Source organism: Chironomus tepperi, unplaced genomic scaffold, assembly GCF_022539635.2.
Source record: "Chironomus tepperi strain 1889 unplaced genomic scaffold, CSIRO-AGI_Ctep_v1 contig_34, whole genome shotgun sequence".
NCBI lineage: Eukaryota > Metazoa > Arthropoda > Insecta > Diptera > Chironomidae > Chironomus > Chironomus tepperi.
The window spans coordinates 1-256,200 of NW_027226156.1; the positions used below are offsets into that span (position 1 = coordinate 1).

Here is a 256,200-nt window from a genome sequence, read left to right on the forward strand (position 1 = left end):
AGGAGCATTTTCACGCTTTGGTGTCAAAGAACGAAAGTTGCGTCTCTCCAAGACCTATCCAACGATGTATCACACGTCTCTTAACTCGTTGCCAGTCCCGAGCTACACGTGTTTTTTCGAAAAAATTGAAAAAAACACGTGTTTTTCAAAAATTTGCTCTGGTGCTTCACAGAAGGACTTTCATGCTTTGGTGTCTTCAGATGAAATTTGCCTCGTGTTGACCCCTATCTAACGCTGTATCAACCATCTCTTAACTCTTCTTCGTCTCCGAGCTATGACCCTTTGAAGTTGAAAAACTAAAATGCGCTCTATCTCCTCACACAAGGACTTTTGTACTTTGGTGTCAAGGTACGAAAGTTGCCTCTTTCCAATACCTTTCCAACGCCACCTCAACCATCTCTTAACTCCTTTCCGTTTAGGAGCTATTCCACTTTGAAGTTAAACAATGGAGAATGACTCAGCATTTTCCATTGTTTTCGAAAAAAGCGCTCTATCTCCTCACAGAAGGACTTTCATACTTTGGTGTCAAAGAACGAAAGTTGCCCCTCCCCAAGACCTATCCAACGATGTATCACACGTCTCTTAACTCCTTTCCGTTTAGGAGCTATTCCACTTTGAAGTTAAACAATGGACAATGACTCAGCATTTTCCATTGTTTTCGGAAAACTTGCTCTGGCGCCTCACAGGAGCATTTTCACGCTTTGGTGTCAAAGAACGAAAGTTGCGTCTCTCCAAGACCTATCCAACGATGTATCACACGTCTCTTAACTCGTTGCCAGTCCCGAGCTACACGTGTTTTTTCGAAAAAATTGAAAAAAACACGTGTTTTTCAAAAATTTGCTCTGGTGCTTCACAGAAGGACTTTCACGCTTTGGTGTCTTCAGATGAAATTTGCCTCGTGTTGACCCCTATCTAACGCTGTATCAACCATCTCTTAACTCTTCTTCGTCTCCGAGCTATGACCCTTTGAAGTTGAAAAACTAAAATGCGCTCTATCTCCTCACACAAGGACTTTAGTACTTTGGTGTCAAGGAACGAAAGTTGCCTCTTGCCAATACCTTTCCAACGCTACCTCAACCATCTCTTAACTCCTTTCCGTTTAGGAGCTATTCCACTTTGAAGTTAAACAATGGACAATGACTCAGCATTTTCCATTGTTTTCGAAAAAAGCGCTCTATCTCCTCACAGAAGGACTTTCATACTTTGGTGTCAAAGAACGAAAGTTGCCCCTCCCCAAGACCTATCCAACGATGTATCACACGTCTCTTAACTCCTTTCCGTTTAGGAGCTATTCCACTTTGAAGTTAAACAATGGACAATGACTCAGCATTTTCCATTGTTTTCGGAAAACTTGCTCTGGCGCCTCACAGGAGCATTTTCACGCTTTGGTGTCAAAGAACGAAAGTTGCGTCTCTCCAAGACCTATCCAACGATGTATCACACGTCTCTTAACTCGTTGCCAGTCCCGAGCTACACGTGTTTTTTCGAAAAAATTGAAAAAAACACGTGTTTTTCAAAAATTTGCTCTGGTGCTTCACAGAAGGACTTTCACGCTTTGGTGTCTTCAGATGAAATTTGCCTCGTGTTGACCCCTATCTAACGCTGTATCAACCATCTCTTAACTCTTCTTCGTCTCCGAGCTATGACCCTTTGAAGTTGAAAAACTAAAATGCGCTCTATCTCCTCACACAAGGACTTTCGTACTTTGGTGTCAAGGTACGAAAGTTGCCTCTTGCCAATACCTTTCCAACGCTACCTCAACCATCTCTTAACTCCTTTCCGTTTAGGAGCTATTCCACTTTGAAGTTAAACAATGGACAATGACTCAGCATTTTCCATTGTTTTCGAAAAAAGCGCTCTATCTCCTCACAGAAGGACTTTCATACTTTGGTGTCAAAGAACGAAAGTTGCCCCTCCCCAAGACCTATCCAACGATGTATCACACGTCTCTTAACTCCTTTCCGTTTAGGAGCTATTCCACTTTGAAGTTAAACAATGGACAATGACTCAGCATTTTCCATTGTTTTCGGAAAACTTGCTCTGGCGCCTCACAGGAGCATTTTCACGCTTTGGTGTCAAAGAACGAAAGTTGCGTCTCTCCAAGACCTATCCAACGATGTATCACACGTCTCTTAACTCGTTGCCAGTCCCGAGCTACACGTGTTTTTTCGAAAAAATTGAAAAAAACACGTGTTTTTCAAAAATTTGCTCTGGTGCTTCACAGAAGGACTTTCACGCTTTGGTGTCTTCAGATGAAATTTGCCTCGTGTTGACCCCTATCTAACGCTGTATCAACCATCTCTTAACTCTTCTTCGTCTCCGAGCTATGACCCTTTGAAGTTGAAAAACTAAAATGCGCTCTATCTCCTCACACAAGGACTTTTGTACTTTGGTGTCAAGGTACGAAAGTTGCCTCTTTCCAATACCTTTCCAACGCCACCTCAACCATCTCTTAACTCCTTTCCGTTTAGGAGCTATTCCACTTTGAAGTTAAACAATGGAGAATGACTCAGCATTTTCCATTGTTTTCGAAAAAAGCGCTCTATCTCCTCACAGAAGGACTTTCATACTTTGGTGTCAAAGAACGAAAGTTGCCCCTCCCCAAGACCTATCCAACGATGTATCACACGTCTCTTAACTCCTTTCCGTTTAGGAGCTATTCCACTTTGAAGTTAAACAATGGACAATGACTCAGCATTTTCCATTGTTTTCGGAAAACTTGCTCTGGCGCCTCACAGGAGCATTTTCACGCTTTGGTGTCAAAGAACGAAAGTTGCGTCTCTCCAAGACCTATCCAACGATGTATCACACGTCTCTTAACTCGTTGCCAGTCCCGAGCTACACGTGTTTTTTCGAAAAAATTGAAAAAAACACGTGTTTTTCAAAAATTTGCTCTGGTGCTTCACAGAAGGACTTTCACGCTTTGGTGTCTTCAGATGAAATTTGCCTCGTGTTGACCCCTATCTAACGCTGTATCAACCATCTCTTAACTCTTCTTCGTCTCCGAGCTATGACCCTTTGAAGTTGAAAAACTAAAATGCGCTCTATCTCCTCACACAAGGACTTTTGTACTTTGGTGTCAAGGTACGAAAGTTGCCTCTTTCCAATACCTTTCCAACGCTACCTCAACCATCTCTTAACTCCTTTCCGTTTAGGAGCTATTCCACTTTGAAGTTAAACAATGGAGAATGACTCAGCATTTTCCATTGTTTTCGAAAAAAGCGCTCTATCTCCTCACAGAAGGACTTTCAGACTTTGGTGTCAAAGAACGAAAGTTGCTCCTCCCCAAGACCTATCCAACGATGTATCACACGTCTCTTAACTCCTTTCCGTTTAGGAGCTATTCCACTTTGAAGTTAAACAATGGACAATGACTCAGCATTTTCCATTGTTTTCGGAAAACTTGCTCTGGCGCCTCACAGGAGCATTTTCACGCTTTGGTGTCAAAGAACGAAAGTTGCGTCTCTCCAAGACCTATCCAACGATGTATCACACGTCTCTTAACTCGTTGCCAGTCCCGAGCTACACGTGTTTTTTCGAAAAAATTGAAAAAAACACGTGTTTTTCAAAAATTTGCTCTGGTGCTTCACAGAAGGACTTTCACGCTTTGGTGTCTTCAGATGAAATTTGCCTCGTGTTGACCCCTATCTAACGCTGTATCAACCATCTCTTAACTCTTCTTCGTCTCCGAGCTATGACCCTTTGAAGTTGAAAAACTAAAATGCGCTCTATCTCCTCACACAAGGACTTTCGTACTTTGGTGTCAAGGTACGAAAGTTGCCTCTTTCCAATACCTTTCCAACGCTACCTCAACCATCTCTTAACTCCTTTCCGTTTAGGAGCTATTCCACTTTGAAGTTAAACAATGGAGAATGACTCAGCATTTTCCATTGTTTTCGAAAAAAGCGCTCTATCTCCTCACAGAAGGACTTTCAGACTTTGGTGTCAAAGAACGAAAGTTGCTCCTCCCCAAGACCTATCCAACGATGTATCACACGTCTCTTAACTCCTTTCCGTTTAGGAGCTATTCCACTTTGAAGTTAAACAATGGACAATGACTCAGCATTTTCCATTGTTTTCGGAAAACTTGCTCTGGCGCCTCACAGGAGCATTTTCACGCTTTGGTGTCAAAGAACGAAAGTTGCGTCTCTCCAAGACCTATCCAACGATGTATCACACGTCTCTTAACTCGTTGCCAGTCCCGAGCTACACGTGTTTTTTCGAAAAAATTGAAAAAAACACGTGTTTTTCAAAAATTTGCTCTGGTGCTTCACAGAAGGACTTTCACGCTTTGGTGTCTTCAGATGAAATTTGCCTCGTGTTGACCCCTATCTAACGCTGTATCAACCATCTCTTAACTCTTCTTCGTCTCCGAGCTATGACCCTTTGAAGTTGAAAAACTAAAATGCGCTCTATCTCCTCACACAAGGACTTTTGTACTTTGGTGTCAAGGTACGAAAGTTGCCTCTTCCCAATACCTTTCCAACGCTACCTCAACCATCTCTTAACTCCTTTCCGTTTAGGAGCTATTCCACTTTGAAGTTAAACAATGGAGAATGACTCAGCATTTTCCATTGTTTTCGAAAAAAGCGCTCTATCTCCTCACAGAAGGACTTTCAGACTTTGGTGTCAAAGAACGAAAGTTGCTCCTCCCCAAGACCTATCCAACGATGTATCACACGTCCCTTAACTCCTTTCCGTTTAGGAGCTATTCCACTTTGAAGTTAAACAATGGACAATGACTCAGCATTTTCCATTGTTTTCGGAAAACTTGCTCTGGCGCCTCACAGGAGCATTTTCACGCTTTGGTGTCAAAGAACGAAAGTTGCGTCTCTCCAAGACCTATCCAACGATGTATCACACGTCTCTTAACTCGTTGCCAGTCCCGAGCTACACGTGTTTTTTCGAAAAAATTGAAAAAAACACGTGTTTTTCAAAAATTTGCTCTGGTGCTTCACAGAAGGACTTTCACGCTTTGGTGTCTTCAGATGAAATTTGCCTCGTGTTGACCCCTATCTAACGCTGTATCAACCATCTCTTAACTCTTCTTCGTCTCCGAGCTATGACCCTTTGAAGTTGAAAAACTAAAATGCGCTCTATCTCCTCACACAAGGACTTTTGTACTTTGGTGTCAAGGTACGAAAGTTGCCTCTTTCCAATACCTTTCCAACGCTACCTCAACCATCTCTTAACTCCTTTCCGTTTAGGAGCTATTCCACTTTGAAGTTAAACAATGGAGAATGACTCAGCATTTTCCATTGTTTTCGAAAAAAGCGCTCTATCTCCTCACAGAAGGACTTTCAGACTTTGGTGTCAAAGAACGAAAGTTGCTCCTCCCCAAGACCTATCCAACGATGTATCACACGTCTCTTAACTCCTTTCCGTTTAGGAGCTATTCCACTTTGAAGTTAAACAATGGACAATGACTCAGCATTTTCCATTGTTTTCGGAAAACTTGCTCTGGCGCCTCACAGGAGCATTTTCACGCTTTGGTGTCAAAGAACGAAAGTTGCGTCTCTCCAAGACCTATCCAACGATGTATCACACGTCTCTTAACTCGTTGCCAGTCCCGAGCTACACGTGTTTTTTCGAAAAAATTGAAAAAAACACGTGTTTTTCAAAAATTTGCTCTGGTGCTTCACAGAAGGACTTTCACGCTTTGGTGTCTTCAGATGAAATTTGCCTCGTGTTGACCCCTATCTAACGCTGTATCAACCATCTCTTAACTCTTCTTCGTCTCCGAGCTATGACCCTTTGAAGTTGAAAAACTAAAATGCGCTCTATCTCCTCACACAAGGACTTTTGTACTTTGGTGTCAAGGTACGAAAGTTGCCTCTTTCCAATACCTTTCCAACGCTACCTCAACCATCTCTTAACTCCTTTCCGTTTAGGAGCTATTCCACTTTGAAGTTAAACAATGGAGAATGACTCAGCATTTTCCATTGTTTTCGAAAAAAGCGCTCTATCTCCTCACAGAAGGACTTTCAGACTTTGGTGTCAAAGAACGAAAGTTGCTCCTCCCCAAGACCTATCCAACGATGTATCACACGTCTCTTAACTCCTTTCCGTTTAGGAGCTATTCCACTTTGAAGTTAAACAATGGACAATGACTCAGCATTTTCCATTGTTTTCGGAAAACTTGCTCTGGCGCCTCACAGGAGCATTTTCACGCTTTGGTGTCAAAGAACGAAAGTTGCGTCTCTCCAAGACCTATCCAACGATGTATCACACGTCTCTTAACTCGTTGCCAGTCCCGAGCTACACGTGTTTTTTCGAAAAAATTGAAAAAAACACGTGTTTTTCAAAAATTTGCTCTGGTGCTTCACAGAAGGACTTTCACGCTTTGGTGTCTTCAGATGAAATTTGCCTCGTGTTGACCCCTATCTAACGCTGTATCAACCATCTCTTAACTCTTCTTCGTCTCCGAGCTATGACCCTTTGAAGTTGAAAAACTAAAATGCGCTCTATCTCCTCACACAAGGACTTTCGTACTTTGGTGTCAAGGTACGAAAGTTGCCTCTTTCCAATACCTTTCCAACGCTACCTCAACCATCTCTTAACTCCTTTCCGTTTAGGAGCTATTCCACTTTGAAGTTAAACAATGGAGAATGACTCAGCATTTTCCATTGTTTTCGAAAAAAGCGCTCTATCTCCTCACAGAAGGACTTTCAGACTTTGGTGTCAAAGAACGAAAGTTGCTCCTCCCCAAGACCTATCCAACGATGTATCACACGTCTCTTAACTCCTTTCCGTTTAGGAGCTATTCCACTTTGAAGTTAAACAATGGACAATGACTCAGCATTTTCCATTGTTTTCGGAAAACTTGCTCTGGCGCCTCACAGGAGCATTTTCACGCTTTGGTGTCAAAGAACGAAAGTTGCGTCTCTCCAAGACCTATCCAACGATGTATCACACGTCTCTTAACTCGTTGCCAGTCCCGAGCTACACGTGTTTTTTCGAAAAAATTGAAAAAAACACGTGTTTTTCAAAAATTTGCTCTGGTGCTTCACAGAAGGACTTTCACGCTTTGGTGTCTTCAGATGAAATTTGCCTCGTGTTGACCCCTATCTAACGCTGTATCAACCATCTCTTAACTCTTCTTCGTCTCCGAGCTATGACCCTTTGAAGTTGAAAAACTAAAATGCGCTCTATCTCCTCACACAAGGACTTTCGTACTTTGGTGTCAAGGTACGAAAGTTGCCTCTTTCCAATACCTTTCCAACGCTACCTCAACCATCTCTTAACTCCTTTCCGTTTAGGAGCTATTCCACTTTGAAGTTAAACAATGGAGAATGACTCAGCATTTTCCATTGTTTTCGAAAAAAGCGCTCTATCTCCTCACAGAAGGACTTTCAGACTTTGGTGTCAAAGAACGAAAGTTGCTCCTCCCCAAGACCTATCCAACGATGTATCACACGTCCCTTAACTCCTTTCCGTTTAGGAGCTATTCCACTTTGAAGTTAAACAATGGACAATGACTCAGCATTTTCCATTGTTTTCGGAAAACTTGCTCTGGCGCCTCACAGGAGCATTTTCACGCTTTGGTGTCAAAGAACGAAAGTTGCGTCTCTCCAAGACCTATCCAACGATGTATCACACGTCTCTTAACTCGTTGCCAGTCCCGAGCTACACGTGTTTTTTCGAAAAAATTGAAAAAAACACGTGTTTTTCAAAAATTTGCTCTGGTGCTTCACAGAAGGACTTTCACGCTTTGGTGTCTTCAGATGAAATTTGCCTCGTGTTGACCCCTATCTAACGCTGTATCAACCATCTCTTAACTCTTCTTCGTCTCCGAGCTATGACCCTTTGAAGTTGAAAAACTAAAATGCGCTCTATCTCCTCACACAAGGACTTTCGTACTTTGGTGTCAAGGTACGAAAGTTGCCTCTTTCCAATACCTTTCCAACGCTACCTCAACCATCTCTTAACTCCTTTCCGTTTAGGAGCTATTCCACTTTGAAGTTAAACAATGGAGAATGACTCAGCATTTTCCATTGTTTTCGAAAAAAGCGCTCTATCTCCTCACAGAAGGACTTTCAGACTTTGGTGTCAAAGAACGAAAGTTGCTCCTCCCCAAGACCTATCCAACGATGTATCACACGTCTCTTAACTCCTTTCCGTTTAGGAGCTATTCCACTTTGAAGTTAAACAATGGACAATGACTCAGCATTTTCCATTGTTTTCGGAAAACTTGCTCTGGCGCCTCACAGGAGCATTTTCACGCTTTGGTGTCAAAGAACGAAAGTTGCGTCTCTCCAAGACCTATCCAACGATGTATCACACGTCTCTTAACTCGTTGCCAGTCCCGAGCTACACGTGTTTTTTCGAAAAAATTGAAAAAAACACGTGTTTTTCAAAAATTTGCTCTGGTGCTTCACAGAAGGACTTTCACGCTTTGGTGTCTTCAGATGAAATTTGCCTCGTGTTGACCCCTATCTAACGCTGTATCAACCATCTCTTAACTCTTCTTCGTCTCCGAGCTATGACCCTTTGAAGTTGAAAAACTAAAATGCGCTCTATCTCCTCACACAAGGACTTTCGTACTTTGGTGTCAAGGTACGAAAGTTGCCTCTTGCCAATACCTTTCCAACGCTACCTCAACCATCTCTTAACTCCTTTCCGTTTAGGAGCTATTCCACTTTGAAGTTAAACAATGGAGAATGACTCAGCATTTTCCATTGTTTTCGAAAAAAGCGCTCTATCTCCTCACAGAAGGACTTTCAGACTTTGGTGTCAAAGAACGAAAGTTGCTCCTCCCCAAGACCTATCCAACGATGTATCACACGTCTCTTAACTCCTTTCCGTTTAGGAGCTATTCCACTTTGAAGTTAAACAATGGACAATGACTCAGCATTTTCCATTGTTTTCGGAAAACTTGCTCTGGCGCCTCACAGGAGCATTTTCACGCTTTGGTGTCAAAGAACGAAAGTTGCGTCTCTCCAAGACCTATCCAACGATGTATCACACGTCTCTTAACTCGTTGCCAGTCCCGAGCTACACGTGTTTTTTCGAAAAAATTGAAAAAAACACGTGTTTTTCAAAAATTTGCTCTGGTGCTTCACAGAAGGACTTTCACGCTTTGGTGTCTTCAGATGAAATTTGCCTCGTGTTGACCCCTATCTAACGCTGTATCAACCATCTCTTAACTCTTCTTCGTCTCCGAGCTATGACCCTTTGAAGTTGAAAAACTAAAATGCGCTCTATCTCCTCACACAAGGACTTTCGTACTTTGGTGTCAAGGTACGAAAGTTGCCTCTTTCCAATACCTTTCCAACGCTACCTCAACCATCTCTTAACTCCTTTCCGTTTAGGAGCTATTCCACTTTGAAGTTAAACAATGGAGAATGACTCAGCATTTTCCATTGTTTTCGAAAAAAGCGCTCTATCTCCTCACAGAAGGACTTTCAGACTTTGGTGTCAAAGAACGAAAGTTGCTCCTCCCCAAGACCTATCCAACGATGTATCACACGTCTCTTAACTCCTTTCCGTTTAGGAGCTATTCCACTTTGAAGTTAAACAATGGACAATGACTCAGCATTTTCCATTGTTTTCGGAAAACTTGCTCTGGCGCCTCACAGGAGCATTTTCACGCTTTGGTGTCAAAGAACGAAAGTTGCGTCTCTCCAAGACCTATCCAACGATGTATCACACGTCTCTTAACTCGTTGCCAGTCCCGAGCTACACGTGTTTTTTCGAAAAAATTGAAAAAAACACGTGTTTTTCAAAAATTTGCTCTGGTGCTTCACAGAAGGACTTTCACGCTTTGGTGTCTTCAGATGAAATTTGCCTCGTGTTGACCCCTATCTAACGCTGTATCAACCATCTCTTAACTCTTCTTCGTCTCCGAGCTATGACCCTTTGAAGTTGAAAAACTAAAATGCGCTCTATCTCCTCACACAAGGACTTTCGTACTTTGGTGTCAAGGTACGAAAGTTGCCTCTTTCCAATACCTTTCCAACGCTACCTCAACCATCTCTTAACTCCTTTCCGTTTAGGAGCTATTCCACTTTGAAGTTAAACAATGGAGAATGACTCAGCATTTTCCATTGTTTTCGAAAAAAGCGCTCTATCTCCTCACAGAAGGACTTTCAGACTTTGGTGTCAAAGAACGAAAGTTGCTCCTCCCCAAGACCTATCCAACGATGTATCACACGTCTCTTAACTCCTTTCCGTTTAGGAGCTATTCCACTTTGAAGTTAAACAATGGACAATGACTCAGCATTTTCCATTGTTTTCGGAAAACTTGCTCTGGCGCCTCACAGGAGCATTTTCACGCTTTGGTGTCAAAGAACGAAAGTTGCGTCTCTCCAAGACCTATCCAACGATGTATCACACGTCTCTTAACTCGTTGCCAGTCCCGAGCTACACGTGTTTTTTCGAAAAAATTGAAAAAAACACGTGTTTTTCAAAAATTTGCTCTGGTGCTTCACAGAAGGACTTTCACGCTTTGGTGTCTTCAGATGAAATTTGCCTCGTGTTGACCCCTATCTAACGCTGTATCAACCATCTCTTAACTCTTCTTCGTCTCCGAGCTATGACCCTTTGAAGTTGAAAAACTAAAATGCGCTCTATCTCCTCACACAAGGACTTTCGTACTTTGGTGTCAAGGTACGAAAGTTGCCTCTTGCCAATACCTTTCCAACGCTACCTCAACCATCTCTTAACTCCTTTCCGTTTAAGATGTTGTTAAATGCTGACTCATTCTTTCGTACTGTGATATTTGTAACTATGAATAAAATTTTAAAATTAAAAAGTGCGTTTTAAATTTTTTATATGTGTATGTGTTTCTTACTTGGTGTTTAATAATGTTCTAAAAATTTAAACTAATAAAGTTCGTTAAAAAATTTTTATATGTATGTGTTTTTCTTCTTGATGTACATTAGTGTTTTAAAAATTCAAACTCAGAAAATGCGTCATAAAATGTTAATGTGTATGTGCATCTTACTTCGTTGTTTTATTATTGTGAATAAAATTTTTAAATAAAAAAATGCGTTTTCCAATTTTTCTTTGCATGTGTTTCTTACTTGATGTTCATTAATGTTCTAAAAATTTTAAACTCCAAAAATTCGTTATAAAATTTCTCCTTATGATGAAATAATTTTTTGTATGAAAAATATTTTTTACTTAATATTTCATTAATTAATGTATGATTTGCTGAAATAAATAGTAGATATCATGAATAAGTATGTTAAGAATACATTAAAAAATAATTGAATAATTAAATCAATCTAGAAATTAGTTAAATTAATTATTTTATTGGACTTTTATTTTTTAATCATCACGGGAACTCCCCACACCTCCCGCCCTATTACGACATCGCTGCACCCTTATAAAACTCCTAAGTCCAAAAATCACCCTTTTTTCATCTAAATCAACTTTTGATACCATTAATAGAACCGCAATCACCTAATTAAGAGATAAAACTAAACTTTTCTAATCCCAAAATGCTTCGTTTAGTCACAAAAAATCATTTTCTAAAATTATTTCAACACAAAAAATTTTCTCATAACTCTCCCAAAAGTTTAATTAAACTCATTTTTTATGCCATAAATAGATTCACAGTCATCAAATAACTTAATTAAACTCATCTTCTATAGGTAAAATATTTATCATTTAGTCACAAAAAGTCATTTTACACAAAATTTTCAGCTCTCAAAAAAATAATTAATTAACTCTCTTACAGCTACTTTTAAATCACCAAAATTACATCCAGCACACATTAAAGGACCAATAATAAGGAATACACTCGAGAAAGTATCGTAAGTAACGTTAAAATACTCAAAATTAATACTTAATTTTTGACATCAAAAAATTTAATCAATGCATTTTTCCATTTTCATTTTATTTCCACTGGATCTTCATTTTTAAGCTTCTTTATCGATATATTAGTGATTATGAATCTATCTAATATATTTAATCATTCATTCATCAACAAATAATTCCAAAATTTCAACAAAAATATTATTTAATTTTATCAACAAAATTCATAATCTAATATTTTATTCTTCTTTTTAGCTTAATATGATGGATCAACAGGATGCAGTGGACGACATATAACTCAGATTGATGTTTAATTTGCGAAAAATGTTTAAAAAAAACATCAACAAATCAATTTACTGATTTCATTCAGAAATTCAACTCGTATGTGCTAGATCTTCATTTTCATGATCCCTAATATATGCTCACTGTTAATGGGAAGCGTGATGCAGTCATCAGTGTGCATAATCAACTTTTTCAACAAAAAAAGTTCAACAATTTCTCTTTGACATCATACACATATTTTTTACGAATCATCATATGTGCTATTATTTTTTTATTTTTAAGGGAATCATCATTATTTCTTCGTAACTTCACACAATCTATGAACGTTTAGAAACACCTCATCATGAATATCACGGAAAAGTCATCAGCAATTGTCACCAAAAAAAAAAACCCAAAATACCCAAATTCACCCATTTTCCATTTTAAATGTTATGCTCATTTTTTTTAGCTTCAAATGCTTGCAATAATATTTTCGCGCTTCCAGCATTTTTCAAAATTTTACACGAAATGTTCAAAAAATAATTTCAAACAAAACACCCAAAATGCCCAAATTCACCTTTCTTTTTAAGCTCATAGTGATTTGCTGATTTTTTTTTTAATTTACTTCGTTTTCAATTCACCATTGGTTTTGAATTTGCTTTGGTTTAATTCGCCATTGTTTTTGAATTTGCTTGGGTTCAATTCACCATTGGTTTTGAATTTGCTTTGGTTTAATTCGCCATTGGTTTTGAATTTGCTTGGGTTCAATTCGCCATTGGTTTTGAATTTGCTTGGTTTTCAATTCGCCATTGGTTTTGAATTAGCTTCGTTTTCAATTCGTTCTCTGGCCACCTCAAATAACACTCGAATTTCAAGCTTTTTTTTTGTTTTTTCAAAAATGCCCAAATTCACCTACAATACCCAACTCAACCCTGATAATATTTTAAAAACTATTTTCATTTTTTTAGGCTTTCATTCATACAATTATGTCCATAATATTTCCAAAACTTCCAAAAATTTTCAGGAAATGCTCAAAAAATAATTTAAAACAAAATACCCAAAATGTCCAAATTCACCTAAAATACCCAAAAACCATGTTAATATTTTAAAAATTAATTTCATTTTTTAAAACTTCAAATGTATGTTACCAAACCTCTTATATTTCCAAAACTTCCAAAATGTTACAGAAAATGCTCAAAAAATAATTTAAAACAAAATACCCAAAATGTCCAAATTCACCTAAAATACCCAAAATTACCATGTTAATATTTTAAAAATTAATTTCATTTTTTTTCAAATGCATGTTACTAAACCTCTTATATTTCCAAAACTTTCAAAATTTTACAGAAAATGCTCAAAAAAGTATTTCAAACAAAACACCCAAAATGCCCAAATTCACTTAAAATACCCAAAATTACCCTGTTAATATTTTAAAAATTAATTTCATTTTTTAAAACTTCAAATGCATGTTACTAAACCTCTTATATTTCCCAAACGTTCAAAATTTTACACGAAATGCTCAAAAAAGTATTTCAAACAAAACACCCAAAATGCCCAAATTCACTTAAAATACCCAAAATTATCCTGTTAATATTTTAAAAATTAATTTCATTTTTTAAAACTTCAAATGCATGTTACCAAACCTCTTATATTTCCAAAACTTTCAAAATTTTACAGAAAATGCTCAAAAAAGTATTTCAAACAAAACACCCAAAATGCCCAAATTCACTTAAAATACCCAAAATTACCCTGTTAATATTTTAAAAATTAATTTCATTTTTTAAAACTTCAAATGCATGTTACTAAACCTCTTATATTTCCCAAACGTTCAAAATTTTACACGAAATGCTCAAAAAAGTATTTCAAACAAAACACCCAAAATGCCCAAATTCACTTAAAATACCCAAAATTATCCTGTTAATATTTTAAAAATTAATTTCATTTTTTAAAACTTCAAATGCATGTTACCAAACCTCTTATATTTCCAAAACTTTCAAAATTTTACAGAAAATGCTCAAAAAATAATTTAAAACAAAATACCCAAAATGTCCAAATTCACCTAAAATACCCAAAATTACCATGTTAATATTTTAAAAATTAATTTCATTTTTTAAAACTTCAAATGCATGTTACTAAACCTCTTATATTTCCAAAACTTTCAAAATTTTACAGAAAATGCTCAAAAAAGTATTTCAAACAAAACACCCAAAATGCCCAAATTCACTTAAAATACCCAAAATTACCCTGTTAATATTTTAAAAATTAATTTCATTTTTTAAAACTTCAAATGCATGTTACTAAACCTCTTATATTTCCCAAACGTTCAAAATTTTACACGAAATGCTCAAAAAAGTATTTCAAACAAAACACCCAAAATGCCCAAATTCACTTAAAATACCCAAAATTATCCTGTTAATATTTTAAAAATTAATTTCATTTTTTAAAACTTCAAATGCATGTTACCAAACCTCTTATATTTCCAAAACTTTCAAAATTTTACAGAAAATGCTCAAAAAAGTATTTCAAACAAAACACCCAAAATGCCCAAATTCACTTAAAATACCCAAAATTACCCTGTTAATATTTTAAAAATTAATTTCATTTTTTAAAACTTCAAATGCATGTTACTAAACCTCTTATATTTCCCAAACGTTCAAAATTTTACACGAAATGCTCAAAAAAGTATTTCAAACAAAACACCCAAAATGCCCAAATTCACTTAAAATACCCAAAATTATCCTGTTAATATTTTAAAAATTATTTTCATTTTTTTAACTTCAAATGCATGTAACCATGAACTTAATAGTTCCTAAACTTCCAAAATTCTTCAGAAAATGCTCAAAAAAGTATTTCAAACAAAACACCCAAAATGTCCAAATTCACCTAATATCCAAATTTCTATTTCAAAAATAGTTTAAAATTTTTAGACTTTTTCACTGTTTGACTTGTTTGTTTTTTAAGCTCATAGTGATTTGTTGATATTTTGAATTTGTTTCGTTTTCAATGCACCATTGATTTTGAATATGCTTTGGTTCATTTTGCCATTGGTTTTGAAATTGCTTGGGTTCAATTCGCCATTGGTTTTGAATTTGCTTGGGTTCAATTCGCCATTGGTTTTGAATTTGCTTGGGTTCAATTCGCCATTGGTTTTGAATTCGCTTGGGTTCAATTCGCCATTGGTTTCGAATTTGCTTGGTTTTCAATTCGCCATTGGTTTTGAATTAGCTTCGTTTTCAATTCGTTCTCTGGCCACCTTAAATAACACTCGAATTTCAAGCTTTTTTTTTGTTTTTTCAAAAATGCCCAAATTCACCTACAATACCCAACTCAACCCTGATAATATTTTAAAAACTATTTTCATTTTTTTAGGCTTTCATTCATACAATTATGTCCATAATATTTCCAAAACTTCCAAAATTTTTCAGGAAATGCTCAAAAAATAATTTAAAACAAAATACCCAAAATGTCCAAATTCACCTAAAATACCCAAAATTACCATGTTAATATTTTAAAAATTAATTTCATTTTTTAAAACTTCAAATGTATGTTACCAAACCTCTTATATTTCCAAAACTTTCAAAATATTACACGAAATGCTCAAAAAATAATTTAAAACAAAATACCCAAAATGTCCAAATTCACCTAAAATACCCAAAATTACCATGTTAATATTTTAAAAATTAATTTCATTTTTTAAAACTTCAAATGCATGTTACCAAACCTCTTATATTTCCAAAACTTTCAAAATTTTACACGAAATGCTCAAAAAAGTATTTAAAACAAAATACCCAAAATGCCTAAATTCACCTAAAATACCCAAAATTACCCTGTTAATATTTTAAAAATTAATTTCATTTTTTAAAACTTCAAATGCATGTTACCAAACCTTTTATATTTCCAAAACTTTCAAAACTCTACAGGAAATGCTCAAAAAATAATTTAAAACAAAATACCCAAAATGCCCAAATTCACCTAAAATACCCAAAATTACCCTGTTAATATTTTAAAAATTAATTTCATTTTTTAAAACTTCAAATGCATGTTACTAAACCTCTAATATTTCCCAAACTTTCAAAACTTTACAGAAAATGCTCAAAAAAGTATTTCAAACAAAACACCCAAAATGCCCAAATTCACTTAAAATACCCAAAATTACCCTGTTAATATTTTAAAAATTAATTTCATTTTTTTAAAACTTCAAATGCATGTTACTAAACCTCTAATATTTCCAAAACTTCAAAACTCTACAGGAAATACTCAAAAAAGTATTTCAAACAAAACACCCAAAATGCCCAAATTCACTTAAAATAACCAAAATTACCCTGTTAATATTTTAAAAATTAATTTCATTTTTTAAAACTTCAAATGCATGTTACCAAACCTCTTATATTTCCAAAACTTTCAAAAATCTACAGAAAATGCTCAAAAAAGTATTTCAAACAAAACACCCAAAATGCCCAAATTCACTTAAAATACCCAAAATTACCCTGTTAATATTTTAAAAATTAATTTCATTTTTTTAAAACTTCAAATGCATGTTACTAAACCTCTAATATTTCCCAAACTTCAAAACTCTACAGGAAATACTCAAAAAAGTATTTCAAACAAAACACCCAAAATGCCCAAATTCACTTAAAATAACCAAAACTACCCTGTTAATATTTTAAAAATTATTTTCATTTTTTAAAACTTCAAATGCATGTTAGTATATCTCCAATATTTCCAAAACTTTCAAAAATCTACAGAAAATGCTCAAAAAAGTATTTCAAACAAAACACCCAAAATGCCCAAATTCACCTAAAATACCCAAAATTACCATGTTAATATTTTAAAAATTAATTTCATTTTTTAAAACTTCAAATGCATGTTACCAAACCTTTTATATTTCCAAAACTTTCAAAATTTTACAGAAATGCTCAAAAAAGTATTTCAAACAAAACACCCAAAATGCCCAAATTCACCTAAAATACCCAAAATTACCCTGTTAATATTTTAAAAATTATTTTTATTTTTTTTAACTTCAAATGCATGTTACTAAACCTCTAATATTTCCCAAACTTTCAAAACTCTACAGGAAATGCTCAAAAAAGTATTTCAAACAAAACACCCAAAATGTCCAAATTCACCTAATATCCAAATTTCTATTTCAAAAATAGTTTAAAATTTTTAGACTTTTTCACTGTTTGACTTGTTTTCTTTTTCAGCTCATAGTGATTTGTTGATATTTTGAATCTGTTTCGTTTTCAATTCACCATTGGTTTTGAATTTGCTTTGGTTCAATTTGCCATTGGTTTTGAATTTGCTTGGGTTCAATTCGCCATTGGTTTTGAATTTGCTTGGGTTCAATTCGCCATTGGTTTTGAATTTGATTGGGTTCATTTTGCCATTGGTTTTGAAATTGCTTGGGTTCAATTCGCCATTGGATTTGAATTTGCTTGGGTTCAATTCGCCATTGGTTTTGAATTCGCTTGGGTTCAATTCGCCATTGGTTTCGAATTTGCTTGGTTTTCAATTCGCCATTGGTTTTGAATTAGCTTCGTTTTCAATTCGTTTTCAGGCCACCTAAAATAACACTCGAATTTCAAACTTTTTTTTTTTTTCAAAAATGCATGACATTCGTACCCACTTGGATGTGTCAGGCCGACAACATTTCTTATTTCACATTCATTTTTGTTTTAAATGAAAAATTAATGGAACAAAACAGAAATATTGAAACATAATAATAACTGATTGTTAAAAAGTGAAAATTTAATTCTGTTGACATCAAAAGTTATTTTAAAAGACTACAAATGGATTTAGATATTAAAATTAAGGATGAGTTGGTTTTTGAGGATGAAAAGTTGTACGTGGAAAGTTTTTCGAGTCAGAATCATCACCAAAATGAAATGTTAATTGATATAAAAGAAGAAATGCAGGATGAATATGAAAATGAAATAATATCAATGTATCCAGAATCAGATCCAATTGAAAATAACTTGTCTGAGGATTCGATAACAAATCAACTCCTTTTAGAATGTGAAATATGTCAAAAGAAGATGAAACGGAAATCATTATATTCACACATGAAGCAAGTACATGCTCCTGTACAAGAATTGTTTCGATGCAGTTTATGTTTTAAAACATTCAAATCAAGTATCCACTTAAAGCATCATGAAAATACACATACTAAGCAGTTTGAATGCTCATTTTGTGGGAAAAAGTTTGCACAAAAATTTGAGCTTAGCAATCATATCAGTAGACAGCATGAAAATCCTGGCTCATTTGAGTGCAAAGTGTGTCTTAAAAAATTCAATTTAAAGAAAATTTTAAGGAATCATATGAAGACACATGATAAGAACCGCTCAAAATCTTATAGATGTGATTTGTGCGATTATGCTACAGACAACAGTCATCACTTGCTCCGACACCAAGATACACATAGACACAAGAAAATTAGCGATTATATTTCCATTCAAATTAAGACTGAAACAATTCCTTGATTCAAATTTATTATTAATATTATTCTCTAAATAAACTATAATACTAAAGTATTATAAAAAAATATCATGTTCTCATCCATCGAAGGAGCATAAGTGACAAATAGAATGTATATAAAAATCCCTCTAAGATATTATTTTAACGATTACTTGAGCTTCTATGGAGTAATAATTAAAATTAATAAAAAACGGAGAATTTGAGATTCTCAAAAGATTTTATTAGTAAATAAAAACAAATCTCAAAATATAAAAAGTTTCATAATTCAGGTAAAAAAAGAAATCTCAATTTATTTGGATGTTTATGAAATTATGAGATTTTGATGATGTCTGCAGATTTATAATGAAACAAAATTTTACAAACGCGCTAAAGAGTGGACGATTTAGTAATTTTGTTCCATTTTCACATATTTTTCATAACGAAATGTTTGAAACTGATGAAATATTTTTAAATTTTTTACTGAACGCTGTAAGATTTTTTTTTTTTAAAAAAGTCGTTATTTATTGTTTCAAAATTTTATTGAAACAATTTTTTTTTTATAATATTTTACATTATTGCATTTTGTAGATAGATTTAAGAATAAGATTAAAAATATTAAAAATTTTCATTTTTGAACATATTCGCTCAATTAATACAATTATCTTTATTTGATTTTATTCTCTATAAATAGCTAATAATTTAAAGTTTACCATAAAATTCATTGTTTTAAATTTTTATTCTTTATTTTTTAAGTGCAAAAATTGATAATATTAATACTAATTTTGTCACTTATGACATTTACAGGAAACTAAATTTTATTAAGCATCTCTAAATTAGCAAACAAAATAAAGTTATCTGTAATCATCTGATGTGACAACTCTGTTTATTTTTTACAATTCATTTTTTTTTATCAATCTCTCAAAATTTATTGAATAATATTTTCATTACTTGACGATAAGAAGCATTCGAATCTGAATCTGACAGGGTTGTAGTGAAGAATATCGGACAAAAAAAAAATTTAAAGTGTCCAAGTCAGTCCAAGACTCAATTTAATACCTTTAAAAGGAAAACGGAAGAAACTTTAGCAGAATTTTAAAAATTAAAAAAAATAATGTTGACATATCGATGGGCATAGAGCTAGGAAAATTATCAAAACACCCCCTGAATCAGATTTAATGAACTTATCGTCAATACAGTTTTTTTATAAATTTCTTTGGTAAAAAATAAAGTACGGTTAAAGGTATTACAAACCAATGTTTAATTTGAGTAATTTTTTGGTTTTGAACATTTTTTAATCCTAAACAGGAGCTTATTAAAAATAATGAAAATATTTTGAGATGATTTTTTACAATCTTATCATTGTGTGAGTCAAATTAAAGGCTTGAACCTTTCATTAAATTACAATCAAGGTGAGATTAAAGATATATTTTGTGCATCTTAATTATGAGCTATGAACTTGTATCTTTGACAATTTTTTTTTTCTTGAATTCTTTCTTATAATATTCTAGTACTTTTATTAAAAATTCTTACACTGATTTTTGGGATGATTTCTTAAATTATGTAAAACACATTTTTATTAATTAAACTACACAAGAAAAATATCTTTTGCACTGATTTCTGTTTTGATGCATGCACCCGTCGGTGATGATGCACTTGCGAGTGAATTTGCACGTGTTGCCGCTAATGGAGATCGCAGATCACTAGTCTGATCATTATTGAAGTAATAAGTTGTATCTAAAAAATAATAAAAATATTAAAAACAATTCTTTTAAAGCTTATGATTTAATTTAGAGTTATTTATTCGAATTTTGTCTAAGCTTTCTAATGGAAGCATTTTTTCGGGTCATGTTTTAATAAAATACTCACTGCTTACTTACTGAGGAGACTGCTGGTCGTTGGTACATTATACCCATAGTTGTATGCTGTGCCATATTGCTGGTAAGGTGCCGAATTGTATGCATAATCACCAGGAGATACAACAGAACCATTATTTGCTGTAATTTAAAAATAAAAATAAAAAAATGTTAGTTTTGGATAAAAAAATTTGATAAATCCTTTTTTTTTTAAATGTGTAATTAAAAAGTCAGTGCAGCTCTCGAAAGTCGATGTTTTAACTTGCCTGTTGCATAGTGATTGAAAAATGAAGAGTAACCGGCACTTTGTGCACTAGGTTGCAAGACAATTAATGAAGGAGAATTTTCTGGTAAAGGGATAAGATTTGATTTCCCATCCATATGTCCCATTTGTTGATTATTCATTTGCTGTTGCTGTTGTAAAAGCAACAAGTGATGAGAATGATGAACTGCAGAATGGTCAGCTCCATTGTCCAATGAGTATCGTTGTAAAATCTGTCTTTTACTATTGCTATGATTATTATTTCCATCATCATTCTCATTCATTTTATCGATCTTTGATTTTCCAGCTCCATTATTGTTATTCCGATCATTGCTATTGTTATTTGTGTCATTTTTCAGCATTCCCTGTGATGTCGACTGACCGTCAGGTGTAATGAGTGTAAACATTGGAAGTTCAGATGATGAATCCGGTTGCTGGTCTTGTTGACTCGATTGAGCCATTCCATCTTCGATTTGTGTTATTGCAAGCGTGTTGTAAGGAGTTGTACTATCTGTGGACAAGTAGTATGTATTGGTTCATTTCCTCATGATTGTCAAACATTTTGCGTGAATATCATTCCCGTCACCAGTTAGTATTTATTTTATTTTTAATTCTACGAGAGTGCGATTTTAATTATTGTATGTGTGCAAAAAATATTTCTGAACAAAATTGTGCTTCCTTTCCATTAATTGAATTCTTGCTCCAAAAAACGCATTCTCACCTGCATGATATGGAGACATTGATTGATCAATAAGCGTCGTTGCTGCATTGAGCTTAATATCTTGCATACTTAATGGTGCCAATGATGTAAAGGAACCTGATCCTGACGAGATTTCGAAATTTTTTTTGTTCATATTTTTTATTTTTTTTTTATTTTTGCAACATAATTGTATTGAATCAACATTCTACAGATTTATAGTTTTTTTTTTTATATAAAATAATTTAGGCACTTACCGATAGCAGTTCCAATTGATGGTGCATATAGTGTATTTTGAGCTTGTGATATCGTCGTTATGCTATCATAGAGTATTGTATCCTGGTTGTTGTTATTAACTGATGCTGGAAAAACATTATGAGTATCATAATATGATGAAGCGTTGTTTGCAGATGGATTGTTGTTATTACTCGATGTATTGTTTGCATTGCTATTATTTTGATTATTATTATTATTATTATTATTGTGCGGTGGAGTTGACATTGATACAACAACTGAGTTATTTATATCGAGTTGTTTTGGTTCATCCTTTATACACCACTTAGAAGACCAAAGCTAATTTTTGATAAATAAAATAATAATTGTTATTTTCATTTTCATATGAATTTCAATTACATTCAATGCTACTCACATTTGGGTATATTTGCTCTCCATTATATTGAATTCGCTGTCGCTTTATGTCTTCTTCCATATGAATATTTATATCACGATTCTCATCTAAAAATACGATAGAAATGAGTATAATTACGACAATCATCCTAAAAATATAACATCGGAAATGTAAATCCTATCCAACAATAATGAATGTTATCATTTTTATTTGCAAAATACAGCAACACGCACATGCAATGTATTCTCATGATGACCACTGTGTCCTATGACTATGCATTATTATTATTATCATTATTATTATTACTGCTATTATTCTCATTCATAAGAGTGCTAACAAAAGGAGGGAAATTTTAGCAGGAATGGCATTTGGTCAATTCTTTCCCTAGTCCTTTATTTATATATATATCGACAATTAATGTTTGAATAATACTCAAATTGAAAAGGACAAATGCTCTATTGTCTCAAAATGTTTCTGAACATTTAGTAAATCTCGTAAAAATGAATTTAAAAAATTAAATTTCAACATAAAATACTAACCATGATCTTCGACTCGTTTTCTCTTCATGCTATTTACATTGACATCATTTGGATGCTGAATTCCAAGAATTCCATTGATACTATATCCACTCGTTATTCTTCCTTCACTTCCATTCACGGAGTTTGGAGTTGCACCGTTACTATCTTGTGGATCTGTCGTTGTCATTTGTGGTGATTGTGGGAGGTGGCCTAAAAAGAAGAAGAAACAAAATGAGAAAATGAAACGTTTTAGAAAACGAAACATTAATGCAAGAGCGAAAGAGGAAGTGAGATAAATTTTTAAAGAATTCTTACAAAATAAGATAAAAATTTATAAAGAAATATTTAAATTAAAGCTTACCTGGAGGTGTCCCTGAGTTCTGTGATTGCTGATGAACATGTTTAGCTTTTTCAGCGGCTTTATTTCTTACAATTCTGAAAAAGAGTTTTAAAATAATATGTGATTTTATATAAAATAAATATTATAAAATTGTTTTAATATTAATAATTTTTTTTAATGAAATGGTGAATTAAAGATTTTCTACAAAAGTATGTAAGCAATAAATCAGCAAAGACTGAGTCTCGAATTCAGCATTTGAATGTAGTGATTGGCATATCAAATCGGCAACGTCGTTCTCGATTTCCACAAAGACACATGACTAAAGGAACAGTAAAAATGCCATTAGTGACTGTGCAAAGATGCATTGACACTTTTATAAACTCCCGACAGCATCGACAATTTTGCTGACATTGGTATTCGATTAATACGATTATTGTGCACACTGAGCACGTGTCACGCATTTTGTATGTCACACGGCATGCAAACCGCGCTTATATATACAACAATAGTCATCATAAAAAAAGGAATCAAGAAGTTGAAATGTTTGTAAACAATTTTGAAGAGGGTGAATTGAAGTGGTTTTCAACGAAAATCCAACCATTATTAAATGAAATCATCAAATTATTGTCATTAATCTGTAGGGATTTTGATTCTTTCTTGTGACTTTTTTGTCGTATATTGGGCATACAAACGAATTATTAAGAACGCTAATCTCAATGTCATTTCTTTTTACATTACTTTTGAATTATCCATGAGATATTCATTACGTTACTTCATAACACTACCGGACAACTTCAGCATAGTATAACTATACATAAAATAAATCATGAAAATTATCGTTGTGTAATTTATTTTTATTTAATTAACTAATCTCAATAACCATTAGATGAAGTAATTTAATGCAAGCAATTTAGTGTCACAATAAAGTTATATCGTTGGAAAATATCAAAAAGGGTTGCGTTTTTCTTTTTTTCCCATTAAATTGATAAAAATAAAATGATTTTTTTTTGCTCTTTTCTGTGATTTCATTTCGAAATTCACCCTCTTGAAATTCATGTATATAAAGTGTTCATACGTAAGCCATAAATCCCTTTGCTTTCATTTTTGTAGTCGAGAACAACATATTTTGTTAAAATGCTGCTACATAAAAAATATCCATTACATAGCGGAGCTATAAAAAGCAATTTTTATTTGATGTTGATGGTCAGAATAAAAAATTTGCAAGCTTTTCTCGTTTCATGATCAATGCGCATTTTAGTTTCAGCAATTTGAATAATTCTTTTTTGTATTTTGTTATCTATGTTTAGAATAACCTCTATAATTTTCATATATTTTAATTATTCGTAAGATGATGAGAAATGTCAGAAACGATCGATTCAAGATTAAGAAAAAAGACAAATTGACTGGTTAAAAAAAGACACATCCCATAGATTCTTGGTGATTTGAAGTGATTTATTCACGAATTTCTATTTTATAATCTAAATTCATTCATTAACTCATCACTTAACACATGTAAAATACAATGAAATAAAAGTAAGACACGAAAGTAAGCACAATATTTTTTCTAAATAAATTAAAGTAAATAAAAATAAAATAAAATAAAAATCTCATTTTTCCGCATCTTCATCGCTTTCACTTCCACTCGAGTGCGCCGCTGAAAAATCGTCGATTAGGGAATTAAAACTGAGAAAAAAACAGCAAATTTCAATTGATTTAGCTATCAAGATTAGATTTAATCATCACTCATTACATTGCGATAAATAAAAGAAACGAGAAGAAGAAATTTTACTAGTTGCTGTTTTTACTACTGTTTTGCCTCTTGGGACTAGCAATTCATGATAATCATTACATATGTTGTTATTTTTACAAGCTTAAGTATTAAAAGAGGGACACTAACTGGGGTGAGATTCAATTCAATCGTAGATCAGAATTACAAAGATAATGTCAATTTTTTTATCTTTATTTTGTACTAGTTTTCAAAGCACAATGTGATACGATTTATTATTCCTATGCCTTTATAGACTCATCGAGGGTGTTATACTAATGGACGAAAGATTGCAATCTAAATCACATTTTAAGTACTTGCTGAACAAAATAATTTAATTTCTTGTTCATATCATCGCTTGGAATGTATCATCGTGAATTAAGGGACGAGTTTCCTTTTTTTTTTGTTATCAATAAACACATGTTAATATTAATGTTATTGCAAGTGGAAAATTGGATTAGATTTTATTGATCAATTTATTGAGTGCATCAATCCAAGAAATTTTAATGTAATTTTTGCAATAACTTGAAGATTCTTACATAATCACATAATAGAAAAAAAATATTCAAATATAGTCAAAAGAATCAGATATTTTTAAAAATTACTAAAAATTTATCAAGATCCTTAATATGTATCATACTATATTTTAAAAATATTATATTTATTTACTCGACAATGAAACAAAATTATTGCACATAAGTGTAAGGAAAAAAGGAATTCCGGCAATGATCATTTTGCACCTGGATAGTCATCACATTCAACAAACACAATACATTTAAAACATAAAGAAAAAATAAATTTAAAGAGCAATAAAAATAAAAGAGAAGTTTTTGAAAGGTATATCAACAAAGGAAGAAGCGACAACCCCAGTTATGCGTGCGAATGTGAAGAGGCAGTAAATCACTCTGACGATAGCTCAATAGACTCTCGACTTGTATTGTGTTGGATTATAAACAGTCAGGAGTCAATTGTTTAGTTCATTAAATAAATATTTACTTCTTGTTTTCGGTTGTCTCTCCTTTTTGAAATTTATGCCACCTAATGCCATTTTTTCTCATTTTTTCGTTATTGTTGCTTTTTCGACACATTCGATTAGGGATAAAAGTGAAAATTAAACTGCCAATGTGACATTTTATAATATAAACTGAATGGTAATTTAATCCGTATTTTAAAACTAAACACTTCTGATTCCATTATTTAGTTCTACGTTTAACTTTCGATTACGTACGACTTACGTGTATTTCACGTATGTTTTCTACGTACTAAACCCTAAATAATTTAAATATAAGCTAAGTTTTTGACGGATCTTTTGCACTTCTTTGATAGTTAAAAATATTTTTTGGCTAAATTTGCAAGTGACTACTTATATATTAATTTCAGTACTATATGGACTCTGTATCTCAATATTCAGACGCATCAAGGATTCACACAAGATTCACCGTTAAAGAAAGCAGTTAAATTACGACACATCCTGTGACTACATTTCCTCACAGCATCTCCATTCACAATCATTCGAACATAATTCATTGTATATTCGAATACACAGCAAAAAAAAAAAACATTTGTGCTATGTTCCTTTCAATTGGAAAATTATGATTATTATTGCTGCTTTATTGACTTCTATACAGACTTCTCTGCTTTATCTGTGTACATGCATTAGTTCAATAGCAAAATAATAAAGTTAATAAAAATTTTATTTTTGAAAAGGGGAATAAATATTGACATCATGCTGAGACATGAAGTATCTTCCGTTTTTATAGACCTTGTGCGAATCTTTTTATTAGTTTGTATCACAGATAAATCGTGGATTATCATCATTATTATTTTGATATTTTTTTAAAATATTTCAAATTGAGGGAGGTTCTAAAGAAAAAAAAAACATGCATTTTTACTTTACTAATTTTTATAGCTAAATCTAATATGAATTATTTGCTTATTTCGTGTTTTTTATTTCCCAAATTCAATTAGAGAAATAAATAAAAATAAAAAAAACTCCGGAAAATGCATTTCTAAAGAAAAAAATAAATTTTTCTCTATTGAAGTTGTTGCAGGAAATAACACAACAGACACAAAGAAGCCAAACGGTGAAAATTAATAAAAGACAAGAAAACTTGGGGTTGAAAGAAGATATAAGGGGATAACTAAGTAAAGCTGAAGATGATTCGGATGTCGGAAACAATAGTTAAAGAAGACAGTGACTTATTACTTTCAAAAAATAATTAAGCAGGCATAATTTTGACTCTAAAAAAGCTTTGAATTTTTTAGAAAAATACTTTTCTGTGAAAATGTCAATAAACTGAAATCAAGGTGATTCAAATTCTTTCATGCATCACGCATGTGCTCGACATTAGCTTCATTGTGAAACAGATTTCATATCATTTTTGTCTTTTTCCTTGTATGGAAATTCATTTATTGCTTACTGAGCATGTTCAACATTTTCACAGTCAGATATAAAAATGAAAGGAGCAGTATGGATGTTGTGTTGTACCGACGGTAAGATTTAAAATAAAATAATGTAGTAATTCTTTTCAACTATCAAAAATGAAATTAAACAAAATTGACAGCGAAAAAACTAAAAAAAATTATTTTATATATGAAATTTTAAGTCTATTTATAAAGTTTATTTTACATCTCTAACAAAAAACATCTCTGAATTGATAAAAAATCTAATCAATTCTGAGACTTTTGTCGTCAACTCTGAAGATGAAAATTTAAAGTGAAAAAAGGAAACAAACATGAAAAAAATTCAATGTAATCGAACTTTCCCTTTAATGTCCTTTTATATAAATCACTTTGTATTGATTGACTAGAATTGACGCACAGTTGACAAACTAAGTTACAACAGGATAGGAATAAAAATCGATAATCCATTCGGTAGTGAAATTTCAAGAAAATATTTTTTTTTACATTGGCTTTTTTTTGCTCACTTTTGTTGATGGAAAAAGCATGCGGAACAATGAGGTGAACATTTGATTGTGTTTTGTGTACGGAAGAGAACAACGATTGATAAAAATGTAACAAAATGTATTGCTATTGTGCAGAGTGATGCGGGACGAAGGTTAAAAAGTTCAAGGTTGTAAAAAACTGATACTTATGATTCTTAGCTGTGAATTTTTACGTGGAATTTCTATTCTTTTAAAAAAATAAAATTATCATTCGCATGAAACCCTTAAATAACCCTTGAAATTATAAATTGTATGATTTTCAGTTTGTGTATAGATAAAAAAATAATATAATTTTGTTCATTTGTTCTTCTGTCTTTCCCCTCTAAGCTCCGCTCCCATTTCTAAACTATTACTTTCTTAAAGTTTTTGAGATTTGTTTTTATATACCTGTAAACAATTTTTGAGAATCTTAGTTCACAGAAATTTAAATTTATTTTATAAATCCCCATAGAATCACGTGGAAACGTTAATATAATCCCACCATGATTTCTAGTAGTCAAATATAGAGTAAATTGGCAGACCCTATAAGATCAAGCAATGTTCAAAAAGAAAAGGCAAATAAAAGAGGAGAAACAAAAGTAAGGAGAAAAAGTTTTAACTAAAAGGGAAGCGATGCATGAAAGACAGGATACAGCAGCACATGATGATGGAAGAAAATGAAGAAAAAAGAGAAAATTACGAAAAAGAAAATGTTGAGAAAGGATTTCCGGGAAATGCCAACATTACATCCTCTACTCCCCTTCTTTTTGGTTCCTTTGTCATGGTTTATTTTAAACTTTTACTTACATACATAGGAAAATCTGTAAGAAATCTCAAAACCCCACCCGAAAAACAATCGAAAAAATAAAAGAAAATGAAAGCATGTATGAAAATCAAAATTACAAAATCATGTTACTATTTAAATATGTCGAGTTGCTAGCATAAATAGTTAGTCACAAAGTAAAAACAAAAAATTGATACTTAAAATAAAGAAATTTTTACTTTAAATTATTCAACTTCGCGAGAGAAGCATGAAAAAGAGGAAAATTTATGGGTAGCAAGTAGAAAGAAAAAGTTGGCAGCGCAAAGTTTTCGGAGCAGAACATTCATTAATATAATTTCTATTGCTTCTTCTTCTTCTTCTTCTTCTTTGTCTTTTTTTTTGAATTTTTATCTTATTTTTCCTTCTAAATTATCATGGTTTACTTAACAAAATACAATAAGAAGATCTAAGGAACTTACCGATTAATGGACGAAACACTTGGTACATTATCTTGTGAGCAAATGCCTTCAGCAAGTAACCTATCTCGAATTTCCCAAGCAAACATTGTAGGATTCTCTCTCTTATAGCTGGCAATAGCATCTACAACGGGTGGTGTTGCTACTTTTGGCTTGCTTCCTCCAATCACTCCCGCTTTAAAGCTCCCTGTTTCATAATATCTTAAAATATTGAAAATAATTAGATAAGTTTGCCACGTGTTGTGTAATATAAGGAGAAATTTCTTAGATAATAAATGACTTTTAAGACCTTTCTGCCGTAATTAAAATTCCCCATCTAGATAAAGTTTCTCAATTCAATTTTTCGCATGCTTTTCTGGATGCTGAAAATTGTCGAGTACGAGGAAAATTTAATGACTTTAGCAGTTAAATTTTGTACCATAACAATAAATAACCTACAAAAATACTTCACATTAACCGAAATGGAAGCGGTGGATGTGCATACATTTTCAGGTTAATTTATTTGCCACCACATATGGCATAAAATGGGGATCGTATATATTTTATATGTTTTTCCTGTTAAAATAAACGTAGAAATTCTCCGAGTTAATTTTTTGGGGGAAAGATAAATCGCGTAATTGAATCATCTCGTATACATCAACATTGTCTAATGTGCTCGCCATATATCACAAAATCAATTTTCTAAAATTCTCATTTTCATGTTATTTTGTGGGCGTTTATTTGAAAAATAAGGATATGGATATTAATTACCTTGATAAAATTTTTGAGACACAGCCGTGACTGACGCGAAGCTGTCGAGATATATCACATGGACGTACGCCATTGTGTGCCAACTCGACAATTCGTTGTCTTACAACATCGGGTAGTGGTCTTCCATTTACAAATACTCCACCGAGTTGATTCACTCCACCATGGCCTGTAATTATGAGAGAATGATAAAATAATATGAATGAATATGTTGTTTAAATGAGTCCAAATATTGTGACTAAAAAGGAGCATTTTCCATTAAGCAAAAGAGAAAACATCAAAAAAAAGTTGAGAGAAATCACTACCGCAACCATGAATATTTAATACTTTTTGCGTGCTTTTCCATTACACCCATTTCCACCGACAAAGAAGACATAAAGTGGATTACAACTCATTTACATTTACGCCATTACAGAAGCGAGATGAAAATAAAATAAATTGCTTGCGTCGATTAAAGACAAGAGGATGATAAAAGACACGCAGAGAAAAACAAATCATGCAAATTGAATTTGTGGTTGATGCTAAAAAGGCGAATGAGATGGTTGGGTTTTATTTTTATCATGATGAGATGTGTATCTATGGAAATGTGAGATGACGAACTTATGCTGATATTATTATTTTTGTACTGAAAATACAGGATTTCTGGATAATATCAACACCAAAATCATAATTTAATTTTTCCTATTTCATTATTAAATTACCAGAATATACTTAAAAATTATTGCAGCATGGCATAAAAGAAAAATCTTGAACTTTTGCCAAAAGAACAAAAAAAAAAGTGGGAAATAAACAGACGAGAAAAAAATTAGAAAAACCAGAAACAAGTTCAAGCAGACAAGCACAACGATATGCAGTCAAAGATAATAATCGTCAACATAATTTCAATAAAATTGCAATAAAAAGCAAGTCTAGATAATCATATTATGATGAGCATGATGATAAACAAAAAACAGGCACTCAAACAACTCAACAGCTAGTTTGTTAGATTAAAGTGGATTTTATGTTCAGTTTGTTTATTTGGAGGGATTTTGTCGCTTTCACCCTCAATAAAATTTATTAGGGGTTGATATTAGTCTTAATAATTGAAAAATATTATGGTTTAGTTTAAATATTCAAGATTTTTTTTTAATTTTTCTGACATTTAAAAAATACAACTAATCTCACAAGTATCAACTTTCGAGACGCTTATTTTCTTGTTGACATTTTATCAAAAAAATATATATAAATTTTTTGCTGATTCTAGACTCAATGTCAAGTTTCTTCTCACATTTTGCAAGAGAAGAAAACCTTCTAAAGCTTCTATTTTTCGTCATATAGAAAATTCTATACTTCATTTGTACAATAAGCACAAAGATCTTATTAAATAAAATTTGATACCTTTTGTAAACTCATACTTGTTCAATAGGTAGATTGCGTTTCAATGTCAACATCACTTTATCTTTACAGAATTTTTAAAATGAAATCTTTTTATTAATAACTTAGATTTGAGATATAAATGTGAAATGTTTGGTCTCTTTCTAATTTCGTGCATTTGTAACTGCCTTTATTTTTACTAATGAAAAAAAATTTAAGTAATTCACACAAGATAAAAAAATGTGAAAGCATTAGATCACGTTCTAAACGATTAACGTCGTAAATGGTGCCAAAAAATTCTTTCCGTCATGCACATACGCGAGATCTCTGATTTTAGATTTGTCGGTAGCGCGAAAAGGCAGCGACAAGCTGTTGTCGCATTAATGAATCATTATACTTTATTATGTTGCGAGTTTTGCATTTAATTGCACAATATGCACGTCATTTAACTCGCTACTGATGCTCTTTCGAATGAATTTTAACACTTGAATTTCTAGAAATTTTTAATTAACACAAAAATCTGAAAAAAAAAGAATGAAAAACATAAAAAAAACCAATCACAGACAGTGACATATTTTTAAATAAAATTAATCGATAAGAAAATAAAAAAGTTTTAAAGTTCAATAAAAGAAAGAATAAAAAAAAATCAAACATTCTACAAAATAAGTCAAGGAGAGAGAAAAGCATGGAAAGGAAATTAAAGAGCCAGAACACGACAGTCTGAACACAAAGAAGTGGTAGCAAAATGGAAAATTTGTTTGGATCCAATGGTTGCCCAAATATTGATTTGTCTGACGGGCTGTTATTCCTACTGCTCCGTCTCTTGCGAATGTATGTGTGTGACAATTGTCATTACGATCGGTGAGCACAAATGGTCCATTAAAGCCTTGGTGACACTGATTTTTTTATTTCAAAGTACTGATTCATTTTTACATCTCCCTGTTTAACCTCAAAATTGGCACAATGAACTTTTCATTAAACATTTTTTTAAATTGGAAATAAATTCGAAAATAACATTATTGAGCCGTTCAGTTTTATTTGCTGATATTTTTGAGAGAACTTTAATATTTTTTAATTGTCACATTACAGACCACACTACTGGCGATTCTCATTTCAGCAAATAAAGTGTATCATTCAAGTTAATTAAAATAAATTTAATGTAGAGCTATTTTCGACTGCGAAAATTACCAAACTTATTTTTTAAAAATGGAAATGGTTTACGATTTAATGTCCGATTTGTTAGCTTATCTTTCTATTAGTATTCAAAGTAGCATAGACGTGTTTGGCACATCAAATCAGTAGAAAATGTGAAAATAAAAAAAATCAAAATGGCGTTGAATTCCCTTCTTCTTTCTCCTTGCAATTTTCTTCTTTGATGGGAAAAGTTTTCTCCCTCTTTGAGAAATTTAATGGAGAGCGAGGAAAAGAAATATCCGGAGATAATGTCGACTTTGTACCTTTAATTTGACGGTGGAAATTAAGACGAGATAGAATCGCGGAAAATGCAATTAGGATCATTTCAGAATCCATTTCAAATTTTCTTATTTATTCCTCATTCCACTTTATACTTAAATTTCATCAAACTTTCTTATTTTTATATGAAATGGAAAGAGATTTTTTATTCACTTACACGTGTAGTATTCCATCATATTTTGATTATATCGATATGCAGTTGATAAATCCATTTTCATTTGATTCGTCAAAAACTAATTTTTAGAATTTTTTACTAAACTCTTGAACTTTTAATTTTCGTTCTTAAACTTTTATTTATTTTTTAAATAAGTTAAAAATCACCATTAGTTTGATATTCTGAACTTTTTTTATTTGCAGATGTTCTGAATCAACTTTATATTAATTATTTTTTATGTTTTGAGAAATATTTACACCAGCGGCAAATTTCTTACAATGTAAAAGATCAGATAAAATCACTTTAAAATGAATAAGTCACACAGATTGCACATTTGGATTAACGTTTGTTCAAATATACTTTTAATTTTTTTTTTTCAGCTAATTTTACATTACACTGATTAGATCAGATGCCACAGAGTATTAAAATCTTTTAGCTTATTGTTCTTTTAAACTGATAAGTTTTCTATTTGAAAACTTATTTAGTATTAATTAAAACTTTAAATTTTAAGTCATTTTAAATGCTTAAACTTTTTTATAATCCGTAATTAATTAATTACATTTTGATAATGTTTAAATTTTTTTTAGTTAATTATTATCCTCTCATTTGAACTTTTATCTTATTATTTGAATTTTTAATTTTGTTTTTATATTGTACCATCAATTTAATTTTTTTTTAAATTTTCTTATAAGTGGCACATCACAATTCCATTTTTTTTTGCAAGGAGCTAAACCGCACAACGTTTTCTCGCTCGACCGAAATCCGTCTAATCACTGTAAAAGACTGTGCGGGTGTCTAATATCAAAGAGCAATAGCAGCAGCACATACAAAAAAATACACATACAAAACAGTCGAGAACGTCGAGCACACGAGGATTAAAGAATGAAAAAAGGAGAAAAGAAAAAGACACACAGAGCACGGTAGAGAGGCAGCAGCAGTAGCAAGCAGAAAAAAATTCTCGAATGCTAGCGAAGCAGCAAAATACCCGTGTGGTGTGTTTGTGGCGCACAGAAAATTATTACTATGAAGAATTAAAACAACAACAAAAATATTCCTCGATTCTCAATTTTTCTCTTATTTGTCTCTACCATAGTCGTTTGCTTTTTTGCTCTTTTAAAAGGGGAAATTTTTTCAATGAAGCAATAGAGATGAATCTTTAAATAGAAAAAGTGAGAGAGACCTTCTCGGATGTTCAATCTATTTTTTTTGCCCTCATATGTTTTGATCATTATTTTGTATTTATATGTGTACTTAAAGACAACAATTACCTGTCCTAGAGAGTTGTATACATTGATCGCAAAAATAATATTAATTGTATCATATTACAAATCCATTCACAAAGATATTAAATGTCGGTGATATTAGATGTTTGACAGAACAAAGCACAAGATTGAATATTAATCTGATCCATTTGACATTGAATATTGTTCTGAATTTTCTATAATTATTAATGTTTTGTATTATGAAAAAAAAAATATATTCATATTTGACCAAACTGTAACCATCCCTTGATACCCATGTATAATCTTTGACATTTAAAAATGAAAAATCTACGTCAAGTTTTCCAAGATACATCCATTTTCATGCACATAATGTAATGAATAAAAAAAATCATTTCGCAATTTATGACATACTAAAAACAGAACAACAAAATCGAAAAGAATTTTTTGGCTCCACCTGGCTGCGCACGAGAGGAAAGTTTGAGAAGATGAGAAATAAAAGGAAGAAAAGTCTGAGAGAGAAACTTTGTGTGTGTGTGTGTGTGTGTATGAATGCACGTCGAATGAGCATAAAACCACCATAACATCAAATGGGAAGAAAGAAAAGTATTTTATCGGATCGTTCGGTGGGTAATTCAGTGTGGAAATTCAGCTCACGACATCACCAGAGATAAAAAAGAACGAAAAAGGAATCATTTTGAGACGTTGCCAAATTTTTTTGTTTTGTTTCATATTCAAAACTGTTCTACTTATACATGCTGATTGGTCGAGAGAAACTCTCTCATTTCTATATTTATATGCTGTAAGGAGAATTACATGTGACAATTTGGAGGTGGAACAGCAAGAAAATATTAAACTTGGGTGTGTCTTAACCTTAAAATCCTTTCAGATTATAATAAGAAATGCGCACGACCAGAGGAAGTTGCTTCTTAGCTTTGGAAAATTTTCCATTTCTCCGAGCAGAAAATCGATGCCAACAGAATTCTTATACTGTACAGGAACAAATTTTCCATCGATTTATTGCTCATCGAATTGTGAACTTAAAGACTTTAAAAATTCCAACAGGTTTTCTATTCATTCATTCATTCATTCTGTTTAATCAGTCATCCCAGCTCTTTAAGTTGTTGAACTTTTTTTTTTATTTTTGGGGCGTAAGGGGTATTTGAGACACTTCTAAAGATGTGAAAAATTCCTTTTAAATGGACCTTAAACCACATTCTCAATAAGGTTGTTAACAAGAATAAATGAGATCAAAACGAAACTGCAAAAAAAACGAGAAAGTTCTGAAAAATTATTCACATCCGCATCAAATTACTTTGATTCTTTTCTGCCAATAATCAAAATCATGAATGAAAAAAAAAATACAAATTCCAATGACTCATGCTTTGTTCTGTATAGCATGGTCAAAAACAGTGTGAGAGGGAGAGACGTGGAGGATAAGAAGGAAATGAAGCTTGTTCGTTCTCAATCAAGATATTTGTAGGTTTCAATGTGAGAAATGCAAATAATCTCATCTCAACAATTGTACATCAATACAAGAACATAAGAGTTTACAAAAAGAAGCCTCAGGAAAGCGCCAAAACGTAGGGAATTCCGAAAAGAATAGCTGAGACACGAAACCGCAACGTTCTTCCGCTTTTTGATTATCTTCCAATTCTGCACGATTTTCTTTTGTTTTCTTATAAGTTGTCTGCACCTTGCAATTGATCTTTTTTCATTCAATTTATTTTTAATGTGAATTTTTTACATTTTTAAGTGAACTTGTACATTGCAGCACTGAAGAAAAAATTAAGAAAATAAGTTATTTTTGTGAATGGGACTAAAAGTATAGATTCATGAAAATAATACTGACATGAGCTAATCTATTATGATATTAACTCTGATGAAGTTATACATCAAATGACATACATTATTGCAACATTCCACTCAATCATTCCATGTGGATGTTTAAAAATAGTAACATGTTCATCCATAAATACATTGTTGCTTTCGCTGCAATAATTTGCAAGAAAAAAAAACACACTGAGAATAGCTGATGACAACACATCAAAGTCACGATGTATCAGCAGAATGAGATACTTTTAATGAACTTTATTTTCGGCATATTTTCGCACATTCTTTGTGCGGCACTACTGCCGATGTTTGTACATGTGCATCATGTGTGGCAGCTTTTGTAATTTTTATTTAATGTGAATTAATGAGGTGATGAGTTTATTTTTATTTATTTGTTGACGCCAAGCTTTTTGATGATTGATTTTTTTTCTGGTTTGACTACAAATTCACTGTGTGTGGTTAATGAAATTGATCGTAGAACATTAAGTGCTACAGACTTTAAAATCAAACACAATGGAATTTTTTACATAATTCTATGGGAATTTTCTTCACTGTCTAGTTTACTATGAGAACCAGAAGAGTTTTACATTTCACTTTCAGTCTAAAGAAAAATCACTTTCGATCATTTTTATAGTTTTATGTTACAAAATATCACGAAAGTCACGACTTTAATCTCCCTTTTGAAAGTATTATGAAAATGTTCCTCAATTATTACAGCGCTACCGATAACTTCCCTTAGGGTGCACTTTTATGTAAATTTTACAGTGAAATGTATGGATATAGACCTTGTTGAAAGTCTTTACTTTCTGTTGATGATGCAAAATTTCGTGAAAACTGAACAATAAAATTTAAAAATAAATAAATGGAATTATTAGCTTATCGATTGGCAAATTTTAGTCAAGTTACATATTTAAAACTATTTTTTGATTTTAATTTCTTCTTAATCACATAGAATTTTGATTACTTTTTGGAAAATGTTGATTCGATTACAAACTATCTATTCAAATTAATTTTTTTCCTTATGTTGAACCTAATAATTTTAGTATACAAAAGTATTAAAATAACAAGTGCAAAGCCCTCATTACTCTGCTTCATGTTAAATTTCCCCTTTGTGTATTTGTATCTGTTTTCAACTTTATATCACCATAAAATGTTATAATCAAAAATAAAGAGAGAGAATACGAACGAGAAGTATTAAAAAAAGTGAAGCATATTTTTGGCTGAATTGGTTTCAGAATCACCGTACCGTGAAATATATCATTGGCAAAAAATTCTCCGAATAGAGCAGAACTGAAAAGGAAAAAAATGTGTGTATGAGCAGAGAAAATAAACTGCTACTGCCGTTCTTTTTTACTTTTCGGTATTAAAAAATTTTCAATTCTTTTGTGACATTCGAAAAATTTTCCTCTCTCTTTTGTTGAATTTATTTTTCATTTATTTACGTATTGTTCGAGAGGAAAATGAAAAATTGTTTGGATATTCATTCGTATTGAGGAAGGTGTGGAAGGAAAATAAATTTTATTTTATTATAATACAAGAAATGTGTTTCATATGCCACACTGCAAGCTTTTTAATTATATATCTACAGAACTCGGAGTCGACTTGAAAATTATTTTTATTCAAAATATTAGTCGAATTTTAGCTATGAATAAGAAGTTTAAAAATAAAGAGTCAAAAAGTCAATGAATAAAAGTATATAACAAGAAACCAAAGCAGATTGTCTGCTTAATAAAGTTCCAAAAGTGATGATTAATTGATCAAAATTTACCCTTAATCTGTTATTTTTCCCCTTACACGCAATTATTCAAATTATATTATAATAATCGATGTGCAAGTGAGGGTGCTTACTTCTTTTATTAAACATTGTATTCAAAATCTTTCAAATGCAATTTCGTATTAAAATAAATTCATTCAAATGAAAGTTGTAGAATAATGTCAATTCCCAAAATCCCTCGAGTTGTGACATTTTCCAAATGAACTCAATGTACATATAATAAAGTTAAAATATTTGAAATTTAATGTGATTTTGCATATGGGTTTTTAGTTTGTTAACAAATTCTGATTAAAAATTTACATCATCGGATAATGGATTAAGAGCATTGGAAATAAAATAAAATCAAAAGTGTCTTCTTCCGGTTTAATTTGACTACAAGTCGTTCACACACATAAACACCATGAAGATTAAAACTTGGTGCTCAGACATAGCCGGCACTGAGAATGCCGACGGACATTAAAGCTTGAGAAAAATTCACACAATTGTTTTTATTTTTTTTTTTTGTCATTTTTGAAATAAAATTCTCAGTTTAATATAAAAAGAATTTATCAAGTTCTGGATGTACTGGTTGGGGTTCTTTATGTAAATTATTTTTATTGTCATTGTAATGCTTTCATACGAAAATGTCTGTGCGAGATGTTTGTATTGCATTTTAAATTAATACAACTAAAGTTTTATTTATTTTTTACAATTTGATTGTATGACAACTTATAGCGTCAAAAAATTTGATTTATTTGCATTTAATTTTAAAATTTATAAACAAATATACTGTGGCTGTGGATTGTGTGGAGTAGTTTTAGAAACTCTGATATGTCGTGAGTAAAAGTGTCATAATATTCATAATTATAGTCACAAATTGTTATCTATCTAAGCTACTTAAACTTGTTAATCTGTGAAGTTCAAAAATCACTATATATTAATGATTATAAATTTTAAACACATTTTTTGTTTTATTGAGAAGACAATAAAATAAGTTTGAAAATGTGAAAAAAGAAACAAGAAAGACAGTTTTAATTTTTCTGATAAAGAGACGCTAAACAACAAAACAATGACGACGAGACATTAGCATAAAGTCACTCGGAATACTCACGGCAGTTCAAGGCCATGGGCAATAGTGAATAGTGTGTAAGCCGATATACATGGAAGTAAAGAAGAAGTTTGAAGATAAAAGCCAGCACACTAGTACAACCTGCTTCGTTTTTCCCATTTCTGGAAACAATTCTGTGAATTTCCATAAAATTGGTAATGAAAATGAAATGAGAGTATTCAGAGCGAAGATGATGGGTTTATATAACTAGTGCGGGTCAGTTTTCGCTTTCAAAATGTTCTCAGAGAAACAGAGACACGCGGAATATAATTAAAGAGATTCTTGACATGGGAAGTTCTTGGACTTTTGTGTTAGTATTTTCCTGTCATGTCTTTTCATTACTTAAAGCTTTTAGAGGTATTCGGACCAATGTATTTGTTCCTTATTTAATATGTTATTACATTTTTAATGAAAAGGAAGCAGAATGAATAAATTTTGCGATGAGATTGAGCAATGGTAATTCAAAATTTGTGGGTATTTAATGATGGTGTATCGCAATAAACATTTGAAGTAATTGTAATTTATTTATTTGCTAATTATTCTTGATCTCAAACTGACGATGGTTTTAGTTAACTTTTAAAGGCATTTATGACGTAAATACAGTATCTTATGAAAGAATTATACCAAGATATTAAGTCGAAATATAATTTTTTTTTGTATTTAATTCTTGATAAGCTCAGAGATTTTAATTCAAAATAAACAGTAACTTATAAGACTTCATATTTAAAATAATTGGCAGCTTCATAAAATTGTGATAATTTAACATGATTGTGATCACCTTAAAGCAGTTTAACATATAAATTACGTCTATAAAAAGCTCGCAACAGCTTCAAACTTCTCTCTGCATTGTGAAGTTAGAAAAAAGTATCCAGCATTTAAACGTAAAACAATTAATGTTGAACATACATTATTGAGTGATAATGTGCTGAGATTAAACTGATTTTTTCCACCATTACATTATACTTTTAATATTTAATATGTTAGCATACGAAAAAGCCTAAAGTTAGTACAACTTTAGATTCAAGAGACTACAGACTAAAACTGTGTTGTATTTTTTCAGACGGTTTTAACAAGAAAATGAACTAGTCGTTCTACTCCATTGAACAATCTCTAGCAGACTTTTTTGTTGTATGAAATCTGAGAAAATGTACCATAAGAAATATGAAAGAAAACTTTCGATCGTTTAGACATCAATTGCAAACTACCAGCTTTTGAATTTTTCTCTCTATAATTTACTATTGCTCCACATCTAGTTGCAAATAAACAATAAGCTAAAATCAGTAGAAGCAGCAGTAGTTGCACTAAAAAAAGCTCAAATAAAGAGACTATTGGTGGGTAATTTTGTGATTAATTTTTTTGAAAGCGTGATTGCCCCAAAATAAGAAATTTTTTTCCTTCTGCTGCGATTTTTATAAACTGCTACTGTTTACTGATGATAATTGATTTATAAAGAAATTTTCATTTTGCTTAGAAAAAAGTTTTTATGCAATAAATTTTTAAACATGTTTCTCTTTTCCTTTACATATTAAAATTTACTATTTTTTGTCACAAATTCAATAAAAAATGCTGTTTTGAACCTACCTTCTCCAGACATGCCGCCTTGTTGGTTGTTATGGGAATCATCTATATATACAGAAATGAGAAAAAACAAATCAAAATAAAAATATGTTTGTTGAAATTAAATTAAATTTTGACCCTTTTCGTTATTCTAAATGTTAGAGCATTATATTGCTGACCAGCAAATTTTAAAATTTTTAAAGAAATCTTATTTAAGAGAAATAATACAAAATTCAATTTTTTAATTCCTAAAAGCTGAAAAAGGAAGCTATTCTTGATTTTTTAAGAAACAATTGAGGGAAAATTCCGTTGGAAATAAACTAGACGACCTCATTTCCATTGTTCCTCTTCATTTTTTGTTCTTACAGTCACAAGGAATAAATATAAGAGAAAAAGGAAAGGAGAAAGAACAACAATAGCATTAACATTAATAAAAAGACACTTGGCAAGCAAATAACTGCATAGCATGCATGCCAGTCATTTTTAGGTGACCCCAAACAAGTTGAAACTTTAAAAAATTTAAATTTTTAATATAAAATATAATTTCTTTGTATTTCATTTTCTTAAGGGTGAGTCAACGGAATTGTCTTCCTCTTTAATTACACATGCATTCTTAATATCTTCTTCTTATTATGAATTCTCTTTATAAAAAAGAATTAATGAGTAAATATGTGCAGTAAATTAATGTCTGCCTTTACATTGTTTAAATTTTTAATCTTTTTTTTTTTTCATTTAATAAAATTTAAACTTAATTTCAAAAATATGTATTTTATCTATAGTTGTCGATAATTATGTGCAATATTCAGTATGATTGAATACAAAATAATTCTTGACGAAATGTTAGTAATCGAATAATTTACAGGAGCTGTTGTTTGAGTTGTATTGAACATATAACCAGATTAAAGATAAATTTTGAAAAAAAAAAATAGTAAAAATTTGAGACTATTAAGAATAAGAATAAAAAAGGAGAAATAAGAAAATTGAAAAGAATTCCACCTGTTTCGTCAATTCAAATGTTACAAGAACGAAATTAACGAAGAAAAAAATGTAATGCGCCAGTCATTACGCCCTGCAGGAACTGAAAATTATTGCCCTCTCGTGCGCATTTTAAAGGTAAAAGAAAAAGAATGAAAACCGTTGAATGTTGTTGTTGTTCCTGCATGTATAATTAAAGTCAGTTAACAATTTCTTTCAACCCCTGAGCGGGCAACAGGTTCATCGGCATTTCTGATACAAAATTGTTTAACGATATCGAGTCATTGAGAGGCACCAGATGGTCTCTCATCATTTCGTTTTACCTTCGTTTTTTATTTTCTTTTTATAAGGACATTTAGATAATCTACAACTGGTAGCGGCGACAGAGGGAACCCCAAACATTGAACTCTTCGCACTTCCTTCTTTCTCCTTTTTCTTTTTTTCTTTTGCATACCATTCAACTTCCAAGGAAATTCCCGCTCGATTGTCGCATGTTGAAGTTTGTTGTCGATGGTCATTAAAATTTACGTTTTTTTATATTTATTTATGAAAATGTAAAATTTTATTTAAAAGGATGCGCGCTACATATTCTTCTTATGCCTTTTTTTTAACGGAATCGAGGGAATTTTTAAGGAAATGAGTTGTAAAAGAAGAAAAATTTGGATAAATGTTTATATCTCCCCCTTTTTATGTAAAATTAAATTTTAATTTAAACTCACTTTAACATATTAGGAAAAATAAGTTTGTTCAACTGAAATACTTTGACACTATAAATTGAGTTTTGTGTATTTTTGATGAATTTTTGCATTGTAAAATGTCCAATTTTATGCCAATATTAATAAGTAATGTCGATCTTCAGACACTTTAGAATGAAAAACCGTTATTTTAAAAACAATGTAATTTAACATGAACTATTTTAAAAATTGATCAAAAAGATTAAATTTGAATTTTTGAGCCACATTTATAATTTCATCTGGCTTTTTCTTCTAAATTGAATAATGCTTAATACTTAATAATTTTGTTGCATTTTTTACTTATTTGATATTATTTAATCACTTAAGATAGGATTAATAAGAAATAAGGAAATGGAATTGAGTATCTTCAAATTGAAGAAGACAGTTTTAATCCTATTTAGAAATTTCAAAATGATTATGAATAGTTTTGAAACAATTTGAGCTGATTATCGATGATTTTGAAAATTTTAAATGTTTATAGAACAAATTATGTTATAAGATTATGTATTTAATAAACTTTAATCTTGAGCCATCTGTCTGGATTCCACAACATATTTAAAATATTGTCTTAACAATACTTTCTCAGACCAACATCGTTCAATTTTATTTGAGAATTTTGGATGAATTTTAAATTATTGATTCATAGGCAAAGTCATTGATTTGACACTTACTTTTATTCTTGTCATCACCATTTGTTGTTGAGATATTTGTCATTTGATGCTGATAAACATTTAAATCTCCATGATGCTGTTGATGACCATGATTCATATGCTGCATGTGTACAGCCGGCTGTAATTCCATACTGATCATTTATTTTTTGATCTCGAGTTTTCAAACTTATTTTCGAAAAATAGTTTTTTTCTTTAATTTTTTGCACTTAATTGTTATTTTTAAGTCACTTGTATTTTATCAACATTTTATCAAGTATAACATAAATTTTTCACATTTATTGGTAGATTCTGAAAATATTTTTTAAAATTTCTTTAATTATTTACTTAATTATTGACAAAATTATCAATTTTTTTCAATGTGTGAGTAATCAATTTTGAGCAAAAATAAACCAAAAATGACAAATCATCGTCAAAACCAAAAATTAAAAAAAAAAACTAAATTAAAATTAACAAAAAAAGTAATGAAAAAATTGGAATGACTCATGTCTAACAACACAAGCTGTTTTAAATTCTTCTTCGTTCAACTATTTTTTTTTGTTCCAAATTAAAAAAAAAAATCAGCCACGGTTCTATCAAATTGTGGAAGTGTTGCTGGTATTTCCTCAGCTTATATTGAAAATAAAAGCGGAGAACCGCGTGAAATTTCAATTTGACTTCTTGTTGATCCTTTCTCACTTTCATATAATTGATAACAAAAAGTAGCCCGGCAAGGGGTTTCATGATACATAAAGCTTTTAAAGAATACATAATGACATAATTTTATTTTTAAATTGAGATATTTCAAGAGATGAAATGAAATGTTATAATAGAAAGAATTGCGAGCAGACGTTTGTGGGAAAGAGTAATTTCGTGAGAAAATTCATTTAAATTTTGATGGTCAAGTTCAAGATGACATCAGAAAACAGTGATCTGGTGTTCAATGTTCTTTAGAAAATATTTTTTTTATTTATTTTTTTTAACTGAATTTTAATTAAAAAAGTCTTTTAAAATATTTTACTTTAATTGATTTAAAAAAAGTCTTTTTGAAATCAAAAATTAAATTTTTTATAAAGTTTCAGCTTCTTTCACTAATTGAAATCTTTCTACTTTCATTTGAATGTGTTTAAGCTTTAACACTTTGAGCACTATTTATAGCAAATTTAATTGTTTTGTTTAATTTTGCACTTAAAAAGTTATTTTCAGTTCTCCACACACAAAATTTATTTTTAGAATAATTCAAACACATTCCAGGATGTCAGAAATTAAGATTTATTTATAACAAGTTCAAAAAAAACTTTTGCGTTTATTTAAAAATTAACTTTCATAGTTTTATAATTCAAATTTTAATTTTTGTAAATTGATACACTTAAACTATTAAAATTTGAATTTTTGTCCTGATTTGCTATTTATTTCACCATTCTGGTTAGCAATAATTTTGCACTAAAATTTAAACAAAAAAGTCAAAATTTGATTTTAAAAATTGGTAAATTTTTGCTCAAAAAATCATATATAATCATTCTAATATGATTCATTTTCGTACTTTTTCACTTATTACAAAACTATTCGAATATCAACGTTAGATAAATTCTTGTGGATTATTCAATAATTTTTATGATTTTGACATTTTTTTTTTTTTTTTGAAAATTTGAAGTTTTATTTTAAAATTTATTAGTTGCACTTGTCTTTAGGTTTTTTAAATAAATAATTTACTAAAATTTTTAACTATATTTCTGAAGCTCAAATTCACTGTTCCGTGCTATCGACTTAAGGTCTCGTACAAAACTGCCGCTTGCCGACCATTCTCATTCAACTTCTTGCTCAATTTTTCATTTACTTCTTCATTCCTGAACTAAAATATTGTGAAGGTGTGCGCGATTGTGCTTCGTTATTCAGAAAGTGTATATGTGATGGAATGAGTAAGTTTATAATATAGCCTGATCAACAAATTGTTGCTTATTTACTCATACAGTCACAATTTTTAATACAATAGCAATCAAACATCCACAGAAGTTTTACAATTTTCATTTATTTTTTCTTCTATATGGAAATATACAGGAGCGTAACAGGTGCGATATTTTGAACGATCGCGCGCGTATAAAGTATATGTAAAAAGAAAAAAAGTGAATGACATCAGAACAGCGAGTTTTTTTTCTTCATAGGAAGCTACACGTCTGTCTATATACATTTTTAATTTAAGATCATTTACTTTGCCTGCGTTTTTATTCTATGCTAAATTTTATTGATGATTTCATTATTGTTAACATGTAAGATATTAAACTTCTAGCAATTGACATATTTATTTAAATCCAAAATATATTTATACCAAGATTAAGACTAATAGCAAAAAAAAGGAAAAACTTTTGAAGATCATGTAGAAAAGCTGAAGATATTAAAGAGGGGTAATTTAAAACTTAAAGTACACACGCATACATAAAGAATTATTACGTAGTATGCAAGAGCTAATCAAAAAGTTAAAATAAAAGAAGTACGATAAGATAAATGTGAAGTGGGTGAGAGAAAAAGAGAGACGAAGAAGAAGGTAAAGCACGGGAAAAAATCAGCCAATCGTGATGAATAATTAGGGTGGAGTTAGTCGGTTAACGTCAACATTCATACGTGAAAAGAAGAAGATAATGTTAAAGTTTTGGAAAAAGAAGAAGACAAAGCAAAAGAGATCATCAACATTGATTATGATCTACTCGAAATTGTTTCTTTTTTTTATTGTGTACAATGTACATACAAGTTGCGTGATATATTGTATGACAGTAAAACCAGAATAATAATGGAGATGAATAAAATATAAAAAAGCACATACGTGCGGAAGTAAGAAGAAAACTTAGCAAAAAATGTAACGAACAGAAGATTTAATAAATTTTGAGCAATTTTGATTGGTAAAGTAACTTTTTTTCAAGATAAATGTTTATTTGCAAAGCTGCTGAATTTGTCACTGCGTTAAAAATTAAATTTTATTGCTCTAGAAGAGAGAACTATTTGAAACAGAATTACACTTTTTTATACATATAAACATTGAATCACATGAAGATGATTTTAATGTATTTGATCGTACAAAAGTACAAATTTAAAATAAAGCTTCCTATTGTTTAATGTTGGTTCAACTACTACTCGTTTTCAGCTGTCATTTGAAATTATAATAAAACATCACTAACACAACAAAGAGGTTCAATCAATGTACTATAAATTCTCAAAAAAATAAAAAATCTGAGCGATATTCTAAAAATAGTTGACGTAAAATTTTGGTACATAATAATTGAGACTACAACGAATCATCACTGGATGTAAGACTCATATGTGGATGTTTGTCAATTATTCCATACTATTTTTCAGCAACATTCTTATCACATTTTGTCATATTTATGACAAGTGTTATTATAATACTAAAATCAACATTTTAGCAAGAACTATCCAATCCATAATTTGTTTGATTCAAAGTTTGAATAAAAAATTTAAAACTTTCTTATCTATTAATATTAAAAGTATTTGAAATGTCTTATTTACAAATTTCTTTTCTTTCTATTTTTCATTTTTTAATAACTTGTAAATTACGCACGCGACTCATGAATAATTAAATTGCGCAGCACAAGTCTTTTGCTAATTTTTTTTACTTCTTCTTAATCATCTTTAGTTTGTGGATTTCTCTTCTCTTCATAATAATAGCAGTAATGATGACTGTAGTAAGTAAAACTATAGTTTGATGTTTCGTATGTGATTTGCCATGCGTTACAAATTGACTTCAAGACTTGAAACATCTTTTGCTCTAAAATTCGAATGCATTCTAAAGCTTTACATTTTGACTGATTTACTATGAACATTTTGTTATTTTAAACCAAGCACTATATATTTGAAATCAACATCATATGCGCACTTTGCTTACAAATGATTTTAAACCAAATTTTCTACTTGATATTTTTGTATTGTGTCTTCTTTTTGTCATGATGTATGCCTATTTTTCTTCAAATGAATAAAATGAAATGGCGTATATGATAAAATAATTATAATAAGCTATAATGATGATGATGTGCTGTTATTTGTATTTCTTACTTTTGTGGTTTATGTCTTGTCGCAGTTTCTGGTAAATTTCTTATTGATGATGTTGACAAAAATTGTTTCAAACTGTAAAAAAAACAATAATTTACACATAGAAATTAAGTTTTCCTGAAAATTTATAATTTAAATAAATTGAAATTTGAAATTAATGTTCTGATTTTTTAAATTTTGAGCTGTGAATTTGACTGATATTCAATGATTTTTTTTTCTTTTACACTACAGAATTCTTCTTGAAATTCATTTCCAGGAAAAATCTATTAATAATTTTGCATTCATTAGAATTAATTGAAGAGCATTATGATGTTTTTTTTATATATTTTCTTACTATTTTCTTTCTTATAATTTTTCTAGAAATATTTTTTTTTACCAAAATTAATGTAGAATACGAGCGGTAACAGTACTGAAAAATTCTCTTCGTTATTACTTTTCTGTTTATACTTTTAATTACAAGTGCATTGAAAAAATCGAGAAAAAATGTAGATCATTATTCATTCAAGTTTCAAACAGTTCTTGCTATGAGTGAATATGGATTGTTATGTAATTGCTATGTTTACTTGGAATTTTTTTCTTTTATTCATCATGAATCATTTGAGAACATTCTTAATAATTTTGAAGTTCATCGATATTTAATTTAAATCAATGTTGAAATACATCTTTAATAAAAAAACATAAAAAAATATATTCAGTACAATCTCTATTAATGAAATAGTAATAAAATGCACATGAACTTGCACTTGCATATTAGAAGCATTTTTATCGCGATTAAGTTTTCGGTTGATGGAATACTAAATCGTTGTTGCATGCTAAGCTTAACACAAACACGTTGAAAACAGTCCAAAGAGAATCTTTGTTGTTATTTTAACTTCTTATAGCCGCACACGACAAAACGTCATATTTCTCTCTATATTTCTTCGTATATGTTTGCGCTTAAGTGCACTTGACTGAGCAAACAATATCGTACACTGATATATTAACTTAAAACTTACCGATTCCACTAAAGCAGGGCATGGGCATTATGATGATGATGATGATGATGAGGCAGATGGGCACATAGAATGAATTTATGCATGGTCGGTGAGCAATATAATATGCATTATGGTGTGCAATTATGCAAGCAATGTAGATCGTCTGCAGAATATCGTGTGTGCATTATTGCGAACTGTTATTGAACATGAAACATGTGAGGCTCATTTGGTTTAATGTAGTTCAAAATCATGGAAATTTTCATTCATTTTCCTCGTTCTAGCCTTAACATTGATTTGCATTTTGCATTTTGCATTTTCATTGATCTATTTAATGCATGGAATCTCAAACCTTATAAGTCTTTTTTGGACAAACTCAAACTTAATTTGAATTAATATATTAGGAAGAAAAAGTGTCAAAATATTTTTAAATCTTTAGTCTAAGTATTGCAAGTAGACAGTTATAAACATTTTTATAAGCTTTCTCAACATGTCAATTTCATTGCTAAATTTCAATCAAAAAATCAACAAAATGGAACAAAATATTTTTGATTTTATATTAATTTTTTTAAGTTTGATTTATGAGGTTTTTAACTGGAGATTGATAAAAAAAATAGATCTAGAGAAACATTTTCAGATTATCAGGATGTTCAATGAGATCAAGCGTGATGCACTTAGTATCACTAGATAGTTTCATTATATATACTTGCTAAATTTATGATTTAAAAATCAAACTAATCACACATGCATTTATTATGTAGAATTCACTAACCTATTAAAACCTAGAACCCCTACTACTAATAAAATTGTGAGAAATTTAGTTGTGGTTTATTCTCAGGATATGCAAATTTTTTGGACCTAATCATATGAATAAATTTCAATTTAATTAAAAATCATTATGAGAATTCCATTAGATGAGAATATAAAAAATTATCATTATAAATTCATCAAATATGTTAACTACATATATCCTTATGCTTATATTTCAATTTACCTTATGTCGGGAAAACAATTATAGGTGAAAAATGAATTCATGTCGTTTTACTTTTAAATGTTCACTTATTCGATAGGTGAGTTACCCTTTTTTAGTTTATTTCCTTCAATATTCAGACTCACCCTCGCACTTATAACCGTGCATACTAATAACCGTGAAAACTGACCTCTTTATCACTCAAAATCGTTCATTTTTTCCTGTAATAAAAAGGGAACGCAAATTTCAAATAAAGTGTGGGAAATTTTACCAAATGACTATTGTGTACTTATAAAATCATTTTTTTTATTGTCGCATCAACAGGTTATGTTTTTTATTAAAATTTTCCTTAAAATATAAAATTCTAGAGATAAAAAAACTTACTCTCGATAAGGACGAGTTGAACTCTTGGTTCACTCCTAACCATTCACAAAAGTTTAAAGAAAAAAAAAAAAAAAAACAATTTTTTGTGAATAAATTGTCATTATAGTGCAGCAATCGAAGAATAAGTTTTGTCTTATCTCAATCAATTCAATTTAATTCAAAACAAAACAATAAAAATATCTTCATTAAATAAAAAGGCACAAAAGTAGTTAAATAGAAACAATGCTGATAATTTACATTAACAAAGAGTAAAAAGAACTTAATATGAAACTCGATTTGAAATTTTTTATTATATTATAATGGCTTCAAAAGAATAAAGCACAGAAAACAGCGAGAACAATACAATTCTGTCACTTTTAAAATTATGTAATTTCGTTCCACCGTCCGTGCAATGTCACAAACGTCGTCTGTTTGTACAGAGGAAAAAAAAAGAGTTCTTTACCGGATTTTTTATTGCACCAAAAAGGAGAGAAAGAATTCTTCTATTGTAATCTGGATGTTACAAGTTATCCAAATGTGACCAGTGGAATTAAGAAAAGAACAATTGGATGGTGGAAACTTAGGCGCTTGTTGTTGTTGTCGGTCATAAATTTTGCGTTATTTCTTTTTGTGTTGAATGTAAAAGGAGAAAAAATATTCAACTGAAAATGTAAAAGGGTGACTGTACATCCGGTGTGTATGTCTAGCGAATGTTATTCTAAAGTCAGAAAAAATATAATTTAAGATGTGCTTTTTAAAGTTTTTAAATTACAAATTATGATAACTCACTCAATATTTTATTATTTTTGATAATTTTTTGATCAGTTTAAAATTTGGTGAAGTATTTAGACTTAATACCTTAAGGTATAAAAGAGAAAATAAATTTCAATTTTATGCTAACGATCTACAGCAATATAACCGCTTGTGCATATTTTTTTATTTTATCATAATCTTGTTTAAAATAGCTGTATTAATAAATAATTTTTAATTCATTATACAATTTATTCATAGAAACATAAAACTTTTAAAAAAATTTGTTCAACATTTTTTATATTTCTAATAAATAAACAGTTCCATTTTTACATGAAAATATTTCAACTGAGGATCACAATCACCTTTAAACGATCGATTTTATTTTTTTCTAGAGCCAAAAATAATTTTAGTCAAATAGTTTCTATACATACATACAAAACCAAAATCTAGATTTCCATAAGTTAAGGCAAGGCATAAAATAATGTATAAAACAATAGGGTAAGGCACATCATCATATTAGCTATTATTTTTCATCCATTTCTTCTTCTTTTTCTTTTTATATTTCCCTCTTTTTGTTTTAAAACTTATGATACACATTGTAAAATGAAATATAAAATAAAATGATGTTTTTATACTGAAATTACAATATGTAGAGTACCCAGTTAGAAAAATTCTGTATTAAACTTAAAAATTTTGTTTTTTAATTTTTATTTAAATTGCTAGTATAATAGTGATTCAAAGAAAATATTACAGATTTTTTACCTGGGATTCTAGCAAGTAAGCGGTAAGCACAGAGGAAAAATGAGAAATAAAAATAATAAGACATAATATAAGAAATGAATGAGTGAGAAGGAATAAAATGATAAAAGATCTCTTGTTTAACGGAGTGACAGAAGCGCCTTTTTGACTCAATAATTTTCAAACATATCAAACAATTCACAAAGATTTTTTTGACTAACGGCTGAACAAAGCGCAAACAGTTTTATAATAATGCGCTAAAAAGCAACAGCATATAGCAAAAAACATGAAAAAAGTGGATTATAATTATAATAGTAATAACATATATAAAATAAAAAAAAAAAAAACAGAAGAAATTATCAAATACGTTACGGTATGTAGTCGCGTGCCGTTCCATGCTCGACATCATTTCCATATCTCTCTTTTTCTTTTTCCTTTAAAGCATCTCATTTTAAAAAGAAAATTATGAAGTTGCGATATTTCTACTTACCTCATCTTCTCTTCTACACACAATGTACTCTCATGTGTGTTTTAGTATATCCAACTCCCTTCCATATATGCCACGCGAGCTATAAGCTTTCATGGTGATGTGCGTTTTATTATTCAAAATGTTAAAAAAAAAAGATTTTCTTTGCATAAAAATACATTAAATAAAATCATTTTTATGAGGAAAAAGTTTCAAAGAACGCGAATCTCAAGTGAGATATTCTCAGAAGACTCCTTTTAGATACGTAATTAGAAGATGAAGACATGTAGTTTTGGAACATTTGACATTAATTTCTTAACTATCAAAACTAATTGATAAGAGACAAAAATCCTATATTCCAAAAAATCCTATAAAATAGTTTATAATGATTGAGTTGATTGAGGATGTCTTAGTCATAAATAAAATTCAATTCTTGAACTTAGTTGAATTTTTTGAACGAAAATATTTAATAAATATAAAATCAAGCAGCTTTCATTCGATAATTGAAATTGAATTTTGTAATTTTAAACATGAAAACCATCGAGAGAAATTTTTGTTTTTAATTTCCTGTCTTTTTTTATTTAATCGAAACCGCAAAATATGGAAATGAAAAATTTCATGCAGAAAAATGAAATAATTTTAAAGAAAAAAACATGCTAAACACCGGCCTGTTGAATTCAGATGTTTCAAAATAAATCTATGTACAATATAAATTAAAAATGGAAAACCAATTTAAAATTTGACAATCTAAAATCCTTAAAATACTAGTTAACTTTGTTTAAATAAAACAATCAACAATAAACAAAGAAATACCTAACTCAATTGAAATATTTACTAATACCACAAATTTTATTAAATCATGATGAGTTTCATCGTAAAGATCTTTTAGAGTCATCATAAAAATATAAGCAAAAATTGTATTAAAAATGAGTCAAGTGTATAATTTCAACAATCAAGTTTCTGTTTTAAAAAGCATTTTTAGAATGTAGCTTCATATATGGTTATTAATTTTATTCATAACCTAGCTTCGTAGCTAGTGTTTGCCTAGATTGTTTGTCAGATTTCTCACATTCTCAGTTTTTTTGAATTCTCAGATTCATCAAATTTTTCAGATTTTTTTAAAGTTCTGAAATATTCTAAATTTTTATTAAAAAAATTCAGTTTTATCTAAGATTATCTCAAATGAATACTGGAACAAAACTACAGAAAAGCTGATTTGACAAAATGCTTTAATAAATTAAAGTTGAGTAAAACTTTTTTTCGTTTGTTACTTATTCTTGAGTTCAATGTCACCTTTGAAGAAGTCAACCATATTTCATTTTCCAAAAAAAAAAACTTTTAAAGAAGACTTCAAATTACAGAAAAGGAACCATACTCGCTTATTGTTGCCCCGGGTGTCTCATCCGTATTCATTGTCTTTTTGTGTATGAAATTGCTTGTGTTACATGTTGCTTGCTTGGGGGGTCTCGCACCAATGCCCACGGTGATCTACGTCATCCGGCAATGAAGAAGGCACTTTTATACAGTTGATATAAGAGAAAAAGAATTATTTTTAAAATTTATTCTTATGGATGAAAAAATGAGTTTTTTAATGTTTTATATTTTTATGAAATTCTTCTTAAAGTTCCTTTTATAAACGTTGGAAAGGAATATAAAATTCTCATGAAATTTTCCCATATTTGGGGTGAATTTTTTTTTATTTTAACCTATTAATGTTAATGAATGGAATTTAAGGAAGTTTCAAAGATAAATTAAAAAGGGGAAAAGATGGCAAAGAAATTATTCATTCCTTATTTCACTCATCCTCAAGATATGTAAGAGCCTTTCTATGATTTAGGATTTAACTTAGAAATAAATGTAGAAAAATAACAATAAAATAAAAATCAATAAAAGTAAATAGAAATTGTGTTTAGTCATTATTTTCATTCATAATTTTGAAGAAAATTAAAGCAAGAAAGAAATATTATGAGAAACAGAAGCAATGAGTGAAATGTAGTAAGAACAAGTATTTTCAATTCAGTACAGAAAACTCAATGAACCCACAAAATTTTCCCACAACAATCAAAAAAAGAAAAAAAAAGTCGAGAAAACCACCGAATAAAAATCTTCATTCATCTCCTTCCATAAGAATCGGATGCTCATCGTACACCGTCCGACCATAAAGCGTATCTCGTAAAAACGTGAATTCATTCATGACGGAATTTTTTCTCTCAATTTTTTTGTGGTTCTTTGGCAAAGCAATTCAAGTGAGTGCACATAAAGATGAAAACAAAAGCGATCACGAATTGAGTTGTTGTATCATCCGAGACATACATAGAAAGGAGAATGGTGCAGAGGAGAGAAGAAATAAGACTCATTCACTTGTTTGTGCCTCACATTCACCTTCGGCATCAGCGAGATGAATGAAAAATAATAAAAGCACAGCTGAAAGTTTTGTTTTTTTGATCAAACTTTTGCTATTTAAATCGACCGAACGGAAGAACGATAAATGAAGAAAGCACCAATGCATGATAGAAGCGCATTTTTTCATAGTGTCTCTTAGAATTTGTATTTGACAAATTTTACATGTTATGGTTAAAGTGTTTCAATTCTTTAGTAATGAATTTGCTTTCCGATTCTGCATTCCTCGCGAAATCTAAAAAAAATAAAAATATAAATTACTTATACTACGGTCAACATGCGATATGAAGGACAATGCGATTTCAATAGCTTCTTTCAAAGGAAAATTCCAAAAATGTGCTAAGAATAAAATAAAATAAAAAAAAGTTAAAAGAATCAATTCGACATGGAATTGCAGCATGTTTTTGTACTCTAAAATGCATGAAGTTTTATGTACGTGAAGAAAAGAGAAAAGGAAGAATTTCTAATTTCATGTATTCTATAAATTCAATTGTAACATAGTTCCGATATTTGTACGACAGAATTAGATCCGAAGTATGTTTTCTGGTCATCATCGTAGGAAAGGTTATTGGACTTTATCTTGATGTCAATTTCTTTAAAGTTTTAAGTTAAATATCAAATTTAAAGAAAATAACTAAAAATTCCTTAAGTCTTAGTATAGCCACCTGTTTTGCGTGTATTAAAATTTCTATGCTTTTCAGCCCTCCTTGACTCATCATTAATTCCCTTCATTCCTTCACTTTTTTCATTTCACAACTATTAAACGTGCTGTTATTTTATACAAATACATACGAATAAATTCAACTTTAATGATGTACCATGAAAGACTCAAAGTCTGTTAGGATATATTCACATCGATATGAAGCTTAGGTGAATATGTTATAAAATAGAGCTGTTACATTCTCCTGTAAATATGTTGAGTTTTTTTTTGTAATAAGTTACAGTAAAGTTGAAATTTTTTCAATAAATATTGAGGAAACTTGGTCCTCTAAATGAGGTTGACTAGTTGATAAACCATAATATCTAAATTATATTTGGTGTGAATAATTTTTTATAGAATTGAAATGAGAAGTTAAAATTGTCTACGATTCACAAGTTTTACCTGGTTCCAACCCTAACATGAATAATTTTTTTCTTGCGCTGTTATTATTTTGACCGGAAATGCATTTTAAATGAATTAATACATTTACGTGTAGAACGTCGCAAAAGGGAAGTGAACAAATAATGTAAAATAAAACAAGAGAAGAGCAAAATGTTCATTCTTGTTATTTGCTTCGATCTGTTTTACTCCTTTTTATAAGAGAGGTCTATTGACAAACTGCAAAGTTTTTTTTTATTATATTTAGAACTAGTAGATTTTATATTTTGATCACTTATCTCTTGAGCTTTAGTTTTTGAATTTTATATATTTTTTTATATAAATCTAAAATTAATTAAATAGAGTGGAAGTTAACATGTTATTGACAAAAGTGTGACTAGTTTTGAAACCAAAACTATCTGAAGATTTAGTTTATTTTAGGTCCAGTTTTCATGGCTGAAAATAAATTTGTCAGGTTTCTGTAAAAAATGTTAAGTAAAACCAAAAAGTTTTTTAAATTCACCATTTTCTATTATTTTCATTTCTCTTTTATTTTCTTCTGCCAACTTATCATCATGCTGATCATTATCATATAAGAGATATTCATCCACATAAGTTACACACAACACATCCCATTCATTAAACGGCATAACCATATACCTCACATGTATGTACAATTATGTACGTGTACATCACAATACACCTCATTTCTACTTCTACTTCTCTGCCGCCGACATTTACCGACTATGATTAATAAAAAGAGAGTTTCATCGTTGACTAGTAGAGCACGACGCGCGAGTGGAATGAAAAAACTTTTTTCGTTGCTGTAAAATTGAAGAGAAAGAAGAAAAGAATCAGATTAAAATCGTGTTTTTTTTGGACGATACACGAGACGCATTTACATGATACTACCTTGCATTTAGCTAAGCTAATGCTGTTTTATTGAAGTAAGATTCTTTTTGAATAGGCATAATTACAAAAATTATCTAATAAGTTTTCAGTTTGTAAACTGATTTGATTATTTCAAAATTTTTCAAAATTAATAAAATAAATATTTTCAATCAAAATTTGCCCAAAATGCTTTGATTTCAAAGCAAACTTTTAAGAATCACGATAAAGGTAAAATTTATGTATAGTGACTTTATGTTACTGCTGGAAGAGACACAAGTTGATTCTTGCTTGCTACTCTGGTCATTATTATTCTCGGGATTGAATGGGGCAAGCACAAAATGAGGAAGAATGAAAAGAGAATGGAATTGAAAATTACATCAATTATAAACTCATATACATCCGCTTTGCATTATGTGAATATTGTTGCTTGAAACGATGATGTTTGGATTTTAGGTGAGATAAATTATCAAAAGGACTTTTTATTATGCCATTTTTTTTGATAATTTAAAGCTAAAGATATATTTAAAATTTTAAATTTTGATATTTGATTTCTTAGATTGCATAAAATATAGATTCCAATAAGAATGTTATTGGGACATAACTTAATAAACAAGTGTATAAAAATATGCAAGAATTATAAAATAGCAAAAACCCTTTGCTACTTACTCGTAAAAATTTTACGTACATGTAACAAAAAATATTATGAGTTTAATGACCGAAACAGAAGTGAATATGGCTTTTGACTTTTCTTTTTTTAATTTTCCTCAAAATGTTACGCTGTGATTGATGAGAACTTTTAAAATGGTTCTGAAGGGTTTAAAAAAGTTTTATTTTAACGGCTTGATATATCCCAGAGAATATTTTGCACATAATAGTTAAATTTCCAATTTTCTTAATTTTGTGCCCGTAGAAATTTATTTTACTAATTAACTCATTTGGAAAATCGATGGGAAAATTGGAATTAATCGGCACTTTAATTGAGAACCAATTAGTGGAATGGTAAAAATCATCACAGTGATTCCATTGCCAAGTTTATTCCACTTTGATGCTTCGCTAATTTTGCGCGTGCCATAGCTCTTTCATCAGCTCTTGACGCTTATTCTGTTGTAAAATTTATTCTCGACCATGAATACGAGCGAGAGAAAAGTGATGCGATGGAAATGAAAAAAAAAATATGAGTGAACAATAATATTTATTTGTAATACGATGATATTTGATATGAAAGATCATGAAAATGTTTGACAATCTGTGGCTTAGCTTACCATTTATATAACGGAAAATGTTTATTTGAAATGTTGCTTGATGAGCTACAATAGATGGTGACTGTTATTTTACAAATACTAATATTTTTTGAAGTCAATAATCTTCATTATACATAAAAGGCAAATAAGACAACCGAGAAAAAATTCGCATTTTTGAGGGGTATTTTATTTCAAATAAGAAAACCAGTGCAAATTTTGAATTTTCTGATAGTTTATTATATGAGCTTACTACAAGCTTTCTACATTATTGTAATGAGTCGTAATAATTTCAAAACGATCTAGAAATATCGAAAATTTACAATCAATATCTCCATTGATATCCTCGATTACTGTCATAAGAATTTTGCCTATAATTTGAAGCATCATTATTAGATCTATCATCTTTTTCCCATCGATCCCATTGATACTGTGGACTTCTTCCATTTGGTTGCAGCCCATTTTGACTGTTTGATTGAATAGCATTAATGTTTTGATCATTTGGTTGAAGTTGCATTTGATTAGTTGACTTTCCATATGCATTTCCATTTCCAATTCCTTTCATATCTCCATTTCCATTTCCTTTAGGAGGAATAGTTGACGATTCCATATGCATTTGCATCTGCATCATTTGAATCATTTCCATTGTCTCAGATGGTTTATTAATTTCTTTTGATAAGCAAATATCAAGTTCGTCCTTATACTTTCTCATTCTATCATAAAACATATCATTTTCCATTGTCAAATCATCGATTTTAGATTGTAAGCTCAGTACTACTTCACTTCGTTCCTTTAAAAATTTTCCCATTTCCATTTCAAATAATTCTCTAAGGATATAGTCACGATAGCATCTTGTTCGAGCTTCATACATAATATCAATTGCTTCTTCTCGACTAATTTCTTCATCTTCTTCTAAATTATCTCGTGAACCTGTTGACTTCCATATGCAGTGATTTCCATTTAGTTCTAATGTATGAAGTTGATATAATCCTTCAAACGCTGTGACATCAATAAACTTTAATTTATTTTCAGATGCTTTAATAACCTCCAATAATTGATTAAATTTAAATAAATCCTTTTCAAGTTCTTCCAAGTCATTTTTACACAAGTCAATATGCTTTAGTTTAGTAAATGGCATCAAATCCTTTTGGGTTATGACTTTTAATTTTGATCCATAAACTTGAATAACTTCAATATTTGTAAAGTATTTATCATAACCTGATGAGAAGTAATATACATTTCGATTGTAGATGCGAATAGCTTTGACATCTTGATTCTTTTTCTTTCCATTATGAATTCCATTTACACCTATAACTCCACTGTCTGTATGAAGTGCATCAAGTTTCTGCTGTACTGAACATGTGTAAACCTTACCTAAAATGTTAAAATAACTTGAATATACGAAGCTTTATTATAGGCTAGATGCTTAGGGTCTGGGGTCAAGTTAAATATCTGAGTTAAACAATGTTGGCATCACACATTATCATCTTCTAGCTTTGTAAGTTCCTGTTTTACAGATTTCAATTATGAATTCCATACATACCAACAGTGAACCAATCAAAATCAGATGAATATTTGCAGTTTATTTCAACAGCATATCCTTGTTTTATAAAAGTAATCAAGTAAGTCATCACCATCAAAGAAAATGTCCCAAAATAAAAGAATGCCATACTAAAGGAAAGAAATATGACAAATAAATGAAAAAATTCACCGGAATTAAAATTTTAAGAGACTTTTAAATATTTAATTAATTGAGTTATTTTTATGTTAAAAAATCCATTCAACCTTTTTAACATTTTCTCACAGTATTTAACTTTGAAATGAAAATAAAACTCAACACCTCCGTTTAACACCAGACCCGTCGATAGCAAAATTATGACTGAGAGTTTGCAAAATATGTTTAAGAATTTTGATTGTAGGAATTTGCGACATTCTTGTGAGTCCAAGACTTTAAATTTTGTTTTTTGAGAAGATTTTATTCTCTAAACCTTGCATAAAGGTCTATCGTGAGAACAACGACAAGAGAAAAAAAAATAATTAATGTAAACATCAAATTAAATTAATATCGTCACGTTGAACATTTTTATGCGATTTGATATGCTGTCATGAATGAATATTCATAATTAGACATCAAAGTAGTTAGGAGGGTACCCTTCATTGTTCTTTATTTCTAATTTGTTCAGATTTTTACGAGCATTTCAGAAATCAATAAAATCTTCAATATCCCCAAAAGCTCTAAACATTTAATTAAAAATTTTAAAAATATCAAAAGATTTAAAAATTTAAGAATATTCTGAAAAAGTACCAAAAGTTTCTAAACCTAAAATAATAAACAAAAATAATTTTTTTTTAAATTTCCCGCCATTTATGTTATGAATGTAAGCATTTTATGGTTAGATTATTATATCATAACATAGTTAGTTCACAAACTTTTTTATTCAGCGTGAAACATTAATCAGCCGGAGCCTTTTCTGGTAATTTCTAATTTTTAGTTTAATTTAAGCTTTCAAGAAACTTTGTGGTTAAAAAATCTAATAATAATTAAGCATTAGAACACTAAGGATGGCCGGGAAAGTTGATGTAGCACAAAAGGTAAGTAAAATTTTCAAAAATTGACAAAATTTACTAGAGGAAAAACGTTGTTGTTGTTTTTGTGTCACATTTTATGAAATTATGGAGACATTGATATGCTGTTGACAAAATACTAAATTATTTATTTGATTAAAATTAATTTTAGGTACAACAGTATAAGGATTCCCTTATCAAGAAAGCAGAAGAGCTCATTGTTCATGGATTTCCATCAAAAATTGTAGAACTCAATGATCTCCTAGCTACAGACAAGTTTGCAGAGAGAAATTTCAATGATGTTCATCAAGATCTAAATATCAACGTTCCAGAACCTATTGTTAATGATGATGATGAGCCACCCACAGCAAAACGTGCACGTGTCGAAGCAGCAACAGATACAACTGGAACTAGAGTTATGATTCTTCCAAATGGCTCGGTTAAATGTAATGCACCAATCTGTGAAATTATCAAAGTAGTTAAGCCAGTAATTCGAGGACTTGTAGAAGATTCAAATCTCCTCAAAATGTGGATCAGCTTTATGATTCCAAAAATTGAAGACGGAAATAATTTTGGAGTTTCAATTCAGGAAGACACTTTGGCAGAAATTCAATCAGTTGAGTCTGAAGCAGCTGCATTTTTTGATCAAATTTCTCGTTACTTCATCTCACGTGCAAAAGTTGTAAGTAAAGTTGCAAAATACCCGCACATTGACGACTATCGTCGTGCTGTGCAAGAATTAGACGAGAAAGAATTCCTAAGCTTATGGCTCGTTCTGAGCGAGGTTCGTAATCGCTATTGCTCACTTCATGATATCGTTATCAAAAATCTTGAAAAATTAAAGAAACCTCGAAGTTCCAATGCAGAACATTTGTACTAAATATATATTGTTATTTTTACAAATTGTCCATTCTGTTTCCTTAACGAGTTGTTTTAATCATGCAATTAAGGATATTAAAGACTTTTAAGTCTACTTCAAACGATTCCTTTACAGTTCATTTTATTGTAATACGATAAATATTTTGTTTATTTCCATTAGTTTTTTACATTCATGTCTGGGGCTAGTTTTTTAGTATGCATCCACTCCAGCTGTTAACTTAGAGGTTATTGTGTTAAACTTGCATTCACAGGCTCGGGGTCAGATGAAGGTGCAGTTACATACTAAAAAACAAGTCACATGGACAATCAACATCAATCTTTACTATTCTCAATTGTTCGCGATCATGATTCGACAAGAAATTTTTACTCCATTCTCCCTAAGTCATCCCAGACTCATCAATGTTCTCTTTTCTCGTAATGAATATATTATTTTTGCATAATTTTAAGGAAAACTAAACTTTTAAATTAGAAAAACAAACAAAAAAATAAATAAATATTCTACAATCTGAAACATGTAAAATCAAACTGAAAATCATTTCTGAAATCAATAAAAATAATGAATTTAAAAATCACTATAAATGCAAAAAATTTTAAACTCAGTTTTTAAGTTAAATACCTTTATCATTCAATCTGTTGATCGGTAGGTCAATAATTTTTGAAAGGTGTAAATTTGAGGTAAGTCAGCGTAAACTTAATGTGTTAAATTATCTGTTTATTTGCCTGAAGATGCTGTTGATTATGTTTGCCACATTTTAAGCAACTTATTAATTTATGCTACTTATTTCTAACAAATTTAAATTTTTATCAATTGTGAGAGTCTCCGTTTAGGTTTTTTTTTCGATTTTGAGGTTATCTTGTCAATTTTTGAGACTATTTTGTGGATTGAGAGGTTAGTATCAATTTTGATATCATTAAATTCAGAAGCTTCAGTGGTGTATTAACGTTAAAAACAGAATTCATATGCATTTTTTGTTTTATTTTTCAGATATTCAAATAATGAAAAGTACAAAACATAATTTATTTCTTTTGGTATTTAAAGAGCCTTTGGTGGTGTTGGGAGATGGGCACCTTGTGGTTGGAAGCCTAAAAATTATGCAAATAAATGTCATGAAAAATTAAAATTATAAAATAAAATTTTTACCATTTTCATCGGCGATCCATTTAACTTCGTAGGTTGTTCCACTGGCATCGGTCCATGAATAAGTTCCTTGTTGAACTTCACCAGTAGTATCCTTTCCTTGATCATCTTTAAGTTGTTTTAAACTTCCTTTTGCCTCAGCTTTGATTGAATTGCTCGTTTCAAATGCATATGCAAAGTTTCCAACGCCATCATCGGTTGAAGTGTTTGATAAGGTTTGGGCTTGCCCATCCGGTGATTGACCTTGTGGTGCAGCAGCAATGCATGTTAAAGCAACAGCTAAGACAAATAATTTGAACATTTTAAATTGATTTTTTTTTCTTAATATTTTGATAACAGTAAGACTTGAATTTCAAACTGAAACTGATACTGTCATCAAAAAATTTCAATGCTTTTATACTCAAAAAATGTATTTATGTGTGAATCAATCTAAACCTGACATTTAATTTTCGATGGCTTGAATAATTTTTATGTTTATAATAATTTTTTCTGCATCTTCAGCTTTTGACATCTTCATTCACTCATTCATTTATTTAAAGGAGCAGAAATATGGAGGTGTTTATTAAAGGTGCAAATAAACACAATACTTTTTGATGACCTTGACAGATTCACGTGCTTCTTTAGTGATGTATTATGTTTATCACTTTTTCGGTCAATTTCTCTTGGCTATTGTCAATTAAAATTAAATTTTTTTTATTATTAAAGCCTCGCAGGTAATATTAAAATTAAATATAGGAAGCAAAAATGACATAATGCTCTTAAATCAATTATCTTTGACAAAGTCCAATTCGGATTCAGATTCAGACATAAGAAGCTTGATAAGCAGTCGTTTGCTTATTATATAATGCATTTTAATTAACATATTAAATTTTCATTTGATAGTACTCATGTCTTATAAATTCGACAACAAAAGCTATTTGAGCTCATTTTATTGAAAATAAAAAAGTTAAATTAATTACAACAATATTTATTTCTATTGATACTGAGATTGACGAATCAGACCAGCAGGTCCATCTTCAAAAGAAGCTAGTTCTTGTGGAATGATAGAATTTTCTTCAATAGTTGTACATGGCCGACACATGCAACCTAATGGAGCTTTGGTAGAGACCTGTATAAAATTTTAAAATTAAATATTTTTTTATAAATTACAAATTTAATTTTATTTACTTTTCTGAATTTTCTTTCCCCAGTTCGAGCTTTTGGACAAAAAAGTGACACTGATGCTTCTCTCTCACCAGATTCTTGACAGCAGTTACAAGATCGTTCCATTTGCCATATTTTGCTTCCACTTACCTACGAAAATTGACGTCAACTTTCAATAATCTGAAAATTATTTAAATTTTACCTGGACATAGCTGCCACATTTTCCAATACATGCAAATGACGGTATTGGTTTTGGAACACATCCTGGATATTGCAGAACGTGAATAACAGGTGTTAATGAACACTCATCACTTGCACTTGCTGAATTATTAAAATGTTGTGTTGAACATCCACAAGCAATTAAAAATGCTAAAATAAATCGCATTCTTGCCTGAATTCTAGAAATTTTGTGATGAACTTTCGAAGTGCTTGATGGCAATTGAAAGGATAAGAAACAAGGAAGTTTATATTTATATGAAGAAAACTTATATAAAAGAGTAAAGTACATTATTGTTAGAGACATATTTCTTCCATTTGTCACATGCTGAGATCTTAATGTTCACCAAAAATATTACATCATTCAGGAATCGCATATAATTGATTAGAAATCAATGTAGTTGGGACAGGTCAGAAAAGTTCATCAAACTTTCTGAAACATATTGTTTTGCCTGTAATAATTCTTTGTTCAGGAACTTAGTCAAAAGAAATTTAATTTTTTTATGAAGCATTAAAATTTTTCATTATTTTCAAAAAAACAAATAACAATTCTTCAATTTGCTAATTTTTCCGAAGTAGAAATCAAGAATTGTTACAGTTCTAAATTTTTTTTTTTTTTTTGTTAGTTATTCATGTTTGACTTTTATGACAAGAAAATGTCATTCTGAGGCTGAAAATTATCTATTTTTAGAGTTGGGTTCAAAAACAACGACCAAAATACTGTAATTGTCTAAAAATAATATTTTTGTATTTTAAGAGTAATAAGATAAAAAACAATAAAGTTTAATAAATAAGATAATTTTGCAATATAGTTCAAAGAACATTCACAAAATTTCATTTATTCGATAGATCTAGGATCCGTACAAAATAATAATTATTATAATATAATTATTGTTATTGTTTCCTTTGGAATCTTCTACAATATTTTTTTGTATATTCAGCATTTCTTCGATATTTTTTGTTTGTTAATTTCTCCTCATTTATACATTTTACACAAAAATGCATGGATGATGCAACTCTAATATAAATGTCTAGTCACAAAATTTTGATGAAATATTTACACATTTTGTGTTTTTAATGTTAAAAGTACTAGTAGTTTCCTGACTTTGACTATAAGGTATTTTTATAAATAATTTCTTTTTTGGCTCTGAGTCAATAGATAATAATCCACAATTAAGTGTTAAAAATTTAATCTACATGGCAACTTAATAATATAATAAATTTTTTCACATTTTTGTGCAAAACAGTCGTAGAAATTTTTTTATATTTTTTTCCATCATGTATCCAGATTAATCTGGTTGGTGGGTAAATGTTCGAATCCTACTGTCAAAGTGCTGCGCTGAGTGCATTTTGTGAAATATTGCCAAATGTGGAAATCCTTGTTTTTCTTCGGGTTTGACTAGAGTTGGAACATCTTGAAGTTTCAACCAAACCATATGTACCACTAAAATATTTTTTTTTTAGAAAGAAAACAAAAATAAAAATTTCAAGTCAGCTGACAATTATTTAAAAATAGTGATTTCATTGACCCTCAAGATCACTTCCATGTAATCTGTCTGTTTACGTTGAATCTTACAAGGAAATGATTAGAATTGTCAATAAAGGGAACAAAAAAAAAATATGAGTCATTCAAAGATGCGCAATTTCTCACCAGCGATTGATGGCACCATAACAATTGTCACAAACCATCGTTTTCCAAAATCTTTCAATCCACCACTCATTGTTATCGACAATTTTTTACTGATTAGCAATCAAAAATTACATAAATAATAATACTTTGTGGAGAAATTGGTAGAAAGATGTGATAAAATTCACCTTTCAGTTGTGTAGAATACAAGAATTGAGAGAGTTTGTGAGCAAAATCAGAGTAATTAGGCAAGATTGAAAATATATTCGAAGTGTCAATTTTTTGACAATTTAAATTTAATATTTTTTGAGCGCTTTTAGTTATATTTTGGCTATATAAGGCTTATAATGGGTTATAAGAAAGTATAGTAAAGTTACATAATTTTAGTAAAAAATACCTGTATGCAAATAATAGAAAATAAAATCTGCAAAATTTTTTTTAAAATATTTGAAAATTTGGGTATTTCGAGACAATAAATTTCTATATTTTAATAAGAAGATTTTAAAGAAATATTGCAAAATTGTCATGTTTTTCATATGATATTGATGTTTAATAATTTCCTTAAAAACAATCATATTGAGCTTTGAAAATCAAAAATCATAACAGTCATAATTTTTTTAAATTATTTAGCAAACTCTTTAAGTTTCTCAACTGGAAAAGTTTCTCTCAAAAATTCATAACAAAGATATTACGAGGGTCTTCCGACTTTATAATCGGTTTAAACAGTATATAAAGAGAAGCGGAGAATTTACTAATCTGTGAAAAGGAATATTAGCAAGAATTTAATTTAACTAAAGATGCCAGGTGATTTATCAAGGAATGAAGTACTGCAAATGTTTGCACGACTATCAATCATATCACTGGTCACATTCTTCTCTGCAAAATGGTAAATTAATTAAGAAATTTAGTTAAATTTTTTAAAATAATCAAATTTTATTTGATTTTAATTCCAGGGTGTTAAATCAAATTGATCCAACATCCAAGGCCAAAAAGAAGGCAAAAGAACGCGCGGAAGGACTTTTGCGAAGGTAATTGTCAACAAATTATGAAAAAATCAATAAAGTTACGAAATTTCAACTAAATTTTATAGGTTGGGCATTAAGGCATCAAAACTAACAAATTTGACAGAATATGAAATGGCTATTGCTGCTCATTTAGTTGTTCCTGAAGATATTAATGTTAGTTGGAAAGATATTGCAGGACTTGATAATGTTGTCCAGGAAATTAAAGAAAGTGTAGTACTTCCAGTGAAGCATAAAGATATGTTTCAGACATCAACGTTATATCAAGCACCGAAAGGAGTTTTACTTCATGGACCTCCAGGATGTGGCAAGACTTTGATTGCAAAGGCTACTGCTAAAGAAGCAGGAATGAGGTTTATCAATCTTGACGTTGCTATGCTCACTGATAAGGTACATTATTAATCAACATCTACATCCAAGATTATTTTTCTTCCAAAATCAAAAATAATTAAAAAAAATTTTTATTTTTTCTTAGTGGTATGGTGAATCACAAAAACTAGCTGGTGCTGTATTCACATTAGCAGTAAAACTTGAGCCATGTATTATTTTCATGGATGAAATTGACTCATTCCTTAGATCTCGAAATGCAAATGATCATGAAGCAACAGCCATGATGAAGACACAATTTATGATGTTATGGGATGGTTTGTGTACTGATAATTCTACTGTAATAGTCATGGGTGCTACCAATCGTCCAACAGATTTAGACAAGGCTATATTAAGGAGAATGCCAGCACAATTCCATATTGGATTACCAAATGAAGAACAACGACTCAAAATACTCAAACTCATTCTCGAAAACGAAAAAATTTCACCAAATATTAATTTTCTTCAACTCGCAAAGATTACAAATAGCTTTTCTGGTTCCGATTTACGTGAATTATGTAGAAATGCATCAGTTCATCGAATCAGAACATTTCTTCGTGATCACGGTGATGAACTAGATGAACAAGCATTAAGAGCACAAGATAATCCACTCACAGAAAGTGCCATCAATAAATCTTTACCAGAAATTACAATGGAAGATTTGATGATGTCACTGCAAAAAATGAAATTATCAAAGATGCACACTGGACTTTTAGGACTTGAAATGAGGAGTGATTTGGATTAAATTGGAATATGTTTAATTTAATTTAATTAATATTTAATTAATTCATGTCACTAGCTAGTGATGTACATAAAAAATAAATAAACATTGGCTGTTCAGACCTTTAGGTCCATAGCTGTGCGTTTATGTGCGTTGATTGAGTGATGCACATGCAAATAAAAATAGTGAATGTTAATTTTAGAATGCGCGTTTATATGCGTTGATTGAGTGATGTACATGCAAATAGAAATAGTGAATGATAAATTTTAGAAACAATTAGGAATCCGAGCAGCATATGAATACTTATCTCTACTCGTATTCTACTATGATCCTCTTCAGTAAAACATCTTGTAAATCAGAAGAACTAAGGGTATATATCAAAAACAAGCTTTTGGGGTATTGAATTCGGTAGAAATAAAAAATAACAGTGTCGTGATCGGATAGCAATATTCCAGTAATTTAAAACTTTGTATTAAAATTCACAAGCAAATTTTATTGATTTTAAATTTTTTTTTGGTTGTTTAGAAATAAACGCTTTAATTTTTTTAGAATAACATTGAAATATGTGCCGATCTTAGATGAATAACAAATAAAAGTTTATTTTTGAAAATTATTTAATGTTTTTAATAAAAATGGGAAAGTTTTAGAAATATTAGTAACATTAGAATACCCTCTTAAGAATACTACTAAAATTTACTCTATGATGTACCAAGCAACTTGACCATGTCTTTATGTTTAGGTTTTTAAATATTTAAATTTTACAATTATATATGTCAAAAAATACAGTCACATGACTTTCACATAAGAATATAGAACAATGACCATGAATTTCAACTGCATCTTCTTATCAAGCTCAATAACAAAGTTTTTTTTTTCTTTCTCTTTTTTAATCATGCATCCTGACCTTAACTGACTCCTTTATTTTTTTCCTCATTGAATGAATTCTACGATCATCATTCAGTTTGCAATTTCACTGCGCATCATTCAGTTTACAAATTATTTTCAGGAGCAAAGGATGAATAAGTTAATACCTGTGTTAATATTTACCATTCTTTGTACTTCAAAAGTATTTAGTGAGTGAGTGTTATATAGGTGAAAATTCACTTTTTAAAATTAATCCCAAGTATTTGAATTTATTAATGTATAATTTTTCAAGTTCTGATCCGATACAGAAAGCATGTGGTTACATGAGTAGCATAGGACCATGTGATGATGACTATACATTCAAATACTTTTATCATCCAGAACATGGTGATTGCAGTCGATTTTGGTAATTCGCAAAATTCAAATTTAAAAATTTTACTTATCGAATTTATATACTGTATGTAAATACAGGTATGGAGGATGTGGAGGAAACTTGAATCGTTTTGATACAGAAGAAGAATGCAGATCAACATGCATCAATCCTGCTGGTCGTGCTGTTTGCAATTTGCCTAAAGTCCGTGGTCCATGCACTCAAAAACATAGAAACTATTATTTCGATAGTGATGAGAAGAAATGTAAAACATTTGAGTATGGTGGTTGTCTTGGAAATTCCAATAGGTTCGAAAGCATTAATGAATGCCGTAGGAAATGTGAGGAATCTGAAGAGAATGATATTACTGCACATGTTGGCGAGAGATCTCGAAATAGTGCTGGTAAGTTATAAAAATATTAAAGATATTTGAAATTAAATGCGAAACTTTTGTAGCTAAGGTTCAACTTGATATAGCTGATGATTGTAGAGATAATCCCAATTTTGCTAAGTGTGCAGACGTCATAAGGAGAAATTATTGCGATCATGTGTACTATTCAAAGTTTTGTTGCAGGTCATGTGCGATAGCAAGACAAGTCTAGAATTATTCTGTAAATATTTGCACAAATGTTTTAAAAACAAATTACTGAAAAAAAAACAATTATATCAAATAAAATTCAACATTTTTAATTTATTTTTTATTTTGATCTGCTTTTTTTGAAATCCATTATTTCTAGTAATTTTAACTTTTTTTTCTTAATGCATCATCACCATGGTTACATATTTTATGGCACAATAAAAATTATAAAATTAATTTAAGTCAAATCTATGTTGAGACTTTTATTATAATTAAATTAAAAATTTTATTACAATTTTATATTTACTATAGAAAATGAGCATTACAGCTATGTAGAAATGTCAATGAAAAAACGATTTAACATCGTAAGTGTAGTTCATTTAAGGAAGAAAAATCTTCAATGATTCTCTAATCTACATTTTTCCTTATGTACGTTTTTCTCTTCTTTCGTTTAATATTCTTTTAAAGTTTCTTACACTAAATTTTAATTTCCATTAAATTTGTATGACACTTATTTTATTTTTGTTAATTATATAGTTCGCAAAACATTCATGACTATCTAAACCTAATTATAACTAGAGTTCATGGTGATTAAAGTGAAACATTACATGGGCGTATTTAAGGGGGCTTAAAGGAGATCAGGAATCCCCAAAAAATTTCCTGCTCCACCCTTGAAAAATGAACATGAATTTTTTCATAATTCTACACCTTTTTTTCTTCAAAATTTACACAAATTTTACAAAATTGTACAATAATCTTAAAAAACGATTTTATTGTGAGATATTTTTAAAAAACAATTTTTTTTTTTTAAAAATCTAATTTTGAGATTTTCATTTAAAAGTTGCTATTATTGCAAAGATCAAACATTATTGTAAAAAAGTTGCAAAAATCGGGAGAATAATCTAATTAAAATATAATTTTTAAATGAATTATCGAACATTAGACATAAAAATGAAGAAAGTTTCATTAAACTTTATTATCACAAAAAGCCTCCCAAAATTTATTGAATATGTGAGTATTAAAAATTATTAAAAAATTTAAATTGCATTAATCAAATTTTTTGAGTCTCTTCAACAAAGTTTACTTAATATCATTAAAAAAAAATTAAAATCTCTTTTCCCTCTATGGCAATTAATTTAAATCGTACAGTTTTAATATACTATCATTATCATACATTCCTTTAAGTGCTAAAAAATCACGAAACAGAATTTATCTTGAAACTATTGCTTTGAAAATAATTTGAACCTTGCACATATATATACACACAACCCCCTTATATCTCACAATTTCAGGTATAATTGAATGAATCCTTAAATAGTTTGACGAGTATCTTCGAGATTCGTAGAGATTTCTGAGATATTTTTCGTAAATAAAATAAACTCTTCAATCCCTGCAAATATGATCATAATAACTGAACGACCCTTAATCTGAATCAAAGAATTCTTAAATTCTTCATGAAGTTGTTTCGTAAGATTTATTTTTTAATTTATTACAACCATTCAATGTCAATTTTTAAAAGTAAAATTTTCCCAAATAATGAAGTCTAATAAAAGTTTCACTCTGCTGTTTATATTTGAAGACTATATGAGTTCAAAAATATTTCTTCAGCAAGTATTTTGAAGTTCCTTAAACCATGTGATGATACTTTATCCATTTACATAAAATGACTCACTTCCTAAATTTAACTACTTGAGTATTGTTCAATTTTATAACATCTACATCTTTAATATGACACAGGAGATCATCAAATGACATCAACTGTCCTTCATTGCCTTGATGTCAATATAATTTCTCACATTTCAACAATATCGATCAATAAAACTTTTCATCCACTGTCCTCAATCGTCATCCTTTGAATCATAATTTGTACTCGAATTACCTTGTGAAATGGCTGATGGTGATGGACTTTCATTAGGATAATAATATCCTTTATTTCCCATCGGCATCATATTTCCATCGAAACTTAATCGACCACTCATTGATGGTGATAGCGGTGCTCCTGAGCCTGATGATCCGGGTGGTTCTGGTGACTGCATATTATCAAGATAGTTTGGGTTCATCTCACTGCCATCACGACACCAGAGTTGTCGCATCTCGTTGCGTCGACTACGCATTAATGATTTGTACTCACTGATACGCATTTTCTTTCCTGAAAGTGAAGATTCTTGAGATGCAATTGTGTACGGTTGTTTGAATTGATTTGATCGTTTACCGTCAACTATACAGGTGCGCTTTGGACGCGGTCGGTATCGATAATCAGGGTGCATCTCCATATGAAGCTTCGATAGGCTGAAATAAGATAAAATTTCAATTAAATAAACAATATAAGAGATTATGTGTGATATATATATGCTTACCGTGATTGCTCTTCATAGTATGGCTGTTTCTGAGCATTTGTCATAGCTTTCCATCGAGCACCTGATAATTAATATCGAAAAAATCTGTTATTTTTTCATATTAATAATATAAATTTAATTTAATCTTACCAAGAATTTTTGAAATATTTGAATTATGCATATCGGGACATGCCTTAAGGATTTTCCGTCGTTCATCTTTAGCCCATACCATGAATGCATTCATTGGCCGTTTAATGTGAGCTTTTCCCCGAGACTCGCTACCGGTACGTTCACCAACCATTGAGTCTTGCCTAATTGTTATCAAAAATTAAAAAAAAAAAAAAATAAAATTTTTTCTGGAAATTCAAATAAAAACATAATCAGACTTACGATTTTCCCATGAGATCTCTATCTGCACTGTTTCGACTTCTTCCTTGTTGTCTTACCATCCGAACTTTTTCATCTCCAGTTAGTCCAATATTAGACACATCTCGTTTCTGCTTTGCAACATCATTAAGACCAATAAAATTTGTCTCATTCATCATCATGGCATCTCTTTGACTACTAGTTGCACCCATCATTCCCATATTTTGATTATTTCCACCTGTATTATGTTGTGCAGCAGCAGCAGCCATTACAGGCCATAGTCTACATGCTGCAAAAAAGTCAGGATCATCACTTGGTAGATTATATGGAAGACGAGGTGGATTTTGATGAGGTCCTTTTGAACTTGATGCCTGATGATCATGATTTTGATTTTTATTTGTGTTGTTATTTCCATCATTTTGCATTCGACTTAGCTGTTCATCATTTGATTTAGTTTTCTTTGTAAGATTAAGAGGTGTATCAAGATGCATTTTCTCATTTTCCATGTCATTTTTCATGAGATTTTGTGAAAGATTCCATGGAGCAGATGAAGCATCATGTGGAATGGGAACATAGGGGGTTTGGAGGTAGGGTAAGAAAGGAATTAGCGGTGATGGTGCAATTGGTGTTCCTAAGACTGGACTACCAGTTAAAGGTGATGAGCGTTTTGATGGAGATTTATTTGTCATTTGATTCTGTAATTCTTGCAAAAATGATTCTTTTTGAATGGCTAGATCATCGAGATTTTCCGGAATTGGAAACGGGAGAGATTTCTGTGCTAGAAGCAGATCATGATGAAGTTTGTTGTTATCAAATGTGTTCATCTGGAATCATATTAAATGGGATTATTTTTTTAAACATATTAAGCATTTTTTTTTTTTTTTTGAAATTTTCACCACCAGATAGCGCCTTAGTAAACTTCTTTATCGATACTTTTAAAATTTATTTTCATGTATTCAGTACAGTCTACATATAAAAAAATATTCAAAGGACTCGACCACAAAAGCCTCACCAAAAAGAATTTTTTATACAAATATGAGCAAATACAAAAGATCAAAACATCAATTGATATAGATGAAAAAGTGACATCAACATCAATACGAGAAAATCCTCTTTCATTCATTTTTGATGTATTGTAACTAATTACGTAATTAGAGCATAGTGAAGGGAAAATTTCAATGATCCAATTTTTGTGATATCGATAATGATTTTTTTGTGCTCTAGGACAATAAAAATGAATACAAAGGAGCTTATGAGCAATCCATCATCGTCATAAAAATAGTAAAAATTTCATAATTTTATAAATGACAGTGTTAATGCAGGGTGTAGCCTGATTACCGAGTAATTTCAGCATTATTTTTTTAAATATATTTTCATACAGATAATGATGATTTCGACGACAATGTATGAAAAACAGTGTTAGTTTTGAGCTTAAGAAACAAGCTATCATCAAAAATTGTACAAATTTTGCAAGTTTTTAAATTATGTCGATGTTTATATATCACTCAAAATTTAAAATTTTTTTAAAAACATTCTTGGGTCCAAAACTAATTCTAATCTTGAGAAGAATGAAGTATACATTTTTTATTTAATCGTTACGATGATTTGAAAAAAAAAAAGTTAAAAATTGTAGCAAAATATGTCAAGAGATTAAGTCAAATATTACATATTAAACAATTTCACAAGCTCTGAAAGCAGAAATAATAATAATAAAAACCCTCTTACATTGCAATGAATAGAAAATTAGGTTCCTTTACTTCAATTATTTTCTTATAATTTCCACCCTCATCGAAATTTTTGCCTTATTTTTACATCTTTCTATTTTCCTATTCATGTCACATCAAAATTTCTTCTTCTCTTGTAGATTAATTTCTTTTATCGACATGCAATCAAGAACAGAAGCATTAGTGTTAAGGATTTTCATGATGGAAATTATTATTGTAGATTATTAGCAAAGTTTATTCATTTTCTCAGAATGTCATAAAATGTCAATGTTGTTCATTATTTGAGGTATAATAGAAGTTTAATTAGAAATTGTAAGATTATTTTCACAAAATAAAGTATGCATAAAAATTTCCCAATCATCATATACGCCATCTAATTCGCTGTCATTAAATCCACAACTCATAATTCTTTCTCTTCGCATTTCCCTAAATTATTATTAGAAAATAAAATTAAAAAAAAAATCCGCTTTTTTGTCGTTCATAAAATAAAATAAAAAATCTATCCATTTTTTCTCCATTTATCTGAACAGGCAGAATTAAAAAAATATGAAATGAAAGAAAAAATTACGAGATGTGATTTAAATTTATTTCGTTTATTCTCTCGCTTCGCTTTGTGACACATGTTATTGAGCTATTAACTTTGTTGTTAACATCGCCTTCATGGACATCTACAGGCGCTGGCTGTTTAAATATTTTCGCATAATGACAATCATAAAAAAATAGTCAGTCACACAAATCCAGGCAGATGCGAGCGAGGGAGACACACATTCACAATATTTTGATCAGCGCTTTTTAATTATTTCATTAATCATTGAAATGCGTCGTCGAGCTCGGCTACTTGTTTGATACACGTAATAAAGAAAACAAAAATTTAAAGGCGTGAAAATTTACAAAACAACACACGGATGGAGGGTCAAGAGACGTTCTGGAAGTGATTATGACAAATAAAATATTTTAAATGTTTCTTTTGAAATTTTTGAAACATTTTCTTATGCTAAATCATTTAATCCTTATTAATGACATAAATTGGTGAAAAAATCATCGTGAGCATTCAATAATTATAATAAGAAGTGGTCTGATTATCAATTTGAAATTAAATTGGATAATAAAATCCCACACTTTTCACTTAATCTAGTCAAACTTTAGATATAAAGTCAAATAAAATTTCACCTTTGAATACTGTTTTAACATCAAACTGAACTTTTCAAGAATGCGCAATTTTTTGTTTAGTACGATGCGATTCTTACTTGTATACATTTTTGTTTTCTCCATGAAAAATTGAAGAAATTTTGGAACTATAATCATACGAGAAAATGATGAAAAAATCCTTCAAAATTCTCGCATTTTATTTTCAGAAAATAAAACAAAAAGTTGTAGATATACAAGCAAAATGAAAGAAAAATGATGGAAATAAGAGCGGACAGCTGCTATAGAACATTATTTTCCATATTTTTATTGCAATATTAATGGATATTTCAGTACACAAATCTACAGGCATCGCTTCTTCTTTATTTTTGATTTTTTGATGTTTGTTGTGAATTTATAATGATGATGACATAATGGAACATTTCTCGTTTCATTTTGTTTTATCGCATGAGATAATTATTAATATTAATGTTATTATTATTAGCATGTATGTTTCAAATGGACTGGATAATTTTAATCCATTCAGCGAATGATTTATAAACAAACATCAAATTTTCACGATTTTTCAAGTGTCTCGAAAAATGGATGAGATAGACTAGAGGTGTAGTCAATTCGATGAAGTTTTAAGATTTTTCCAAATCCCAAATCTGGTTTTTCACCGGTCTAAATCTAACATGATTCAGTGCACATTGATTCAATGTGCACATAATAAAATTAATACTAGATGTAGATCTAAGTGTCTCTATATTTTGTGATAAATCTTTTTCTAGTGCATTATTCGTGATTCTTTTCACTACAAAAAATTAAATAAATATCAAAAAATTCAAAATGCGAGTGTTTTTTTGACAAATATGAAATCTTCAAACTTCGCTTTTGTTTTTGATTTATTATATTTTGTAAGATTATCAAAAAATCTTGTTCCTTTGATATGAGAAAAATTGCTGGAAAAACATGGATTTTATTTTTAGATATTAATAAATTTCACTACTTAAATAAATTTTTAAAAAAATCATAATAAACAGGGAAAATCGTCATTAAGTGCTAAAATTATCATCTCTGGAAAATGAACGAGTTTATTTAGAAATGAAAAATTTATTATTAATGATCGCACAAATGAAGCTATTAAGTCAACATGTCTTTCCACTTTTTGTATTCAGGTGCCTTTCGTATATCCATTTATCAAACATTTTCAAAATATTGGAGTTATTATGAACATTTTTACTAAATCTGTAGATTTTTCCATTTAAAAAAAAAATAGTTTTTTTAATCAAAAAATTAAAAATAAGTTCGAATCAAAGTCGAAGTGTATGAATGTTAACATCAAACTAAAATTTTACAAATATCACGAAATATACAAACATTTAGTTCCGCAATTGATTTTTCCAGTTTATTTTTGGTTAACGATCAGAAATGAAATTGAGAACAAAACAATTTGACAATAAAATTTTATCTGAAAAATGAAATTATGACACATTTGTGATCAGACGATTCCACTTTGAAACATTTTATGATGCTTGCGTTGAAATAAGAATGAAAATTGTGAAGGAAGGAAAAAAAAACAATTTCGGTAGAAAATTTTTAAAAATAAATGAAATAAAAATTTTGAAATGTGACGAACGCACAGAAAACAATAAATTGTAAAATTTAGAGTTGGAAAACAAAAAGAGATGAGAAGATTTTATGAAATATTTATGATTATTGTTATTACAGAATAAGGAGGGCGGGAATCTTTACTACAGTGATGACTGAAAAGTGAAAATAAGAGTGATTTTTGATTCAAATTGGAATTGATGTTAAAAACTGTCTTGTCGAATTTTCTTTAATTTCAAACTTTACGGAAATGTATTAAATTAGAGTTATGTAGAGAATAAAATGAAAAGGTTAAATGAAAATTTACGAGTGTATGATTAAGTGTAAATTCATTTTCTATGATTTTCAAAATTATGAACTTTTAGGTATACTTTTATAATTACTCATATTAAAAGTTAATAGAGTAATGAAATTGGACTCTCCTCAAATATCTAAAAAATTCTAGACATTCTTACGTTATCAGTTATTATGAACTAAAAATTAACTTTGTCAATACAGGAAATTAATAAAACTACACACATTTTAATCAGATTAGAGAAATAAATTCTAATTTGACAAACAAATTAATTTAAATAAATTGCCAGTCAATTGCTGTAAAATTAATAAATTAATCATAAATGTATTTTATAATTTTATAAAAATGAAATCTCAATTGAAGAAAGCATTCCACTTGACTCAATGAATAATTTTTTTTACATGATTCGATAATAAAAACAATTAGAAGAAGTAAGACAATAATAAAAATAAGAAGAGCAACGATTGTTTAGATATTGAAGTGAATAAAATTAGACTGAAATGAAAAAAAGAAGAAGGCACTTAATAATGCCCAAAACACAAAAAAAATCTCATTTCGTAGTAACAACAGAAAATGACAAAAAGCAGATGTTTCCATAGCGACTTCCAGATGCGTGGCGATGAGTTAAATGAAATTGCTTCGTTTTTTACAAAGAAATTTTCAATTTTCATTCGAATTGTTTCCAAATCATTTCAAACAATTTTTTTTCTGAGCGTTGATTTTTCTTTTCGGGGTTTTTTATGAAGTCATCGTTATTTGAAGTTGTTTTTATGGAAAGGAAGAAGAAAAAAATTAAGTTTCTTTTTTTGTGGTTCATAAAAATTAAAACTCATGGAATAAAAATTTCCGCCATTTGTTATTGTTTTAATCTCACTTGAACTAAATCTTGTTCACAATGTTTATGGAAATACTCGAATTTGAAGAAGATATTGTAAATAAGAATTTTATAGGATTTTCTGGATTTATTGTTTACATCTTTTACTTCATTTTGTGAAACTAATTTTGATACTTTTGTGATAAAAAATCACTGCTGGAAAACATCTCATCAATATTGTCACAAAAATCCATATGCTGCTCATTCATAATTTGGCCTTGACTGCACATTTTTCTTCTTACGTTCATTCTTAAATTCTTGACTTTATGCTCTACTTTCTTAAATAATATTTTAAGTCGAATGACATCTGTTTTCCATTGTCTTATAAGAAGAAAAAATTATTAAAATATATTTACAAAATAAGTAAAAATTTGTGAATATGCATCAATTAGTATTTACTCTAAGCAACAAAAATCTAGATAAGAGCTTGATTCCTTCTTAGATTATTATCTCAGATCTAACTTTTGTTAGTAACGTTAAACAATACTTAACCATAAATATCTTGCAAAATAGTTTCCGAGTCACCCCAAAACACTATAAATTGTCAACAACAAGAATTTTCTGCAGACAGTAGACTTACATAAAGAAGAAAAATCCATTTCAATCAGAAAAGAAAAGGAAAATAATTTCCCAAACATAATAGAACTAAGGAATAGAGAGAACTAAATAAATCTTTGCAAGTCATAACAAAAGGTTACATTATGCAAACATAATCTTCTTTTCCTTTTCAATTACACACAAATGAAAAAAAAGGAAAAAAATTTCCCTTCCATTCATAACTTGAATGCCGTAGTAACAATAACAACACGACAGGCTTTGTGTATGCCTTAGCTCCACTTATCCTTTTCATTTTCATGTCGCTTGCTATGAGAAGGAAAAATTTCATATTCAATTCTGAGCTATTCAATAGCACTTCTATAATCCATCACATAATACATATTATACATATGTAATATTGTCAATGAAGAGGACAAAAGGCAAGCAATAAATGGAAAAAAGATTGTGTTGACAATAATTGTAACAACAACAGCTTATTGAGGAAGAAGCTCATTGACATTCTATGATGATGATTACATGCTTTTCATATCCTATTCTGCAACAATTGTTGATAATATTTAGGTGATATATTGAAATTCTTCCTTTAAAATATTTGATTGTCATTGATCCAAAAAGGGTGAAATCTATTTGGGATTGGCAAGATCTCCATAGATTAGTGGTTGGCAGAATAAACATTTTTGGTGGCTCACTAGTGTATCGCGGTTTACAAGCTACCCTCCACTGGCATAGATTTATAAATTATTCATGAAAATTTACATTACTTAATGAATTGAGAGAATTTTAATGGCCACAAATAAATTTGTTGATACTTTTTGTTTAAACAATATTGGTTGCAAAAATTTTTAATTGCTTTAGTTCTCTCACATTTGCTTTCAATACAGCCATGAGGGTAAATGTGTAATTTTACATATAAATTTGTTGCTTGCAATTTTGTTGCAATATTTAATTAAAGCTCATTAAAATGTAGGAAATGAGGATGTGCTCGACTGGATGTAAGGATCACTTTTATGAGCAGAAAATTACTTTATTAAACGTTTAAAATTTAACTATCCGAACAAAATATTATATTTGTTTTATGTTTTATCAGTAGCAGGGTTAGTCATAGTTGCGTTGTAAAATAGGGGCAAAAAAGAGGTTTATATTGGGAAATTAATCATAGAAGCATCAAAAAATAAGTGTTTGTAAGCTGTATATACAGCATATTTAAATATACAATTGTTATAATAATTATTTTAGGATTTGAGTCGAACGTCATGCATCATAGTCTAAAATGAGTTATAAAACTGACTAATCCAAAAGGAAATGAGAAAAAATGTTTTCTTCTGTTGACTTTTCTCGCCTTCTTTTATTCACTCACAGTATATCATAAATATGAATGAAAAAAATGTTTTGATGGAAATTGAATGAAAAATGGAAAAATTATTTTCAACAGTCCGTGGCTGAGTGGAAACTGGCTTATTCAAGAAAGATTTATGAAGATTTTATATTATATACAGCTAAAGATATTTAAAAATAGATTGATAAAGTGTAAGTCTAATAAAAATTTAAAAAAAAATTAGATTAAAACTTGATTGCAGAGTAATTATGTTGTCAGAACTGAATTGTTTTCTAGAACATCACGTCCTCAAGTCTCATCATCAAGATTATTAATTTTTATATTTTCATTCTTTTTTATTTCTATATTTAGAAAACAATTTTCAACCTCTCTCTTTTTCCATTTTACGATCACAACAGAAAGATTTTTCTTTTTTCTTAAATGCTCGCACATGTGCCAGCAAGTGTATTGGAATGAATATTAGAAAAGCAGTGACATAAATTATCATAAAAATCTAAATAGAAAGGTCTTGTTTAGGGATTCTAAGATTGTTTTTTGAAAAACTTTTATCTTACTCTACAATATATGAAAATTTTAATGTGAATAAATGTATAAATGTGTATATTATGTTCTAACTCGAATTTACTAATTATCGGAAAATATTACCGAGAACCCCCATCGGTAATATCATCACAGGTTGATGCATTTAATACGAGAAAATGAAAAATTCCATGCATTCATGTGGATGACTTTAATGAAGAAAAAACATATATAAAGAGAAAAATAATAATAGCAATTGGAAGTGCCGTGCATCCTCATTGTCATAAAGTCGACAGTCAACGACAAGTGCTTTTGACGGCTCGCTCATGTATACATCAATGAATCATATTGTTGTGATTATGTTACTTTCTATATTTATACGGCAAACGCTCTCTCGTGTATAAGCGATCTATAGATGTACTTTAATTCACTTTGTTAATGTTGTGAAGATGGAAAACAGGGATTTTGAACTAAACATTTAAAATGCTATAGAAATTACAAATATAATTTCATTCGTGATTCAATCCCTGTACACTTTTCTGATTCTCTTTCTCATAATGAATTGTTGTCTAAACAAAGTTTGAGATTTTCATTTTCACGAATAGAAGAAAAAGGAATCGATATATAAACGTATACATGCAAATTCATAGATCAACGACTAAAGTAGAGCAGTACTGGAAAATCTATATCTTGAAGAAAAAATCTCAAGTTTGATGATAATTTTCTAAACGTTTTCAATCTAAATATCTTTCTTGTAGAATGTCAGATTTTTAGTTGCACACCCCTGCAACTATGTAGTTTGTATCATTCATATAAATGTAAGAAAAAATCTTTTCTCTCGTATTAAGTATGTGCCGTGAAATGATGATACACAAAACATGAAAACAGTTGAGTCAATAATTATTAACACAACACTTTTCCTTTCTACTTTTCATTTTTTTTCTTTTCTTTTTGATGTGAGTAGAACTTTTTTCAATTTTTCACGCTCTTTGTTTAGATTTTTCTTTTTTTTTTGTGTAATGAAAACAACACTTTTGTGAATTCTGAATTAATGATGAGTTAAAGAGATAAGCAAGTAATATGAAATATTTTTCGGAAAATTATTAAAATGATGAATGGATGGACTTACGCTTTTTTGAGACTGAAGCAGAGTTTGATTAAAATTTTGAATTTTTTTTAATTAAATAAGGAATAGTTTAAAAAATTTCAGCATAAATTAGTTTCTTAACTGACAATGTTCCTTGCATAATAGACAGCATAACACATGTTCTATCATTTTATTCTCTTCGATTTACTTAGATAATTCCCAAATGATAAATTTGAAATGATTTTTCTATTCAACTCTCCATTCTTAATGCGCGCGAGCGTTCGTCTAATTTAAAAGAAAAAAAAGTTGAAAGGAAAAACATGAAACATGCCATTAGATGACTGACATACATGATAGTGTTATTGTAGATGTTACTTGTTATTTCTCAAGTTGAGGAGTTTTTAGGAGGGGGAATTGTGATTGTTTTATACTAAGGTATTTCACATACTAATCTTTGGTATTATTGTTCATGTTGTTGTCAAAATTCTCAAGATAATAACTTTACAATAAAGCCTTAAAAATCCTTCAAAATTTATAATGATACTAGTAAAAATTCCTTTTCGTAATCAAATAAACTTGAATTTTCTAAAATTTTCAAAACAGATAATTAACGACGACAAAAAAGATTTTTATGATAGTAAAAATACAAGAAAATTTCTTGTTTCTTTTCCTTCAACAAAGCAATTTATTTTAATTTAAGAATTCTTCAAGAGAAATTTATGTGGCTATAAAATTTTATTGTTTTCATGTTTTAATTGCTTGTGTGTATTAAGATGGATTTTGGGAATGATGCACCTGCAAATGCTTGGAAAATTATGTTCTCTTAATTTCTATGATTGTTTTAGGAAGCTCATATTTTACTTTTTTAAATTTCCCATCTGGAGCTAATCTTTTAGGTTATGAGCAGATCTCACTCAAATTGTTAGCTATTAGACTGCAAAGTGACAATAATTCACTAATATTATCCATTATTATGCCAATTTCTAGCATTAATTAATAACCCTTAAATTTGTCAAAGAAATTTTAAATAAATTCAAAGGAACCATTTCGGAATATAAGAATTTCAATGATTTGAAACTTTTAATTCAAAAATTAAATGCAATTTCAAGTAAAATATTTTTTAAATCAACTTTATGAAGGGAAATATGCAAAATAATCTTCTCATTTCCTTGATGACACTCAAAAATAACACGAGAATTTTATTCTACAAAAAAATATCATTGAATAAAATGAGAAGAGAATCAAATGAGCAATCAAAAGTGCAGAGTACATGAAGCACGTGCAACATCGCAAGTGTCTAATTAGTAATTTTCTTCCCTCCATCACATTCATAAAAATCTACTCAAAGAAGAAAATCGTTAAATCTTTCATCGATGTCATATAGAAATATAAGAAAATTGAAATTCAAATATAAAATTTGCAGGCCAAATGAATTCAAATTGATGTTATTCTCATATCCGAGGACTACAAATAATAAATTTAAAATCACTTGTTCAAAAATCATCAAAGTTAAAGTAAGTTGGACTATATTCGAATTTAGTTCGTTCAAAGTTTTTTGATACAAATCCGTTAGTTTGGATACCTCAAAGCCTCCATGGATGCTGTGATAGCAACACAATCAATATCAATCAACAATAAAACAAAAAATTGAGGCGTGGCAGAAAATAAAGAAAAATGCAAACAAAAGAACAAAAATTTATTTCTATTGTCCTCCCATTTTTTCTATTTTTATTTGAGATGGGGAGCTCACCAATACAAGTTTGAATTCTACCAACACAAAGGAGAAAAGAAAAATTTCCCCCTCAACAAACAAAAAGAAAATTTTCCGCTTCTTGAATTCAAAGAAACAACAAAAGGAACAACAACAACATTTTTTCTTTTCTACCCAAAAAAAGAACTGAGAGTTGTCAGTAGCACGTAATGCGCAATCACCAACTGCACATTAAGCCGCCCACATCAAGATACTTTATTCATTGCTTGACGATGAAAAAAAAAAACTTTTTTATTGTATTCAACGGTAAAGCACACAAGCATCCACAAATACATCGATGTGACGACGAGAGAGAAATTTCACAGGCTGATGACAATACTTCTATTGTTTTTGCTCGTTTTGATTCTCAAATCTCGGCAACACCTCAAAAAATTTGCTTGCTACGCTCCACTGACGTAAAACAATGGGAACGACGAAAAAGTTTGTCGAATCGTTTTTGTTTGTAACAAAAAAAAAGTTTAATTTTAGAAAAGAATAATATACAAAATGACAGAAATTTTGTGAATTAAAATGGTTCAACTGGTTCACACATGGTCTTATGTGGAAGATTCAATTGATTTATTGATATTTTTAACTAGTCTGAATTCTAGTTTGGTAGTATTTGCCAAAATTAAAATTGACGTAAGAGAATTCCTACTTTAAATCTCAAAATGTGGTATAATTATGAAAATGGAAAAAAAAGTTTTCCTTCACTTTTTTACATTAAATATATTTTTTTTCTTAGTACGTAGCGATTAGATACTGAGTGGGTGTTTAAGAGCCTCTCGAGCGAGAAAAAGTTTAATGACATGAAAATGAAAAAGAAAAATTTCGATTTTTTTTTGTTTTGATTTTTTCTTTATATTTTTAGAAAAAAAATTTGAAATGAAACAATGCGATTTTATGAGGAACTCTTGTTTTGGGTATTTTAAAAAGTCTAAAAATTGTTCGACCAGATAATTTTTAAAAGGCTAAAGACCTCTGCGTTTAAGTGAAAATTTCATCGATTTTTATGAGTTTATGAAAGATTTATTAGTCATAAACTGATCAGTAGAGACACTTGTCTCTCATTTTAAGTAAGTAAAAGTCAAATGTAAATACTTACCGGCTTTTCTGACTGCTGTCTCAATAAATGATCACGAGCCATTTGTAATTGCAGAATCATCTCACTGTATAAATAATATTTCTCTCGTTCTTGCAAATTATCAGGTATTTCAACTTGATTGAGCAATTTTAGAGGATCAAATGGTGATTCGCTATTGAAGAAGACAAAATTATTGTTAGTTGTCTAGCTATAAATGGAAAAATATTTATTTGGAATCAAAAGTCTCACCTTTTTCCTTCACTTTCGCCATCCACAGGTGACTTCCTACTATCTTTTAATGAACTTCCTCTCATCTTGTTTGTCAATAATTTTAACACATCATTCATTGTTTTTTTTGATGGCACCATTAAATCTTTCTTCATATCAATTTCACTATTATTATTGTTATTATTATAACTTCTCTCATCAAATTCTCCATCACTTCCATTCTGCTCGCGCTTTATTCTATTCACAAAATTTGCACTTTCATTCATTTGATGATGATGAGGACTTACATTATTATTACTACTATTATTATTGTTATTATTACAATTTTTCATTAATTCATGCTGGTTTGGTGATAAACTCAACGATGGCACATTGTCATTGGTAAAATTTTCACTTTTTCTACGTTTTGATAAAATATTTTGTAATGAATGTGAATTGTGATGAAAATTGTCTGCTTCACTTCGTCGTTTGACTTTCAATACTTCACCGTTCATTTGTGACTCACTTAGAGGACTTAATCGACTTTGTTCGTAAATTTCTGAATTTGATTCTGATTTGATGATGGGGTGTGTATGCGATAAGCCAGTGTCGTTATGAACTGAGAGATCCGAGACACCGTTTGATCCGTCGAGCTTTGTTGGTGGTGACTTTCTTTTTGATGACATTATCTGAAATTTGAAAATAAGACAAAAATTTTTGTTGTAATTTTTTTCACTAATTTTAAACTATTTAAAAATATAAATTATTATTCTAGGAACCATTTGTCTTTAAAGAACAACAACAACATCTTACAATATCTATTCTCAAATGTACAATAACATGTTCGTGATTTTTCAACAACATAAAATCTTTTTTTTTCTCATTTTGTGACCTAAAAATTTCTCATGTGACAGTATAAGATGCATTGACGGTGTCTGTTTTCAATATCCTTTCTTTCTTGTCTTGTTTTCTTATTCTCCGTTTTGTTTTATGAAAAAATATATTCTCAGAATTTGTAAAGTTTCTTTTTGAGAATTAAGAAAACTTTTCTAAATCACTTTTTCCTGTGAGAAATGTTAAAATGTCAATGTTGTACCTAACTATGGAAATTTAAAGTATTATCTTTTAAAAGAACTTTCACTTCTTACAGAATTTTTAAAGAAACTGCTTCTTTAACCACCCCCATCACCTTGTCATAAATTCTTTATTTCATAGCCTCATAGGCATGTCTTTTTAAGCCACGTTTCAACAAAATAACCAAAATTGTTTTGTGGACTCCGTGATTATTAATCAGAATTGCAGTGCGCTGGGTTCAAAGATCCATAATAGTAATGACATTTGCATATTAATACCATAAAAAGATATTTTACCCCAAAAATTCATCAGTTGTTACGCCCTTGTCTCAGCAAATTAAGTATCTTAAAACAGTTTTTACAATTCAGAATAAAGTTTGGAAAAAATATCCAAAAATGTCATTCACGCCTTCTCAACAAACAATCCGTGCATAAGTTCTCATATGCATATGCATAAATAATGGGAAAAGAATCTTTATATGTTTTATGCTATAGTAATACAAGAGACAACAGTAAATCGAAATGAGAAAGGAAAAAGGAGATAAACAAAAGACATGTGAAAGATAATGACCAGAAATATTCCTCATTTGTATCTGCTATTTCTTCCATGTCCTGTCATTCCATGTGTTCTGAAATTTTTATGTTCTTCCCAGCATTTCTCTCGCACATAAAAATGAGGATAGATGAGAACGTCACTAGATAATATGAATATTCGTTAATGTATAATGGCAAATACTTTTTTTGTTATGAGAAAGAAAAATTAAGGACGTGAGAAATTTAATATTTTTTGGTAATGCATGAAAAACGGTATGTGGATGACAAAGGATGGAACTGATGAATGACAAAATGCAATATGACTATATAATGGAATTTTGAATGATATGGATTTGATTTTACTAAGGGGTCATACTTGTATGGATATTGTGAAGGGATTATGTACTTTGGGAGCTCTAGTCAAATAAATTAATTTGCTTAAGCTTGCCCCAGGGTATAACGTAGGAGAGTGCATTAAGGAGTACAGAATATTCATGCATCAAATTGACTTATTATTCATTGTCTCAGCTCATCAAATAGAATTTTCCCTCTCAATTACATAATAGTTCTTCCTTCCATTCTTTGATGAATTTCAAATTAACTTTTCTTTTATTTTTCACTATAAAGAAATATTTTTTATATTTTTCACAAAAAAAAGAAGAAAAGAGAATAAAAAAGATCAATTTTTATCACCGGATGACATGTGCGCATATTTTGTGCGTTGATGCTCCAGTTTCTTTGACTTTTTTTCCTCTTATTCTTCTCATCTTTCGTGTGTCTTTTTATCTTTATAGTGCCAAATGAGAAAAAATCTTTAATTTCATTTCTTTTCTTTTGTTTCAATGAGAATTTTTATTTTGATGATCGGAAAAGTAAAAACAGACATTTTTTCTTAAATGTTTCCTTTTATTGTTTTCATGTGGTTTATTCTCGTCTGCACTTTTGTGTTCTTTTTGTAGTTTTTTATGATAATTTCCTTTTGTTTTCATCAAAGATTTGTTTTGTTTTCATTGATATTTGAATAATTAGGATACAAATGTTCGTAAATATAGTCTTGAGAAATTTTCAGAAAACATTCTCGTCCCAAACAAGTACAGAAATATCCCCTCTTAAGAAATATCCAGGTGCTTCTTATTAAAGTACCAACTCTGATTTAAGATCTCTGTTTCTGTAAACACGTGAATAAATGAACTGATTTTTTCTGTTCATTATTTACTTAATTTTCCATTCAATTCTTGTTCGTTTGGCTCATGTTTATTTCTTCATACACATCCACTCCATATACTTAATACAATTATTCAATTATCATTTAAATACCATATTACAATAACAATAACAATTGAAATAGAGAGAAGAAAACCACTTCAGTCAGTGAAGCCACTCTACAAAGGAACAATAATAGCTGTAAGAATAATAAATATGTAGAATGTCTAAAACAACAACAAGAACAAAATGAAAAAAAAAAAATATAACAAAAGCACTTGGAGAATTGAGAACGATCATCGCAAGTGAAACACAAAACAGATGCTCCAGATCATCCCGGATGGATGTAGAGAAGAAAAAAAATCGCTTTTTGTAGAAAAAACAAAAGAAAAAGATTTTAAATTGTAGAAAAAACAATGAAAGAAAAACAAATTATTTTTTTCTGAATGGAATCAATTCAAGCACTTAATAAAAATAGATGAACTCAATAACAAAGGAATTTTCAATCATAAATTATTCCGCGTCTTTACTGAACTAATCGATTATGTGTTTATCGTTTTTGTGGTATGTTTAAGTCAAAATTAATGAACTATTTTATCTAAATTTTTGGAAATTCAGTCCATTGTTACATCATATGTGAAATCGAAACCAAAGAATCAAATATAAATTTGGCATTTAAAATTTTTCAACTGTTCACACTATCATAACATTTGGAAAACAGATCAAAAGTGTGAAACTATGACAAAAATTCTTATTTATTTGGATACCTAATAAAAATTACATATCCTAATTTTCAGCAAATTAAGTGTAAACCCCACGAAAAGTGATTAATAATTTTAAGATTCATAAAGCTTAAGTGGAGTTAAGGAGGACGCAACAAAGTTAATTTCTTTATGAGTTCATTAAAAACAATCTTCGTGAAATCGTCTTATTTATAATTTTCATCATCATAAAGCAAGTTTAAGGATCATTAAAATTTAATTTTTTATTGTGTTAATTTTACTCAGCGAAAATGAAAGTGAGGACAATTTTTTTGCATAAACAATTTTTTTTTATCAATTTTTCATCTCAGAGGAAAAAGTTTTCTAAATTTTCTTGCCTACGGTACAAGAAAAACAACGAGAATTTTGATGAGTTTTTTGTTTGTGTTTCATAAAAAGTGGAAAATTAAAAAAAGTCTTTAATTGTTGGCCATAAATTCAGGTAAAATTATGATGTGGCGTTGCCATTATGACACTTTTAATTAAGTGCTTTTTTGTGATTTTAAAAAATAGCAATTTTTAGTGAGAAAACTTGTGAGATAAAAAAATATGAGTTAGTGGAAATGAAATTTATTTTTAGATGAATAAAAGTTATTGTATTTTGATGCGGTTGAGCTGCCATATAAATGATGGTGGAGGTATGGATGTAGTCAGGAGATAAAGATAACAAAAAGGGATTGTAATTATACTGATCGGAAAAAGGTTTTAGACATTTTTATTGGAAAATTTTGAAGAACTTAAATTGTCATGACATCCTCTCTAAAAACTTCTTACTTCACCTCTGGATGGAAGAAAAAAAAAATAAAAATCCCATTCTTCATAATTAAATCAAAAAGATTTTCGACTATATTTTTATCATTCAGAAATTTTCAAACAAATTTTTTACTTAAAATAATCTTCATTATCTCATTTTATGTCTTACATAAAAAGAAGTCAGATTTACATGAACATAACAACAGAGGAGAAAAAAAGAATGAATGAAAAGAAAAGTAGCGATGAAAGCGTGATGTCATTAAAATTCATGCAGCACACGCTTTTCTTAGGGCTTCACTTTTTCCCTTCAAGCATCTTTCTCCTGCTTCTTATTCCATTTGATCTTCATTCAAAATAACAACAGAAGCATTAAAAGAAATTTACATCAATATGAGACTATAAGTGGAAGTAACAACAACAAAATTGATTTTTTTTTATAAATAGGATTTTTTTTTTATCTTTCATGCACACCGTCGTATAATTTATGAATTATCTTTCACGAATTCATTTGTTGGAATCTAAAAAAAATGCATTAGGTCTTGGAAGAATGAATAAGACCGACAAGTGCCAATGGAGAACAGGTGTATTGGAAATATGTGGGGGAGATGGAAAATTATTTCATTTATTTTATTCTTCCATACAATATACGGTACAAAGGTATTGTTCATCAATGAATTCTATCAGAAAATTAAATTTTAACTTAGATGCTCATTTTTTCATCAAACTTGTTGGTGTTTTATTCTAATAACGCAATACTTTCAAGTAGCTCAGATCAGCTTAGAAACTAAAATAAAAAATTGCGTGTAAATAAAACATGATGAAATTTTTCATCACCAATTTTATTTTACTTTTAATTTCACTTTTTGTAAATTTTCTTCATTCATTCATTTTCTTCTCAGATCATTAAAGAAAATTTCTTAACGACTTTTCCTCTTCTTACTTTCTTTTCTTTGCACATCATCAAATCATCTCATTAGTAGAAACACCAATTGCACTTTCATTTTTTTTTAAATCAAACTCAAGAATTGTGAAAAACATTGATGCAGAGCAACAATATTAATAAAATTTTGAATTCTTAAGACAGGTTATGAGGGGACAATTGTCATCATTTAGTCATGTATATTGTATTTTTAACATGACAATAAATACAGGAATAATAATCATGATCACACATGAACAAGAACAGAAATAGAAGAAGAAGAAAAATGAAAATTGTAACGGATATACTATAATAGATTTTTTAATGGCACTCACTCGAACATATTCAAATGTACACAGATGTGCATTATGATGATGATTTTTCTTTCCTCTACTTATTTCTACTTTTTTCATTCTAAATGCAATAAGTGAATTTTCATTTCTATTTTTTTTCATCTTTCAAGTTGAATGTTTATAAGAAAACAGTGAGATGAAAATAAGTGACGATTAATAATTGCTGAGAGAAAAGTGAAAAAAAATGACAATTTCCTTGAATATGAACTCAATTGAGAAGAAAATTAAAGGATCGAACATTTAGAATTAATCAACGTTTAGTTGCATTAGAAATTCGCAGATATCCGTGACTTATTATATTAAAAATTTGATGTACTCAATGTAACCAGTTACTAATGGTTGAAATATTTTGATTTCAAATTTTTTGTTGTTTCAGTAATGAATAGAGAGATTCAATGGGATCGATTACATAATTTCCTTTAGTCATTTCCCCTCATTATATTCTCCGGAAATAATTTTATATGCATTTTCATTGTGAAGAGACATAAAAGGCAGAAAATTTTCTTTTTGAGTGTCCACATAAAGAACTGAATGGAATTTGTTTTACTTATTTTTAAATAGATAAAAGAGAATTGATTTACATATTTAGGCAAAAGAGACGCAAAAAATGCAACATGTCCAAAATTAGATTCATTTTTAAGTAATTTTCAAGTAGGTTTACTAAATTTGTGATTTTTTTAATCCCTAATTGAATTTTTAAATAGTAAAAAAAAATCTAGACTTAGGATATTTTAATCTAGAATACATCAAAATTGTAAACAAATTAAGAAATTTTCCAAACTATTATTTAGTCATCCTATGCAACCATTATAATAATTTTCATTTTGATCTTGTCTATCCCTTGACCACCCTATATTGTTGAATTCACATTCCACTTCATTATAGCAAAATAAACTCTATCACATCATAGAGATCCTTAAGCACTCAAGTACTTTTTTGACCAGCGTACAAATAAACAAAACAAACTTTTTGTGAATACAAATCAAAGGAAGAAATATCCATTAAAAAATTCCTAAAATATTTTCATTACGCTTCAGTCCATTAGGCATTCAAAACAGCGCGCAAGTTGAATGTGTCTCTATTATGTTGATAAATTCATCTCTTTTGTGTATGCGATTCATTTGGTCCGGCAAACAAATGATGTAGACCAAAAAATGCCATTAGATTTTTTCCTCTCAGTTCTGAATAAAATAAAAGATTTTTTTTGTTCGTGAGGAAAGAAGAGAATGAAAAGAAAAACTTCAAAGGAAATCGCAAAATGGAAATTTTTTTGTTGACTTTTTTGATACCGAAAAGAAAAAAAGATTTTTTTGTATATAAATTGGGAAAATTATTTTGTGACTATAAAGCAGTGGTGGTCAACATTTTTGTGACATTATACAGGCAAAATTTTATATATATTTGAAGGTGCTGTAACTAAGAATCTAAGATTTGAAATACATAGTACTAAGAGTCTGAGAATTAAGCAAATTGCAAATGTTAATCCCACGTAACACAGCACAAATGTTGACCAATACTATACTAAAAGAGGAAATGAGGTGATAAAATATTGAAGAAGATAGCAAAAGGAAATGCTGATAGACGATCGTGTTTAGTCTACAAGAATGTATACTTCTCGTGAATCATGAAAATTATGAGCAAGAAGAGGAACACTTTAATTCAAAATTTACAGTCATCATCTTTATTTTTTGTCACAGAAATTACAATGAACTTTTCTCATTTCATTTCCTTCTTATGCTATACTTCTGCAATATATCAACGATTCATCATCTGTTCTTTTTGCCTGTTCTTCTTTTTAGAGAAGAATTCATTCATCATTTCTTGTTCCCTGCATACACTTTAAACTTGATTTTGCAGGTTCTTTTCCTAATTTTCACCTACAATTCAGAAGAATTTTTGAAATTTTTTTTACATTTGGATCTGAATTTACTTAGACTATTTTCTGAGTGCATTATCCCGTTACGCAACTAAAGCTGGACCTAAAATTGTAAATATGAATTCATGTGACCCTAACTTAGAGACATGTGTAGGTTTCAAACTACTCCTCTAACCTCACTTTCTAGAATAGGTCACCTGATTTACAAAGAATATTCATCGACGTAAAAGACCCAAGTGAAGTATCAGAGTCATCACACACGTATTACATATTTCACATTTCACACATGTCCGTAACTAACAATCATCTCATAATTATACTTGCACTAATTATAATCCCATTCTTGCTTATGCAAATGAAACAAAAACACAAAAAGGAAATGCACATCTCACTCACATTTTGCATTTTCTTGCTGCTTTTGCAATGCTTTAATGAAAATAAATAATTTTTCTCCATCATATTTTGCTTTGCTTTCTGCTTGCCATGCTTTTGTGGCTTAAATAAAATGCAAAAAGGCAAAGAAAATGTGAATGAAAATAAAATTATGAAATAATAATGAAAAAAGTGAACATAAGAAGAAGAGACTTGTGCAATGTGATTCAAAATAAAAAAAAAATACATTCGAGATGCATTGACAATTTCCTTAGAAAAATTATTCGGAATTAAAAATGAAAGAGAATATGGGAAAGTTTTTGCGGTTCTGCAATTGACAGCTGAGGATAGTTGCAAACTTAGATATGTAATGTTCGCAACTAATAATTCAAAATCATTAGATCATCCACGCACGCTATGTCCACTCCAAAAATCATTTTAACTAACCTTTTCTAATGAAAGCAGAATAATAAACGGAATTATTAACGAAAGTACAACAACAATTACACAAAAGAAATCAATTCAACTTTAATTTAACGTTTTATTTTCCATTCCTTTTGCGTGAAATTTCTTTCTCTTATATTCTGTCGTTTTTCAGCCTCGTTATTCGAGTTCTCTTCTTCTTTTTCATTTAGTCATCTCATTTATCCCATTTTGCCTTGCTTTAAGGTCGTTTGCCAGTTTCTTCACTCTTTTTTCATTCTTTTATACACATTTGTTTTATATTATTGCTCTTTTGCGGCCGCTAGCAATTGTTCTGTCGTTGTTGTAATTGTTATTGTTGCCGCAATCGTTTTCTCTTCATTCTTTCTCCTCTATGTCGTTATTCTTTTCTGACTCAATTGTAATAAAGAGAAGCAAATAATTTTTTTCGATTGTAAGATGTACAATGGAAAAAAAGTTGTGGTTAAAGTTCCTTTATAGGAAGAAATGTACTTAAAAGAGTGAATTGAGGTGCAATTGTGCACCTGTAAGGTTTCATCTCTGTACCTTTTTCGATTTTCTTTCATACATTGTGGTGATTATGATGAGATTGTTGCATCTTATGGGTTGAAATAATTGAATTTTATGAATAATTGTAGAATTTATGAGATGCTTTGGAATTAATAAATATTTGAATGTTAGCTAAAAAAAGATTCATTACGTAATGGAAGGTGTATAGAATATAAATAAAAAGAAATACAAGTCAAAATCCAAAGAGAGGAATTAGTATTTTTTTTTTTCATTTTTGGGTTCAGAAGCGCATTTTATGTTCTCTTAAATTCAAATTGATATTGTTCCCTCATTAAAATGGTGTTGTTTGTCTTAAAAGGAAGAATGTATGGAAGATAACCCCACTAGCAAGGCGGACAAAACAGAGACACTCGATTCATAAATTGCACCAACAAATAATCGCAAAACAACGACGTATAAAAGTCGTCATCATATAAATGTAGAAACTTTTATTCCATTCAGGAATATATAAGAAAAAAATTGCAATAGCAACAAATATAGAAAATATGGAAAGTCCACTTTGCGCGTATAATAATAAGACATAAGACATAACATAGAGGAGAGAAAAAACCTGTAAGATTTCCTCATCGAGATTATGCACTGCTTTTGTTATCACACGACAATTTCTACTCTCTGCTTGTTGTCTTTTTTCGCATTTTGCGAACATGTTTTTGTCCACATGTTGGACAGCTAGATGAAATGTGTAGAAAAAAATTGCATGGGAAAAGAAGAAAAAATACTGCGATGAAAAATAATTACAAAGTTCGTGTGAATGGAATTAGGTGAATTGACTTAACTTGGAATAATTAAAAAGACTTGTATGAAGCTTATTGAATTTTTTGTTAATTTTATGTGAACAGTTGAGATTTTAAAAAGTTAAAGCTGAACTATTAATAGGTATACAAGATAATTTGGAAGATTTCCATCCCTTGAATTTTTATGTCAAAGATTAAATCTATAATATTTCAAGCTCATAATTACTTGCTGCCGTTTAGCTAAAACTTAATGTGCACTTAATAGTTTTTCATAACATTTTTTATTAATAAGTTTGCAAACAATATCGTTAATGCATTGAAAAAGCAGGTTGGATGGAACATTTTTATTAATTTTAATTGGATCTTTCACCAATCTCTCACCACTTTCATGTAATGGCTGTTTGATATTCAGTTTGTGTTTATTTTGTATCGCAGATATTAATCCAGCTGGTTTTTAATCCAGCTCAAAAAAAACATTGTATTGAACATCTTTACTAAAAAATTAGTTCTACTAATCATAAGTCATAATCATTAATTTCAAATTTATTATTTGTTGTAATTTCCATTTCAAGGATGTGTCAAAACATACAAAAACAAGTTCCTTTCTGATTCATTGTCAATTTTATCCTATCTTTTTTTTTAATTTCTCCTGTATCAACATACAAGCTTCGCATAAGTTTGCGTCCATAAAATGTGTAAATTTCTAATTGAATCTCCATCTCGTACAAGCATCTTGCAATATATATATATATATATATTTATTTTCATTTATTTTACGATAATAAAATACGAAATGGAAAATAATTAAAAAGAATTATGATCGTGCGAGACTTGCAGCGCTAATGATAAATATTTATTGTACCCAACTTGTTACAAGTGTCACTGCGAAATTAATTGTTTTTGTAAGAAAATTCTTGTTCCGTTTTTTACATGGTTAAATTTTTATTGAGAATGAAATGTGACATTGTTGCTGGATACGAGAAATGATTAATTTATTTGTTAAGTAATTTTAAGATAAATTAAACATAAAATTTTCTTGAATTGTTGCTGATTTCAGTGTTTGATTATTAATTAAATTTCTTACTTTGCGACTTAAAATTAAATTTAGGTCAATGCCTTCAAACTATTATAAAAAAAATTGTTGAAATTTTTTCGCAATAGAAATTTAAAATATTTCTGGAGATACTTTTATTATTATTGTAAATTTTTAATGATGAAAAGGACTTTTATAGGCGTGGTAAAAAGAATTTCCAATAATTGTTGTAAAACCAACAGTTTTTTGACGTTTACTAATAATATTGTTACCTAATGCCTAGGGATCGTCAGTAGCAATGTTCAGTGGCATATTACCATTAACTAAATGATTGTAAATATGTTAAATCTTTTAATGAAAATTGTTTAAAAATAATAATAATATCAATAATAAAGCTTGTTTATGATGCTTTTTTTTACATTCTTACAGTAACAAATAAGTTGTCATAAATTAAGTAACGATTATCGCTTAAAGTGCCCCTTGCAAATATGGGTAACGAAAATGAATCTTTTTCATGTAATCCACAAATATTTCATCAATTTGTTCCAGTGAATCTTATCAATTCATAAAAAAATTTAAAAATGATTGCGTAAAGTTTTTGCCATGCAACAAAAGCAAAACAGCACAATATATGCAAACTATACAAATAGCTGCATTTAATCTAACAAATCAATATGCAATAACTCATTATAACACCGCTGTGCCTGTCAATAATTTTATCTTCGCAATTTACTCTCTCATTTCATATTTATTATTTTTTTTAAAAAAAATTATATATGAAAAAAATAAAAATTATTACAAAATGTAAGAAGAAGTGAATATAGAGGAAAAATGTTGAATGAAGTTGGCGTACATATGCATCATCAACACTGTTACACAGTGCAATGTGTGGAATTGATGTGCTTATATGTAATAAGAATGTAGGGTCCCCTATTTGAGCACAGATTTTTCGTAAAAAGTCAACTAGATTTGTTATAAAATTCAAGACAATTTTTCCACGTTTAACTAGGGTACCCAAAGTCCATTGCCTAACTCCAGACAATTCCTATTAACGAACATCGAAAATTTCTGCTATGTTTAAGCTTGTATCATTTTCATAGGAAGCGTCTAAAATTAATACTACATGCAATTTGAAATTTGAATACCCTAATCGTTCGAGAGGAGCAACCAGCAACAGGAGATTTTCTTTCCCAGTATCTTTTGTAAGTCTCAATTGTACTTAGATTTCTTTGTTATGCGGAATATTGAACTTAAATTGAGAAAAAAGTAGAAAAGAAATATTCAAACTGGTTTTAGCGTTTGCAATTTCGCACAAAAACAAATCTTCTGCAATTTTTTTAATTTTGTTTCTGCTTGTTGAAGTTCCTCGCTAGTTTAATATTTCTTTTTCTATTTTTTAAATGTCCGCAATAGGAAATGTTGGCGATATTTTTTGTATCTTCTTGTCTAATGTGAAACTTTTATTTCATTTCTTTGGAATTATTTTGTATCACTTTGTTTTTATTTTTTTCATGTGAAGTCATTTACAGGTTCAGATGACAGTGGGATGATTGGATATTGCAATATAAAATAACAAAAGAAATTTCTCTTGCAAAGTTCAAACGATGTGTTAATTTACTAAAGAATTATTTAGGAGTCAATTGACAATATATCTTAATTCCCATACTTTTAAACAAATCAGAATTTTAATAACTGAACAGAAGCTCAATTACCCGGATAATAGAGTTAAACTGCACATTTTATGGTTAAAATATATAAGAACATGGCTAGATAAATGTAAGCAGTAGCCATAGAAATAAATAATGTGCAGTTTTTATTAATAGTTCAACATAAGTGAAATCCAATGATTAGTAATAAAACTCAAGTTTGCTAATATCGTCATAAATTAATAGCTTAATTAATATTGATATCTGAGCAGGAGCTAAAAATTGAATGTTTGAAATAATCTAGATTTGAGATTTATACAGACTCTGGAAAAGGTAATATGAATTTTAAACTTCTGTAACAAAATTTCCTGAGTTCATCTCTGCGAAGCAATACCGTGAGACTATTTAAAAATTCACAATAACTATTCGCATTTAAATATAAGAAATTTAAATTTTATTGTCTAAAATTTCTTTGTCAAACGAATGAAGTGGTCTGTATTAAATGTTAGAGTCATAAATGAGACAAAATCAAACGTTCTAAGCAAAAACCAAAAAAGCACTAAATTGAGGTATAAAATATCAACAAAAACTCTTAAAGTTCTATCAATAAACTATAAATTCTTTTGACCATTTCCTTTTGGTATATTGTTATTTTGTAGATCTGGGACTGGTTGCTTGGTATAATTCAGGAAATGTTTATATAAATATTAGATCATACTTTAGAAATTAACAAGAATATTCCTGCAAATCTTTTAATATATTTGGGCTTAGCCGCAAATAACGTTCCATTTTTTTTCAAAATTTCAACGGAAAAAAATAATTTTTTTCAAAAACAGATTACTAATTATGTTAATTAAACTAATTCAAAGCATGATTTGCTTCCGTAGAGTAATCTAATCTTAAAAAGGAACATAAAATCTTTATGCTCCCACAATTTAAATCATAATAAACACATAAATTTAGCGATTTTTATTAATTTTTCTGAAAAATTTTAAAAAATGGAACAAAAATTCACACTCAGTAATTGAGATATTTTTTGAATTTTTGCATTAAGTAAAGCACTAATCATAGCAAATTATATGCCAAAATGTTGTTTTTATGAATTTCTACAATTATAACTATCAAAAGTGATCCTAAAAAGTCCAACTAAGGAGAAAAATGCCTTTACTTCAAATTACTGAGTGTGAATTTCCAAACGGCCATGCCCATTTATTGAGAGTCACGTTAAATTTGGGATTTTTGGAAATTACAAATAATAAATCCCATCAGCAGTCGGCCTCTAACAGACCCTTTAAAGCAGCAAATGCAATAATAATAAGCCTTCTTAAAAAGGATTTTACAGTAAGAATGAGATCTCGTTTTCGATATAAAGAGTACAAATTAATTATAATTTTATGTAAATTTTATTAAATCTCCTTTTATTCGTTATTAAAGCCCAACATTAAAAGAAAACAAAAAGATAAAGAAGTAAGTAAGAAGAGGCAATAAGAAACAACTCCATGGCATTCAATGATTCAATCACCTCAACATATTTTTTATCTCTTTTTTTCTGTTCAATTCCTTCTCCTCTCTATATGTATAAATTCAATTTAATAAAAACATTTCTGCATAACTGCACATACAAAAGCGCACCATCGCTGTTGTTTCTACTGCTTGCTGCTGCCGTTGTTGCTATTGCACTAATAACTTCATCTTCGCATTTTAATTTCCAGTTTTTTTATACACAATAAAAATAATTAATGAAAATTTCTTTATTTTTATTCTTTTTAATTATCAATTTTTTCCTTCTCGCTCGCTGTCTTGCACAACACAAAAAAAAAATTAAAATAAAACCGGACTCACATTGATTATGAAATTATCTCACTCATTCAACTTCGATTCTTAAGATTCTTTTGAATGCTCTATACACATACGTATGTGCGAAATCATCCAAAGAAGTTTAAAGAATGAAAACAGAAGGGCAAAGATAAAGAGCGAAACTAATAAAACAATGAACTTAACGATGGTTTGAAAAATTATTTTATTGAAAATTTCAAAATTCTTTAAGAGTCATTTTCTGTGAGATCCTTCTTTCTTTAAAGACTTAACTTCCAGAGAATTTTCAGATCATCAGATAGAATAGATTCACACTCTTCAAATCTCGAATTCTAAGTTATATTTCAGAATCTTAGTTGCATTCCCCTCAAATCTACACATTTCAAAGGAAATTAAAGCAGAAATTTCAATCTATTATTTCAAAACATTTCCTTCATCAACATTTCTTTTATAAATGTGAATTGAGAGTCTTGTAGTGAATAGATTGTCGTTCTAGCTCAGCAAGAAAGCAAAATAATCAAAAAGAAACAGCTCCATTTATGCGATAGAGAGAGGGAGAAAAAAGAATAATTAAAATGAAAATATCTTTGTGATGATCACGAAATAAAGTTGGTGAAGAAGAAAGAAATTCTTTTCTTATGGCCAAGCGGTGAAGATGTGGAGCATGAGATGTTGAAAAAATTATAAAACACGAGAAAGATAAACAAGCAAACAAGCAACAACAATAATAAAATATGTGAAATTAAATTCTTAATATGAAATCATCCATAAATGTTCTTTATTATTATTATCTGCTTCTGCTGCTGGATGCTGCTCTGTTTTCTTCGTCTCCTGTGACTTTTTCTGTTTGTGTTCATAAATTTCTTTCAGAGTTGGTCATTTATTATTGACTGAGATATCCTCATTTTAGCTGTTTTCATTCAGTTTTTTACATTGTTTCATTTCTGTAGTCTTTCACTATATATTGTGCTCTAAAATTTCTTCTTTTCTCCAAACTTTTATATATCTCCATAGTGCGTATACAAAAATATATATTTTCACATTCGCATTTTAAGCTTCTTTTAGCGGGCAAAAAATTTATGAGATGACAAAAACTTTTTATTATTTTTTGTCCATTTTTAGAGGCAACAGTGATCGCTTCTTACTCTTTTCTCATAATATCAAGTGACTTAAAATTTATCGACGCATTGGTGCTGAATTATTGATATTACATAATGATAATTATGGTTATTATAATTATTATTGTGTTGTTCGGTACATGCTGTTTAGTAGATCATGAGTTGTCTTGATAATTGACGTTAAGTAGAGGCATTGAAAGATATGCAACATATAATTGGTGCAGGTAAATTAGATCCTTAAAAAACTAAAGGTGAATGAACTTATAACTAAGATGTGTAGGGTTTTTAGCTAATAAAATGAAGTTTCAGGGGTTTGCAACTTAGAAACAACTCTTGAACTCTGAGATATGAAATGTGTGAAGAATTACAAAATTCCCCTGATCACCGTTGAGAGTTACTTTGTTGTGTATTTATACAAAATCATCGACTGATGTAGGCTTATTGATAGAAAAGCGTGAAGAGTTATATTATTATTGCTGTAAAATCTGATGATGAAATTATTCGCATTACAATTTAATAATAAGTTGCTTGCTACTCAACAAGATAGTAGAGAGTTTGCATGAAAGAATAAAAATGTAATTTATTCATATTAGCATATTATTATTTTTGGAAATTTCAGAAGTTCTTTGACTATAGGACATTAAAATTATCAACAGCTCTGTTGGAAATAAAATCATTAAATTTTAACCAAAATCGTAAATACAGTGTCTGAAAATCTCAGAAATGTCAAAAAAATTTATTTTGTAAAAATCATATTTTTTAAATTCTCGCGATCAATTTCCGCAAAATATTTATTCTCCATTAATCAAGACACCTGTCCACAAAAAAAAAAGAATACGAAAAGGTTTCCCCCTTTTAAAAAAATTATCGAATTTTCATCACATTTCATTTTATTCCTCCTTCCTTCCTTTCAATCAAATAAGAACTCAATCAATCAATCAATTCTTTAAATATTTTAACTTGCCATGCACACAAAAACAAATTGTCTTCATTCTCGTTCGCATTGTTGTGTACCCACAATGATGTGATGAGAAGAGATAGATTTATTTTGGAGTATGCTGTATGCTGCCTATGGATTGCGTAAAAACAATTGATTCAAATAAGAATAATTCACTAAATCATCAAAATTAAGACGAAGTGTTTAAGGTGACTAATACAATTTTAAATAAAAAGACGAAATTGAAAAATCCACATCCGAATATTGCATACCATAATACCAAAAAAAAATGACCCTAGTTCATTATTCCTAATATTAATACCATCAATAGTATGAAAGTATAAAGAAGGTTTTAATAATATTTGTTATATCAAGTGATTCAAGTCACTCAATAATAGTAATAATAATAATAATAATAATGATTGTGTGCTGAACCTTTTCCATGATTAATGTCCACTTCAAATTTTTCACTCTCTCTACCTCTCTCTCTCTCTTTCTTCTTAAGTCTTATTCCTCCCAATCCGTTGCTCTTTTGCTGTCGCTGTCATATCAAAGCATAACATCTCAATCTATTGTTAATACAAAGTAGCATTTAAGTCATTACAACAATGAAAGGAGATTGTTTAATAATCTTTTTCGAGATTTTTTAGCTTCTCGTAGGAAAATCTCTAAGAGTTTCTTGATCTTTTGGTCAAAGCAAAGCAAATGTATGTACAATAAAAACAGTGCACACGCAATCGAACACGCAAAAGCAAGTTTTACGAGTTTTTTCTTCCTTTTCTGCTCTGTTTTTTTTTTCAAAAAAAATAAATAAATAAATAAATGAAATACAATAAGAAATGGAAAAGAAAGAATAGATTGGCACAGGTTTCTTTTACTATTTCTCCTTCTTATTCTATGGGAATCAATTTAGAATGTTGATTGCGGCTTATCTATTAGCCTGATATTTCTATGCATGCTGATATGTAAATGTAAACTGAATGAATAGTGTTAGTGGACGTGAAATGAAAGATAGAGAGACATTAATTTAAGATTTATTGTTGTTACTTTCAATTTTTTATCTTGTCAATTTCAAACTGCCCCAGGCTGAAATATTAAAAAAGTTTAATCGAATGTCATTGTAAGCTAATCAAATGGTGAGAACATTCAAATAAATCATCAAAAGGAGCAGTTAGACTAAAGATTCAGCTAATTGAAGAAGATTTGTTGAAAAAATATGGAATTGTCCATGAAATTCAAAATTCATATTCCTAACTCCTCGTTTTCTCAGCTCTAATATAGGCTTTCTAAGCTCCTGAACTTTATTATTCAAACTTCAATTTCTCAGATAACTTTTCCAAAAAATTCATATTAATATAAAATTTATTATTAAAAAACTTTTAAATAATGCAAAATCCAATTAAAATATGGAATCAGATTCACAAGAAAACCCACGAGTCTATTTGGCTTCTACATATTTTGACCAATATCAATACAAAATGTCCATAAATGAGATGAAGTCAATAAAACATTTGGTGATAATCAGATCTTGCTATATCTGTTATGTATTAAATATCGCACAGCGACAAGAAAAAAGAACAAAAAAATTTGTTCAAATTATTCAAAATAAGAATTTAAAAATCACACAAAAAAGAAGAGACAAAAATATTGTTTATGTGTTGATATCAGAATTGATCTATAGATGAGAATGAAATTGTGTATGCAATGGTTGGACACAATGAATATAAATTTTAAAATACTATTTTACTCACTTTTAATGTCTGTAGAGATGATTATGAATAAAGTTAAATATTTAAGTTTGAAATATTATTTAGGTACAAAGACATCAGTAAGGTTTTTTACATCCAAATTGCTAACTTCTGCAAAGAAAGAAAATATATAAAACATGAAAAAATTTGGACCAACTCAAGATTCCTTAAGTCATCATATAAATTCAAAAAAAATGTTTAATACGAAAGACTTTATATGTCAAATTCATCAGATTTTTCAGCACATACGATTCATTGAGTTGTCATTCCTGGAGAGAATTCAAAAATTCAAAGAGAGTGTCCGCAACAAGTGGACACAACAGAGGAAAAATGACAATAAACACATTAAAAACAATTTTTTTCATCCATAAGTTTAAGAGATTTATCCACTCTCAAATGTGGAAAAAATGTAAAGCAGCAAAAAAAAAATAAAAAATAAAAACAGTCAACGCGAGAGAAGAAGAACAAAAGATGAAAAATAAAATAAAAGAAATGAGGATTGTTGTTGGAATTTGTAAAGTAGAAGAAGTGAGATGGAGAGTGATGAAGAAAAAGAGATGAAAACGAGTTCAGCGACTAATTAAAAATGTAAATAATATGTTAATTCATTTTCTTGAAAGAATAAAAATGTAAAAAATGAAATAAATAATAACAAAAGCAATAACATTTGAAAGAAACGAGAGAGTGAGAGCAATGATGATCGTGAAGAAGAAGATTCTTGGCATGGAAAATAAAAGAATTTATTTCCTTGTTATTTCATCTTTTGTCTCTCTTTTCCTCCGTCTTGCTGAATTCTTTCTTCTTAATCTCGCATTTTATTTAATTTTTTTTTCATTCTGTGTATAATTTTATCCACATGGATGCTGCCTTCATCTCATTTTTAAATTATTAATGCTTTTAATTATTAAAATCGGTTCTTTCTCTACTTTTTCATCTTCTCTTCTTTCTCAATTAATTTTTTGCTCCGTGATTTGTTTCATTTTTGACTGTCGCCAGTTAAAGCTCTGATTTTTGTCAAATATTCGTTGCTCACTTTGGTCTAAGTTTTCTTAATCAAATGACATTATAGTAGATTATATAATCGAGTGCTACTCAATCATCCGACTTAGTTTTGAATCTCGTTTAAGATTGACTATTCCATCTATATATTTAAAATTTCAATCCGGCAGCTTTTTTTCACGGAAAATAAATTTTAGGCACACAATTTTCATGAACTAATTTTGAAGTCATTAAGAAGCGCTTGACTTCTGTTTCATGATTATCAATGTTGAGGTTAATAAATGTCATATAAATGATCGTAAAGATATCAGAGAGTCTCGAGAGCGAAGAAAAGGAGAAAGAAGGAAGAAAATTGGTAAAAGTTATAAATGAACATGACAAAAACAGTTCTGAAATTTACTGAATTTAATATCAAATGATATTTAACAATTAATTGTGTTTTATAAAATTTAGTCCTGTTAGTTTTTGCAACTATACTTGGATTAAATAATTAGATTTTGTCTAAAAAAATAAACAGAATTTTTTGTTTAAAACTATTTTTGCCAGAAATTTATTTTTCAATAGATTATTTTTTTTGACTTTGTGACGGATTTCAAATTACCATAGAGATAAATTCTCATTAAATTCTTACTATAATTAAGAGCCTATTTGTATCCTTTAAAATGATATCAAAAAGTCAAAAATATTAGGAGGCTCAGAAATATGAGTATTATATACAATATTCGCATTTCAATTCTATAGGATTGTGGAAATCAATGACATTTGCAACTTTGTTTCAATTCAAAATGTTACAAAATCGTGATCATTTTGAGCTACTTTAGTCAACATGTTACCGATTGCGTGGTGCATTTATGAAATTTTATGATAGTGCTCAGTTTGTAAAGGTGCAGATAATATATACGTGTATGTTTAAATCATTGCATACGAGCATCATTTTAAGCTTGAATTTCGAGGCAGAAAAGTTAAATATTATAAAGCCAATAAAACATGAACTGAGCAAACAGAAGCATCAATTGCATAAGAAAACAAACACTGAAAAATTTCACATGCACGAAAAGTGCAAAACAACAAAAAAAAAAATTCATGTGCGCCTCAATTTCTCAGCTAAGATTAAGAAGAAGAAATGAAAATAAATGAAACAAAATCAAATAAGAAGAAGAAAGGAGAGAAAAGAATCTAAAATATCTTAAAGGCATACACCTTGCACGCTGATCTCAATCGCTATTGCGTTTTGCTGGTCGATGGCTTTTACGACCGCGAGTCGCCTTCAGCGATTACTTTTTCTCCTCTTAATCTCTTTTGTTTGTATTTTTATACGTTCAGCTCTCAAGAGTTTATGTTAATGTGTATTGTGTTATTTGCCGTGTCGCTTTTAGCATGAATTATCAGTGACTACTAAATTTCTTATCAATTTGTCTTAATCGATTCGAGATAATTGAATCGTAGCTGGATCTGAGATGATCTACAGTTTAGGTCAACCTAAAATGATCGAATTGTCTCAAAATCTCAAAAAAGTGTCGATGAATCCGAGAATTCGATTCTAAATTTCTCATTCATTAAATGCTTTCAATTTTTATTTCCTGAAAATCTTTTCAACTCATTTTCAATTCTTTTGCCTCATTTTTTTCATTCAGTTCACATCTTGTTGTGATTCTTATTTCAGAAATTGATCTTCTTTTCTTTTTTGCCTTCTCTCTGTTTGTTGTAATGCTATGTGATATCAGCAAACAACAACAATAACAAAAAGAATTGACTCAACTTGACTTGATATTGAAAATTTTTCATTTTATTTCTTTTGTGCTGGTTTTTTGTAATTAAGAAATTTTTTTTCTTCCTTCGCTTGATGGTAAAAAGAATCTCTGAAGTTAATGTTGTCTCATTTGTTTCTCGGACATGAGAATCATGAATTTTATGTGAAATTTTAATGCAATAAAATATTTTGGGATTTTTTATTGCTAATGATAAGAGATTCTGAAATATGGTTGAGAACTGTGGTCTCAGAGGTTCTGATCAATTAGTGTCGACTAGAGTTGGACAGATGAATTAAGTGGACTAAAGTCGATTTAATAAAAATAGATTGGGAATGAGTAAATCAAATTAATTATCAAACTCTGCATGGCCTGGTTGTCTATTAGTTAAAAATTCAAATGAACTTCTATTAATTTTAGAGCATTATGTCATTTTATGAGAAGCCATGAGATCAGCAAACATTAATAATTCACTACTTTAATTCCCAATCGCTGCTCTTTTTGTTTTCTTCTTCGTATTAATCTCATTTTAAATTTTTTGTTGTTTTCTAATAAAAGCAAACTAAAACTGATTAAAAATATATTTTTTTCTATTTTTTCAACTTCTTATTGCTACTTTTCTTCTTCCATTTATTTTTTGCCATCAAAATCTCATTCATTGATTAGTTTCTTGTGTTTCATGCAGATTTATATTACTTTTATTGTCGTCGTTTTCTTTCATTCTTTTGCGAATATCATTCATTATTCCCATTTAAATTGACGGCATTGGATTTGGTAATTTTGGGAACTATGTAGGCGTTAAATATACTTTATATAGCTTTGGTGTAAGAAATGATTTTCTTTTATTTCTTGTGTTGTATTTACCGTGTTAAATTGTCATGATATTCATCACTATATGAGATTTATTTGTTTGTCAACAGGAAGGTGAAGCATGTTTTTGTAGAGTACAATTTTATTGTGAATTGAGGAGTTATTAGGGGATGATGAAAATAACAAATCGTTTTGGAAAATTCTTTTGTAATTTTTTTAACTTTCAGAAATAAATTTGACAATATGCAAATAAAATCCTTTAAATCCATATGTTATCTGTCCGAACTTCATTTCAGCAATGTTTCATTGTCTTTTCGGACTTTATTTCATTTTAATCTTTCGAAATAAGAATTAAAAGAAATTATGCAAAAATCGCACATTCACAATTCATTGAAATATTTCTTTGCTTCGCATTCCCTTATTTCATTCCAGAAACAACAGAGAGAATCACACACAGAAAACAGGTTAATAAAAGAATGAAATGAACTTAAAAATGAAAAAAAGGCAGGAAAGAATGAGAAATGTTAAAAGAAATTAACATTCGAAAGATATTAAAAAATCTTATGTTTATTTTTTTTATAACAAAAGAAGGCAATGAGAAACAAAGAAAAAATTGGAAAGGAACAGAGACAAAACGGCAAATGAGTTTGAGAATGGGCAGATGGCAAGTTTGGATAACATTTGCTGATAAGAATAACTTTAGAGCGCATTGGGAGTGTATTGAACTGCAGTGAGAATTTTCGTTTTAATCTGAATCTATCCGATTCATCAATAATCTTCTAAAGTCACCAAAAATTCCTCTGAAACCTTCCTAATCATTATCTTAGATCCTCCTTTGAATTTCGTTATCAGGCATAAATAAAACTTATGCTTAATACTCAGCAAAAGCTTGATAAAATTGAAGCCAGAAACTTGATCTTGTATGCACAACTTAGTACAATAATCAGCAGAAATAATAAGAACAAGAAGAGTAGGATGAAAAAATTTATATTGTGATTACAAAAAAAAGGAAATAAGTAAGAAGTAATAAAGCGAGATGCAATTGTTGAGGTGGATTGTAATGACGATGATATTAGCGATGCACATAGAGGTTCCATAAAAATATTTGAAGGTCCTAAAAATTTTCAGTATGTCCACATTAAATTTTCATTATTTTTTTTATCCAAGTCACTTAAAAATTTCAAGAATTGAAAACAATTTGCATGGCCTTAAAATGTCAACAACAACCATAATTCAAAATGTTCATGCTTTATCGAGAACCTCTATTTCTTATGTGGATTGTAATGAGGATGGAATTAGTTGTATGTTCGGACTTTAATGGTGCATATTTACTTTTTATCCACTTTGTAGAAGTTTTCTTTTTTATGCACATAATGGGTGTAGAAATGACAAAATTGACAACTGCGATGGTCATATATGTGCATTTAATATACGACCTGCCATACCGCGGGCAATTTTCTTCTTAGAATTTTTTCATTCATTTGCCAACCTTTTTTATTGCTTTTATGGCTATAAATTTCCAACTAATTGTGAAAAGAAAAATGAGTAACGGATTGACAATTGGATGATTTTCATGGGACTTAATGAATGTTGTGGCTGAAAATGGAAGCTAATGGCAATATTCTTGTTCATTTCTATGATTTATAGGAATTATCATAATTGAAAAAATAAATAAATTAAAATGTTGGACATTCAATTGAGATAATAATTAAATATTTAATGGAGTCGTTAGCCTATTACGTAACGCAAACGAGGTTTTTAACGTAAAATTACAATATTCAAACTAAAACCCAATAGAAAAACTCTGTATCATTTAAAGATTCAATTAAAAGCAAATCTTAATTAAATCATAAAATATTTTGATATAAAGCTTGTAATAGCCTCTTCTTTCCATGATTAGGCTTCATAAATCCAAAAATTATAGATACTTATGAGATTATCTTCATACAAGTTCCTGTTGGTTTTCATCCATTAAAATGCGCGGTGTTTAGTAGTTCATTTCTATATTTTTAAACAACATCAACAACAAGATCATCAGCATCACAATGCAGATTAAAACCAGCACTATCAGCAACTATCAATTTGCAGCTAAATATAATTTAATTTATCGCTAGCCATAAAAAATAAAGGAGAAACATAAAAAGAAGAAATGATTTTTTTTCATTAAACATTAAAAAGCGCGCTTCATCTACATGCAAATCAAGATTGTTCATTAACACACAGCACAATATTTTTCTTGTGCTGCTTCTTTCTCTTTCTGATGATGATAATGGACATGGTTCTTGTACAAATACAGGGAATGATCCTAGTTATAAAGCTCGGTCGATTTGCGAGACTCTGAAGTTAATATCTAGATTCGAGTGAAGGTTTTAACTAAAGACGAGCAAAGTTTCAAACTAGAGTCGAGCGTATCTTTAAACTAGAGTCGAAGACTGGTTTGTGGTCCGTAAAATCACATTAGAGATTCTATCCCTTAACTCTACTTCTCTTCTTCTCAGATTCCTTTCCTATTTATCTATGTCGAAGAAATTCAATTTAATTTTTATTTCTTTTCTTAGCTGCCTCTCTCATTCATTCATATTTATTTATTCATTTTCATTAATTACAACAAAGTGAAATTCATTGTGTAGTATATTTTGCCATTTCCTACACGCATATCATGGATATTTTATAAAATATTCAGCGAGGATGAAAGAATTTTCATCCGAGTATGATAATGAAGACAATAATGTATATGATAATGGTAATAGTTATGATAGCCAACACACCGCACTTCATACACTGTGTGATAAAAATCGCGTTAGGGTAAATAGCTCGAAAAATAAAAAAATCGCGCACAACTCACATAACGAAATTGGATTCAAAAAGGAAGGAGAAAAAGTAACACAAACAGCCCGCAGGTCAGTAAACCGATCGATTTGCATTTTTATTGTTATAATTTATTCCGCAATCTCACTTACAATTCTACTTCGTGCTTTAAGAAACCTGCTTCCATGTACCTGTGCCGCATTTATGCATGAGATAAAGTGTAAAAAAAAGAAATAAACAGGCGAGCTCAGGAATTAGAGAAAGGTTTAAGGGACTCAATGTGGATAATGAGATGCGCATTTTCAAATTTATTTTGCTTCATTTCTGTACGAATTCTCGTTATTTTTATAAATAATGTACTTAATTCCTACTAAATCTTTTAAATTAGAATACTTCTAAAATTCAAGTGGAGCTGATAATATTAACTAGATATGATGGAAGATATGACAAAAAGAACAAGCATTACAAGTTCATTTTTCTCATAACTTAGTTGACTTTCAACAACACACACAAAAGTTTGTTCATTCTTATTATTATTTTTCCTTATTGTTCCTTCTTTTCAATTGTTTTCTACAGCATATTGACAGTCAAATACAAAAAAAATCTAATTTCAAATGCATCCACGTTTGTTGCACCTGTCGTTTTTTAAATCTCATTCCTGCAACTTTTTGCAGCTCGCGCGACCTGAATTTTTTCACAGCAAATTTTTCTGCCTTTTTGAAGCATTGCGTGTGGCTTTTTCTGCCTTGATTGGGAACTTTTATGTAAAATATTTATTTCATGCATAATTTATGCTAAAGTGAGTAAAATTAAGACAAAAATGGAAGTGCATTGCATTGCTTTCGATAGGCGATGTCACTTTGTGTTTAAACTGAGCTTATTCGATAAAAACTTGATTACTTGACACTTTTGTTGGAATTTTTACATAAAAGTTATCATCCCTAGATAAATAATGTCTTCGGTAAATTATTCATTAAATTATTTTGTTTTGAACCAATTTAATTAACTTTAAAATTTTACATTACTCTTTGTATGAATGCAACATTAGAAAGCAACTATTACGGTTCATAAATGTCTTTGCTTATTTTTTCATGTCGTCTACGCGTTTAGCTACTTCATAATTTCTCATTGTGTAATTAACTCGCATAATTTATTTATGTATGTAGTTTGAAAAATAATAAGAAGAATGAGAGTAATGGTAAAATGATATTGAGTAATTTAACATTTGTCAAACCGTATTGAAAGGTTTCTGAATGTTTAAATGTCTGTATGTCTGTCTTTAAATCTCATTTTGTCTGTTATTCAGTCTTTTTCTGAGATTAGTCTCACAGGAAAGGTACAATCAGCATATCACAAAAAAAAAATTTTTTTAGCTTGAATTAAAATTATAAATGAAAATTTGCTTATTTCAATTTCACGATTCAAAATATTTAAACTCATCTATTTTGAAATCTTCATATAAATTTCTCTGCAACCAGAAGATAGTCTTAAAACACAATTAATTTTCAAAGAGAGCGAGGAATGTTCAATCATCATTAATTAATTAATTAATTAAATTATCGATGCTAAATCCTTACTAAATAAATTTCATCAAATCCCCTTCCTGGCATTGATGAAGCGCTTAAATTTTCCAATACGATGAAAAAATATGCGAGAACAGATAATAGTAGTGAAAAGAAGAATAGTAGAAAAAGCTAAATTTACTTAATAATATTCATAAAGCGATCTCATTAATAAAAAGCAAAGAAATTAAAAGGAAGAAAAAAAGCTAAAAAGCAATCATCATTAACAGTAGATAAATGAGTGTATTTGCGTTTAAACAAACAAGAAATTGTAAATGAAGAAGAAGTAAAAAACTGTTAATGTCATTTCTTATTATCTTGTTACAAAACCGCAAAAACCCTGCTGTAATAATATTGCAATATTTCAGTTGCAACTTGCTGTAAATTATCATATTTAATTACTCGATCTTTTCCAATTAGCGATTCCCAATGAAGAATATCTTCAGATTTACTTTTGACTAAATGGACTCTACTATTAAATGTACTCAATTACCACTCAAAGGACAATTTAATATCCTTACATATTAAAATATAAAAAAACTTAAACTAATCCCTCTATCGTCATCCTTCTCATGATCCTTTGAATCGCCCAAAAAATTCAAATCCCAACCATTGCTCATTCAGAATCCCTAATATTCACGTCTTTTTCGTTACAACACTCTTGCCTCTCTCGTTTCATTCATCAAGTAAATTTTTCCGGAAGGCATTTTAAGATGAGCTTTTTCTCCGTTCCTCATAATGCTTAATGGATCTTGTTAGTAATGAAGAAATAATAATAAAAAATCCGAAGAAAATTCGAAGGCGTTTTGCAAGCATGAATAAATCAAGGGGGCATTAAATAAAATAAAATTTTCAAATACAGAGAAATTATGGAGTGAGATGTATGACATAAATAATAAATATAATTAAATAAGTGGAAATGATATTTAATGATAATTGTTGATGGTCTATAACTTATATTTTAGAATCAGCGCAACATAAAATGCTAACTAGACGAAATTGCATCATTTAACGATGCGGACTATATAGAACAGGTATCATAAAAATTTTATCTCAGGACCTAAAACCAAATGAAGTCCAATTGGTCCACGGGTATTGATTTTCAATAATTAGGCTCTTAAAGTAAATTTTCCATTCATTACTATTATCTAATAAAGCTTTCATATGAAAAGATTGTGAGTGCAAATTATTCAACACCGTAGCAAATAAATGTCATAATCGAGGAAATTTCTTCTGAAAGAAATTATTTAATTCATTATTTATTATTTGTTACTTTGCATGTTTCAGCTTTTGCACCTTTCACTCTCTTGATTTTGTTTGTTTTGTGAATACATTTTGTATATAAATTGTACATTGTACGTACAAATATTTGTCGCACATAAATTTTCTTTTGACTACAAAATAAAAATATTAATGGGAATAATAATTATAAAGAAAAATTGAAAATTACTCCCACGAGGAAAATTAAAAGAAAAAGGTAAGAAAGAAAAATTTTTGTGTGAGAATGAAAGTTGATGGAAATAAGACAATAAATTGTCGATTGTCTCAAAGGATTTAACTTAGAAAGTTTTTATTTATTTTTATCTTCAGTTTCTTTTTATAAAAATAAAGCAATAATTCAGTGTAGTTAAGAGATTAAAGAAAATTTTTAAAATAATTTTGATTTTTTGCGATTTTGGGTAGATTTTGAAGATTAACAGTTGGGAACAATTTTTGGTTGGGTTCAGATTCTGGCCGAAGGTAGACTTAAGGCTCTATTGGATTCCTTTACACAAGTATTTTTTATGGATTTTAGAGAGCTTTTATGATCAAAAGCTCAATTTGGAAAGTTTAATAGTATTTGAATACTAGTAAAATTATTCACCTGATTTAATTAAAAAACAATAAAAGTACAATAGAATATTATTTCCATTATTGTCACCATACACGAACTACTACGTTGCTATAATTCATGTTCTGATTCTATTATCGGTTAGAAACAACAAAAAAGACTGTTTTTCCATTCAGTTCTTGTATCGTGTATTGTTATTTTAATATTCCAATAATAACAATAATAATATTATTTAAGATGAAATGGAAATAAATTATGTGTCTTGTGTTTATTTCTTAAAAGCATCTCTTTTTCCCCTTTTTCTCATCTTCTAGTCCCAAGTGAAGCCCATACACACAATATTATTCCATTCGATGCCATCCATCTACGTAAAGAATAAATTTATGTGTTATTAATAGAAATATACGCATTGTAATGTGGAGTGAAGCATTGATTTATTATGTATCAACTGATTATAATGGCTTTTGCATCTCTTTCACTTCACTTGCCTTCTCTCAATCTCCAATGCGGCCAACATTCACAATATTTCTGATATTTTTTTCATTTCTTTTCCACAGAATGAAACCAGCGTAGCAGGTTTTTCCATTACGGCAATGCTTGAAGCACAACAAAAAACGCGGTAAAAATGTGAATTTTTGCTGAGGCAATTGCATCCAACTTTGTACGTCTGCTTATTTGTGCAAAATTGCTGAAACTTAGCATTGATATTAGAGTATCGCTGGAATATTTTGAATAAATACCAAGGTAAGCCAAGCCAAGATTGTACTAAACCTAACCTGGTTTAATGTAACCTATTCGAGTTCAAAGTAGTCAGTCCAAATCATGTTGTACCTAACAATGTTAAAGCATAACAATCTAAAATGCATCATGTGATGTTTAACATAGCTAAGCTCGTATATAACAGTTGTAACCCTATTCTCATATACATGTAAAACTGTGTGTCTTTCTTACATCAAACTCGCATAAAAGTTGTTGTTTGATAAATTTACGATTTGCAATAAAAAATCTCTTTTTCTACTCATTTTGGATTAATTGGACAAGCAGCAGACAGAAAAGTGAGAAAAAAATTGGTGTGAGGATGTAAAATCGCAATGCAATAGGCTATGTGCAAAAGAGCAAAAAAAAGATATGGAACGGAAATTGAAATGGCATGATGATTAACAAGTGGCAATAAGCCTCATGTTGAGTATGAAAATGATAAATATGGAATGGAATGAAAAGTAAATGGGGATTATGATAAGATCTATACTTAATTGGTGATTGCAACATGAAATTATTGTTTAGATGCTCAACGTATCGCTTTGATGAGTATCTATGGTGAGAAATATCGATTAATACGAGAAAGAAAATTAAAGGATAAATTGATAGGAAGTAAGTGAGATGTAATTGATACTTAACATAATGAATTGATACTTATGCTTTCGACTTATAGGGGCTTTGATAATAGCACAACGCAATAAGCTTTTAAGGAAATTCTTGTTTTCAATATAAATCAAAATAGTTTTCAGATCCCTGCGGAATTTAATTGAGATTAAATCAGTGAAAAAGTTCCATAATAAATCAACAAGATACAACAATGTAAAAATAATAATTTACAGTACATCAATATTCTATCGACATTTTATTGCTATTATTATCAACATTACTATCGCTCTATTATCATTTATCATTATTATATACAACAAAAACGTAACGGTATACTAGAAGCAAAACATCGTCCAATTGTCATTGCAAACAACAATGAATCTTCCAATAAGATGCATCAGCATGAATCATATGAAGCAAAATCACCATTTAACGATACGTAAATGGAATGAATATTAAACGAGTCACATCACAAATCACAAGTCACATCTGCTCTGCTTTTCAATCTTTGAAAAAATGCGTGCATTTATCAATGTATGTTCAATTCATTACGCATAGAAGCAGCGGAGATAATTAACATAACAAGTTCATTTACTTTTTATATTTATATGTTTTTTTTGCACACTTGGCTTTTCAGTCATTTTATTTTATCAACAACATTTAAAATAAAGGTCCAGATAATATCGTTTATTTTTGGAGTATGGCTGTTGGAAATCGATAATGCTTAAAATTGAGATTTAGCGTTTATTTTGGATCTGATCTTTAAATCAATACACGATAAGCACTTTAAGGTTTGCTATGATTTGACAATAAATAATAGTTCCAATAACAATAATAATTGTAAAGTGTCTCATTATTTCTCTACAGTCACTGCAATCCCCATTGCGTTGCATAATTTTTTTCTCTTTCTTTCTGCTATACAAATACACACAAAGTTTATGTGTCATTACGCAATTTCTATTTTATTCGCAATTAAGGAAAATAACTTATTTTTTTGCAACTTTTTTTTTTTTTGCTTACCTTGCGTGTTTTTAACTCTCAGTTGCTGCCTTTTTTGAAGAAAAAAATGTTCACTGGTTATTAGTTATTAGCAACTGATGTTGGTGACTTTTGCTGATCTACTTGATTTGAAATTTCTTTTTCACTTCCAATAATACTATTAAATTACTTCATTATTATTTTGACATTAGGTGAAATATTTTTATAGTTAATTTCGTGAGTTTAATATGAAAAAAACACTGGTAAAAATTTGTTGACTTAAAGTTTTTGATTTATGGCAACAAAGTATCCAAAATTTGGCACATACTTATTTTCACAGTTTAAAATTTAGTTTTCACACTAGAATATGGCACGTGATATATTTTAATCACAAATTTTAAATAATATTTTTATCCTTAAATTCTAATTTTAACAGAAATTTCAACACCTTTTTGATCACTTTTAATCACTTAAAGTCTTTCTGTAGACATGTGGATTTTCTTCGTTTCCTGTTTGAATGAATAAAAGAAATATGACTTGAATGAGTTTAAATTATCAGAATAAATATATTTCATTTATTTCAAATATATTCAAGTAAACAGAACAAAATGAAAAAAAGAGGCGAACGTGACAATTGAAAATCATTTTCTTCTAAAATTCAGCCAGAATTAATCGGAATTAAACTTTTGTGTCTTTTTTATTTTATGTGTTCTTAAAGACTTGTGTTCTGATTGATAAAGAAATTTTTTGGGGAGGTTTGTTTTGCTAAGTTTGTTCCAATTTAAAATTCTCTCAGCTTAAATAAATGGAATCGTGTTTCTTTTTTTAAAGAAAGTGTAAGGGGTAAAAGTTTAATATCGTGTATTAAAGAAATTAATTTTTTCAAAAAACAATTCGTGTAGTACATTAACTCTTCGAAAATATGTGCGTTATTTATTAAATAACTACTGATAAGAAAATTGATTCACGCATATAAACAGATTCGCTACTCAAAAAAATTCTACTATCAGCAAGCGCGTGTAGTATTCTATTTTTAAACATTCATTGATGTAGTTTTTTTTAAATTTCTAATTTCTAGTGTGGCGTCACTTCTAAGTAAAGAAGGAAAGAGTTATGATGTCCATCTCAAAATTATTTTTAAAAAATTATGATTTAAATGTTAGATCTTTTTAGCGAAAGGTGTTTGACCACTTAGGAGGATCTGACCCACTTAATCTACCTAGTAACTAATTTAAAACTAATAGTTAGTCCCAGCACTATTTAATTTTCAGGACTGGTACTAACATTTAAGAAATAGTGCCTATATAAAATTTTCAAGTTAATGAAATTATTTCTTTGGAAAATTTTATTCAGTTTCAGTTTTTTGAAGTATTTAAAATACATAAACATCTACAACCAATATATTCAAATCCTTTCTACATTGGGATATAACAACCAAAAGTTGTCAGCTTTGAAAGTCATGTCATACAAAAACAATCCCTATCACTATAGTGAAATGACCTTGAAAATGATGATGAATTCCTCAATCATAAATATTTAACACACTTCTTTTCCTCTTCTTATTCATAGTCGTAAATTTTACAAAATAAAAATTTCTCTCGTGATTTATTCGGTTTTTCAGTTATTGCAAAAGAGAGGGAGAGAGAGTGCTCATCTTAGTGAAATTCTCAGTCACATTGAGTTGATTTCTCTCAAGAATATTCTGAAGATGAGGAAGGTAGGGGGTTACTAAGGTAAGGATTAGTACGTCGTTATAGTTCTTACCTTTCAAGTTGACTTAGTTGATTTTGTTGATGTTTTAAGTTGAAATGTTAATTTCTGTTTTTATCGTTTGTTAATTTAATAATTTTTTATTTTTTTTTCTCCCAAACTAAATTGTTTATTTTTCTCAAACATTGAATCAATACTCAATTTCAAATTAATTTTCTTCTGACTCACAGTGTCACATATACATCAAATTCACTCGCGGGGAATACTCTCAATATTCTTAATCAATTCGTCGTCTGTTCTTGTTATTGTTATGAGATTTTTCCTTAAATATTTATAATATTCCACTTATTCATTCACTTGTTGTTGTCGTTCATAGAACACAAAATATCAAATAAAATGAAGAATTCTTCTTCGCTATTGTTCGAATGTCATTATTGAATATTTTATTTATTTTTATTCTCAACTTGCCATTATCTGCTACAAATGCGATGAGATTTGAGACACGTGGGGATTATGTGAAGCAGCACATATAACGAATAGCAAAAAAATTGTATATTTCAATCTTCTTCGCTGTCGTTTTGTTGATTGACTTATTATGGTCACGTAGAATTTTTTTGTTCACTTCTCTCTCGCTTGAAACTTTGTAAGCTGGAATAGATGAACAATATTAATTAATTTGTTATCATTAAAAAAAATTTTTTTTTGTTAATTTCTGTGTCCGACTATGAATTTTAATTTTCAATAGAATCTCCCTTACTCTTTATTGTTATGATAATGCACTTGTTATTAAGTCATACAAGTCAACCGTTTGATAATTTTGCGGTCACTTCTGAGATGATTCAAAGATTCCAGTAGTGGCAAACCTTTACTGTGTATCGGTTCTCTTTAAAACTTGATATTTAAAAATTACACAATTAAGTAAAAAGTGAGGCAAATTTTAGTACAATATCAAAATGTTGCCGTTTACAGTTTGATTAATTTTGTTCTAGACAAATTTTTAAACACGCACGTTTCGACCTTTCTCCTTTTTTCTTCTTTTTTTATTTATGATTTTTCTTAAGAAATTAAATTCGAAGAGATTTTGTAGCTCTTTGTTATTTTTTTATGATAGCGAAATTGCGTTGATAGCTACCACGTCTTATAGGTATATGATTGATTGTTGGCCAACAAGATAGACTTTTAATTGATAATATTAATAAAATATTTCATATCTACACGATATAAAATTTGCATAGATGTAAATTTTTTACCTGTGGATAAGCTTGATTGAAAACTGGAAAACATTGATAAATATTTCATAAGAAATTGACCTGAACTATTGAATTCTTTGGAACTTTCACTATTTCACCTGTGCCATAGAAAGATTTATTAATTCAGTCATTTAAAATTATTTATTCTTAAATTTGAATAAATTTTTTTTCGCATATTTAGCAATCATGACTGGCTATTAAAAATTACAAAGATTTTAAAAACCAAGCCTAAATCGCATTTAATAGAACAAACTATACCAATTGTTATTGGCAAAAAAATATTATTTTCAAGATCTCCAACAATTACTTTTCATTCTCCTTTTAATTCATTCGATTAAACAATACAAATTTACTATCGGCAGCAGCGAAACAACAAATAAACAACAGATCATCATCATCAAATAATAATGGATTTAACAATGAGAATGTAAGACGAAAAAAATCTATTTACAACAAAAGGCGTATCGGCAACAAAGAAATTTCTTTCAAAGAACTCTTTTCGCTTGTTCAGAGATTGAGGAAGCGAGCAAGCAGCAAAAAAAATATAAATATGGAATGAAAGAAGCCGAGAGGCGCAAAAGAAATGCTATGAAAATTATGTGAAGTGATATCAGCAAATAAAAGAATATAAAGTGATCAGCACCGAACAATGAAACGTCTTTGAGGCAAACAAACAATTGAACATGAACAATCACAGATACACAAGAGAAGAATAAAAAAATTGAAAGAAAGAAAATAAAATTCTGATAATATTTTCAAGACATTTTAAAAGTTTGGTCAAACGTTGTGTTTTATGATCAAAAACCAATCAAAGTTAAGTGACTTTTTAATTACTAAAACTTTCTAGTGAACAGCTAAGACTTAAATCAGTTTAAATATGCTAAATTATGCAATTGTTCATCTCCAAACTAAAATTGTATCAAGAAAATTATTAAAAGATCAGATATTAAGAGTTCCATGCTCAACCCTCTTCAGTTAATAATCCTATAGCATTTCCACGTCATACAATGTAGTTAATACACATCATTGTCTTTTCCACCGACCCTCTATCTCCCTCTTTTCGATACTTTAAATGGTTATGATGTGAGTATTATAAAAAAAATTATTCCCATTGTATGTAACTTGTTGCTGCACGAGAGAAATGAAAAATGATTCATTATGAATTTCTTTACGATTTCAAATAAAACACAGAAAACGAGCGAAATGAAGAAGAAAGACTTTTGATAATGGAAAATGATTGTTTTACATCACAATAATGCAATAGATTTGTTTTTTGTTTTTCTTGTGATAATTTTAAATTCTTTTGTTGCACTGTACATTATGGATGCTTTATGTATTATTAAGATGTGATGGAATTTCTCACGAATGGCAAAGAAACAAAACAAAACAAAAAACATTTATTTTTTTTTGTTGCTCGAAGACTTCCTTTTGTGATTCTCTCTGTTTTACCATCATCTCTTCATTTGTGCAGGTTTTTGTGTTTGAAATTCAATTGAATAAAATATTTAAAAAAAATTAATTTTGCTTTTTAATCAAATAAAAATATAATTGTATAGACAATTCTTAGTTTATTTTAATGGAATCATTATAAGAAATTAAATAGGCATCATGAATTATTGCAACTGATGTCCGGTTTATTGGTTTTGAGTTGGGTTTGGGTTCAATAAAGTTTAGATATAAAATTTTATTGATTTTAGAAATATTATACTTAATAAATTATTTAAAGGGTAACTTTGTGTCAATTTTTATTAGCTAATTTCCTGGATTTACTTTTAAAATTTAATTTATTGCTTTCAACTTGTTGCTATTTAAATAACACAATTTTATGAAGAACAGCATTCTAATCAATAAAAAATGGTTTTTCCAGTATTTCCAACAAAACTGTTTCTAATTATTCATAATTTGACAATAAAAATACAACAATAATCACTTTTAGCAGTAACAATCACTGTAGCTTTGTTGTACAATATTGAGATAAACAACAATAAAAAGACATTATTAAATTTACAAAATAGTGAATCTAACAAGTGAAACTTAAAACTTATAAAATGAGCAGAAGTACGACACTACTAGCTATGTAAAGATTCAATTACATACTAGTATTAAGACAATGAAACTTTACTGTTGTTGTTAAATTATTTATCGAGTTTATCAAATGATGTTTAGAGTCTTGAAAATAATTTTCAAATAGCGGATTATTTGAGATATTTTGATGATTGAAGACAATAAATTTCTTTTTAAAATCCGCACTTGTCTGTTCATGTATAAAAAATGTCAAATACAATTAATTCATATATTAATTGTAAATTATGACGAAATATCAACATGTGAAAGCTGATAACTAGTTCATATTAGTGCCAGATGAGGTAATTGAATTTAAATACTTTTACTATTCGTTTTTTGCAAATCATCTCGAAATTATTTTATATTAAACACTTTTTTTATTATTTTGTCTGTGTATGTGTAAAAAATTTAATCAAATTATGAAATTAACAAGTTTTATATTTTACAACGGAACTTGATTATTATTTGTTACTTTGTAATTAAATTGAATTAGTCAATTGTGTTAATTTGTTAATATCACATTTCCAGAGAAATGTGTGCATGAGTTGGTGAAAAGAAATTAATTTTGCATTTTGTTTCAAAGTACTATTGTATTTTGTATCGACATTTTAATCCGATTTGCCCTCAAACTAAAAATTTTTTAATCATGTTAAATTGAAATAATTGTCACACATTTTAAGAGAAAATATGATTTAATAATAAATTAATTATCTGAAACTTTTTAAAATTTCTTCGATTCTATATTCGTTTTTATAAAAAAAAATATTGACTTTGATCATTTGCTTACGTTTTCTTTCATACAGGCTTTTTCACTAATTTCATTTTGTATTTTGCAATTTTATCAATTATTAAAGGTATTATTGAAATATTTTGAGAATTTTTTTTTTATGATTACAATGACATTTCCGAGCTTTTTAGAAACATTGAGTTATTTAATTTTATTTGTTTTTGACAATTTGTTTTCGACACAAAAGCTTAAAAGAATTAAATCAATTAAAAATTGAATAAAACATCCACTAAATTATATACTTTTATTAAGTATAATAAGCTACACGTGAGGTTTGTCAAACATAAATTCAAATTTATGTAATTGTAAATGACTTTTTTTTTAATAAAACTATGAAACATTTTAAATACAAGAGCAAGAAGCTGTCACATCATAGATTTATGAGTGGCAAAATTCATATTAGACATTCCATGCAACGTTTAATATTCGTAAAATTCCACTGTGTAAAATATTTTCCGATCAAAAAATCAGAATTGAAATAAATTTTTTATAATAAGAAAATGAGCTGGAAATTACTGCATTAAGTCATAAGACAAACACGTAGTTAATCGAACAATGTAAATTAAATGAACAAAAAAATCACACAATTAATTCATGATAATTCACAAATTGCTACAGCAAGAAATTAATTTATTTTCTCATTAACAGCATCGCAATTATCATTTTTTGTACTGCTTATCAACTGCATTTTCAAGTAGTTTTGCACATGTCGAACACAGAAAACAAAATTTTTGTTACATTTTTTTTTCATCACTTACAATGACTTTTTTCACGTGCCGCGAAAAATTCTCTTTTTTCTCACTCAAATAGAATTAAAAAAAAATATTCAATTTTATTATTTTTCTTTATATTCTTCAACTAGTATGTGCACGCACAGACTGAATTCACGAAACTGAGGATTTTTTTTTTTCAATTTTCCAAAAAATCTTTTTTTGATAAAATTTTTCTTTTCTTCACAATTAATTTTTTTTCCTTTTTTATTTCTTTTCCTACTTTTTTTTCGCGAGCGCGAAGCGTCTTTCTCTCTCCGGCTGTCTGCCAGCGACTGCCGTGGTCGTAAAAAGAATATCTATATATTGTGTATGATTGTGCTTGGCTGTTGTTATTTTTTCATTTTTTTGTTCACAATTGTTTTCTGCCTTCTTTTTTGTGTACAAGTTGATCTGTAAATACACAGCATCAGCGTGCTTGTGTGTATTAGTGAGAAAAGAAAAGAAAAAAAAATCTTATTGTATTCTATTGTGAATATATGCACATGATTGTATGGTGGTCGTGTACGGCACATGTTCCGTGCGCTCGCTCTCACTTACTCGCTTCTATACACATTTATTGTCTATTGTTTGATATTTGGATCCAATTTTTTTCCTTCTTTTTTTTAGCTCTCGCTTCTTGCTGAAGCTTACAATTGTGAGCCTGCCTCTCTGCACATGTGTTGTGCTTTTTTCTTATTTTTTTTTATTATTTGTACTGTAAATAATAGCAAAGCTCCAATAAAAATACAATCATATTGTCATTGTATGCTATTACCATTGCTTAGTGTGCTGATTATTTTTTTTTTTCACACGAAAATATCTAGAGGTAGGGTCCTAAGGGTGTTTTTGATCATTTTTGAACCCTGATTTAAGATTGAAATTTGTGTTTGAAATAGTGAAAAAGTGAAAATTTCCTTTAAATCTGTCTAAATTGCTTCGATTCTTCAGATTTCTTGAAAATCTGGATTAGAATTTGTTTGAAAGGTTGGATAACTTGAATCAATAGTAGCCCTCTTCCCCGTATCCCTTCCGATTAGAGTTTTTCTTGGGTCTCAAAATGTTGACTATTTCGAAAGTAATCTGTACAACAACCTAGTATAATAAACTATGGAATATAGAAAGTTCTTCTCCTCTCAGCAATGTCAATCCAAAACCCAGGTCCCTAAGCTTTAGACCGTCTTTTCTAATTGTTTTACTTAAAAATAAAACAATCAGGAAAAGAAAATTTTCCCAACGCCCCAAAAAAAATATTTCTTACACAAAAAATAGAAATTTTTCCGCAACCACTCGCCTTCTATTGTTTTCCTAAGCGAGGATTGGAGCAGAAAATTTTGTTGTTTTCGGATTCGTAAAAATACGAGAAAGCTCACAATGAGAAAAATGGGGATGAAATTTTCCTTTTTTATTTTTCTTTTCTGCTTTTTTGTTTTGTGTTTGTTTCTATATGTATTTGTGTATATGTTGGAATTGTTAATGTATAAATGCATGCAGAAATACTTTTTTTTTGTATTTCATTATTTTTTGTATTTTTGTTGATGACGATGCTTTTGTTTAGAAATCGATGGAGCCACAATTGGGAAAAGGAATTGTGAAAGGGCGTTGCCAGAGTTTTTTGAACAGAGTTTTGGAAAGGGGTCTAGGTTCTTTTAGACCCCTTTGCGATGTTCAAAATTAAAAGTGTCCAAACTTTGTACCGCAAAAAAATTTGGACTGAACAAATCAAACAAAAATGTACTTCCAGATTATTTGTACAATTTATTCTACTTTACTTTCAATTTTATGCCTTAGAAATTGATTTGTGTCTAAGTATAGAATTGATGATTAACAAGATTGTGAAAGGTATGAATGGGTACAAAACTCCGGATAATCAGTGTTTAAATATTATTATTTATTATTAAAAATTCTATTAGATTCAAAACTGTATAAATTATAAATTTTGGTGTAAAAGTACATTTTCTTTAGAAATCAATAGAGCAAAAGTTCACAAAATAAGAAAAAATAAAAAAAAAAAAAATACATGAATATTCATTTCTCCCACAGACTAGCTACTGTACAAGAATCCTTGATATTCACATGTACAAATATAAAAAAAATCAAACAAACACACACACATGTGCACACATATAGATCTACCAACACAGATGAGTAGAAGAGAAAAAGAATATGAAGAATACAATGCTCCAACCACACAATAGATATTTGTGATATGCGCATAACAATCGACAAAAAAAAACAACACAAAGCAATTTTTTTCGCATTTGTCGAAAAAAAGAAAATAAAAGAAAGAAAAATAATATTCGTGTGTGGGAGAGAGAAAGAGATGGGCGGAGTCGAGAATAAAAGGTTTCTGTGCTTTTTTTTCGTATGTTCGTATGTCGGTGCTATTATCAACAACAATAGCATTAAATCTCTGGGAAAAATTGCTGCTTATTGTGCTCGTTTACTAGCTAGCATACTCTACAGCGAAGGTTTTGAGTTGGATTTTCTCTCGTGACTTTGCTTTAATACTCTCTCAAAATTGAGAGCTAGAAATTATTGAGATATTCTCAATTATAACAGTTTTGAGATCTCTTTGGATTTTGTGCTGTTTTTGAACTTAAAGTTTATCGGAATTTTCAGTCAACAAAATTCAACTTCTTCCATGATTTTTTATGTATTTATGACTCAATTCTTAATTTTTCAAACCCACAATACAAAAGTAAACTTAGTAAATTTAAAGCAATTTCTCATTTATAATAGTTCAATTCAAGCTTATCATTTTTTATTTTTCCGCAATGATACAAAATTTAGAAATTTTTTTTTTTTGATACGCTTGAAATTTTCTCCCGCATTTTCATCCTCTTTTTCTTCAACTTGCTGTTTATACTCATTCACTCAATAAACTAAAAATAAAGTCGAGTCTCATAAATAATTTATGTGATAATAATTTTCCTTTCTGCATTAAAGATATTTTCAGTCGTTTCTTGTTCTTATGACGACGCCGGGTTTTCACTTGAATGTGAAAGTTTTTTTTATGTTGAAAATTTATTCAGATTAAGGAAGATCTTTAAGATGAAGGACAGTTCTTAAGATGAATATTCTTTAATGTTGAAAAGATTTTTAAAGGTTTTTTTGAAACAAAATATATGTTAATCATTCGGTTTGGGGCTGGTTTGTTGGATATGTCATATGGTAGCTTACTGTTGGTTTACATGGAAATTTATTGGCTCATATTTAAATTAAAAAAATCTATCAATAAAGTTTTGAATCAATAGATCACTTCGTGGGTTACTTTATAACAATATAATTTCAACCATTACCTCACATGAAAAGAGAATTCTAATAGAAAGTTCTCTCTTTTCAATTTGGATGCTCGCTCTCGCTCTTTAGTTCGATTTTAATTGAGTCTATTGTTCCCTCATTCTTATTACACAGCAGATCAGATAGTAAATGTATTGTGATGTGCTGCTGTATTATTCCTTTTAGTTTTTTTATTTCAAATGGGAGGAGTTTTAATAGAATGTTTAGTTTGTTTTTTGATTTTTCTATTAAACAACAGCTCGTGTAGATGGATTCCATTACTAAATATGAGGTTTACGTAACACGAAAAATCAAAATCTCGAACCGCGCTCCTCTTTTTTTGTCACTTCAATTCCTAAGGATATTTCAAGACTATTATGCGTACCCCATCCTCCCCTTAAAATGTTATCGGTACCCCCCTCCGTGGAGTTAATTGCGTATCAAGAAGCCAGTTATAAAATTCAATGGACTTCATAATAAACTATTGCAACATTGTTTAAAAAAAATATAAATAGTCACAACACGTGGGATTTAGTTAGTAAAGGATTACTGGATTTCTATCATCATTAAGATAATTTTTTACACAATTTTCTTTCAAGTATAACAAATTATAAAAAAAAATTCCCACCATTTCCACATTAATAAAAGAAAATTCTGTAAATTATAATAATATTAATTCATTTCACTGAAAAATTATGTTCCATAAATCCTTTTATTTTCCCCATCTTAATTCATTTCTCTGTGATAGAAAATCTTTCACATTAGACCTTCCGCATTCCCACAATTCATTCTCATCTCGTGCCATTTGTTGGCGGAAAATTACAATAAATAAAATAAATTTTTTTTTGATTTGTTTCGTTCCGATTTTGTCAATAATGCCACTGATAGACATTCTTCGATTTCCAACAAATCTATATTTTAGATTTATAGTTGTAAATTTCTGTAATTCAATTTATTATTCATAAAAAATTCAATAATTTAGTAACAAAGTTTCAAATAAGAAAAAGCAAGTCATCATTTAGTGTCCAAGCCTCAACAACAATCTCATTCATCTCCATTTCATGTTCATATTCATTCATTCTATTCTGAAATTTGATGTCAATGTCACCAGAAATTAGTATACATGAAAAAGAAATGTGTCACAAAATTGAATTCATTTTATTTGACATTTTATTTGACTGAAAATTGCTTTAGAATTAGTTTTGTGTCTCTTTTTGCCCACCTACACATTCTCACAGCTCGCGTATTTGTTGAAAAATTGAAATAAATAAACATGAATATGTATAAAGAGGGAAAAATCGCTGTAATGAGTCACAATTGAGCTCCATTCAAATCCCATTAATCTCATCAAAGTGTGACTGTAAAAAATGAATATGAAGAAGATATGAACAAGCAATCGTTCTATTCAGGGAAATATTATTCATTTCGCAAACACTTTGTGACGCAATTTGACTTTGGTAACTTAAATCTAGGGTCGTCTCTTTTTTTTTTTTGATTTCCTGATCATTTGAAGATCTGCTGGTTAGGTAATTTAAATTTCTTTATACCTATGTACTTATTATTTTCAAGTTTTTGCATCTATTAATCAATGAGTTTCTGTAAGTCTTTGAATCTTAAATACGTCAAATTTAGGAATTTCATTCTCAGCTACAATACTTTCTAATATTCACACAAGCATAAAATCATCATCAACTGACTTTAAAGTCACAAAAAAAATGTAAAAATAAGCAAAAAATTTTATGAATGAAATGAAAGTTTTGAATGATTTTTTTGCTACATAAACTTCATGCTGAATTCTGTGTGCAATTTATTTTTAGAAAATATTTTCCCTGCTGCATGCGGCTCGCATTTTTAAGTTCCTACACTTATGCTGCCTATTTTGATTCTTTTATATTCGTCAACTTGCTTGTGTTTGTATGGAAATTACACAATTATGACAGAGAATTTTTGTTTAAAAATAAAAATAATTTCTATTGCAATAATTAGAGATGAATTTTTCGCTGCAAACAACCGGAAATACATTTTCATTGAAATCTTTGCTTTCTCTTGCATTTGCTTTATTAAAGGTGTGAAGTGAAATTTCTGTTGTTTATTTTGATGCTTCATACTGTGACTTTTAGTTCTACATGAATGTAACTTGAGAAATAGTTTGCAGAAAATGAATGTTGGTTGTGAGAAGATGAAATATAGTCTTACATAAATGATAAATGTGTTTTTAAAATTTAATAAAATTAATTAGAGAATAAATGTTTTAGATTACCGCAAGGATGATTGTGATGTCCTGCTTTTTGTATATCCTATTTTTTCTATAATTTAGAGTTGCCAAATTAACATTACGAAGTGCGATACTGACACCATCAAAAGATTAGTCCATAAGATTTCTGGAATTTATGTTTGATGATTTTATAAAGTATTAAAAAAAATGAATGAATAAATTTTTTTTCTTAATTTTGTAACAAAAAGCCGTAAAATCTTTCCTTATTCTGTCATCACATGAAACTGAGAGCAGCCATAAATCTTGTCATAAGCAAACAAAAAAAATCTGCACATTTTCAATTTTAAGATGAAATTATTATTATAATTATTTAATTTACAACAATAGTCAGAGCAAGAAGATGATGAAGTGTAAATGAATGTTTTAATTGTTTTCAAGAAAGAAGAATCACCATGTGCAGGGATGAAGCTAGCGTTTCATTGACAGTTAAGGAGCTCAGATTCTTTTAAAATTTTTTAAAACATCCTTCAGACACTAGTGAATCTGATTTTACACTTAATGACCTAATTGGACATTAATACCACATTGGAGCTTTGTTCTTTCTTTGAGCAAAATTTATGTTTTAATATTCTTTTGAGTTAGAATCCGTCTTCATTGAAATTTTTCAAGAAACTATCAAGAGATCCCATGCCCCTTCAAACGCCCTGGTTACATCTGTGTAACCATACATCCGTGACAGAAGCTTGTCGACAAATCAACAAGAAAAATACAAGTAAATTAGAAAATTTAATTCAACAATTGAACAATAATAGAAGCGAGGGAAATGGGGAAGATAATTTATGTGCAATTGTGTAACTCATGCACGACACATTTCATTGTGAAACAGCAATTTCTTCATCTTAAGATTTTTCTTTTCACTCTTTTAAGATGAAATGAAAAATATAAAAAACTGTTTTTTAATTGTCAAACTGAGGCGAACAGCATAATTTTCCTCATTTTTCCTCCTCATATTTCATTCACGCCTCACAAAATATATTGTCATTGCTCTTCTAAGTTTCATAAATTGTCGTCAATCTTACTGCCTCTCACTCTATTCTTGTTCTGTTTTATTATTATTGGCCAACGTGTGAGATTTTTTTCTTTTTTTTTTCAATTTAATTATATAAAAAATATTTTGAAGGTAAATTTTTTTTGTTTAAAATAAAAATGAAACTTTTTTTTATGATTTTTACAATTTTTCTTCTCGTGCGTACACATAACTGACTTTTAAGTCACCTTAAAATTATAAATATTAAGTTGCAAAATCCAGCAAATTAGTCTAAACCTTAAAAAATAATTTAACATCTTGAAAAGTTCAAAATATAATGTGAACCTTTTCGATTAGAGTTCTAAATCATTCCTCACAACAATAACTTATGACTTCCAAAAAAAAAATTAACTTTATTTCAAAATACTTGGCAAAGCATGTAATAAAATGTCAACTTCCATCAAGATCATAACGAATCATCATCTCAGTGAAGACAGTCATACAGACCACCAAAATTCTTATTCACTCACATTTAAAAAATGTGTGATAAAAATCACACAAAAATTTTTACGATTTTTTGATTGACGTCACAATGAAAATGAAGAGAAAATGAAATGAAAAATAATAAACTTACCTTATTTGTTTTTCTTTTTTCTAAATTTATCTTAGTCATTGTGGAAAATGGAAAGTTTTTATGGTGACTAGTTAGGCGTTTGGGACTATAGATCGATATTTTGTATCTGTAAAAAACTCAATATCTGACACAAATCTCGATAAAAATTATACGGTAGCTAACAATAACAGATTCAATCTTGCAAAATCTAATAATTGAAATTCTTACTTAAACATGCCCCAGTCATTCATATAACGACATGATATCCAGATTTCTAAAATTTCATCCAACAAAATCTCATCAAAATTGTTCATAGCATTACCAAAAAATTGGACAATAACATTAGAACATTGAAGCAATAATAAGGAGATACGTATTGAATTTAAATTGTCATTCGATAAAGACGAAAAATTTTCTCGTTTCGAATGTCACATGTCCCCTAATAAATACACAAAATTGATCCACTGATGGCTGCATCATGTGGCAATAAAAAAATGTATCACTTTCCATTCTCATGAGATGATGATGATGAAAAAATTGTGAATAGAAGAGTCAATACTCTCACATTACCCTCTCGGAAAGAAAATTATGTTCATGTCCAGTGAATAAAAGATGAATATTTCATGAGTTTGTAGAATGAGAATTACATATGTTAAGAGTTTTTTTTTATGTACTCAGTCTGAGGTGTTCGGGTGTGCATTAAAGTTGAATAGATGCTATGGAAGAAAAGGGTTGAAATTTAAGAGGATGAATTGAATGATTAAGTGAAGGTTTTTATTGAAATTTCAGTATTTTTTTCTTCAGTAAATGTCATCAAATCATAATTTTTGTTAGCTAATCATGTCGAACATGACCTTATTCATAATTTATGAATATATAATTAAAAACAATTTTCGTTTAGTAAGCATATCGAACTAATTATCTCTCAAGTACTTAATTACCATCACACTAGCTAGAATCAACAAGCAATCATCACTTATAGTCTCATTTACACACAATTCAGTTAGTGCTTGCCAAAAAATTATTTTTTTAAGCTAGAAAATTAAAAATATGACTTAAGGATTAATTACTTTGTCGATTTGTATTTTTTTAGAAACTATTCCTAAGTATCAGTATTTTGCATCCAAACCAATAATAGATCATATAAGATAAATATCGTGAGAATCCTTTAGGAAACATATAATCAAATGCTAACTCAAATGTATTTATGATTTTCTAAAAGAAAATGCGCTTCAAAAACGTTTCGATACACGATAATAAAAGTATCAAAAAATTTATTTTCGCTTGTTTTCATCTCACAACAGAAGGAGAAAAGACAAGAGAAAACCACGTCTGTGCGGTTGTCATTAATTTGCTCAAAACAATAAATTTAATTTCGCCACCTCTTGTCGTGCTAAAATTAACAGTCAAGTCGATGCTTGAACAAACCGAAAGTGATTTTTCATTCCCAAGATTCCTTTTGAGCGAAAACTTTTCTCGCCAAAAAGTAATATTTTTAAGCGCGCGACACAATAACATATTGTTTTACGTCAATTGGAGCACGTAAAGTAAAAAAAAAAATCTTAAAATTAGAAAGAAAATTTTCCGAGTGTGAAAAAAGTCGGAAGGAGGAACACAATAGATCTCATTTGCTGTTTTAAAATAACAATAGTTTTGTGTGTGTGGCTTATGCTGCTCATTCTCTATTGTTCTCATTCGAGATACGTGAATCAACAGCATCGTTATGCTACTGTTCATCTATTTTTCTACTTTACGATTTATATATTGTGGGTGTATAAAAATAAAACAGTTAAAAATACACTCGAGTACGACTCGTTGATGATGTTGTTGCCGGAATAGCCGCGTGAGAGGTGGGGAATTCTATTGTTAGCTACGTTGCTTGTTTCTTTTATTTTCATATACACCAAAAAATATTTTTTCTTGATTAATGATCTGATTTTTTATTATATTTCTTAAGTGGATTTTATTAAAAAATATTTTTTAGCACATTTTTTTTATCTGCTTAGTGAGCGATTGTGGTGACGATTGTATGGATTGCTTAGATTTTGATAGAATTATTGTTTTTTAGTTTCTTGAATAAAACTTTACTAAATAATTTGATAAAAATGAGGTAGATAGTGATTGAAATTACAGATATTCATCGAAAAATCAGTCTCTGATCTAAAAAAGTCCAAATTTTCACATAAAAATATATCATCAAAAATGAAAATAACATAAAGAATAAAGTTCAAAAATGTTAATAAATTTGTTATTTTCAATTCTCATTTTTCTTTTCCTACAATCAAAAAATTTTCCTCTTCTCATTTTTCTTGGTGCGTTTTTTAAAACCCATAATCCATTAATTATGCCACGACACGTGCCAGATTCTGTAAAGTGCTTCTCGATCAAACAACGTGCAATGCAATATTTATAAGGAGCGTACACTTTAAAGTCTGAAAAAAGGATTTTTTTTTACATATTTTTAAAGATTGAAAATCTTGATAAAAAATTTTTTGTGGTTGCGGTTTAAATTTTTTAAGATGCAAATTTTTTCTGTTTTGTGTTGTTTGAATGAAACTGTTCATATATTTTCAAGGTTTTTTCTTGGTTTGATTTGAAGGAATTTAAAAAAGAATCATAAATTGAAGAAGAAAAAAATCAATAAATTTGATTTGATCAACAGAACACTAGACAAATTAATCAACGTTGTATGCTATCAGATCCTAAGGATGCAACGACTATACAATAAATTCGAATTTATAAAAGAAAATTAGATTACTTTTATCCTTAAAAATTTATTTAAAACTCATCATTTTTCATCTGTAAAGCAAAATTGGCATCTCATTTGGTATACAATTCGACATGACATAAGTGAATGACTTTCTACCTCCTTCCTTTCTCTTTTATTCACATTTTCAGATAATAAATTGTTATTGTCAAATAAATGGTAAGAATCGAACACAAAAAAAGTTGAATAAAATAAAAATAAATAAATTGTTGATGTTACGACAATAATAAAAACATTGCGAAGAGCACTTAGTTCCTTACAAAATTTATTTATTCTCAATAACAAAAGAACAGAAAAAAAATTGAGAGCAAAATTTACACAAAAAAATTGTCTGTCGATTTTGTGTCTCCTACGAATGGAATCGTAAAGGGATGCAAGCATTAGTGCCGCATGCGAACACTTTTGTGTTGAATGTTTTGTAATTCCAAATGAATAAATGATAAACTGCTCGACTTTTCCTTCCGATATCGATTATTGACTGCTTTTTTGCCATGTCATCTTCATGTTTGCTGTTATTTTTTTCGAGTTTGGAAAAGTTTTGATTTAAAATTTTTGAGATTTTTCTTGTTTTTGATTTTCAAACACATCTAGAGTTCGAATAATAAATTTGTTCTAATTTTATACACTAAAGTGTATATTTCACTATATTTCATCAGTTTTGAATCATTTCGATACAGACACTAAAATTCTTATTCAAACTAACATAGAAACTACAATTCAGGGGCTATCAACTTGTACCTCGGTGGAAAAAAAATTAGATTGAAGGATCCATGAGTCTGATGTTTTTGAAATTTAAAACTTGGATGCCATGTGCCGCGGCACACAGTTTGAACATAAGTGGTGCTATTCATATCCAATAATAAATTTTAATAACAATATCATTCTCTCGTGCCAACAACTAATTCATCATCAGCCACTTAAAGCTATAAAAATCATTTTCTGTGGACAAATGTGTCCGCAATATCTAAAAATATTAGCAGCTATAAAAATTGTGATGGTTTTTCTTTTTTCTTCTCAATTTCTTCTTTTATGAGTGAAAAATTATTATATTTTTTGTTATTAAAAATATTTTACCGAATTTTTGAAAAGCAACAACTTTTGTTTGAGTCTTTAAAGAATTCTGTTTATTTTGTGCTGATCTAAGGATTATATTGACTAGATACTTGTTCAATATAGTTTCAATAACAGCTCTAACTTGTTAAATACTCTTTATACAGATAGATGCAGCAAAAAATACTAAATTGCATTCACAAGAACAACATATAAAAATACAAAGAAATTAAACTAAACAAATGAGCATCAGTTCCAACAAGCATCAGCAACATGGAAAAAATAAGAAGCTCGGAAAAAATGTGACTGAACAATTGAACAATCTCTTCTCATCCGATATGCAATTGCAATCGCCCAATTAAAATAGACAAGTTAAGTATCAAAGTATATCGCCATGAATTAATATGAACATATACATACACACATGTGGAACTGCTGGATGGTTAAATAGTTTCGGCAAAAGATCAAAACGTTGAAAAAACAGAATAAAACAATGAAACAATTGCAAATCAATTGCAATGAGAGAAAGAGACTCTCAATTGCGCGCAAAGCCAGGATATCGGATCGCACAGAACAAAAGACTTGTTGCCTGCTACTGCTGCAAATTTGCGATACAATTTCGCGCCGATTGTCGGCATTTTTCCTTTCATTTCGATCTTTGCTTTATGTGGATTGTAAAGACATTTTGTTTTGTTTGAATTAGGGAATGCAGTTGGAAGCATCTCACGATCATCGCGAGAATGTGATTTGATTGTATAATCCTAGATACTTCATAAGAGCATCGCGAGATTAAATCCACCATAGGAATCTACAGCAACTCTGGAATAGCATAGTTCATGGGCAGTTTTCCGACTCATAGTATGATCTATTAACTTAAAAGATTCAGAATCCTACAAACATATTTAAACAAAATAAAAAAAGCTTTTTTAGATAATTTTATTTTCATCAACAGGTTTCAAATACATTGAACCCCTAAGCCCAAGATTGTCGGATCTACTCACTAACTTACTTTACCTACTACTCACTCAGATATTGGTTATATTGGCATTTAAAAAGCAACAACGCGACAAAAAAGAAAAACAATTGATTATTGAGCAATGAATGTAATTGTTTACCAGAATGGAAATTCATGTTTTCCATTTACAACACAAATATAAAGAGCATAAATGCTTAAAGATCGTTTTAACTCATTTCTGAGAAGAAAAAAACAAAAAAAAAATCACTTTGCTCGGTCATTCGGTCGGCTGCTCACTAACAACTTTAAAACCAAATTCCAGTCATATTAAACTTAAGTAAGCTTCCTAAATCCTAGAAGATCTTACTTTTTTGGTCGATTGGTATTTGTTTGCTTACTGATTGCTGCATCAAAAATGCGCTGAAATTGCTCGATAAAGTTGAGTACTTTTTAAATTTTTTAATAGTCATTGGATTCGGATTGTGTAGATTTATGCAGATGAGATTTTAAGTGCTTCTATTATCTCCTTTTACTTATTGCTTCTTTGTTGCTGATGTTCGGAATTGATGAATCAAATTTATGCAAATTGACTCTTTTTTCTATTTTGGATTTCGCGGCTTCTGTATGCTAAGATTTATTTATAGTGTACATCGCTTATAGATTGAATTTAATCAGTTCTCATGTGTCATCAACTGGTATTTATATTTTGACTGTTATCAGTTTCTTAGGATTTTTAGATTAAAGGATTTTTAGATTAAAGGCTTTATGTGTCTCTGATATTTTAAGTATCCTTCGAATTTCAGGTTTCAGCGTAAAACAGCACAAAACAGAAGAGAATGGATTGATTTCTGACAATAACTTTAATAAACTGGGCATGTTTCATTCGTAATCACCAATAAAACCTAGCGAAGCTTAATGAAGTAAATAGTTATTTCACAATTCGTATTGTCGGGTGCGTATTTGTTCCCATCGGATTTTCATGCCCATATCATTAATAATAATTATTCGTAATAAAATGTCTACAATCACATCCTCAAAAACAGGAAAAGTTTCTTTTTCCCACACACAACTTATCAACGCACAGATATTGAAATGAGACTAAAAAAACCATCACAAATTCCCATGCCGAGTGAAAAAAAATTGTATTGAGACACTCACCGCATTCCATTTGCTCGCAAAATTGCATGATAAAAGCTTATTAGTTTACTTATCTAATGCATGAGATCTGCAACAGCTTATAGCTTATACAGCAGCAGCATTTGTAACAACAGTTAAGTTGATTTTTTTCTGTTGTTGTTCAATTTCCAGTTTTTTCTTCTTTTTTTCTCTCTCTCTCCCTCTCTTATGCCGTTTTTGCAACAAAAGACACAAAGTGAAGTAAGTAAAAGAGTTTTTTATAACTTTTTTATATTATATGCAATCAAATGCGACAATGCGAGCAATGCACTGAGAGAAATATTTATGTACTTTTGGGCATGGTATTTTGTTGTGTCGAGAAAAATTTGTGGAGCAGTATGCCATAGGGTTAGATATTCGTGGAACATAATCAGCTTGAAATATATCTAATTTCGGTACAAACTTACATGTTGTTTCTATGGTACAGTGTCGTAAACGTTTTCACGCCCTAACAGTCATTGAGACCGCTTTTAGGTGCCGTACTCTGTCTGTTAGAGGTGATCCTTATTTACATTATTTGATTACTCTAGAAGCATTCTTTAAAATAACTTTAAATTTTCCCTAAAAAATTTTATTGCTTGACAATATTTCCCCATGAGTGTAATAATAATAATAAAGCATTGCATTTTGTAAATAAAAAAAAAAAAAAACACATTCAACCTGCTCCACAAAAGTCAAGCGCATACATAACCGCGTCTTTCTATATTTATAACAGAAAGATATTTATTGACAACTTATAATGCAACTTTAAATGCGGACTTTGCCACTTTGTGTTTTTTTTTCTTTTCTTTTCTGCAACGCTCTCTTTGTTTATGTGAAGGTAAAAAATTGAATTGCAGTTAATTTTATTAGATGCGGAGTTTCTTGGTAAATTGCATTAAGTAGAAAAAATATATATATTGTTGCGTAAGGTGATTGTAATGGGAACGCAGTGGAAATTTTTATGCTTTCCTTAACGTCATGTGAACTTAACGCATTAAAAAATGAAATTTTTGTATTATGTTTTTGGCAAGCATGAGGAGTACTGACTATTATGATACATTTTTTATAGTTTTTATTTTACCAAATTTTCTATACATTTCCTTCATTTAAAACCAAAAGGAAGACAGTGAATGAATCAGAAAATTTATGATGATGAACAGGTGCAGAAAAGAAAAATAAAAGAAGCAATTGACGATTATTTTTTGTTTATTTTATAAATAAGATATAATTATGATTGTGGCTCGCTAAAATCACAAATTTGTTGCATTTAATATGGATTTTAAGGGTAAATTCTTAAACCAGAATCTCGCCATAAAATCTTGTCACATTTTTAGTCTTTATAGTGCAATGTAAATTAACCTAAATTAACCAAAAAGTTTAATCCTTTATGTTTTTTTCACAAACACTAACGGTAATATTCCCTTTATTACCATTCATTATTTCCAGCATTTTGTTGCTATCACTGAAATCATTAAAATATTTATATCTGAAAAAAATTGAGAAAGGATGACCAGATGTTTAAAAAAGAAATACCAATTTTATGGGAAAAAGCATGCATTTTATTGTTCTACTGAAATTATTAGAATTAAACTGAAATTATTAAAATTAGTAAAAAAATTCTGAAATAAAAAAATATATAAAAATAAAATAGTCCCTTAAAAACTAATAGATGGTCAGCCTGACAATGAGATGATTTTTAATTGCTGAACGTACAGAAGGTAATTATCATTGTTGAAGTTTCCTCGCCTTTTATGGCTATTTCATTTTTATTATTTCGAATTCTTTTTTGGTTTCTTTTGCTAATTGAGAAATTAAAAATGTGAAGCAAGATTAAAAGAGAATACAGCAATTTGGAATTTATTCTTCACTTTGGGTTAAATTCTAAGATTTTGTAGATAAAGTCCAACAAAATTCCTAGTAAGTTCCCATTAAAAATTAGCAAATTTCAATTTATTAAGATTTAAATTTTATTTAATATACAAGTTCACTTTTTCACTAGTTTAAAATAACATTTGATCCAAACTAAAGTCACAAATGGATTCAATTTTGGTCCAACGAAAATTTTCCACCTTAAAATTTGAAGACAAAAATTCATTCACTTTTCTACCTCAACTATCATAGCACGACTGAAATGAAAAATTGTGGAACCTGCAAAAATATCACACAAACATATAAAATATTTATCACATTTGTGACTGTATGCTGTAAATAAAAGATGCCAGAATATAAAAAAAAACTGTTATAATTTTCATCTAACTCTCACGAATTCATTCTCGTTCTCTGAATATACATACACCAGGAAAATTTTCGCACTTGTGCTGGTTGCCTTCAAAAATCGATGCAAAATTTTCTTTAACGACGTGAGGATTATAAAAATGTCGATGAAAAATTAAGGTCAGATGAAAATTTGAAAAAATGCGATTTTAAGTAAATTTAAATCTTCTCTTAAATATCATTAAAGTTGAATGAAGAGTTTTTGAACTGTCTAATTCAAAAAGTTAAAGGATACATTATGAAAAAAGAATTTTCTCTTTTTTAGTGCTTTAATTTTTGAAGGTTGATTTACATTTTTGAGTTGATTGAGGAAAGATTCAATTTAAATTTTTTTGATGGTACAATAGATTCAACTGAGGTTGTTGATCACAACAGATCGTCACAAAATCGAATCCACATCTAAGCCATTTTATCCCATCAAAATATCCCTCGAATATAGAAATCAAAGCTTCATTATCTTCAGAAATTTCTACTTGATTACTTTTTCTCTTCATTAAAAAAATTTCATTTACCTCGACTCACTCATGCATGCATATCAAACATATTCACACATTTCTATTGAATACATCAGACAATATCTATGCAAAAATAGCAAAAGCTTTTCTTTTCAATTTTTTTTTTCAATATTTATTTTACATTCATTGTGGGTGGAAGCTCCGCCTTGGTTCATTATCCATCTATGGTAGAAAGAAAATAATAAATAGGAGAGAAAGTGAGATGGAGATAGCAAATAAAAAGATTATTGTGTATATTATTTGAAAAAGCACATTCAATAGAGCAGAAAAGAATAAAATTGCTTCTCATTCGCTAATGGAAGTGGAAAGCTTTTTCTTTTTTATCGATTTTTGGACTATGTTGTGTGAAAGTATGAGTCCTAATTAATTCGGATTGTCCTTGATAGTGAAATGAGAACTGGTTGATAATGGAGTAGCCAGGTAGTACCATTCGATGTCATTTAGTGTTATGTGGCATTATTGGACTTAAAGGGGCATGCAACCATACTTTATTCTATTGAAACTCAACTGTGACATTAATGCCACCTTAAATTCCGAGAATCATTCAACTATTTGTACATTTTAACCAATCTATACTAGATTTGAGCACTAATTGGCATTTAAGTAACATTTATTTCATATTTGAAATGTGTTTCAAAATAATTCATTTCATATTCAATTGAAATAAAATGACTTCTCATGTTAGAAAAGTGGAAATCTATAATCCGGCAATCTGACATCATCAACCACATTAGATTGCTTTTTGTCAAGATTTTTTTGATCACTCATTGTTGTTTTCATTTATATCTAAAAATAAGCCGAAAAATGAAGCAAATTTATAACAAAGAATGTAACATTGAGTACGCCAGAAAAAAATTTGTGAGCCGGAATCAGATTATGTGCTGAGAAGCGATGTAATAATGTCATAATAAACTGCTATTTCATCATCGTTGCCATTCATGCGTCCATTGTATGTGTCAAAATAACACAGCATTAAATGTGAAGATGTGACATGAATCGAAAGTGCTGCTAATCTCTCACTCACCCTAACTTTCATCCTACAGGAAAAGAGATTTTATTGTATTTTTTCTGTCGAGTCATTACATTGCTGGTTGCGCATCCTCATCTTTTGTTAAATTTAATTCCAACTGAAATAATTTGTTCAACATTTTTCTCGCTTTTTGCTTTTCAAATTGAACAGGTCTTTTGTGATTTTTTTTGTTTTGTTTGAATATAACTGATAAAATTTTCAATGACAATGCAGGATTATAATGGAAAATTGTGAAATGTAAATTTTTAACCGTGTTGTCTATGATCCAAGAAAACATAATATACTCTCTAACTCCGTTTTCTATAAATTATTTTCTATTCAACCCTTTAACTTACTTCTTTCTTGAACTTAAAAATCGTCAATTCACTGTCTGCTTTCTAATTAAAAATTTAATAAAAACTTGAAAATTTTCCGAAACAATTTTGAAATTCATTCATTCTTTATTCTTCACTTAGTTTAGTTCACAAGGAAAAAGGAAAATTTTTTAAATCATTTACTGATTAAAAACAAAATTTATGATGCAACAATGACATTCAGGAACTGAATTTAGACGATGATTACGATGATGAGTAAAGTAACAAAAGGATGAGTTTAGGAAATTCAATTGAGTAGAAATCTAACTGATAAAAAAATAAAATTATCATGTTGAATACACTATGAAAATATAGAAGATATACAACTAAACAAAATGTTTGAAATTTTAAATTAATGTAAGATTATTACTACACAGTCAGAAAAAATTCGACCCCAAAGACCATCTACCTCATTATCATTCTATCTGTCTGGATTTTGTTCGCTATTTCCCTTTAAACATCATCCAAAAATTTAAATAATGAAAATTCAATTAATTTAAGTAGAATGAATGAAAAATACAAAACACAACAAAGCTAAGACTTCTTTTTATAATTTTTTTATTTCACAAAAGTATTTTCTATTTATTCATTTATTCTGTCTCCATTGCCTGCATTTATGAAATGAAATTACAAAAAGCTAAAAATGTTTGTGTATGAATAAAGAGAGAAAGGAAATGAATTCAATGGAATTATGTTCCTTTCTACCTGAATTTTATTATGAAAAATGAAAGCAGAAGAGCAGTTGAATGAAAATGGACGATGCTAAAATGATGAAAAGAAAATTTTTAATTTTCATTTGCATTTTTTTGTTTGTTTATCTCGATTATATAAATAGGGTCGAGTTGTTTTGGACTATGCCGATTCCTTGTTCAGGAACAATATAACATTTTATTATTATAAATCAGTAGTGACTAACGTTTAGTGTTCTTCAGTGTAAAAATATGAATTTATGAATAAGTTTCATTTCAATTAGACTTTTTAAATTTATACGTTTTTAAATTTGATGATGATTAAAACATGTTTTCAATGATTTCAACATTTTGTATTATTTAAAAACGTCAGTCTACAATTATGTATAAAAATTATACAAATATATAAATAATTTTTTTTTATTTTAAAAAACAACTTCAGTCACAATTATAAATAATTAAGCGAAGTTGGATAAATGTGGTAGTTTATACTCAAACACCCAAAAGTCAATCTTAGCACCAATTCTTTTAAGGCTCAACCTTCAAAACCATTGAAACATTTGCCATATTATCGTCATCATTATTATATGCATGGAAATTGATACGATATAATCCATTTGGAAATATTGAGGTGAATTTTTGTGCTATAGATATATTTGTAACTTTGATTGTGTCTTTAAGAGGACATTCCAATGACAAGCCATAGTGTTTTAAAACAGGAACGATGAAAATCTTAACTATTGTGTTGGACTTTCCTTTTGAATTACCAACCACTGAACACCTAAAATGATAATCAAATGTTTTCAAGGCAGTGGCATAGCAGGTATGCCAGGTTAACGACTATTAATACAAACCATTCAATTTCCGGAGCTTTGAAAATTTGTCGAAATTTAGAGTTTTCTTCTCGGTAAAAATCTGAGACAAGCTGAAATTAATTACAAATTTAAGATTTCGATAAAATCTTTATGCTAACAAATAAGTTATATCCAATCCCAAAAACTTTTAAGCCAAAAATTATAAATTGTTCACATTTTTTGCACAATTTTCTTACAACAATCTTGTTGATCGGCTTAACAAAAGTGAAAATTCCAGAAAACTTTTTATTTTCTATTCTGCATAAATCCATTCGAAGAGATTTGTTCGAGCTTGTGCAATAATTAATCTTTTCAAATGTTGCGTACGAATTTATTGTCTCAAGCAAAGACACACTGAACCAAAAGTATGAAAAGATTTTAAAAAATTTCATTTTTACACTTTTGAAGAACTAAATTGTATGATGAGATAATTGATTTTAATGAAAAATAGTTGGAAATTTTTAAAAATGTTATTATATATTTTTTTTGTTAATTTTAACTTTAATTACATAATAACTGATTTTATCTTTTTTTTTAATTAATCAGTTCCGTTTGTGTGCTTCAATAAACAATGAAGCTTTTACGCGTTATGTTAGTGCGTGAAACTAGTATGTAGTAAGTGCTTGCGGAAGATTGGTTAAATTTGAGAAGTGTCCAACAAAAAACAAATCACTTTATCTGGAGCAATGTGCTTTTGCGAATGACAGAATTAATATAATACAAAATATTTATAAACCTTTACATACGATTAATGTGAGGATATTTTTTAATTACTCTTTATGATTTTTAAAAATAAATTAATTTTTTTTAATTTCAGTGTAGAATTAAAATAATTTTCAATTTTACGGTCATTGACTACTGCATGTCTGCTTTAAAAAAGGTAAACATGATTCATGATTTATTTAAAACCTCGTTGTTTTGATTATTTTTATCAATTTTTAGCATAGATCAAATTAAGCATGAAAATAATGTTGTCTTCATGATTGTAAAAATAAAAACAGACTTTAAAAAGTCCTCTCGACACAAACTTTAACATGACACCTGAAGGGTTGAAGTTGACTACATTTAAATGTGCAGTATATGGACATGGTTTTGCAATTTCTGGCCACGCATTCTTCAAAACCTCAACAGCACCAATAACAAATGGATTTTGCTTAAATCTATTCCTTTTTAAAGCACAAGCATCAATCACAGGAAATGTTCCAATCGGTCGAAATTCAGAGTCTTCTCGTCGATACAGCGCAAACTTAAACTACAAATTTTGATCAATTATTAAATTTCAAATGGTTTATTAAGTTTTAATTACGAATATTTGATTCAGAGGCTTAAAAATCTCTGCTTTAATATTAATACTGCCATTGGTAACATCACAACGTTCAATAATCAGAGATTTGTTGGTTGATGTGCAATTTTCGATTTTCAAGAATCTTCCATCAGCTTCAGACAGTGAAAAAAGTTGAACAATGACTAAAAAAGCAAGTAGTTGAGACATGGTCTGTACTATATGTAAATCCAGAACAATAATAACAATTTTTTTAAAAACGTTTAAATATTGCTTTAATTATATATAAAAGCTACAAGTTTGGAACAAATTTTGATGTAATGTCTGAATGAGAGGAAAAATATTCTAGAATATAAAGAATAGCATAGACTATGGCTTGCAAAAAAAATTTATTCAAAAATATTTTTAAAAAATATATTAAAAGTTCAAAAACTGTCTAAAACATTCAAAGGACCTCCTTGCCTTCACTCTTGGTCACATATTAGCTTGAATAAATTTAAAAATTAATAATTTTTTTAGGGTTCGACCTTCAAAGATAACGAAATTTTAGCAATATGATTGTCTTCATTATTGTATGCATGCAAATCAATTCGATACAATCCATTTGGAAATATAGTGGTCATTTTTTGCTCTGTGACAACATTTAAAATTTTAAGTCGACTTTTTAATGGACAACTCAAATTTATTCCATTTTGCCTCAAAACAGGTAAGACAAATATTTTTACTAAAGTGTTGGATCTTCCTTTGCTACTTCCAATCATTGAGCACCTAAAATTATTAAAAAAAAAAAAACTCAAGCTTCATAGACTAGCCCATTGAATTTTTGGATTCATACAAACCATTCAATTTGTGGAGCTTTGAATATTTGATGAAATTGAGAATTTTCTTCTCGGTAAAAATTTATAAGAAGCTAAAATTGATCAAAATTTCAAGACCAATTTTTAAATGTTTAACATTTCTAATATAATTTTCTTACATTTAGCTTGTTAGTCGGTTTAATAAAAGTAAAAATTCCTGAAAACTTCCTATCCTCTAATTTGCATAATTCAATGAATAGAGATTTGTTTGAGCTTGTACAGTAATTAATTTTATCTAATGTTGCAAAAGAGATTGCATTCTCAATTAAAGACAAGATCATCCAAATAAAAGAATAATACTTAAAAGTCTTCATTTCATTAGCTGTTTTTTGAATAACTTTTTCAAAAATCTTTTTAGATGCTTTTCAATTGCCGGTTTAAAACATATGAAATTCACATTGCTTTTTGATAAGTGAATAGCAGTGGAAGATCATATAATTGCAATAAAAATGGTTGACTTGAATAAATAATCAAAAAAATATTAAAAATTCATTAGTATATGCTAGCTACCGTTGAAATAATCAGATAATAAAAATATTAGTTTAAATATAGAAATGAATTGTATTTTACTGGTGTTGCCAGGGGATTGCTGCTTTTACAACTACCCTCTTTTAATGTTAAAAAATAACTTGTTCAGTTACAAAGGGGGATGTATCCCCTTTTCAATGGTCTAAGCGTGTTTTAAAAATTCTAAGTTCCACCTCTGTGGTTGATAGATTTTATCGCAACCAAAAAAATAATATTTTATATGGAAACTAACGAGTTTCTAATGATATTTATCTAAATGAAATTTGCAATTTTAGCATATAAAAATCAAAATGTTTGATTATTAGTTTAAACAAAATTGAATTCGGTTCAACTATGAAGATACAATTTTTATTAATTTTTCTCATAATTTTTCATAAAACTATAATTTCTTCTGCTGATATTAGAATTGAAAATTTAGATCCAATTCTGAGATCGAATATTTCTGCATTACTTTATGCTGCAGAAAATTGTGGAACATACATTCAGCTTGATGTCGATTTTTTTCGACCTTTAAATCCAATGATGGTAAATACTAATGAATTTCTGTATTGAAATATTTGTAATGATGATGTTTACTAGGTTAAAGTTGAATTTTACAAGAAAGAAGGTACAAAATTTCGTCAACTTTTTAAATCAAATGATATTGATTGGTGTAAAATTGTTTCTAAGAAAACTTCAAAAACCAACCCTTTAATTCGAACTTTTTTGATGCCTTTAATGAGTAAAGTTCCATTTCTTGCAAAATGCCCAATTCAAGGACGTCATGATTTCAAAATTGAGTTTGAACGTAAATTACTGATGATGTTTCCAACTGGAACTTACAAACTAAGAATTAAGCTCTATACAAATGAGGATAGCAATATTGGAACTTTAACAATGATAATAAAAATTACTGATGATTAAATAAACTATTTCTGAATTATTGCTAGATTTTAGAAAACGTATTTTACTCTTTTCAGTACAGAAATTTAAATAAAAGAATCCTCATGGCATAAATCTTTCGAATGAAGGGTCTTGACTCTCAAATTCTTTGTTTAGGGTCATTTGAATATGACAGTCTAATCTAACTAGCATCTGTTTGTACGTCACAAATAATAAGTTAATATAACACAGCATTAACCTTGATATTTAATTACTCAAATTTAATTCTCATTAAGAATACATTTTCAAAAAATTAGATTATAAATATTTAAAAGTCATCATTACTATTTTTATGATTATAAAATACTTATAATTGCAGTTTTCAGTTTATTTTTAGTTAAAATAAAATTAGTCATGAACGTAAAAGTTTGGATCTCAATTTTATTTCAATTTAAATTTTGCTTAGCAATTTTGAAAATTGAGAATCTGGATCCAATAATTTCGTCCAATAAATCAGCAATATTTTATGTCGCTGAAAATCATGAAACTTATATAAAGTTTGACATCGACTTTATTCGACCAGTGAACTTACTGATGGTAAAATTTTAACTAATTTTATTACCTCGGGCCTAATTAAAATATTTTCAGGTTAAAGTCGAATTTTATAAAAAGGAAGGTTCAAAATTCCGTCAACTTTTCAAATCAAATGATATAGATTGGTGTAAAATTGTGTCTGGTAAGTCAAAGACAAATCCTCTAATTCGAACCTTCTTGATGCCACTGATCAGCAAAGTTCAATTTCTATCAAAGTGTCCAATCCAAGGACGTCAAAGTTTGAATGTTGATTTTGATCGAAAAATGTTAATAATGTTCCCAACTGGAACTTACAAACTTAAAATTGTTGCGTACAATAATGATGACAGTAATATTGTTACATGTACAATGATAATCAGAATTGATGATCCATAATTAAAACAATTTTAAAATTATTTCATTCATGACCATTCTAAAAATAAAAATAATCATGACTTAATTTTGACTTTTTTTAAAATAGAAAAAATTATAAGTAGAAGTAAAGCAGATGTTAAATGCTTTTAATTAACTAACAAATCCGTAATTATTTTTAATGTTGAAAATGATGTAATACTTGCCCATTATAAGATGTGTGGTTTTAAGAAATATATCAATTTATAGTGGATTTAACACAGTAGTGCTAATACTATGTTCCAAAGTGCTGTTAAGAGAGAAAACTCAGCTGGTGTCAAGATCTGATGATGAGACTTAAAAGACTAATACGATGACTATGAAGTTCCATGATATATCAGAAGAATTCACTGATATAATAAAAAAGTATAACATAATTTAATAAATTATATAGAAAATGTTATTAATTAAGAATTTTTGATGTTTAGTAATCAACTTAATTTTATTTCTTAATGACAATTTTTAACATCATTTAAATTAATTAGTTTCTTACTTAAATAAAAACAAAATTTTGCTAAAATTTTGATTTAATGCAATATTAGGCCCTGACACTTGACATTGTGATGATAGTGAAACTGTCAAGCATTTTATTTTTCATAAGTTGTGGTAGCAATGCAGCTGCAGAATTCGATATCAAAATTCAAAGCATGGAAAACTGCTCAAGTAGCCAGCAAACTTTTTATATACAAGAATGTACATATAGTGAGTGCTGCATGAATTTTACTGGAAATGTTCTAAGACCTTTAAATAAAATTCAGGTAATTTCCATATTCAAATGGATTTTTTTTTGTATTATTATCATGACCTTCACTAGGTCCAACTGAATATGATGAGAAATGAAAAGAATCATTACCGAAGTGTTTTTAAAGTTCCTCCAACTGAATGGTGCTCCATTGTCTCAAAGAGATCAAGACCAAATGCTTTAATTAAGGCATTCCTGGATATTGTACGTGAACGCTTTCCTAAGAATGTCCAGCAATGCCCGATAAATGGAAAAATTGAGGCAATAAATATTAAAATTCGAAACAGAATGTTGTCAATTTTTCCTCCAGGAATTTATAAGTTTTCAGCAAGAGTTTACGATGATGAGGACGATAATATTCTTTCTATTGCAGTAACTGTAAAAGCTGTAGCATGAATCTAAGATTAACTTAATTTAAGATTAAGCTTTACGTATCTTATTTTAGATGGCTAAATTATGACTTACTGAGATAATAATCAGTTTAAATTATGAATTTCAAATGTGATAAAATTTTGGAGCAAAATTAAATAAATTGAATAAAATTTTACTAAATTTGCTCCGTTTTGAGCTTGTTTTTCTAAATGGTTATTATTGATATTTTCAATACCCGAATAAGTTGCATTGAAGCAGCTTTTTCGAACTTCGGAACAAAATTTTCTAGCTTCACCTCTTTTAGACTTTTTACTGATACAGATATTTCCCCTTAAATCGATGACTCTCAAATGTTTAAGGTCATGAAATGCTGATGGCTCAATGTGCATAATTTCATTTCCGATTAAATCAATTTGTTCAAGTTTCTTATTAAACTCAAAAGTTTGTTTATGAATTATTTTAATATTATTGTTTAGAAGTCGAATAACCTTAAGCTTTTTCATATTCTTAAAGTTGTGCTTCGTAATTTCCTTCAATCCACAGGACCTGACTTCAATCGAAATTAGATTTTTAAACAATTTTCCTACTTCATTTGGAAAATATGCAATTTTGTTATTTTGCTCGCTTGCAGCATATAATTGGGTCACATCGTCATTTGTTTTTGTATTTAAATGAAATCCGTGTAGTGACGAAACACTCAAGTTCCTTGATAGTGAATGCAAGTTTTGCACATTGCATGTGTATTCAAGGTCATTTGATGTTATTGTCTGGTCATTATAATCGCATTCAAGAATTATTTGTTCTAATGATGTACTTATAAGTGCTATGAATAGTGACAAGGTGCTACAAATAACTAAAATTATTTTTTATTTTTTTAAATTATTTTAATATAATGTACAACTTACATTACGTTATTCAGCATGATAAGAATATTAACGAGTCTATCTCAACCGAGTTCTCTCGATTAACTGTGAATAATCAACACTTCGTCTTTTGATTAAATAATTTGCTGATCAGAACAATAAGGCATAAAACTTTCTATATGCTATTTTAAAAATGAGTATTTAATTGTTCTATATTTGTCTGAATTTCATAAAAGTTTAATGTAAATTTAATAATATAATTCATATAATTCATTTGCAAGATATGAATCAAATTATAATTACAAATATTTTCATGTTTATTTGGTGTGTATTCACTATTCAGATTGAATCTACTTACCTATGAAATCAGTTAATTTTTTGTGAAAAATGTTTTTAAAACTATTATTCTCATTGTTCACACAATTCGTGTTAATATCATCAATTGCTCAAGTTATGAAGATCGAAAACTGTACTAGTATTAAACACAAATTTGAACTTGAAAAATGTGAAATTCATAATGATTTAGTAGATTTTGTATTTATTATCAAAGAGCCGTTGAGTTCTTTATATGTAAGTTTAAAGAATATTTAGGTATAATCGGGTCTAACTGGTTATCTACGATAATTTTTAGTTTGAAACAACACTACTGAAATTGGAGGAAGGAAAGGTCCGACAAATCTTCAGATCACCTAAATTTGACTGGTGTGGTGGATTAGGGTAGTTATACAAATAATTTAATACATGAAATTATTGATTTAATTATTTTAGCAAGGCATTTCGAACAGCTAGTCCTATTATGAAAGCATTTTTTAGCGCATTTTTGAAACTTGTTTTCAAAAGGTAGCTTAATAATGCACTTTGTTCGTTCGTTCGTTCGTTCGTTCGTTCGTTCGTTCGGCTGGAACGCGAGATCTCGAAAACTAGACATCGTAGAGAGCTCTGGTTTGTTTTAATAGCTTCGTTCTATCATGTTATTGGGTTATCGGTCATTTAGAAGTCTCAAATCAACGCATAAATACTATAATTAACAGTTTTTCATTTTCATATACAACAACAACACGTTTTTTCATTGTTTTACAGTGTTTTCCAATGTTTGTCGATGTTTTAACAGTGTTTACTGAACAATGTTTGAATTTTTTTTTATCGTTATGAGGTTTGAATTAAGAAAATCCGTTAAATGATGATGTTCTTAAATTTGTGGAAGTTTTATATGGATCTTGTTTTTAAGATCTGGATCTTTGGATCTTGTGTTTTTGGTTCTGGAAACGACCTGGATCTTACTGGATCTTGATTTTTAGGTCTGGAAGTGAACTGGATCTTACTGGATCTTGGTTTTTAGGTCTGGAAGTATCTGGATCTTGGTTTTTAGGTCTAGAAGTGACCTGGATCTTACTGGATCTTGTGTTTTAAGTCTGAAAGTGAACTGGATCTTACTGGATCTTGTGTTTTAGTTCTGTAAGTTACTTATTAATCAATTACTGATCGCTGGGACAAAAATGCGCTTAAGTCCCTCGATCAATAACACGAGGACTTTTGTAATTTTTTCATCAAACTTTGACAAATTTCCAGAAGTTATGCTCAAATGTCCAATAAAAGGAGTAGTCAAAATTTTAAACATTTCAACATTAACTACATTTCTTGATTTTTTACCACCGGGTGTTTACAGAATGCGTGCATTAGTTTTTGAAAAAATTAAAGATCCATTTTTTGTATTTTCATTCACACTTAAAATTTCTTCTTGAAACTTGCACTATTGTAGTGATGATAATTATATTTTAATGATTTTTTTGTAATTGACCTTACTCAAAAGTAAATATATATTCGTGGTTTTCATGCTGGATATTCATAACAAAGGAAAATATTAATTATTTATTAATGATCGTTCATAAAATGGTCGCTTGAGGATGTAAATGTCATTGTCATTGTATCGAAAATTGTCAGGAAATTCGAGCCTGCTTATTTTATTTTGAAAATCATCGTTTAGTGACCTGAATAAAAATATATATATAATTGACGATTTAAGAGTTTATAATTTCAAACTTACATCATAATCACCGGATGATCAACTTTGGTAAGAAAGCTAACTTTTCTAATTTCAGCGTTAAATCTTTGATATTTTTCATAAATTCCTTTTATTAAGTAATAGATCAGCTCAACAATAGACAAAATTGAACATCCCATGAAGAGACCAAGTAGACCTCCAGTATCAGCAATAAAATTTTGTAGCTTGTATCCCACAAAAAAGTTTTGTTCTTCAATCAATATATCATTGAATTTAATACCAATTTCAGCATAAATGGCCCTAAAAATTCAAAATTAAAATCTATTTTCAATGATAAAATAAGTAAACCTTTTTGAAATGTTTTGAATCTTTGACTCAAATTCTCCAACTCTATCAAGTTTCACACTGTATGTAATATCATTACATGGCTGAAAACAATCACAAGGCATCAATGTTTTTGCATTCTGACTGTCAGCATACGGCCACTGATGTAGTGCCTCAATGTAGCAAGAAATTTTTGTTAAATTACAAATCGGTGTATTTTCAGCACGAGGCATTGAAAACTTGACACATCCACACTTTTTGAGTGTAAATGAGGTAAGACATTCATGAAGGCAATGACTCTTAGAATATGATTTAAAAAATTTCAATTTTCGTTCATTTTCAAAGTAGCAGTCTCGCTTTTCAGGTGCATAAATCCTGAGATCCTCATTAAAGTGACTGTATTTTGCTCCGATAGTCAACTGTCGTTCTTGGTTGAACGGAATAAAATATTCATTATGTGGAAATGAAGCTATTTCATTTGGACTGTGTAGAAACAATCTAAACCCTTTTCCATAACGCAGACACATATTTGGCAAATCACTTATGTTCACTTTTGGATAGAAAGTCACGGCACCATTCTTGGCTGCTCTGACTGGAAAAACTTCATCGCTAGTTGATTCATACCCATTAAAGATTGTCCAGTGGAGCTTTTCGGGATTATCATCATCCACTGTTTCATTTTGTTTTGGTCCAACTAATGCCTTTGCTATTTTTTTTCTTTTATAAGAATCAAAGTCTTTTGAAATTGCTTCTTTTCTAAAAATTGTATTATATCCTTGAATATTGTAAGTATAACATATTCCAGAGTCAAACAAAATACGATTCATCATTTTCTCGCAATTAACTTCCATTCTGTCATAAAAACAAGCACCAAAAGCTTCATTTACTGTTGGAGATGTAGATAGTAAATGTTCTATAAATTGACCACTGCTGGCATCTGGTAAAAATCTTGATACTCGAGATGCAACGCTTGGATTGCAAGCTTGAGCAGCAGCTCCAATAATGCTTTGATCTTTAGGCGAAAGTGATCTGCTGATTGAAACATCTGAAAATAAAATTTAAAGATCAAGTGGACCATGAGGACTTTAATCTCAGTTGTAAACCATTATACCTACTTCGAATATCCACAAATGAGCTAAATTTTATTGTATTTGACTTTGCAAAAAGCGGCAAGCAAATTGTAACAGCTGGAAAAGGAATTTCCCGAATTGACTTCCATTTCATTTTCAACGTTATATCTGGACTTGTGCTCCATTTCAAGTATACACCATTTGCATAAAAGCAAAATCCAACGATTGACATTAAAAATGAGATTAACCAGAAAATTCTAATTAATTTTTTATTTTTTCTGTCTGCAATGAATTTTATTCCGTGGATTGAGCTCTCTTTTGAAAATGATTCGATTGTGATTTTTTCAGACATGATTTTGACAATTTAAATAAAAATTTATTTAGGTCTGCTGAACAGTTCAATTATGACTAGAATGAAGTCTTTTTAATAGCACACTGCTAATTGCAATAATGTCAATAGTAACATGGGTGCAATTGAAGCTAGAATGGCAATTAAAAGAAAGTGAAATGTTTATTCAGATACATTAGTGACTATAACGATAATATGATCGTCATGAGAATTAATTTCTAAGAATCATTTAGTTTATAGGTTTCATATTAATAGAATTAGAAGTTGATATCTCTTGAAAATTGTTTGGAAACCCAAAAACACGATTTACCTTAAATAAAATATTCAATAATCTTTCAAAAAAAAAAAATTGAAATTAAATCCTGAAAATCCTCAAAAATTCATTTACAATCGAAATCGGAAAATAATTGAATTTTCAGCATTAGAAAAAAAATCCATTAAGATTTTTGCTATTCATCACACAAAAGAAGGAAGACTTTTCCTCTCATTTTCCTTTTCATGTTTGAGCACCTTTTGTGTTGTGTTAAGTAACAATAATTCCACACAGAAACAGAAGCATTGAAACCACAATACACCACAAAAGTAGGATTATGTCTTGTAATCAAAAACAAATCCATCAAAAGAGCTGAGAACATGATGAATAGGAATTGCGGGAGTGAAATGGAAATGGTTTTAAAAAATGTAATTTATTATTCACAAACAATTGTGCTTTATTGTACTGGATTCACCCCCTCCGTCTAATTACGAAAATGTGAGAGATGCGAGTTCTTAACCCTTGACTGATGAACAAAAGGAACTGCAATAAAGGGTTGAACAATTCCCAGTCGACGTGCGACAATAAACAACAACAAAAACAATATTTTTACGCTTTTTGTTTTGGAAATGGAAATTCTGTCTTGTTTGGATTTATAAATAATTAATTTGTTGCATTTTAGGATCAAGTTTTTATTGTCGATATGTTATAAAGTATGATTTGGGGATGGAACTGTGATGATAAATTGAAAATTAATTATCGAAATTAAAACGATTTTTCACAAGAAGAAATGCACTCAAAATTATGCAGTTATAGAGATGTTGAAATCACGCTGATCTACGCAAAAGATCTTGGTTCTTAAAGCCTTTGTTACTCTGTAAGGGAGAGAGGGCAAAACTCCAAAGAGTACATGATTAATCAAGGAAATTTTCCTATTAAAATTCATTAACCTCCATGCTCTCAGTTTCTAAGTAATTAAATGATTATCATTAACATTGTCATTCAAATATGTCGCTACTGTGTAATGAATACATCAGCAAAGCCCTCCGACTTCTCTCCCTACTTATTACTCTCCCTATTATTATTATTGTTATTGTTTCTCTTACAAATGAGAATTTGTTTATCTTGTCATATTTATCTTCCTTTTATGTTCCTTTTAATATGAAAATATGTATCCAAGCTCACTATAAACACAAACTGTGATATGATAATTGTGAAGGGTTTTTATCTTTCTTTTGATGACGTAGATTTGAATTTTCGTGTCCTTTGTGGTCTACTGAGATGGAAAAATTATTCAAATATTGTTATTATTGTTTCTTTTTGAGTATTTGCTTAGTTCCGAAATTTATTATTATTATTTAAGATTATATTTTTATGTAAAATTAAATATAGACATGGCTTACTCAACAAAATAAAAAAAGTACATAAATCAGCAAGTGTAATATTCAAACCATATCAAATAGTCACATGCATGTCACCACATAAATAATCCATAAGGAATACCATGTCATATAAAAAATATAATTTCATCAAAGAAGATTTTTCATAACTTTAAGGCTGATTTTGACAAATTCGATTTAAATTGATACATTTATGTCACATTATCATATTTATGGTTGCTCTATCCACACATATTTTGCTCATATTTTTTTGTGTTTAAGGCATAGACACTAAAAAAATATTTTAAATGTTTTGTGATTTTCTTGTTGTTATAAAGATTTTTAGAAGATTTACATATTTTTGGAATTTCAAAATATTAATCCCTAGTATGACAGCTTTGATTCAGTCAAAAAAAAATTTTCTTTAGGGTGCGCATTTTTTGTAGAGCAACAACATTCTCGAGAAAATCGATTCAAGAATCCTCTCATATGACAACCGCCTCATCAATAAGACCATGCATAAAAGAATGTTGCAAGTAAAGCCAACAACAAAGAAAGAGATAAATAAATTTTTAAATTACCCATGGGAATTTCGCTCATGTCGCTTCAAGTCACTTCCAAATATCATTTTCACTGCAATTTAATTCTTTTCTTATTGTATGATTGTATTAGTGATGATGTTTTACTGTCATTTTTCAAGGGTCAATAGCAACATGATGACAAATAAAAATGAAAAGGGAGATGATGACTACAAATTGGTAATGAATAGGCAATTTGAGCAGCAATTGTTTGTAAGACTTCTGAAATGATCATCATTAATAATGTAATTTTGTCAATATTAAATCATATTTTTAATAAAAACTGTTTTGAGATTTTTTAAATTTCTTATAATTTTTTATTTTGAATACATTGTTGCAATTTACGGAATTTTTAAATGATTTTGTGACAATTGTGTGTTTGCATTAACCATCATTCAGTCGTTTCATGAATTCTTAATAAATAATAATCAACAGTATCAACTTTCCCATAATTATCCATATTTCTCGCAATTATCCTTCATAATAATCCATTAAATTAACTGTTTCGCTCAACAATCTCAATTAGTCGTGTCTCATGAAAAATTCATAAAGCAACAAATGTCACCGAAGTTGAATGGAAAGAAAAAAAGTGAAAGTAGGAAAAAATGTAAAAAAAATTCAAACAGATTTAAATAATTTTGTTGAAAATTTGAAGGAAATTTAGATTCAATTGGCAGTTGTATTTATTTTGTTATTTCTATTTGAATATTTTTTTTACTTCCAACAACAACAATTATTAATGTCAAATTATGCAAATATTAATTTAGATTTATGTAAAATGTTAGGGGTGGAAAATTGTCAGATGATGAAAAGGATTGGGGTTAAATTTGAAGATTTATTAGTGAGCACTTGAGATTTACGGATTTAAGTCTTTACAAAATCTCTGATTTTTATAAAAAAAACTCAAAAATCTTCAATATTTTTTTAAATATCCAAAAATTTATGTAAAAATAGCTCATTTTCCTCACTCCTTCATACTTATTAAAAATTCAACAAGTTGAACAATAAAAACAGCATGCGACTGCTCAGCACACACAGTACAATAACCAAAAATGACCTCAACTTCCCCTTGCACATTTTTTATCATCCCACACTGACAACATCAATTTTTGCGAAAAATTCAGGGAGAATTGCTTACTGCTGTGATATAAAAAAAGCAATTTATCATTCCATCATGTGTCGAGCTCTATTTTCTTGTGTTTCCTTTCTTTTTTATAACCAAACCTCAAAGAGGAGATGAAAATTTTCCTCAAAGGAGTTCTTTTGTTGCGAATTTGCTTTTTATTTGTTTTGTGTGCTGCTGCTGCTGCTGCTGCTATTTTATGCGATGACAAAAGAGTCTCGTTGATGGAAATAAAATTTGACAAGAATGAATTTTTGATGTTAAGTTGATACTGCGTTGTCTATGCTATTATTTTGTGAATTTTCAGGTGAATTTTACCATGTATGTAAAATTGGTTTTGTGGTTGTTGATCAACCTGTTTAGTCGCAACTTCGCGTCTTGGTCTCACATACACTTTCTCATCTTGTAATTCAGTTTTTTTTAGAATGAACAGAATTTAAATAAATTCGTTCACTAAATTTGACAAAACTCTGTAAAAAAAATCGAAATTTGTTGGATAAAAATTTATACCAATTTCAAAATTCAACGAGAAAGCAAAAAAATAACGAGAAAATAAACATTTTGATAATGAAAAGTAAATCAAAGCTCGAGTACACAATGATTTAAAATAAAACATTGAAATGAGAGAAAAAAAAATTATCAAAGTAAAATCTTCCTTTTATTTTATTTTAAAATGAGAATTTGAAAAAGCTACAAAAAAAGTAAAGCGCAGATTGGCAAAAAATGATACAAAACGAATGTAAATAAAGAAAATTGGAAAATCGAAATTCATCAAAGGAAAAATTAATTTTTGTACTCCAAAAGAGGAAGTGAAATGAGATTTTGTGTGTTTTTGTTTGTTTATTTGATGAAGAATTAAGGAAGGAATTGCAGGAGATGTAAAGAGGGAAAATTTTTGTAGTAAATGTAAATTAAATGAAGTTAAAATAAAGCGAATAAGAAGTCAATAACGATGGTAAAGATTGAGGAGTGATAAAGTGTATTAAAGTGGTAAATATGAGGAATTCATATGAATAGCATAGCCTCATATATGCAAAATTTCAGAATTTCTTGGTATTCATTCAGCATATAGACCAAAAATCCTTTGATATATTCATTAAAATACACGAGAATATCCAATTGTAAAACAAAATATTTCTATTAAAATAATGAACATATTGAATATTTCAAAGCCATAAATTTCCTTTATTTTCCCCTTTCTAGTTACTTCAAAAAATTTCAATTCACTTCAAACATGTTTGAGTTTAAAACAGTACTGCTCAACCTTTTTAAGTTCCACATTGTGAGTCAATGTGTAAAATCTAATGAGTACAGAATTGAAAACCAAACGAATCTAGTGTTCGCGGGGTATGGAGAAAAGATTTAAAGATTTACTAGGTATAACTATAATCACAAAAGTATAATATGTAAGCATACATGTTGCCCACAACTGCCTTAAACCATTGAATATTCACAGAGTACCAATACCTTAATAATGAAAGATATCCATTTCAATACACAAGCCACCACCAACACACAAAATTGAATTGAAAAAGAGCATTTGAAAAATGAAAAAAAAAAATCAACAATTCCATTTTCAATTCCTCATCAATTATTAACGAAGAGGTTTTCTTTTCCGACTGTAGAAGCAGCAGTAGCAACAAAAAGGGCAAAAAAATATTTGAAATGCCATCAATTTATTTGTTCGATAACAACAAAACCGCTGCAGCAGCAGTAACAAGAGCAGCTATAATCCCATAAGTGGGCAAATAAAAATTGAGAGAAGTGGAATAATAAAAAATAAATAAGGGCAATAAAAATGTTTTTCTGGCTTCATATTCTTCCAATTTCACAAAGTGACCAATAAATTTTTTCTTTCTTTAAAGAACTTATCGATTATTGATAAGAAGTTTTTTTTTTGAAAATTGAGTCCTGAATTTCATTTAACTTTAGACATGTGAATCTAAAAGAATCAAATTTGAAGCTTCACTCGACTCTAGTTTGATGTTACTTTTCACATTAATTTATTTTCTAATCAGATTATTCACTCACAATATATGTATTTTTCTTCATGCTTACTCATCAAATTCATAATGCAAAAATTACTTTTATTAAGACTAACTAAATATTTAATATGTCATCAGCACTAATGGCAATATAATTATGACATGATTATCATTTAATCCCTTACAATTATAAGATAAGAGTCCAAAATGCAGGGATAAATGAGATTGTGGTTCAATATTTCCGTACATTATTATTACTAGTACGACAGAACAAAACTTAGAAATTCTTACACCCCACCGCTCACCAATCCGTTACACAATAACCAACATTAATTCTTCATATAAAATATAATCAGAAAATGTAAGAAGAAAGGACGAAATGAGGGCAACAAAATAAGAAGTTGTAAGCAGATTATTATTGTAGCAACAAAATCCCTTCAAGGTGATATTTCTTCTCGTTCAGCATCACATTCTGAATGTTTAATCAGCTGAAATGTGACAATTGACAAATCATTAGATAATAATTCAAATTGACATATTTTTGCTAATGGCATTGATGGTATGATGCATGTGAAATAACAAGAATTTAGATGATAGGCTCCGTAGCTTCAATACAACATTGAATGAACTTCTGTTATCGGCAAGGCTTTGAAACATCAGTTGCTATGGACAAAAGTCTAGCTTGAAAAGCGGTTGTAAGGATTCAAGAAATGCACAAAAATAAAATAAATAAAAAATCTCGTCAATCAAATTTGACAATCGATAATTGAAAATCGTCAATAATTCAATTTTTTGTCGTGAGCGCCACATGAAATAAACAGGATGGAGGAAAAAGCGATGAAGACAGGAGGTACAGAAGGGATGAAAAGCGAAGTAGGAAAAGCAGTAATCGATTTAAGGCAATCAATCATGGTCCACTGATTGTATGTTTTTAGCTATCGATGCTCATTTTATTTATTTATTTTTTGTAATTTTTCAATTCTTTCATTTTTGTTCCATTTAAAGTATTTATTGATAACTTTATGATGATAGCTGCTTCTTTTCAATGGATTTAATAAAAGTCTTTTGATTGAGGAAACAAGTGCTTAAAATACATTAGGATGCTCCTTAAAAAAATATTTTGGACTACCATAAAATCTTCATCTTTAGTAAGATTGATACTTCGGAAATGAGGAAAAATTTTGCAAAAAGATTAAAAAATCCGCAGCCGGTAGGATTCGAACCTACGCTCCCAGAGGGAATCTGATTTCTAGTCAGACGCCTTAACCACTCGGCCACGACTGCTTAATGACATTTACTGTTGTATTTTCCATCACTATACAGTTAGAAATTTGCGACAAACTTTTATGGACTTTTCGTGACTTTGAAAAACTTGCGGTAAAATTGTATCTAAGTTAGAATAATTAGAAGCATCGAAATACAACTAAGTCACAGCAGTCGTGGCCGAGTGGTTAAGGCGTCTGACTAGAAATCAGATTCCCTCTGGGAGCGTAGGTTCGAATCCTACCGACTGCGAATTTTTTGACTTCTTCATAATTATTTTTTTTTTAGATCAACACTTATTTTGATGAAATAAGTTATGGCTTGTATTAGCCATGCTAAAAGACTCCTATTGGGTCAAAAGGGTCCGTTGAGTTCCAAAGATCCAGTAAACTTCAAAAAGGTCAAAAAGAAAATATTAATTATTTAACTTTAAGTAAATGCTCACATGCATATTACAGCTTCAAATTAGATTTGTACATCCCCCACCAATGCTTGACAAAACATGAAAAAATTAAATAAAATTGTTTTCAATTTTTGGCAGGAAATTACAAATTTTCTTTACATCCTTGTCAGCAAATTATTTTTAAATATTTAAAAATTCGATTTAAGAATTCAAAATGCAGTGAAGTCTTTAAAGTCACACAATGATTCCAGTCACATATTAAGGAATTGTTATTTTCTAAACATTCAATTTCTTCATGTACATCTAAATTCAGGCAGTATATTCACACAGACAAACTTGTTAATACTATAGATGTCAAGTGGATGATTGAACGGATCATTAAATACTCATCATTTCACACTTTCTATCCAACCGTCCCTTCAGTGTCTTCATCAATTCAAATAGGATATTAATGGTATGAGAAGCATCATTTAGGCATGAAAATTGCAACATTTCAAGCACCCACTTTATAATCAAGTAGGAAATTATCATTGAAAATGAGACCGGAATAGTTTTGCAAAACTTTTTATGTCAATAATCGAGGCCTGATCGATTACCGGTAATGATGATGATGATGGAATCGAATGAATATTAAATGAATTGGATGATGAGTATGGTCGTGGATGAGTGGTTGATATAATTGAAAATGAGACACTACGAGGAGAATGGGAATGATTTTTAAATGTGAATAAGGATGCAGTGTGCAAATGAGAATTCAAAGAACGTGGAACTTAGAAACAGAGAAAATAAGACTGTTGAAATTGTGAATAAATCCTTTAAAATTTACAATTCAACAGTCATAAAAAGATGAATTAACTGAAGAAAAAAATCAATTTCCTGTTTTTTCCATCAATAACTTTGTTACCTTCATTTCCTTTCTTCTCTTCTGTTTCTTGCCGTGAACATTTTTTCTTTTTTATTTACTTTCGTCATTATTTTTATTAATTTCTCAATTCTCAGCGTGATAAAGGAATGAATATAAAAAGAGATTTTAATCAAATAAAAAGAAAAAATTTATTCATGATAAAAAATGAAAAGAATAAAAAGTGGCACGATTGGAAATGTCGATTGCACGAAATTTAATTTATGTAAAAAAAAATATTAACAAATTGATGCAAAGAAAGGAAATAAAGGGAAAGGAAAATTAATTAGATTTATGGATAAAAAGAAAGTAAAAAAAATGTTGCAAAATAGCCTTTAAGAAAGGTTCTTTAATTTATTAATAATTACTATAGCTTAGGACATAAAACAGAGCATTCTTGGTCCAAAAAGTGGGAAAAAACATCACGTCTGATGTGTTAGATTAGTATTCAGACATAAAGTAAGTTAATCAAATATTCAATCAAAATTCACTCAAAAGTCTAAAATGTTAAAAATTTACAAATAGAAATCAAGCACAATTCATCAGCAATCTGAAATATATAAGGCAGAACTAATAAAAATAATTCAAATCACGACCCAAAAAATATGTTTTTCTTCCTACTCATTTGCTCCATTGTTCAAATAAAGAATGAAAAAATTCCATTCATCCTTTTAATCTTTTCCTCTTTTTGTTCTTCCTCGTTCATCTCATAATTATGTCTTCATTGTTCTTCTTCATTCTTTTACTTTTTTTTTGCATCATTCAGTTTTACTTCTAATATTTAATTCTTATAACAATATTGTCAATGATTATGAACATTCAATTGAACAATAAAACATGATAATAAGGTAAGGAAAAACAGCACTGAAGGGGGAGGCAAAATGTTGAAGAGGAAATAAGGAAGGAAAATTTGTGATGAAAAATAAATTGAGGGATAGAAAACATGAATATAAATATGGATGGGGGAAATTCCGAAGATTTATTTTTACAAAAATAGGAAGTAAAACATATTTAAGGAATTTTTATTGGTGTCATGTGTGGTTTGGAAGTCATGAGGTGGAATTAAGGTGTTCTTGAGTAGCAGAGAGAGACAGGTACCTAGAGAATGACAATGAGACATAATTAACATAAACAGATACAATAGGTGTAAAGAGATACAAAAAGTATAGGGAGATTAATAGAAAATCTACAAAGTAAAACAGGATCGCATAGAGGATTGAGCGACCACCACATCCACAATTAATCATCAATAGTGCACATTTATTTTTCCAATCAAAAAAATTTTAATTAAAACTTCCACAAGAAAAAAAAACTTTTCCATAAAATGATTGAAAAACGTATGTGAATCAACAAAGGCAATGTAAAAGCCCATGGAAAACTCATATAAAAGATGAGCAAATATGAAAGAAAAATGAAAGATTCATGAAAATTATGATAATATGCAAACACATCAAAAAATTATTCATCACATCAAATGTACACATGAAATGAAACAAAAATATAAAGTTGAATGTAGAAAGTACATAATAACAAAGCACAAATACAGACATATATACACAAATACACATCAAAGATCAAAGCTGATGAGAGCAAAATTTCCAAAAAGGGAAAAATGAAAACGAAAAAAATAATTGTTGATGGATGTTTTTGTGTAAACAAGTTTTTATGCTTTATGCGATGATTATCAATGCGGAAAAGGATTCAATGCCTACTGTATTGGAGGGTGCGACGACATCAACCGAGACATGTTTTCACAATTAATGAAATAATCTCTCACTGAAAATTGAAACATATTCGACGCTTTTCCTCATTTTCTTCTCATTCTTGTTTATTGCTTTAACTTCATTAGAATGTAAATTCTTTTTAATATGATAGAAGGAGGCCTAGATGTTAAGGGGGTGTGGAAATCTCTTTACAATTTAAAAGTGGCATCAGAAATGAATTTTTGCTCTTTTTCTGCAATTCACTCGTTGAATTTCTTCATATTCATGAGCTGTGGAATATTTTTTATGTGAAAGAATGCTTGTAAGTTAGAATGAAAATGCTATTTCTTTTAAATACGCGCATTATACTTTCATTAACATTCTAGACACCTTTTAAAGTCTTTTGTGGGTTTGTGTCATTTAGTATTTTTGTCATTTTCTGGACTTTGCCTCATGGTATCATCCTTCATCCTAGTATCAGTCGGTCTATCATGCATTCTTGAAAGACAAACTGCATTTATTTCAAATTTGATTCCTTTTTTAAAAACCTCACGAAAAGTATCAAATTAAAATTCATCGGATCGCTGACGATTAGGGCGATGAAAATTGTTCTTTATTTTTTCCGTAAATTGTCGTTTGAAATCGTGAATAATGACAAAGTTTTTTTTTTGTATAATAAGATAAAAAGTACGGATGACATGAAAATAATTGTCAAGTTGGTCTTTTCACATAAAAATGAAGTTTATCTCAAGTTTTTATGACAACTAACGAGATGGAATAAAAAATAAAAAGACAATTGAAATGTAATTGAGACTTTATTGTTGATTTTCAGTTGCATGTCCTTCGAATTGTAGATTTTTATAGTACATGGATGATTTACACTAAAAAAAACAACTAAATACCAAAAAAAATTTGACATTGAAGCATCAACGACACCTAGTTGTCAGAATTCAAAAGAAATTCTGTTTTATCTACAAACAAAAATTTTTCCACATTAAATTTTCAGAAATATTTAATGTCTAATAATTATTAAGATTATCAGTCAACCAAATTTTATACCCAAACACAGCAATTAAGTACAAGTGACATATAAAACTGAACTAAATTTTTGACAAAAATAATCACTTATTCATTGTTATTTTCGAGATATTGCTTAACATCACGTTTATTTTAAAGTATCCGAAATTTTTACAATGAATTTCTTATTTTTGCTCTTTGCAGCTTTCATAGTTTTCCGTAACGAATATCAAACAATTTATCTGAAAGACTTTCGCTGTGCCTTGAATGATGAAAAACTTCATGCAAATTCAACATGTTACACAAAACCAGGTCGAGATAACTCCACAATGCTGAATTTTAAAGTTTGGTCAAAAAGAGGTTTGAATAGCTTGAATGTAAGTAATTGTGGTTGTGTAGATAGTTTCATGATTATCTTAAACTTAATCGATAGATTAAAGCAATTTTAAAGTATAAATACGAGACGAACTATCGAGAAATTTTACATTCACCAAGAGTTGACTGGTGTCGATTCATCAGTGCAAATACCGTTGCAAATCGTCTATTCTGGATTGCTATGGATTTTATTAAAGGCGATGATAAATCGATGATGCATCCATGTCCTTATTTTGATCTTGTGCATGAAGATGTAAAAGTTCCAATGAATCGAATGATTGCAATTTTTCCACCTGGTGAATATAGACTAATTATTCGTATAGCTGATAGTGACGATGAAGAAATTTTAATGATTAATGCTACCTATGCAGTCTTGCCATCGAAAAATAGCCCAAGCTAACCATTTTTGAGATATGATTTCAGGCAGATATGGAAGTCTGACCAACACGGGAAGGATTGAATCCTTTGGGTGCATGCTGGGTTTGTTTTATCTTTAGGTGGCACCCCAAATGTTCTTAATATTTTTGAAATAAAATTTAATTTTTTATATTTAGGCAATTTTTTTAGCAAAATTTATTTTTTATCCTACAAAAATTCAATATAATTTCTCATCATTTCCGTTATCTTTTCAAAACTTTGATAAATGTATCTCGAGGAACTTGAATATTTGCAATTTGTCTCATTTTCTTTTTTCCTTCTGCTTGCTGCTTTAAGAGTTTCTTCCGTCTTGTCACATCTCCACCATAAAGCCACTGAGTGACATCCTTCCTGAATGCTTTAATTGTTTCTCTGGCAATAACTTTACTTCCAACACATGCTTGAATTCGAATTTCAACCATTTGTCTTGGAATTAGTTCCTTTAATTTTGCAACTAAGCTTCTAGCTATCTGATCTGAACTTCTGACATGACAGATATTGGATAACTCTTCAACTGGAGATCCATTGAGAAGAATTTCTAATTTTATTAAATTTGTGCTTACATATTCGTGTTCTTCAAAGTCAAATGATGCAAATCCACTTGATAGACTTTTAACCTGATCATGGAAGTCGATGATGACTTCATTTAATGGCAGGATGTACTTTAATAATATTCTATCGTGATCTAAATTTATTGATTTTATTTGAACGCCTCGTTTTTCAACACAAAGTCCAATAATTGCACCAACATATTTAGCTGGAGTTATCAAGGTTGCCATGACTGTTGGCTCAAAATATTCTGCAACATGCTGTGGATCTGGAAAATGTTTTGGATTTGAAATTTCAATTTGATTCTTGCCATTGTAATGCTTAAGGATTCCTTTAATGTCCAAAATTGTCATTTTGTATGTAACATTTGGTGCTGTGATTATGGGTAATGATTGATGTTCCTGTTCAAGTCGTTGAACGAATACTTCCAAATGTAAAAGTCCTAAAAATCCTAGTCTAAATCCATGACCAAGTGCTGGTGATGTATCTGGCTGAACTGTTACACAAGAGTCATTTAAGACTAATTTTTCAATTGCACTTTTTAATGCCAGGTGCTGTGACTGGTCTTGTGGATATATTCCTGTAAATAGTATGATATTTGTGATTTTGAATACAAAAATTTGTTATGTTCTAAGCTAGTCAAATGATCAACAAACCTGCAAAAACCATTGGTTTAAGTTTTTTGAACACTTCAAGTGGCTGAACAGGAGTTCCTTTTAAATAATAAGTATCCCCAATAATAGCTTCCTGACTATTTCGCATGTTACATCCAATAAGACCAATTTGTCCTGCAACAAGTCGATCAACTTTCCTCTCTTCTGGAGTTAGAAGGGATAATGACCTTACTACATATCCCTTTCCATTCTCACATGACACAATTTCTTGATCAACATGAATCTCTCCATCCTTAATAAACATAAGGTTCAATGCGCCTCGATATTTGTCATACCAACTGTCAAATAAATGAGCACGAAATGGTAGGTCTTTTGACGATATTGGAGGTGGAATTTTCTTAACAACATGTTCAAGGACTTTATCAATTCCAATGCCTAATTTGGCCGAGATCTTCAAAACATCATCTGGATCAATGTTGAGCATCATAAGTAGATCTTCAGTCACTCTTTCTGGATCTGCATTCTTTAAATCAATTTTATTTATGACTGGGATGATTTTGAGATTTTTTGATGTCGCAAGATGATAATTGGCAAGTGTTTGTGCCTGAATTCCATGATTTGCATCGACAAGCAATAAGGCACCTCTCGATGCTGACAGGCTTCTTGCAACTTCATTTCCAAAATCTACATGACCAGGTGTGTCAATCAAATTTAAGAGATAGACTTCATTTTGATATTTATGAAGCAAGGATACACAATTAGCTTTGACTGTAATTCCTCTTTCCTGTTCAACTTCCAGCATATCCAGCACTTGTGATTTTCCACTTCCTTTCTTTAAAGCACCAGTAACTTCCATTAATCGATCTGATAATGTACTTTTACCATGATCAACATGTGCGATTATTGAAAAATTTCGAATATTTTCTGTTTTTACATTTAAGTAGTTGTTTATGTCATCTGTCAAGGTCTCATATGATGAATACTTTCTAGTTATTCCTATTAGCTTTTGAAAGTTTCTATGATGATTCCTTAAAATTATTTTTAACATTTTTCTTAAATTTTTTTCACTAAATTGACATTGTTACTGTGACTTGTTTTGAAAATATTGAAATCTTTCGATCAGCTGATTGGCATAAGTTATGTTGTTAGGTGTAGTTGTGGACCCTGCAGTAAACAAAATTTTAATATACCGACAAGTCATTTCATACCGTTATGAGACTTGAGATAGAAACGCATTTAGCGTCCTTTGATATTTTTAACACATGACATTCCGACAAACCAAAACTCGTAATGCTTGTCATAATTTTTAGCATTAAACTGCATTATCGACATGAAGGCCAAACAAACAAAATAAGTTTGTTTCAAACATTTTGTAATAATTTTAGTGCCTTAAATAACTTAAAAGTTGAAAATAAGTCAACCAACAATGCGTGCAGTACCCAAGTGGGTTGAAAAGATCCACGAACAAAGTGACCGGAGTGATATAACAAGGTAAAGTATGAAAATATTTCAAATTAATTTTTGTGCAATATTTTTCATAATTTCACTCTTAGCATTCATGCCACCTGCTTTCATCCAGAAGCACTACAATTAATTGTCGGAGCAGGTGATAAAATTTTAGTCTATGATGCTTCAGAAGCGAACTTAATTGATACGCTAAAAGGTAAGGAAAAAAATCAATAAATCCATTAATATTTTATTCACAAAAAATTTTTTTTTTAAAGGACACAAAGACACAGTTTACTGTTTAGCTTACAGTAAGGATGGTAAACGATTTGCAAGTGGATCTGCTGATAAAACAGTTATCATCTGGACTCAAAAACTTGAAGGAGTTCTAAAGTATTCACATAATGAGGGAGTACAGTGCCTTGAATTTAATCCAATAACTCATCAGCTTGCTAGTTGTGCAATTAGTGACTATGTTTTTTGGTCAGCAGAACAAAAAAATGTTCAAAAGTTCAAAATTCAGGCCAGAGTTAATTGCTGTTCATGGACAAACGATGGACAGTACATAGCACTTGGCTTAGCAAATGGAATTATCAGCATTCGTAACAAACTTGGCGATGAAAAAGTCAAAATTGACAGAGGAAAGGCACCAATTTATGGAATCCAATGGGCACCACCAGCTGTAAATGCACAAGGTCCAACAGATGTTTTAGCTGTTGCTGATTGGAATCAAATGCTGTCGTTTTATACCATTGGCGGTCAAATGATTGGAAAGGAACGTCCATTAGGTTTCGATCCGTTATGTCTGAAATTTTTTACTGACGGAGAGGCTCTTGTTGTAACTGGATGTAATAAGCAGCTAATATTATTTACGCGTGATGGCATTCGTGTTGGAACTTTAGGTGAGCTACATGACTCATGGATTTGGAGTGCATCACCGCATCCTCATGGTACTGGTATAGTTGCTGGATGTCAAAATGGATATCTTGCTTTCTATAATCTTGTATTCAATACTGTACATGCCTTATATAGGGAACGTTATGCGTATCGTGAAAATATGTGTGATGTCATCATTCAACATTTGGTGTCAGGCCAAAAAGTACGAATTAAGTGTCGAGACTTGGTCCATAGAATTGCAATTTACAGACACAAGTTGGCAGTTCAGTTACCTGAACGTGTTGTTTTGTATGAATTAAGTTCTGCTGATAACCAACCAATGCATTACAGAGTCAAGGAAAAAATTTCAAAAAAGTTCAATTGCAGCTTGCTGGTCGTTTGTGCTCAAAATTTAGTATTATGTCAAGATACGCGTCTACAAAGTTTAGATTTTAATGGTGACTTGCAGAGAGAATGGATCATGGACTCATATATAAGATACATCAAAGTAACAGGAGGTCCAGCAGGACGGGAAGGTCTCATATTTGGCCTCAAAAGTGGACAAATTTGGAGGATATTTCTTGACAATTCATTGCCAATTTTGGTTACTACAGTTTTATCTCCTGTACGATGTTTAGACTTAAATGCATCAAGAACTAAATTGGCAGTTGTCGATGATTCTGGACGAATGATTGTAAGAGACTTGACTACAGATACATTACTTTATCAAGATACAGGGGTAAATTCCGTTGCATGGAGTACAAATTTAGAGTCAATGTTGTGCTATTCACACACAGCTGGTGGCCTAAGCATTCGTGTTGGAACGATGCCTGCAAAAAATCCTCAAAATATGATTGGTGTTGTTGTTGGATCAATTGGAGCTACAGCATTTTGTTTGAGAGGCAATATTATGTCAATTGTATCATTGGCACTAAGTGCAACACTCTGGCAATTTGTTGAAGCGAACCTGTTTGAGGAAGCATATCAAGTTGCATGTCTTGGTGTCACAACAAATGATTGGGAGGCACTAGCACAAGCTGCATTAGATGGACAAAATTTTAAAGTTGCACAAGATGCCTTTGTAAAGACTAGAAATTTACCGTGGCTGGAATTTATCAATGAAATTAAAGTGAGGCAAAGACATGGAGATGTAACAAAGGAACTGATTCAGGCAGATATTTTGGCATTTGCTGGAAAATTTAAGGAAGCTGCTCGACTCTATCAAAAATGTGGACACAGCAATAAAGCAATTGCAATGTATAGTGACTTGAAAATGTTTGATTTGGCTCAACAGTTTATCAAAGAAGATGACGACAGTGGCGATAAGAAGGAATTGGTGAAAAGGAAGGCTGAATGGGCATGTTCAGTTCATGAGCCTCGAGCCGCTGCAGAATTATTACTTAGTGCCGGAGAAGTTGAAAGAGCTATTGAAATAGTTGCTGAACAAGGATGGACAGATTTACTTTTGGACATTGGACGAAAACTTCAAGCGAGTGAAAAATCGTCATTGGAACTGATTGCATCGCATTTAAAAATATTAAAAGCACTACCATTGGCTGCAGAAATTTATAGAAAATTGGGTGAAGAAGCTCAAGTTGTTCAGCTTCATGTTGAGGCTAGAGATTGGAACGAAGCATTTCGACTAGCTGAACATTTACCTCAAATTTTACCAACTGTGCATTTACAGCATGCTCAATGGCTTGCAGATTCTGATCAATTTATTGATGCTCATGAGGCCTATGTCATGGCTGGAAAACCTAAGGAAGCCCACATATTATTGAAAAATCTTGCAGACTGTGCAGTTAATGAGGAAAGATTCCTTGATGCCAGTTACTATACCTGGTTGAGAGCTAAGCAGCTCCTGAGAATGATGGAAATGAATCCAGACGATACAGCACCTTCACACATTAAGGAGTTCAAAGTACTGTTGCAATTATCATCAATTTACTATGCATACTCAACAATCCATTCGTACTTACGAGAACCATTCACAAGTTCTCCACCCTTGAATTTATTCAATACAAGTAGATTTATTGCTAATCAAATAGCAAGCAGTGTCCCACCTAAAGGTCTAAGCATGTTTGCTGTTTACTATACACTCTCAAAGCAAGCAAAAGTCCTTGGTGCTAATAAGCTTCATCTACAAATTAATAACAAATTGCAGTCACTAAAAGCTCCAAGTGGAATTCAGGAACAAGTTGATATCAATATTATGAACTCGAGAGCAGCAAGTGGAGGCTTTAGTGATCCCGAAGAACTTTTGCCAATGTGTTATAAATGCTCAAATTTTAGCATGCATTTGAGTGGCAATCAATGCTCAAATTGTCAACAAGAATTTATTTTTTCGTACGTTTCATTTGAAATTTTGCCACTTGCTGAATTTTATCCTGAAACGGACATAGATTCAGAAGAAGCTGAGAGATTATTGATGACACCACAGAAGGAGGACTCGATAGATCCATTTACAGAGACAATAATTCATGATGATATTGGTGATTTACTACCACTTACATTGAATCGCGAGTCACTTCGTGCAATTGATCCGAGGAATGTCATTTTGGTCAAATGGCCACTTCCAATTGGAACTAAATATTACAGAAACTTGTTGCCTGAATTGCAAATAACTGTTTGTCCTGGATGTTATCAGGCATTTCATTCTGAAGATTTTGAGTTGCAAGTGTTACAAAAGGGATCATGTCCATTTTGTAGAATGCCAGAGGAAAAACTTTTTAATTCTTATTAGAATTCTGAATTTATTAATAGATCAAATGTTTAAAATTATATGAAATTAGATCAGAACTTTTAAAATGTTTTATAGATGATAAGTAGCACATTAGGTATTCCGTCCACAAACGATGATGTATGTGATTTGATGTACTCGTAAAACTGATTTGAGATCTCAATAAATTTTTTAGTATTTCTTGCACCTAAAGAAGCTGATTTTATTTTATATTATTCTTCTAGATATATATAGAATGTTTTTCTTATTTAAGATGCAGGGATGTATTTGGGATTTTATTTAAGAATAAAGAGATTTTTATGATTTTTGCATCAAACTTGACTACGTTAGAATGTTGATGTTCTAGACTAATACGCCGCTGTAATTCCATTAATTTATACAATCAGCATCATTAGTTTTCTGAAAATTTAAAAGACATGCAACCAAAACAGGAATGATTTTTATCAGTGATTTAATTAAAAATTCCTTTATATATCCAAATTTTATTACGAACACATTCCTATACAAATAAACGATCAAAAAAGTTTTGAAATACAAAAAATAAAATTAAGGTGATATAATTTGTCTATTTTTTCCTTCATCTGCATTATTATTGTTATTGTTATTGTTCTCAACTCTTCGTTTTGGCTTCAGCAAATATGCTTTCAAAAAGAAATGTGAGAACAAGATAATGTTGAGTATGAAATTAATCACAATGGCATAATTGAGATTAGACTTTTCACACATTGTTATTGCTATACATTGTACTAGGATCAGGAAAAGTTGGACAATTTGAATCACTGTGATGAATGGCTTGATTTTATTTGTAATCTTAAAGAATCGCTTGTAAGAGCTGAAGAAGTAGTAAGCATACATAATAATGTGAACATATGAGTTGATGACAGCGATAAACATTTCCATTCGGCCTGTAAGGAGAATATACAAAACAAGACAAAATCAATAAAAAATGTGCGAAAAATTTGAATATGCAAATTTTGATCAATAGGAAAATTACATAAAAAATTGAAGATTTTTGAAACAATCAAATTCTTTATTAAAATAAGCCTAGCAGAAAATATTATTTCGTAAATTTTTACGCAGCAAAATATTTTTTTTCATTCACGTGTTTAAAATATTTTTGGTGAATCTAAATGACGCGAAAATGAATGTAGATTTCAGATTAGTCTAGACTAAATTTTATTGTGCCACACCTTAAAATTATGAGATTCAAGAGAATTCAATTAAGAATTTGATCTGATTTTCAGATCATTCAACTTAGGATGTGAGAATGTATTGGAGTGAAATTACGATTAAGTTTGATTATTCACAATTGTTAATTCCGTACTTGCATAATTTTGATGATTCTATTGTGCCAATATCGACGACATTAGAATTAAATGTCAAAACTCTTGCTTTATTTGATCAACCAATTTTATAGATTTATCAACTCAATGAAGTAATCTTGATTAATAATGGATTTTTATTATTGAGTTGGGAAGATCGCAAAATGAAAAAAATATTTTGACTTTTACAGACTCTAAGTCTAATGAATATAAAAGACTTTAACGCTCGACTACGTGAATTTTTTGCTTTTAAAATAAAGTTGATAGAACGGTTAACGTAGAAGATATCAAACTGGCGATGAAGAGTTCAATATATCTTCAAGGACAGTAAGCACGTGATTCATTGAAATCGAAAAAAATTTATAAATACCTCATATTATAATCAAGATATATAGAAGTTCCGGATAATAAATCTAGTTTATGAAATGCCAAAATTGTGTTTATATAATTTGCATGAAGCATAAAGCAGACACGCATGCTAATGATAATCTTTAAATATTCTAATATTACGCATGGATCAGACACTAGACATATTGCATTACTTGATTCAATAAAATGATAACATTACTTGATGTTCACTATTTTGTCTTCTACGTGATATACTGATAGAAAGTCAACCTTTGCTTTTTTCAACTTAATGGAACATCCAAAAATCTCAGCAAATAAGCTGAATCACGCGTTGTCATCAGAATAAAAAATACATCTATCTACATTATTTTTTTTTTAATTTTTATGGAACTGCTTGCTATTTTTCTTGAATTTTTAATTCGAGTCAGAATCGGAAAATGAGATTTATGGAATTGATAAACATGAACTTCTTCTTTTTTCTCCATAAAATGTGTGTCTGACGACTGAGTTTTTAGTTGGGGTAAAAAAACTTAGAATTTTGATAAATGCCTATATGGAAATATTATAGTCATTTGAATAAATTTAAATAATTTTTTTATCATTGGACTAGATAGATAACGTGAACATTTTTTTTAAAAAGAAAATTTCTGAAATTTTGATCGAAAAGTGAGAGTTAATCTGAAAATTGTGAACCAACTAAACATCGAATTTTGGGAATTTTTATTGGATTTGTTAATCAAAAATATTTGTAGATGAATATAAAAATATTTGAAGAATATCAATATTCAATGACGGTTATAATATGGGGGTTTCTTGGACAAAAATAATTCACACTAAGTTTTAAAAAATAATGTAAGAAATGACATTCTCGTCATAGTAATTGATAAGTAAACGACCCCAAGAGCACTCACATTGAGTTGAATCATTTTTGACATAATTGTGTGATTTTTTTAAGTAATTTATTTTTTGCTTTTCAAGGAAAAGTATCTATCAGTGCTAAATGTTGAATAATTTTATGCTATGTTAAGTCGATTTAGCGAAAAGTTCAATTTTTAAATATACCAAATTTAATTGGAACAATTTCAATTGTAATTTATTATTAGTAATATTTACCTCCACGATACTTTAGGAAAAGCCAACATAACGCAATGGTGCTAATATGATGATACACATGGAGTATAGAAACCTGTGAATGAAATATATAAAAAGCAAGTTAACACAAAGTAAATTAACAAAATCAAATGTCGTTGAATTATTGATCATTAAATTATAAATCTTTAAATCAGTTAAACAGTAGACTAATCCAAACAAAGAATAATATTCTATATAAAATTTAATAAGAAAGGGCGAAGTGGGGTCAAATAAAATATGAAGTTTATCAGATAATTATTGTTGAAACTAAATCTATTCAAGGTGACTTTTCTTCCTATTCAACATCACATTCTAATTGTTTAATCAGCAGTAATATGACATTTGACAAATCCTTAAATGGTAATTAAAATTAACATATGTTTGCTAATTACATTAATGGTATGATGCATTTGATATAACAAGAATTTTGATGGGATGATATGAAGTTTCAAAATAACATTAAATGAAACTCTGTTATTCACAAGACTTTAAAGCTTCAGAGTTTAGTTGCAATAGACAAAAAATCCAAATGCACAGTAACGAAATAAATAAGTATAAAGAATCATGTCAATCAAATTTGAATCAATCAAATTTGTCGTGAATTTAACATTTAGGAGAATGCTTGATTATTGAGACTTTACAAACTGTGGTCAACTAGAGTTGTTAAGTTGTTATGATTATCAACCGAGGTTTTTCTATGAATTGGATATTCTAACCAGCTGATAAATTTACATTCTCAGCACCGATTTAAAAGCGAAAAATCATGCAGATGAGTATACGCTTAATACGTAAAATTTTTTTGTTATTATTTGATGAGAACAAACATAAAACAGTGACATCATCATTTCCCTTTCTGGGAGATAAACAAAGTCATAAAAAATATTTAAAGTCAATAAGAATTCACGTTTATTTTTCTAAAAGCATTGAATTAAGAAATTAAATCAACAAGACGGGTCACTTCCGATATTATATCATAAATGCTTTGTCATTGTTTTAATTTTGTTTTCTTCCAATATTAGCTTGACAAATTGATCATTTAGAGATTTGACAATATTTACTAAATTTTGTACACATTTGAGTAAGTCATTTACATGCTGTGATTTATTGACTTTAAATTTGAAGATTATTAACTTGAAAATTAAATCTAAGTCAAATGATTTTATCATTTTAATATTAATATTTTTTAAGCAGGATTTTAAGCTATTTTGAGAATTGACGATGACATCTGACTTTATTAATATTATAACAAAAATTTTAACATTACCTAAATGTCATTACCTAGAACTCATATTATAACGAAACGTCTTATACGATTAATTTTGCATAATATGATTAAATATATTCATTTTAAAGTCTTAAGTAAAATTGCTGTGACTTGTTCTATTGAAGATTTGATGTTTGGCTTGTTAAAAAATAAAATAAAAACATGGACTCTTGGAATCAATCATGATTTGTCGCAATCCATCAATGTTTTTTTTTTCATTTAATCATAAGATATTTTGCGAAAAGTCGCAATATTTCGATTGTTGTGCTAAGGTTTTTAAAAAAAAATTTAAATATCAAAAACTCGTAAGAATTTTTAACCTAATATTTTGTTTTCTGAGAACAGGAATTGACAGGGGTGTAGCCAGAAAATTTTTTGAGAAGGGTTTTGGTTTATTTTTTGTAGATCGCAAAAATTTTGGGGGTTTTAAGATCTTTTAAGGGATATTCCGAAACTATGGAAGGAAAGGGGCTCCTTTTGAACACCCAGAAACCTCTGTGAGTATGGCTTGGAAACAGATCTACACAAGTTTTTTTTGCAATAAAAATATTCTTTCAATGGATTCAGTTATCAAATGTTTCGATTCCTGTTTCGAAAAGTCCAAAGAGTTTCAGGAGGTAAGGAATAAATGAGAAGGAGATGAAAAACAAGTTTGCTTTTCAAGAATTTGAATATTCTTATGGGTAAATAACACATATCTTGCATTGGCTTTTTAAGACGAAATCTTATTTTGTTCTTAGTTTATAAATTAGTAAATAATTTTTTTTTGTTGTTTCGAATTAATATAAATGAAGATTCAAAAGCGATCCTACATTTTATTGACATTATGATTAAACAATTCCCAACACAATCACTCAAAACGACTTAACTTGTGAAATATTTCCTTAAGTCATGGTTCTATTGTTTCGCACTACTATAAAACCCACCCATATTCAAAATGTGGCTTCTTTATACTTCATTTGATTGCCTTGTTAAGCAACATAATAATTATCCATGTCAGAGATCGATATTCAGTTGAATAAAATAAACTAAAGTCAAGTCAATAATATTCGATTTAATGAGTCTCAAGTCATGTAGAGTCAAGTCTAATCTTAATTTTAATGATTCACTTTTAAGATGATTTTCATAATTTAGGTGCTAATAGTTTAATTGCTAACTCAAAAATAAAATTTATAATAAAAATGCTCACCTGATTATACTTCTTTCTTAAAACGAAGAAAACTGTTTCGACTAATTCTAGCAATCTTAGCAACATGAACAAATATCCATCAATATGGAATCTGACTAAAGGCAAAGATACTGATACATCGTTAACTCCAACAGGATTTGGACTTAAAATACATTGGGAAAAGGTGAAAAAACTATAGCCGTGGATGAAATGTGCAGCAAGAACGATATACGTGCAACAGCACACTTGGAATATATTGTATAGTTTTAAGAGGTCTTCAAGGTCAAATGGCGGTCTATCTTTCATATAAACTCGTCCAATCTTAAGGACGAAGATCAAATAAACAGTTATGATTGCCAAAATAGGATATGGTGTGTGCATCATTGGAAACATATCCATGTAGAAATCTGTTAAAAAATTAGATAAATTTATTTTAATTTTATTTTGTTGTCATCTTCTGGAGTTGGCCAGAAGGTTGATCATACTTGAGGTATGAACAGGAAATTATTTTAACTGTTATCTTACATTTTCCAGTCCAATTGAAATTTACAATTTCATCCATTTTGATTGATTTTCTTTAAATTATTTTTTATTCTCACTATTATCAGCACGTGTTTACTTGTTTATTTGTAAAATTTAAAAATTCAAAATCTTTAGATTTGAAAAATAAAAACTTAAAATTTTAAACTTTTACTTTCATCAATTTTTCCTCACAAAAATTAAATTTATTCAAATTTGATTACTTTTAAAAAAATTTAAATCAAAGCAATATTTTAGCTTTTGGATCTAGACTTCCTATCTCATCGACGGCTACCACAAAACTCGCGACACTACAAAAATTATTTTCTGCAGAACATTTAGTCTCCAATGTCCACTAAAAGAAAAAAGAAAATATTTTTTTGTATAAACGTTCGCATTTCATCATTTCGTCGACTAATTTTCGACAACATTTTTGAGAGGAAGAAAATGTGTTAAAGCATTAAGAAAATAAAAAAGTCTCAATCTTCTGTTTTGGCAATGCAAACTTTAAGAGAGTTTAAGATAACATGAGAAAAGCATAAAGTCTCTTAAAAATGCCGGTATAAAAATTGTTGAGAGAAACTAAAAATTGTCAAACCAGTTTCTAGTGCCGATAAAAAATTTTGCGGATCAATAAACTCACTTATTTTTGGTTCATAAATTATTCATTTTTAAGCTTAAAAAAGGTCTCATCTTTAAGTTTGAAATCTAAGCATGATTTTCAGATTTTTACTTGACTTTTTTTTAAATACTTAACATAATAAAGATAAATTTATTGGTCTATATAGCAATATTCAATTATATAAAGTCACATAAGTTGAATTTCGAGCGGATGTTAAGTAAGTACACATTGCTCTAAATCATCTTCATCTATTTGTAAAAACTAGAAAATTTCTTCTATTCATCCACTTATATGTGAACAAAAATAATTCGAGTTATTGATTTAACAGTTGTTGTATTTTATTTCTTTTATTTTAACCATTTAGTAACTTCAACAAATATTTCTCATAAAAATTTAGAATAAAGTTTTGAATTAAGCACGTGAGTCGAATCTAGTTGACAAAAATTAATATAAGTCGACTTCAAGCTTTGTTAATTAAGGAGACGTGCTTTTTCCATGTCCTGGTCTGTGATCTCCAATAACCATTTGAGAATCAGCCAGGAGCTGACTTCTTGTATCAAGAGCACTGAACAAGCTATTTATTAGAGAATTTAATTCTATTAACATGTCATATAAACATGATAATGGCGATGATGGGTTAGTAACACTTCCATCAATTACACTGTTGATGTAATCACTTGTACTGCCAGTCAATAAAGCGGCAGCATCAATTGCACTCTGCAATGTAGGAATATTTTCATCCATCCATGAAAAAACAATCATATTCAATTGTTCATGATAGTCCTCTGGTGGGATATACATATTGACTGACAGTAAATTATCAATTGCATCAGTGAATGCTTGATTTAAGGATTCGACAGTTTGGTTGTAAGTTACTTGAAACGTTTCAACATAATGCTCACAAACATCATGGGGTGAAGCACCAGCATCAGTAACTGGAAATTGATTATATAAGAAATTTTTCAAAATGTTTCAAAAATTCAATTTTACCATCAATATTGGCGAATGTTGCCAAACTCAAGAGTAAAAATATATTTCCTTTCATTGTGATCTTGTTGCTAAATAAGTTATATTTTTCCAGGATGTCAAGGGACTAGTTGATTGTTGTATATCTGACTGATTTAGACTGATAAGAATCTTTCTTTTTATACTTAGAAATGCTTTAAAAAAACCTTGACTTTGAACGTAAAATGCAGTTTTATATATTTTTGTCCCAGCGATTGGTTACTTGATAAACATTTTGCAGTATACACCAGTATACACTATACCTGACAACGAAGTTCTATTTTTAAAACTCATGTGTTAATGATACTGACTAGAGTGTAAAACTAGACTAATATATGGACTAGAATGATGAATCAGATTGTGTACTAAAGTATATGCCGGATTATGGACAAAACTGTAGATTAGAGTATAGATTAGGATTGCCTGGGATGTAAAAATTTGTTCTATAAAACAATCTTCTTATGCATGATGCACGTTTAATTTGTTTTAAACAAAACTAATTATTTTTATGATGAACACAAACGTGGTTTTGAAAAGATTTACTAGATTTTTTTTCCAATTATTTTATTTTATTTAATCAGATGCGCAACTTTTGTTCTCGAAAATAAAAATAATATTAAAGATTTTTGTTTCAAATATTCAAATATTTATTGATAAATAAAATTAATTAAACTTTCTCAATTGATACAATTATTTTAAAATAAAAATAAAAAAATCTTTAATTTTTTTTTTCTACCTTACAACACTTAACATTTTAAATTGTTTTACATTTATAGACGAAAAGTGTTCACACGTCAGGATTTCTATAATTAATTGGGTCATTTTCAGGACCCCGAACATTAATTCCATAGCTACTTGTCGTGCTTGCAGTACTCATCATACTCTGTGTCATGTTGCTTGTTGACGCTGTTGTTCTTGTGCTAGAACTTGGCGTTTGTTCACTATCTTCAATTTCTACTATCCTATATCTTTTATTGTTCTTTCCAATGGCTTCTGTTCGATATTTTTGACTGCTGTCTCTTGATGATCCATAAGTAGATCCATAATTTTGCTGTTTCACTCTCGTCACAGCCACAACCCTCGACTCGTAATTACTCGGACTTATGAGTCGATCATTTTCAGAATATTGAAGGTAACTGGGCTGACTTCGGAACGTTCCAGCTATTCGATCACCAACAACACCAAAGTGCTCAGAAATGTCTTGACGAACGTCATCAACATCGAGTGATGAGATGAAATTTTTGAACCAATTTCCATCAACATCCACGTCATTGATTTGGAATGTTTTATATGGAAATGAATATTGGTGGGCTAGAGCTGGAAAATGAGAAAAAAGAGGATTTTATTAAATTGAAAATGATGCTTTAAGGTAACATCGTAGAGTCAAGCTAACTAAAGTGAGCAAAGTAGATTTGCGTCAAGTTGAACACTATTTAACTGCATTTAGCTAAATATATATTGGCATGTAAAACTTACCAGCAAAAAACATTTCAATACAAATAAGAAAGTTTTGAAGTCTTGATGAGAACAACTGTGTATCATCATTTGAATCTAAACTGAATATGTCAGTTATGATTTTGTAGTTTACTAAAATATTGATGAGCACACCTTGACTGTTGAGGAGAGAAAAAGTATCATCATCTAATTCTGCTTATATTTATGATTCTAACTTACATGAATGAGAAGAATATGACACTTTTAATGCACAAAAATTTTGGTAATGGTTTCATTGGCTTTAGTTCCTCCTGTTAAAATTTAAAAATATTAATCAAATTGTTCATAGATTTGCATTTTAAATTCCTTACATAATTTGCTTTATAGAATAGTACGAGGCAGTACATAGCACAAAACTGTGATAAATTATTAATCTGGAAATATTCAAAAATGTATCAGTCTAAAGGCTTGTGTTAGGATGGTACGTCTCTGATTGATACTTACAGCTAATGTATAAATATATGCATTTTTGAATGAGAATGTTGACTCTCCATATACGCCATTCAGTTGACAAATAATTTCGATTATTGTAGTTAATGGTCTCACAATCTGAAAAAAAAGTATTGATTACTAAATGCTTTTGCAGTTTACAAAACTATCAAGAATTTAAAAGGTATTATCTATTCATTCTCTATATTTTTCGCCGATAAGGGTCATAAAAATATAAACATCAAACTGCAGTTAGTATGAAACATAAAAGTTTAAAAAGTCACGACTCGGAAAAATAAACTGATAATCCAGTCAAGGTAAATAGTGTCCTAAGCTACTAGATACTATAGGATAGTATGGACCCAAAAGAATGACATCCTAGAATAAATTGTTAATCAACAATGATGTATATGAGTGCGCAAATCAATTTGTCTGTCACTTCGGCATCATTTTTTTCAGTGATAAGAGCTATATCGGTGAACCGTTGCATCATTATCATTTAGAAAAAATGTGTCAAATATTTTTAGAAACAATAAACAAAAATGATTCAGCAAATCTTTTACATTCGGGAATTTAGAATTTTCAATCAATAACACAGCAATTGATTTACCCATAATATACATATGCTTCTAGATTCAATATAACCCTTATGACCTTTATTAATTATGTCTTATCAAGTTTCAAGTCATACATCATTGATTTCGAATGCACTTAACAAGACCTTTTAAATTATATAAAATATTGCGGTTTAATACTCACAGTATATTGTAATATTCCATGTTTACAATTATGAACTAACTCTCTTCCCATTCTCCATGGCTTTAGGAAACACAACGGAAAGAAATGATAAACTTGAGGCTTGTATTGGAGTGCAATCACAAAATCCATCTCTAAATTAAGGAAATTAAGTAGATATCTCATAAAGTTGTATATCACATAGGCCTCGTATATTTCACGCAATGCATCTACATATAATGAGTATGTTGGATAAATGAGACCAAAGAGAGCATCCAGGCTGTAGACTGGAATCATCATAATGATTCGAATAATATGTTTCTGAAATTAAATGAAAGATTAATAGAAATAGGTCAGACAGGAAGAGTTTAGATTTATCAGGATTACAACAAACAAGGGTATGCAACTAGAGAGGGGTATGTAATGTTATATAACGTAGAAAGGGGCGTGCTATTTCAGTTTATCTCATAATTATTTAGCAAATATACAATCAATTTATTTATTTTCAATCTACATATGGACTTCTTCTTGCTAATTTTCAGTCGTTAAGAAGCCTTACAAGAAATTTTCTTTGCTTTCCACTCTTTACTTTCATTTTATAATCTACATACCTGTAATATTGGCTTGTTAAAGTGCTTAAGATGTTGTGCAAAGTGAAAGAAGCTAATAGGCAGTGCACAGAAGACAAAAAGCGATCCGACGAGAATAAGCTCATTCCGCCTTGCGAAGCCATCTTTTACTGTATTCCATATAATCAGTGGAGTTACTAAAATGAAAAAAAAAAAAAAATCAATTAATATGCACAAATTATTTAATTAATTCAATTTACCGATGAATAAAAAGATAAAATAGATGAAAATCAAAACCGGTCGAATCCAGCTCTTCCACTGCATCTTATCAAGCAATTAGCCAATTTGAAAATCATTTAAATTTTCTATTTTTGTTTAATTTTTATGATTTTTAACACTTTTCCAGCTTTCTTTTATTTTATAAGATTTTTGCACATTTAAAACTATTTCTTGGTAATCTCAATTATCATAAATGCAATTTCTTGACTTAAAGAAATTAATTTTATAAATTTTAGAATTTTTTACTTCCTTTGTTTACGTTTTTAATGTTCTTTGCTCAAAAGTTTCTGACTATTGTTGTTGTTGGTTCATTTTGGTGTTTCATTATAAAACATCGCTAGGATAAATTATGACCGAATGACATTTTTGATTTAAGGCGGGAAATTTTAATTTTTTTTGATTTTCAAAAATACTTAAATCGAAATTTTGTAATAGTTTAGCAAGCATTGAAAGTAGATTTTATTGAAGTAATAAATCTGATTTAAACTTGTAAGCTCAGTACTAGCTTACTGACCAATCGTTATTATAAATCTAATCAATATAAAAAACAAGAATCACATTTCATCAAATCCTAAAAGTTATATTCACCACGTGGTCAATTCCTTACATTGTTCACCACAAAACAATAAAAGCAAAAAACATTCGGCATTAATTTTTTTAGAAAATTATCAAAAAAAGATGTCGATGTTCTCAACAGCTCTAGTTCTTCGTACCAGGAATATTGCGAGATTGAGTGCTCTTCAGCTACCATCAAGAAATTGTCAATTGTTTCGTCAGTATGCCACAAAAATTACAGAACCTAAGAAAAAAACATCAACATTGAAATTGCTGCTGATTGGTGTAAGTATTAGTATTTTTCTGATCCAGTGGTAATAAACTTATGTATAGTGGCACCATGTAGATATACTAAGTCATTAAAGTGTGATTCAGAGGACGCTCTGTTGTGCTCCTGGTCACTTGTTTGACAAAAAAAATATTCTCATTTTGATCTATGTAACTCCTCACAATAGTAATAATTATTGATAATTATGCTTACAGGGTGCTGTTGGAGGAGCAGTTGGTACTGTTTATTCAGCATACGATAATATTGGAAAGAAAAAGCCAACAACTAAGGACCTTTCAGTCACAATTTTAAAAGAAAAACCAGATGTACCCGTGATGAGAAAAATCATCAATCCAAATGACAAAACAGGACTTGACATCATCTTATTCCAATTCCAAACTTGTCCATTCTGCTGCAAAGTTCGTGCATTTCTGGATTATTCTGGACTTTCATATTCCGTGGTTGAAGTTGATGCCGTTTTGAGACAAAGCATTAAATGGTCACAATCCAAAAAAGTTCCTATTGTGTTGGTTCGATCCAAAGATGGAGATTATGTCCAGTTAAATGATTCGAGCATGATCATTTCAGCTATATCGAGCATTCTTGTAGATCCAGTAAAAAATGACATTAAAGATGTTCAAAAGTTCTATCCAGTACAAAAGTTTGAGGATGTGTACGGGACACTTTTTGACATTGCTAACAAATATTTCTTAATGTTTCAAGATAAAAAGCCAAAGATTTCAAAAGAAATATTTGATGAGGAACGAAAGTATCGTAGCTGGACTGATAATCATTTAGTTCATCTCATTTCACCGAATGTTTATAGAACTTATGGTGAAGCACGTGAGACATTCGAATGGTTCTCAGATGTTGGTCAATGGAATGTTTACTTCCCCGAATGGGAACGCAACTTGATGGTTCATGTCGGGACTTTTGCTATGTGGCTTATCAGTAAGCGTCTGAAGAAGAAGCATGGATTAACTGATGATGTTCGTACACACTTATATGATGCATGTGATAAATGGATGGGCGTTCTAGAAAAGAAACAGACAACATTTTTGGGAGGAAGTGAACCAAATCTTGCAGATCTTTCAGTTTTTGGTGTCCTTTGCAGTATGGAAGGATGCGAGGCTTTTAACGATTGTTTGGAGAACACAAAATTAGGAAAATGGTTTTATGATGTGAAGGCAAAGGTTGAAAGCAATCGAGGTTACAGAGTACCAGTTAGCCTTTATGACTTACAATAAGTTTGTGAAATTATGGATTTGTGATTTGCTCTTTAATTTTCTTCAGTTTTTGTATTATTAGAATAAAATAAAATAGAAGAATTTAAACTGATTATATTGTTTTTATTTTACAGCATATGAATCATAAAATAGTAACTAGAGACAGACTTGGCTAACAATATTCATGATTCTCAAAGGCAACTGTCTCAGTTCTTGTAAATCCATTAGGATACAATTTTTTGTAACCTAAAATTCCTAAAACACCAATTATTATTCCGATCATAAATATCAAGCATAAATCCAAAATAAAGTGATAATTTTCATCACTTTTGATGTAATCTGGATGAATTGCATTATATGCTGTTATGTCAATTTGTAGATCCTCAATTTCTGATTTCATATTGTCAATTTCATCCATAAAATCTGGAAATAATTTTCTAAGATAAATCATGTCTTTGCAGTTCTCCTTTGAATATTTTATGATTTCTTTCACTTTTTCGGTGTTGTTTTCCGCATATTCGGCTATACAACGATTAGCGTCGAGTGATAAGTAACTAAGTTTGACTAAATTATCAAACAAATTCACATCAATATGAACAATCTTGTTGCTAGACAACCAAATCATTTCTAACTTTGGATTATAGTCAAATAAACCCTTTTCAAGTGACTCAATATCATTCTCGTAGAGTTCAAGGCACACTAAATTTGGAAAGGGCATTAAATCGGACTGGTGAATTTCCTTTAATCGACCATTATTGATGTCGATCATCTTTAAATTTTTAAAAATCTTCTCTAACCCACGAGGGAAGTAGTGAATGGTCAAATTGTCAGCCTCAATTCCTTCTACGTTATCAAAACTTTTGTTGTTTAAATGTTTGCCTGTTACTGACTTAATATCTGCTCTTTCAGGTGAATCGATATTGAGATGATTTTCTACATTGCAGTAATAGAACTCCTTGATTACCCACCAATCACCTTTGTCAATATAATTGCAATTAATGATAACTGATGATGAGTATGTAACAAATTGAATAATAGTGATACAAAAACTGTTAAAGAAATACAACAGTTAATTAATTTTTTAATAATTTTAATCAATTTACTCACAATAGAATTTTTATCATGTTGTGTGTAATGTCTTTTAATGCTGGTCTTGAAATAATTCTAATGAGAACTTATCATGAACTAAAATATGAAATAATTATTTTAATAATACATATGAATTGAAAAGAGAGAAGATAAAAGACCCAGCAAACAACAAGTTAATTAAAACTATGGTCAGTATTATTTTAGAAAATTAGATATTAACACAAATAGCCAACTTTGACTTTTGAGACTTTTCACGCTGACTTTTTCGAATTATTTTGGAATTTCCAACAAAATTTCCATAAGATCAACAAAGATTCCAAAGTTTCATTTTTCTTCAATAAATTAATTGCATATTTTATCACACATAAATATGTATGTATGTTATCACTTGCTTACAATTTCATGAAGCTATTTATCCAATCCAGCTAGAAATCCAATTAAAACTTTCTTATCTGTAAAGTAAACCAAAACTTTATTTTTACATCACAAAGATTTTTTCCAAGTAAATTTATTTCCTAGTAGTAGAGTAGAAACACAATAGAAGAACAGGAAAAATTTCCTCAATTCCCCAACCCCATCATGATTCCCACAAACCATGTAAGTAATTTTTCCATATTTCCACCTGTCCTTAAAGAATTATTTATGCATTAAAATGATGCACAATAAAAAATTCCATAAAAATTAAAAGAAATTTTTCATCTTACAATGAAGTGAGTATGAAAAATTTTCATGTTTCAAATAAGTTGGATGCTGTCACACAGGAATGTAACTAGGAGATCTAAAAAATGAGTCTCAATCCCGTCAGGATGGAGTTGTTCAAAAACAAATTGAGCAGTACCTACCTGTTTTAGGTACTTTACAGATTTCAAACTATCAGAGAAATCCCTCTACCTTTTCCATATCAAATTAAACTTAAAAAATGATGGAACAACCCCATAACTACATCCATAAGTCTGTTGCATGTAAAAAAGAATTGCACACGAGGGAGATGTGAAGGTATGAACATGCAATTTTGTATTATCATAATAAATCATTATAAAAAGACATCTCAGATGCATAATGTTTTATAAGTGAATAAAGCATAAAAATTATGAAAGTTTGTGTAGACAATCGTGAATTGTTGGAATATCTTGAGGGAATTTAATCAACCTTCATGAATTATTTTTAGTATAATGGAACTTATGCTTGGTTTTGATATGAAATTTATTCTGTATATTCATAAAAATGGCATAAAATAAACTGCATTCTCATTATTAATTTCATCCTCAATACGCTCATATGTTTACGGTAACAAATGTTTTTAATTACTCAACTCATTAATATGCACAAAATACTGCAGTTCCTCGACGTTCACTGCTGTCTATTTTGTCCACTTTTATCATTATTTATAGATGACTTTCTACCAAAAAAAAAAAATGCTAGTGATTTATGTCAACGAACCACACAGGCATTAATAAACCAAAACCAGATGCGCACGAGAGCGGAAAATTGAATGTTGGACATGACTTGATGTCAAATTTATGCAAGTTTTGATGAACATGTACTGACTTTTATTAGTTTGAGCTATTGTGGCACTGCTGTAATGAATATGCAATTTTATTTACATAAAAATGATTTATGTGTTGAGTTTGGTCGGATGCTTCATGAATTCTTGATGGTAAATTGGACTGTTCTGTGGCCTATATAATTTCTGATTTGGAGGTTTAATTATAGAGTCTAGTCGAGTGCAAATGAGTCTTAATTTAAGTAGACTCATTACAAATAAATTAAATAATTACAATCAGGTTTACTTGCATGCCAATGTTGCATATTTAATTAGTAGATTTGAATTATAATTTTTTTTAACTGAATGACATAATTTCCACTTTCACTTAATAAGTATTCACGCTTGTCACATTTACACATTTGGTGACAAAGTTTATATTTTCCGAGGACAGCTTTACAAGCAATACAGGATTAGTTTTTTAAATACATAGAAAGTTTTTACATACATAGTAAAAATATTCAAAAGTTGAAGAAAAAACACTCAAATTTTGTACAGCCAATAATTCAATTAAAAAGCAACAAAGTTTGAAATGCTCATGAATATTAATTATGAAAATTCACACGACAATGCTATTAAGTAAATTTGCATATTTTAAAATCTTAATTGAATGACACAATTTTCCACTTAATAAATGAGCTTTCAATGAACATTTTTAGTATTTCTATGTTAGTTATAGTTTAGTCTTTGAAGACAACTGTGGTACAGTTGATAATTTTGCAATTAAATTTCCACTTTAAATGTCGAGCAATGATTTGTTCAAAAGCAAAAAGCAACAAAATAATCAAAATGTAATCAAAACACAAATAAAAAAGGATGAACCTACATATGAATCACCAAATTTTGAGAATTTTGCTGAGCACAGCTCAATCCACGGCCTTCGGTTCCTTTCAAAACAACATAATAATAATTTCACTCGAATATTTTGGTCTCTGTCACTTATCATGTCATTAATTGGCTTATTTTACAATGGTAAACGTCTATTCATCAAATTGAATATATCACCTGACATAGGAATTTCTGTGAAACACGAGCTTGCTCGAGAAGTTCCATTTCCTGCAGTAACGTTCTGTATGCCTTTATTTGCTAAAAATGGATTAGCTAATTATTCTTATTATGTCTCAGAATATCACAAAAATGGAAAACAAAATCTTTTAAATCTAACAGAAACTGATAAAAAGTTTTTGACATCAAATTCTTTGAAATGTGCCATCAATAGATTGCAGCCATTAGAAGAGTGTTGTAATGACACAGATATTTCAGATATTTTACAACTTATGGATAAAAGTCAATTGACAGTTGAAGAAGGTTTAGCTGGATGCAGTTTGAGACTTGCAATAACTGACTGTAATCGAATGTTTACACGAATCCTTACAGAACGAGGATTCTGCTTTACAACAAACATGCAAAATATCGACACAATTGTAAAATATAAAATGTTGAGTAAGGATCTTCAAAAGTACATGGAATATCCACGTTCAAATTTAATCAACAAAAATCACACCCAATTTCATTGGACATTAGATAACGGTTATGCTGATTCATCTACTAAAGAAATTGTTCCATATAGATTGACCAAGGCAAATGTCCATATTGCAAGAACTTTTTCTAATCTTGAAGATGCAATCAACGTTTGTAATTTCAGAACAATTCTTGTAAAAATTCATTTGCCTAATGAGATTCCAACGTTATTTCATGGAGGATTTCAGGTAAGTTTTATTAATTTCTAATAATATGATCACATGACTTGTCGAATATTTCTAAAAATTCAAGATTGAGCAAACGCATGAAAAAAGATTTAAACTTCGTGCTAAAGCTACAAAAGCCCATCCATCTCTTCGAGGATATTCACCAAGCACACGCTTGTGTTACTTTGAAGATGAAAAGAAATTGAAATTTTTTAAGACATACACCAAGCATCAATGCTATCTTGAGTGTTTGGCTGAGGATGTAATGGAAAAATGTGGTTGTGTTGCATTTTATATGCCTAGGAATTCATCGACAAGAGTTTGTGGATTTAAAGAAGCATTATGTGTACATCGAAGTACTTACGATTGGCCTGATTATGAGGATTTAGAATCCGGAACAACACCTTGTGATTGCTATCCAACTTGCAATGATATTGAATATACTGTTAGTGAGACTAATTTTGTGTATGATGCATCAATTCATGCTGATCGGATTCATAATTATTCAGAGAAGTAAGAATAAATATTATGCGTTTGGAAATTAAGTTGATTCAGTTAAATGTATTTGTAGATTGCTGTACTCTCGAGTTTATGTTCACTTTGATGATCATGTGATACAACTCAATGAGAAATTTGTTTCCTACAAGTTTCAAAACTGTAAGTAACATCAATCCTTTCCTTAATGATTGGAACTCCTCTTTGAAGATATATAATCATTCAATTTAATGTTTTATTAAAGTTATTGCTGATCTTGGAGGTCTATTAGGACTTTTCTTAGGATGCTCGCTACTTTCTATGATAGAAGTGTTTTACATTATATGCATGGCAATTAAAGAAAGATATTTCAAGGTCAAGATTAAGTATGATTGATTAAAATAATTTAGCTGGTATAAAAATTAATTCTGATTTTATTTTCAGATCAAAGGGTAAATTAAATCCAAATAACACTGAATTCTTGAAAACAATGGATAAAATTAGTAATGATGTTTATGTTGTAAAAACGCCACTTTATGACAGAATGCAGAAATAAAATAAAAGACTCCAATTGAAATCATTTTAAATCAAATTATAAATAGATAAAGCTACAAATCTATTATTTACTCGTATCTAAATCAGTATCAATATTTATTCATCGAAACCTCAAATGAATTTGTGTGAATCATTAAAGCTAACAAATCAAGCTTACTCCCATTGCACACACCCCATAATGAGCGTGAAACATTTAATTGTGTATAATAAATTAACATAATCGTTCATTGATACTAAAGTGTATACAAATTTGATTACATCTGCATGGCTGTCATTAATTTTGTTCCTGAATTTATCTAATAGATACTGCTGACTCTAAAAGCGAGTGAGTTTTTCTAAAGTGAATAATAGGTTTGTCAAGATTGTATTAGCACTCATTGTTAGAAAAACAATAAATTTTGTGCATCTAAAAACGAAAATTGTTTTCAATTAATCAAAATGTATGCATACTTAAATGTGCAGAAATTAATTCTAATTTAGCTACAAAATAAAAATTGCTTGGTTTTTCTAGCATACTTTCATTTAATTAAATTTTCATGTGATTTATATTGTTGTATATTTTATTAATATTATGTAAAATTGTTTCAAATATAACAGAATACTATTAAAGTAAAGACTTTTCAAAAGTTTTATGAATCTCAAATCTCGAAACTTGTTTCTAGAATTCAAAAAACTTCATTTCACTCCTCACCAATTTTTCTCCTTTGTTATCGCCTAATTTCCATATTTAGCATCCAAATTGCTTTTTCATTCTCATGTGTTTATTGTAAATTCCTTTAGTTTATTCTACTCATGGTGTGTGTGTCTCTTATGAAACTTTTTTTTCCGTTTTTAAGGCAGACACAGATGGTGAAGAATTTTGTCTCACATTTATATTCCCTCCTTTCAAATGTGGCTGTGGTTTGTTATTGTATTCATGTATTTTACATATTATTGTATGAATAAAAATGGAACAGAAGCTCTGGAAAATATTTTGTTTGGGTATGAATGAAAGTGTGAAATAATAAAGTCGCATACCCATTGTATTTTTGAAATATGCACCAGGAACTCCATTCATCAAGTCCCATACAATCACTATATTTACCTTCAAAATAAATAAAAAAAGCAGTGAGAAGTATTCATTATTACAGCATGTAAATGAGAACAATTTTTTACTCCTAGACTGAATTTTCTTAATTTATTCTCTTTCAATTTACATTTGCAAAGTAATGAGGCAACTTGCTAGTATGGAACAAGATGTGCATCATCATTATCATTATTACAGTAGATGGTGCTGTTCCTTTTGTGTAACCGCATGAATATATGCAAGCAAAAATTTTTGAATAAGAAAATGAATTTTATGAGCATCCATGGATGGAACAATGTTGATTTTTTGAGAACTGCATGGACTTTCTTAAGAGGTTTTCATAAATATTGTAATTTTAAAGAAGGGAGTTTTTAGGTAATCACTAAGCTATCCTAGGTTAGACTGAACCACCAAAGGGTAGAATAAAGCATTTTATTACTAGAACAAGTGTAAGAGACTTGTCTTCTGACTACACCCTGTAATGATTTCAAAGAAGAAAGGAAGTAAAAAATAGAAGAGAAAAATTCATTTAAATGTAAATTTTTGTTTGTATTTTCTCCTCTTGTGGTGTCTCATCCACAAATAACCAGGAAAGCAAAAAATTCCAAACATGATGCGTTAATCTGTAACTAAAATCGAAATAAAAAATCTGTATGTAATTCTTGTTTTTTGTCATAAAACCATAAAGTTTATTTAAAAAATGCAGTATGCCTTATAATATTTTCGATAAATTTATTCCTCGGCATATGAGCATTCCGATTCTTCTTCAGTTTCAGATCCTTCAATTTCGTACAATTTTTCACTCAGACTACGAACGATGCGTTCAAGCCTCCTCATTTCCTCAAAACATATTGCTTGTCGTTCCTGATATAGTTTAAGATTTTGTTTTGATTTTTCTTGTTGCTCTATATACATTCTCAAGACCTTCTCAAACTTTATCTTCCTATCAATGAAGGATCTATGGACTTTCTGTGTTGCTGCACTAATTTTTGCATTGTGATACTTAAAGTTTTCATTAACCAAATCAAGACTCAATTTTGATGTGAAAAAAAATGTCGAGTTTTGAGATATGTTGGCTTCAAATTGCTGATAAGATGAAGTTGATGGAAAATTGGAGATTGTCGACTCATTAAATGAGCCGTTGTTTGAGCCTTGAGAGACGTTGTTTGTTTCTTTGTTGTCTTGTTGATCCATTGATACTAATTTGATATATTTTATGCTTACGAATGACTGGAAATAATTGAATTATTATAACTAATCTTATTATTTATAAATAAAAGTTTCTGAAAATTTAAAAAAGTTCAAAACTTTAATTGGAAATAAAGTTTCCTGATTTTTGCTGCAGGTAAAACTTTGTAGATAAGTCAAAGGAATTTTTTTAGCAACCTCATTTTTCGTTAAGTCTTCGAAGGATATACAACGGCGTATAAAATGGGTATAAACGACGATAATTTTGTTCCACCAAGATCCCATAATTTCATCGATATAGACATCAACATGTTTTCAAGTCAACCGCAATCAGAACCAAATATTATTACAATCATGAGAACAGATGAGAACACTCGAGAATTTTGTACACTGATGCATCTTCAGGAAGAGAAAAAAGATCTCCGAAAATATTCAGAAAAGCTTATCCAACATGCAAATGCTGAGAACGAAGTCATGCAGAAAGTATTAAAGAAACAAGAAAAACGATTGGAGTTTTTTAAGGAGGAATTATCTTTTCAACAACAAACATTTATTGAGACGCTTGATGACATAGTGTACTTGAAGGATATGATAGAAAATTTAAAGCAGCGATTGATAAGTATTGGTGAAGAAGATCTCGTTCGCCAAGTTATGGATGAATTTTCGGGTGTTGAAAAGGTTCCAAATGAAGAATAAGAGGCTTATTATTCGAAAGTGTATTAGAGAATACTTTTTAAGGAAGAGCTTCTTTAAACCATCAGAAGCCCGGCGTACTTTACTTAGTCTTATTAATTTTTATTGTTCTTAATTTAATAAATATTTGAAAAAACCACATTATAGTCTTATTTAATACTAATAACTTGGCAAAAATCACAAAACATCTTTACTTCTTTGCCAAAACAAGTCAACAATAGCAGTCAATATGTGGGTGTCAGTCATGTCGTCATATCTTCTATTTGTATATGTTGAACAGTTGTATATCGAATGTACAACACAATAGATATGACAAATGACATATTCATCAGTCAAAACAGCTGTTCTGTTGTCATGGAAACATTTTATGATAAAAAATGTGTTTTTTTGTTGTACTTAATATAATTAGAAAAATTTTAATGATAATTTAAGCAGAGTTTTTGTAAGTGATCGTTCATATGGGGCTATAGCTCAGTGGTAGAGCATTCGACTGCAGATCGAGAGGTCCCCGGTTCAATCCCGGGTGGCCCCTGATAATCCTTAACAAGGATTCTTTTTTGAAAAATTTTTTTGGACTAAATATCCTTCTTTAAAGCACTTGATATTGATATGTATCTGTTAATTTAAGATAAGTATTTTGGATAAACCGGCTTGAGATGCATAATAATGAATGTATCAGGATACAAAGGCTCATCTGATATAAAGCATGAACACTTCATTACATCCACATTAATCAATAAATTTGACAACAATAAATAACAAAAAGCAATCAATTTTACCCAAAAAACCATTCATACAGAATAGCATTCACATCCCAATTTCATTCCAATGTTTGTGTCCATGCCATACACATTTTATGAGTAAGTAATCAATTGATTTGTCAACTTTTTATGATGCCAATGGATAAAGATGCAATAAAAGCAAGTCTTACGTTTTTATGATCCCATTCTCACTGTCACTGATGCTTTTATGGTTCTCTTGCTCTCTACTTCATTCAATTTTATTCATCGGCTATCAATTTGATGACATTTATTGGATAATTTGTTAGAGATGAGAATGAATGTAAATTATAAGCTTAAGTAAATGCTATTCTCATGTTGACAAAATTTTGTGCACTTTTGCTGTTGTTTTATGACATTGCTTGTTGTTAAGTTGAAAGCAGGGGTGTAGATGAACTTTATTTAAGCTAACTAAACTAAATAAGCCAGCAGAATCTCAATATTGTGTCAGTTTTACCACACCCCTGAATTAGATGTTTATGTTCTTACTCAGCAAGATTAAAGGAAAATTTACAAACAGTTCATGAATAAAATTAGGTATCTATAGATATATCCTTGTGATTTGATGAGTATCCGATTATTTTGCTAAATAATCAGAATTTTTTGATATGCTGCGCATAAAAAAAATCGGAAGTCATTCCATGAACTTGCTACCTACTGCCTCATTATGCAAACAAAAATATATATGAAAAAATGTAAAATTTTAGTCAACATTTATTTTCCGATTTCAGCATAAAAATGCCTTAAAGATATTTTTCTTTCTTTTGAGAGCTTTTTTGTCTTTTTTTATTTTATTTTTCCATGACCTCTTCAGTTCATCTCTTCCGTTTATTTTTACTGCATAATTTAAATAAAATTCAAATTTTTTTTCTTCTTCTTTTAGTTTTTTTATTGTTGTATGTCACATAACAAAGGAACGCTGACTTTCTTTTATTATTTTTGGAATACAAAATGGAAGCAGATGGCCAAAGGCAATAGCAGATGATGACAAATTACATTTCGTTTTGTTTCCTTTCCTTTTGCTTCATTATTTTCCTTTTCTTACATTTTCTATTGAAAATATTTCCAATGTTGATTTTTAGAGTCGCTTAATGTATTTATGTTGTGAATGTAAATATTCAATTCAAATTGATGATTTAGGGGAGAGAAGTTAGTGGTCAATAGCAGTGGTATAGCCAACTGGATAAGCTGCTATATTTTCACTTTCATTTAGTCAATATAGAATATCGCTATCCCTATTCTTATTCAATATAATATTGATTAATTTGAAATTCAAAACCAATTAATAAGCTTAAGATCTCAGACTATCATCATGAATAACACCCCCCACCCAATCTAAAAAATCCTTTTAGAAATTTTCTCATAAAAATCAGGAAAAAATCACATAAAACATTCATTTTAACAGATTCATTGCCTTTCGGTGCCCATAAAATTTGCGAAGATGAAAAATTGCGACACGAATTTGCGACCCATAAAAATGTCCAAAAATAAGGAAAAGCAATGAAAAAAGATTTCTTACAGTCTTCATCTTCTTCCATAGCAATTCGCGCCATTTACGCCTTATCTCATCCTGTTTTTTATATTTTATTACTCTAGACACCGTACTTGATTGTCTCTATACATTTCGAGTTTTCTATGCATGAAACATTTATTCTGTACTATTTAGATTTTTGAGAAAAAGCTGAAATTTACAGAGTATGTATTTTGTATTTTAAATACGGATAAGCTTAATAAAAGTACTTGATAGGATTTTTTAAAGAAATAAAATCCAAACGATCATATTAAAATTTTCTTATTATCCCACAAAGGTGCAAAATATACGTACAAAATTAATCATTCAATTAAGTGTGTCAATACTTGCAGATTATCAATTCACGTGTAAGCATTTAAAGCCACTTCAAAATGATAACACTACATTTCTGATACCAAGTTAAAGAATTTAAAGAGTAAAATATTTTCAGAGAGTTATGTATGTCTGGAAAGTACAAAAAGTTTAGTAAGCCCGAAGGGTCAAGTAAATGCAAACGAGAAAACGATTCCAAGTAAATCTGGATTAATTTACACACAAAAAGCTAATTTTAAGGGGAAAGATTTTGTTTCCCATCGAATTTTATCCAACATTGCTACACTTGTGAGAAGAAAGGAAAAAGTTCCACAGTTTATCATTTTTACGATTTTTTGCTCCATCAGACAAATAAATATATCTTCTTTGAAATCGTTTAAAAATGACGTACATAAGAAAAACAGGATTTCTGTACTATGTGAGACGGCCGTTCTTCTTTTCTCATAAATATTCTACATCATTTTCAAACGGCCCCATTTCATTTTTTTATTATTATTATTATTTATGATGGGGGTCGGAAAAATCTCTTTTTTATTTTTGTTACAATCTGGGTGTGAATGACTCTTAAGAGCTTTTGAAGAACATTTGGTGGGCGGATGGTCTAGTTGTGGATAAAATGTTTTACTAGCTTCATTCATGATTCTGATATTTTCTAAAATGTTGTTAGAAGACTAAGATGATTCAAAATTACTGATAAAATGTTGAAGCAATATCCCATCATCTACATTATGTTACTCGGTGCTTTCTTAAAAATGTTCTGGAATTTTTCAATTTAATTCAAAGAAAATATTCAAGAAATTTTTATCATCTTTTAGATATTATCGACATAAGGATAATTAAGCTAAATGATCCCATGAGGAGGAAGCAAAACAAGAACAATGATGAGAGGAAGAAAATATGAAAGAAAAATACAAAAATGGAAAGAATATGGAAACAAAAAATGGGCTTTTTCATCCTCAATTACATTTTATGACATTTTATTGCTCGTAAAATATTGAGAATGAAAAAAAAAAAATGAAGAGAAATTGCAAAAGTTTGAATGAATTTTGGAATTCTTGTGCAAGTCTATAGCGTATTTTTTTCGATTTTCATTGGTTTTGGACATCATTTTTAAGCAACCCTTAATCTTACAATACAGTCTCAGATAATTTTAAAATCCCCATGGCAATATATGGACCCCACGAAGTAGTTTTGAGCCGTTTAATGGTTAAAAGACCAATTTCTTTTCACTTTTTCACAAAATCCATTACTTTTCCCATTCATACCTTTCAAAATACAAAAGCCTGTTCAAAATACAAACTGAATACAAACCAATATTTTATTCATGACTTGACTCTTTAAAAATTATACCAGATGTTGTACAAAAAAATATCGAAACTACTCAAAAGAATTTTTTTCCTTTTATTTCACTTTGAGGCTTTTCCCTTTTTTTTCTCTCGAATTGCACATTCATTTTTATGTTTATTGTTATTATTCCTTTCAATACATCAAAACAGCAATTTCATCATCGTATATATCTTTTGAAACGAATGATTTTTTTCAGTAATTTGTATTCATTTCCATTAGTAGCAAAAGAATGGGAATATTTTTTTAAGAAACTTAGTGACTTGATGATATTGAAAGGGTAATGATGAAAGTTTTAAGAGTCCATTATTAAATTTTATTGCTTTTGAATGGAACTGGAGCTTTTTGGCAACAGGATGCTTTGAATATAAAGAGTGATCATGGCATGTTGGCACGTTTTATGGATTAAATGTTCGGTAATGGACAGTGATGGAATAAAGAAATTTAGCATTGATATTATTGCAAAATTGGCTGGATGACCATATATGACGTGTCTTATGTATATTTATATCAAACTATAGGTTGTAAATTAACCGTACTCTACAGAATATTCCCTGTACAGCTTCCATATAAATTTAAAAATTATTTCAAACTGACCCATTATAACACTCTACTGCCTTTATTAAATAAAATCGAAACTTTCCATTCAAAGTATCCACCAAACCAGCAATGTAAATGCCCATGACAATTGTCATTTATTGTCACTATCAATTTGGCAACATACAATAATGAACCAACGAATATGCAAGTGAATCGACAGCAACACATCGAATTTTCACCGAAAAAAAAGGAACAGAGCAAACACAGACGTGAACACAAAAAACAGCTCAAATGAAATCACTCAGGAATTTTGCAGCAGCAGCACATGCCGAACATATTTTTTGTTCCATTGTTCTTTTTCCCATCGTACACAATAATACAGGAATGTTATTGGGCGGATGTGTTATGGTTATTGCGGTTACTGAAAAAATACTCACAGCGAGTGTATTTGCAGATATCGACAAATATGAGCAACAAACTGGATACGGCAACAGAAGCTTTTTTAACTTTAATGTAAAAAAGTTACTTTTTTCGCTTTTTTTCTGAAACAATAAAAAAGTTTTTTTTGTTCTTTGATTTTATTTTGTTTTTGTTTGGTGGATTAAGGGTTGGTAACTTGAATTTCATTTCCGTATATTTTGACTAATTAATATTCAATTTTCCGTTTTGACTATTTGAACTGTTATGAAATCAATATCATTATACATGCCGAAGGCCATGCAACTACAGAGTATTTAGAAAAGTTGGTACTTCTTCACAGAAAAACTTTCTTTTTCATCTCTCTTTGAAAAGTACTTTTTTATCTATTTGATTGTATAAGCGATACGCACGCACGTGTACAAATGGTGTGTAAGCAATGAAAGCATGTGTTTAATGAACATGGAAATTGATGGGTAAACGGATGCGTTAATGGATTTTCCCCATGAAATATATATAAAAAATTTGATTTGAAAACTTTTTTTCTTCCTTTTATTTCATACCTATTAAATTGCCGTTGTGATTTTTTATGACTTTTTGAATCATTTCCTCAATTGTCAGGCGAAAATAAATGAAGCGTGGAAGGAAAATGGGTAAAGTTTGTCTCAATAAATGTCAAGAATGAGATTTTAAATTTGGTTTTGAATGAATATTAAGATAAAGTAAGCTGTGAGTAATGGCCCATGTGAATAACTAGTTGATGGATGCTTAGTTATCAAGTAACTTATAAAAATGTCCAAAAACTGTTTCATTTGGATTTATTTCTCACAAAAGGCTTAGAAAATTATATAACATGAACATCGCACGTAAGTTCAACTGTTCTTCAGTGAATCATACGATAATCATTAAAATTTGGTGATTAGCAATATTTTGTCTTCATTCTCGAAGCATTTCATTTGATACTGAATTTCTATATCATCATTCAGTCACAGTTTGTTGCTGAAAAACATTTATGTTTCATGATGTTGATGATAAAATGTTTTCACTTATTCCCCTACATTGAGGATTTTTTCTCCTTACAACATCAATGTTTCTCCTGAATTCTCCTTTCAAAGCTTATTATTCAGCATTCATTTCAATGTTTTTTTATTGTTTAACTGACTGTAGAATGACATTAAAAGAACGACATTCCAAAATTTTGCTAATATAGCAAACGAAAAGCAAAATAGCTTCAGTTCAACATTTAATGACAACCTAAATGCCAAATTTTAAGTCTAGTCATCAAAACTGACCAAAAATTATTGCTTTGAATCTTATTGATGATGATTTTAAATGGTTTGAAATCATTCAATGACACTAAAATCTTGTAGCTTCCTTTTTTGTGGATATAAATTTTATAATTCCGCAGCTGGTGAACTTGATTGAAGGTCACGTATCAATACATCCGCAATTTTTCAAAATGCCATCAAATTTCCTTCTTCCTACGACTGTTTAAAGTAACATAATTTTCAATATGGCAGAAGACATTCAAAGATTACTGTAGGGAAAAATCTTACATTAAAGTAACGATAAATTATTAAATTAAACTTTCTCGCATTTCCCATGAAAACAGGCACGCACACGTTCCCAAAGATTTCTTAATTTTGGTAAAATTTTAAAGTACATCGAATGAATATAAAGAGGAAATAAGGACACAATGAAACTTATCCACAAACGTACTCATACACATACAAGCAGATATAAAATTATAATTTTTTTTTTGGCAAGAAATTTATTTACTTTTCGTGTCTGTCGCTTCTAATGATTTTCCATGTTTCTGCCTCTTTTTTTTTGTATTCTCATTTAGATAAGCGAGTGAAAAAAGCAAAAAAAGAAAAGGAAAAATTGAAACAGGAGATGAAAAATGAGAAAATGAAATCGAAAGTGGAAATTGAGGAGATGGGGACTAGTGTGAAATAAGTAAAAAATTTCATCGTTAGTTTAGGTCAAAAGTGCATTTTTTTCATAATTGCTGGCTCAAAGCATCAATCAAAATAAGTTTAAATAAGTTGCACATCTTTCGAAACCCAAAATTTTGTCAGCTTCATATTTTGAGACACCTAGGTAATCTAAATGCTGAATTACATGAGATTATAGCAGCTGCTATACAAAAAATATTAAGTTCAAACGATATTGAGCAAGACAGTCAAATTATCAACCCCAACTGTGTTACATTCCAACTACAGTGCAAAAAAAATGTGCCAAATAGCGTAAGTCATTATACGAACATGAAATGTTTTTCTGGTCTGGGCAAAAAGGGTAGGTGAAATAATTTTTTGTTTATTTTTCAGCTTGAATTCTTGATTCTCGACACGTATACAACAAAAATTTCCACTGTCTGTACCACCATCAATCAACTCTTTAAAATCCCGTTCCTGTTTCTATAAAAAAGTGTCAGTAATTGAAAAAATTGTGCGTCAAAAGTCATTGACAACAAATTATATCAAGAAAAACAACAAAATTCCTCTCGTTTCCTTTAATTTCCTTACTCATTCATACAAATTTCATTTCATTAATTTTCTCATTTTTTCCCAGTTTTGTTGCTGTATTTCTCAAAGAAATTTACGCTTTTCCAGTCAACGTCACTGTTTGGCGTGAACATTTTTTTCTCTTTGACTTTTTGTTTTTCTTGCCTTTTTTGTGGAATTTTTCACGCCAAGTTTTTGGATAGACAGCTTCTTTTTTGTTTGTTTTTTGATTCCTAATTGTATAGGTGAGCTTTAGAAGTTTTGGCAATTCTTCTGGTCAAATCGTCCTTACTATTATCAACAACTAATAATCAACATTGAGTATAACCTTGATAAAGTGAAACTGATTGAAGTTTGCAACACAGTAAGGAAGTATGAAGCTAAAACTTAAATTAAGACACCCATAAGTGGGTAAAAGTAGGAAAAACTTTGTGACTGAAACGAAGCATGTTGAATGGAAAAAGTTAAATAAAGCACACAAGCTGATTGCATTAAAGTGAGCAAGAAAAAATAATATTAAAATATGTGTACATGTATGTGCATGTGAATGCAAGTAACATTCATCTGTGGTTCGAAGCAATCTAAAGAAGAAAAGTTGCTCATCGAAAAGAGAACTTTTTTTTTTGTTGCAATATGTTTCAAATTGAGAAATTTTTCATTCTCGTTGTTCCACAATGCAAGCAGCAAAATTATGAGAATAAGAATGAGAAGTAAAAAGTAAGGAATAACTTTCTTACCAAACATTTTCTTCAAACTATGAGAAGGGGATGATTTGACAAGAACGTCAATCAAAAGTGGATATTTTCTGCGTATTATGTAAAAGATTATAACACAAAACACGCGTATTATCAGAAAAATCAATTTAAGACTGCGCATTATGTATAATAACTTGAATGTACAAGAACAAATTTAACTGCGCACTATCTGAGTCTGTGAATTGCGTACTATCTCAAAATAATTCGAAGCTGCGTATTATTAAAGAGAAATTTCATCAAGTTTTTATAATATCCGTTAAATAATTAATGAAGAGAAAAGTTCATAAGAAAATAAGAGAAAAAAAAAATTTTATGATCTAAAAACTAATGAAAAGTCAGCTTGCGGTAAAAAAATATTCAGTCTCATACATGTTCAATTAATTCCAAGTTTCTTTGTTGCACATGAAAATGAAAATACTTTTAATTATAACCTTTGTAATTATTATTTTCTTCTGAGACTTGTTAATAGTAAGGAGTTGATGTGTGTGATGTTTAAATTAATTCTTAGAGCAGCTTCAGTGCAAAGTTTTAATTAAGTTAGTGAAATGATTCAGCCTTGAGTTTGTGAAAAGGGGTTTGAACATTAAGCTCGGGTTCGTTCTGTGTATGACAATCATCATTTTCAGTCTTTATACCCTGACCATTTACTGCTTTCGTCACATTAACTGAACCTTATTGTTTGAATTTCTGTAAAAAGAACATCAAAAAGGGATAAAAGGGAAAAAATTCAACGACTTTGTTCAAACAATTCTCCATGTATACTTGTAGACTATAGAAGGGAATGAAAAGATTCAAAAGAAAAGCAAACAAGTCTGTAGACTGCAGGCTATCATCTTCTGTAAAAATAAAACGTTTTGAGAAAAGAGAGACTTGAGTTAAAAGAACTTGGCTGCGGGAATATTAAAGAGTTTTAAAGGTAATGAGAATGAATTTATTGTTACTATTTTTGTATACAACCAACAGTCATTGAGCGAATAACAACCTTTACAGAATTTATCAGTATTCCGAAAGGCAAAAATCTGGTACAGTTCCGACATAATCGATTTTATGCAAAATCTAGCATTAAGCTGTTCTTAAAGCATATCCACTAACGTGTCTCTTTAAAGAGCATCCACATACAAGACGTCACCAAAATTACCTAAAACTTAATCTTACAAACGAGCAGCAACAAATTATTGTAGTAAGAAATTCCTCCGTTCATTCCTACATCATTCGCAAACAAAAAAAATCTCAATCTCATCGTTCTCAATTTCCACTCGCATGGGAATTTCCCTCTCCTCATCTTCTGCTTCTTCCGTCTTTGTAAGCTCTACCTTCAAAATAATAAAATAACAAAAAAAAAAAAAAAACATTTCGATGACAAGTCATAAGGAACTTTGTGACAATCTCCTCATATGAACTTTTTTGTATTCATGACTGAGAAATGAGACGAAGTATAAAGTTAAAATTTATGACAAAGGAATTTTTTCAGCTTTGCTTATTTACATCGTCACAATGTACTCGTATGTTTATTTTTTTTGCTTTAATATTGTTATGTCATGGCTTATTGTTTGTTATTGTATACAGGAAATTGAAGAGGAAGATCGACTTTTAATATTATGTAGGATGTTAAACAGAGAAATTTGGCATTAATTCGAATTCCGAAAATTTATGGCTGTAAATAGATTTTCGAAAAATCTGGCTGTTGTCCAAAAAAATCGTTTCGAAAAAAAATCTGATACGTTTCCGTTTTTAGAAAGTTGATCATAATTTATTCGTGCATCTTCAACTGTAAAGGCATTCTTCAACATATTCAGTAGACTAACTTTAACATATCACCCATATATGTGCATAATACATCAACAAAATTCTACTAAGCAGAAGAAATTCTCTTGTGCAGGTGGAAATGTAAACACAATCAACATCAACCATAGAAAAGTGAAGAATGGAAAGCAAAAGAAGGAAACAGAAGAAGCGACAGAATGGAAAAAGAGAACAAAAAATTTTATTGCTATAAATTTCTTTCCTGACTGCATGAAATGAATAGGAGGTGTAAGAGGAAAACAAAAAGAACACAACAATGACTTAAAGTCATGCGGAAAATTGAATAAGATATTTTTGTGTAAATTCTAATTATGATAAGTGGCATTGGATTGGTTTTTGGGGTTGTTTGAGTTATTTAGAGTGCAAGTTGTCAGTATTTTGAGATGAATTTGGTTGATATTTAGCCTATAGCTTCTTTTGAAGGAGCATAAGGTAAACTTGGATTAACATGAGTAAATGTAAAGATCCGGAAAGTAGCAAATGGGTTCATAAAGTGTATTGAAGATTCTAAAGAGTCTACAAATGTTCAAGGAAGTATACACAAAATCAGATTCAATTGTAAAAAGAAAATCTATTCACAATAATGTCGAGATTTCATTTCCTCAAAACTACACTCAATGACTTCGTTCGTTCAATTCTTTAAATTTTAATCCTTTTCAAACATCTTCATGCCGGAAATTTACTTTATCCATTTCAATCTATTCCATAAGCTTCCCATTATTTGACACACAGATTAAGGAAGAGTAAATTGCTTCCGATTGATATTGAAAGACTGAATGATGGAAAATTGACTTGAAATAAATGAAAGAAATTGAAGATTCGTGATTTCTATATTCACATTGTGTTCGTGGAACTGTTTGCTAAATTTTGAAAATGTAGCTTCATCGAAGCTCATTCTAAAATACAGTGTGCATATGTCAGACTAATTAAGCTTATATCTTCAATCATTCCTTCAAAATGTACGTACATCAGCCAAAAAATTTCCACAAGCCAAAAAATCCCTGTCATAAAGTATTAAAATTGATGTTCATGAAGTCACCACAACAGATGTATATCTTCTCCAAAATTTACTGTTTGTGTGTCGTTTATATTCAACATGTCTAATGATAATGATGATGATGCTCAAAGTTTCCTAGTTAAATAAGAAAAGACAACAAAAAAATTACAAAAAAATGTTCTTACGCTCATGAAAATGAATTTTTATTGCAATTTTTTTTGGGTACTGTCACATGAGATTGAACTCATTAAAGTCTCATTAATTTAACTTTTATTTTTCGGTGGAAAAGTACTTTTGTGACTCTTTTAAAAGTGTTTTAAATCGTTCGTTTGTAAGCTATCACATTTTGGATGCAGTACCCCACTCAAACTCTAATAGTATCTATTAAAGCTTAAACTTACAACTATTTAACTAACCTGCAAGATTATTTGTGCTTACTTCCGCTTCTTTTGTTCCTCAAAATGACAAACTTTTTCATTCTTCTTTTCTTTTCCATTTCAATATGAACTTGATGCATTTACAGTTCTTGCTACAATGTTGAACTTTTTATGTTTGTTCCATTTTTTTTCCTTCCATTTCATCCATTGGAGTGACACAAAAAATGAGGAAAATTATTTTACTCTATAAATTTAACAAAAGTTGGAAATAATGAAGTAAAAAATTATTTCAATGACAATTTAATGGATTCTTGAGTGGAAAAGGTGGGAAAAAGTTGGAGCAAGACTTAAAAATTGACATTTATTTAGTGCTGCATCATCTGTTTGAAGATTAAAGAACTTTTTTTTTTGCTGCTGCATGAAATTTATGGCGACGGAGATTGTAAGTTGACATAAGAATGGCGTTAATGATGACTGCGGATTTCTTCTTTATTAATGATGAAGTTTAAGGTCATTGTCAATGTTTCCGGTATGAGGATTTAAATTAAGTACCTTGTTGGAAAATTTCAGTTTCATCTGCAGGAAATTAGATCTTTTTGTGATTCTACAATACTGTTTTGAGTGAGGTTTAGGAGATATTAAATTAGATATTAAGGATTCGAGCGAAATATATGAAAATGTTCATAATCCAAGCTTTCTATTATCTCTAAAGCCTCGCATCCTGTTGCTAATCTATAACATATGCTATAAAAATCTCCAGAAGCATATCATACTGTGTTAATCTGGTGGTTTTGGCAATTTGTACGAAAACATGCGAATAAAAGCAATAAAGCACTGAAATAATGTTGTAGACTTAAACATAAGCCTTGCTATTATTTGTTTATATGTCTTGTTGAGGTTTAAAAATTGCGGATATTAATTTGCTGTGAGGATTAGGGTATACTTTGTGGCTTAACTTTCTGAAAATCCAAAATTAAACCATCCAATTTCGAAATTAAAAGTTTATTTTTGAAATTCTAGGTAAACATCCATTGTCGTGGTCCAATTTTCAAATTAAAACTATTAAAAATAAACAGCAATTTTAAAACTCAGCAACTTGCAAACTGTAGCCAAAAATGCTTCCACATTTCGTGGTATATTAATTTGTGGTTATTAGCTAATTGCAAATTGCAGTTGAAAAATAATGAAAAAATTAAAATTTCATCATTTCGCTGGCATTTATTAGTTTTTTATACATTCTGCTCCTGCAAGGTTTGAATTTTCGGCAATGATGATGAAAAAATAAAAACATTAAAAGCGGTCAGTTTAGCGGTTGCTGTTGCTGTTCCTGCATTAATTTCAATTTATGAAATGAAAATGAAAATTTTTCTCGCTTACTTGCTCGCACTGCCTGTCATTCACAACTGTTTATCTTCCCGTGACTATTCTCTTTTTTGTGTGTTCTCTTTTGTAACTGATTTTGATGAAAGAAATGAATGGAATAAGAAGTAGGAGATTTGAAATGAAAAATGGTCAGAAAATGACATTTGATGATGTTGATAAATGAGTGGATGTTGATAGACACAAAAATGCTTTGTATTTAACGGCACTGAATTTTTATAAAATATTGAATAATTTTTATTATTTTTTTTGCAAAGTCCATCTTGTTGAAATCAAGCCAAATTTTCAATTACGAACTAGAGTTCAAATTTACATGACCTTGTTGTACTGATTCCATCAAATATCGTTCAGTTCTTCTCATCCATCCGCCTTAAAAAAATCAAACAAGCATTTAAAATCGATCGAAAAAAAAGAATCAGCCATAAAAACTCGAATAAAGTACACACCAGATGTTATCATGAATATAGCAGCAAGCGACACAGAAGCTGTAATTTGTAGACTGCATTAACTTTTTATAGACAAAGAAAATTGCGAGTACAGAATGACTTGTGCTTAAAGTTTCATCGATTTTGTCATTTTGAAAATTTAAAAGCACTTTTGTGCTTTACGGCTCAGTAATTTCCCATGAAACAGATCCTGTTCCAGTCATTCGTGTCGTTCCATTTCACTTTCATCTTGAAAATTGAAAATTTTGTAATGGTAATGATGTTCGGGTAGGTGGACTTGATGGTTCTGTTGTAATTTGCCAATTTAACATGAATATACACAATAGAAGTTAAGTGAATATATTATTTTAGGGCTATTGGTAAACTCACTAGCCAATTTAATTGAAATTTTCATTTTATTCCAATTTATTCATCCATCATAGTGAATAATGTTACATTTCAAATTCAACCAACCCTGTCTGCATGATTTCATCCTCATAGACATCTACAATCATGAGTATTTTACGACACATGCTATCAAGACTAACGCAGAAATACTAAGCACAAGTGAAATCATTTTGTTACAGAAAATTGCTGTTGAGCGTTTAAAGACTAAAAAAAAGACATCAAAAGACAGAAAAAGTTACAAAATTGCCATGAAATTAACTCTGAAAAAGGTCATAAAATTTAGTAGATGCAAAAGGATCAGGAATGAGGAAAAGTGTAGAGAATTGAGGACAATTTCTTAGCGGAACAAGAGAAAGAAATTTCAAAAAGCCATAAAAATGAAAATGAATTGAAAAATGAAAATGCAAGATGAAAACTTTTTTTATTTTTCACGATAAAAAATGGAGAAAAAAACTCCATAAAAAATTTAAAAAGTAACGAAGTCTACGGGTAGACTAGTAAGGAGTGCTTTTTATTGATCGAGAGGAACTGAAAGCTTGATTTTGACTTTTTTTGAGAGTTTAGATCCACTCACGATTGTTAAAAATTCATTTTAAGATTCAGACTCGCTTTTAGCTTACATTATCATCAAACATTTGACATATGATCGCAATAGCAATTGATGACAGTCAGACATTGCATGCAATTAGCCTGCCTAACCAGAAAACCCACCAAGGAACAATTTATATAGAAAACGCAAATAAAATTATGAAAATGTGAAATTGAGACTGTAAAAATGGAAAAAAAAATGTTCGGAAACTTTAAGCTTCTTTTGTTTGAAAATAAAAATTGAGCTCATTTCTCGGTGGTTTTCCACTTGAAAAAGAATTTTTTTTGGCGTACTTAAGAAAGTTAGAAGTTATTCGTACGAGTTTTGATACAAATTTAATGTATATGAATAATTTGCATTTTGTGATGAAAATCAACACTAGAATTATTGTTTTGAAAAATAAAATATAAACTCATTTGCGTGAAGCAGTGAAATTTGTGGAAAAGTTTTGTTTAATTTAATTTCAAATTTTTAAATGTTGTATTAATTCTCATAGAATTATTTTGTGGTTTTATTTTTTTAATCATGCATATTGCCCAATTTTATTTGAAATTATTAACATTTTATTAAAAACTGTTTACATTATAATAGAAAATGTTCTCAGAACTCACCCACCTTATTCTGAAAATTTCCCACTAATGAAATTTAAAAAAGAATTCAATCATCAATACCCGCATCAACAATCTCAACAAAGAAAAATCAAAATCTCAATTCAATAAAAAGATTTATTCTCACTTCCTCTTATTACATCTCCAGCTTTCAATTCATTGACAGCAACAAAGTAAAATCTTTCCCTTTTCACTTCCAATTTTATTGTTATCGCTTCGACATAAATGATTATTATATTTATATCGATTCTGTATCGGTCAAATTGAGGTCCTGCTGTTGATTCATATTGTTGATGGTGTTCTGTTCTGCCCACGTACATTCATAGTACATATGCAAATGGGCTTTACATCCAATTTAAAATATGGAAATGGCAAGACAAAAGGGTATTGAAATGGAAAGAAGTAGAAAAGTGAAAAGATATTGAAATTGTGGATGATAAATTGATGTTTATAGATTTAACTTTGGGATTTTTTTAGGTAGTACTTATTGCGTTGAATATTGCCTTGAAAATCCCGAACAAAAGCTTTGAGCAGTTAAAAATCTTTTGAGCCAAAGCACTTTGAGTGTTCACTAAGCAGCCTTCTGTATCAGCCATGTAAAGCTAAAAGCCATGAAATAATGATAAGAATACTTTTTTATTATTTATAATGCACTTACTTGGATTTATATTTTAATAAATGCATAAACATTGCATAATCTCTCATACTTTGTCACAACTTCCGTTGCTTTTGAAGTGCAGCATCAGCATCATTTGTTAATGACCGATATTTCTATACTCGAGCGTGTTTATTTCTTTTCAAGGCAATTCATCACGAAACCAGATCGACTGAAAGTCAGAAAAATGTTGATGTTCAGGTGTCTTCACTGACTCAATGTGAAGTCAAGTGTTATAATTTTTAATTATTTAAAATTTTATTAATGATAGTGTTATATAAAGGAAGTTTAATTGAATATAAAGTCATATGATCATGAAATGTTAAATCAATCTACTCATGCTAACCTTAGCAATACCTCCGATATTGTAATCCCTAAATTTCTTATATCCAGCAAAAATCACAATAGCCATAATAGCCACAATAACTGATAAAAAGAACACACAAAATGTTAATCTATTCTTAATAGTTGTCAAATAATTATTTTGATCTTCAAGTTCCTCAATATTATTAATCAATTGTGTATGAAGCATCATAATTCCACCATATTCTTCCTCAAAGTCCTTCAATTCCTGCTCAGTCTCGAACAGTTTAATTTCAGCATCAGAAATATTCAAAATTTTGAATCGATTTGTTGCTGATGTTGAAGTTGTAATAAATTTACCCGGTGCACATTCAGCACTTACTTCCTTAATTAAATCCATAACTTCCGTTCTGTTCCCTTGCTTTGCTGTACGTGCAACACAAGCATTGCCACTAAGGTACAAGTAATGCAAATGAACAAGATGATCAAAGACTTGAGGATGAATTTCATAAATTCGATTGTTACTGAGCCACACACTTTGCAGCATCGAATTAAATTTAAATAAATCCTGTTCCAGAACCTCCAGACGATTCTCAAATAAATCTAACATCCTTAATTTCGGAAATGGCTGCAAGTCACGCTGCGTAATTTTGACTAAAAATCCATCGTTCATGTAAATAACTTCGAGATTCTTGAATGTATTTTGAATGGACTGTGGGAAGTAAATCATTCTGTGTATGTCAGTCTTGACAGCCTTAACGTCGTCATTGCTTAGAGATGAATTTTGATGCTCACCAAAGAATGATGCTGTTGAATTTTCGTCGGAATTAAAGACCAGATTTTCGATAATGCATGAATAAAATTCACCAAAGTGCTCAAAATCTTCGTCCTCAAATTCACAATGGATTGATATAGACGATATTGGGGATGCTGTGATTGTGAGGCATAGAAGAGATAACCTAAGTGGAAATGAAATTTTTATTGTATAAATTGCTATTTAATAGAATCCATTCAGCATAGATTGGACAAATTATAGATAGACTGGGCCACTTTTAGAGCATTTGAACCACTTGTCAAGGAGATCCAGATGTTTTTCAAATTAATTTTACTCACACTTTAACTTACCAAATTATATTCATTTTTTTATCTTTCTAATTTTAGTTTGTAAGTGAACACAAAATATCCTCAATGAATCAGATTAATTTATATTGATATAGTGTTGATCCGTGTTTATATAATTAATTGGGCTAGTTATTTCACTCCTAACTTATTCAATGGTCAACTACCGACTAATAAATACAATTGAGAGGAAAATTCCGATAACTAGACTTGTTGTTGCTTTTATTATCAATTGTTTCCATAAAATATCAAATTCATTCATAAAAATATGCACTACATTCATACATGACATGTTAGTTTTCTATGGAAAAATTGATAGCCATGCACTTGTTGAGGTTATTTGCCAATAGTTTTCTGTTTTAAGTTCCAATAGCATTTAAATATTTAGGATTTTATATGAAAAGCCATTGTAAACAGCTTCATAAATCGTACGTTATAAATTTAAAAGAAAATTATTTATAGTAAAAGCAGTACTGCTAGAATACTGAAGCTTTTTGGTATGGTGAGTAAATATCACATAAAGATGGCGCTGATGTCAGATTGAAGAAATTTTGAGTTGTTTTGTTTCGTTTTAGTGAAGATTTAAAAAAGTATGATATAATTGATTAGAATCAACGGGGTATTGGGGATCTTGGGTGTTTGCAAAAAGACACATAATTTATTTTAGACGAAAAATATTTTAAAAAACTTTTAAATTCCATTCAAATTTGCGCTTTATTTATAATCTTATGACAATTTATGTTATTTCAAATATTTTATTAAAATTTAAATTTTATTGAGCATTGCTGAAAATTTTGTATATATTAAATTGCTAAAATACTCAATTTTTGAAATTATAAATTTATTTGATGTTCTTTAGTAAAATTTGGTTATTTCAATTAACATAAGCATAGCTAAGTACAGGGTTTGGTTCAATTTCATTCATAAGCTTGTCCAACTAGAACCGAGACCCTGATAAGACAGCAATAATGTTCAAGTAGTTTCAGCCAACCTCTCTTCTTAGCCATGCTTCTGTCTTACTTTTGATTAATATAAATTCACTAATATCCAATTTATTTTGATAATTTATTAATTTATTTTTAATTTATCGTTTTTCATACTAAAATTCTGTAGTAGTTCTTTAACTAAGGTTATTTTTAAGATATTTAGGTAGGGTTTAGCAACTAAAGTTTGAAAATTAAATAATTAATAAAATATTAAATTATATATTTTTGAGTTTGATTGGGGTTTGATAAGACCCCAAAAATATAAAAATATTACTTTTTTGTACAAAAAATTCAATAACTAATCTACAATATTCTGAGTACGAAGCTCGTTTTGGTATTTTTGTTCATTCTGGATGACTTGGTGATGCAACAAGGGTGTGGAAATACAGACATAATATCATGAAGCAGGAACGTACTAATGACCCCAAGATACTTCTCTAAATATTCACGTTCCTACCGAGGGTGCTTAAACCTCTCTCAACCTAAACATACTCATATTTTTCGGAAAAAGTGTCTTTGATCCACCCTCGTTTTGATTTAAAGTAGGTGCCCTTCTATTATTACATAAAGCTTTTAGTGTTAGTAAAAGTAAAATAAATATTTCAATAACTTTGTTATAATCTCTCTGTACTTATCATTGTCTTCTTAATACTGCATTTGATTTGTCTTGTTGTAAACTTAAACATTTGAATAATTTAATATTTTCTAAAATAACACATTTTATATTAACATCTGCATTCTGTGTATGACATTTAAAATAAATTTTCTGATTTTTGTTCTATCACATTTAGTTGAATTTTCATCCTTTTGTAGTATAATTCTGTGTTTTTGATATTTACAAAAATATTTTGAATTTTTATACTTTATACTTTATACTTTTTAACTTTAGTTTCAATAGCATTGGACATATTCTAGCATTGTATTGACTAATTGCTTTAGAATTTGCTGTAAATGACTCTGTAAATTTTGTAGATGATGTCCCTCTTCTTATATTTCCTAATATTTTGTTTCGATCTTTATGAACCTTCATATATATGTACAATTGAACAATTTGGACCTCCTCAATTACACTTTGTCTTCCTATATCATTCAATACTCCATTTTACTCCCCTAACCCCCTCCAAAATTAACACTATAGCATTGTAATAAAGATTCAAGCATAGAAGTAGAAAAATAATTGCTAAAGCTCTATAAGTAAAATAATCAGCTACCTTACATCATTAATTGGTTCACAACACTTTCGAACATTCTCTCTACAAAAATACATCCTTAAAACATCCATCCCTACATCTCATAATTCCACAATCATTACAATAAATCTGCATAAGCTTTAAATTCCATCCGCATATTCAAATAATACAATATGCAAATACTATAGGCAGTCATAAAGATACTTTATGCATATTTCGACAATAAAGAAAGCTCAAATTTTCAATTTAATTTACTGCGGCAAGCCATTCATCAAGTATGTGGTCATTGTTCCCTTTCCTTTTACATTGATACTTCCTCTGCAGTTAAATGTGTATACTGTATTGTCCTTGACAATCTCGAACACTTCCTCGGTCACTTGTATGTGGTCAAGTACTCCTGTTGAGTCCATACGACTTGCAACATTTACAGCATTACCCCAAATGTCTATAAAAAAATTTATAAAATAAAATATTTACGACTTTCATTTTAAAAATTAGAATTGCTGACCATATTGCGGTTTCCGTGATCCAATTACACCCGCCACGACGCCACCAATGTTGATTCCAATTCTCATACGAAAGTTGTTGAATGAGTGCTCATTGACATCCACGACTTTTTTAAATAATTCGAGAGCATAATCAATCATCGCATTGACATGGGAAAATTCTAATTTATCGCACGTGTAGCGTGTGAGACCGGAGGCGGCCATATATGTTGATCCGGTGCTTTTTATTTTCTCTATTGAACTAGAAAAAAAGTCAAGTTTGGATTGTTAGTATGATAAAAAAAACTGGTTGTTGTGGTTCTTGTGACCGGCTAATAAATTAGATAGCTGAATCAGTCCATAAATTCCAACAACATCCACGCAAGGATAATAATTTTTCAATTTTTCAGACAATTCCCAAATCCATCTCAATTTAATGTAAAAAAAATCATCTCACCTATATTTATTTTGACACAACAGCTCATCAAAATCCACAATAATCTCATTTAGTAGTCTCAGACACTCAACGCCCTCGTTGTTTCCCTCCAATTCAATATAAAACTCTGAGAAATTTGCTATAGTTGCAAACATCACACAGACGCTGTCACATTGCTCATGATAAATCTCATCCATATTCTTGTCGCGTCTTAAAAAATGGTCGGCGACATGAACTGGTAAAATGTTGGCGAGTAGCTTCCGGTTATAAGCCTGAAGATTTTCCATGTCTTCTTTCTCTTCTGTTGCTTGTAGTTTCCAAATAAAGTCTAGACGTCGCGTGATTTCTGTTTGACGACTGTGGATTATTTGTCCGACGAGAAAAAACATTACAAAGACTAAGTCGATGAAGAAGCTGGAAAGAGAACATTTTTTGTTGAGGTAATGTTTTTGATGTAAATATCTAAATGGTATCTAGGTTTATGGTATCCAAAGTCCTGCAAGTAAAGCTGTCAAATGATACTCACCGTTCAGTATTCAGAAACCACAATTGACATGTTTTGTAGCTAAACATCAACAAAGCGCTCACACAACCGATAAAAATGAGAAAAATTGACAACAAAAGAATAATTTTGAAAATAATTTTAATAAATTGATGAACAGCACACGTAATCAAGGCAAGAAGACTCAAGATCAGAAGAATCTGTAAATAAAGCTCCATAAGTAAATTACCCAAAATTTAATTAAAACTTCATCTTCCTTATTGTTTTCATTAAATTTTAAATTAATTTAATTTTCATACTCACATCAATTATTTTTGTATCATCACAATGACTTGACAGCAGAGATGTGTAAGTCTTTGAAGAGCGTAAAAAATCTAAAATCTGAAATTTGGATAGAAATTTTTGTTGTTTCTATTAATATGTAAGACGAGTAAGAGGGAGATGCAGAAATGTATATATCGTTTGGGTACTCGAAGGTACACACAAGTACATACAAGCCTGAAAAATCTACTCACAATCCTATGAAATGCCAAAGATATCACAGTTATGACCACACAAAATGACAATTTTTGAGCGATAATTCGCTGATTGTGAAGACTCGTTACTAATTGATTGAAGAAATTATGTTTAATTTGATCATAATGTAGTAAAACTGGAACTGATATTGAGACTATAACTAAAATAAATAGAGTATAGATCCAATAATTGTAGGTGGAACTGAAAATAAAACGAAAACTTTGTCACAAATTCAAGAATTTTCATTTTTAAAATCTCAAGATATATTCAATAGACTCACGCTTCATAAGACAGCATCTGAATCAACAAGATTCCAATAGCGATTATAATTGTACAATAAAAATATGTCCTTAACATTGGATCCGGTTCTTGACAATACTTCTTTTCAATTTTATCATCCTTAAATGTAAGAAAAATTCGCCTACAATGATCCGACCTTAATCTATCAATGCTTCTTGCATCAATTGCTTTTACAAGATATTCGTTGACTTCTTCTTCCGGTGACTTGATGTCCTGCTTATCAGTATTTCCCATTTTATTATTCCAGTGTCCCATCATTCTTAGTTCCTTTGATATACTATTGGTGTTTTGTGGATTTTGCCGATTTGGTGGCTTTGGAAGAGTGCTGTATCTATGTGATTCCTTTGGTATGATTAAGTAAGTCTTTATTTGATGGTCCTTAAGATATGAGTTCCGTTCATCTCCTAGTTATAAAAGTAAGGATTAGTTTTTCAAAAACAATATTGATATTTATTATCTTACCATGTCCGTCTTCAACATCATAGTGATTATTTAGACATGCCAATGTCTCTTTTGTTATATGAACACGTCCAGGAATTCCACCAGATTCCATAGTATTTGCTAGAGTCACATCATTCGACCATACATCAAATTGCCATTTTTTCAATCCTAAAACTCCACAATGAACCCTTCCTGTGTGAATTCCAACACGCATATTTACATTAACAGCCATAACTTCTCTAACTAAAGCAATTGCATCGATCATGTCGAGACCCATTTCGACTGCACACAAGGCATGATCTGGACGTGCTTCAGGTAGTCCACTTACACAATAATAGCAATCACCAAGAAGTTTGATTCTTAGACAATGATGCTCAGATGCAAGTCGATCGAATCTAGCAAAAAGTTCATTAAGAAGTCTCACAAGCTCCTCAGCTGTACACTGATCGGATAACGATGTAAAACCACAAATGTCAGCAAACAATATGCTCACATTCTCATGTCTTTGTATATAAATTTTATGAAATTGAGCTTCCTTTGGCTGACCAGCAATATCATTTTTCATTTCCATTGCAACATGCCGAGGGAGCACGGATAAAAGAAGCTGTTCCTGTTGCTGATTCTCTCGTTGAATTTTCAAACGGGCTTCAACACATTGTCGAGTTTCAAGGAAGGCTTTTCGTTGAGCTTTTTCTTTTGGCGAATGCAGGAGAATTCCAGTGACATTAGTGCATATTAGGGAGACCATCTCGGATATTATCTAGAAAATAGAATTATTAAATTGAAGTTAACAAATTATTTAAGGATTTTTAGAGTGATGTATTACAATATTAGAGGTACGCTCCTTACAGTCTTAGGGATACGCAGCTTACAATCTTATGTATACACAGTTCATACATCAAAACTCATAATTAAGTAGTTCATTCACAAAATGACACAAAAAAATTGTCACTCTGTCAACAATTTCCCAAAGTATATTCTCAAAACGCAAAACTCAATTGAAACTGAACCCAACGTAAAGAAAAAAAATTGTTGATCACTTGGGAGAAATTAGAAGTAAAATGCAGAGCAAACACTCTGAACTCTCAACTCAATCCATAAAGTGATGTGAAATATGTTTTCGAGTTTATTGAACTAAATTCCCGCAGCTGCTAAAAAATGTCACAGAAAACTTTTCATATTGTTAGAAAAGAAGTAAACAAGAAAGCAATGTGGAAGTGCTGATTTAGATTCGATTTTGTTGCCTTGTGTCAAAACAGGAAGGAAAAGTTTTTGTTTGACGTACTTTTTTTGCACGTGGGCTTTATTGTTAAAAATTCTTGTAAGTTTTTGTAAGTTGGTTACTGAGTCATTTGTATAATGCGTTGGTAAGTTCTGAAATAATAATGACCTGCTCATCCCTTATCTTATGAGCTGTGTATCCCTAAAAATGTAAGGTGCTCCTCAAAATCAACAAACTTCATTCAAACATCAGTAAATGTCATCGCATTGTCAAGCAACTTTCATGCTCAAGCATTCATAAAATTCTATCAAGCAGTCACTTACCATATTCCATGTGTTCATCTTATGAAGATGTAGAAGGAGTGTAATATGAGAAATGGATATGAGAATTCCACCAAGAATTGCTTCCTGTAATCTTATCGGAAGCATCGTGTACGTGATGTAAATGCAAATCAATGTGCATGCACCCGCAGATGTGTACTCTCTGCAATCCATGTATGTGTGTGTGAGAATAGAAAATATGTTTATGAAACTTGTTAGATTTGATAGTAAAGTTATAAAAATTGACATGAAATGAAAATAAACAGGAAATGAAAGCGAAATATGAAGAACAAATTGAAGATGCTTTCATGTTTTATGACTTGGATGTGCTCTTTATGCTGATGGTGGCTGTGACTTTTTCATAAATGAGATTTTAGTTCAAATATTATCATAAGAATGAGAAGCTTTTTTTAGAACGGATGTTTGATTAACGAGATATTGAAACACAGTATAAAAGAGGTATGTATGAGGGAGGTAAAACTAGGTATAGGTATGTACAGTTAAATAAACTCGAGCAACTAACTCTTAGAAGCGATGTCCTTAAAGATTTCATCTTGTCTTACATCTCAAAAATATTTACACATCCAGCCACAAGCATAAACAACATTACCAAGAATGGAAACTCATTTCGTTAATTAACATCGACATAAATAAGAAAATGTAGCTCATTATTCATACCTGCCCATATTTGTGATTGAAAAGCTTATGTCAATAATGACAAGTGAGATGATAATGGCATATGAGACATGGAACAGATAAATTTCATTAATTCGTTGCTTATAAAGACACAGCAGTAGAATTGTATAAAGAATTGAGCAAAGACCCAAAAGCGTAAATTGAATCATGTTGGTTCCTAATAGTTCATAAGTTTTCGTCGTTCCATCATCCACAGTCATGTTAAAATAGAATGTTGTTGGCACTGCCATCGTTTGAGTATCGTTGCCATCCAAAAGTGTAAAATTGACTATTTCAGTTCCGTTTGTTGAGCTTTCAATTATCAGCAGCTCACTTGCGACAATTTTGGTCATTTCTCGCCATCGATTGATAAAAAAGTGAACATGAATAATGGCAAGGATGAATATCAGAGCAAATAGCAGCCACACAATATGTGCTGCATTATTTTGATTCATTCTTAACAGGTAGCGCTGATAAAGCATCTCAATTTGGATATTTTTAAATTTAGCTGATGCCATTCTACGTTTTAGGAATGTCCTTAGTTTCTGAAAGCTCGTTTTATCATTGCTACTTCCATTATCATCTATTGCACATTCACCATTATTATTATTATCCCCACTCTGATCCATTATGGACGTGTGTTCAGAGTAAGCCATATATTCACTATTAAAATTACTGTTGTCGTTCAACATACTCAAGCAGCTCTTGCTGACAATTGATTGGCGGGGATTGTTGCCACTCGTACTGCCATATGATGATGATTGTTGTGGTCTCATGTCTATATTGAATGTTGTTATACCCGCCTACGGAATTAATGGAAAAAATAGAGAAAATGAATATTTTTTTCGCAAGATTAAATGAAAATGATAAGAGGATTAATGACAAACGTGCTGTTGTGTATGGTGTTCTCGAAATATACTAGGTTTTAGGCCTAGAACTTTGATTTGGATAGAATGTTCCTAGACTGATCCTAGCTAGGATACAATTAGAAGATGAACTTTTTTTACATAAAAAAATATATTAATTTTCATTCCCTATCAAGAGTATGAGTAAGTAAATGACAACATTTCTCATATGATGTACATTCATATTCGCACATCGTTAAATGTAAAAAACACTTTTATCGCACGTGCAGACCCAGATTTTATTTTTTCGGGACTCGTACAGTAATAAAAATACTCTGCATTGACTCTCGTATAAATTTCACTCAAGCATATAATCGAGTTTATGGTGATGGAAAAGTTCGTGATTGTTATGATTGAACGTTTGTGCCCGAATATGATGATTATCGCCATCAGTCAGCATGAATATTGGAAATTGATTTATTATGGTTAGAATGTGATTGACTTTTATAGCAAAAAATCATACAAATGAATGAAATATGAGAAAATCATACAAAAATGTTAAGCAAAATCTTTATTTTATTCAAAAAAACCAGAATGTCACCTGCGAAGGCTGATTTAAAGAATTCATAAACGGAAATGTATCTAAAATTAACAAAAAAGTAGCAGAAATTTTTATGATGTCAATTTTTTTCTAATTAATTCATTCAACGAAAATTTTTATTCTCTAATTAGAGACTTTTTTCAGGCTTGTAAAGTACAAGTTAGGAAGATGTTTGATCAAGTTGCGCATCTAGACTGCAGTGGAAAGAATGATCAAGATTCTCGGAATATTTAAAAGTATTTATCAAAATTCTTGCTTATAACTAAAGAAATTTGAATTAGTTCCATCATATAACTATTATGTATCTTCCAATTAGTCATCCTGAAATTGAAACAAAAAATCTGAGCCTAAAACCACTAAGTCAATCCACAAACAAGGCAACCCAACACTCAATTTCATTAATCTTCAAAACAACATCAATGAAGGAAGAAGAAGTATAAAGGAAACAAAAAAGAGTGAAGAAAAGCACCCGTACAGGTGAAATTGAGATTGAAAAGCGGAAAAGCTCATTAGAAGATTTTTGAGGAATAAATATTGAAGAATTTTTAAGAAGATTGACGTAGAAAGCTTCAACGCTTCTCAAGACGTTCTTTTTATTCCAAAAATTTTTACTTTAGGCATTTTTTATATAATATAATTGAGATTTTTGATTGTTGATTCTTGGAAGGAATTTCTTGAAGACATTAGTGAGGATAATCTTAAAATATTTAATTTCAATTTTGAAATTATTCTTGAGTTTAGAAATTTAGATTAGTTTTGTTATTTTTGCATAATGATTCGTTAACTTTGAATCTTCATGTTGATTTAGGATTGTATCGAGGACCATATTTTGAGTCTGAACCTAATTTCTGAACCCCGACCTTTAATTATCGAATCAAAACTTTCAATTAAATCGTTTTGAATTCAATATTAAGACTACTTCTATTTATTCATTCCTCCTCCTCATCCCAATACTACCCAATTTACAATCTGAAATATTTTTTTTAATTACTCACAGCATGAACAAAATGCTTGTAAATTGATTTTAATTTCTCTTCTTTTTCAATTGCAATTCAATCTCACTCAATTACTCCTTCGAATAATTTTATTGATTCTCACTCAATTTTCCAGATTGTTGCCCGAGCAACCTTGAATTTCACCCCACAGACATTCAATTCCTTATCATTTATGAGATTTTATATCAGCTCTTGTGAGATTTTCAGACGGGAAGTTACAAAGTGATTGAGGTGGAATTTATGATTAGTTGTTGATGAGTTTTGCTTATAGTTTCTTATGTGGGATGTAAAATAAAACTTTATAATGTATGGTGAGTGTGTATGCAATGCTGGGATACTAAGATAGAATGTTGTAACAATCAAATTGTTTCAAAGCTATAAATATTCGAGAAATCCAGCACATATCCATTTAAATAATGGGTCATATCTGTTAAAATGTTGACAGAGGTTGACACAAATCGTCAACATTTGCAAGAATCTGACAAAATGATCACAAAAACAAGTATAAGCATCATTTGATTGCAATCCAAGTGAGTTATCTTAAAACAGAAGCAAAATCAATTTTATTGTATCAATAAGAAGAAGAAATTACAAGTGGCTCGAGTAAATAGAAACTGACTCAAAAGTCAAGTGCAGAAATACAACGACTATAAAGTATTGAGTCTCAAATGCCAAGAATGAGAAACGCTTAAATTAGAAATGAGGGATCCGATAACAGAAACAGAGGAAAAGGTCATGGAAACTGTAAGCATACAGCAATTCACCTGTGAATGTTCAGCTATTGATTTTTCATTTTCTGCTGCAATTAATTTTTGATATATTGACATTGATCCTGATTGCTATTCATCATCATCAACGTTACTATTGATTCCTTGTTGATTTTTATTACGAGCGATTGATAATGTCGTTTTGAATTGATAGATGCATTTAGTATACACATCTAGTATTGAAGCACGATTATTAAATCCTATTCCAATTCATACTCAATTATTTACTTAAGAGATTTTATACTATATGGCCTCTTTTGACATTTAAAACCCTATTATCCTAAATTACGGTAATTACCCTCATTTATGTCTTCCTACTTGGTCATATTACCCAAAACGTTAAATCCACAACAAAAGTTAATTCTTGTAATCACAATAACACATATAAAGCTTCAATTTTCCTCTTAAACACACATAAAAGTTAAATTTAATTAATAATTAATGGTTAATCTGATTGATTTAATTGAAATTCGTGTGAAGTGTTGATTGAAAATGTCAATCAGGGTGAGAAAGTGTCTTAATAAATTAATTCAAACAATGATGAAAGGAACATGAAAAAGAAATGAGTGCTGGTGGCTTTTAAGGCGAAATCAGGCATCTTCTACATTTAATGAGAACTGTGTTAACTATGTTGTGATTTAACGAGGTTAAGACAGGTGAGTTCAAAGAGTTCTTGAGGTTTAGAAAGGTTTGAAGTCTTTCAGGCCACATTTTTCTCTCATTTAAATTTCAAAAAGTTGTCCAAGCAAAACAAATTATTTCATTTAAAATCACAAACTCAATAATATTCTAAAGAAAGATCACAAAATCTCAAAAACAAAAAATATTTTTTTTTCCCATAAATAGCACTTCAAAGACCTTTTTGTTCATAAAACATGCTGTAAGCTCCAGCAACTCAAAAGCCCCTTTCAGACTCATTATCATTATTATCAAGAAAAGCTTCTCTCGTGCTCATTTCTGAAAAGAATTTGAAATGCAAACAAAAAAAGAGAGAAAAAAGGCACAAATTGCTCACTTCCATTTTCTTATGGTCAGATCATTATTGAGCAGCAATAACAACTGTGAAGTTTAGGTCAACAATATGCTAATTTATTTCTATTGGACCTTTTTTCTTTCATGCTTGATGTTTTGTTTTGCAAAATTGGAGCTTATTGAGATATATTAGGAGATTCAATCATCAAAATTCAAATTTTGTCCTCAAAATTCGAAATTTTAGCCACAAATTTCTGGAACTTTACCACTACAATTTAAATTTAAACCGCAAATTTCTAATTAAATCTCCAAATTTCAACATCTAGTCATCCTTAATTCTTAACAGATACAAACATTTTTCTCGCATGCTTGACCTCGCACAGTCAAATCATAGCTTCTTTTTAAATGAAATTTTCCCATTTCTTATTTTATTTGCAAAAAAAAACTTTTATTTCCCTAACAAGATTCAGAAAACTCAAACACATATCATGTCAGGATCCACACTAGATAATTTGATACCGACCTTCTCGTATTTTTTTCATCCTTTCGACCTTTTTTCTCTCTATACTCTTCCTCATCTTTTTGACATATTGACTTAAAGTGAAATGAGAAGGTCACAAAAACTATTTTAGACACATTATTTTTTTGGGTTTTATTTGAGGAAGTGTGAATGCTGGTTTGGAAATTCATGGTGTAAAGTTTGATGTAAAAATCCTTTGGTATGTCAAATAAAGATTAGAAAAAAAAACTGTGAATGCTTTAATCATTTCTATACTCGTCTAAAATTTGGCGACTTAGTGAGGTAAATGTCAAAGTAAGACGATGGACTTCCAATTAAGCCAAAATTCTTTCTCAAACATAAACAAAAAATTATTTAATTTCAAAATATTCATTAATTTAAATTAAAGAAATTCTTTTTCTTTATCCTCAAGCACGCCCTTCATTCAATGTAACATTTTTCCATCCATAATTACAATTTCATCAGCAAACTATTAAAATGAAGGAAAAAAGTTGTTTCTTGCTAGTTTTTCCATTAACTTTTCAGCCCTTTTTGTGTGCTCGATTATTGAAAAGTTTTTTTTTCAGGATTTTTTTTTTGTTGTCATTATTCTTGAAAGCTTTCGTGAATATAAATTGCAGCATTATGTTGCTGATGGCAAAGTTTGCAGAAGAATTTTGTGATTTTGAACTAATAGTGGATGAAACTTTATGTAAATTTAATGAATCGAAGAGATAAAAAAAATGTTTTGTAATGGCATGAAGCTGCTTGAAATGAGCAGATTAGTATCTAAATATAAAATAATTGAAAATAGTTGAAAGAAATATTTTAAAAATATGTCATTTGAATTCTTACAAGAATTTGTAATAAAATGAAAGAATTTTCAAGTTTTGCTCTAGAAATGCAGCCATGAAGATGTGCATTACATGAGAAAAAACCATTATAATGTCGATGTGTTGATATGTTTTTGTATGGGATGGTATGGGATTTTGTAATAAATCGGATAAGAGTTGTAGATTGTAATCTTGAGAAGTATTATCATGATTTTATTTTATCATGCTTACCGTATGATCCATTGAAGATGAACCAACCTTCAGGCTCGTATCTTTAATGTTCCCAATCCTTAATATATTCTTAAAATCTACAAAACACTTTCTAATGCTCCCATTATCACCTTTACCAATCACAAATTATCCTACTTTAAAAAGTCTTACAACAATTTTCTTTTAAAGTGCCTTTTCTCAAATGTTCTTTCTTATTTTCAATTCTATTATGCCATCATCGCATCATTAATATTTTATAGTAACGAGTTACTTAATACGACTGCTGTTAGTTTCCGTTGTATCTTCTTTACATTTATGCTTGACTTCTTTTTTGTGAGCTTTCGGCTCATCAGTTTTTTCGGAATGTCTATTTTTATATTCACATCATCACCTAATGCGACGGAAAGAAGAGATGAAAATATATACAAGTCATTAGTGACACGAGATACGGAAATGGGGTAAGAAAATGGTTAAAATGAATAGAAAAGCTTGGAAATGAATTAAGTATACAGCGCATTTTTGTGAATATTCCATTATTTTTCAGAGCATTCGGAGTCAAAAAGTACTGCTTGGTAAAACTCTGATCAAAACCTTTATTTTGCACTTCTAGCATATACGACAAATATGATTGTATACCCAAGTGTACCGCCTCCAGCTTCTAACAATGTGCTTGATATAACATCCTAAACTCACCAAAATCAACTTCAAATGTTGATAAAAAAGAAACTGAACAAAGATGACAAACACGAAAAATAACAAAAATAAGGAAGGAATAACAAGCAATACAGCATCAGTAAGAAGATTCAACGAAAAAAAGAAGAAGATGCTATCGCAGCAACATGAATTGGCACTTTCAGCTCATTTTTCTTGCTCCTTTGCTCTCATTTGTTTACATGAGCTGTTTATCATTAACTAAAAGTCATTTCTCAAATATAAATAATGCAGCTGGGAACGTTCATTGGAAATTCCCAAAGCTCCGTTGTACTTTTCAATTTATTTTTGTATTATCAAGGAACTTTGAATCTTATTGTGAAACGGGAAATGAGAGAGATTTTAAGGATGAAAAATTCATGTTGAGGAAATTGAAAAGTGGTAGAAAAAGTTTACTTTTGTGGATTTTTTTTTTAAATTTTTCTATGAATTTTTAAGAAGCTTATGGAATCTTCCAGGAATATAATCTTTAAAAAAGAATCACGAAGTACTTTTCCTCAACGTCTGCGTCAAAAAAAATAATCACTGACAATGAAGGCGTGAAGTCTCATTTGAGTCAGTGTTGAATTTCAAGCATCCAAGGTGACTGAAAGGATTACAATGGCAGTTTAGAAGAATGAATATGAGAGTGATTGAGGAGTATCCGAGTTGAGAAATGTGAAACAATTTGTTCAAAAGAAACTTTAGACAAAGAAAAAGAACAAAGATTGATTTAAGGTGTCATGAAGCTGGATTTTTATTTTGTGATTTCAATCTCACCAGCATTCCAATGACTAATCTTAATGCCACAACATACTTCAACATCCACATCATTACCTATCCAGCATTGTTTAATTTATCGTCATTGCTTATATAACCACATTCTAATTCAACTCAATAAACGTGAATATCCATCTACAATTCATCCTTATTCCCATTAGTAAACCATATTCTATGTTTTACCACTTGTTTCTATTCTCATGTATTGCTTGTAGGCAACTGACGATGAAAATTTTGTTGTCATAGTTTCATGTAGCTTTGTTGATTTTATGGCTTTTTGATATGTCATCGATGTAGTTTGATTTTTGATGTTGGCAAGAAAATCTGATATAACTTTAGTGAGGGATGTTTTTTTGTGTGGATGTATGGCAGATTGAATTGATTTGTGACCAATTTGCAGAATTACATCCTATGTGAACCCAAATCGTACAAAAATTTGATCCTAGAATGACGTGACTCGGTTTAAATCCAGCCAATATACCGACGATCTGGTGCTGTTTGTGCTGTTCGGGAAGACGAATCAAACCAGAATATGAGAAACCTCAAAATTCATATCCAAAAATTAATTCCATCTTGATATCAACCTTTTAATTTAACCCACAACATACATCATTAAAATTACAAAATGGTTCATTACCTTACACATTTTCACATTGAACACGAAAAGCTTCAATAATTATCGATGCAGATTTTAATTAAGCACCCAATGATTTTCAATTATATTGTGGATTTTGTGCAATTATGTAGTTAATTAATAACAGTTCACATACAATTGAACCTGTGCTGGGTGGTTTTTAACAACCTGAATTTTTAATTAATGTAAAGCAAAAGAAATTGAATTTGAGACCAATGGATGGATGGTGTCGATCCTAGGAGTAGGGTAAATCTCAACTTCAACATTTTAGCGAGTCTCAATTATTAATGTTTATCCTTACAAAATCATTTATCAATGTTTATTAAAAAAGTGAAGTATCATATCGCGATGAGGAAAAGTACAATCATGGCTTATTAATAACAGCAGCAACCCCATCGTTATCACAACATCTATAATTGCCTCTTTAATCCAACCTTTTGCTCTTTACTCCTTTGGTAATCATTGTCATTGTCTTGTTATCATGTAAAAAAAAACTTTTATTAAAAAGTAACAGAACAGCATGGATAGACAGTAGTAGTAATAGAATGAAAACTTTGCTGTCATAGGAAATGAGTGAGTGGAAAAGAGAGAAAAATTAATTAACATTAACACTGTGTGTGCTGTTCTTGGTTCTCATTCTTGTTTACCTTTTGGCCTTAACATTTTATATGCTAAGCTCCATATACATAATGAATGAAAATAGAATAAAATAAATGAAAATGAAAATTTACGTGTGTACACACTGGGGAGGCGTGTGTTTGAGAACATAGTACATGATGGAAAATTGGTTTTGTGATGAGTTTAGTGGGCATAGTGGATTGTATAGAGCGCATATTCAAGAAGATTATTTATCAAAAACACTCAAGCATAAAGGTTGACTTTTATCACATTTCTCAAAAAAAAAAGTGAGAACATCTCAAAGGAAAAGTCAAGATGCAATCGAAGGATCAAGAAGATTTTCTCAGAATTGATGCTTTAAAGGCTCAAGTTGGATTTCTTTCATTTTCAATAATAATCCTTAAAAATCGATAAAAATAAGACAGTAAGAAAAGAGTCTTACTCTAAATTGAATTTTTTAGGCAATGTTTGTATATGAAATTGACACCATACTGAATTTTAACTTCATCTAGCATAATTTCGAATTCCGAGGGGTGTGCTACTATTAAAAACAATTTTGAGAAGTCATATTCTTATTTGACCTTGCCTAACTCTGAAATCCCTAGTATATTCTACGGGGCATCTTTAGAATAGCTACTCTTCTGTCCCAGCATTAATACAGTTGTTAATAAATGTTGTATGTGGAATTACCATTTTTCGTACTTTGTGGCTTTTATTTTGGTATTCACAGAAGATTTTATTTCATCTTTTACTTTTTGTATCATTCATGAAAGTCTCATTTGACATAAAAACCTTATTTTATTGCCAAACGATGCGGTTGAATTGATGAATAAGATTTTTTATTATGATGATGTGCCATTTATTTATTATGTGTATGTGAGAATAATATGCATACGATAAGGGTGTCAGTGAGTATTGATTTTTACTGAATTTTTAACGAAAAAGATTACTGAGCTTTTTTTTGCTGTAATTTAAATAGGATTTGTGAGGAAATTGAGATTTTTTGATTGAATTCATAAAACATTTTTCAAAAATAAAATAAACGTGAAAATTTTTGGGTTTTGTTGCTAAAATCAACAGATGACAACAAAATCCTTCTACAAAATTGATGCTATTTAAGTCCTTAACCTTCAATATTTCATATTTTCTGTTGATATTTCTGAAAATAGAATAAATTTCACGTTCTTAAAGTCGAGTGGGAAGGAAGAAATTTATCCATTTGAAGGACTTTTTGCCCCACATTTGAAATATACAATATAATGGACTTAATGAATGGATTTAGAGGGTCATTAGACTAATAGGATTTGAATTTTCGTCCTACAATAGCCATATGATTCATATAATAAGCACAAATCATTGAAAGTTTGATTCTGTTTCTCAGATGAGGCTTCTTACGGTCACTTGAGGATACTCTCTTTACGGTGATATGCAGAATGAATGATAATAAGCCTCTATTGTTGATAATCTTGATGATTCTTGAGTGAAACATTGATTTTGATTTTCTTTCAATGACTGAATGGGACTTAAAGAATAATTTATAATGATGTTGAGTGGAGCTGTTGAGATGATGGTTCAAGTACGAGACTTTTTTATTGGATTTATTTCAGTTGATTGCTTGGTGTAGTCTTCAAAAAAAGAGATTTGATACCTCAGTGGGAGTCTTTCTCGTAAAAGTTGTGATCGATACCCACGTGGAAATCAGGATTCACATTTATTTTCTCATTTAAATTTTATTAAGCCGATCATGTCATTGAAGCCAGTAATCAGGACATGGCTCGCATGGAAGTCGAGATTCATGCCATTTTAAAACTACTTCAAATCCGTCAATAATTTAAATCCTCGTTTCATTTAATTTGGGTTAATTAATAAAAAGCCTTTGTTGATTCAACACACAACAAAAATTTTCCCAAACCACAAAAGGTTCAATTTGAAGGAAAAAAAATGTGTAAAGAAATAAAGAAGACAAAATTATTGACATGGTAACTCTGGCATAAAAAGCACTCGAAAGAGGTCTAGTGGGACATATTACTTTAACTTAAATTATTATTATTACAACTTTTTTGATCCCTCAAGTTCTTTCAACTCAATTTTAAAGCTGATAAAATTAAAATAAAAATGAGATTATTTTCATTGCAATTTAATGTCTCTAATTGGATTCACTGAGCGAGTTTATGAGATTTTCATTAAAATGTCTAATAACTCTATTTAAAATAACGAAATTTGATATTTTATTAGCGAGAGGAGGGGCTGCAGTAACTTAAACATTGATTACAAGATTAAAAATTATGATTCAGGGACGTGGAAAGGTGTATATAATGCTTTGAGGCATAAAATGTACATTTCTGTGTATTTTTGCGATTAGATGATATTATACTAGAATAACACTTGTCAATTTTGACAAAATAACCTTGATATAGTACAAGAACATCAATTTACATTCCAGACAGCATGAGATAATAAATCACTAAGTAAATATATTTTTTGTAATATAGCCCATCAACATCACTTCCAAGAACTAAATTTCGCACAAAAAACAAAACATTCCCAAGCAGTTTTTATAATTAACAGATAAAACCGAGCAGATAAAAGTTTCAGTGTGATGAAAGTTTTTTGATTAAAAAGAATATAAAAAGCAGTTACGCAGGCAGTTGCGTTAAAATGTATATGCGGCTACGTGAGATGAATTTATGGCTGATGTCTATGAAGGGATTCTCTTTTTGTTTATTATGGATTGAAAGGTATTTTGCGGGAATTTAATATTTTTTGATGTAATCTATGGAGCTTTTGGAGGATTTAAATTAAATTCATTGTTGCTGTAAATTTAATATTGGCAATTTTCCAGATGTACAAATATCGTAATTGTTTTATAATTTCAATCAGTTATCAGACATAAATGATTGTGCATATGGAATTTCAAGAGTAGTAATACGATTATATGACTAGACTAATTGGATTCTCATTTCTGATTGAGCAGAATTATTTCAGCTATTTTTGATAATTAATCCGATTTCAATACCATGATTTATGTTGGATTTTTTCAGTCTGATTATGGCAAGCTATTATTAGGTAAAATGTGAGGATTTAGGTTTCATCAGATTTTCTATTTGGGTATTTTGACCCCTTTTAAGCTGCATCTCAAGACGTAAAATCTCACATAAAATGTTATCAAAATCATGAATAATCCGTCTCATTCAATGATTTCTCACCACAATATTGTGTCATCATAAACAGCTTGTCAGCTCATTTCATAACAATTAAATCTCAACACAAATAAAATTTGTGATAATAAATAAATCTCGCACAAGTGTCGGTCATCAACGAACAAAGCCTATAGAAAATATTTCATTTTGCGTTATCTCCCTTTGAGTTTTGATTTGTCATTCGCATCGCGTCATCTGTGACTGACATAAAACTGACAAATATTGTGTTCGAAATAACACATTTAATATTTTACGATCAGATAAAAAAAATTTATGGATGTTTTTTATGAAGAGACGACATTTCCTTCCTGTGACATTTTTTGTAACCTTAAAAAATAATTTTCATTGTTGTGAGAGGTTAAATTGAACATTTTCAAGTTTGTTAACTCTTTATGTCTTATGATCCACTAGGTCGCATGCACCTCTTAGTCACATACCCATGTGCATGTACAGTGCACTTTTTAAACTCAATTTGAGGCCCTTAAATTATAACTTAGACGTAGAAACTTGATCGATGTACTCAGATTCAAAGCTACCACGCCTCCAAAATGTTTCAATGATGCTAGTCAACCGATCAATATTAAATTGATAAAAGTAAGCTTTAATTAGAAATATTTGCAGATGAGAAATTTGATATTCGAGCTCAGCAAGAACTAACGAAAATTTACATAAAATATTTGCCATAATTTCTCATCCAACGTAAAAGTATTGAATTTCCATCCTAGTCATCATCCTTTTTAAGCAACGAGCTTGAGAACATTGATGAAGGAAACGATATAGTAAAATTTTCTATATTTAGCATTCATCGCATGCATAAATTGGTAAGTGTTGGTTACTGATAAGTGAAAGGAGCGCATGTTTGTTTAGAAGGGCCAGCAACTTAAATTATTCGACTTGGAAGTTAGATACCATGTGAACTAAAGGAGGTAGGGCTGTAGAGTAGATAGTCTGCCAGACATAATGATACTAAAAGATGCCACGCATAACTTAACCCGTACTAACAATCTCTTAAAATACCCAAAGAACGATAAATTTGAAGATATGAAAAATTTTATTCATTCACTAACAATCACTGGTACTGATACATATTGGCAGCCGTAAAGCTTTTTCACATAAACGAGCACATTCCTTATTATGTATCAAGTCATGAATGGGAGCTTCCTTAGTCGAATGGAAATGATGATTTATGATGTCATACCATTAAAATTTATTTCTTTTCATAAATCTCAGCATTGAATTTTATCTTTATTTCTTACTCTATAAGATTGTAAATTGATGCTTCATTGTTTGTAAATTTTTATCGTAGATTTTGCGAGTTTTTCAATTTATTTAAGTCAACAATCAGTATTATCAGGATTCAATAAAAATTGAATTTTGTTGAGCAAAATCTACAGTTTTTATAAACTTTAGATGAAAAAGTTTTAATTAGTAACGTCAATGACAAATGAATCCATCCATACCACACAAATTTGCATAATATGTAAACTATTAAAACTTAAAACGAGCATATTTTGTTCTAAAAATCAGAAATGATTATTAATGCATAGTCATTATTCATAACATATTTAAATGAACATACATTAATGCAAATTAAAATTGATGAATAATCAGAGATCATTTGAATTTCATTGATTCTAACTTTTGCTTATTCAGAATTTATTTAAAATTCAATCAAGATAAAATTATAAATTTAGGGTTTCAATTTAGAACGAAAATTCAGATTAAAGTCGAGCATAGCTCCATACAAGATTCGAAGGCGACTAAATTACAAACAAGAGCACGAAGCTGAAAAAGAACTGTCAATAACAATCAATTATGAGAACATAAATATATGAAGACGAAAAGATGTGCACGATGATAGCAGCTGATACCTGTTGCATGACAAACATCAAACGACATTCTATTCCATTTTGTATACATAAAAGCTTTCAATTGTGTCTTGTGTCTGCATAAAATCAGATACTTCTTCTTTTGTTAGGAGGATTTACAAATTGAAAAGTAATTTAATGAATGTAAATTAGAGCGCATTTTTTAAATTTTCTCCTAAAAATACTTTAAAATTTTATTTTTCGAATGAAAGCTCATTAGTCAATCAATGTCGTCAGTCAACTAATTATCTGAAAACAAAAACCAATTAACATGAATATTAATCAATCAAGTTAATGTTTGAACTGTCACGCAAGGTAAAATGTTTGTTTGCATATTAACTGGCCTGATTGTCAGTCAATGAACTATTAAATAAAGAAGCTATTTTGAATTTATTTATTCTGGTATGTAACAAATGTTGATGGTATTGACTTGTTGCTTTGTTATAAATTTGACAGTTTTAGGATGGAGAATGTTCTGAAATTTGGACAACATTTGATTAAAATTAGTCAATCAAACCCATATTAAATTTAATTGTTGAATCAGCCTCTGGCTATATTCTTAGTAAACTCCGATAGCTATACAAAATGTCCATATTTTTCATCGAATTTAATGCTAAAATCTCCATTCACAAAAATTTTCTTTGTGACTTTATTATGCGATAAAAAAATCTTTTTATTTTTGTACAATTCATGAGAAAGTTTGTTCTCTTCTCGTTCTTTTTTTTATCGTAAATGACGCTGATGCTGAAGCCATTGAATGATTTTACTCTTCATTGTTGACTGAATAGGGAAGACATAAATGACACTTAATGGTGACTGAATTATTTTATATCAATGATTTCTTTTTTTTCTGTTATTTATAGGATTATGATTCATTCTGTCATGTTTATGTCTATTTTGGGGATTTTTTCTGGCTACACCTCTAACTAGTTTTAGGAAACGCTAACAATAACTTTCATATGAAGCTAATTACATCAACTGTAATCCACGTCATTGCTTAAATATAATCTAGCTCTATGACTGGCTTCCACTTTCAAAGCATCTGCGGTAAGCATACTTAAAAGCAATACAACGATGACTATGCGAAAAAAATATATATTTTTAATATTTTTTGTTTTGGTGTTCAGTCTATGTATAGTATTTATTAAGTGAATGTTTATTGATGCCACAAGCAAGCTGTATTTGTAAACAAATGTAAGAAGCTGTATCACGATTGTCATTGAACGACGTCATTGGTTTTTGTGGTTGAAACATCAAGTCATTACTGAATTTTGAATTACTTTTGAAAATTTCCTCGCTGAGCTCCGGTGATGAAACTAGGGCCGAGTTTTAAAAGAGATTGAAGCGACACTAACCAAATTGAATTGCGTATCATGAGTTTTTTATATCCATGTTCTATTAAATGTTCCATATCTACCAAGTACAAAAAATAACTTTATATCCTACCTAAAACACATCAAATCTAAGTATATCCATAATTCAAACCAAAACAAACTTTTTTAAGGCAGCTCTGCGGCTACTTTCTAATTCATATTTTGAAAATTTTATGATTATTTTCCGAGAAGTCCCAAGTATTTTGTGAACTTAAATTATTTCTAAAATGTCTCAGACACCTTTCATCTTTCTCACCCACTTTCACGTGCCAATGCTTTAGGTACTTCAAAAATCTTTTTATATATTTTTTTTGTTGTTTTTAAATCTTTTTGTAAAATATCACAAGCTTGAGATAAAAAGAAAAGACAGGAAGAAGCCTTCATTAAATTGTACCCTTAAAATTAGATTTTTTATTAAAAAAATTTCAAAGGTTTATTTTAATAAGGAGTTTATGGAGAATTTTTATAGTATATAATTAAAAATACTTGTCAATCCAACTAGTGATCGAGTAATTTTTGAAGGAATTACAGTGACATATTGACGTGTTAAGAGTGAACTCGTGACGTGACCCGAGTGACTCCAACAGCAATGCTGCATTGCTCGGTTTGCAGACTGACAACGATTGCCTTCCATTTTGGGTCATTTTTATATGAATTCACTAAGAAAAAGTTGTAATGATGTTAAAATGAGAAAAAGAGAATGAAAAAGACGCAAAAATGTTTTGAGGATTCTTCCTTAATTACATTTGATCGGAAGGAAATTTCTCTTTTTTGTTAGGGACTATTAATTTCCAGGCTTTTGAGACGCAATGTCTAAAAGATTTTTAAAATTTGTTTTTAATGGAATTCTCATTCATAAAAAAAGAAATATTCCTTTCCTAAACCATACTAAGTCCAATAGTCATATGAGTATTTAATTGGAATCTCTATCCTTGTAATTAGCACCACGCACATAACAACACATTATAAAAACTTTGTTAAATAAGAAACTTACCGCAAGTAAGCTACTGCTAATAGTCTCACGTCCATTGGCACTGCCTTTATAATGTTCAATTACTTCCCATTTCTTCTTCACGTCTCCGCCACTATTGAGATTTGAATTTCGTTGATGAACGTCGCTTGGAGCATTTTGCGGTGAAGGATTTGTTGACGTCACTGTGCTGCTACCTGTTGCTAATGATTGTTGTGACAATGCTGTCGTTTGATATTGCTTCAATGACGACCAGCGTCTTGTTAATGCTTTTGATTTTTTATTGTTATTCTCAATGCGAATCAATGAGCTTGCCTCCATTGGGTCTTTTACGCTTTGATGCTGCTTCTGGTGGAATGAAAATCTTTTATTCATTTTTCGATTCTTTGGTGGTGTATATGGACTCGGGGTGGAAGATGTCGGTGGCGGTGGATTTTGGGTGTCGGTGGAAAAGGAACGGAGGAGTGCGAAAGACGACATTTTTTTCATTTGTGTAGATTTTTATTTCTATTTTGTATCTTTTGGAGCTCAATAATGTTCTTATAAATATTTACAGTCGCTTTTTATTCTCTCTAATGGTGATACTTAAATTGAAATATTTTTATGATTTTGTGCCCTTGTGATGAGTTTGGTGAGTTTTGTATGGATTTGGTATCTAAAGGTTCAGACACAATATACTCAGTATCCAAAGGTTTTGATACAATCTAATCAGTATCTTATTCATGGAATTCAGAGATTCAAAACCAATAGATTCAGTATAAAAAGGTTACAATTTAATAGGTTTCTAAAATTTTAAATACAAAGGTTTGATCCCACAAAACTCCTCACAAGGATGCACGGTCTTCTTATCACACTCACGAGAAATGAAATGGAAAGCGTGCGTGCATTTGAGAAATTTGTTTTCTCACTCCGCATTTGTCCTTGGTCCTTCCATTTATATCATAAAACAATTTTATAGCTTACTTTGTGCTACCTTTCCTCTTCCGTTCTTCTTTTTTTTCACTTTACACTGCCGCACTTCCTATTGATTTTATTTACTTTTCTTATTTACACATTGATATACTTTTTTTTCCTGCTTTCTTTATGCTGTTGATTTAAAGCAAATGGTAAAGAGCTCTCACATAAGTACAGCACTCTTCTTTATATCCACGGCACTCACTGCAAAGAGAGGAAAAAAATAATCAAATTTATATATTTTTTTTATAAAATAAAATTACTTATGAGCTGAAATAGAATGAGACTGTGGACGAGTAAGCAGTGACTCCTGCTTTTGTATGTGAAATATGCTCCATGCAAATTTAATTTAAGGTCGAAGTTTTCTTCTTTTTATCATCACTTTTAGATTGAATTTGAATATTTTAAAGAGTTTAAGGAGAAAATTTTATGTTTATTTTCTTTGACGAGATCAAAGATGGGAAAATGTGAGAAATGAAATAAGTGTAAATGATATTAAAGTATTAGAAAGTTTCAAACAGAATGATGAAATTTTTTTTGAATTCAACAGATCTTTACTATATTTTTGCACAGAATTAAATACAATTTTCTAGTCCAATTTTGTCAGAACCTAGTACGACATTTCGAACAATCCACAAATTTACAGGCATCATAAACCAAACATTTTATATTACAATCAGCTTATCACCCATCAAAGATTTATTAGAGACATTACTGCATTGCCATAACTTTCAAAGCTCACGAGACTTTTATGAACCCAATAACGCCTGACATTGTATGTCACCTGTACCTTTCAAATGACAAATGAGTGAAATATACGAGATTTATAGCCATCAAATAATAAGTAGTCTTATCACGATATGCTTTATTTCCAATATAACTCAATGGCATGTCAATAGTCATTTGCTCTTTGTATACCAAATAATTCAATGTCATTATCGTGTAAGTCGAATAAACTCTCGAATAAAATAATATGGATATAAACCACTGTAATAAAATGAAACAAAAAGTTTCGAAATTTTTGCTTGAAATTTGACAAGCTTAAATAATTTTGAATTTTTTGAAACCGTTGAATGTTTTGAATTTTCAAAAGCATATAATGGATTGCTTAATAATTAATTCACACGATTTCTCAAACAGCAGTCAAAACAATATTTCCATCAAACCCATTTTTCACAAAAATATGCAGACGACTAAAGCTATTCATTATATACATCAACTTCTTCTTTCATAGCATTAATTTATTATTTATTAGGACGAAAATTAATTGTTCACAAGTAATTTAGCTCGTAATTACACAGTGATGACATGGATGAGTATTTAGTCTGTGCTGTAATCAGAGTTTGTCAGATTGAACTAAGATGCCCTCCTACTCCAAACAAAAATATTCAAGTATAATTAGCACACGCTATCATTTTCCACATCAACAATCAACAGTACTTGTTTTTAAGATCATTTACAAAATAAATTACAACTTCATTATAATGATTTTGATGGAAATTTGAATAATTTCTAAAAAAAATGCAGATTTTATGATCTTCAAAGAAAACTTCCGAGTCGATGTGTATTCATGATGATACCAGAGTATGAAAAATTTCGGATATTAAGATTATTATGGTTTTGGGTGCTTTTTGAACATTAAAATAATTTTTTTTTGGGAAAATAAAATTTTGTTGCGAGAGATTATGCAAATTGTTATTGAGATGATTTGATGGGCATTAATCGTATCCTAACATTACTTGAATAAGATGTGCGGATTTTCTGGTTCTCATGGCAGTTACTTGGCCTACAAAGTAGTCTTTGTTTTCTCAAGGATCACAAGAAAATTTCAGAATTTTTAGACAAAGAGACTGTAATGTTAGACAGGAGTAGCCTCAGGCAAAAGTATGTAAGTTACTGTAAGAAAATTGTCTTTACTTCGAGTAAGGTTAAACAGACTCAGGCAAGAGTTGTTCATTCATATCGAGAGTCTGTTACCCCAGGCAGATGATCGATTGCAAGGAATGGAACTTCTCTCATTTTAAAGATTCATACACAATATCATCAATCTAACTTCATCATCCTATTCTTCATAAAAAGAATAGAATTCATCTTTTTTCAAGTATCTTCCCATAATCAGTTCAAGCGAAATTGAATTTTACATTATATTACATTTCAAAGAAAATTATATTAAAAAATTGATATGAGACATCCCAGAACCTCAGAATTTCATCATCATAGGAACGAGAAAACGCGACACAACATAAAGAGTGATGAAGAGTCGCGCAATAATTCCTCAATTATGGAAATTTAATCTCTCATTTCCCCAGTTTTTTTATGCTCTTCTGATTATCGTCATAATAAAAAAGAAATTCTATGTCATTTTATCGCGATGATTCTTCATATTTTTTTTTACATGCTCCAATTATGGAACTGGAAAAAGGAAAACTTTGATGTATAAATAATTGAACATGTAGTATATAATGGTTCATATTAAGGCAGGTGGGTCAGACTTTGTTTGAATAGGGCAGGTTTATTGTAGAAGAATAAGACAAATCAGAGTAAAATGGAGAAAATTGGATTCAAATGGTTCAAATTTAAGCAAATTAGATTAAGATGGAAAGAAAAAATCCAAAAATACACCAACAACATTAGAAAAATCATAAAAATCACCAACCATAAAGCGACGTATCAAAAAAATTCCGTTATTTAAAATAGAAACTCAGCAAGACATCAACCACAGAATGTCGTTCTGCTCACATTCCCTGAAGACTTTAAATTCCCTTTTGTAATTTCTCCTCTGAAGCCACAAAAGTTGAAATAAATTTTTCATTTTTTCATAATATTTTTCCTTTTTCTCTCTTACTCTATATCCAGCCATGTTAACATTTTCTCGTCATTGTCGTGTCAAGCTTACTGAATAAAAAAAGTGTAGATCCTTGAAAGTAAAACTGAGGATGATGAGGAAAAACTGCATCCTTGTCATAAAGAAAATTGAAGATTAAATGAAAATTTAAATTTATTTAAACAGCAACGGAAGCAAATTGTTAAAGCAAATACCCTGGAGATGTAGAAAATGAGGAGAAAATTATTTTTACAAAAAAACCACTGATATTATCGTGTGCTGAGTAGAAATGCGGGCTTGTTGATGAAAGGAAGATAAGTTGTGGTTTTCGGGATGACAATTTTGAAACTAGAAACTGTGTTTGTGACCGATTCCTCTCGTTATGAGTATGAGATGGACATGGGCCAGTCATGTAAAATTTTGAAAGTTTAATATGAACGTTTTCTTCATCATTTGAAAATTTGACAATAATTTTGAATTATTCGAAATGAAATAATTGCATGTTGTATCCATCAACATCGAGTCCCCTCATAAATAATAATTGAATCCATATGGTACAAAATTAGACTTTAAAATGCCATCAATGTGCTAAAAATGATGAAGAAAACTCAACAAGAACAAGCAAAAGTGATGAATAAAGGAGGACAGAAGGATGACAAGCGAAGACACATTTTTTGATGAGGAAATTTCTCTTTTTGGTTTCATCTGTAGGTGATGAGTTGAAATGAGATTCGTTGTGACTTGACTTTGTGGATCTAATTTCTAATTTTGGTTCTTGTGGATAAAATAATTAATTCATGATTAAAATATTTGAAAATTTAATCCTAAATGTAGGTTTAATACCTTCCTGGTCAAGTTTATTAATACAAACGAATAACCGAATGTCTACTCGTACTTTACTTAATATCAAGTGTATAAGATGCCAAAAAATTGATTATTCAAAGATAATGGCTTTCATTATCACTTACTTATATTTCAAATTCATCCGGATAGTAAAAAATCACCGGAGTATATCTTATCATTTGCACACTTATCTTTCTTATGGATTATTTAATTTAATTGACTATTCTGAGAATAAAAACTGGAGTACGTGATATAATTAAGCAATATTTGTATTTAAACTGAAGGTTCTTTAACATATTAAGTCAGTTTAAATTTATAAGACTTTAAAGCGGCTTTGTTGAAAAATAGAACCACAATAAAATAAAAAAATGCAGAAATTTCTATTGTAAGTTATTTGTTGATATGTGACTAGCGAAGGGTTCGACCTTTCAATTTTCCTCAGGTTAATTGTGCAATTTTCATCACTGCTTTACATTTCAACATGCGTGGATCTAAAATGTGACTTTATAAACCATGCAAGTGGAGATTACGCCCCAATAGGAGCAATCTATACATGTAAAGTAACTAATATATTGGATATAGTTTCACCTGACACAGCAATCACTTCAGTAAGCACAAATCATACCAGTGGAAAGACTAATGATGATGTTTTAGGGATTTATGATCAGAATGGTGGCAAAAATGTTCTATTTTTTCCTCGCGGACTTGATAAAATCTTCAAAAATCTTATAATGATTGACCTGAACTATGGTCGAATCAGAGAACTCCATCAGATTGATTTGAAGGTGTTTCCTAAGCTCGTAGCTCTTGATTTGTATGAAAATGATATTCAGGTAATTGAAGCTGGTACCTTCGACTTCAATCCAAATCTAAAAATTATTTGGCTTACATCAAAAATTCTACATATTGAATCTGGTGTTTTCGCTAACTTGAATGTCTTAATTTATTTATATTTGCCATCAAATCCGTGCATCGATAAAAGCGCAAGAAATAGTTTAGAAGAAGTTAATAATTTGGCTCTTCAGGCGTATGCGATGTGTTTCAATTCAGAATATTCTACTTTAAATCAGAAACTTATCGAAATTGAAATGGAGCCAAAAACATGCGAGAATCTACAAAGCTTAAGAGAAAGGCTTGAAAGACTTGAAATTGATATCCAAAACTCAAATTTTTCATATTTATCGTCATTTAAAAGAAGAATCGTAGCTGAATATCTAATATTGGCGAATGTAGATGAAGACTGTGCACTTATGTGTAATGATAATTTGGACGACATAAGGAAGGGCATTGCTGATTTGAATAAAAAGGTAGATAATTTGGAAAATTTAATTAAAGATTTGATTGATGAGATAAAAAATAAATGTGGAGCAATTGGAGAGTGTGTTGAGAAAACTGTAGATCCTGAGAATGTCACGAGTATGATTACAACTGATGATGATGCCGATAATCTTACTAACAGTAAAGTTATAAAAACTAACGTGAAAATTTGAATTTTTAATGAACAATAAAATTACTTTTTTTTAAATGTAAAATTTTAATATAAGTATTATGAGCAACATTGTTATTTTTAAACCAATTATAAAAGTATTTTTTCTCCAACCATTGCTACATCCCTGCTATACTTTATATTCCCACAAATCAATCAAAATTCAAAAGTTCAATTTTCCATTTTCGAATATTTTTCTTTGTGCCTTAAAATTTTATTCAACAAAGTAGATACAAACTTATGAAAATGTATTCACGCTGCTACTCACTCCAAATTGGTCTCATCGAAGTTGTAAAACTTTTTTTCTCTCTTCAAACAAAAGAAAAATAAAAAAAAACTTTTTGAAATTTTCAATGAATGAGTAAAATTGATGGAAAATTTATTCATTCTTTGTAAATTTTCTAAGAAAAATAAAAGAAAAGTAGAAAGTTATTCAATTTTTTCATTCTTTGTTAGAGAAGAATGTGAGAGGTAAATGTATAAAAAAATGTGGAAAATGTGATTTATTTAAAATTTTAATATTCATTTCAGAAATGAACAGTCATTCATGTACAATTGATAAACTAGAATTAACAATGGTGATATGTAATACCCAAATATTTGCTCAGTACCATCTCAAACACTCAAAACACAAACAATTTTTACAAAATTAAATAAGACAATAGAGTAAGTTGAACTCATTTGAGTACAAAACACCATAAAATGAAAAAAAGATTTTTTTCATCCAAAAGTGGTAAGACAAATGAATTGAATAACAAACACATGAATTTTTTATTAAAAGCAAAGTGAACAAAGAGTGAAATTCAATAAAAATTTTACAAAATGAAATGTGAGAGAAAATTGAAGGTTAAATAATACTGATATGGGATAATCGATTGTTGCGGATCGTCTCAGTCAACATCCTTTAGATTTTTGTCTCTGTGGTGTTCAGCTATGTATGGAAAAACTCAAGAAAAACTTTAAAACTGTATGAACCAGCAGACCATAAGGCAGATGTTCATGTGTACAAAAAAACCATATTGTGTTACATTATATATGAACGATCACAAAAGAAGAGAAAATGATTGAAAAATATTCATTACATGCAACAACTTTGTCATGCATGAGCAAGTTTCTTCAATTAAGGATGAAATCAGAAGTAAAGCGAATGAAAATAATTGGAATGAAAAGTCTGGCGGAACAGGATTGAACTGAATGAAAAAGGTGGGTGAATTGGGGGGGTTGAAAGTAATCAACCCACATATATGCATTTAGTGTATATTTAGATTTTTTATCTTTTTGAAATTCATTAGACTCTCATATACATAAAATTCTTTGTCTTTGAACTAAAGTTATTACTATAATACTCAAAAATCACAGTACTTATATCCACATGACAAAGTTTTTAGTTTTCGTGTTGATGAAAATATGCTCATTTGACAAAAAAATAATCTATGTGAATGCAATAGAGATAATTTAGTCTAAGTTTTAGTTTGGAACAATTGTGTCTAATTTGTAAGTTTAATTTGAAGAAAAATCTGAATTCTAGATAGAAATAATTGGTAATTTCACGAGTTACTCATTTCAGATCTGCCTATGAGGATGCTAATCTAAATTAGTAGAGATTGCTTTGTGGATTCAAATTTGCTCGGTAAGGTATTAAATTGATTTTGCAGATCAAACGATGTTTTTAATTTCAACCATATTTAACTACCGCTCCTGTATCGGATCTTACGTGATTTTCCAAAAAAAAATCACATTCTTAGATTAAATTGAAACTTTTGTTAAATGAAAATTAAAGCCATTTTAAAATTTTTATTTTCAATTTGCATTAAACGTGACAAAAAAGTTGATTTTGTATTAAAAAGTTTCTTTGTATTAAAAAGTTTCTTTGTATTAAAAAAAACTCTAAATTATGCTTCAATATTGAACAATTTTGTACCATAAAATGACTGTTTGAATCACATTTTGGGTCTTAAAATCCATTAAGTCTCATCCCATTCAGCTTTGAAAAAACTTTTAAAAAATTATCAAACTTTCCACTTTTTTTTGTCATTATTTTTTATGAACAGACAAGAAAAATAAACTTTTTTTCACTCTACCAATTTTAGAATCATTTTCTATGCCGCAATAATTTTGAAGGCCAGGAAAAGTTTTGTTTAATTTTATTATTTACACTTCGGTGGTTTTGGATTGTTGTGAATGGTAAATTTAAAAAAGCGTGTAAAAATTTAGAAGTGAAATGAGGGGAGTAAGAAATAGGGTTAGTTTGGGGTAAAACCTATGCCCTACAAAAATTTAACTAACCTAACTTAAATGCTGTAGTTTAAATGATATTGTTAGAGATTTTTGAAATGGATAGAACATTTTATACACCCACGAAAAAGTCAAATTTTAACCTTTTATTCCATTTTTATCTTCAATCTTCCTTCCGATCTCTTATTCCTCGAATTTAATTTGTATCTCATCTTTCATACAATAAGAAAACAAGTCTAAATAATGGTTTGGTAAATAGGACATAATAGCGCATATAATAATAGGATTCATTCAATATATGCATTCAGTGAGATCGAAAAAAAAGTCAAATGAGTCTATCGATGAATGGTTTTAATGACTGTTGTAAGATATTTTTTAAAAAAATTGGCTAAAAGGAAGAAAACGAAGGAAGAAAAAGTAAAATCGCTGTGCGTTCAAGTGTGATTCGATGATGAAAGTCAATAACATGAAATATCAATAAAGAGACAAGGCAAAGCACAAAAAAGTTTTTTTTTTTTTCATCTATTTGCTTTTCAATTTTTTTTATTAAGATCGATACGGATATGAACGATGCAATTGATGTTTTTAATGTATATTTTTGATGATGAAAATAATATAATGAATTTTAAGGTATAAATATGATGCATTTTGATAAAATGAGCTTGAATTAGGGATGTGGATTTTTCATTCTGTACCTGAATATGATATTGACTCAAATTCGGATCTAGACGAGTATTCAGCTTCAGTGAATTTAATAATTATGATATTATCTCATTCGAGCCTTTATTTACTCAATATTTGTATTATTAATACATCAAATGTTAACATACATTACAGAAAATCAATACAATAATGTGAAAAACATGTCTGCTAATCAGTAAGTTGTCTACTGTGAGTTAATATCTAAATATCTAAATCAGTCAACAATATTGATTCTTTTTTTGATGGTTCCTTCACTGCCGACGTTGTCACTTTAAAAATTTGATGTATGTCAGTTTTCATCTTTATATTCAGTATATTTTTAGTCTCTCTTGAAATTGGATTGACTTTTGCAAATTTAACGGTTAATTTCTTTAGGGCATGTTCTTTAGTTGAGTTTCTAAGTGATCCAGATTTGATAGTTTTACACCTCGTCTTTGTTGCAAATAATCCAAGTTCCAATAAAAAGACAAAACAATTTATTGAACAACATCCAATCCAAATTAGAAAACCAAAACTCAAATTGTCTATAGTTAACACTTTGGGTTCATTCCTTGTCACAAACTTTCGCCTTAAACCCATATAACTATCTAAAATATTTTTCATAATTCCAGTTGATATCCATGCGTTTAAGACTCTATTGATCACATGCATATAAAAATTATTATCATAAAATATAAAACTAGCTCGTGAGACTTTAAATGGATCGGCAAGTTGATGCCAATTCAATGATTTACGTTGTTTGTTTTCACCGAAATATATCATATGCATCTGAAAGACTAGACCAAGTTTCGCAGATGAATTTTGTGATTGTTCTCTAATAATTTGGAAAAATTGATCACTATTATGCATAATTTCAATTTCTGGTAAATCTGGATCTGCATCATCGATCATATTGTACTTCTTTTTGAGTAATTTGTATCCTTTTTCCTTCATATCATACAACGAAATTGGCGGTGATCGTCTCGGTGAGCTTGTTAACAGCTCAAACATTTTACTTTGATAGCAAGTCCGAAAAATGAGGCAGAAAAAAATAAAATTAATGAGAATGAATCGCGAAAAGCTTAATTTTGGCATTTTATGCTGAGAAATTCCAAAAAATGTGCTAATAATATTCAATGCTGGTGATTTAACATTAGTTCCATAAAAGACATCTTGAAATTTCGTTGGTAGAAAGTTAATGATGAAAATTGCCAGAAAAGCAAAAGAAAATGTAAAAATAAATAAAATCCAAGTAAACTCATCAAACGGAAGCAACAACTTTTCATACAGTGAATATAAACTTCCGGGCGTAACAAGGACAATATCTCGAATTTCCATAAAAAATGATGCAAAATTAAGAGCCAAAGTTTGCATAACTTCAAATCGAGTGAATCCAAAGCAAACGTGTGGATAGTTTTTTGTGTAATTAATATAAATTATTTTATAAGTTTCAGCGCAGTGGAATGCATCGATGTTATCAGGAACTGAAAATTGATATCCTGGCTTATAGTTGGCAACTTTTCCGAGAGATTCAAACAAATCGGGAATTAATCCATGAGGAGTTATTGAATTTGAAGTTATTTTGAGATTCATCCACAGTGTTTTGAGATCTGCAGTCAACATAACTAGTTCACATCCATGAAAGTCAAGAAATTTTTCATAAATTTGCAATTTGTTTGTCCATTTTTGTGCCGATTTGGAAAATGAGTTAAAAATGTTCAATTGTGGTACATTGCAGCCTTCATTTGTAAAGTATTCAATAGATGATAAGTGTAAGTAATTATCGTCATCAATCAGCAGATACTCAAGGACTTCCATCATGCTTTTAAAGAACGACAAGTGATGTTGAGTAATTAAGGATTTTAAATAAAATTTAAATACTTTTATATTGCAATTCTCTACATAAACTAAGAATTTTAGTGGTCTTGAATACTTGTTAAATGTTCCTTGAGTTCTATGAATGAGCTTGTAGAATTTACATGAATATACAAAAATTACAGCTGATATTTTATGAAATATATTCTGTCCAGCCATCATATTAATTTTGTATGCAAATGACTCATTATTATTTCTTAAAAAGTTGTTATGCAAAAATTCAGTATATTTCGATTTTTCAGGCTCATAAACTAGAACGTTGAAAGGCTAAGTTCCTATGAATAATGTGTCCACGACATCGTTTAATGCCTTTAAATTTGGTACCAAACTTTTTGATTCTAACTTTAAAACACACGTTACTAAAGAAAATGATAAAAAATAAAGTATAATATTAAAAATCATTTCTCGATCCCGGCACAGTTTATGAATGACTGACTGAAATGTAATTTCGTTAAAAATAAATTTAGGAACAGCAATCGATAATGATTTACATTGCCTAGTAATTAATTTAATCTTTAACAATGCTTCGCATGCTACATTTCTAAAACATCTTTTAAAAATGTCAAGATTATATTGAGCAATTGACCAAAGAATTTAATATTCAATATTAATACCAAATGCTCCTGCCAACAGCAATCAATCCAAAAAATCAATATCAATTCATCTCCTCAAGCTTATAACGACCTTTTGTCAGCTTTTTTCTCGTTACAAAGCTTCATCTTTTTTTGCAAAATTCGTTGACAATTTCATCACAAATGACGACATGTGATCATTATTCACACAACAATAACCGTCATCATCATAATCATCAATTTTACTTCACCGTCATGTTCGGCAAAAGATTCGCATTTTAAATTTTTTATTCTACTTCAAACTTTTAATTTGAATCACAAAAAGCTTTCATGTTTTACACTATTCTCTTCATTGTTGCTTGTTCTCTATTAATCTGCAGCAGCAATGGCAATTTGTAACAGCAAAAGTGGTTCAGTACTCATTCGAAACAGTTAACGTACAGCTAAGATTGATATTGTGAATTTTTCATTTCATTTGTGAGAGTCAACGATGTGAATAATTTCATAATAGATGTTCTTTCATTTCCTAGTAAGTGGACAAATGGAAGTGGCTACGGAAGCTGTTTGGTTATATTTATGTGAATGTGAATAATTTGATTTAGAGCTAATGGACGATATTATATTGAATTAAGAAAGAATAGCATTGAATTTTGAGGAGCTTGCATCCACGAATATAAGACTCAAGGGATATGCAACTATTAATGTTAGATTTGAAGGATAGACAGCTAAAAACATTATTCTTATAAATTTATCATATTACATTAAATAACCCAATTTCAAACACAATCTACTAGCCAACATCCAAACATGACATTGCTAATAATATTTGCAACAAAATCAGCAAACATACGTCCACATACATAATTTATGAGCCATTTCCCTTCATCTCAATCAACTTCCTCATTCATTTGTTACATCAAAACACAAAAACCGCTTACAAAATTAATGATAATGAAATCTACAAACCTTCACCAAAATTCTTTAAATTTTGGTTTTTTGTGCACGAGTTACCTAATAAAATGAATATTTTATGATATTGTCTTGTTGAATGGTCAGTAGCTAATAAATAAATTTGTACATACAGTACAGATGAATGGATGAGCAAAGTCAATAATTGAATAATGCATTAATCGTATTAATCAACTTTTTTAGCTAGTCATGGGTGACTGATGAGCCTTGTGGAGTAAGTTGAAGTAGAAGCATTGCGTGGGAAAAGTTTTTGTTGAACTGATTAATATTCTTAAATTGACGCCCCCGCAAACTCAGAAAAGAACTAAAATTCCATTTAGATCTCAAAAAAAGTAAAACTCTACATCGTCCTTAACTCTTAATTCACTGAAACTTAATCCAATAATTTCATATTCTACACCAAAAAAATCAATGACAGCCCCATTAGAAATGTGAAAATATACTCTATAAATAGCAATTTTATCAAAGCTTATAATAAATTTTCATTAAGATTTTTCATTTTTTGCAAATTTTTTTGGCAAGAATGCTGTTATGTATGAGTTACATTTTGAGATCCAATGCAACTTTAAATGCTCATATCTCGGTGCAGGAACCTTCACAAAATTTTAAAAAAAAATCCCCAAAAAAAATGTGTTATGCCAAATAATAACAAGAATAACAACCAATAGCAGCTATTGCCACATCCGGAATCGATAATTTGTTATCAAGATAAAGGTTGTTGTTGCCTCAAACAATATTATTTTCGTGTTTGTAAATACTGTTAGATTTCACAGAGATGCAGATTAGGGTGGAAGGGAAAGAGGTGTGAATTAGAATGTAGACTAGGTAGTATGACTTGACAAACAGTGAGCACAAATTGACATTTTGATGTGGAATGTGGTTAGAAAATTTAATTTGAATAAATGGACAAATATGTCACAAAATTGGGAATTTTTCCTAGAGATATGTTAACATTGAACTTAGTTCTCCTTACTACATTGCATCTACAATCAAGAATGCACAACAATGATCCCAAAATAGATGAAAATTGCACAATAATACACAATATTGATTCCAAGAAAAGACAATGAATGGAGAAATTGACAATGAAGTACACAAATAGAAACGTATAATGTGAAATTGAGGGAAATCAGTTGGAATTTATTTGTAGCATCTGAAGCATCTATGATCGATATTTTCTTTGTTACTGAACATCGAAACTGAAACATTATGGTATAGATGTGTAATACTAATTTACCCCATGGTGTACGGTAATACTAATTAATATGAAAATATACAGTTCCATACCCATTTTTAATTAAAGTATCCTTAAACAGAGAAAAAATTTCAACAATTTAGTCATTTTAAAGCCATTTCAATATTTTCATTAAGTTTCAAGATAAACAAAAAAAGCCTTTTATTTTCTTTGGGACAGGCACTAAAAAAACTTCAATTTCAATTTCTCACAGCACAAAAATGAGAAACTCAGAATCAACCCTTTTTCTATTGATATTGAGTCTTTTCTAAGTAAAAGAGAAAGAAATTCGTTTTTTTGAAAACATCAGCAAATATTTTCATTTCTACTTCTGTGTCTAGAACCCAAAATTTATATAATATGGAAAACTTGATGGCATTTGTTCAAATGATTCTAATTTTTGATGAAAACTGAAATATGTGTACAAAGCAGTATTGAATGACTTGATTTTAAAAATCTGATATTGATATGCAACTCACAATCTAATATTTAAGGGAAGTAGAACTAAGAATTTAAGATTCAAATTGTATACAATTAACACAACAATTCTAGCTCAATAATTTCCATAAATTTGCACATAATATCAGCCCACAAAAATCTAAGAAATTTTTCAAAAGTAGAAGCAATCAACTAGGGTTCAAGAAATTGTAACCAACGCAACACGCACCGGAAAGTAAAACTTTTCTTTGGTTTTTTGCTGCTCACATAACGATAATCCTTGTAGCGATAATAAATGTTGGGGTAAGACTTCCCAAAACTGCCAATAATCTCAAAGGTACAGCAATTCAGAGTTAATAGCATGTCAAACTTTTAAATACTTTCCAAAGTTGAACGAAAGGCTTAAGGCACACAGCTATCCTGTGTGAGGTTGTAAAATGCGTGATAAAGAAAGTATAATAATAATTGGATATGTTTTTGATGTGGATGGGATAATCGAAAATATTGGACTTGCGATGGAATTTTCTTCATCTGAAATCGATGGTATTTGACATTTTAATCTAAAGCTTTATGCTTCACGTCTGTTTATTCCCATGACATTTTATTTACACAAATATTTTCTCAATTTCTATCCAAAATGTCTGTTGGTTTTCAAATGTATCCAAAATTAAAGTAATTCCTCTTCTTCTTTGTCTACTGGCTGTATGAGACAGCAGCAGAGATGTAGGCAAACGTAAGAAATTTATTATCCAAAACATACCCATCTATTCTTCCCTGGCTACACCAGTGTACATCAAGGTTGAAAGATCTCAATAACATAAAGCATATATTTTGTTTAGAAAGTTTTTTCGATCAATGCACACATGGAAATCCCACATTAGGCATTTCGTATATGAAAAAAAATTTAAGGGCAGTTTTGTGTCAATTGAATTGTCTGTTGCAGGAAAAAGAGCATTTAGACTTTTGAGAATATGAAAGGCTTTTCAATCGGATGTTGAATTGAATAGAAAAAGTTTATAGAGTTTTTTGATTAGATTTTCTATGTCAGGGGAATATCAGGTGAGGAAAAAAAGACAGGCCATATTATGACCGTTTACTTATTACGTAACGCAATTATATGGGTGAGAGAGGCGTTGAATATCACCAAATTCAAAAATCTACTAGATATCTCAACATTATTTTTTTAATCAAAATTCCCTAAAAAAAATCGAAAACTGTGTCTGCTATTGAATCATTTAATTAAAGAGTCATTCAGCTAAAGGACCAAAATCACACAAAGCTATGAAACATCTAGTCATTTTCATAGAATTTCAATTCAATTATTCAATTCAATTCGCTCAATATTGAAACGCAAATGAACCAGATGTGAGTGAGTAAATAGAGAAAATAATTGAACAATAAAAACAGCTTCAAATGACTCAATTTTATTCATTTCCGTTTCTAATTTAGAATTTGACAGCGACAAGTCAATAAATTATAAAGATAATTAGTTGAACTTCCGCGTTGTGATGGGGTTGGACATTCAAACTTTGGATCTCCTCAATGCAAAACGCATCTGGTTTGTTAATATTTCCTCACAATCTATCGAAATTGTATATGAGCATTTGAGAAACTAATTTTCTCATTCAAAATGAAAAACTGAGAAAATTGAGAACGAAATTTTCATTCATTCAACTTCTTTGTGTGCACACATGCTCATCCATTTTCGTTATTAGCTTTCCTCTCGTTTCAACAAAAAAAGGCAAATTTAATTCCACTTTTTTCAACAATGAAGAAAAGCGAAGAAAAATCATTTTTCTTTTCATTTCAAGTTTGACTTCAAAGAATAAACGGAAAAGAAGAAAAGTTCTTTGAGTGATTTGAATGCAAATTTTGAAGAGTTTTGAGGCATTTTACACAAAATGTTTTCAGTTTGAGGATGTTGAGTGTTTTCTGGAAGTTAAATATTTTGACAGATGTTTCACATGTTTAGAAATTAGCCTTGAGTAGCTAAAAATAGTGATGCTCCATCTGAAATTCTAATAAGAGTGGAACATCAAGTTGAATTTATTTAAACATTGTCATGGGGTGCATCAACCTTAATTTTTAACAAAACCAATCAAGTAAAAAAATTAAATCATTCCTAAATATAGCTCATACCCAAATACAATCGTATACATCTCAATTCTGTACCATTAATCCACGCCAACTCAGTCTTTATTTACATCATCAAAACACACGCTACTTCCGAAATAAAAATATTTATATATATTTTCGATCTCATGAGACGCAAACTTTTCCAAGAAGTAACAAAACGACCATGAAAAGATGCAATCCAATCATTTAGGTCATATAGTTGCTAAGTAACCGTATTCGTATCCATCGGTATGTTTACAAATGCAGAGATTACCATTTGATAAACATTCTGAAAATTTTTGGTAAATTTATTCTCTGGTCACAAAACAGAGATACTGGAGGGTAAATTACCGTTTCTTGGGTATTTAAACACAAATTTTTGCGCCATAAACAAAAATGCAACAAATTGGTCGCTTGGAGCTAAATTCCATTTAAACAGTATTTTAACTAACAATGGAATTTTTACATTGACGTCGGAGTCAGGGATGTTCCTGTCAATTAAACAATTGTAGGAAAATAATGGGAAACATTTCCGAGAGTTCCGTTTTCCCCGCTCAGAATGGTTAATAATATTGAAATTTTTCATCTCTACTTCCCTGGTTACATCTCTGCCTCAAAATAAGGCAATTTAATCATAATCAAGGTAAATTTATGACGCTGTGTATTTTATTGCAATAAAACATGAAATGTATATTTTTTGGATTGGTATTTAAGAACTGTTGTTGTTATGGAGACGAGATCTGGTACTTTAATGTGATTTATATGCTGAACTTTTATAGATTGTATTGCATGTACTGTATTTCTTCATAAATGATATCAATCATGTAATTGAAAATTAAAGCTGTATATTTCCTATCACTCCAAAAAGTCCCACAAAAAAATATCTCCGTAATTATTTGGAATAGGAAAAAGTACATTTTCCGCCTTTTTAATTTTTTCCTCTGCCGTGACTTTGTTCCGGTCTACCTATGGCATACTCATGAAATTTATTGTAGGATAAATCCATGCCAACATGAAAAAGTTAGAGTGATTTTGAACATTAAGATTTAGACGCATTTTGTAGTTGATATAAGACATATGAAGGTAAAGATCAAATCGCATTAAAGCACACCCCATACTCTTTAAATACATAAAGTATATAATTTTAAATCCTAGGATATTGAATATAACATGTTATTAAAATTTACAAAAAAAAAGTATTTCCTCTTAGCTTAGCAGAAATTAACAAAAGAAGGTAAAATTTTCCGCACGTAACTGTGAACGAGATAGGAAAAAATGGATCCACACACACGGCATAAACAAATTTAACAAAAATAGGAAAAGGTTGTGAATAATATTTAAAAGTATGAAAAGTATTAATGAGGAAGGGTTGACTAGAGCGCATATTAAATTTTTACTGCAATATACCCAAAATTTGTAGACATTTAAATTATTTGAATTCAGTTTGAACTAGATTATAAATATAAAATCCGAAATAATCATAATAATTCACTCAATACTCATTGTTTTGCTGTACAATATCAAACAATTTACATTAATTCTTTCAATTTCAATCTCAAATCCATCGAATTCAAATCACGACAATCTAATTCACTCAAAATGATCTCAATACATCAAAGATACTCAAGCTTTCCAGACTCGATGGGGAAAGTGAAGATGTGAGTGAATATCGAGATGAATTTAACAAAAGGATTGAGGAAAGTGAAAGGAAAATGATGTAAAAAAAGCAATTCAAGGTCGCTATTGACAATTGGCAATAGGAAGGAAGTGAGCGAAAAATTTGATGGAAGGAATAAGATGGAGAAATGAAATGTCAAGAGGATGAAATTAAATTTGGAATGTGAGTTTTATTCTTTATTTGGATCACGAAGATGGAAAAAGTTTTGATGGATTTTCGGGGAACTTCGATGAATTTTTTATTTGCTCACTTGAAGTTAATGCTAGTAACATGTAGGTGTTGAGTATTCTCAGAATTTCAAGAAAAATCAAGCATTTTCGAATTATTCTTGGAAATCAGGAATGAAGTCAGGAGGAGGTGTCAAGAAGGTTCGAGAGGTTTTTGAAGTTCCAATAAGACAAAATGAATCCATTCCCAACCCTTCTAACAGTCAGTCAATCAAGCACTCAGTAATAAAAATGCTCGAAGCTCAATAAACTTCAAAGCTCATTTTATACAGCAAAGAAGAGAAAAAAATATTCAACAAATAAGACAGAAATTCAATAAAGTCGAAGATTTATTTACGCGTGTTCTCGTACAAGGATATACATATGTTCAAATAAAGCATGAAAGGTCAAGGATTCTCAATAAATATTCGATCAGGACCGATTTACGATTCTCTTAAATGTTCAATTGTTATTTTTATTTAAGACTTTATGACTGTTATTTATGAGCTATTTGGATCTCTTTTATTTTATTGGATATGATTTTAAGGAAGTTTCAGTTTTTTTGTGAACATTTCTATAATAAAATAATCGAGTTTTTTAACAATTTTTTTATGGATGCACAATGAGCTTGTATGATTTTAGATCAAAATCACAAGGAGCTTCTTCAATCGTAGTTGCTAAGATTCTCAAGAGGGAGTTACTAGGCAACTTTGAGTTGTTTAATATTTGAAAGATTTGATTTCATAATTTAAAATATCTTTGAATTCGTAAAAAATAAAAAGCAATTTCAAAGACTTTTTAAAGATTTTTTATCGTTTTATTTAATTCAGAGCTCAGAGTCTATTCAAACTTGTTGTCGTCTAATACTTTCATATTAAACCTCCTTGAATAGACTTTATTTCAAGATCTACTTGAATTTACTTTATTTGACTCAAGTCAATTCTATTAGGCTCTGACCTAATATAGCTTGACTTAAAATACCAAAAGAAACATTAAATATAGATTATGGCTAATATATTCTGTTATTCAATTCATCTAAATCTTCTATTTCTTTCACAGTTGAGCCTCTCAATCTCAATTTTAATCAACAAAATCTTTTTTGGACATTAATTCCATCAAAATCCACCTGAATGGGCTCTTTTGTCACACTCGAGGATATCCGACTAATTTTTTTTGTTTACAAAATAAGTAAATTTTATTCATGCTGACAAAAAGCAGCTCATCAATCTGTTGAACATAAGGTTCTCAAGTTATGAAAGATGTTGGGAATAAAGTGAGTTCAAGGCGCGTTTTTCAATCTTTTTAGTACATTTTTCAATTAATCTAATTCATGTTCCATCTGAATTTCGAGTGTTGACTTATTGTAGTCTTTTGATCAATACCAAAGCACATACAATATAGCTTAATAGCACAAAATGACCCATAAACTCAACAACCCTCAATCAAAAGTCGTTCAAAACTAATCCATTTATCCATTCAACGATCAACGTAACACAAATGGCCATCTTGACAGCTCGACAAGCCTTAAGCCGTAAAATCATTCATGAACGAATTTTTTCTTTTTTACACAATATGAAAGTGATGATTAAGGATTTGCTAGGTATGATGCTAAGCAACGTAATAGGATTTGCTTTTCTTACGGCGGATTTCAGTCAAAAGACGTAAGGTGGACTGTGAATGTGGAGGATATTAAGCTCAATCGTGTGGAAAATAATCATGACTTGTTGAGGATTTGGGTGAATGAATGGGCATTAAGATGATGATTAATTATGAGGATTATCATTTGTTGTAGCTAGTTCTGAGATTTTAGTGTCAATTGTGTAAAATATGATGAGAATTTTAACTCAATTCATCAGAAAATTATTCATAGCATTTAAAAGATGGTTGCACATTATAAAGAAAGCTTATAAGAGCATAAAGTGATGCCATTGCACTGCACAGCTTACTATCCTTTATATAAGTACCCAGAAATTGTAATTGACCCAGAATTTTCAAGATTTTATTGTGAAAACAGCAAATTTGCAGCATAATTAGAGAACTCAATGAATGTACAACAAAGCTTACTTGAGCTTATTTAATTAATTTCATTAAATTATTTGCAGCACAATTTACTGTTTATGAAGCTGTGGATTTGTTTGATGTTCTTTGTTGTTGTTGTTAATTAAATGAAGTTGGAAAATTTTCTTTTGATGCAAGTTTTTTTTTCTATTTTTAGTGTAGGAGTGGGTGGATAAAGGGGTGTGTAACAAAAAAGTATTTGTGCATTTATATTACTGCAGGTGAACAACTTGAGTATTCGAAAACTGTTGAGCAATTTGAATTTAAGAAATTTAGAAAACGTTAAAAAATTGATTTTTTTACTAATTTTATCTGATTTTCCCAATAAAAATGCTCAAGACATAAAAACGGAATCAATGTTTTTAGACTTTTTACGTCTCATTTGATCTCCAAATACAATTATTCCAATCAATCAGATTCAATTTCCTCACAATAATTGTGTCATGTTACAGCAACAGTTACAACTTTTTTGTGACTTCACTTCCAATTCCGCATGAGTTTTGAAATCGAAAAAAAAAAATGCCAAGAAGAATTTAAAAGAATAAATCCGAGACGTATGTCGTCAAATATTGCAGAGATTTTTCAAGTCCATGGAATTTTTATGTTGAATTTCTTAACAGACACAAAAGAATTTTTCGAAGTCAATTTGAGACCGAGGATTGAGGATTGAAGGACTAAAAGAAACATAATATAGGAAGACTTTGAGATGAAAATTGGATATTTTTTCGTAGAATTTATTCGAGATATTTGAGTAATTTGAAGGATATGGCAGGTTGAAGGATACAGGGCGGGATTAAAAATGATGTGAAAATATGTAAAGTCGGTGAAAATACCAAAAGTTCCCCAAATTTTGACTCTGTTCTATCAAAACGTTGAGCATGTCCGATGTAGCTTCTCCGCTCTCGCCAATCTCAAACGACATTTAATTTAATATAAAAAATAAACTTACCTTTTTATGCGTCCTTAAAAATTCAATTTTCATCCATTCCGATTATCTGCTTACACATTTTATCCCCTCGTGACTGTCTTTTGTGTATTATCAACTATAATTCTATTAAATTATCATCATTTTTACTAAGCCACAAAATCTCTCGTTTATGTCTTCTTTTTAATGCCGTTTTATACTTGACGCTTGAGTTCCGGCAAAATTCACAAATTTTTTTTGGTCTTCTTTCGCTTGTCTTTACTGCTTGGTTTTCTTTACGGTCCAAGAATTCTTTCGACTTTGTTTTGAAAATAAATTTTGTGATTTTTTAACGATAACTTTTGTTTTTCTAAAGAATTGTGAAATTGAGATGATTTTTTTGGAACTGAAAGAAGCTTCTTGTGTGCCATCATGTGGAAGATGGAAGGGGATGGAATAACATTTTCATAAAATGTTAAATTTCCTCAAATATCCCCAAATATCCACTAAAAAATTCCGTTTGTCTCTACCTCACAAATTGAAACTACAAACTGTGATTTCAATAAAATTAGATGGAAGCTAGTCACGGCAATGAGCTCAGCATTTGCATTCGAATTGCCACTTTTTTCTTTGTATTCGACAGAGATTTCCCTACTGCTATAAATGCTTGCTGTGTCACTTTATTTATACAACTCGTTAGTGCTTCATATGAAGATTTTTTATGTATTATGCATACATTTTCGGTTATTTTTATTTGTGAAAATGAAAATAATGAGAAGATGATGTCGGATATGGTAAATAGGCTGAATATGGAGCTTATTTGGGTTAATTTTGGATGTGATATGGGGAATCTGAATAAATTAAAGTGTTTTTCTGAAATTCTTCATATTTCAACATTATATTCAGTGCTGTGCCTTGAACGTTTATCAGTTTTAGGAAACCTATTTCAAAATGTTTATTAAAATTCCTGAAAATATTATTCATTTCCAAAAACTTAACCAAGCTCAGTTTTCCATTAAAAATCCTTCAAAACGTCCACAAACATCCCACTTATGAGTAAATTTTCAATTTTAAATTGATACAAACGTGATGAATTAAATTGAATTGAATTGAATTGAAAACTAGTTTGAACATTGAGGTTGACTCCCACCGTACAATTTTCGGTAATGTTGCGTATGATTGCTGTAACATTTCGCTAATTGCTTCCTCGTTCCATAACATTTTGTAAATGTTTGATGATTAAAGGAAGCTAATTAGTAAAATTCATGTTTAATTTGTTCTTTACTAGTTATGATTATTCGTTAAGAAAGTAATTGGTTCAAATGAAAGTTTTGTTGATCCATAGAAATATCAAATGGCAAAAATGAAAGTAAGCTCACTCACAAGAGGATCTGTTGATTCACGAAAAGGTCCCTCGACTAAAAAGAAATATCCCTAACAAACGGTTATGCAAAACTATATATCCATCAAACTTAGTTCGCGTTCTTTATACCACTTGTCACTGTTTCTGACATTTCCTTTGATTTTCTTCTATTTTTTTGTTGGAAATCTTTCACGTATGTCGTGCATTAACGAACAATTTATAACGAATTTCAAGTATATTCAAGGTGGATTAAGGTTGAGTGCTCAATACTGAAGTAGTAACATCGCATACATTGACTTGACATCAAATGAGAATTTTTTAATACTTTTATCTCTTTGATATTAAGTCATTTCTAGACAGACGATGATATATTAAAGTATGGAGTGGGAAACTAAAAGTTTTTAGATGATAAAGTTTGCAAGCATGTTGGGGATGTAATTATAGTTTTATTAAACATTATATTTCCATCACAAAGTCATAAATTATGTTTATGTGTTTGGTAATGTGAATATAGTGTTAATATTAATTAGAGATTTATGCTTACAAGTTGGATATTTCTTCGAATTCAACAAACTTTCACCAATAATACCCAAATTACTCAAAAAGTTTGGAAATGTTCATAGAAAGTGTCCAAAATAATATATAAAATTTGAATATATACTCAAAATTTCCTTCAAAACGTCCAAAATTTCCACAAAAATCTCAAAAATTCCAATCCACACTAAAATTCATCTCCATAAATCATAAATCTGGTTAATGTGTTGATAGTCCATCCTAAATGAGCATTTAATTTTATTATTGTTAACTTTATTGCACACTTTATCTCAACAAGTACGTAAAACCACTAAATGACACTCTCAAATAAATTTACAGCAACAAACAACTACAAAACTAATTTTCGTGATGTTCCTTCAAACTTTATCGTGTGGATGTAATGAACTTGTGGTAATTTGTACATGAGAATCATCCAGAGAATTAAACTTTATTAGACAATTTGAACAAGTTTTTTGATATATTGAAAATTATGATAAATCCATGCTTCGCATGCTGCATCCATGGTTATTGTGCATTTGTGAAAACTGGAAGGAGTGTGCTGATGTGAAACATTGTACATTTTGAACATAATATCTATTGATTATGATATGTTTCTTACTTATTTTTTTTAATTTTCAATATTTTTCAAAAGTGATCAATTTATTAAAAAGTAAGATTAAATCTTAAATTTTCATCATCAAAATCCATTATAATCAAAATCCATTAATACATATTTACTCAACAAAAAATGTCAATATCCGATAATTCAGACATTTATTGAGAAAATCCAACGCATAAATTCACATAATAATTGAGAAAAATCTCATCACAAAAATAAGCACGGACATAATTCCGCATAAAATCCATCTCATTACATTCACAAACATTCATTCTGACATTTATTTGACCAATTCTAGCACACTTAAATGTGAGATTAACAACTATTCTCTATAAATTAACCTCATGTTGTTACACTTTATTACAGAACAGGTGTCGCATTATTTTTCTCAACAAATTAACTCTCAGTTAACATTTTCAGATTCCATTAGTGTCTATTTACCTCACTTATGCTCAACTCCTATTAAATTGTCTCCATTTAATCCAGTAATTCATTCAAAGGAAGGATGATAAGTAAAATAAACAATTTTGTGTCTATAGATATAAAGCGAATTTTTCAAATGGCACAAAATGCAAAACAGTCTCATGTAGCCGTTTCGAGTACATGTACTTCTATTCGTACTTCAACATGACTCTTTACAAATTCCTTCCATTTCAAAGTGACACAGTTTATCATTCATTTTATTTTCCACATAAAAATGCATCACATAATAGAATATGGTGGTAAAAAGAGCTTACAGAATAGCAATTACAGTCTATTTATAGATTAACACCTAACATAATGTGATGCTTTTATAATAACGAGTGCAGTTTTCAATTTAAGTAAAATCACTGAACCCTTTTTATGTGTGTTAAATTTAATTTAATGTGGCGAGCATAAAAAGGCTGAATTTAGATGCCTTAAGGTGATTTCCTTTATTCTAGGTGAAGATCGAGATTTGGTGAGTTGGGGTGCGATGTTATTTTTGATTATTATTGGATATAAATTCTTGAACTTGAAAATATTTCAACATTATTGTGGGATTTTTGATGGAATTTTGATGAAGGTTTGAAGAATTTGAGGATTGTGAGCTTTAAAATGGAAATTGACCATGCTTAAAAGGGACGATTTTTGCACAAATTTAGTTGTTCAATTTCACATTTTATCTGGAAAATAGAATTTTTCCAGATTATTTAATCAAATTTGAAGTCTAACTTGATTATTAGCGAGTTTTTACCCCGAGGCGGCAGTGAAAAACGTCAAAAAATTTAATTTTTCAACATTGTCAAATCAGTTACAATGGAAACTGGATCCACCATTCTATAAAAGGAAACCCAAGCCCCATCAAAAATCTGGTCCATTTTGAAATAGTGGGTATAAATAGTCCTACAATTCATATCTCCATCTCATTCAATCCCAATCAAAGCAAAAAAAAAAAATTAAGTAAAAAGTAAAACTTTTTTCATCTCAATTTCAATTTAAATTTACATTTCCAATTTTACGAGCATACACAGGAAAAAAATTTCTTTCAGTTACAAAAATAACATAAAATTTTACACACCGATAAAAGATATAATTTTGCCTCAACCTTCACTTTTTACATCAAATATCACTTGTAGATTCTCACTATACTGTAATATATGTGTATTTTTGGATCACAATTATTTTTTCTTCGAATTTAAAAATTTTTGATTAATTATTTAATTTCTTTTCAAGGTTTTTATTGGACACAGTTTTCACTTTTGATATTAAAATTTTCAAGAATTTTTGGATTCTAATCTCATTTATTTTTAGGATTTTCAATATTCTAACCTCCAAATTTGAATAATTTTTGGACTCTAACCTCAAAGTTTGCTGACTTTTTAGATTCTAACCTCAAAATTTGCAGACTTTTTGGATTTTAACCTTAAAATTTGCAGACTTTTTGAGATTCTAACCTTAAATTTCAATTTCTAATTTCAAAATTTCACAAAATTTCACTCAAAATTTATTTTTAATCCAACTTTAATTTTTTTCAAAAAAAATCAACTTTACTTTAACTCAGTCCAGAGCAGAAAATTGCAGCTAATTTAAAGCTCATCAAGTAAAAAGTACACAAATAGCCCCAACAAGTGCTTGTCGGAACAGTGACAACACTTCGCCTTTCATCATCGCGTTCACGGAGTCTAATGAGAGTAAATCGAAATTCGAGATTAGAATTTTTTATGTTTTTGGATTTTATTGTAGTTGGAAGTGATTGACCGACTGCTAGAAAGTTGTATGAGCTTTTTTAGGGGTTCTAAACTAGAACTGTCTGATGTACATACACAAAAGCTCTAAAAGCTCATTTAAAAGCTTTGGAAATTTCCATTTTATCGATCAGAATTTTCCATCATTCCAACATGACGTCACATTACCACTCACACAAGTCTTGCTGCTACCAAAACAAGTATCAGCAAGGCTATGGAGCCAACAGGTTACTTTTACAGAACATAGCCGCTGGAAGGACTGCCAAGCACATCTTCTTCTTGTTTCCATTTTTATCGATTTTTTTCTTTATTATTCCGAGCCGTTTCGTGATAAGAAGCGCTGCCGTTGTTTTGGATAAAACAGCACACATAATACTATAGAATCGGTGACGAGATATCATGTAACAATGTGTTTGTGCAGTAGCAGCAAGTGTTGTAAACATTTCGGAAGTGTAGAACTTGGAGGATGGGTGGAAGGATGCTCAAGGTCTTTTGTCATACATCATGTGATGCTTAGGTGGAATGAGGAATGATAAATTTTTATGAATTAGATGAAAATATTTTCGGAGATAATTGGGTAAAATTTGATGAGTGTGATCCAGAGAATGACGATGATTTGGAGATTTTTTTATGGATTTTTATGGTCGTATAAGGGATCCAAATTTTATGTGTAGTGCGTTAAATTATTGTAATGACAGTTTACGATTGTATGTCAGATTCTTTGAGTCAGATTTAGGGTCAAGATTCAAATTTTGCAGGCCCTTGCACCAAATTCATGCAACCACATTACTGTCTTCCCTCAAAAATAATCTTTACATTACTTATCTTTTATCCCATTTTTCTCAAAACTTCATTTCATATTCTACGAAGCATAATCTCACTTTTGATGAGCATTCAAAGATAAAGATTCATAAACAAAAGGAAGCATGACTTCCGAGAAGGAGAAAGTACTATAAACATGAATAAGTACGCCATTCAAAGACACATTTCATTCTCATTATTAAAAAAGCGAGCCAAAAAGCAACAGAAATGTAAGCTTTTGGTTATAAATCTTTGCCAACAATTTACATGAAATTTTATCGTCAACAGGGAAGGCAGGTAGATGGAAGAGTGGGGAACAACAGAAGGAAAAGCATGCACAAAAATTTGAAAGGTAACAGCGAATAAGGAAGAAAAGTAAACAAACATGACATGATGTTGTGAATATTACTACTGTTATGGTTATTAAGATGGAATTATCAAGGGATTGTGAGTCTTGTTTGAGTTATACTGCTGATTTTAACCTCAAAATTCTGGATTCTAACCTTAAAATTGAAGATTCTAATCTTCAAACACGTTTCACCATCAAAAATTCATAGCATTAAAATTAACAAATCCTATAAAAATTTAAGGTTTCTTATAATACATTCAAAAACATCTCTAAGCCTATTTCCCATCTTTTATTCCGAATTATTTAGCATAACTTAATTGATTTCTCCCCCAAAAGCCATAATTATGCGTGAAATATTCAGCAATAACAACATTAATTCCGATTATGCAAAAATAAAAAAAAAAAATAATTTTCCTATATTTTTACTCAAAGCAAGCAGCTTTAACAGCTCATTTATAATGCAAAAAGGCACAATGAACAGAAAATTTTTTAATTATAGGCCTTCAATAGTATCAGTTTGATATCATTTTGTGCATGTCTGCCACTTAACGTATTAATATGAATGGAAATACATTAATAATGTGTCTTTTGTGCGGCTCAATGTGCCTTTCTGTTGGTGTGGGATAGACTTGCAGAGTAGATTTAGGGGTAGAGTGTTAAATTTGAGGTTAGAATCCAAATTTTTGAATTTAAGTCCAATTTTATGAGGCTAAAATTCACATTTTGATATGAGAATCTAAATTTTTTGTTTTAATTAGAGCTAGAACCACTTCAACATACAGTTTATGTATCCACACGATGGTTATATAAGCGGAATATGTAATCAAGTTGAACATTTTCCCTTTCCACACTTTCCATCTCTCTCGTACTCATATTTTATGTTGGAAAATTAATAATAAATTTTGATTGATTGGAAAGGCATAGAAGCAAACAGGACGGAGGAGGTGGAAAGAATTTATATTAAAAATTTACTTTCACTAACTTTCTACATTTTCAAGACGGAATAAAAATGGATTTCCATCTGGAATCATTCCAGTCTAATAAAAGCTTATGGAAGGACTTCCACTGGAAGTCAAAAAGTTTGGAACCTAAAACTTTTCCCGACAATTTGTGACGCACGTCGAGCGCGAAGATACATCAGCAACAGAAAGAGCGGAAACTTACCGACATTTACATTTTCTTGGGCTTCTGTGTTTTGATACTTTACCTGCCTCATCTTTTCTTCGTGCATATCCGTAAATGCTGATTTTAATAACACTGATAACATTTTACTCTTTTCTTTTCTAATCTTTCCTTCTTTGTTGTGTTAAAATTGGTGCTGTAAAGTTGAGAATAGATAGTTATTGATGTATTTTTTGTGATTTTGATTGTCTGCGATTACATAATCTCTAATTTCTTGCTGATAAGCACAGATAATTGTTATATAACCTATAAAATGTTGACATATAACCTCAAATTACAATATAAACTGTCAAAATTTTGGTTCATATCAACATTTTGAAAGTAGCTCCAAAGATGCGCTCAAATCCTACTGCATCTTAGTTACATCACCTTTTGTACTCACCCTTCTCTACTACTTTAAAAAAGAAGAAAATCTTTGTCCTTTTTTTGCTGATTCCGATTACGTTTTGAAGGACAATGATGATGATAATAATGAAATGAATAGCAAAACGAGAGGAAAGAATAAAATGCTGAAAATTTGTTGCGTAATATTGAAGATAGGAAAAAAGTGAGTTCAAAAGATAGGAAGATAGTAAATGAATTTGATATAATTTAATATGTGAATGTAAATGTGTGAATATGATTAATAAAAATTGGGGTTTTCTGAATATGCTTATGATTATGATATTGATATTGAATCATATAGGAACAGAGATAGGACTAAGCGCTCTTGATTTGGGATATAGATATTCCTGTCCGCTGTTCAACTCTTTAGGGAATGTGGTTGATAGAGTAACTATTTAGCTTTCTGAATCATATACTTCTCACAAAATACCAACATTTTGACTTGATTCTTCAGTTCCTCATAATCATAGTTTTCATATTTTCATAGCTTCACATAAATTACTATTTGCTTATCATTATTATTAAAATTACCATCAACATTATTATTTTTATTTCTATTACTTTTATTTTTATTGCAGGGAACACAAACGAGTTCATCATAGATGCACAGTCTTTTCATCTTCCTTTCTGTGCTCTACTTTTAGTGGTTAGTTGGAAAAAATTTGTCTGATCGGAACTCACTTTGGGTTGTGTTATTTGAGGTTAACATTTTTAAGGAACTCGGATTGTGACTCAAATCTGTGCACGTCTCAAAGCAGGCTATCAAGATCCATCAGTGAGTATTTGGATGATTCACAAACTCCATTCAGGTTCAGTTGAAAATTCAAAAATGCGCCTTATTACTATCCCAAGTCCTTCTTTACTTAACTATTTCAACCATTCTTTTATCAACATCATCATCATCATTAGAAAAGTTTTATATAATAATGGTTATAGTATTTTTACTTTTTATA

General features: G+C 29.8%; 16 protein-coding genes, 7 long non-coding RNA genes and 3 other non-coding genes across 39 annotated transcripts; 12 read left to right on the forward strand and 14 right to left on the reverse strand.

Moving 5' to 3' along the window:
* Nucleotides 1-19,301: 19,301 nt before the first annotated feature.
* On the reverse strand, nt 19,302-44,004 carry sv (paired box protein shaven). Of its 5 annotated transcripts, none has more exons than XM_070647593.1 (13): nt 43,798-44,004; nt 42,279-42,566; nt 39,923-39,964; nt 29,451-29,616; nt 28,704-28,901; nt 22,794-22,867; nt 22,454-22,642; nt 21,936-22,021; nt 21,544-21,859; nt 21,311-21,412; nt 20,594-21,100; nt 20,352-20,468; nt 19,302-20,208 (listed from the first exon to the last, which is right to left on the reverse strand). In XM_070647593.1, exons 2-13 carry the CDS (start codon nt 42,415-42,417, stop codon nt 20,060-20,062), a joined length of 2,085 nt encoding a protein of 694 aa, XP_070503694.1. In that variant the 5' UTR covers nt 42,418-42,566; nt 43,798-44,004; the 3' UTR covers nt 19,302-20,059. The 5 variants fall into 5 exon arrangements, with proteins under 5 accessions (XP_070503694.1, XP_070503685.1, XP_070503676.1 ...); XM_070647584.1 differs by having other exon boundaries at nt 21,311-21,406; nt 39,923-39,973; XM_070647575.1 differs by having other exon boundaries at nt 39,923-39,973.
* Nucleotides 44,005-57,418: 13,414 nt separating this feature from the next.
* On the reverse strand, nt 57,419-58,045 carry LOC139096706 (uncharacterized). The gene is made up of 3 exons (XR_011544994.1): nt 57,967-58,045; nt 57,725-57,852; nt 57,419-57,555 (listed from the first exon to the last, which is right to left on the reverse strand). It is a non-coding gene; the product is annotated as an uncharacterized lncRNA (long non-coding RNA).
* Nucleotides 58,046-58,628: 583 nt separating this feature from the next.
* REG (proteasome regulator gamma) lies at nt 58,629-59,652 on the forward strand. Its single transcript, XM_070647143.1, has 3 exons — nt 58,629-58,655; nt 58,728-58,773; nt 58,919-59,652. Exons 2-3 carry the CDS (start codon nt 58,744-58,746, stop codon nt 59,624-59,626), a joined length of 738 nt encoding a protein of 245 aa, XP_070503244.1. The 5' UTR covers nt 58,629-58,655; nt 58,728-58,743; the 3' UTR covers nt 59,627-59,652.
* Nucleotides 59,653-60,580: 928 nt separating this feature from the next.
* Nucleotides 60,581-61,132, reverse strand: LOC139095928 (cuticle protein CP14.6-like). The gene is made up of 2 exons (XM_070647497.1): nt 60,767-61,132; nt 60,581-60,708 (listed from the first exon to the last, which is right to left on the reverse strand). Exons 1-2 carry the CDS (start codon nt 61,062-61,064, stop codon nt 60,659-60,661), a joined length of 348 nt encoding a protein of 115 aa, XP_070503598.1. The 5' UTR covers nt 61,065-61,132; the 3' UTR covers nt 60,581-60,658.
* Nucleotides 61,133-61,397: 265 nt separating this feature from the next.
* On the forward strand, nt 61,398-62,588 carry LOC139096183 (uncharacterized). Its single transcript, XR_011544930.1, has 3 exons — nt 61,398-61,476; nt 61,751-61,863; nt 61,954-62,588. It is a non-coding gene; the product is annotated as an uncharacterized lncRNA (long non-coding RNA).
* A 316-nt stretch (nt 62,589-62,904) lies between these two features.
* Nucleotides 62,905-64,014, reverse strand: LOC139096054 (uncharacterized). Its single transcript, XR_011544915.1, has 2 exons — nt 63,774-64,014; nt 62,905-63,566 (listed from the first exon to the last, which is right to left on the reverse strand). It is a non-coding gene; the product is annotated as an uncharacterized lncRNA (long non-coding RNA).
* A 436-nt stretch (nt 64,015-64,450) lies between these two features.
* On the forward strand, nt 64,451-66,471 carry nmd (no mitochondrial derivative). Its single transcript, XM_070647098.1, has 4 exons — nt 64,451-64,635; nt 64,703-64,777; nt 64,840-65,161; nt 65,247-66,471. Exons 1-4 carry the CDS (start codon nt 64,547-64,549, stop codon nt 65,880-65,882), a joined length of 1,122 nt encoding a protein of 373 aa, XP_070503199.1. The 5' UTR covers nt 64,451-64,546; the 3' UTR covers nt 65,883-66,471.
* Nucleotides 66,472-66,830: 359 nt separating this feature from the next.
* On the forward strand, nt 66,831-67,704 carry LOC139095669 (inter-alpha-trypsin inhibitor-like). Its single transcript, XM_070647111.1, has 4 exons — nt 66,831-66,935; nt 67,015-67,128; nt 67,194-67,495; nt 67,549-67,704. The coding sequence occupies exons 1-4, from the start codon at nt 66,874-66,876 to the stop codon at nt 67,692-67,694; spliced, it is 624 nt and encodes a 207-aa protein (XP_070503212.1). The 5' UTR covers nt 66,831-66,873; the 3' UTR covers nt 67,695-67,704.
* Nucleotides 67,705-67,859: 155 nt separating this feature from the next.
* Nucleotides 67,860-119,372, reverse strand: Sox102F (transcription factor Sox102F). Of its 4 annotated transcripts, XM_070647981.1 has the most exons (11): nt 119,101-119,372; nt 114,296-114,889; nt 112,574-113,040; nt 100,434-100,541; nt 82,584-83,230; nt 82,356-82,506; nt 70,396-71,195; nt 70,156-70,316; nt 70,027-70,087; nt 69,882-69,958; nt 67,860-69,818 (listed from the first exon to the last, which is right to left on the reverse strand). In XM_070647981.1, the coding sequence occupies exons 5-11, from the start codon at nt 83,225-83,227 to the stop codon at nt 69,508-69,510; spliced, it is 2,205 nt and encodes a 734-aa protein (XP_070504082.1). In that variant the 5' UTR covers nt 83,228-83,230; nt 100,434-100,541; nt 112,574-113,040; nt 114,296-114,889; nt 119,101-119,372; the 3' UTR covers nt 67,860-69,507. The 4 variants fall into 4 exon arrangements, with proteins under 4 accessions (XP_070504082.1, XP_070504062.1, XP_070504067.1 ...); XM_070647961.1 differs by having other exon boundaries at nt 67,860-69,958; XM_070647966.1 differs by lacking the exon at nt 119,101-119,372 and adding an exon at nt 114,999-115,101 and having other exon boundaries at nt 67,860-69,958.
* An 18,107-nt stretch (nt 119,373-137,479) lies between these two features.
* Nucleotides 137,480-138,304, reverse strand: LOC139097083 (uncharacterized). Its single transcript, XR_011545024.1, has 3 exons — nt 138,071-138,304; nt 137,874-137,944; nt 137,480-137,800 (listed from the first exon to the last, which is right to left on the reverse strand). It is a non-coding gene; the product is annotated as an uncharacterized lncRNA (long non-coding RNA).
* A 195-nt stretch (nt 138,305-138,499) lies between these two features.
* Nucleotides 138,500-139,294, forward strand: LOC139097089 (uncharacterized). The gene is made up of 3 exons (XR_011545025.1): nt 138,500-138,626; nt 138,691-138,753; nt 138,816-139,294. It is a non-coding gene; the product is annotated as an uncharacterized lncRNA (long non-coding RNA).
* A 619-nt stretch (nt 139,295-139,913) lies between these two features.
* Nucleotides 139,914-140,288, reverse strand: LOC139097128 (uncharacterized). Its single transcript, XR_011545027.1, has 3 exons — nt 140,132-140,288; nt 139,991-140,065; nt 139,914-139,923 (listed from the first exon to the last, which is right to left on the reverse strand). It is a non-coding gene; the product is annotated as an uncharacterized lncRNA (long non-coding RNA).
* A 5,935-nt stretch (nt 140,289-146,223) lies between these two features.
* Nucleotides 146,224-147,990, reverse strand: LOC139097624 (pickpocket protein 28-like). The gene is made up of 4 exons (XM_070649520.1): nt 147,804-147,990; nt 146,713-147,733; nt 146,407-146,664; nt 146,224-146,350 (listed from the first exon to the last, which is right to left on the reverse strand). Exons 1-4 carry the CDS (start codon nt 147,988-147,990, stop codon nt 146,224-146,226), a joined length of 1,593 nt encoding a protein of 530 aa, XP_070505621.1.
* Nucleotides 147,991-154,627: 6,637 nt separating this feature from the next.
* On the reverse strand, nt 154,628-154,709 carry TRNAS-AGA (transfer RNA serine (anticodon AGA)). The gene has a single exon. It is a non-coding gene; the product is annotated as a tRNA-Ser (tRNA).
* A 149-nt stretch (nt 154,710-154,858) lies between these two features.
* TRNAS-AGA (transfer RNA serine (anticodon AGA)) lies at nt 154,859-154,940 on the forward strand. The gene has a single exon. It is a non-coding gene; the product is annotated as a tRNA-Ser (tRNA).
* Nucleotides 154,941-158,852: 3,912 nt separating this feature from the next.
* LOC139096204 (uncharacterized) lies at nt 158,853-159,645 on the forward strand. Its single transcript, XR_011544932.1, has 2 exons — nt 158,853-159,089; nt 159,146-159,645. It is a non-coding gene; the product is annotated as an uncharacterized lncRNA (long non-coding RNA).
* On the reverse strand, nt 159,629-161,817 carry waw (Translation factor waclaw). Its single transcript, XM_070647889.1, has 2 exons — nt 160,710-161,817; nt 159,629-160,633 (listed from the first exon to the last, which is right to left on the reverse strand). The coding sequence occupies exons 1-2, from the start codon at nt 161,713-161,715 to the stop codon at nt 159,708-159,710; spliced, it is 1,932 nt and encodes a 643-aa protein (XP_070503990.1). The 5' UTR covers nt 161,716-161,817; the 3' UTR covers nt 159,629-159,707.
* A 182-nt stretch (nt 161,818-161,999) lies between these two features.
* Oseg1 (intraflagellar transport protein Oseg1) lies at nt 162,000-165,924 on the forward strand. The gene is made up of 3 exons (XM_070647877.1): nt 162,000-162,158; nt 162,221-162,330; nt 162,392-165,924. The coding sequence occupies exons 1-3, from the start codon at nt 162,094-162,096 to the stop codon at nt 165,730-165,732; spliced, it is 3,516 nt and encodes a 1,171-aa protein (XP_070503978.1). The 5' UTR covers nt 162,000-162,093; the 3' UTR covers nt 165,733-165,924.
* A 267-nt stretch (nt 165,925-166,191) lies between these two features.
* Nucleotides 166,192-171,825, reverse strand: LOC139096341 (very long chain fatty acid elongase F-like). The gene is made up of 4 exons (XM_070648040.1): nt 171,488-171,825; nt 170,984-171,369; nt 168,513-168,585; nt 166,192-166,634 (listed from the first exon to the last, which is right to left on the reverse strand). The coding sequence occupies exons 1-4, from the start codon at nt 171,522-171,524 to the stop codon at nt 166,276-166,278; spliced, it is 855 nt and encodes a 284-aa protein (XP_070504141.1). The 5' UTR covers nt 171,525-171,825; the 3' UTR covers nt 166,192-166,275.
* Nucleotides 171,826-173,811: 1,986 nt separating this feature from the next.
* LOC139095963 (transmembrane protein 184C) lies at nt 173,812-176,881 on the reverse strand. Its single transcript, XM_070647541.1, has 8 exons — nt 176,596-176,881; nt 176,378-176,532; nt 175,791-176,087; nt 175,047-175,151; nt 174,914-174,976; nt 174,783-174,853; nt 174,585-174,721; nt 173,812-174,425 (listed from the first exon to the last, which is right to left on the reverse strand). The coding sequence occupies exons 1-8, from the start codon at nt 176,657-176,659 to the stop codon at nt 173,896-173,898; spliced, it is 1,422 nt and encodes a 473-aa protein (XP_070503642.1). The 5' UTR covers nt 176,660-176,881; the 3' UTR covers nt 173,812-173,895.
* Nucleotides 176,882-177,231: 350 nt separating this feature from the next.
* On the forward strand, nt 177,232-178,775 carry Su(P) (prostaglandin E synthase Su(P)). Its single transcript, XM_070647408.1, has 2 exons — nt 177,232-177,454; nt 177,653-178,775. The coding sequence occupies exons 1-2, from the start codon at nt 177,293-177,295 to the stop codon at nt 178,682-178,684; spliced, it is 1,194 nt and encodes a 397-aa protein (XP_070503509.1). The 5' UTR covers nt 177,232-177,292; the 3' UTR covers nt 178,685-178,775.
* Nucleotides 178,776-182,035: 3,260 nt separating this feature from the next.
* On the forward strand, nt 182,036-184,013 carry LOC139097634 (pickpocket protein 28-like). The gene is made up of 3 exons (XM_070649531.1): nt 182,036-183,004; nt 183,069-183,496; nt 183,902-184,013. The coding sequence occupies exons 1-3, from the start codon at nt 182,036-182,038 to the stop codon at nt 184,011-184,013; spliced, it is 1,509 nt and encodes a 502-aa protein (XP_070505632.1).
* A 3,406-nt stretch (nt 184,014-187,419) lies between these two features.
* On the forward strand, nt 187,420-187,491 carry TRNAC-GCA (transfer RNA cysteine (anticodon GCA)). Its single transcript has one exon. It is a non-coding gene; the product is annotated as a tRNA-Cys (tRNA).
* Nucleotides 187,492-202,708: 15,217 nt separating this feature from the next.
* On the reverse strand, nt 202,709-203,828 carry LOC139097644 (carboxypeptidase N subunit 2-like). Its single transcript, XM_070649542.1, has 2 exons — nt 203,815-203,828; nt 202,709-203,648 (listed from the first exon to the last, which is right to left on the reverse strand). Exons 1-2 carry the CDS (start codon nt 203,826-203,828, stop codon nt 202,709-202,711), a joined length of 954 nt encoding a protein of 317 aa, XP_070505643.1.
* Nucleotides 203,829-204,502: 674 nt separating this feature from the next.
* On the reverse strand, nt 204,503-251,956 carry LOC139096661 (adenylate cyclase type 6). Of its 7 annotated transcripts, none has more exons than XM_070648434.1 (14): nt 251,865-251,956; nt 247,854-248,178; nt 227,700-227,894; nt 226,761-227,084; nt 210,885-211,684; nt 210,210-210,369; nt 208,686-209,424; nt 208,204-208,627; nt 207,923-208,142; nt 207,711-207,788; nt 207,432-207,607; nt 206,927-207,319; nt 206,493-206,731; nt 204,503-206,429 (listed from the first exon to the last, which is right to left on the reverse strand). In XM_070648434.1, exons 4-14 carry the CDS (start codon nt 227,055-227,057, stop codon nt 206,236-206,238), a joined length of 3,720 nt encoding a protein of 1,239 aa, XP_070504535.1. In that variant the 5' UTR covers nt 227,058-227,084; nt 227,700-227,894; nt 247,854-248,178; nt 251,865-251,956; the 3' UTR covers nt 204,503-206,235. The 7 variants fall into 7 exon arrangements, with proteins under 7 accessions (XP_070504535.1, XP_070504527.1, XP_070504487.1 ...); XM_070648426.1 differs by having other exon boundaries at nt 207,923-208,124; nt 226,761-227,308; XM_070648386.1 differs by having other exon boundaries at nt 226,761-227,308.
* On the forward strand, nt 232,089-232,847 carry LOC139097652 (uncharacterized). Its single transcript, XM_070649555.1, has one exon. The coding sequence runs from the start codon at nt 232,089-232,091 to the stop codon at nt 232,845-232,847; it is 759 nt and encodes a 252-aa protein (XP_070505656.1).
* Nucleotides 251,957-256,200: the final 4,244 nt, after the last annotated feature.

What these genes read in the sequence shown, in the direction of transcription:
- sv (XM_070647575.1), bottom strand. Translation starts at nt 42,417, where the DNA reads ATGATCAGTATGGAATTACAGCCGGCTGTACACATGCAGCATATGAAT. An exon ending in AAAACGAGTCGAAGATCATG is followed by an intron (nt 22,022 to 22,453) that starts GTTAGTATTTTA and finishes TCGTATTTTTAG; the next exon opens with ATGAGAATCGTGATATAAAT. An exon ending in TTTCAATCACTATGCAACAG is followed by an intron (nt 20,469 to 20,593) that starts GCAAGTTAAAAC and finishes TTTAAATTACAG; the next exon opens with CAAATAATGGTTCTGTTGTA.
- REG (XM_070647143.1), top strand. Translation starts at nt 58,744, where the DNA reads ATGGCCGGGAAAGTTGATGTAGCACAAAAG. An exon ending in AAGTTGATGTAGCACAAAAG is followed by an intron (nt 58,774 to 58,918) that starts GTAAGTAAAATT and finishes AATTAATTTTAG; the next exon opens with GTACAACAGTATAAGGATTC.
- LOC139095928 (XM_070647497.1), bottom strand. Translation starts at nt 61,064, where the DNA reads ATGTTCAAATTATTTGTCTTAGCTGTTGCTTTAACATGCATTGCTGCT. An exon ending in ATGGATCGCCGATGAAAATG is followed by an intron (nt 60,709 to 60,766) that starts GTAAAAATTTTA and finishes CATAATTTTTAG; the next exon opens with GCTTCCAACCACAAGGTGCC.
- nmd (XM_070647098.1), top strand. Translation starts at nt 64,547, where the DNA reads ATGCCAGGTGATTTATCAAGGAATGAAGTACTGCAAATGTTTGCACGA. An exon ending in ACATTCTTCTCTGCAAAATG is followed by an intron (nt 64,636 to 64,702) that starts GTAAATTAATTA and finishes TTTTAATTCCAG; the next exon opens with GGTGTTAAATCAAATTGATC. An exon ending in TTGCTATGCTCACTGATAAG is followed by an intron (nt 65,162 to 65,246) that starts GTACATTATTAA and finishes ATTTTTTCTTAG; the next exon opens with TGGTATGGTGAATCACAAAA.
- LOC139095669 (XM_070647111.1), top strand. Translation starts at nt 66,874, where the DNA reads ATGAATAAGTTAATACCTGTGTTAATATTTACCATTCTTTGTACTTCA. An exon ending in ACTTCAAAAGTATTTAGTGA is followed by an intron (nt 66,936 to 67,014) that starts GTGAGTGTTATA and finishes TAATTTTTCAAG; the next exon opens with TTCTGATCCGATACAGAAAG. An exon ending in GGTGATTGCAGTCGATTTTG is followed by an intron (nt 67,129 to 67,193) that starts GTAATTCGCAAA and finishes ATGTAAATACAG; the next exon opens with GTATGGAGGATGTGGAGGAA.
- Sox102F (XM_070647974.1), bottom strand. Translation starts at nt 83,227, where the DNA reads ATGTCATCAAAAAGAAAGTCACCACCAACAAAGCTCGACGGATCAAAC. An exon ending in GACAGCAGTCAGAAAAGCCG is followed by an intron (nt 71,196 to 82,355) that starts GTAAGTATTTAC and finishes ATATGATTCCAG; the next exon opens with ATGAACACATTTGATAACAA. An exon ending in TACTATGAAGAGCAATCACG is followed by an intron (nt 69,959 to 70,026) that starts GTAAGCATATAT and finishes ATCTTATTTCAG; the next exon opens with CCTATCGAAGCTTCATATGG.
- LOC139097624 (XM_070649520.1), bottom strand. Translation starts at nt 147,990, where the DNA reads ATGTCAATCGTTGGATTTTGCTTTTATGCAAATGGTGTATACTTGAAA. An exon ending in CTCATTTGTGGATATTCGAA is followed by an intron (nt 147,734 to 147,803) that starts GTAGGTATAATG and finishes TTTTATTTTCAG; the next exon opens with ATGTTTCAATCAGCAGATCA. An exon ending in ATTCAAAACATTTCAAAAAG is followed by an intron (nt 146,665 to 146,712) that starts GTTTACTTATTT and finishes TTGAATTTTTAG; the next exon opens with GGCCATTTATGCTGAAATTG.
- waw (XM_070647889.1), bottom strand. Translation starts at nt 161,715, where the DNA reads ATGTTAAAAATAATTTTAAGGAATCATCATAGAAACTTTCAAAAGCTA. An exon ending in TAAACCAATGGTTTTTGCAG is followed by an intron (nt 160,634 to 160,709) that starts GTTTGTTGATCA and finishes TACTATTTACAG; the next exon opens with GAATATATCCACAAGACCAG.
- Oseg1 (XM_070647877.1), top strand. Translation starts at nt 162,094, where the DNA reads ATGCGTGCAGTACCCAAGTGGGTTGAAAAGATCCACGAACAAAGTGAC. An exon ending in GACCGGAGTGATATAACAAG is followed by an intron (nt 162,159 to 162,220) that starts GTAAAGTATGAA and finishes TTTCACTCTTAG; the next exon opens with CATTCATGCCACCTGCTTTC. An exon ending in CTTAATTGATACGCTAAAAG is followed by an intron (nt 162,331 to 162,391) that starts GTAAGGAAAAAA and finishes TTTTTTTTAAAG; the next exon opens with GACACAAAGACACAGTTTAC.
- LOC139096341 (XM_070648040.1), bottom strand. Translation starts at nt 171,524, where the DNA reads ATGGATGAAATTGTAAATTTCAATTGGACTGGAAAAT. An exon ending in TAAGAAAGAAGTATAATCAG is followed by an intron (nt 168,586 to 170,983) that starts GTGAGCATTTTT and finishes TTTCATTCACAG; the next exon opens with GTTTCTATACTCCATGTGTA. An exon ending in TTTCCTAAAGTATCGTGGAG is followed by an intron (nt 166,635 to 168,512) that starts GTAAATATTACT and finishes TTCTCCTTACAG; the next exon opens with GCCGAATGGAAATGTTTATC.
- LOC139095963 (XM_070647541.1), bottom strand. Translation starts at nt 176,659, where the DNA reads ATGCAGTGGAAGAGCTGGATTCGACCGGTTTTGATTTTCATCTATTTT. An exon ending in TTTTATCTTTTTATTCATCG is followed by an intron (nt 176,533 to 176,595) that starts GTAAATTGAATT and finishes TTTTCATTTTAG; the next exon opens with TAACTCCACTGATTATATGG. An exon ending in ATGGAATATTACAATATACT is followed by an intron (nt 175,152 to 175,790) that starts GTGAGTATTAAA and finishes CTTTTTTTTCAG; the next exon opens with ATTGTGAGACCATTAACTAC.
- LOC139097634 (XM_070649531.1), top strand. Translation starts at nt 182,036, where the DNA reads ATGTCGAGCAATGATTTGTTCAAAAGCAAAAAGCAACAAAATAATCAA. An exon ending in TATTTCATGGAGGATTTCAG is followed by an intron (nt 183,005 to 183,068) that starts GTAAGTTTTATT and finishes TAAAAATTCAAG; the next exon opens with ATTGAGCAAACGCATGAAAA. An exon ending in ATTCATAATTATTCAGAGAA is followed by an intron (nt 183,497 to 183,901) that starts GTAAGAATAAAT and finishes TTTTATTTTCAG; the next exon opens with ATCAAAGGGTAAATTAAATC.
- LOC139096661 (XM_070648386.1), bottom strand. Translation starts at nt 227,225, where the DNA reads ATGAAAAAAATGTCGTCTTTCGCACTCCTCCGTTCCTTTTCCACCGAC. An exon ending in TTAGCAGTAGCTTACTTGCG is followed by an intron (nt 211,685 to 226,760) that starts GTAAGTTTCTTA and finishes TTAATTCCGTAG; the next exon opens with GCGGGTATAACAACATTCAA. An exon ending in AGATGAACACATGGAATATG is followed by an intron (nt 209,425 to 210,209) that starts GTAAGTGACTGC and finishes TCTATTTTCTAG; the next exon opens with ATAATATCCGAGATGGTCTC.
- LOC139097652 (XM_070649555.1), top strand. Translation starts at nt 232,089, where the DNA reads ATGATTGACCTGAACTATGGTCGAATCAGAGAACTCCATCAGATTGAT.